The sequence below is a fragment of the Hylobates moloch genome, unplaced genomic scaffold, assembly GCF_009828535.3.
Source record: "Hylobates moloch isolate HMO894 unplaced genomic scaffold, HMol_V3 SCAFFOLD_5, whole genome shotgun sequence".
In the NCBI taxonomy this organism is placed as follows: domain Eukaryota; kingdom Metazoa; phylum Chordata; class Mammalia; order Primates; family Hylobatidae; genus Hylobates; species Hylobates moloch.
Window position 1 is genome coordinate 118,188,687 of NW_026652280.1, and position 284,135 is coordinate 118,472,821.

The window sequence follows — 284,135 nt, forward strand, 5'->3', positions numbered from 1 at the left end:
AAAGGTACAAAATCAAGTAGAAGAATACTGTAATAGTCCAAGCAAGTGATGATGGCAACTGAATTAAGGCAGAGGTAGTAGGAATGGAAAGAAGATGAACTGAAGATTTTTTTTAAAATTTATTTTATTTTTTTGTAGAGACAGGGTCTATGTTGCCCAGGCTGGTCTCAAACTCCTGGGCTCAAGTGATCCTCCACCTCAGCCTCCCAAAGTGTTGGGATTATACAATGCTCAGCTAGAAGATATTTTAAAGAGGTAGAATAGATAGGACTTGGTGACTGAACAAAATGGATAAATTTCTTGCCTTTATGGAAATTACATTCTAATATGGGAGGCAGATAATATTCAATAAACAGATGTGTAGGTGATATAACTCCTGTAGGGTTATAAGCTAGGGAAAAAATAGAGTAGAGTAAAAGCACAGCAAATCAAAGAGTTATTTTAGATAGGGTGGTCCCCCTGAGGAGGTAACATTTCAACAGAGACCTGAATGGTGTGAGGAAATGGGCCATAAGAATATCTGTGGAACGAGTATTTCTAAAGTAAACAAGTATAAAGGTCCAGAGGCAGCAATGTGCTTGGCATATGTTTGAGAAACAACAATGAAGCTAGTATGGCTGAAGTACAAAAAAAGGAAGGGGAGAGTGGAAGGACATAAGGTCAGAATGTAGCAAGAGGCCAGATCATTAGGGCCTTGCAGACTGTGGAAAGAATTTTAGATTTGATTTTAAGTGTGACATGAATCACTAGAGAGTTCTGAACAGGGGAGTGGCATATCCTAACTTACATTGTAAAAGGATCATTCAGAATATAGTTGGGGGAAAGTGGAAGTAGGATAGCCAGTTAGGAGGAAGGGATCTAGGTGAGAGATGATAGTGGTTTGGATGAGAGTAACAGTGATCAAGGTGGTAAGAACTAGTCAATCAGATTTGGAATATATTTTGAAGGTAGGATGATGGATGTGCTAGTGGATCAAATGAGGGTACTAGAAACAGAGGAGTCAATGATGATCCCAACATTTCTGGCCTGAGCAACAGGGCGAATGGTAGAACTATTTACTGATATGGAGAAGGCTGAAGGTTTGGGCAGCAAGGAATCAAAGGCTTGGTTTGGACACATTTAGTTTGGAATACTGTTAGACATCCAAGTGGAGTAGCCAGTGGAGATATGAGTCTGGAGTTCAGGGGAGAGGTTGCAGATATACATGTTTTGGAATCACTAACATATAGATGATATTTAAAATGACAGAGTTGGTTAAGATTTTTAAGAAATGAGTATAAGAAAAAAATTAGTAGAAGTCTGGGGACGGAACACTAGAATCCCCAATAATTAAAGGTTGAGAAAAGAAAGAGGATCCAATGAAGAGACGGAGGAGTGGCCACTGAAGTGAGAAGAAAATCAGTATAGGGTGGAGGCCAGGGAAAGACAGTCCCTTCAAGAAAGAGAAAATGATCAACTAGTCAAATGCTGCCGTTTAGTCAAGTAGGTTAAGAACTGAATTAGGCCACATGAACGTTATTGGTGACCTTGATAAGCACAGTCTCAAAAAAGTAATGGGGATAAAAACCTTACTTTTAACAAAGAAACAAAGTGAGAAGTTTCACTACATAAAGAGGAGCCGAGAAATGATGTAGTAGCTGGAGAGACACATGCAATCAAGGGAAGGATTTTTTTTTAAGGGAGGGAAGTTGGTGATGCAGGAGATGGCATAGTGTGAGGGCAAAAATCTTGCATAGGTGAGTTCTGTAGGTATTTGGACATTTGGGCCTGGAGCTCAATAGAGAGGTAGAGGCCGGACACATAGATTTTGGAATGATTAACTTGTATATGAAAGGGGCAAATGCGAGAGTGGATAAAACTGCTTGGGGAGAGTGAAAAATAGAAACCAAGGACAGGACTTGAGGAATCAAAAAAATTAAGGGAATATGAGGAGAAGATTCAGTAAGGAAGACTGAGAAGGGATGTCTTTTATTTTCTAGTCATTTTTATGCCTATACCACATGCCATATTTTTTCACCCCTAATGCCTGGGAAGCCTTCTCTTCGCTGGATTCATCACCATCTCTCATAGTACTTTATACATATCATCATTAGCACAGAATTCGCTTCATTTACATTATATATATCTACTTCTTCCATCAACCTCAAAGTCCCTCCCCCACCAAAAACTCTTTATTCATCTCTGTATTTATAACACTTAGCATCATGCCCTGAAACATAGTAGGTGTTCAATGAATGATGCATGGAAGCAGGGGGAAGTTAAGCCACAAATAGAGTATGTAATATACAAGCATTAGAAAGTATGAATATGTCTTTTATGCCTTTCTAAAAGCAGTATATATCTTGGAAAGAATTCACCAGTGAAGCCATCTGGAGTTTTCTTTGTAGGAAGGTTTGAATTATGAATTCAATTCTTCTAAAACATAAAATTTTCTATTTATTCTGGTTTTGGTCTTGGTAAATTTTGTTTTTCACTAAGATTTTCCATTTCATCTTAATTGTCAACTCTAATGGTATAAAGTTGTCTATAATATCCTCCTATATTTCTTAATGTCTACAGGACCTATAGTGATGTCCCCCTTTTTAATTGCTGATATTGGTAATGTGTTTTCTTTCACATTTTCTTGATTACCCTTGGTAAGAGTTGATGAATTTTCATTTCTGTTTTAGAAGATTATTAAGTTTTGGTTTTGTTGATTTTCTCTCTTGGATACCTGCATTCTATTTCATCGATTTCTGATGTTTATTTCCTTTCCTTTGTTTTCTTTGCATTAAATTTGCTGCTGCTTTCTCTAAATTTCCCTCTGAGCTTTGAACCAAAGTGACTCATTAGAGAAGTCCCAATGAGCCTGTATTAGTACCCCACCATGCTTAGTCACTGGCTAAAAATAGTTCCTAAGAAGCATGGCCTCAGCTGCAAACACACTGGTTGATCCAGAAGGTCAGCAGTCGGGGTCATCAATTAACTATTCTCCCATAGCAGGAAATCTGAGAGGCCCACTTTCACAACCACCACAGCCCACTCTTTGAGCCCTACAGATCTACTTTTTCACACAGGTTTGGGAAGAAATTTTTCTATGGTTCCCATGGGCCTTTCTTGCTAAAGGAAAACTTGAAGAGGAAGGTTAGTGTGACACACTACAGCAACTTGTCTGGGGGCCACAGTTGTTACTGATTACTGATCCTCTCTCTCCTCCTCTACTCCAAATTCCCCTCACCATCCGTTATCACCTTAGCAGGTCTTGGTGATTTATGTGGTGGTCTGGGCTCCTGGTAACCATGCCCTTCTCAGGCCAGATTTGCTGCATGTGTTCATTCAGCCACATGGGGCAAGAAGGTATCAGGAGATGCCCAAGTGGAATCACATCAGCTCTGTAAAAAGCAGCACTATCTCCTCTTACTAATCAGGGTCAATTGCTCCTGTCATGATGGTGACTCCTCTTTTTGCCTCCTGATATCTAGACATAAAGAGTCTAAAATGCCCAGCAGCAGCCATAGCTTGTATTTCGATGGGACCCTTGCTGTGATCCCTAATAGAAGCATAACCTCTTTGGGGACTAGGACCTCCAGCCCTACAGATCCCACATTTGTGAGTATGGGAAGCACAAAATCTACTGGGTCATTGATAGTGAAGAGAAGTGGGGCTATTCCCACATCTACTCCTTGGTTAGTGGACCCAAGTATTTTTCCTATTAGGGCCTGCTGTGGTTTGAATGTGTCCTCCAAATTTCAAGTATTAAAAACTTTATTTCAGCCAGGTGCGGTGGCTCACGCCTGTAATCCCAGCACTTTGGGAGGCTGAAGTGGGCGGATCACGAGGTCAGGAGATCGAGACCATCCTGGCTAACACAGTGAAACCGTCTCTACTAAAAATACAAAAAATTAGCCGGGCATGGTGGCGGGTGCCTGTAGTCCCAGCTACTCAGGAGGCTGAGGCAGGAGAATGGCGTGAACCCGGGAGACAGAGCTTGCAGTGAGCAGAGATCGCGCCACTGCACTCCAGCCTGGGCAATAGAAAGAGACTCCGTCTCGAAACAAAACAAAACAAAACAAAACAAAACTTAATTTATAAATTCATATGTTGATGGCATCTGGAGGTGAGGCTTTTGGGAGGTAATTAGAATCAGATAAAGTTATCAGGGTGGGGCCCCCATAATGGGACTGGTAGCTTTAAAAGAAGAGGTAGAGAAATCTGAGCTGACGCACATGCTCCTGCCCTCTCACCATGCGATGCCGTCATGTTATGACACAAGAACGACCTTGCCAGATGGCAGCACCATATTCTTTGACCTCCTAGTTTCTAGAACGGTAAGAAATAAATTTCTTTTCTTTGTAAACTACCTAGTCTGTGGTTTTCTGTTACAGCAACAGAAAACAAACTATGACAGAATTACAAAGGCCTCTGATTTGATGTGTATAATAAATCCAGAATGATAGCATCCAATTCTTTCAGAGTGTTGCCTCTGAGTGTAACGTCACTCGTGCCTTTAGAAAGTCACTCCAGGCTGGTTGTGATGGCTCATGCCTGTAATCTCAACATTTTGGGAGGCTGAGGCAGGAGGATCTCTTGAGCCAAGGAGTTAAAGACCAGCCTGCCCAACATGGTGAGGGCTTGTCTCTACACATTTTTTTTTTTTTTTGAGATGGGGTCTCGCTCTGCCGCCCAGGCTAGAGTGCAGTGGTGCCATCTCAGCTAACTGCAAGCTCCGCTCCCGGGTTCAGGCCATTCTCCTGCCTCAGCCTCCTGAGTAGCCAGGACTACAGGTGCCTGCCACCACACCCAGCTAATTTTTTGTATTTTTAGTAGAGAAGGGTTTCGCTGTGTTAGCCAGGATGGTCTTGATCTCCTGATCTTGTGATCCGCCCACCTCGGCCTCCCAAAGTGCTGGGATTATAGGCGTGAGCCACTGCGCCCGGCCTTGTCTCTACAAATTTTTTTAAAACTTAGCTGGGTGTGGTGGCACATGCCCATAGTCCCAACTACTCATGAGGCTGAAGTGGGAAGATGGCTTGAGCCCGACAGATCAAGGCTGCAGTGAGCTGAGATGGCACCACTGCACTCCAGCCTGGGCGACAAAGTGAGCTGTCTCAGGAAAAAAAAGGTCGTTCCAGCCCTTTAAAGTCCCAGATTTTTCTGGATGGTATGGTATGATGGTATGATCAGTGGATGTCATGGCCACAGGCCCACTCCCGCTCCTCTTTTACCATGAAGCAAGTTCCCTGGTTGGATGCTATGTTACATAAAATTTTATGCTTGTGGATCAGGCATTCATTCTGTAAACCCCCATACTTTAAACCCGTGTTTTAAACTCCATATTTTAAACCCTGGCTGAGGACTTGTGGGCAGGAAAAGAAAACCCGTACCCAGATTAGACATCCATCACTGTGAGAATGAACTATTGAACCCCCCAGAAGTAGAAAAGACCTAGTGTTGTCAACTTGTCACCAAGCGGCCAGTTGGTCTCCTTAATACTGCCATACTGGGGACTCTGCATTAGTCTTTGATGCTGACAGTAAAGATCATCAGTAGCTAGATCAGCCTTGGAAAGTTGGAGCCCATACATAGCCTCTATCCCTGCCACTCTGGCCACTCCATTTATGCGATGGTATTAGTTTCCTAGCGCTGCCATAACAAAGTACCACAAATGTGGTGGCTTAAACAACAGAAATATATTGTCTCATAGTTCTGAGGCTAGATCTCTGAGATCATGGTGTCAGCAAGGTTGGTTCCCTCTGAGAGCTATGAAGGATAATCTGTTCCATGCCTCTCTCTTAGCTTCTGTTGTGTCACCCTGATCTCTGCCTTTATTTTCACATGGTGTTCACACTGTGTATCTGTCTTCACATGGCCATCTGCTTATAAGAACACTAGTCAGAGTGAATTACAGGTCTACCCTACTCCAGTATAAACTCATCTTTACTAATTAATTACATGTGCAACAATCCTGTTTCCAAATAAGGTCAATCTGAGCTACTGGAGGTTAGGTCTTCAATGTATGAACTGAGTAGGGGGCAACTGATGTAATTTGGTTGTGTCCCCGCCCAAATCTCATCTTCAATTGTAGCTCCTGTAATTCCCGTGTGTGGTGGGAAGGACTTGGTGGGAGGTAATTGAATCATGGGGGCGAGTCTTTCCCATGACAGTGAATAAGTCTCACAAGGTCTGATGCTTTTATAAAGGGGGGTTTCCCTGCATATGCCCTCTTGCTTGCTGCCATGTATTAAGATGTGCTTTTGTTTCTCCTTTGCCTTCTGCCATGATTGTGAGGCCTCCCCAGTCATGTGGAACTGTGAATCCATTAAATCTTTTTCCTTTATAAATTACCCAGTCTCGGGTATGTCTTTTTTTTTTTTTTGAGATAGAATCTTGCTCTGTCACCAAGGCTGGAATGCAGTGGTGTGTTCTTGGCTCACTGCAACTTCTGCCTACTGGGTTCAAGCAATTCTCTGCCTCAGCCTCCCGAGTAGCTGGGATTACAGGTGCCTGCCACCACACCCAGCTAATTTTTGTATTTTTAGTAGAGATGGGGTTTCACCATCTTGGCCAGGCTAGTCTCGAACTCCTGACCTTGTGACCCACCCACCTCAGCCTCCCAAAGTACTGGGATTACAGACGTGAGCCACTGTGCCCAGCCTCGGGTATGTCTTTATTAGCAGGGTGAGAACAGACTAATACAGTAAATTGGTACTGGTAGAGTGGGGTGTTGCTGTAAAAATACCCAAAAATGTGGAGGCAACTTTGGAACTGGGAAACAGCAGAGGGTAGAATGGTTTGGAGGGCTCAGAACATAGGAAAATGTGGGAAAGTTTGGAACTTCCTAGAGACTTGTAGATTGGCTTTGACCAAAATGTTGATAAGGATATGGACAACAAAGTCCAGGCTGAGGTGGTCTCAGATGGAGATGGGAAACTTGTTGGGAACTGAAGTAAAGGTCACTCTTGCTATGCAAAGAGACTGGTGATATTTTGCCCCTGCCCAAGAGATCTGTGGAACTTTGAACTTGAGAGAGATGATTTAGGTATCTACCAGAAGAAATTCCTAAGTGAAAAAGCCTTCAAGAGGAAACAGGGCATGAAAGTTCAGAAAATGTACAGCCTGATGATGCAACAGAAAAGAAAAACACATTTTCTGAGGAGAAATTCAATCCACCTGCAGAAATTTGCATAAGTAATGAAGGGCCAAATGTTAATCACCAAGACAATGGGGAAAATGTCTCCAGGGAATGTCAAAGGTCTTCACCTCAGCCCCTCTCATCACAGGCCTGGAGGCCTAGGAGAGAAAAATGGTTTCATGGGCTGGGTCCAGGGCCTTGCTGCTTTGTGCAGTCTTGGGACTTGGTACCCTGTGTCCCATCTAGGGCTAAAAGGGGCCAACATAGAGCTCAGGCCATTGCTTCAGAGGGTATAAGCCCCAAGCCTTGGCAGCTTCCACGTGGTGTTGAGCCTGCAGGTGCACAGAAGTCAAGAACCGTGGTTTAGGAACCTCTGCCTAGATTTCAGAGATGTATGGAAATACCTGGATATTCAGGCAGAAGTTTGCTGCAGGAGCAGGGCCCTCATGGAGAACCTCTGCTAGAGCAGTGCACAAGGGAAATGCGGGGTCAGAGCCCCCACACAAAGTCCCCAGGGGGGCACTGCCTAGTGGAGCTGTGAGAAGGCCACCATCCTCCAGACCCCAGAATGGTAGGTCCACCAACAGCTTGTACTGTGTGCCCAGGAAAGTCACAGACACTCAACGCCAGTCCAGGAAAGCAGCCAGGAGTGGGGCTGTACCCTGCAAAGCCACAGGGGCAGAGCTGCCCAAGGCTGTGGGAGCCTACCTTTTGCATCATCATGACCTGGATGTGAGACAAGGAATCAAAGGAGATCATTTTGGACCTTTAAGATTTGGCTGCCCGCTGGATTTCTGACTTGCATAGGGTCTGTAGCTCCTTTGTTTTGGCCAATTTCTCCCATTTGGAACTGGTGTATTTACCCAATACCTGTACTCCCATTGTATCTAGGAAGTAACTAACTTGCTTTCGATTTTACAGGCTTATAGGGGGAAGGGACTTGCCTTGTCTCAAATGAGACTTTGGACTGTGGACTTCTGAGTGAATGCTGAAATAAGTTAACACTTTGGGGGAGTGTTGGGAAGGCATGATTGGTTTTGAAATGTGAGGACATAAAATTTGGGAGGGGCCGGGGCAGAATGATATGGTTTGGCTCTGAACCCACCCAAATCTCATCTTGAATTTTGCTCCCATAATTCCGTGTCACAGGAGGGACCCCGTGGGAGATAACTGACTCATGGGGGTGGGTCTTTCCCACGATAGTAAGTCTTGTGATAGTGAATAAGTCTCACAAGGTCTGGTTTTATAAAGGGGAGTTCCCCTGCACACACACTCTTGCCTGCTGCCATGTAAGATGTGCTTTTGCTTCTCCTTTGACTTCCACCATGGTTGTGAGGCCTACCCAGCCATGTGGAACTGAGTCCATTAAACCTCTTTCCTTTATAAATTACCCAGTCTCAGGCATGCCTAATAAGCAGTGTGTGAATGGACAAATACAGCAATTTAGCCCATAAAAGTGCCCATGATGCTGGTTCCAAGGTGGCCAATGATTAAGCCTAGTAATGTCAACTGACTCATTTTGCCTTCTTGATTGTTTAGTGCTTCTTCTCTTGTAGATACATGAGATAAAAACTTCACACCTCATGACTACTTCTGTATATTTATTCACATAACTGTATCCCAGACCTCCTTGTCTTTGATTTTCCAGTCCTTTGCCTTCCAGACCCCCTGTGAAAGGGCCAGACCATTGGCTTCTGCCCAATTAAAGTCTGAAAGTTGGTAGGCTTGAGACCCAAGAAGAGCTGATGCTCCAGTCCCAGTCCAAAGGCCAGAAAAGACCAATGTCCCAGCTCAAGTAGTCAGGTAGGAGGAGTTCCCTCTTAGCTTTTTTATTCTATTTGGGTCTTCAATTGATTAGATGATTGGGAGGGCAATCTGTTTTGCTCAGTCTACCAATTCAAATGTTAACCTTATCCAGGAACACTCTCACAGACAAGCCTAGAATATTTGATCAAATATCTGGGTACCCTATAGTGAAGTTGATAAAAAATTAATCATCACAAACTCCAAACTGCATCTTTCCATGTCTGATAGCTACAACACAACAGAGTCTACAGAAATATATGACTGAAGTAGGGAATGGCCCCTACCATACATCAGAAAAATTCAGACATTTCTACTTTGCTACTCTTCCCAGATCTTGCTGCTCTTACTGGTAATTGGACCTTCTGGATTCTGATGACTAAGCACCACCATCTGGCCTCTATTACTTGGGAGTTGGGGTGATATAATTCTCACAGTTATTAATAAGCCCAATTCAGTGACTGCTTCTCCAATTGTCAGCCCAGGACTGCAGAAAACTCTTTGGTGATGCTGCTGTTCCTCTTAACAGAGGACTTCTGATGGACTTGGTGAATGGTGCATCTTCTCAACCCTTCTGTGGACTATAATCCTCTAAAGGGTCTTCTGCTCTCACATAATACATCAATTGAAAACACTCGCTTCCCCCATATGGTAGAAGAATGAATTTTTAAATTATTTTAAATTATTTTTAAATTCATTCTTCTATCATATGCTAGGGTAACTCATTTTTACTTTGCTCAGCATTGGTCATCACTTGTTCCAGATTTCTAAGAATTCCCCAAAAGTAACTTTATCTCTGAGTCTTTGCTAGGGTGTTCAATTCTGTGTCTCGAGAAGTGCCTCCATGTCAATGAATCTTGATTACTGTTTTATATTTCAGTTCCCTTGATCAAGCAACCTCAGAATCCAATCCCTGAGTGCTCCCTCCTCTGGCTTGTCTGCATACGCTAATTTATTCTTATTGTTTTTCCTCCTTTGTCAGGCACAGCATGTTCCTAGCTGGGTTATGCTAGTATTTACCTCTAGCTATTGGCCTGGAGGGGCTAGGAGAGGAAGTAGGGGCAACTCCTGTGTTTCTTTGTGGGAGAGTAGCTCTGCAGTGTCTTTCAGTTTGGGGGAAGTACTCACTCAATATAGAGAGGTAGACCACTTCTGCAAGTTTTGAAAGTACACAGAGGTCTGCAGAGCAAACATCCATATGGATGTCCACCCAGATGTCCCATCCTTTGTTTCAGTCTCTGGCTTTCCCAATAAGGACCCTGACCTGTTTGGCTGCACATTTCAATGTGTCTGGAATATGTGACTCTATCATGTCCGAAGTCTGTCACTCATCCATGTTAGCTTTTCCATTGCAGAAAATAAATGACTCTTTGTAGGCTACTAAAGAGACCCTCTGTCTTTCACATTTGGCCATTAACCAAGTGTAAGCTTTGTTTTCTCATCCCTTTTCAGAGTATTTTTATAACTTAGCAGTATCCAGGCATCTCCACTGTCCTTGTAGGCATTGTTCCCCCATATATTTCAAATGCCTGAAATTGTATCTGCAAGGTCTTTAAGTTCACTAGGATACTTTCCCAGGTCAACATTGATGAAAATCTTTAGCAACTGGGTCACCACTTTGTGCTAGGAACTACCCAAGCTCCTATACTGTGCAGGATGGCATCCTCTTTGCCCAACAAGTAGTGAGTCAGTCCTGAAACCCCATCTTATGTCTTCCTGGATCTCCCCTAGTGCCATCTGTGTTAGTTTGGGTCCTCTGAGAAGCAAAGGCCAAAGTGAGATTTGACATGTGTATTAGTTTCCTAGGGCTGCCATAATAAAATACCACAGACTGAGTGGCTTAAACAACAGAAATGTATTTCCTCACAGTTCTGGAGGCTAGTAGTCCAAGATCAACGTGTCAGAGGTCTGGCTTCTTCTGAACCTCTCTCCTTGGTTTGAAGATGGCCACCTTCCTGTTGTGTCTTCATGTGGCCGTTTCTCTTGTGTGCACCTGCCCCTGGTATCTGTGTATCTAAATTTCCTCTTCTTATAAAGCCATCAGTCAGGACTGGATTAGGGCCCACCCTAACAGCCTCATTGAACTTGAGCACTTCCTTAAAGGTCCTAGTTCTAGTCACATTCTGAGATACTGGGGGTTAAGGCTTTAACATCTGAATTTGGGGGAAGACACAATTCAGCCCATAAAAACATGTAAGACATCAATTGGCAGAAACATCTATGAAGGATAAAAGGGATGAGAGCAGGAGAAGGTGGGAGATGCTCCAGACTGTGATATAAGTCTGGCACCTATGAAGGAGACAGAAAAGAAAGGATTGCACAGGCAGGGTCTCAGACTGCACCGCAGTTCTAAGAAAGTTTCAGCTAGGCTGATGGGGGGTCTATAAGCCAAAGTTTCCCATTAGAGTAGTCCCAAATTATGCAGCAATGGGCCTGCATTAGTACTTTTGCCATGCTAAGTCACTGACCAGAACTGTTCAATTTCTGTTTCTTCAGGGGTTTGCAAGAATCAAAGCTAGCTAAACCTCTCTATATCCTTGAGTTAAAAACCTTTGTTATTTAAAAATACTCTACAAAATGATTGAAGTAAAAAATGATACACAGGGAAGCAGCCAAATCTAAAATGTCTTTTTATGTAAACAAATTGTAGTTACTAGAGATAAATGTGGATAAATGGATTTGGGGAATGTAATATTTAGAAAGAGCAAAGGGACCTAAATTTATTTGGAATCACTTTTTAAATTCTCCACATATTTTCTGCCTCACCCAGGAATGTCTGACACACAGTACTCATATATGATGTTTGCTAACAAATGTAAGTATTTTCAACATTTATCGGGCTATTAACTTTACCAAACTACTTCATTTACTTTCAGTGGAATGACAAAGCTTCCAATCTACAGTTGAAAAAGTATCTTTACTGCAATACAGTTTATTTCATCTGTAAAATAATCATGGCAGCTTTCAATTAGGGATGATTTTCCTTTCTCTGCAAAAACGTGCAAAATAGTACCAAAATATTTGAGAACTCTCACTCTATGGGTGAACGCAGAACTTTTATTAATGTCTAAATAACTTACATTTCTCCAATGAGGAAGAGTCCTCATCTCTCAGTATATTTCACCTAAAATGATGTAGCCAACAAACTTTTGTCTATTTTATTTAAAAAATAATTTAAAAAAGTACTTAAAAACATTTTAAAGTGGCTATTTGAAATTCTGAATTTTCTACTTACTCTACTTCTCCAAGTCACACATATATTAATGTCTATGGAACTAGTATGCTTATAGGAATCAATCAGTCAATCAATCAATCCTTATCTGGAGGCCATTATCCTTAGCAAACTAATGTAGGAACAGAAACCAAATACCACATGTTCTCACTTACAAGTGGGAGCTGAATGATGAGAACACATGGACACACGGAGGGGAACAACACTTACTGGGGCCTACTGGAGGGCGGAGGGTGGCAGGAGGGAGGGATCAGGAGAAATGACTGGTGGATACTAGGCTTGATACCTGGGTGACGAAATGGTGTGTACAGCAGATCCCCATGGCACACGTTTACCTATAAAACAAACCTGCATATCCTGCACATACACCCTGGACTTAAAATAAAAGTTAAAAAAATAAATACTTATTTACTAAACAAATGTATCTAGAGCATATGCCAGGTGCTAGGCTGAACAAGACAGAGCACTGACCCTCAAAGAACTCACATTTCCATTATTTTCCTTTTTCCCCCCTTTAACTTAAAAAATTATTTCTGTTGTGGTAAAATATCCTAACATAAAACTTACCATTTTAACCATTTTTAAGTGTACAATTCAGTGACATTAAGTACATTCACACTGTTGTGTAACCATCACTACAATCCATCTCCAGAACTTCATTATCATCCCAAACTGAAATGCTGTACCCATTAAACCCATTAACTCCTCATTCCCCTCTTCCTCCAGCCCTAGATAATCACTATTCTACTTTCTGTTTCTATGAATTTGACTATTCTAGGTACCTAACATAAGTAGAATCATACAATATTTGTCTTTTTGTGTCTTGAGATTTCGCCTAGTGTAAGGTCTTCAAGTCTAATCCAAGTTGTAGCATGTATCAGAATTTCATTCCTTTTTAAAGGGTGAACAATATTCCTTTGTACATATACACATTTGAACTTCAATTACTTTTAAATAGCTAATTTCTCATTTTATTTCTTTCAAAGACACATTATGCTAGCTGCTAGATTGTTACAGTGCACTCTCTTGGGAGAAAATATTTTCCTTCCTATCCACAACTACCTGTGGCTCCCCTTCATTTATGTTATATATAGCACAAACACATTTACCCAGAGGAGATTCTACATTCAAGAACATTTTGTAAGCAATTCACTACTGTCTCTGACATTGATAGGGTCTGCAGAGCACCATGGCACCCTGGGTGCTCAGGAAATATTACACTCAAGTACCCATGTAGTAAAATAACTCCTTTTTTTTTTTTTGAGATGGAGTCTCACTCTGTCGCTCAGGCTGGAGTGCAGTGGTGAGATCTTGGCTCACCGCAATCTCTGCCTCCCAGGTTCAAGCAACTGTCTGCCTTAGCCTTCCGAGTAGCTGGGATCACAGGCGCCCACCACCATGCCCAGCTAATTTTCGTATTTTTAGTAGAGACAGGGTTTCACCATCTTGGCTAGGCTGGTCTTGAACTCCTGACCTCGTGATCCACCCGCCTCGGCCTCCCAAAGTGCTGGAATTACAGGCGTGAGCCCCCTTGCCTGGCCATAAAAGAACTTCTAAAGAGCAGCTGTAGTGAATTTAGGACCAAGACTTTTCCATAGAAAATAACTGATAAGGTGAAAAAAAAAAAAAAAAAGCTTGTCAGCTGACAAGAAAGCTAAAAATTACCATTATTTTCTCAGAAATCTAACAGATCCCAGAGGATTGCTACTTGGAGTTCTTCCTCAGTTTTATTAGTGCTAAACATCTGATTGGCCAGGGATGACCAAACTAAATTCCTACTGAATCCATGAAGGAAGTCAGAAAATAAAGGGTGGGGAAAACTGATGTTGGTTAATACTCAAAAGGGGTATTTTTACATTTCCTGCACCTCTGAAATGCCTTGGTGACTTACAAACCTAATCTAGGACCAAGAATGAACTTTACTGGAGAGATACAGGCCTTGAGAGGTTAAGGACTTGACTAGTGGTATCACATTAACAACTGGAAATGAGATGCTGGCATTTCCCTTTCCAGCATATACTGCCTGATAAATGACTTCTTTCCCCCGACTCCAGCTTTAAGGTGTAAGTGACAAATAGAAATTGTTCATGTTTATGGCATACAAAGTGACGTTTTGATATACATATATATATACACACACACACACACACACTGCGAATAATTAAATGAAGCTAATCAACATAATCCATCATCTCACATACTTACTTTTCTGTGGTGAGAACATTTAAGGTGTACCCTCTTCACAATTTCAAGTACACAATATATGATTATTAACTATAGAACTCATCCACCTTGTCTGACTGAAACTTTGTATCATTTGACCAACATTTCCCTATATTCCCCACCCCGGTGCCAAGACTTCTTACTTGCCTTTGTTGAACAAATACTTGAATTACAGTGTTATTACGAAGCTGTAAAGTTGCTCCTCAAGCAACTTATTGAAGGGAAGCAAGAAGCGTCGAAAAAGAAAGCGCTTTTTTTTTGTTTCGGATAGGGTTTGGCTGTTGCCCAGGCTGGAGTGCAATGGCACGATCTGGGCTCACAGAAAACACTTATTTTTCACAAATAACAGAAAAAGCAGTGAATATTTTGAAGTCTGGATCCTGAACTCTAGGTTATTTAGGTCTGAAACCAGTACTAGGGGGAGGGGTGCAAGAAAGAGTTGATAAAATTACCTTAACCATGTGGAAACTTGAAGACTTTCTCACATACTAACCCCTCGCCCCCCGCTTTTCTCAATAAACGAGCCAAACTGGCTGAAACGAAGGGGCACGTCCGCGGCGCCGGCTCAGACCCACTGTAGCCGACTCATTACCGCCCAAAGTCCTGGAGCCCTCGACCGGGCATGGAGAACACCGTGGAGGAACCCTAAGAAAGGGAATCCTGCGAAGAGAAGTCAGCTGGTGGCCTTGCCGGAAACCGGACCAAAGTCCTCTAGCTGGGATTACGGGAGCCGGCGAGGGACCTATTATGTCAGGGTTCAGACAACCCAGCTCTGCGTGCAAGCCCTTCCAATTGCCAGTCTTGGGGCGGGCTCACACCTTCTCTAAAAGGCGAACTCACTACACGCCTTGGGTTCCGATCGTCCCTAGCAACCACCTGCGATTTAAGGCGGAAGTACTTCACTGGTCCTCCTCCTCCTCCTCCGGACCAACCATGCCCTGGTGAGGAAGCGCGTTGGCCCAATCACCTAGGCGGGAACTGCTACCAGCCAATAGGAAACAGGCACAGGGGGGCGGGCTAAAGAGGTCGCGGTCGCACGCGCAGTTGGTCCTTAGTGCTGCGGTGGTGTGGGTGAGTTGGGTGCCGGTGGAGTAGTGTTGGTTCTCAGAATCCCCGCGTAGCCGCTGCCTCCTTCTACCCTCGCCATGTTTCTCACCCGGTCTGAGTACGACAGGTCCGTGCGGCTGGGGGACGTCGGGTGGGAATTATGGGTGGGCGGGCCCCGGACCTGGCCGCGCGGCCTGGGTTCTGCCGTGTCATGGGGCTCCCCAGGAACCCGAGACTGGCTGGACCTGGGGATCTTTTGCCCTCCTCGGGCGCCCGCTGTCCTTCCCCAAGCTAGACCACATCGGCGGCACTTGTCCTACCGCTGAGTCACCCCTGGGTCCTAACTCGGTGCGGAAGCGAGAAACTCCGGCTTGTGCTTGGTAAAGAAGGCGTGAGGAGCCGAAACTCCTAACTTGAACCCGGAGAAGGCCAAGGGCCACTCTTTGCCCCGTTCAACTTTTCGTGCCTAGTATGACTGCCTTAAACAAACAAACAAAAAGTTAAACGTGCCTCCTGGAAGAAAAAGCAACTGGTTTGTAGTAGGGCATGCTGCGGTGTATAGTTTCTTCAGAAGCGCGAAGGCAGTCGTAGCTTTGGCCGGATATATTGTCTGGAGTCTGATTTTATAGGAACTGGAATTTAGAATGGTTCAAGAGATTTCTCATCATGCTGATTCCAATTGACCAAATTTTTTCTGGCTTTTTAAAAGTTTAAAGCAAGTTTTAAAAAACTTTTGTGGTATGAAAATGCTCACAATATTAAGTTGTACATATATATGCTGTAGACATTTTTACTTTCAGTTTCTGTTTTCGTCAGTTAAGTTTTTACATAGCTACTCAGTTTTTTTTAAAGTCAGAGAAGGCAGACATTTTCTTTGTACTGAGTGGTATGAGAAGCTGCATTTCCTGTCAAGTATATGCTGATCCTGTCAAAGTTTTACCACTTGCAGTTACCACTTTTTCATCTTTTTTACTGACTCATAGAAGATGTGTGTGAAGTTTTGACGTATTTCCCCACTGTCCTATAAAGTGACTTTGTTGGTCGATATTTAACTTCCAGAGCATTGAAGAGAATCTTCTTCGGGTGACATAATTTTGAGTTAGGGTGTGTATGATAGAAATTGTTATGCTTATCAGAAAGCATTTATTAAATTTTGTGGCCATTTACTTAACATATGTATTGAGTGCTTTGTTACATATTTTTCTGTCTTCCCAAGACGGCCTAAAATACATCCCTTTTTATTCTCTGAATGTGCTTGAGTGCTTGCTGTGAACAAGGCACTGTTCTAGGTGCTGGTGCTACAGCAATGGACAAAATCAAGCTCCTTGCTCTCATATAGGAGACTCTTTTGAGACAGAGTCTCGCTCTGTCGCCCAGGCTGAAGTGCAGTGACGTGATCTTGGCTCACTGCAACCTCCCCCTCCTGGGTTTTGTTTTTGTTTGTTTGTTTGTTTTTGAGATGGAGTCTCGCTCTGTCGCCAGACTGCAGTGCAGTGGCATGATCTCGGCTCACTGCAACCTCCGCCACCCGGGTTCAAGCGATTCTCCTGCCTCAGCCTCCTGAGTAGCTGGGACTACAGGCGCGCGCCATCACACCCAGCTAATTTTTGTATTTTTAGTAGAGACGGGGTTTCACCATGTTGGCCAGGGTGGTCTCGATCTTTTGACCTCGTGATCCACCCGCCTTGGCCTCCCAAAGTGCTGGGATTACAGGAGTGAGCCACCGCGCCTGGCCCGCCTGCCGGGTTTAAGCAATTCTCTGCCTCAGCGTCCTGAGTATCTGGGATTACAGGCGGTGCCACCACGCCCGCCCGGCTAATTTTTGTATTTTTAGTAGAGACGGGGTTTCCTCATCTTGGCCAGGCTGGTCTTAAACTCCTGACCTCGTGATCCACCTGCCTTGGCCTCCCAAAGTGCTAGGATTACAGGCGAGAGCCACCTCGCTCGGCCTGAGACTCAAAGAATTGTTTACAGGTACAGTGGCTCATGCCTGTAATTCCAACATTTTGGAAGGCTGAGGCAGGATTGCCTGAGCCCAAGAGTTGGAGACCAGCCTGGGCAACATAGTGAGACCTCATCTCTACTAAACATTAAAAAATATCAGCCGGTCGGGGTTTCGTACGTAGCAGAGCAGCTCCCTCGTTGCGATCTATTGAAAGTCAGCCCTGGACACAAGGGTTTGAAAAAAAAAAATTAACATAGAACGAAAAAAAAAATAAATAAATAAATAAATAAAAAAAAATAAACCGGGTGTGGTGGCGCTGACCTTGTCTCCAAAAAAAAAAAAAAAAAGAATTGTTTACAGAAGTAACTACAGTGTGAGTCAGAAATACATTAATGCCATTAAAGAAATTCAAATCAATACTATGGAAGTTTTGATGAGGGACTGCATTCAATGTGAGAGGATCATGGAAAACTTCACAAAGGAGCTGACATTTAAACTAGGTCTCTTGAAAGAGTAGGAATTTAATAGACAGTGAGATCAATAGTCGTGAGTTGGAGAATATGGGATAAATGAAGGAGGGGCAATGGAAAAGCACAATACATTTTGGGAAAAGTCCAGTCTGACTGGCACATATGATACGTATATGGGAACAGCAGGAGATAATGGGAAAAACAGGATGCTGCTAGATGTTGAATGGTTTTTAATACGAGGCTAAGGAGTTTGGGTCCTATTTCTATAGGCAACTGTGTGCTGTTAAATAATAATTGTGTTTTACAGAGATTAATTGTCTGAATTAGGGGAAAGTGAATCAATACCTGTTAGTGTTAGGCTATTACAATAGTTAGGTGAAAGGTAATGAGGGCATTGAGAAGGAAGAGTGATGTGTTACTGTGGAGGAGGAATTGATATGAATTGGTATGACTTAGCATATAGTTGGATATGGGAAAAGATGGGGAGGAATGAGTCAGATCATTCAGAACTTCCTATCTTGGGAACACTGGAAGATTTGAGATGTTTTAAAATAAAACTGAAATAGGAATGGCAGGAGATGAAGTCAATTTTGCAAGGTGGCTGGATTTAAAGAGAGAATATTTCCCACTGGAAAATGTTAAGTGCTGATGGGATATGCAAGTGGAAATGTTCAGCAAACATTTAAATTAGTTAGGAAAGAGGTAAAACTGGTAATAGAGATTTGGAAGTAACTGGTGCTTAGCACTCTGTCACCCAGGCTGGAGTGCAGTGGCGCCATCTCGGCTCACTGCAACCTCTGCCTCCTGGGTTCAGGTGATTCTCGTACCTTAGCCTCTCAAGTAGCTGGGATTACAGGCGCCTGCCACCACACCCAGCTAATTTTTGTGTTTTTAGTAGAGACGGGGTTTCACCATGTTGGCCAGCCTGGTCTCGAACTCCTGACCTCAGGTGATCTGCCCACCTCAGCCTCCCAATGTGTTGGGATTACAGGCGTGAGCCACCACCCCAGGCCAAAAGCACTACTATATGACATGTTACCTGTTGTAAAGTCCAGACTCCATAAACCACGGATTGCAACCATCTCATTCCTTTGTTCACGTATTTTTTGTGTCCATTGTGTGCTCAAGGCTTTTATAGCTGAGACCAGGATTGGTGCCTCTTCTCCGTAGGGATTTCCAGCACACTTGAGCAAGGAAAGGTGGAAAGTGTTAAGTGTTAAGGGGAAGTGTTTTAGAGAGAAAAGCAGTCTGACATGTAAGTTATGTAAATATTGAGTGAATGAACTAGGTTAGAATTAGGAACTACATGGATCTCAGTCTGTTAAGATAAAAATAGTAATTCACACAAATAAGTAGAGAAATGTACCTGTGACTGACTTTTAGTAAAAAGTAGTAATTAGGGCCAGGCCCAGTGGTTCATGCCTGTAATCCCAGCATTTTGGGAGGCCAAGGTGGGTGGATCACGAGGTCAGGAGTTCGAGACCAGCCTGGCCAATATGGTGAAACCCCATCTCTACTAAAAATACAAAAATTAGCTGGACATGGTGGCATGCACCTGTAGTCTTAGCTGCTGGGGAGGCTGAGGCAGGAGAATTGCTTGAACCCAGGAGGCAAAGGTTACACTGAGCCGAGATCGCGCCAGCCTCGGCGACAGAGCAAGACTCTGTCTCAAAAAAAAAAAAAAAAAAGTAATAACTGTGTTTTATAGAGATTGTCTGAATTAGGGGAAAAACACTTCCGACTTGCTCCACGAGTCAATACCTGTTAGGAGACTATTACAAAAGTTAGGTGAAAGGTAATGAGGGCATTCAGAATGGAAAGAAGAGTGATAACCCCAAGTATTAACGTCATATGCATGTTATGGGAAGAGGATAAGGAAAAATGCACATTTTCTTGGAAATTGGCTGATAGTATTGGGGCATGAACTTACCAAAGGAATTGGTAAGTCTATTCAGAATGGATCCAGGTTGATTCAGGATTGAGGCAGAAAAGTCACTTGCTCTCATTTCATCAATTTGGGAAGACTTTCTGGGAGTGAGGCAGAAGTGTTCTATATATAGGTTCCATTGCCTTGAGAAACTGTTAATGTACAAAAAAATGCTACAGATTGTTGTGGGCGAAGTAGAGAATAACGACAGCATGCGTATTCTGTAGCTATCTGAGCTAGTTGTCAAGGAACTTGAATTCAGTGTCTACATGACTAGTTTTTATGAGTATAATTAATAATTTTTTTTAAATTATAGGGGCGTGAATACTTTTTCTCCCGAAGGAAGATTATTTCAAGTGGAATATGCCATTGAGGCTATCAAGGTATAGTAGCAAGTAGCATAGTTCCTGAAATTTCATGGCTACCTAACATTTTGCTGGCAGAACACTTGGAGTAAATGTGGTTTAACCATTCCTTTAGAAAATGTTCTTACATCCCTTTCAGCAACCACTGTTAACCATTTTTATAACGGTTTCAATCCTATTCCTAGTACCTATTTTAAAACTTTTTGAGCAGTTAACTGCTTCATAATTATCTAAATAGCTTTTTCTCATTGGGGGTGGAAGGGCATATTTGTGCTTTTGATCCTCTTAGCTATAAAGAGGGGTACAGAAGTCCAGAATTAGCACCTGTATTACTTTTTCTGTTTTGTTTTCTTTAGCAAATCATGTATCTGACCACCTTTGTATTCTTTATTTTTCTTTCTTTATTTTTTTTTTTGAGATGGAGTCTCGCTCAGTCGCCCAGGCTGGAGTTCAGTGGCGTGATCTCAGCTTACTGCAACCTCCGCCTCTCGGGTTCAAGTGGTTCTCCTGCCTCAGCCTCCCAGTACCACCAGGCTTGTCTCGAACCCCTGACCTCAAATGATTCGCCCATCTCAGCCTCCCAAAGTACTGGGATTACAGGCGTGAGCCACCACACCCAGCCCACCTTTGTATTCTTGTTGGTAAAGACACCTTAAGGACTAAATAAGAGATTTGTTTTAGTTTTTTTTTTTTAGAGACAGGGTCTCACTCTGTCACCCACCCTAGAGTACAGTGACACTATCTTAGCTCACTGCAGCTTCTAACTCCTGGGCTCAAGCTTTCCTCCCACCTTAACCTCCCTGGCAGCTAGAATACAGATGTGTGCACCATGCCTGGCTAATTTTTTTTTTCTTTTTGGTAGAGATGTGGTCTTGTTATGTTGCCCAAGTTGGTCTCAACCTCCTGGGCTCAAGCGATCCTCCTGCCTCAGCCTCTCAAAGTGTTGGGATTTACAGGTGTGAGCCACCACACCTGGCCTGGACTGGATAATTCTTTGTTGTGGAGGGCCATCTTGTGCATTTTAGCATGTTTATCAATTCCTGGGTACTACCCATTAGATGCCAGTAGCACTCTTTCAGTTGTGACCACCAAAAATGTCTCCAGACTTTGCCAAATGTCTGGTGGGGACAAAAGGGCCCCCAATTGAGAATCACTCTTCTAGATAAAAAGTATATATGAATTCTGTCTTACTCTGTTCAGTTAGGGATTCAAGATCAGTATACTATACATAAAATAATTAGAGAACAACTAAGTGCTAAATTAAGTTTTCTGGCAATGGTTTCTGATTATATATTTGTTTGATTTTTAAGTTATACATGCATGTAGTTTCAGAGTCAAAAGGCAAAGTAGTTCTATAAACTTTGTAACAAAAATAGCAATTCTTGAGGCCTGCATCATCTATGTTCAGCTTTTCAGAGGCAACACTTTAAATTGTTTCAGCTAGTAATGTTCTAGGAATGTACCTCTATATCTCTATAACACAGATTTATGGTTTTTTAGTTAGGCATTATCCATGGACTTTTCATTATGAAAGATGAAGATTTCTGCCCTAACCCCACACCCCTACTCCCCACCACACACAATTGTCTTCTGAGGTGGGGATAGGGTGACCCTTTCCATATGTCTCATGAATATCATAATTTTGTAAGATCATTAGTCAATAGTTACATTAGTATGACTGTAAATGCTTTTCACAGCTGAGCCATTTTGCGTTTTATAATTATTTTTCTGTTTCTGCACAACGTTGTTTTTCTTGGAGTTAATAATTCTCTTTTTAAAAATATTCGCTTAATTTAGGATGATCAATAATGCATTCCAAAGTCTCTCCAGGTTACATGTATCCTCTCAAAACATTCAGGCAAATTAAGTGTCCTATTAAGGATTCCTTTTTTTTTTTTGAGACAGAGTCTTGCTCTGTCACCCAGGCTAGAATGCAGTAGCACATCTCAGGTCACTGCAGCCTCAACCTCCCAGGCCTAAGTGATCCTCCCACCTCAGCCCCCACAGTAGCCGGGACTACAGGTATGCACAACCATGCCCGGCTTGTTTTTTGTTTTTTTGATACGGAGTCTCACTCTCTCACCCAGGCTGGAGTGCAGTGGCGCTATCTCAGCCCACTGCAACCTCCGCCTCCCAGGTTCAAGCAATTTTCAGCCTCCTGAATAGCTGGGATTACAGGCGCGTGCCACCACACCTGACTAATTTTTGTATTTTTAGTAGAGATGGTGTTTCACCATATTGGTCAGGCTGGTCTCGAACTCCTGACCTTGTGATCCACCTGCCTCTGCCTTCCAGAGTGCTGGGATTACAGATGTGAGCCAACGCGCCCGGCCTAAGTTTTTGTATTTTTTGTAGAGACGGGGTTTCGCTATGTTGCACAGGCTGGTCTCGAGCTCCTGAGCTCAAGTGATCCGCCCACCTAAGCCTCCCAAAGTGTTGGGATTACAGGTATGAGCCACAGTGCCCTATTAAGGATTCTTAATGAAATCTTGGAGCCTTCTAATCTGCTCCAATCTGGACTGGTTTTTCTCTGGGCCTCCTGCGTAGCCGTGGACTTCATTTTCTGTGAGATCATTCTAGGCATTCCCTTTAACTCCCTCTTGTGTTAGGCCCCATGTCATCTTTTTTGATTTATTTGTTCAATTTGGTAGAACCCATTTTCCAATAGTATTGTAGAAACTCTTTATTTATTTATTTATTTGAGGTGGAGTTTCGCTCTTGTTGCCCAGGCTGGAGTGCAATGGCGTGATCTCGGCTCACTGCAACCTCCGCCTCCTGTGTTCAAGAGATTCTCCTGCCTCAGCCTCCTGAGTAGCTGGGATTACAGGCATGCGCCACCACGCTGGCTAATTTTGCATTTTTAGTAGAGACGGGGTTTGTCCATGTTGGTCAGGTTGGTCTCGAGCTCCCGACCTCAGGTGATCCGCCCGCCTCAGCCTCCCAAATTGCTGGGATTATAGGCATGAGCCACCATGCTTGGCCAGAAATAATTTTTAATTTCCAACTTCTTTTGTTTCTTCTTATTAGCATCCCGTTCTTGTTTTATGGATGAAATATTTTTCTTCAACAGTTTTCTAATTTTTCTTGAAAATTCTTTTCCCTGTGGGATATTGTTGCTCATCCCTATAATCCCAGCACTTTGGGAGGCTGAGGGAGGAGAATCACTTGAGCCTAGGAGTTCAAGACTAGCCTGGGCAACATAGCCCGTGTCTAGAAAAAATTAAAAAAATTAGGCTGGGCAAGGCTCACACCTGTACTCCTATCACTTTGGGACGCTGAGGCAGGAGGATTGCTTGAGTCTAGGAGTTCAAGACCAGCCTGAGCAACATAGAACTTGTCTTCACAAAAAATTTAAAAAATTAGCTGAATGTGATAGTGTACACCTGTAGTCTTAGCTGTTTTAGAGGCTTAGGTGGGAGGATCTCGTGAGCCTGGGAGACTGGGGCTCCATGAGACGTGATTGTGCCACCGCACTCCATCCTGGGCAACAGAGTGAGACCCTGTCTAAAATATTTTTTTTTCCTTTTGAACTGGTCAGATTGTTTAGAGCTATGTTTTTCAAACTGCAGGTCTAGACCTATTAGGAGATACTAAAATAAATTTAGTGGTCATGAGGAGCATATCTTTTGAGACAGAGTGTCACTCTGTCACCTAGACTGGAGTGGAGTGGTGCGATCACAGCTCACTGCAGCCTCAACCTCCCAGGCTCAAGTGATCCTCCCACCTCAGCCCCCAGCTACAGGCATGTGCCACCACACCCAGCTAATTTTTTTTATTTTTTGTGGAGGTAAAGTTTTGCCATGTTGCCCAGGCTGGTCTCAAACTCCTGGGCTCAAGTGATCTTCCTGCCTCAGCCTCCCAAAGTGCTGGGATTATAGGCATGAGCCACCACTCCTGGCCCACATTTCTTTTTTAAGTGAAACAGAGCAGTAGATATCAAAATGCCTTGCCCATAGTAGTGATGAGTGGTTTTTTTCATGAAATTTTGTTTCTGTTATGTATTTATATTTATTTGTGGGTTTTAGTTATGAAATCAAATGTATTCCTTACTGTAGCTTTTGGTCAAAAAGTTTGAAAAACATTGCTCAGGAGAAAACTGCCTCTTCTCATTTCATTCCGGGAGGGTATTTCTGGCTGCTGGCTTCTGAGAGCTGAGTAGGGAAAGAAGGCTGAGGTTCTTAACATTTGGTTTGTAAATTTTTACGTATTTACCCCATTTTCAGTACATTATTCCTGCCTTAGACTGTGCTTGGTGTCCCCAATCCAAATGGTCTCCAGAGAATAAGCCTGGAGTCTTCTGCAGGAGTAGGGGAGGTGCGGTCATCTAGCTTTACAGTCATCTAGCATAGGGGAGGGAACCTGGGAATCTGTTTCTTAAACATTGAACCATCTTGCAATTTTTAGCTCCTTGTTCATTTCCATTTCCAGAGGTCCTTGTTGCTACCATTTCCTTTTTTGAGGTCCTGTGATAAAAATCAGGTTGTTTCTTTACTTTCTTTACTGCTGGTTTAGGATTTGGATTACCCAGGTATCACTAACCTATCTTCTTTTTAGCTTCAAAGTTTTGTTGCTGTGTCTTCTCCCACTCGCTGTTATAGTGGATTTATGCCTTTTTAAAAGTCCTTTAATCTTACATTAATAGACTTAAGGAAGGCGTGGAACTAATGTTATGTCTTTAGTCTGCACCTTTAACTAGTAATATGAGCATTCATTTTTATTTATTTATTTTTTGAGATGGGGTCTCACTCTGTTGTCCAGGCTGGAGTGCAATGGCGTGATCTTGGCTCAGTACAACCTCTGCTTCCCGGGCTCAAGCAGTCCTACCGTTTCAGCCTCCCGCGTAGCTGGGAGTACAGGCATATGCCACCAAGCCTGGCTAATTATTGTATTTTTTATAGAAACAGGGTCTCACCATGTTGCCCAGGCTGGTCTCGAACTCCTGGACTCATGCAATCTGCCCGTCTCAGCCTCCCAAAGTGCTGGGATTACAGGCACGAGCCACCATGCCCAACCTGAGTACTCATTTTTTTACATAAAAATTTTTGACAGTTCATCTTCTGCAGTTATGCAGGTATCCACTGATTAAGAAAATATATGACAAAAAGCTGGTGTACATTTAATAACACTTCTAAATAAAGTCACAACTCAACACATTTGAAAAATAACATATATGTGTGTGAAATGATCATTCAGTCTGCAGACATGTTAAGCAAGTTATACATAAAGATTCATGGGATTCTTTGGAACCCTTTGCAATGCTCACACTTGGCAGTGATTACTTTGTAGAAATAACTAAATATAATGGGAATTCAAAGCACAAAGCATAGTCATGGAAGGCTTTGATGAATGGAATTTGGATCGGGGGAAGGAAGAATGTATTCCAGGGGAGACAGCATGAGCAGAGGGGTGCAAGGGTAGGAGATAACGTGGCTTGAGCCGGTGGGTTGGGCTGTACCTGAGGGATTTTGTTGGAGAATAATGGGTAGTGAAGTTGGAAGGGAAAAGTGGCATCAGGATATGAAGGCTCTGGAAGTTTATTTGGATATATTATAGGCAGTATACGGTGATGTTAATTCTTGAGAGAAGAAATATAATGATAATAGCATTTTGTTAGATCAATCAGGTTATAACATTAGAAATACATTGAGAGAGAGAGAGATTAAAGATGAGAGAGGCTATTGAAGTATCTAGGCATGGAATATGAATAACATTTGTTCACATTTGGCAGGCACCATTTTAAGCATTTTATAATATATAATGTGTTTACCCCTATTATTATTATTGTCATCCTCATTTTGCAGGAAATGGGCATAGAGGAGTAGATGACTGGGAGTTACATAGAGATAAAGAGATGAATTCCAGGTATATTGTGGACTTCTAGCGACCTTAAATAATTAATAGTTTTACGTTATTGGTGGTGATGATGGTGGTGGTTCTTTTCGTCCCTCTCTACCTTCGTTTATTACTTTTTTGGAGGTCAGGTAGGTTGGGGAATATCACCTCTTGGGACAGACCAAGGTAGATGGCAGAGGTGAAAAGAGGCCAGGTCCAGAGAAGACATTAAGAGTTTTATTACTTTCTTGCCCACTATATTTAGAACTTTTGAATCCTCCGTCCTCCAAATATTGGCATGAGAGAGTGGATTTTTCCAATGTTTGAAAGACTTTGTTGAACTTACTCTTTTGGGGTTCTGGAAATTACATGGGTAAATTATAAAGAAAACATTAAAAACTTTAAAAAAATTTAAGGGAGAAAAAACTTAGAATCACAAAATTCTGTAAAGCAATGTTCTTGCTGTTGACAGGAATAGTATATTAATTACTTACAGTATGTTAGGGTGCTCCTTCTCTCTGCTTATAAGATGTGGCCAATTGAAGTTTCTATCATGTGAAGATTTACAGAGAGCTGTCTGGTGAGTATGTGAGGCAGTTATTTGACCTGTATATGGTAATCATAACATGTTTCTCTTTAGCTTGGTTCTACAGCCATTGGGATCCAGACATCAGAGGGTGTGTGCCTAGCTGTGGAGAAGAGAATTACTTCCCCCCTGATGGAGCCCAGCAGCATTGAGAAAATTGTAGAGATTGATGCTCACATAGGTAAGGAGTGGAGGAAAACTGTTCTGTAGGATCTGGTCTGGATTAATTAGTCCTCTCTGATGTTCCAAGGAAGGTTTATGAAATTAACACGTTATCCCCTTGTTAGCTATTATTTTCCAGGCAGTAGGCCAGAATGCGTAAATGTAGGAGTAGGAGGCTGTTGCAGGACTCATTTATGTTTAGCCTACTCCCAGAAGTTCCTTTCCCCTCAAATTTAGACTTGGTAAATGTAATGGTTGTTGAAATACGCAAAGGTTGAGATCTTTGAAGTGACTACAAGTTATAAGAATAATATAGACTTGACTAGATCAGTCTTCCTCCTTTGTTTTCAGATTATCTTTGTATTCCTTGTTCCCTCTACCCACTTTTTTGGTCTTTAATTCCCCTGCCTTGGCTTCTGACATCATTGTATAATAGTATTACAGGGTGAGTAATTCTACTTATTTATAGAATGGCATTTTATTTGGCTATCCAGATTTTCTTAACCTGTCTAGTCATCTAATTAATGAAGCATTGGCAAAATAATTAATTGCTTGAAGGCATCAGAACCAAATGCCATGGTGACTCTGGGAGCTTGATATTATCTCTTTCATAGATACAGAAACTGAGATTTTATCTTTTAAGATTGGAACATTGTGTCTTCTTTAACTCAAGTCACTTGTCTTTTGAAGGTAGCTCAGTGTCACTACGTTCAGCAAATTGAGAGCCTACAATGTGCCAGACCTTATGCTAGATACCAGGATATAGAAAGGAATAAGACATAGTCCTTGTTTTCCAGGAGCATACAGTCTAATTGTGGTGGTGGACATGTAAGTAAGTCAATGCAATTAAGTGACAAAAGTATTAAGAAAGACTAGTGTGTTCTCAGTAGGAGTACAAAGGAAGAAATAATTCGTTTTGCCTGGAGTCAGTGGTAGTGGGGCTTTCAGAAAAGGATTCCATGAAAGGGATTTTGAGCTGAGTTTAATTCTGAAAGATAAGGAAGTGTACACATGGCAAACAAGTGTCTGGGTATAGCAAGGGAGAGCATTCTTGTCAGAGGGAATAGAAATGACTGAAGCCATTGTGGTGTAAAATATAAAATACCATGGCACAAGTAGTTTTGTAGGCCTGGGCCATGAACTGCAGCAGCAGATGAGTCGGTCAGAGAGCGGAATTCCTTTTTTACCACACTGAAGGGCTTCAATGTAATCCTTTTGCAAGGATGGGAAAGGTTTTAAGCAATGAGGTAATAGGATCCCATTATAATTTTAGAAAGGCCATTCTGATAATGATATTAAAGGTAGACTAAAGAGGGCTGCGACTGGAGGCAGGGAGGCCAGTTAAAAAACTTGTAATAGTCCAAACAAAGAGATGGTGAAGGTTTTAACCAACACAGTAGCCAGAGAATGGAGAGGAAGATAGAAATTGACAGAACTTGTGATCTGATTGGTTGTGAGGGCCAAGGAAGAAGATGGGGTCTAGAAGGGAAATGAGTGTGTGATATGTCCAAGTAGATATATTAAGGAAGTTATTTGGCTTTATATGTCTGAAACTTGGGAGAGAAACTTAGGCTGGAAATTTAGATTTGAGCCATGGCATGTAAAATAACAGTTATAGCCATAATTGTGACAGCTTGGGCCATCAGGCAAACTCTCTCTGATATAACTAGTTGCTTTGTCTTTGGGACAGAGAGGCAAAAGCCTTTTGATTTATTCGAGAGTCCTCCACTGTAGTCCATAGTGAGGTGATTTTCTTTTCCTTGTTTCCCAGGTTGAGGAATTAGTATTTGCTTTGTTTGAAAATGTATCATCGTCTACAAAGAGTGCTAAAGGGATGCATAGGGATGTAACATGTGGAAATTCATGTTTGGTTAGCTGCTTTTCTCTGGGCTTATTTTTATCATCTGGACTTCTGTGTCGTTGTGGATGGTTTTTTGTTTCTAACATCATTAATACTTGGGTTCATTGCAGATCATTTCCTATCTCATCTTTTGGGTATAAAATGCCATGGGATAGCTGAATGGCTGCCATTGTTCCACTCCAGAATTTCAGGATTTCCTGAGTGGATGAAAGAGCTCTACAAGGATTTGGCCACTGGGTCACTGTTGCTTTTACATTGCAGGTTGTGCCATGAGTGGGCTAATTGCTGATGCTAAGACTTTAATTGATAAAGCCAGAGTGGAGACACAGGTAAAATTGGCATTATCTCCTTTTTACCAGGATGCTTGAGTTCCTCGTTTAGTGATTATCTAGCTGCCTGGGCTATACTGCAGGTCCCTGTGTCAATATTAGATGTGGCTCTTGGGAATAATTTTGGGTAGACTTCCCAGTTAGAACTTTCTGGGGCTTGGAGTTTAGCTGTCCAATCATTGCAGTTTTAAAGAGGCTCTGGTCAGTAGTGCTGACAGTGTCTTCCTTTTTTTTTTGGCTTTGCCTATACATAAAGCATGCATTGCAATGCATTGTTTCCTAATTGACTTTCTGTGGGAGCATCATGGCAGGAGGTGGACATAGTTAAAGGATATTCTCCCCTCAGCTGCCTTTGCTGCCAGGCTTGCAAATAACAGCCCTCCTTTGGTGAGCAATAACTTGTACCAACTGACAAATACTGGTCAGGGATACTGTTGTTTTTTTTTTTAAACTTTGTAGCTGCTGCTTGGAGATAGGCTAGTAAGAAAAATGTATCACACGGTAAAATTTTTTGCACTTAGTTGCAAGTTTGCTGTCTGTACTTATGTAAGAAGTCTTTTAACTTAAACATCAACAGAATAAGCTAGAGTCTTTGAGGGAAAGAGGCACTTTTAGTTTTTGAAAGAGTAAACTTGGTGCTTTGAGGCATAATCCTCTTTTTCAAGGCAGTAATTCTCTTGTCCGTCGTTGCTTAGAGTCCTTGTGATATGTTTCCAGAGCTGTTTCTCTTCCTCTCATGTATTCCCAAGTACTCAGGGTTAATGTTAATTAAGAAAACCGCATTTGAGCCTTCAGTTTTCAATCCCAGTTTAAAGGGATGTGCCTAGTGAGATGGTGGGCTGCTTTAATGTCCTTATTAGAAGGTTGTACCATGCTTTGCTCTTCTAGAACCACTGGTTCACCTACAATGAGACAATGACAGTAGAGAGTGTGACCCAAGCTGTGTCCAATCTGGCTCTCCAGTTTGGAGAAGAAGATGCAGATCCAGGTGCCATGGTGAGTGTGATACTTGTGTCGAGTTTTCTTATTGTTCTGTGAGACTTAGGACATTCGTCCCGTGAACATAACATTCCCAGCCCTTCTCACCTCCTTACTTTATAGCCATTTATCTTAATATCTCTTATTTTTTGGTTCTAGTCTCGTCCCTTTGGAGTAGCATTGTTATTTGGAGGAGTCGATGAGAAAGGACCCCAGCTGTAAGTACCATTTGTAATTTTCCCCCATGCTTTTGCGGGGAATTATTTTAATTTGGGGTGGGGACAGAGAAGATTATTGTAGACTATTAGCCAGGTATTAGCACACACCTGTAGTCCCAGCTACTTGAAGGCTGAGGCAGGAGGATCTCTTGAGCCTGGGAGTTGTTATCCAGGCTGTAGTGAGCTATGATCATGCCACTGCAGTCCAGCCTGGATAACAGAGCCAGACCCCATCTCTTTAAAAAATGTATTTTAAAAAGATTATTGTAAAAAGGGCTATTGTAGAGTGTGTGTGTGTGTATATGTATATACATATATATATATGGCTTCTAATACTAAAGTTTAGTGATTCTGTACCATTTGCACAAATTTGGGGATTCCATGAAGAATTCCCCTACTGGAACCAGTGCTAATTCTGGAAGGAATTAGAAGTAACTTGTTACTATAGTCAGGGTATGTTTTAGAGCTTTGCTCTGGAATGTTGATCTGATCCTCATCCTCAAATTTTTCTAAGATAGGCATAAACAAGTACCATATTTATACATACTATACTTCTAAATCCCTAAGGAAGGTACTAATTTTCTTAAACAGTTTTTAAAATGTCTGGTTTCTCCACACATAGAACATCTTTTAGATCTGTGCCTCAGTATTTCAGTGGTGTTTCCTGGCTGCAGGACCAAGTATTTATACTTTGTTTTAGTGAGACGTTGGTTACATAAAGTGCCACCACTCCTGAGCATTTTAATCCTCATTTTGGGGGTTTTACAGGTTTCATATGGACCCATCTGGGACCTTTGTACAGTGTGATGCTCGAGCAATTGGCTCTGCTTCAGAGGGTGCCCAGAGCTCCTTGCAAGAAGTTTACCACAAGGTAATTAAGTATTCTCACAACTCTTACTATTTTTTTTAAATCATGGTATAATTTACATATAATAAAATGTACAAACCTTAAGAGTTCAGTTCTGAGTTTTAACCATTGCAAAACACTTTCATCACCACCAGAAAAATGCTCATCCACATTCCAGTCAATCTCTTTCCCTCCCTTGCAACCATGTTTACCACCATGTTTACCACAGTCCATTAGTTTTGTCTGTTCTTGTGCTTTGTTATAAATGGAATTAAACAATTAGTCAGTTTGTATCTGTTTTGTTTAACACACTGTTTTGAGATCCATTCATGTTGTTCCAGTATTTCCATTTGATGGCTGAGTAATATACCATGGTGTGGATGTACCACAATATGTTTATCCTCTATCTTCACAGCTTTACTTAGCACTTTACAATTGGCTCTTGAAGCAAGTGGGCATTTGGTATTTTCTTTGTGAGATGGGAAGATTTGGTTTTGGGTAACTCATTGGTGGATTGAAGGCTGCTCTACTTATTCAGGTGGTTCATACAGGGATGCCTGCTCACATTGGCTCCTAGTGGTATTGGTTTTACATGTGGAGGAAATTAGGTACAAAACAGGATAAATTTGAATTTTCTAAACCGTTGGGCTACCTCTTAGATCATTTGGGCATTATTGTTCATAGGATATTACCAATAATATTATCTTCTAAATTAAAAGAGGAATTCAAATGTACACAATATAAGTCTATCTGTTTCCCCTTCTTCAAAGATTACTTTGGTTGGTGACTTTATTGTGGCTCACAATAAGGTTTGGGGTTTTTTTTCCTGAAAAAATGTATTCTACTTATTTGCCATTTACTTGAGTTCTGGAGATACTTGTAATGCACCATACTAAGTAAGATGTTTGACATACTTGCTAAATACTTTTTTCAGTGAGATAAAGGGAAAATCTTTGAAGGAAGGAGGGATTGTGTATAATTAATAGGCATCTTCTTGCCTTTGTTTCAAGTCTATGACTTTGAAAGAAGCCATCAAGTCTTCACTCATCATCCTCAAACAAGTAATGGAGGAGAAGCTGAATGCAACAAACATTGAGGTACTTTCTGTTTTATTGTTGGATTTTTTCGTTTGTTTTTTTAAGAGATGAGGTCTGGCTATATTGCCTAGACTGGTCTTGAACTCATGAGTTCAAGTAGTCCCCCCACCCCAGCCTCTCAAGTAGCTGGGACTACAGGTGCACACACCATGCCTGGCTAATGTTTTTTAATTTTTTTAGAGATGGGGTCTTGCTGTGTTGCCCAGACTGGTCTTAAACTCCTGGCCTCAGGCAATTCTCCTGCCTCAGCCTACTGAGTACCTGGGACTATAGGTGAGAGCCACTGCACCTGGCTGTTTTATTGTTTTGTATTCAGATATCATAGCTGGCATTGCTGAAGACTACGTAGATCATGGAAATGATATTTTTGTATATTTAGTTCCTAAGAAATTATTAACAGCCTTTGAATAATAAGCAGCTTTAGTAAAGTGCTGGCAGAAGCCAGAATTCAGTGAGTTAAAGAATGAGGCCAGGCGAGGTGGCTCACGCCTGTAATCCCAGCACTTTGGGAGGCCAAGGCAGGCAGATCACTTGAGGCCAGGAGTTCGAGACCAGCCTGGCCAGCATGGCAAAACTCTGACTCTACCAAAAATACAAAAACTAGCCAGGTGTGGTGGCACGCACCTGTAGTCCCAGCTACTCGGGAGGCTGAGGCATGAGAATTGATTGAACCCAGGATTCGGAAGTTGCAGTGAACTGAGATTGTGATACTGCACTCCAACCTGGGCGATAGAGCGAGACTCTGTCTCAAAAATAAAATAAAAAGAATGAAAGGGAGATGATGAGTGGAGAAAACAAGAGTATGCTGCTTTCTCAAGAAGTGTGATTAGTGTTGGCAGAAGATAGCATTAAAGAAAAGGATTGTGTCTTTTTAAGGATGTGGAAAAGTCTTGAAAATATAAACGGAGATGAAACTAGTGTATAGAAAAATGTTGAAAGAGTCGGGCACAGTGGCCTGTAATCCCAGCACTTTGGGAGGCTGAGACAGGTGGATCGCTTGAGGGCAGGAGTTCAAGACCAGCCTGCCCAACATGGTGAAACCCCAGCTTTACTAAAAATACAAAAATTAGCCAGGTGTGGTGGTGGACGCCTGTAATCCCAGCTACTTGGGAAGCTGAGGCATGAGAATCACTTGAACCTGGGAGGTGGAGGTTACAGTGAGCTGAGATTGCATGACCGCACTCCAGCCTGGGCGACAGAACGAGACTCTGTCTCAAAAAAAAAAAAAAAAAAAGCTGAAAGAAATAAAAGGAGAGGTTAGGATAGTGATGGAAAAGTTATAGAAGAGGTAAGGCATGGTACACATGAAGGAGTTGGTTTTGAAAAGTAAAATTCATTCAGCATCATATTGAGTACCCATTATATAGCAGGTATTATGTTAGATGCCTAGGGATACAGACACAGAAAATCCAATTCCTATTCAAGTAGTATACTGTGTAGTGCAAGGAACATATAGATAATAAGAACCTGGGGTGATACTTCTATAATAGCAATAAGAACAGATTCCCGTGAGTATGTATAACTTAGACTAAAGCATTAGGGAAGCTTCTTGGAAGGGGTGATGTCTGGAAAAGGGAGCAGAAAGGTATTCCAGGAAGACGGGACAACATGTGCAAAGGGTTCAAGATGTAAAAATAATATTGTGGGTAAAGGAAACTTTGAGGTTTTGTCTGACTGCTGAGGTGTGGGATGTATATAAAATGGTGGGGGATGAGACTGGAGAGGTATGGACCAGCTTGGGAGTGTCCTTTTTTAGTATGCTAAGAGTAGACAGGAGCAAAGGAAGTAATGACGAGTAAAGATAGATGGGTTTGGCAGTAAACCTGGAGAGATGTCCCACATTTCTCCAGATTTTTCCTAGTGATTGTAAGGTCATCTGCCGAGGGTAGGTGAATGCAACAGTAAAATTGAGAATGGGAAATATTTGGAAAAGTCATTATGGATAGGGAAAAGAGAAGACAGGGAAGAGTAAAAGGATTGCTGGGCCATATTAAAATCTTAGTTGAAGCCAGTAATCCCAGCACTTTGGGAGGCCAAGGCAGGAAGATCACATGAGGCCAGAAGTTCGAGACCAGCCTGGCCAACATAGTGAAACCTCGTCTCTACTAAAAAAATACAAAAAATTAGCTGGGTGTGGTGGTGTGTGCCTGTAATCTCAGCTATTCGGGAGGCTGAGGCATGAGAATTGCTTGAACCTGGGCAGTGGAGGTTGCAGTGAGCTGAGATTGCACTCCAGCTGCACTCCACCCTGGGCAACAGCACAAAACTCTGTCTCAAAAAATAAATAAATAAAATTTAAAGGCCAACCAAGGCTGTAATTATATATCAGTAATTAAACCAATCAGTACTTACCAGGATATTTGTTGACCACACTCATGAGAAAATGGATGGTTGGATTAATCCATGGTAGGGGATTGACTAGTTAAGGACAGAAGATTAGAGAGGACTGGATAGTATTGTTGGTGAATGTCTAACCCATAGAACCAGCTTTCATAGGCTGCTGTGAAAGGTCAGTCTAAGAAGGACTGACATTTGGGAGCCACTGCTCTAGAGCCCATCTGCTTTAAGTTCTTAGTCCATTAGTTGTTCCTTGGAGCTCCAGCCTCCTTACATGAACTGCTTCCCCTAAGAAAAGGAAAATATCCGACCAGGCGTGGTGGCTCACGCCTGTAATCCCAGCGCTTTGGGAGGCCGAGGCGGGTGCATCACGAGGTCAGGAGATTGAGACCATCCTGGCTAACACAGTGAAACCCCTTCTCTACTAAAAATACAAAAAAAAATTAGCCAGGTGTGGTGGTGGGCACCTATAGTCCCAGCTACTCCAGAGGCTGAGGCAGGAGAATGACGAGAACCCGGGAGGTGGAGCTTGCAGTGAGCCGAGATCGCGCCGTGCCACTGCACTCCAGCCTGGGCGACAGAGCGAGACTCTGTCTCAAAAAATATATATATATCCAAGTTACATCTTACATCTTTCTTTTTAAGAAAATCTTCATATATACCTCCTTCTATCTAGTGTCCTTACTTTTAATGAACTTTTTTGAGATATAATTTATATACAGTAAAATGTACCTATTTTAAGTTTACAATTCAGCGGATGTTGACAAATGTACTACCCCCGGTATCTGTCACCCCAGTCATAATACGGATCCTCCCAAAAAGTTCTCTCATGTCCCTTTGTAGTCTCTTCCCCCACAATGATCTACTTTTTGTCACTATAGATTTGTTTTGTGTTCTACAATTTCATATAAATGTTTTTGTTTTTTTTTTAAGAGATGAGGTCTGGCTATATTGCCTAGACTGGTCTTGAACTCATGAACTCAAGTAGTCCTCCCACCCCAGCCTCTCGAGTAGCTGGGACTACAGGTGCACTCACCATGCCTGCCTAATGTTTTTTAATTTTTTTAGAGATGGGGTCTTGCTATGTTGCCCAGACTGGTCTTAAACTCTTGGCCTCAGGCAGTTCTCCTGCCTCAGCCTCTTGAGTAACTGGGACTATAGGTGACTATAGGGACTATACTTCTTTCACTTGGCATGATTTTGAGATTCACCCGTGTTGCATCAATTCTGTTACATTTTATTGCTGAGTGCTATTTCATCCATCCTATTTTTTCACCTTTATTGCCAAGTCTCCTCCAAACAGAACCTGTATTATCTCCACTGCTTCACCTCTCGTTTACTCCTCAATCACTACTATTTGTTTCAGCTTTTATTATTTCCATGAGACTGCTCCTTGCTAAGCTAACTCTTATTTGTCAGATTTCATGGTCACTCTTTGGAACTATCATTTGACCTTTTTGAAGCATTCACCTCGGATTTGACAGTTCTAAAATTAAAATCATTATCTTTCCTAAAAACCATTTCATCTTCCCATATTTCCAATCTTGGTTGATGACACCCCCAGTGTACTTGTCATTCACATGAGAAACCTGGAAGACTTTGACTTCCTTTCCCTTTTACTCAATCATTTCTTTGCTCCCTTATAAATAATTCCCAAATCAATGTCCCTTCTCCATCCCTACTTCCAGTGCCTTCTTTTGTTGAGGTTCCCATTTTTCCCCTACCTTGTATATTTTCAGAGGCTTCCTAATTAATCTTGCCCTCCTCCATTTCAGTCCATTTTTTCCTTATTGTGCTACTACAGTACATTTTCTAAGCTATATCTAATCTTAATGGTTCTCCACTTAAAAAATATTTTCTGGCTGGACATGGTGGCTCACGCCTGTAATCCCAGCACTTTGGTAAGCCAAGATGGGTGGATCACTTGAGGCCAGGAGTTCAAGACCAGCCAGGCCAACATGGTGAAACCCCCGTCTCTAATAAAAATACAAGAAATTAGCTAGGCACGGCGACACATGCCTGTAATCCCAGGTACTCGGGAGGCTGAGGCATGAGAATTGCTTGAACCCAGGAGGCAGAGGTTGCAGTGAGCTGGAATCACGCCACTGCACTCCAGAGCAAGACTCTGTCGCAAAAAAAAAAACAAAAACCTTTTCTGACCTCTATTGTTTGTGAGATAAATTCCAAAATTCTTTTCATGGCATAATTCACTACTTCTTAAGTCATTTGTTTAATCTATTAGAGACTTTGCTAAGCATTTTACATGCAATTACTTCTCTTAATCTTCACAACACTTCTATGAGATAGATACTCCTATTCCGAAAATCTTATTTTACAGAAGAGGAAACTGGCTTTGAGACGGTAGGGCCAACAGGTAAATGGTAGAGTCAGGATTTGAATCCAGGTCTGGTCTTAGGTCTTATACTTTTAACCATTTTAATGTACTGTCTCCCATGAGCTCTGACCCCCTACTCCGCCTCCTTTTCACGTCATATTCCATGTGCAAGCTCTGGTCTAGCCATATAGAATTACTTTCAGTTTTGCAAATACATCGTGTTCTTTTGTGGTTCTGTGCATTTGCACATTGTTTGCCCTTCCTGTCTTTGACTGTCTGACCCATTCTTGCCATGCTTTAATACACAACTCAAAAGTTGCTTCTCCCTAAAGCCTTCCTGGGCTCCTCCAGATCACTCTTATACATATTCTTAGTTCTGTTACAACACTTACCTGACATTGAACACATTTGGCATCTAGCACTTAGTAAATAAAGACTTTCTTCATCTTTGGATCCTTAGTCACAAATACATGTAACTAATACACAGGTGCCTAGTAATTAATTATTGGTGAAATAAATTGAAAGAAAATATCTGTTCTACCTGCCTCATAGAGATATTTTTTGAAATTGAGATAATAAATAGAAAAGTATCTTTCATATTATACAAATACATTTATTATTATGCAAATATAAGGGATTATTTTTACTTATCTAGTGATGAGCAACTTCCTGAAGGCAGACCTTGGCTCAAACTCTATTATTAATAGTATTGATTTGCGTTCCAGTTCTTCTGTAGGACTGTTCTACTCAGTTTTCCCAGTTTCTGCTTTTTAGCCCCTGTAATGTTTTGAGAAGGCTAGCCTGAGTCATGAGTGAAATTCTTTAGGCCCTCACTCTTTAGATTAAATGCCCTTGTATTTCTCTGTCCTCATGTCATTGATCATCGAGTAAAGATACACCTTAAGAGAAGCAGTAGTAACATTTTTATTTATTTATTTATTTATTTGAGACAGGATCTCACTTTGTTGCCTGGGCTAAAGTGCAGTGGTGTGATCTCGGCTCACTGCAACCTCCACATCCCAGGTTCAAGTGATTCTTGTGCCTTAGCTGGGACTACAGGCATGTGCCACCATGCCCGACTAATTTTTGTATTTTTAGTAGAGACAGGGTTTTGCCATGTTCACCAGGCTGGTCTCGAACTCCTGACCTCAAGTGATCTGCCTTCCCCAGCCTCCCCAAGTGCCAGAATTGAAGGAATTACAGGCTACCATGCCTGGCCAAGAGAAGCAGTAATAATATTTGTATGTTTAAATATCCTTGGAATGGAACTCATGGTCTACATGGTAAACTAATTGTTTACCTATATTTTGCAAATATATTTGGGACTTTTCTGACATTTCATGTAATTAGAGATATATCTTTTAGGAGAATCTAGAGGAGACTACAAGCTTTGAGAGAAGAACTTTTTTTTTTTTTTTTTTTTGAGACGGAGTCTCGTTCTGTCACCCAGGCTGGAGTGCAGTGGCACAATCTTGGCTCACTGCAAGCTCCGCCTCCCAGGTTCACGCCATTCTTCTGCCTCAGCCTCTCCGAGTAGCTGGGACTACAGGCGCCCGCCACCACGCCCGGCTAATTCTTTTGTATTTTTAGTAGAGACAGGGTTTCACCGTGGTCTCGATCTCCTGACCTTGTGATCCACCCGCCTCGGCCTCCCAAAGTGCTGGGATTACAAGCGTGAGCCACCGCGCCCGGCCGAGAACTTTTTTTTCAAGTCTGTTCCCAGATATCAGATGTCTTAAGATGTGCAGCAGTCTTTCTGAATTTTACTTATAGATGAGGCAGAGGATACTAAACAGCATATAACTGGATTATGCTGATTCTCTCTAGCAACTTTCAAGTTATATTAAATATTAGTACTGAAAATTACTTTAAAATACCCTACTATATTTAATTTTTAAAAAATTATTATTAATTAATTTATTGTTTTAGACAGGGCCTCTTTCTGTCATCCAGGCTGGAGTGCAGTGGGATGATCACAACTCACTGCAGCCACAACCTCCCAGGGTCAAGCAATTCTCCCACCTCAGCCTCCTGAGTACATGGGACACAGGCGTTTGCTACACCCCCTGCTAGTTTTTTGGGGGGTTTTTTTGGTAGACATGGGGTCTCCCCGTGTTGTCCAGGCTGGTTTTTGACTGTCGGGCTCAAGTGATCCTCCCGCCTCAGTCTCCCAAAGTGCTGGGGTTACAAGCATGAGCTACTGTTTCCAGCCATGTGTTTAATTTTAAAAATTGAAAAAAAAAAAAAAGACACTATGAGGAAATGACATGTAAAAACACAAATCTTTTGAGGCAAATGTGAAGTGGCACCTATTGCTCAGTATTGCCCGAAACTGTGGGACATGATCAGCAGAGAGAATGGAAAACCTAGTCATGTTAGTTAAATTTGAAATTAACCATCTTCTGACCCTAGTTTTTTATTGTTGTTGTTGCTTTTAAATGTAAATATGATCTGGATTTCCAGTTATTACTGATATCTTCAGCAGTCACAGCTGATTTCCTATGCCAGTGTTAATGAAATCTTTTCTTGGCCAGTTCTTTTAAAAAAATGTAATAGGCCAGGTGCAGTAGCTCACATCTGTAATCCTAGCACTTTGGGAGGCCGAGGTAGGCAGATCACCTGAGGTCAGGAGTTCGAGACCAGCCTGACCAACATGGAGAATCGCCATCTCTACTAAAAATACAAAATTAGCCAGGCGTGGTGGCGCATGTCTGTAATCCCAGCTACTCGAGAGGCTGAGGCAAGAGAATCGCTTAAACCCAGGAGGCGGAGGTTGCGGTGATCCTAGATCACACCATTGCACTCCAGCCTGGACAACAAGAGCGAAACTCCATCTCAAAACAAAAACAAAAACAAACAAAAAAAACTTTTGTTAAGTGTTGCCACATAAACAATTTTAGAGAAAATACCTGACAATAGTTAATGATTATTTGTTGTAGGCAATGGTCTAAGCACTTTATATATATTAACATTTAATCCTCATAACTACTCTATGAATTAGCTATTCTTATTGTCCTCATTGTACAGATGAAGAAATAGAGGCACAGAGTGGCCAAGTAACCTCAAGTCACACACACAAGCTCAACTTTTAAGTATTTAAATATACTTCAAATATATTTCTAAAGGAGTCTTTAACAGAAAAAAGTACTGACTCCATGTACTTTGCTGCTGCTTTTGTGATCCCTGTTGAAGTGACTTCAAGAAGTGACAATGATGCCAGGCATTTGGTTAAGTATGATGTGGTGAGTTAACCTTAAAATAGAAAATTTGGTCAATAAGCATTTTTATTTTGGAGCCAGAGAGCTATTTTAGGGACCTGCTGCCTGGAAAGGATATCCTTGGGACAGCAGATCCCTTAGTTCCTAATGAATAGCTGCATCACCAACACAGCTTCTCCTGACCATGATAGGGCCATCAGCAGGGTAACTGAGCCCAGCTTATTAACCCTTCTGTTTTCCTTCCAGCTAGCTACAGTGCAGCCTGGCCAGAATTTCCACATGTTCACAAAGGAAGAACTTGAAGAGGTTATCAAGGACATTTAAGGAATCCTGATCCTCAGAACTTCTCTGGGACAATTTCAGTTCTAATAATGTCCGTAAATTTTATTTCCAGCTCCTGTTCCTTGGAAAATCTCCATTGTATGTGCATTTTTTTAATGATGTCTGTACATAAAGGCAGTTCTGAAATAAAGAAAATTTTAAAATACTTGTTAATAGACTGTTCTCTTCTAATAGTCTTTTTTTTTTTTTTTTTTAAAGAGATGAGGTCTCACTATATTGCCCAGGCTGGTTTCAAACTCCTGGGTTCAAGTGATCTTCCTGCCTCTGCCTCCTGAAGTGCTGGGATTATAGGCGAGAGCCACCGTGCCCAGCCATTGTAATAGTCTTTTGTTTGAAATGCAAATGTTAGTGGGCCAAAAGGACAGTGTTATTAATATCCCTATTCTATGAAGATGTCTGTTCTAAAACTGTTTTAGTGATGCTCTATAACAGAATCAACTATATCCATTAATCCCATGGTGTTGATAAATGAACTAGTCCAGCTCTTCCCAGTGGTTAATAGATGTTAACAGCACTGTAAATCCATTTCGGCCCTATAATTTCTGGAGCAAACATGTATTTTTGCTGCTTTTCTTATAAGGAGAGGCTACTAATTGACTATCAGAAGAACATGTTTTGAGGTCCTCCGCAAAACATTGATGGGTTGGAATTGGCCATCAACAGTGTTGTACCAGTTCTTGGGTCTTGATAGACAATTTGGAAAGAGATTTCCTTGTTTACGAAGTGAAAGACTAAGAATGAATTAAATTAATGACCTTGGCCTCACTGGCAATCAATTACGAATCTCTATATCAGTAAGAGAATTGTAAAATTCAGAAGCAGTTTACATTAGACTTTGGAATGAATGATGAACTTTCCCTATTAGAGCTGCCATCATATGATTGGTGGAGATTGTTTAAAGAATCATTCTATCTCAGCCTCAAAAATTACCATGGGAAGATGGTATCAGTATCACTACTGAATAGATGAAGAATCTAATGCTGTGTGCCCATGGACGCACAAAATTAAGCTGTTGGGACTTGAACAGCTCAAATTTTCTTGTTTCAGATCACCAGCTCTTGAGTAATAGGGAAATCTGGAGATTTGAAAAGTACTTGCACTGTCCACAACATGGCTAATCCATATGTGGATGATGCAGAATTGATTTAATTCACTAACAGGGACCCCATAATTATTTGCTGGGCTCTGGGTATATTAATGTGTAGGAAGTTGTACTATATGTTAATAAATTATGACTATTTGGGTAGGCTGAATTCATACTAAATCCATACTGTAGTTCAGCAAAAAACGTGTTTATATATATTTGGAAACTGCAATGACAGGAAACATTTGGAAGAAAGGGATTTTGCCCTATAATAACACATAAGGAAAGTAGAGAATTAGAGTATATTGTTACTCAATGTTCCAGAGACTTCTAGTGATTTTAACACTTACTAAGTATAGCATGTTGATTGGGAGATTTCTCTAAAGATCACTTTGTTTTATTAAATCCTAATAGAAAATACCATTGAAAATCCTATCTCATTTATTCCTGTAACAAATTTATTGAGCACCTACCTACTATATGCCAAGAAATGTATTAGCCATCAGGCAGAGAGCTGTTCAAATGGTAGATATGATCTGTGCTCCTGTGAAACTTCTAGTGGGGAGAGCCAAACAATAAACAATATTCCTTTTTAACTCTAGGTTAATGCAGAAATGGATAAAGCCCATGTTGCTTTTGGGAGAGGTGAGTTGTGTCTCTGAATCACATGCATTTCATAGGGGGAAAAATGACCAAATACTAAGGAGTAGCTCTTAGCCTATGTCTGTTCGCCTCAGCTTAAGTTGTTTTCCCTCCCACTGGCTGGGCAGCATATTTGTGTTTTACCTGGTAAAACAGTAAATTTCATACCTTCTATAATTGGCATTCTTCAAAGAGTTGGAACTTTGATTTTTTTGTAGAATATTAAAACAAGCTTTTTTAGGTTAAAGAAGTGATCTTACTGCGAATAGCAATGGTTTCATGATGTGTAATTGCTTTATGTTATCTTTCTGCTATAGAATGTTTCCTGGAGAAAGGTATGGTTTTTAGTAATAAGATAAATTTACTTTAGTCCTGCAAATAAGGTGAAATCTTATGTCCAGTATTTCACAAAGAACTGACAGTGCGACTTTTACATTTAATGTCAATCTCATTAGACAAAAATGAAATATAGTTCCTAGGGTTTCCAATTTTTAAAAAAGTGAAATAGTAAATATATTCACTCAAACATTTTCTCAGTGCCATATGCAAGTTACCATGTCCTGGAAGCTGATACAGTTTGAGGAAGGAAATATATAAGTACTGTAAGCCTGTGATAACTAAAAGCAACATACTAAAAAGGGAAGGTACAGATAATTGCAACAAATTTAATAGCGTTTAAAAGTGTATTTGGTAGTTTCTCCAGGAGGTGGCACTGTTGAGTTGTTTTTTAATTTTCAGACAGTAAGACAATAGACCATTCATCTTTGTGTCACCCAAACAAAGAAATATTCCTTTATAACCCCCTTTCCTCCCCCCACCTAATCACATGCTACTGGAACTGACTGTCTTGTGATCTACTCTCATAGTTGGCATAGATTTAAAAATAATCTTTTTTAAATTAATCTGATAGTAGTTATGGAAAGGAACAAATTGTTCACCAATTTTCATCAGCTTTATCTTGTCAGTCCAGTAACTGAGAACTTAAAAGACTATTCTAGTGATTTTACTATCCTGCTCAGATGGCATTCAAAAACATTTTTCACTTCTCACGTCTTACTATGGCTGTTTTGAAAAAATTTGTAAATTCGTTAAGTCTTTTTGTTTGAAAGTTAATGTGACTGGAAGTATTTTAATGTAAATATCGGGTTGGGTGCATTGTATCATTTTGCTCTTCAATGACTATATCCTCATTTGGGTTTATGGCCAGTTTATAGTTAAAAGTAATCTTTACTTGCTTTGAGTATAACGACTTGCATATTTTGTATCTTTCTATTTGCTACCTTTTCTACTGAACAATTTCTAGCTTTCTAAAGGGATGGAGTCAGTAAGCTTAAGGATTCAGAACTGGTTTTACCTGTGCTACGTGTTGTATAAGTTGTGTGTGCAGCTTCTGCGGTAAAGGGAACAGCGTAGGGGTTTTATTTTATTCATTAGAGGTGGATCGGGGTGCTAATTTAGAGGACATCACATACTGGAACCAAACTTGTTCGAAGCTCTCACTGCAGAGTTAAGGCACTTTGGTAAAATAAATGTGCATCTAGGAAATGATCATGTGTACGGTAGGCATTGGATCATTCTCTTGCCCCCTTTTACCTGCCCCTAATGCCTAAGCTACATTCGAAGTCCTGGAAAACCTGTAATTCCGCCTTTGGCCTACCTCCCCGCAGAAGAGGAAGGCGAGAGGCCAAACATATGGAAAGACTATTCTTCAGGCTTGCAGGAGTCACGGATGTCCTGATGTCTGTCTCCGTAGGATGTGGCCCACACCAGTTCGCATTCACCTTCTTGCAGCAAGGCAGCTGCTTAGCAGACAATGGGCGCTCCAGTGAGCGGAGTTTATAAAAGCCCGAAGCCCCGGTTCATGATGGAGCCCCCTTTTCCAGCTGAGCGAGCTCAGGGTAGGTTTTCCAGGTTCTGCCTCACCGAAGGAATTTTAGGAGTGTCTCTGGGGAACAAGAGGGACGTAACCCAGCCCCAACTTGAGGGCGCTAGAGGTGCGGCAAGGGGTCGCGACGCCAGGAGCCCCGGGCTCGGCGGGAAGATGGGAGAAGCTCCTACGTGAACTCCACAAGCCGGGCCCGGGAGACGCCGGGCGAGGCGGGGTTGACCTCAGCAGTCTCTGCCACGTTCCAGCCAATCAGTCCCGCATCTTAGCATCCGAATCCAGGACCCCCGAAGCCAGAGGCGACGCGAGCCAATGAGGAGTGGGCCAGGGAAGAGGGACAGGCGGCCAGCCTATGGGGCGGAGAGGCCAGGCCGCGCGTATCCAAGGAGCGCCGCGCTCGGCTCGGGGGTGTGGCGCGCGCCGGCGGGGGTGGGCGGGCGCGCCGGGCGGCAGGTGTCGGCGTCGGCGGCATTCGGCGGCGATGGAGCTGCCCCGGGGAGCTGCGGACGGCCTCTCGCGCTGGCCCCACGGCCTCGGCCTCCTCCTCCTCCTGCAGCTGCTGCCGCCGGCGACCCTCAGCCAGGACCGGCTGGACGCGCCGCCGCCGCCCGCTGCGCCGCTGTCGCGCTGGTCTGGCCCCATCGGGGTGAGCTGGGGGCTGCGGGCGGCCGCAGCCGGTGGCGCGTTTCCCCGCGGCGGCCGTTGGCGTCGCAGCGCGCCGGGCGAGGACGAGGAGTGCGGCCGGGTACGGGACTTCGTCGCCAAGCTGGCCAACAACACGCACCAGGTGAGCGGGCGCCGGGCCCGGGAGCCGCTCGGCTGCGAGGTGCCGCCCGTGTGCCCCTCCCGGCCCGTGCGCCCCGCGACTCCCGGAGGAGACCCCCGCCCCGTCGCGCCCGCGTCCCCCGGACCGCAGCCCCGAAACTGCGGCGGGCGGGCGGAGTCGGGCCCGGGCGGCCGGCGGGGCTGTGTTTCGTCACAGGGGAGGCAATCTTAGACTTCCACCGCATTCTTTTTTTTTTTTTTTTAAGTTGTCAAAATCTCTTGAACATCGTTTTTCGTCTGTATAAATAATCAGGACCCAGTAACGCTGTTAGGCCCCAGGAAGGTGGAGGAGTAATTAACTCTTGAGCGCTTGCAGAAGTTGGGCTGCGCAGAAGCAAAGGTGTGTCCTCTCTGGGTCAGTACTTTCCGGGTGGGAGAGGCGGGAGTTCAGGAGGCCCGAAGCAGCGATCTGGTCACCGTGTTTTAATAGTTAAGGGGACTAGCTTGGAAATGAGATGGCAATATTTATGTGATCTCTCTTACTGCTTCAGATTTGACCTTCTGTCATGGTACGGAACTCTGACTAGCATGTCTATATCCCGTGGTGACAAGATATTCAATAGTTAAGAAACTCATTGCACACATTCTGCTTTGAGCCAGCTCTTGGTCAAAAGACTTTCAAAATTATGGGATTTCTGTCCCTGGGGACAAGCAGCTCAACCTTCGCACACTACTGGACTGACAAAACTAATTATTAAGAAAGTCCTGGTTCCTTGCTTCAGCACAACTTGGGCATCTTTCTCCTATTTCTCTAAAATTAACAATTTAATCCTTGCTAGCCACATTTGCATAATGTATTTCCAATTCTATATATTTTCTCCCTTGCCTGTTTTCCTCTTTCAAAGAAGATGAATTGCACTTGGGGGCAGAGATGGGTGGCCAAGGCTCTGTGCCAGCACTTGTCCTTCTGTAACCGTATTTCAGCGTCAGCCAAGCCTCAGTCCCCCTTTGGACTGCCTGATTATCTGGACCATACTTGTTACCTGTGATAGAATTCTCTGATCTGAGGACACAAGTATTCAGGCATAACTGTGCTTAGTGCAGCCCGAGCAGCAGCTGTGTAAAGGTAGCCAAGCTAGTGCTGGAGGGTGGGACAGGTTGGGTAGAATGAGTACTGGGAAGTCGTCCTACTTGATGAGAAAAAAAAAATCGAATAGACTTCCTTCTCACAGTGGGGGATTGAGAAAGGCTTTACAACACTGATGCTTAATTTATACTGGACCACTTCCTTCCTTGAGCTAGCTGGACACAGCATTCTTACTCCATATTTCAAATTCTTCTCTCGCTGGTTGACCTAACTTTAGGTCTGCTGCTACTCCTGGATTTAGATTTACTCCTGTTTTTCTTTTTATTTATTTATTTATTTTTTTTTATGAGATAGAGTCTTACCTCAGCCCCCTGAGTAGCTGGGACTACAGATGTGCACCACTATGCCTAGCTAATTTTTGTATAATTACTATTTTTTTTAAGATAGGGTCTCACTCTGTTGCCCAGGCTGGAGTGCAGTGGTATGATCACAGCTCACTGCAGCCCTGACCTCCTGGGCTCAAGTGATCCTCTCACCTCAGCCTCCCAAGTAGCCGGGATTACAGGTGCATGCACCCAGCTAATTGTTTTTTTCCTTCTTTCTTTCTTTCTTTTTTTCTTTCTTTCTTTCTCTTTCTTTCTTTCTTTCTTTCCTTTCTTTTTCTTTTCTTTCTTTTCTTTCCTTTCTTTCCTTTCCTTCTTTTCTTTCCTTTCTTTCCTTTCCCTCCGTTCCTTCCTTTCTTTCCTTTGTTTACTTTCTTTCTTTCTTTCAGAAACAGGGTTTTGCCATGTTCCCCAGGCTGATCTTGAACTCCTGGGCTCAAGTGCTTCACCCACCTTAGCCTACCACAGTGCTGGGATTAGAGGCGTGAGCCACTGCGCCCTGCCTGGATTTATTCCTTGAGTCAGAGTCGTCTTGGTTAGTTTGAATTGATGTGTCATTTGTAATATATTGACTCCAAAGAAAGAGGTTGAGAAAACTGGCTCAGGGGTTCTAAGGCCAAATCTATGGAAGAGTAGACCTAAAACCACTCATTCTTTGAAGTCTATATGTAAAGAAATTTCCTTGTATTTCTTTCATTTAGCTGTTTGCAATATATATATATATATTTTTTTAGTTTTTCTCTCCCAGTCTTTTTTTCAGTGACCTTATTTAAAATAGCTATTTTGGCTGGGCACGGTAGCTCATGCCTGTAATCCTATCAATGTGGGAGGCCAAGGCAGGTGGATCACTTGAGGTCAGAAGTTCGAGACTAGCCTGGCCAACATGGTGAAACCCTGTCTCTACTAAAAATACAAAAATTAGCCAGACGCGGTGGCATGCACCTGTAATTCCAGTTACTCTGGAGGCTGAGGCATGAGGATCACTTGAACCCAGGAGGCAGAGGTTGCAGTGAGCCGAGATCGCACCGTTGTACTCCAGCCTGGGTGACAGAGTGAGACTCTGTCTCAAAAAAAAAAAAAAGTTTTTGCGTTTGTTAGTCATCTGTGGTCTCTTCTTCAGAGATCTCATCCTTTCTGTATCTGGTTAAAAAAAAAAAAAAAAGTGGAGCCTTTGTTTAATATCCTTTACCTTAAAAATGGTTAAGTAGTACCTCCTTAACCAAGAATTGTTATGTAGTAGCCTGTTCTTCTGCTTATTTATTTGGTTTTAGAAGTCATAAAAAATCCTGAACTATGTTGAAGAGATCTAGTATTTTTGGACCGTTTATAAAACAGTGTGAAATAAAAGCATCAGCATGACAGAACAACTTTTTATCAGAGATATTGTACTTTATACAACTGGGGAAGGAAAGTGCATGTAGAATCATTTTTCCTACATAACATGACAGGATTCGGGTCCCAAGAAAAAGCAAAAGTTCATGGTTCTCTTATTTCTTTTAACTTGGTCCTGTTTCATTTCAAGCCACATTAATTCATATCATCAATGTATGTGAATGCCCTCCAAATGCCTAGATCTGTGCTAGATACAAAGAAAAGATCATTCGGACTGGAGAATGAAAAGCCTCAAAAGGTTATAGCAAACTACTAGACCTGTTTCTGTGGCTTATGAAGATATATTAGCATTTGACCTGTCTTCTCAAGAAAGCACGGTAAAGCTAAAGCATGATAGTGCGTTTAGATTATGGTTTTAGGAGACCGGTGTCCTGATGACCACTCAGGCTTCTCTGTCCATGAAATCCAGCAGGTTTTTCTCTTTGCCCAAGCCTCCCTTTTTCTCTCTAAGGTTTTTTTCTCATATCACTTCTTTTCAGTCTATTAATTTAAAATATATTTAAAGTGTATTGGGTTTATTACACACAGCATATATTTTTTCACATAGAAGTCCTAATGATTAAGTGCTTTATTTTAGGAGTTGAGGCAGGAGAGGAAAACATTTTCCTTTCTAGTTATAGTATTACAAGTTAGCTATAATAGACTCATGGGAAAGTGGAAATAAAAAATACTGGCTATTACTAAAAAAACAAACAAAAGGGATGACAAGAAAACAAAGGAGAAAGATAAATAGTTATAACTTTCCAAAAATTATGCTCCCTAATTTTGTTCTAAGGGTTTGACATACCATGGTAAGGCCGTATAGCACTGCCTTATCTGGACTGTCTGCATTTGAACCCTGGCCATGTCACTGTGTGATCCTGGGTAAGTTACTTAAGTTTTCTGTGTCTCAGTTCCTAATCTGTAAAGTGAAGATAAGAGCACTTAATTTGTAGGGTGGTTGTGAGAATTAAATGAGTGTGTGTTAGATTATATATACATAATATATACGTATATGTATATTATTGTATTGTATAATATATATTTGTATTACATAATATATGCATATGTAATATTGTATTACTTTGTAATGAGTTATAGTATGTATTACAACATATCACATTGTGTTGTATAATCTACACATATGTAATAACTCATTAGAACAATGTCTGGCACATAATTAGCACTCAGCAATTAGCTATCATTTATAAATGCACTTTTCTTAGACTCAATAATCTTCCTTTTGCCTGGAACTCAAAACTGTTTTCATGCCACATTTTTAACTGATTCTTTCCTTCAGCTGCTTGGAGTATTTATGACATGTATAACCTTTGTACATGCGTGAAATTGAGCAGGCCTAGAAGACTTTATTAATGTTAGTTGCTAAGTTGGATTGCTTCAAAACATTTCTGCTGTAAGCACCCCTTTGAGGGTAGGCATGAAACTGTCTTAAAGGAACAGATGAAATGCCTTGGCCAGAGTTGTGGTGGTGGCTGACATAATTTCCTTACTTCTCATTCCTGTGTACAGACCATTTGACAATTTCCTTAAAACTTTTTAAACTTATGATGAATAAAGCCAGGAACTGTTGCTTATGTTCTGTCCTCCCTCTGCTCCTGTCACTAACTACTTCTTTAAACATAACTTCCCAACTTCTACTCCAACTTCAAAGCATCTGGTTTCTTAAATAAACAGGCCCTGTAGAGAGGCAGTGTTGTATGGGGTGTCAGTCCTGGGAAGAATGCGTGTGTTTGTTTGCTGGCACTGGCAGGGTTGAGTCCAAGCTGACAGGACTGAGTGTGCCTGTCAGAGGCTTCAGGGAGCTGCCACTGAAGCCCTCGGCCTGTTGTTGTGGATCACCAGACCTTTGTAACACCCGGAAGTCTGAAGGTCAGTCCTTTAATGCCCCGGAACTTCCTAACTGCCTCATTTATTCCAATACTTGGCCTCTCTTCATACTACCTTCCCTAGCACCCCCAGCCGTCTAGCTTATTTAATATTCTCTTGAGTTCTGTTTCTTCCATTCAGTTTTGGATCAAGGAGTAGGAACTCTGTAGGATCTCCTTGGTCCTGGTTGAGCAGAGTGAGCGAAACCCTCACGAAGAGTCCTCTCTTATGCAATGTATAGACAGACCTTTAGCCCCTAGAGGGATGTTAAAATGACTTATGCATTGGATATTTCAGTAAGAAGTATCAGCAGATTTGATGAAGTGTAATTTATCTGGGGAAAGGTTAGTCTTCATCTGAAGTTTGGTTGGGATGAGAGTAGAAAGCTAGCCAGGTATGACAGATGGCTCCAAGGGAATGCAGTGTTAACAATTAGGTAAGTTCTCTGCTGACTCAAATATTTGGCTCTGTGCACAGTGATTTTTAATTAGAAATCTGAGTCTCATGTCTGCTTGTGGAAATAATTGGAAGAAGGCTTATGTTCTGTTCAATTTCTAATGGCTATTTTCTTTTTGTGATATTAAGAACAATAATAGGCTTTCTATCCTGCTGTTTTGATCAGATCTTTCATGTCAGGGTCACAGATACTATTAACAGTTTCTTCTGCACTCTGCCAGTTTCCAGTCAACTCTTGTCAACAGGCATTGGGTTCTCAGTGGGTGACTGCAGAGTCTGTGTTCCCCAACTTTGTCCCAGTTGGCCTGTTACCCTTGTGTGACCATCACATGCTGGGCAGTGCTTAGCACCAAGTTGTAGTGGTCAGAACGGGGGAGTAACGTTTGTTCTTCTCCCTCCTTCCTACCTAATCCTACCCCTCAATTTTTTTTTACAGAAAGTGAACTATGTTTTGAGGCTGCAGAAATGAGGCTCAGATATTTTATACAATTAGGAGCTAATATTAAGGCAGACAAAGCCATCACATTTGACATGTAATTTAAAATACAGCTTTTCTAGAAACAACAAAACTGTGGCAATGGCTCTGACAATATTATGAACTAGATACTGCATTTGTAAATTTCTACAAGTTTCAGTTCCCTTTCTCTCCTTTTGTAATCCGTGTTTTTATTACATCTTTTACTTCTGTTTTTAAAAACGTGGTGAAAACTTGTTCTTCCCACTATGTGGTCTCAGTGATTTGTATGCAGGTGGATTTGAGGATTAATGGGGCTTGAAGAACAAGCTGATCAATTTCAGTCAGTTCTAGGCAGATTTTTTGTGTTGTTTCAGTGGTGACTACAGTCAAAGTTGGGTTAGTAATATGTTGCTTTGAGATAGTTTGGTTGAATGAATGTTCATGACAGATTCCTCATACCTATGAACATTTTTAGGTGAAAGATGGAGGGTATTTTTCCTTCTCTATCCCCAATCTCAATCCCAGGAAACCACAGTAAAAACAAAATCCTTCCATTCAGAACCTGTCGTGTTTTGCCGAGGAAGTTTTCTGTGAATGTAACTTATTTTCTGTTTTGTGTTTTAGTCTCTGGCCCTCAATTCCTCATCTACAACACAAGAAGTTTTGGACTAGCTTTAAAATTTCTTTAAAAAATTCTATGATTCATATGGGAGAGGCCAGAGGTTGTGATCACAAATGTTTTACTGGCTGATTCCAAATTTAGAAGCAAACTGTGGCTGTTGACTTCCCAGTCAAACTTGAACATAGCATGGATTTCACATTTAGGAGTGATTTACTACCACCTCCAGAACTTGCTTCAGTGAAATATGAGTGTTCTTAAAGATAGCAGAAGTACTTTTTTTCATATAGTTATGAAAGACATTTGTCTCTTTTATTTTGGGGGTAATATTTTATCGGTTGTTCCTTGTTGGCTGAAAAATCTAATGCTAATAAAAGCTACTAGCTTGAATAGTCCAAAGCAAACCCAATAGATAGCAGTAAATTCATTTTTCTTTTTCTCTTTCCTATAGTACTCTGCCAAAACTGGGGCTTTTTTTCTTCATCCTGGCTGCCTGTGTGTTTGAAAATAGATGGTCAGCTTACCATAAATATATTCACATGTAGAAACTTATATGTGATTAATTGGCTTGATTTATTTTTATCAGAAGAAAACATATGTATGTTCAGAGATATTGTACTTTATACAACTGGGGAAGGAAAGTGCATGTAGAATCATTTTTCCTACATAACATGACAGGATTCGGGTCCCAAGAAAAAGCAAAAGTTCATGGTTCTCTTATTTCTTTTAACTTGGTCCTGTTTCATTTCAAGCCACATTAATTCATATCATCAATGTATGTGAATGCCCTCCAAATGCCTAGATCTGTGCTAGATACAAAGAAAAGATCATTCGGACTGGAGAATGAAAAGCCTCAGAAGGTTATAGCACTTTTCTTAGACTCAATAATCTTCCTTTTGCCTGGAACTCAAAACTGTTTTCATGCCACATTTTTAACTGATTGTTTCCTTCAGCTGCTTGGAGTATTTATGACATGTATAACCTTTGTTATACATGCTGTGCTCTGGCCGTGCTTTCTTGAGAAGACAGGTCAAATGCTAAGAGTTTTATTCTTCCTGTGTGTCCTAAAACACACACACACACACACACACACACACACACACACACACACTTTCTAATACTGTGCTTAAGCCAGTTTGCAAGTCTCGTTCCACAGTACAATTGCTCTGAAGAACCAGGAGAAATTGAACTGAGAAGGAAAATTTGTATTAACTTCAATAATTCCCAGACAAGTTAGTTCAAATCATTTTTATCTGGTATTTGCTATTTGTCACAAAGGATTCAAAACGTAAATATGTTGTATACAAAATTTCGAAGAGATGTCTCAATACCCAGATTTGGGTCCTGGCTCTGCTGCTTCATAGCTGTGTGATTATGGAAAATCACTTAACTTCAGTGATCTTTACAGTTGTTTTTTAAACTAGAGCAGCAGCTCTTAGGATTGTTTGGAGGGTCAAATGAGAAGTTTTATCAACGTGTTTTGTTAAAGGTAAAGTACTATATAGACGTCATTCATTTAGACACTTACTGAGCTGCCTGCCATGTACTGAGTGGAGTCCAGACCTGTGCATAAAGCAAAGCACTGGGGCTATCTTAAGGATTTAGGTGTTCAGAGATGTTTCACTGGGAGTTTGGAAGAAGGCTTGACCACTGCAGTGCAGTGTTCTGGGAAAGCCCTCTGGCTGAAGAGAGAATCAAAGTGGAGGTGATTTTTAGGGAGATCTGTAACGGCATGAAGGAAGTAGGAAAATCCAAGATATGTTCAAGAGATGGTCAATAGAAACTTTATTTTAGGGTGAGGTAGTTGGTGGGGAGTTTGACTAAGGTTTCCAGGAAAACATATAGGGAAGTTAAAAAAAAAAATAGCTCTTTTGTGGGGAATGGAAAGAGAGGAGGGGCGTGGGTAGTGAGTTTGGCAAAAGAGTTTCACACTACTTGTGAAAGAGTTTTAACAGATAGTGCTAGACATGAGGCTAGAGCTGGAGGAACCAGAGGTAGAAATGGGGAGCCAAGAAGAGTTCCCCTTTCAGAGGCCAGCCATTGCTTTGGTCTTGGATGTGAAGGTTCCAGAGGAAAGCAGAACAGAGGGTGAGGCAGACCATCCTTTATACTTGAAGTGCTAACGCTTCCAAAAAACACTCCTAAACTTCCGGACCTGGTTGAAGAAGAATGTGAGCCCAGGTATGAGGAAGCCAGGAGCTGTAAGACAGTGATGCCTATGAACAGATTTTTCTGAACATTTGTGAACAAGGATAAGGTTGAACTCTTGCTGATAATGTGCTTAATGGTTTGAATCATGGATTATTGGGCTGATTAGCTGGTCAGAGCCCTTTTGCTGATGCGGCTGGCTGACTTGCTTACGGGCCAAGAGCTGGGAGTAGAACACAGATGTCCCAACATGGTGCTGCATTTGGAAGTGTTTCATAGGAGTGTTGAAATCAATGCATTTGCTTTGGGGATAAGGCAAAGTTATAAGATCCCAGTTATAAGTAATATAGTTGTGAATTCTACTCTTCTCCTCAAGGTCATAGTACCCTCAACAGAGCTCAACTAGCCTTTCTAAGCCTCAGTTTCCCGTCACATAAAATGGAGGATTATCATGAGGTTTTGAAGAGAAGATATATGTGAAAATATTTTGAAACCTTGAAGTACCATATGAGTATGATTTGTATAATTCCTTAATAAACCTGTTGATGTGTCACAGCCTCCACAGGGCCTGCTTGTCAGCCAGGTGATCCTGATAGATACAGCCCTTGAGCCAAACCCTGAGGAGCATGTGTATTAAAGCAGACGGATGAGGCATAAATGCGTTTGGTTTATCACTTGGCAGAGTTGGATGACAGGCTTGGGTGGGGGTGGCAAGAATTAAAGTGAGTCAAGATTGGCAGAAATGTAAGACGTGTATGTAGTGGTTTTCTTCTTTTTTTAAGGCTTTGTGATTATGTTAAACTTTTGTTAATATAATTGATGATGGTTTGAGGCAGTGGTTTGGGGGAACAAGATCTCAGGTATTAGATCTGGATTCAAACCAGTGGTGACCATGGACAAATTAACCTCTCTGAACCTTAGATTTTTCATCTATGAAATGGGAGTACTAATACTACCTCTTAGAGTCATTGTGAAGATGGTACGGGATTTAGTGTATATTCTTTTGTTGAGGATTTCTTGTAATGATTTTCTCTACAAAGCTTCTGACACATTACCAGTTAGATGCTTAAATATTTGTACATGTGCTTAATTTTTTTCATATCTCTAATATTTCTAGAGAATTATTATAGGTACTCACAAGAACTACATCTGGATTAAGACATATTAGCCCTGGCTAAGCAGGGTGACTCACACCTATAATCAAAGATTTTTGGAGTCTGAGGCGAGAGGATCACTTGAGCCCATGAGTTTGAAACCAGCCTGGGCAACATAGTGAGACCCCATCTGTATAAAAAAATTTTTTTAATTAGCCTGGTATGGTAGCATATGCCGGTGCCCTAGCCACACAAGAGTCTGAGGTGAGGGGATCACTTGAGCCCAGGAGTTTTGAGGCTGTCGTGAGCTATGATTGCACCACTGCATTCCAGCCTGGGCAACAGAGTGAGATACTGTCTTCCAAAAAAACAAAAAAATTTATTAGGGGTAGGTGATGGTGCACACCTAGAGTTCCAGCCATTTAGAAGGCTGAGGCAGGAAGATAGCTTGAGCCCAGGAGTTCAAAGCTATAGGATACTGTGATTGCATCTGTGAATAACCACTGTACGCCAGCCTGGGCAATGTAGTGAGGTCTCATATCTAAAAGGAAAAAAAAATGTACTACTTGTATCACCAGACTCAGGATGAAAAAAGAGGAGGGTGGGAGATAGGGTTAGGCAGAGATCATCTATTCAAAATGCCTTTCTTTCTTTCTTTCTTTCTTTTTTTTTTTTTTTTTGAGACAGGGTCTTGCTCTGTCGCCCAGGCTGGAGTGCAGTGGCACGATCTCGGCTCACTGCAGCCTCTCCTGGGCTCAAGCAATTCTCTGCCTAAGCCCCCCAAGTAGCTGGGATTACAGGCACCCACCACCACACCTGGCTAATTTTTGTATTTTTAGTAGAGATGGGGTTTCACCATCTTGGCCAGGCTGGTCTTAAACTCCTGACCTCGTGATCCACCCACCTCGGCCCCAAAGTGCTGGGATTGCAGGTGTGAGCCACCGCACCCGGTCCAAAATGCCTTTCTTGAAGCTATGGGAGATGGAGAAGAAAATAATCAGAATAATAATCAGAAAACAGTAATCAGATACCTGGTCATCTGGTTATAATAGCTTCAAGCATATATGGTTAGTTTTTGTTTTGTTTTAAAACAAAATTTAAAAATTTAAGAGACATGGTCTTACTGTGTCACCCAGACTGGAGGGCAGGGGTGTAATCATGGTTTGTTGTAACCTTGAATTCCTGGGCTCAAGTGATCCTCCTGCCTCAGCCACTGCAGTAGCTAGGACTACAGGCACATATCCCTGTGCCTGGCTAGTAAATAGGTTTAAATAACTTAAAGTTATTTATTTTTATTTATTTATTTTTTGAGACTGAGTCTCACGGTTGTCCTGGCTGGATGGAGTACAGTGGCATGATCTCAGCTCACTGCAACCTCTGCCTCCTGGGTTCAAGTGATCCTCCTGCCTCAGCCTCCAAAGTAGCTGGGACTGCAGATGTGCACCACCACACCTGGCTAATTTTTGTATTTTTAGTAGAGATGGGGTTTCACCATGTTGGCCAGGCTGGTCTTGAACTCCTGACCTCAGGTGATCTGCCTGCCTCAGCCTCCCAAAGTGCTGGGATTACAGGCATGAGCCACTGCACCTGACCAAATTATTTTTTAAAGACTATAATAACAATTTTTCTTCTCCTTCATTAAGCTTTAATTTCTTCCCCTTCATTAAGAGTCATTAACAGAGTTAATGACTCTGGTTTAAGATGATAGCTCTGAAATAGCACCTTGCATATTTCACCCCTTTCTTTAACTGAGCAGCTACTGTTAGCTTTGCACTCTACTGATCTCTGTGAAGTTTCAAGAAATATTAGTGAAATGTGATAGGTACTTCTTAGGAACTTTGCTTGAAAGAGTAGCGGACCAGAATGTTGATGGAATTATTTTTTATTATGTGCATATTGCTTTTTTAAACTTTTAACAATTATTTAAAAATAGAGACGAGGTCTTACTATGCTGCCTAGGCTGGTCTCGGATTCCCGCGCTCAAATGATCCTTCCGCCTGGGCCTCCCAAAGTGCTAGGAGTATAGGTGTGAGCCACCACACCTGGCCTATGTACATGTTTATTTAACCTACTATTTCACCACTTTCTGGCCTATGTTAACCCTCTGTTCCAGTTAAAGTGACCATCTAACCAGTCCCTTCAGCTCCCCATGTGGTCTGTTGCTTCTCCATCTTTGTTTTCACGGGTTTCTTCCTGTCCGAATGCCCTTCTAGCCCTTGTTAGTTTTTCCTGTTCTCTCCTATAATTTTGGACTATGCCATGTAATACAACACTTCTCTCTTGTGTTCAGTTTCATTTATAGAAGTTTTATTCCCTAAATGATAAACTCCTTAAAGGTAGGGCCCAGCTTGTACTATGAGTCCTTTATCACTTTTGCCTCCCACAATGCTGAAGAAAGAGTAGTCATGAAATGTGTAGTCTGGAGTCAGACAGACATGAGATTGAAACCTTACTCTGCCACTTACCAACTTTTTGACTTTGATCAAGTTACTTAACGTCTCTGAGCCTGCTGCTTTCTTTATAAATTAACAGTGAGTACCTTAATATATAATACTAATATAATAAGTGCTTAGTAAAGGTTAAATATTATTGTTTTTCTTTAATTCAGCAGTTGTTCGTCGAGCACCTACACACGAGGCACTGTATCAGGTCCTGGGAACTGGTGTAGAACACCAGACCTCTGCCTTGATGGAACTTTATGGACCAATAGAGAAAATGGCACTAAACGATATATAATTATAAATGTAGTAATTACCAAGAAGAAAAATAGTAACCACAGGAGAATAATTGACAGGTCTTTTTTAGTCTGGGGCATTAGGAAAGATTCACTGCGAAATTATTTAAACTGATACTTGAATAGAATTTTGCCAGGAAGAGTATCTCAGGCAGAGAGAACAACATGTTCATAAGGCCTGGGTCTAGAAAGAGCTTGGCATACTCCAGGATCTGGAAGAAGGCCAGTGTGGTTGTAGCAGAGGGAATGGGGGAAGGGGTTAGCGCCCACACCCAAGGGATAAGCGGCAAGCCTTTATGGTTCTCTCGGCTCAGTCAGCTGGCAACTGGAGCATATCTCTTTGTCACTTTATTTTCTTTAAAATGAACTAAGATATAACAATTAAATGCAAAAATTATGAAATGTAGCTATTTATTGAGAAATTAATTGTTTCATGGAAGTGACTTTCAAAAACTAAGCCTACCCTTTTATAAGTGCCAAAGGTTTTTTGTTTGCTTGCTTTTTTAATGGAAATCTTTCTCATATACTTCTCTTGTCTTCTTGGTCAACAGTATGAGCCTAGGTCACTAAGAAGAGAATAAATTATGCTATACCAGGACTGCTGTGGTTTGAATGTGCCTCCCCAAATTCATGTTTTAGGAACTTAATTGTCAATGTAACTGTATTAAGTGGTGGGTCTTTAAGAGGTATTATATCATGAGGGCACCAACTCATGAATGGATTAAGGCCTTTATCCCAGGAGTGGGTTAATTATAATAGGGGGAGAGTTTGGTCCTATTTCTTTTCTTTTGTTGTTGTTGTTGTTGTTGTTGTTGAGACAGAGTCTCACTCTGTTGTCCAGGCTGGAGTGCCATGTTGTGATCTCAGCTCACTGCAACCGCCGCCTCCCAGGTTCAAGGGATTCTCGTGCCTCTGCCTCCCAAGTAGCTGGGATTACAGGTGTGTGCCACCACACCTGGCTAATTTTTGTATTTTTAGTAGAGATGGGGTTTCACCATGTTGGCCAGGCTGGTTTCAAACTCCTGACCTCAAGTGATCCACCTGCCTTGGCCTCCCAAAGTGCTGTAATTACAGGCATGAGCCACCATGCCTGGCCTGGTCCTATTTCTTTTCTGTGTCTCCTGTGCTTGCTTCCACTTTCTGCCATGGGATGATCCTCTGCAGATGCCTATGCCATGCTCTTGGACTTCACAGCCTCCAGAACTGTGAGCTAAATAAACATCTTTTCTTTATAAATTGCTCTGTCTTGAATATTCTCTTATAGCAACTGAAAATGGACTAAGACGATGACTCACAGTATTTTAATGTGGTATGACATTTAATACCCACAAGAGCTATTGAGATATGTGGGGCTGTCTTCTCCCATTTCAGATGTCCTGGATTATAAACTTAAAGCCATCGTCTGCCTGTTTGCTTTTTTCCTGCAGAAATGATATTCCCTTTGTAATTCCTCTTGTAATATCCTCTTCGTCTTGCTGTTGTCCCTGTCTCTACGTATATCACCCTCAAATTTGATTTGCTTCCTCTCTATGCTGAGAAAGCAGATTTCTAATATTAGACAGTTCTAACCAGTTTAATAAATTGAATTAGAGTGATGGTCTGCAAATTTCTCTTAGAAGTCAAATGCACAGATTTTTAATGCATGATAGTGACATCAGGGGTCTTCTTGCTTCTTTTCAGTGAGTATCCGGGTTGCTGAGGCATCTGAATCATGGAAGTTGCTGTTGCCCCTCTCCTTTGAACACTGGCCTATTGTGGAGCAGGGAGCTGATCTCGAAAACAACAAAAACCCAGACACATAGCAGTTGAAAAGCAAACTGAGTGGCTAAATTATTGATGAGTCATAGAATTTTAAAGCTTAGAGAGACTGGAAAGATTGTCATTCTAACCCCCTCACTTTGGTAATGATGTCAGGTTGTGCTGCCCAATTTCACGCAGCTTTTTGCAGAGCTGGAAATAAAATTCGGGTTGACTGATTATTAGCCTGGTACTCTCCTCTGTATCATGCTCCCTCAGAAAACTCTGAATAATTAAATAGATTTGGAAACTTGTAAATTATTTTGTAGTTAATTTTTTCATTTCCAAGAATAGACTTCATGAGAACTGGGACATTTGTGATCTTATTTCTGGCTCATGTTTTATGATTCTAGCAGTGCTTAATTTAACAGAACTATATTCTGTTAGGATTTTCTTCCTGCCTGCAAAAGCATCACTCAGGTTGTGTTCTAGGCCTCACTGGGGTTTGGAAGCCTAATCCTAGATCCGCAGTCTTTATGGGATCACCAATGCCTTGCCTTTGTAATTCTCAGTTTTACCCCTGAGGAAATGGATTCCCAACAGATAAGATGATTTGTGCCTACCTTCCCAACCAGTTAGTTACTGAGCTAGGCTTAACGTTCTTTTGTAGTTTTGTTTTCATTGTGACAGGCTGACTTCTGTAGATTAAAAGTCTAACATGTTTAGCCTTTATTTTTAGATTTCTGTACCTAAGATGCCTGTTGATAGGGTATAGTCTTCAGTAGCTCAGAGCATGTATTATCACAGCACATGGTAGGCATGCAGACATATTTGTTGAAAGAGGGCAGGTATGTGAAGAATGCCATCATTGAATTCACTTCCTTCTTTGTTTGTCAAAAAGGCTGCTCCTGATGGGGACATGGTCAGACCATCAGCAAGTGGCTTTTAAGCTGGGCCTTGCCTTGGGAAAACTGACCCACACGCAATAGTGCCAGTGTTAGTTTTTTCAGTGTTTTATTTTTGATCATGTGTGTAACTAAAGATAGAAGTTTCTCATGACTGGATTTTTTTCCAACCTACAGTGACTCTTGGGACCAACTTTAAATTTTCCAAGCTTATAGTAACAGTAATTTAATTTGGTTTCTAGTTTAATTAGATGTGAAGATGATTGTTTCCGTGAAGAATCTTGTGAACAGAACCTAGGGGGTATTCAGATGATCATAGAAATGGACATTGTGCTAATTCATTAACTCTAAAGTGTGGGGGCCTCCTGCTTTAAGATGGTAGGCAATAAGTGCTTGGATGAGTCTTATATCATCAGCTCTCAAGGTGGATGCATTTTAGAGAAGGTAGTACAAGCTGTCCCCTGCTTTCTAACATAATGAATTCCTGAAAACCTATTTGGCAGTCAGATGGCAACTATAAATGCCAGCCAGTTACTTCTGCTTCCCAGAGCTCCCCTACTGAGGGCAGTAGATGGCTGTTGGTACCATCTGGGACACCAGAAATCACTGTTCAATACGTAATGGACAAAAGGCTCTGAATGTGACTCTGAAAAGGCAGCTTAGTGTTATCAGTCATTAATGATATTAGGAGGTCTACCTTACATCAAGACCACCTATGTTCCTGTGCCTCAGTGTAGCAGGGGCTCTTTGACCTATCCTGTAACCTTCTGGTATATCTGTTAGCTAGTGTAATATAAATAAGAATAAACTAACATGCGTCCAGGCATGGTGGTTCACGCCTGTAATCCCAGCACTTTGGGAGGCTGAGGCGGGCAGATCACTTGAGGTCAGGAGTTCGAAACCATCCTGGCCAACATGGTAGAACCCCGTCTCTACTAAAAATACAAAAATTAGCCAGGCATGGTGGCATGCACCTGTAATCTTAGCTACTGGGAAGGCTGAGACATGAGACTTGCTTGAACCCGGAAGGTGGAGGTTGCAGTGAGCTGAGATCATGCCATTGCACTCCAGCCTGGGCAACAGAGTGAGACTTTGTCCCAAAAATAAATAAATAAACTGACATGGTCTATGTGTACTTTTTTATCACCCTTTCCTTTATACTTTTTCTTTCCTTTTTTTTTTTTAACTAAAAATAGCTTACTTATATAGTTTTATTTTTAAAACGATTTCTGCCAATTGGAGGTGGGATGAGAGTAATTTATGCACTCTAGAAAAACTATAAAGAAGAATGCACCCCTATCAATTCTATAATACCACTTAAAGACAGTTGCTATTGATATTTTAAAGGGTATCCTTCCAGATCTCTTTTTTTTTTTTTAAGGTACAATCTTGTTCTGTCATCCAGACTAGAGTGCAGTGGCACAATCATGGCTCACTGTAGCCTTGACCTCCTGGGCTCAAACAATGTATCTGGGACTACAAGTGCTTGCCACCATGCCTGGCTAGTTTTTATTGTTGTTGTTATTGTTGGTTTTGTGGAGGCAAAGTCTCACTATGTTGCCCAGGCTGGTCTCAAACTCCTGAGCTTAAGCAATTGTTCTGCCTCATCCTCCCAAAGTACTAGGATTATAGGTGTGAGCCACTGTGCCTGGCCCCTGATATCATTGTAACCATAAATATGCACATATGATGTCACATGCTGTTTTGTAGCCTGCTTTTTACTAATATGCTCTGAATATCTTTCAATGTCAGTAAATACCTGAAACATTTTTGTTTTGGGTTTTTAAAATTTTTTTAAACGTTTCTTCTTTTTCTCCTTGTTCTTGAAACATTTTTAATAGTACCTGATATATTGTTGCATGGCATAACATAATTTACTTAACAAATCTCCAGTTCCTCATTTATAATATACAGGTATAGTAATATCTCATGGGGTTATGTGGATTAAATAATAATGTGTATAAGATACCTAACACAGAAGATGACATGTGGGGAATGTTCAATAGTTGTTAGCTGCAGTAATCACCCTGATATATGACATCTTTTATAAACGTGTGTGATTATCCCCTTATGACAGATTCCTAAGAATAGGATTTGCTGAGTCACATGATATGGACGTTCTCAGTTTTTATTTGCATCACCAAATAGCTCTCTGGAAAAGTTGCAGCAATTTATGTACTCTCACCCACCATAGAAGAAGGTGCTCTGGTCCCTATGCCCTCACTGGATACATTTTGTCAAGTCTTTTAATCTTTGCCAGTCTGAAAGGCAAAAATGTCATATTTTTCTTTTTATTTCTTGGCTCACTACAACCTCTACCTCCTGGGCTCAAGCCACCCTCCCATCTCAGCCTCCTGAGTAGCTGGGACTACAGGTGCACACCACCACACCCGGCTAATTTTTTTTTTTTTTTTTTTTTTTTTTGTGGAGACACGGTTTTGCCATGTTGCCCAGGCTGGTCTCAAACTCCTGGGCTCAAGTGATCCTCCCGCCTTGGCCTCCCAAAGCCTGGGATTACAGGTGTGAGCCACTGCACTGGCCTGTTTTTTTTTGTTTTAGAGATTAAATCGCTTTTCATATGTTTATTGGCCATTTCTTTGTCCTTCTATGAATTGGGTGCTCATGTTCTTTCCCTATTTTCCAAAAACCTGTTTGATATGAATTGGGTGCTCATGTTTTTTCCCTATTTTCCAAAAACCTGTTCGAGGTTTTGGCCTGTTACTTATTGATTTGAAAACCCTTTCTAAATTAATATTTTGTCATGTTACAAATAATTTTATATTAATTGAAACCCTTTCCATATTAATACTTTGTCATGTTACAAATAATTTTTCCCAGTTTTTTTCAGCTTTCTCTTTGGTGTTTTGCAATTTAAACTTTTTACATAGTCAAAGTAAATCCTTAAGTATGGGTTCTGATTTTTGTACCATTTTTGTAAAGGTCTTCTCATTCCAAGGTTATAAAAATATTCATTTATACTTCTAGTATCATTTTTTGACACAGGGTCTCACTCTGTCACCCAGGCTGGAGTACAGTGGTGCCATCACAGATCACTACAGCCTCGAACTCCCAGGCTCAAGCAATCCTCCCATCTCAACCTCCTGAGTCTCTGGGACCACAAATGCATGCTATGCCACCACACCTGGCTGTTGTTTTTTTGTTTGTTTTCTTTTTTGGTAGAGACAGGGTCTCACTATGTTGCCCAGGCTGTTCTCAAACTCCTGGGCTTAAGCAGTCCACCCACCTGGGCCTCCCAAAATGCTAGGATTACAGGCATGAGCCACTGTGCCTGGCCATTTTTAGTATTTTTATAATTTAATTTTTTTACATTTAAATCTTCTCCCTATATGGAATTTATTTAGGCATTTTAAGAAGGGAGTTAGGAATTCAGCTTTTTATTTTATTTTTTTCCAAATAGCCAGTTTTTCCAGTGTTCTTATACCACTAACTTGAAATGCTAGCTTTATCATGTGCTAAAAGAAACCTCATCCATTCCTGGATCTGTTTTGCTCTATTGATTTGTCTGTTCCTGCGCCAGTAACTCTGTCATGGGATTAATAAATTTTTCCAAAAGTGGCAATAATTTCATGCTCATCTGCTCCTGGTAGAATCAAGCTGACATTTCACCCAACTACTCTTCAACTTCTTGGCGTCTGTGCTTCCTATCCTAGGGTAGGATTAGGTCATCTGAATGACTGTATTTGCTCTGGGCTCCTCGGGGTACTGGCTTTTGGACTGTTAAGTACAGAAACAGCATATTTACATAGTTTTCCTTAATTTTGACCTGTTTCTAGATCATACATTTAGCTGACTCCTTAGCAATATGAAGTGACCAGATCATGTTCTCTTTGTGCCAAATGAAGCTTGTCCAACCCACAGCCCGTGGGCCACATGTGGCCCAGGGTGGCTTTGAATGCAACCCAATACAAATTCATAAACTTTCTTAAAACGTTATGAGTTTTTTTTTTTTTTTTTTTAGCTCATTAGCAATAGCTAGTGTTAGTGTTAATGTATTTTATGTGTGGCCCAAGACAATTCTTCTGCCAGTGTGCCCCAGGGAAGCCGAAAGATTGGACACCCCAATAATCTGCCTCTTAGGCATGCTACATTAGAGCAACACAGCTTTTTTTTTTTTTTTTTTTTTTTTGGAGACGGAGTTTCACTTTGTCAGCCAGACTGGATTGCAATGGCGCAATCTCGGCTCACTGCAACCTCTGCTTCCTGGGTTCAAGCAATTCTTCTGCCTCAGCCTCCTGAGTAGCTGGGCCTACAGGTATGTGCCACCACACCCAGCTAATTTTTGTAGTTTTAGTAGAGACGGAGTTTCACCATATTGGTCAGGCTGGTCTTGAACTCCTGACCTCAGGTGATCCACCCGCCTCCGCCTCCCAAGATGCTGGGATTACAGGTGTGAGCCATCATGCCTGGCCTCCAGTTATTGTTTACCAGAAACAAAACATGCTTCAACTCTCCCCACACTCTCCATTTGAATTATCATTTATACAACTAACACGTAACATCTTTTTATATATATATATAACATTCACTCTACCTTCTGTTTGCTGGACTCTCCAACATAGTACTAGATGTTTTTGTATGATTCATTATTTTGATATTATAGAACATTCTTCGGTAATATTGTGTCAGAGGTTTTGGGTTTTCCCTTCCTATAGGGATTATTCTGCCTTTCAGTTATTTCTAGCAACAAAGCTTTATCCTCTGCTCATATTTCATTTATTCTTCTTACTTTGCCTTAATTACAGCAATTGAGCCATAACTTACTGGCCATTATTTTCAGGCCTATATATCATCAGACGCCATTCCTGCCTAAGTGATCCAGTGGGCTCTCTCGGCTTTCTTTGGGTCTTTCAAGCAGGAGTACTATTTCTAAAGTGTCTTCTTAAATATATTTCCTTTACACTATTTTTATTTTTCTTCTATTTCAACCTTAATTTTCTTTATTCTGACCTTGAGATTCTTCTTATTATTATTCTTTTAAATATAGACGGGGTCTCTCTCTGTTGTCCAGACTAGAGTGCAGTGGCATGATCATAGCTTACTGCAGCTTCGAATTCCTGGGCTCAAGTGATCCTCCTCCCTCAGCTTCCTGAGTAGCTAGAACTACAGGTGTGCACCACCATGCCTGGCTGATTTTTAAATTTTTTGTAGAGATGGAGGTCTCACTATATTGCCCAGGCTGGTCTTGAACTCGTGGACTCAAGTGACCTCCCACCTCAGCCTCCCAATGTGCTGGGATTACAGGCATGAACCGCCATACTCAGCCTGAAATTATTTTTGTATTTTAACAAGTCTTAATAGCATTTACTGTATACTCAGCATTTTACTAGATGGTGATATTAACAGATTTTATTTGTGGTGTTCTTTGAAAATTTTCAAGATACTTGCATATTATCTTCCTGTGTGTTCTACCTGCACCGCTGCCTTCTCTCATTGCCTTGCTCTTGCTTATATCTGCCTCCCAACTCTGTAAACTCTGCTTAAATCTCAGTATTCAGACCTTTATTTCTTCACTTGAAATTTGAATTTCTCTTCTGTGTAGACTACCCCTGCTCAATGCCTCTAAACACTTCAATGTGTTCAGGGCATCTTTACCAATGTTTAGCTACATGAAGTTAATGGTAACTACAATGGGAAGGAGAGGAGTAAGGTCACCACCATGTGTGAACATCTAAGAATACATACCAGTGTATAACAGTGTCTTGGCTGGCTGGAAGAGCATAGGAATAAACTCTATTCAGCCATTATTTACTGAGACAGCAGTAACCCGTGTTAGAAGGAAGATTACATACAGATCAATAATGTTAGTTCAGGACAAACAGCTATCATGAGTTAAAAAAATACTAAAAAAAAGAAATAATGTTAGTAGCAGGAGTTTGTGATAGACTTTTACGGAGATGTTTCGGAGCATCTAATAAGTATAAGACCTTGTGCTAGGCCTGATGGGTAATACCAAATATAGTGTCTGCCATTAAGAATTTATAGCATAATTTGAGAGGGAGACAAACATGTAAATAGTTCTACATGTATAGTTTACATGTACGTATAGTTTACATTTATATATAAATATAAATAGTTATAGTACCAGGAGTGTCCGTGAATGCTGTGAGGATAATGCTTAGGAAGAGGAGATCACTTTGAGCTGTGATAATTACAAACCAGAATGGTTGGTTTTACAGTGAAAGATGGGACTTTGGCTGTCTTTCAGATCTTTTCCACTGGTATAGTCTGTCCCCTGTGGCTGTCAAAAAGAAACACCCACAATAGAATGCTGAGGAGCAATGGACAAGTGCAGAAACACAGAACTTTTCCTTTTTGAAACTTGCATTTTTCAACTTTTAGATTTAGGGGTACATGTGCAGGTTTGTTACCTGGGTATATTGTGTGATGCTGGGATACAAATGATCCTATCACTCAGGTAGTGAACATAGTACCCAAAAGTTAGTTTATCAGTACTCACGTCCATCCCTCCTCTAATAATCCCATTTCTGTTGTTGCCATCTTTATGTCCATGAGTACCCAGTGTTTACCTCCCATTATAAGTGAGAGCATGTGGTATTTGGTTTTCTGTTTCTGTGTTAATTTACTTAGGGTAATGGCCTCCATCTGCATCCATGTTGCTGCAAGGGACGTGATATCATTCATTTCATGGCTCCATAGTATTAGATGGTGTATATAGACCATATTTTCTTTATCCAATCCACTGCTGATGGGCACCTAGGTTGATTCCATGTCTTTGCTATTGTAAATAGAGCTATAATTAACATAGTGCATGTGTCTTTTTGGTAGAATGATTTGGGTCAGATCACAGTTCTCTTTTAAGTTCTTTGAGAAATCTCCAAATCGCTTTTCACAGTGGCTGAAGATTCCCTCCAACAGTGTATAAACATTCCCTTTTCTCCACAGCCTCACCAGTATCTGTTTTTTTTGTGTGTGTGTGATGTTTTAATAATAGTCATTCTTTCTAGTATGAGATGGTATCTCATTGTGAAACCTGCATTTTTGAAAAATAGTTTCACTTGCCATAGAATTACAGCTTGACTGTTTTTTTCCCAGTACTTTAAATATGTTACTCCACTGTCTGGCTTGTATTGTAGGAAGAGTCGGCTATCATTCTTTGTTTCTCTGTATGTAATGTCATCTTTTTTGTGGATGCTTTTAAGATTTTTCTCTATTGCTGATTTTAGATTATTTGACTATGATATGATGTGCTTTGGTGTATTTTTCATCGTGTTTCTTGAGCTTAGGGTTTCTGAGCCTCTTGGATCTCTGGGTTTATCCTTTTCATCACATTTGGGGAAATTTTGGCTATTGTATCTTTTTTTTTTTTTTTGAGACGGAGTCTCGCTGTCGCCCAGGCTGGAGTGCAGTGGCGCGATCTCGGCTCACTGCAGGCTCCGCCCCCCGGGGTTCACGCCATTCTCCTGCCTCAGCCACCCGCGTAGGTGGGACTACAGGCGCCCGCCACCTCGCCCGGCTAATTTTTTGTATTTTTAGTAGAGACGTGGATGGTCTCGATCTCCTGACGTCGTGATCCGCCTGCCTTGGCTTCCCAAAGTGCTGGGATTACAGGCGTGAGCCACCGTGGTTATTATAGCTTAACTTTTTTTTCTGTCTCCAGCCCAGCCTCCTCTAGATGCCCTGATTGTATATATAATCAGCTGCTTGAAGTTGTTCTACTTCAAAAAGAATGAACAGAGCCATCGCTGAGCTGTAGAACAACTTCAAGAACATTTGTAGAAACTGTAGAACATGGCCGGGTGCGGTGCCTCACGCTTGTAATCCCAGCACTTTCGGAGGCCGAGGCGGGCGGATCACGAGGTCAGGAGATCCAGACCACGGTGAAACCCTGTCTCTACTAAAAATACAAAAAAAAATTAGCTGGGCGTGGTGGCGGGCGCCTGTAGTCCCAGCTACTCGGAGAGGCTGAGGCAGGAGAATGGCGTGAACTCGGGAGGCGGAGCTTGCAGTGAGCCGAGATTGCGCCACTGCACTCCAGCCTGGGCGACAGAGCGAGACTGTCTCAAAAAAAAAAAAAAAAAAGAAACTGTAGAACATTTTCTGAATTGATAGCTCTGTTCATTTTTTGTCTTTTTTTATCTCTGTGTTTCACTTTGGATAGTTTCTGTTGGTATGGCTTCAGGTTCACACTCACCTCTTCTACAGTGTCTAATCTCCTGTTCAGCCTATCCAGTGTTTGTTTTTTTGTTTGTTTGTTTTTGAGATGGAGTCTCGCTCTGTTACTCAGGTGGAGTTCAGTGCTGCAATCTTGGCTCAGTACAGCCTCCACCTCCCAGGTTCAAGTGATTCTCCTGCCTCAGCCTTCTGAGTAGCTGGGGTATGTCACCACGCCTGGCTAGTTTTTGTATTTTTAGTGGAGACAAGTTTTCACCATGTTGGTGAGGCTGGTCTCAAACTTCTGAACTCAAGTGATCTGCCCGCCTCAGCCTCCCAAAGTGCTGGGATTACAGGCATGAGCCACAGCACCCTATCCAGTGTACTTTTCATTTCAGTCATTGTAATTCTCATTTCTACTTCCAGTGTACTTTTCATTTCAGTCATTGTAATTCTCATTTCTACAAGTCTAATATAAGTCTTTTTCTTTTCTTTTCTTTTTTCTTTTTTTTTTTTTGAGACGGTGTTTTCTTGTCACCCAAGCTGTGGTGCAATGGTGCAATCTCTGCTCACTGCAACCTCTGCTTCCTGGGTTCAAGTGATTCTCCTCCCTCAGCCTCTTGAGTAGCAGGGATTACAGGTGCCCACCACCACACCTGGCTAATTTTTAGTATTTTAGTAATTTTCGTATTTTTAATAGAGACAGGATTTCACCATGTTGGCCAGGCTGGTCTCGAACTCTTGACCTCAAGTGATCCGCCCACCTTGGCCTCCCAAAATGCTGGGATTATAGGCATGAGCCACTGCTCTGATTTAAGTCTTTAAAATTTTTTTTTCTTTAACATTCTCAATCCATTCTCTAATTTCTTGTGGAGTACAGTTATAACTGTTGCAATGTCCTTATCTACCAATTATCTTTGTTATTTCTGAGTCAGTTTGAGTTTTCTCTTCATTATGGGTCCTGATTTCTTCTTTGCGTGCCTGGTTATTTTTAAAAATTTATTTTAAGAGACAGGGTCTTGCTCTGTTGCTCAGGCTGGAGTGCAGTGGTATGATGATAGCTCACTGTAGCCTCAAACTCCTGGGCTCAAGAGATCCTCCTGCCTCAGCCTCCCAAGTAGCGAGGGCTACAAGCATGTGCCACCATGCCTAGCTGATTTTTTAAAGTTGTTTTTGTGAAAATGGGGGTTTTGCTACATTGCCCAGGCTGGCTTCCAACTCCTGGCCTCAAGTGATCCTCCCACCTCGGCCTCCCAAAGGGCTGGGATTATAGACATGAGCTACTGCACCTACCCACCTGATGATTTTTCAGTTGGATATTGTGAGTTTTAGCTTGTTGGGTGCTAGATATTTCTGTATTCTTTTAAATATTCTTGAACTTTGTTCTGGACCACTGGTTACTTGGAAACAGTTTGATCCTTTTGGGTCTTGCTTTTAAGCATTTTTAGGCGGGACCGGCACAGCGTTAGGTCTGGGGTTATTTTTCTTTACCACAGAGGTAAATGTTTCTGAGTACTCTACCCAATTTCCTTGCAATAACGAGGTTTCCTATTATGGTTGCTGGGAACAGGAATTATTCCTGTTCCTGTGTGAGGTCTCAATATTGTTCTCTGCTGTCCTTTCAGGTAATTATTTCACTGGCCTCAGGTAGTTTCCTTACATGCGTGTGCTGATCGGTGTTCAGCTGAAGACTTGGTGAGGTGGCTGGGGAGGCCCCCTGCTCAGATCTCCAGAATTTTTTTTCTGTGTAAGTCTTTCTTCTCTAATCTTCTGCCCTGTGAACCTCTTTGGCCTCCCCAGACTATCAGCTTCCTCTCTTAAGTTTAGGGAGAACTCTGGACTCTGCCTGGGTGCCCCTCCCCTGCACTGTACCTGAAATTCTCTCCTGGCAGTAAGCCAGTTAGCTGTAGGGTCCTCCTTGTTCAGTTCCTTGTCTTTCAGGAATCGTCGTCCTTTGTGCCTAGTGTCCAATATCTTGGAAACGGTCATTTCACATATTCTGTGGTTTTTTTTTTTTTCTTTTCTTTTCTTTTTTGAGATGGAGTCTTGCCCTGTCGCACAGGCTGGAGTGCAGTGGCGTGATCTTGCCTCACTTCAGCCTCCGCCTCTCGGGTTCAAGCAATTCTCTGCCTCAGCCTCCCAAGTAGCTGGGATTACAGGCGCGCCACCATGCCTGGCTAATTTTTTGTATCTTTAGTAGAGACGGGGTTTCACTTGAACTCCTGACCTCGTGATCCGCCTGTCTCGGCCTCCCAGAGTGCTGGGGTTACAGGTGTGAGCCACCGTGCTGGGCCCATTCTGTGTTTTTTTTTTTTTTTTTTATTAGCTGTTTCCAGTAGAAAGGTAAATGTGATCCCTGTCACTCCATCTTGACCAGAAGCAGAAGTCCACCCAGAAATGAACTTTTACATTTCATACTCATGTCTGTTATGGGGAAGTTAAGTGGGCCTAGCCTTGTGTTTTTACTTCATCATCCTCTTTTTCAGAACTTCATAAGTAGTTCTTCAAGAATTCAATATTTATTGCGTGCCCACTGTGCACTATGCTGTGTGTTAGCTGCTGAAATGTATAGGCTTGATTCCTTTACCAGATGGACCTGAGGGTCTAGTGGGGAGGACAGGCAAGGTTCTTGTGGCTACAATTAAAAGTGCTATAATACATATTTTGAAAGATCTAAAATGCCACTGCAGTGTAGAATGACATGTACGTTGTCTTAAATATTAGAAATGATTCTGGATTAGGATCAATGGCTTTGTGCTGACTTGTGAATTCTGTCTTCTAACCATGACCAGGTTGTCCACCCTTTCCTGGACATCCATATTTTTTTTTCTCCCATTGAATGGGCAGGATTGAATCTGTACTCTTGGGTCCCTAGCTCTCCTGGATTTATCTCCTTTCCATATGACCTTTTCTTTCTGCTTAACCTTTGGGCCTGCTGTAACATCTCATTTCATTTTTCTTTTTTAACTTTCACCAGTATAAGAATGTTAGAGACTGAAATATTAAAAAATTAATTGCATTTGCTATAGGTAGATGAGTTTTTCAGTGAGTTTGCCCATTTTCAAAAGCAAATCTTCATTGCTTATTTGGAGTGGGTGGGAGGGACAGCTTAAGGGTAGCAGAAAACCACAGTTTTGCTGGTGAATCTGGCCTACATTTCCAAAGGAGCTCTTTGGTCGATGAATGAGGTCCATTACCATTTCAGTTGTTTCAGTGAAGCTGAGAGTTGCCAGTGACACGTGATAATCCTCCTCATTCTGTAGTTGAGTAATAGGAAAATGTGGGTAATGCCAGTCTGCATTGACTGGGTCAGCTGTGTAGAGCATTGCCTGAAAAGTAAAAGTTGCAGTCCTGATTGGCTCAAGACTGATATCTTACAGCCTGATGAAGACAACCACGAATTCCAGTGCCATAACTGATGGACTTTTTCTTTTCTCTTAGTCAGTTATTACAAGGACCTTCCTTGGAAAGATAACCTATGTTTAGATGACTGTGATCTTAGCCCTTGTAATCTGCCTGGTGCTTGTGGTAGCTCTGGATGTTCCTGTTTTTCCTGAGGGACCTCATTGATGTCATTTCAGGCACTATCCTCACTCAAGAGAATGTGTGGTTTTGCTATGTGTGAAATATCATATAAGGCACACTGCTATGTCAGCTTTTAAGCTTCTGGTTTCAGAAGCTCTGGCAGCCCTACTTTTTCTCAGATGCCTGGCAAGCCTGCATGTCTGAATAGCCCTTCTGTCCTGCAGAGGCTGTGAGAAGCTCTGCCGAGCATTTGAGAGTTAACCATTATTTACCGAGCAAGACCTGCGTGAGGCACTGATTGTACTAACTTACAGAAATTGTGTAAGAGATTCTTTTGGCATCAAAGGTACTTACGGTCCAGAGGGGAAATCACATAAGTGAATTCGGAAGCCTGTTCAAGACTACAAGAGAAAATTCGAAGATAAACAAAACAGTTCATGTTTTGAGTTCTGTTTCTTTAGATTTCTATGTTGGGATTGGTGGCTTGAGTGACCAAGTAGCTGGCATCCCAACCATTTATAGACATGTTCTATTTTGAGGTTGAGTTTGTGGTTTGGGAAGGATGTGTAATCATTTTCAACGAATGCTTATTGAGTGTGCAAAGTATTCCTGTGGTAGGCACAGGGAGTACCAACAAGTATAAAGTTACATTCCCCAGCTTCCAAGGAGCTTCTCATATCTGACAGGGCAAGGCATGTTTAAGATTTTAAAATCTTAGTAAGATTATATGTCTTAAGAAAAAAGCATAATCATCCACATTTATTAGAAATATATACTGAACTATTAAACTGTCTAAGAAATGGGGCTTGGGTGGTGAGCATGTGGCCTGGAAAAGAGAAGGATCTTCACTTTTTGCTATATAGACTGTACATAGTATGTAATTTCTATATGGTTTGAAATTTTTACCAAATGCAGTTATTACCTCTTTGGAATTTTTATTTTTTTATCAGTTACAAAAATTATAGAGAACAGAAGATTGTATTAATATGTATAATATTAACCTTGAATATCTCCATGTGGTAGGATTATGAGTGACTTATCTTTTTTATACCTTCTTACAGTTGTTTACATCTTCTTTAATGAATATATATTATTGTATAAATAGAGAAAGGAAGTATTTGAAAAACAAAACCCAAAACCACCTACAATGATTATTATAACTATATTTTAACATGCTTACTCTATTTTGGATACAATATACCAGCTTTCCCTTTTTTACCTCCTTACTCTCACTGCAACTCTGGTAAGGTTGTTTTATTATTATCATTATTACTATTGTTATTAAATAAAAAGGTGAAACAAAGGCATTTGCTTCTTGCTTCTGCCCCTTGTCATTTTGAGTGAGCTAGACTAGAAGTAAAAGGAATCCAGTTACGAACTTTTCAGCTATACTGTAAAGGATGCCCAGAAAAATTTAAATTATGCCGATTTGGTTACAATTACGCCTGCCAGTGTGGGCTATGATCTCTTGTTTTAAAGCATCCTAAAAATACTTTGCTATACCTTTATATTTAGTTCTGTTGGAGAAAGCAATTAGATTATCCCATCTCCCATCTCCCCATCTGGTGCAGTAAAGAAAACTCATCTGCTTGGCTTACTTTGTGTTAGAGAGAATTTAAATTTCCAAGTTATTTGTGATTCACATTAAGTAGTTAAATCCCATCTCTCCCAAATTTTGTACTGGGAATCCTTATCCGCTTTATATTTATGAACTTAATTACTCTGAACAGTAATAAAGTTCAGATGTTTAAAGAAGCCAAAGATTGAAGGAGTGTACCTGTCATTTCTAAATTAATTTTTTTTCCCCTTATAGCATGTGTTTGATGATCTCAGAGGCTCAGTATCCTTGTCCTGGGTTGGAGATAGCACTGGGGTAAGTCATATTTTGAGTCTGTTATTTCAGCCCAGCAAGATGATAACAGATTTGGGGGGGGGGGGCGGTTAAGCACCTAATATCATTTCTTCCTGAAACTGTCTTTAGCCTCAATCACAGAAAACGCATGTTTGCAAGACAGACTTTCAGGAAGTTGTAGTTGTGTTGGTTTTGCTTTAGAATTGGGAACATCTTTTTTGCGGGGGGGAGGGGTAGGGACGGAGTTTCGCTCTTGTTGCCCAAGTTGGAGTGCAATGGCGTGATCTTGGCTCACTGCAACCTCCACCTCCTGGGTTCAAGCGATTCTTCTGCCTCAGCCTCCCGAGGAGCTGGGATTACAGGCACCCACAACCATGCACAGCTGATTTTTTGTATTTTTAGTGGAGATGGGGTTTCACCATGTTGGCCAGGCTGGTCTTGAACTCCTGACCTCAGGTGATCCACGCACCTCAGCCTCCCAAAGTGCTGGGATGACAGGCATGAGCCACTGCGCCTGGCCGGGAACATCTTCTGACCACCTTCTTCCACAGTGGGAAGATGGACACCTTTTCAGTCCTTGGTGGCTGCTTAGCATCAAGATGAGCAAGAAGAAAGGTGAAAGTGCTCTGTACTGAGGAGGGAAGCTCACAATACTTGGGGAAACCCCTATATAGAAACAGAGAATGTCCATTAAAAACATCCTGGCACTTTTCCTCCAAATTGTATTGTTCCTGTGTCCTTTCCCACAGTTGTGTTGAGGGACTGTGGTGCCCATGGGCTCATGTTTGTTCATCTTTTGATCCCTGCCCCTACCACAAAGGAGGTACTGCCAGGATTGGGAGAATGGAAGGAGGATGAGTCAGCTCCTTATCCCTCCTGATATACAGCTGGGCTCCCACTAGGAGGGCATGTTGAGGATACACTGGCCTCTGGTCTTAAATCAGGACTTGTTGCCTGGCTGTCTTATTATCCTGCTTGAACAAGAGCAGGGGCAACATCTCCTGCCTCCTGGTATTCCATAATGCATGTGTCATAGCATTGAAGCACATGATAGTTATATTGGAAGCCTAAAGAAATAAAATCTTGGTGCTGAAAAGCAAATTGTAAATTTCTTATTGTGATTAATTTTTAAACTTTTAGTAGAATTTCTTTAAGCATAGCTCAGTTTTTTCTAAAATTTGAGTTGTACCCTAATTTCCATGATTTACCCATTTATCTTAGATAGTTGGTATCTCCAAGATTTTTTTTTTTGAGACAGAGTCTCACTCTGTCACCCAGGCTGGAGAGCAGTGGTATAATCTTGGCTCACAGCAGCGTCTACCTCCCAGGTTCAAGCAATTCTCATGCCTCAGCCTCCCAAGAAGCTGGGACTACAGGCAAGGGCCACCATGCCCGGCTAATTTTTGTATTTTAAGTACAGATGGGGTTTCACCACATTAGCCAGGCTGGTCTCAAACTCCTGACCTCAAGTGATCTGCCCGCCTCAGCCTCCCAAAGTGCTGTGATTACAGGCGTGAGCCACCATGCCCAGCCATCTCCAAGATTTCTCATATGGCTTTCTGAGACTCCCTAGACTCTTGTAGTAATCCATCCAGAATCATTTCCTCATGCATAGTTTTTGGTAGATAAAGTACTGAAAAAATGAATTTCATGAAGAACCAACAGCAAGGAGAAGAAAAAGACAGACGTACGTGACACAGTGACGTCTGTGAGAACACCCACGCTGTTCTAGACTCTGTAAGGAGAAAAGGGAGAGGGTTCTTGCCTGAGAGTATCTTACAATAATTTGGATACAAAATAGTTAAAGCCTTCTTTTATTTTAATGTGTATTTGAGTAGTCAGCCTCACTGCTTCAATAGAGGCAATGGGGATCATCCCAACAAAATGAGCTGAGGACTTTCTCATCATTCTCAGCCCTAGTAACTAGATCCTTCTAGACTTTGGGGAGTACTACACAGTAGGGATATCCAAAGTCTTTTAGGTGTTGGCTTAATCTCGAACACATATCAGCATGTGATTGCAATATCTTTTTTATTTACGGAATGCTTTTTTCTCTCTCCAGGTCATTCTAGTCTTGACTACCTTTCATGTACCACTGGTAATTATGACTTTTGGACAGTCCAAGCTATATCGAAGGTGAGATCAATAACACGCATTGGAGCATTTGACTAAGTAACATATTGAGAATGTAGATTCTCCCTTTTCTAGACATGATGGCATGTAACAGTTGATGTAAAAGATCTAGCCATCTTAAATTTTCACCAGACTGTCACACTCAGCACATGTTTTTGTTGTTGTTGTTGTTTTTTGAGACGGGGTCTCACTCTGTCACCCAGGCTGGAGTGCAGTGGCGTCATCTTGGCTCACTGCAGCCTCCACCTCCCAGGCTCAAGCCATCCTCCCACTTCAGCCTCCCAAGTAGCTGGGACTGCAGGCACACACCACCATGCCCAGGTAATTTTTTGTATTTTTTGTGGAGACAGGGTTTCCCCATGTTGCCTAGGCTTGTACTGAGCTCCTGGGCTCGAGTGATCCACCTCCCTCCAAAAGTGCTGGGATTACAGGCGGGAGCCACTGCACGCGGCCCTCAGCACACTTTTTAATGTCTACTTTTTTTTTTGAGCAGGGTCTGGCTCTGTCACTCAGGCTGGAGAGCAGTGGCACAAACACAGCTCATTGCAACCTCTCCCTCCCAGGCTCAAGCCATCCTCCCACCTCAGCCTAACAAGTGGCTGGCATTACAGGCACATACCTCCATGCCTGGGTAATTTTTATATTTTGGATAGACAGGGTTTCACCATGCTGCCCAGGCTGGTATCAAGCGCCTGGGCTCAAACTGTCTTCCCACCTCGGCCTCCCAAAGTGCTAGGATTACAGGTGTGAGCCACCATGCCTGGCCTTAGCATCTAATTAGCAACTGAAAAAAGTATGAGAAGGGGCCTGGTTCCAAGGAGGTTGGTTTGACCTGACTGAGGGGCAGAACAATAAAGGAAGATGAAGAAAGAGTCTATAGTGCTGTGTGTTTGTGTTCATTTGTATGGATATTTATTTGTGGGAAGGTAGTATCTCTTTAAAAAGTCTTTCTATTTAGTATGAGTACAAAATGCTTTTTTATATTCCTGAAATGAAAATCTTCATTGTACTTTCCCAGCAAATATTTATACAGCATTTTGAGGCCTAAGCAGATTATTTTTAGGTAAGAAGGAGGCTCTCAGGTCAGACCTACCAAAATGCTTTGTAGTGTTCACACTGGTGATGATGATGGTAACATGTGTTCTGGAACCACAACCTATACTGTGACATTGGTGAAGTTTTAGAGTTGTATTCTCAAAGGTATGACTTGGTTAAAAAGTAGGTTCCGTTCCTTAGCAGTAAGATTCAAGACCAACTAACTCCTAGAGATTGCTGAATGATTGTGTCTTCTCAATCATTTATGTCTGTCTCATTTTCCCCTAGGGACCTAAAGAAATAATGACATACCAGCAGATGATATAGAAACTACCCTAGGGTCAGGGTATCTCCCAGGAGTCATGGTACTTTCTCAAGGTTCTTTATTTGACTGCTGTTCTTGGCCCAAGTGGGAGTGAACCCATGTTCAAGCTCTGAAATGGATTAGCCTAACCTCTCTTCCCCATGAGGTATGAACTTTGACTACATCTCCTGGGCATGGAGCCAGAGGTTTCTGCCCTTCAATACATTGATGTTGGTCCCAGAGAGGCAGCAAATACCTTTAGGCCAACAAGGAATTGCCATCTTAGAACTACAGTGTAAATTCCATGAAGGCAAGGTTCTTGACTAACTGGGTTCCCCAGAATCTAGCCAAATGCCTAACATGTAGTAGGCAGGCAGCAAATAATAATTGAATAAATGAATGAATGTCTTGGCTCTTTATAATTTTTAGATGGTTAATTAAATTTTTTTGATATAGGATTGACTATATTTTAGAATCTTGGTGCTAGAAAGCGCTATAATAGGTAACTTTGTTTATTCAATCAGAACAGTAACTGAACCATTTTAGATGAAAAGCATCCTATTTAGGGAGAGAAAAATGCATTTTAAAATGTGTAACTTTGCTTCAGTAACTCTTTCCAGTGTTTAAGCATGTTTGCTATTATAAATTCCCTCCTCACAAAATTAGCTGGGCATGGTGTCACACACCTGTGGTCCCAGCTACTTGGGAGACTGAGGTAGGAGCATCTCTTGGGTCTGGGAGGTTGAGGCTGCAGTAGCTATGATCACATCACTGCACTCCAGGCTAGGTGACAGAGCAATACCCTTTCTCAAAAAAATAAAATATTTCCTCATGATAGTTTTTCTTACCAACCTGTGTTTCATTATAAAAGCAGTATAATCATATTATAGGACATTTGAAAATTTTAAAAGAAAGAAAAAAGTTCACCATACAGCCAAGTCTAATCTTAATTTGTTTGCAGTTTATTATCTTGACCTTCCCCTTTAATGTTGTATCATATAATCGTAGAGTATTGGGAGGCAATGTGGAATAGCAAAATGTTGCCAAGCTTTGTTGGCAAGTAGGCTCAGGATTGAATCACAGCACTGTCATTGCAAACAGAATGAACTTGGGAAAGTCATTTAACCTCCTAAGTCTTTTTTGTCATCTGTAGAAGAACAATAATAATGCCCACCTCAGAGCTGTTGTGAGGTATGCTCTGCAGTGCCTGGCATGGAGGAATAGCTTGGTGCTGTTAGCTGCTGCCATGCCAATGACCAGGGATGGCATGTAGCCAGCAGGTACTGGCATTGCTGTACCAGTTGTTAAAATGAATTTGAAGCCTTCAGGCAGATTGCCTGCCCCCAGATGCCTCCCCGTCTTCTACAAATGCACACTGCACCCCCTAGCCCCTGCCAACATGCAAATGTTACTAACGCCTGGCATTATGACCTACATCCATGCTGATGGGTCAGTACTCATACCTTCACTCTGCTGGTAACCCCTCATTTTTTTGGATTGACATAATTTACTTAATCATTGTTCCATTGGATAGTTAGGTTGTAGCTGTTTTTTCACTGTAACTAATACTACTGTGATCAGTATCATACATATTTATGTCATAGGGGATGTTTATTTCCAGTTCACTCTTTAGTAGCAAAGGAAAACCTCCGCTCTGAGGGATGTCAACGTGTTTTAAAGGCTGTTTGTTAAATGCCTCTTTCTCTGGGTCGAATTATCTTCTATACCTAATGCCTCAACAACTTAAGACAATCAAAACCAAAACAAGAACCAATACTGCCATGTCACTGTTTAAATACCACCACCATCAGACTCAGCCTTTTTTCAGCCTGTTTTTGTCTAGTCTTGCGAGAAACCCCGCTTTCCTGACATATACTTTACTAGAGTATAATTCTATTTGTTTCTGATATAGTATAATGTTACCAAGGTACTTTTTTTTCATGTTACCCAGCAGTTTTTTGTTTCTTTTCTTGTTTGTTTAACCACATTGACTTTGAATATTAATTATCTCTTCCCTGCCATGAAGTGGAAACTGACTCTGTACCCGCTTCCAGAGTTTAGGCGGAAACTGTAAATATGCCCTGTTGCCTTTCCAACTGGGCTGGCCTGGCCTAAAGTGACTGGCCAACCAAGTCAACCATGGCAAACATGCCAACCAAAGGGCAACTGTTGTTTCAGAAATGAGAAAAGGGAAGAAGCAGTTTGATCAAAATGGGTCCTGAGTATTCTGAAGTTGCCCAATTACCGATAAAAGTCCATTGAACCCACTCTGAAGATTTTTCTGTTTTTCACAGCATTGGTGATTATATTATTCGTTAGACCATCTTTGCATACTAAATCTTATATGGTTAAAGGTTCGTTTGGATTTCAAATAAAAAACAGCAAATTACATGCCACCTGCTCTGTGTATTACAGCATGAAGTCTCACAAGAATAGAAGGAAGTTGTCTCTGTTGATATACAGAGTTAGAGGGAGTATACTTCTGTCTTTAGGCTGTGAAAAAATTATTGAAGGATTTGGGAGATTATATGTATGTGTATGTATGTACATACATATGTTTCTGTATACATATGTTTGTGCGTATGTACATGCATACACACACATATACATATTTTCCATTTAAAGGAATCGTGTTTGTATAGTATAAATTTTGATTTTCTTATAAGGAATATTAGTTTTATAATGGATTATAGAGTATGTTTATCTCTCATTTGCACATATGAAGTTAAAGAAATAAACTAGCTACAATTAAGATGATAATTTGATTTTTGGCAACTAACGATATTTTCCATCGTTTTGTTTTATGATGTCTTGAGTCCAACTTTTCATTGTATAATTTACTTAGTGAAGCAAATGTAAGCATTATTCTACACCAATGTTATATACCTAATTATTAATATCACAAAGACTGCTGGGCTATTTTATTTCTGGTTTTTCTATTGAGAATTGCTCAGATTTCCCTATTAAGAGGTTTTGCATTAAAATATATTACATAGTCAATGTAAGTTTTTCAGGATGTTACTTGAGATTTTTTAAAAAGGATAACTTAAAGGTATACAGTGCAAAGTGCTTCTAGTGCAGTAAACCAGCTTCTTCAAGGCATGTTGTGTAACAACCTTTTTAATGATATGCTTAGTTCAGTTTTCACTGCAGCAGATTGTTAACAATGACTGCATATTTCAGTTACAGGGTTGGGATAAATTCCATTTACAACATATATTTTCTTGCTTTTTTTTTTTTTAAAGAAAAAGTATATTAAAATGTGATGATGGCATTTTACCTTTAATACAACTTCACTTTTATACATGTAAAGTTGTCAATCAGAGTAAGATGAAGACCCCCAAATACATATTCATTTTCCTTCTGATTAAAAGTTCTGTGATTTTATTTACAATATCTTACTCTCTTTATTTTCCCACTTGTAGTTTCAAAATTTCTGCAGAAAACATGCATCCTTTCCCAATAATGATAAAACACAACATAGTTAAATAAAAACACAAGGTAATATCAGACAGTGGGGAAAAAAGAGACTGAAATATTGGGAATTAAGTTTATTATGAATTCAAATCTTGCCAATTTTACCCAGCAGTAGTTTCAGGTCCATGATTCTTTTGATACATTTTAATAAACTACATTCTCCCTATTGATCTTTTACCTGGAAATCTCAGTGCAGTTGGTTGTCATTATTAGTGATAGTTATGTTCTGTAAAGTTGTCATGAATACTGAATTAGTTAATAGTGAACCATTGCTCCTAGGGGGACATATAGGGTTAGATTTCTGCAAACTTCTGGTCACAGCACTCATTTTCATCAAATGATCAATACATAACTTTGTTTTATGTGTGTTTCTGTTTAAAGATACCTTATTTAATGTGTATTATTGATTCATTAACACTGAATTCATGGCCAGTAGCACTACAAGTCTTGCCCAAACAAAGCTTGTCTCATATACTCGTATTTCCTCCATGAGGCACATCAAAGTCTTCTTGTGTTTAGGAACACTAAACAGCTTGTTGACACTGCACTTGGAGGCCATTTAAACAGAAAAAGTACCCCCCCAAAAAAGCATAAACTTGCAAAAACCTAAGTAGAAAAAAACTAAGTAGACCGTGAAAAGGACACTTGTTTATAGTATTAGAACTGAACACAAAGGCAAAGCATCACCTTGTTTGACCTCAGCTGGGAATGGGTACACTGGGTGACTCACATTTTTGCTGCTCTATAAATGTCTATAAATGACTGGCAAGGGACCATGAGTATTGATTTGGGGATTACAAATAAGTTTAAGAAGGTAAACAAATTTACAAATATAGAATCCATGAAGATTGTATAAGCTTTCTCAATTAGTAAAAACCACAAAACAATAATATTTTTAAGAGTTTACCATCATCCTTGTTACTTTTATGTTATAATTTATAGTGGCTTAATCATGGCAAAATGAACAAAAGAAAATGGGTAGAAGCAGAAAGAGTTTTGAGGTGCATGCTTGAAAAAGCCTACATAGCTGTTAATGAAACTTAAAGATGATTCTGGGTGAAGGCTCAGAAAGAAAAGAGGAGGGCTGTAGAGAAAACTTCCATCTTAGAGAATACCTAAGTAATCCATGGCAGGATATTCGTAAAAATGTGGACCACAAAGGCCATTATGATGAGGTTTCTGGCAGAAATGAGGAACTTGTTATTGGACAGTAGAGAAAAAGCAATCCTTGTTATAAAGTGGCAGAGAACTTGGCTGAATTGTGTTCATGTTCTAGTGTTTTTTCTTTGGAAAGTAGAACTTGCAAGCAATGAAATTGCGCATTTAGCTAAAACAATATCTAAGTAAAATGTCGAAGTTGCAGCTTGGTTCCTCCTGACTGCTGGTAGTAAAATGTGGGAAAAGAGAAATGACTTAAAGACAGAATTATTAAGCAAGAAGAAAGCAGTACTTAAAGATTTGGAAAATTCTCAGTCTATCTAAATTGCACAGACTGCAGTAAAAGGATGTGAATAATTAGGATGTGGCCAAGTGACCATTTGATAAAGAGATTAGCATAGGTGTAAACTAAGAACTCAATCAGTCACTCCAACAGGAAAACTGCCAGTTTGAACCCAATGAGGGAAGGCTTTCAGATTTCAAGGACCACAGAGCTATTCAGTTGCGTATGTGTGCTCTTCTTTAAGACAAGGCCATTCAGGGATCACCAAGGCTGTCTCCTCAATTTCAAAAGAAGGGACCATCACCCAAAGCCATGGGAGAAGGGCCACCCAGGTCCTTGGGGGCCTACCCCCTTTCTGGCAAGGCTGCGGAGCAAGAAAACAATCCCAGCGTGTCTGGGAAGGGGAGGGACCCCCTCCCCAATATTGGACCTGTAGGACAGAGCATAGAGCCAAAGAGAATTGTTTTCAAGCTTTAATATCTAGGCCAGGCGCAGCAGCTCATATTTGTAATCCCAGCACTTTGGGAGGCTGAGGTGGAAGGATTGCTTGCGGCCAGGAGTTTGAGACCAGCCTGGGCAACATAGTGAGACCTAACTCTATCGAAAAAAAAAAAAAATGGAGTGTGGTGGCACATGACTGTAGTCCTAGCTACTTGGGAGGCTAAGGCAGAAGAATTGCTTGAGCTCAGGAGTTCTAGGCTGTAGTGAGCTATGATCTCACCATTGTACCCCAGCCTGGGTGGCAGAGCAAGACCCTCTCTTTATTTATTTTTGACACAGGGTCTCACACTGTTGCCCAGGCTGGAGTGCAGTGGCATGATCTTGGCTCATTGTAGCTTTGACCTCCTGGGCTCAAGTGATCCTCCTGCCTCAGCCTCCCGAGTGGCAGTGGCTGGGACTACAGGCTGGAAATCACCATGCTCAGCTAAATTTTGTATACTTTGTAGAGACAGGGTTTCACTGTGTTGCCTTTGGGAGGCTGAGGTGGGAGGATGCCCAGCCTTAAGACCTACTCTTTAAAAATAACTAAATAAATATATCTCATGAAATTTGCCTGTATTTTAGACTCAGTTGGAGTCATCTTTCATCTTTCCCATTTCCCTTTTTTGGGATGGAAATGTCTATACTGTGCCTCTCCCACCATTGTATTTTGGAAGTGCATAACTTGTTTGGTTTCACAGGTACACAACTGAAGAGCAGTTTGCTTCAGGATGAATCATACCTTGAGTCTGATATAGATGATACTTTCAATTTTAGAGTTGATGCTGGAACAAGTTAAGACTTTTAGGCCGGACGCAGTAACTCACGCCTGTAATCCCAGCACTTAGGGAGGCTGAGGAGAGTGGATCATCTGAGGTCAGGAGTTCGAGACCAGCCTGGCCAACATGGAGAAACCCTGTCTCTACTAAAAATACAAAAATTAGCTAGGTGTGGTGGCACATACCTGTAATCCCAGCTACTTGGGAGGCTGAGGCAGGAGAACCGCTTGAACCTGGGAGGCAGAGGTTGCAGTGAGCCAAGTTCCTGCCATTGCACTGCAGCCTGGGTAACAAGAGTGGAACTCTGTCTCAAAAAAATAAAATAAAATAAAAAGACTTTTGAGGCTGCTGAGATGTAATGAATGTATTTTGCATGTGAGAAGGACATGAGTTTGGAGGAATGGAGTGGAGGGGCAGGGTGGGGGTGTCAGGATGCCGTACACTGAATGTGTTCCCTCTGAAGTCATATGTTGAAATTTTAACCCCCAGTGCGATGGTATTAGGAGGACCTTCTGTAAGTGATTAGGTCATAAGGGCAGAACCTTCAACAGTGGGATTAGTCCCCTTATAAGAGAGACCCCGAGAGCTCCCTTGCCCCTTCTGTCATGTATGGTTACAGTGACAAGAGGGTAATCTGTGAAGCAGGAAGCAGACCCTCACCAGACAGCACATCTGCTGGCACCTTCATCTTGGACTTCTCAGCCTCCAGAACTGTGAGAAATGAATTTCTGCTGTTTATAAGCCACCCTGTTTATAATATCCTCTTATAGCAGCCCAAGCTAAAATAAGCTCTATTCCAAATATATTTGTATTTTAGCATTATTTTCTAGAGTTATAAACGTGCATGTTTACACCATGGATACATGCAAAAATGATCATTTATTTTTGGTAACCAGAAAGTGGATATTAGTATGTTAGTGTTGATGCATAGAATTGTTGTTAAAAAGACTTGTTTATTTTTTCTTTCTTTCTTTCTTTCTTTTTTTTTTTTTTTTTTTTTTGAGACGGAGTCTCGCTCTGTCGCCCAGGCTGCAGTGCAGTGGCACAATCTCGGCTCACTGCAACCTCTGCGTCCCGGGGTCAAGCAATTCTCTGCCTCAGCCTCCTGAGTAGCAGGGATTACAGGCGCTTGCCACCACGCCTGGCTAATTTTTGTATTTTTAATAAAGACAGGGTTTCACCATCTTGGCCAGGCTGGTCTTGAACTCCTGACCTTGTGATCCACCCGCCTTGGCCTCCCAAAGTGCTGGGATTACAGGCGTGAGCCACCATGCCTGGTCAAAAAGACTTGTTTCTAAAGCAGTTGGTTTCACAGGGTTTTAATTGTTTACTTATCATTTGATGGCTGTTCATAATGCTATTAATTATCATATGGAATTTGAAAATTTGATTTATCAAAGTTGCTTCATCGATTTCCTCTTCATGACGTATTCTAATAGAAAATAAAGTGCTAGGATCATGCCTCTAATTCTAGCGCTTTGGGAGGCCAAGGTGGGAAGATTACTTGAGGCCAGGAGTTTGAGACCATACATATCTTCATGATATGTATGCTGATAGAAAATAAAGCTACATTTAAATAAAGTATTATGTTAAAAAATATACACCTGGGCCCAAAGTGGCCTTGCTAGAACCCTACTTAAGTCCCAACAGGTTGATACTAGTTCATTTTCTCCATTTAGTTAACTGACTAAAGTACCAGAGTGCTGTAGCAGGTGATTTTTTGTTTTGCTCATGCTGGTTTCTTTTTTTGAAGGGCAGGGATGTGTTTGTTGTGCCAAGTTCTTAAAAAGCAAGCAGGCTTGCCAACAGGTTTGTGGAGATTCTCTGGGGATGTCATGAAGGAGGACCAATTTGTAAACTAGTACTAATCAGGCTGCTTCAACCCCTTTGGAAGGTTTACAGAGCTGTTGATGATATATGCACTGTAGAGCTGGGAATTGTTTATGCACATCTCTTGGCCAGCTGTCAGGAAGATAAGAGCTGATCTACTGCAAAGCGAAAGAAAGGGTAATACAGGACTCTGTTGGGTGGTGCCCAATGCTATTTCATTTATCTAGGAATTTTCTATGTGTGTGTATGTACTTAAGGAAGGATAGAGTCATTCAGACAACTTAGACATGTGTAGTTTGTTTAAGCATATTATCAGGGACCTCTACATACACACATGGATACTTCCCTTCTGTCTCCAGCTTTCTCTTAGCTGATCTCTTCTACCAGGTCATAAGCCCCCAGCAAGATAGAGGAAGACCCCAGTTTGTAAGGGAAAAAATCCTCACAGATAATTAAAAGTTATCTCCAGTTTAGAGCTAAAGGTTCAGAGAATTGTACCATAGTTTCAATTTTGCCCTTAATTAACTAGTTGACTTTTGATAAATTGCCTTCCCTTGCAACTCCTCATCTGTGAAATGAGGGAGTTGGACAAGATGTTCACTTCAGCCCCTTACATCGCTCATGGTTCTGCAATTCTTTATTTGTTGAGGCCGCTACCAACACCTGTAACATCATTTACGTCATGTACATTCAAGCTTTGCTTATTGATGGGGATACATTCTGCGAAGTGCATCATTAGGTGATTTCATTATTGTGCAAACATCACAGAGTGTACTTACTCACACCTGGACAGTATAGCCTACTACACACCACAGCTATATGGTATAACCTGTTGTTCCTAGGCAACAAACCTGTAGAGCATGTTACTGTACTGAGTACCATAGGCAGCTATAACACAGTGCTAAGTATTTGTATATCTAAACATAGAAAAGGCATGGTAACAATATGGTATCATAATCTTCTGGACTCACCATCATATAAACAGTCCATTGGTGACCAAAACATCTTCATGCAACACGTAACTATATTCTATCATTGAAGACCACTGCAGATTACATTTATCTGTGTGCAAAAATTTGCAGTGCACAGCAGTCTTCATTGGTGGATACTTAAATTTAATGAACATTGAGATTTAGCATTGTGTATTGTGTAAGAGAGCTATACATAGTATTAAACCTGTCAGGGTTAGACAGCTATGGAATTTTTGCTTTTATTTTCCAGAATCTAAACATGGATTCGAATACTTCTCAAAGATATTGTTGGAATGAACTTTTGGAAAAAGCTTTGAAACCCTGAGAGTTGAGATTGTTTGTTTGTTTTTCCTAGCTGTATTTCATGTACTGAGTGCCTTAGAGACTTGTGCCTAGGGATGGTAACTTCTAGGGGAGAAAACTTCAAGAACTTGCTACAGCTTCATTTACAGCTTTATCATAAGTACTGTCGATTAATAGATTAGTTAGAAGCCTTTGGCTGCACTTTGCATAGATCTCACCTTAAACTAACTTGAATAATAAGGGAATAGTTGATTCTGTAACTAAGTACAGAGGAATGACAGGCTTCAGGGTCAATTCAATTCATTGTCATAGGCTCTGCTTCTCAGGTATTCTGAAATTACCTTCTCTGTGCTCCCATTGTGACAGAATGACGATAGCAGTCTTTACTGTGTGTTCACATACTGCATCATTGGGGTTTCTCAACCTTAGTACTCTTGACATTTGGGGCCAGGTAATTCTTTATTATTGTGGGACTGTCCTGTGCCTTGTAGGATGTTTGGCAACATCGCTGGCCACTACCCACTTAATGCCAGTAGCACCTCAGCCCTGCGTTGTGATAATCAAAAATGTCTCCAGGACCGGGCTCAGTGGCTCATGCCTATAATCCCAGCACTTTGGGAGGCTGAGGCAGGCGGATCATTTTGAGCTTGGGAGTTCAAGACCAGCCTGGGCAATGTGATGAAACTCCGTCTCTACTTAAAATACAAAAATTAGCCAGGTATGGTGACACGGACCTGTAATTCCAGCTACTCGAGAGGCTGAGGCTGGAGAATCACTTGAGCCTGGGAATTGCACCACTGAGCTGAGATTGCACCACTGCACTCCAGCCTGGGTAACAGAGTGTGATCTTGTCTCAAAGAAAAAAAAAAAAGTCTGCAAACATTACCAAATGTTTCTTGGGGGACAAAAAACACCCTGATTGAGAACTGCTGGTCTGAGGGAATATAGACCATTTTATCAGGTGGCTATCATAAGTGGGAGGCAGTGTGCTTCCTAGAATACCCCAAATTTCCCGCCCACCTTTTGTCTCCCATTGGCTCATCCTGAGTCACTCCCCGATTCCTGAACCCCCATCACTGGTGAGCGGGGGTTGGGGGGGGTGGGGGGGGTGGAATGTTCTTCGGACTCACCAGGGCACCTCTGGAGCTAGGAATGTGGCTATTCAGGGTGAGCCCAGTCTCTCAGCATGATTGCTGGAAAGGGAGGATGAAAGCTGAGTAGGAACTCAGTAATATCCATGACCACTGCACCCTAAATTTGCCCTTTTTTTCTTCCTCTCAGTGAGGATTATGGGAAGAACTTTAAGGATATTACAAATCTCATCAATAACACCTTTATTCGGACTGAATTTGGCATGGCTATTGGTCCTGAGAACTCTGGAAAGGTGAGACTCATTCTTGTATACGTAAAGCTTGTACTTGATACCACATGCAGAGCTGTCAGATATTAGTATTGGCATGGTCCAGTGATTCACAGTAATGTATTTTAGTTTAGTATTGCTATATTTATATTTTTAAATTAAACACAATTTTTTTTAAGAGTCTCACTCTGTCTCCCAGGCTGGAGTGCAGTGATACCGTTACGGCTCACTGCAGCCTTGACCTTCCAGGCCCAAGGGATCCTCCCACCTCAGTCACTTGAGTAGCTGGGACTACAGGCTCTTGCCACCACTCCTGGGTAATTTTAGTATTTTTTGTAGAGGGTTTTGCCATGTTGCTCAGGCTGGTCTTGAACTCCTGGGCTCAAGCAATCCACCCACCTCAGCCCCCTGAAGTGCTGGGATTACAGGCATGAGCCACTGTGCCTGCCTTAAACACAATTTAATATCGATCATATAAGAATGGAACTCTGAGCACACAGATTTATTTGTTTTTGTTCCCTGCCCAAGGTGCACCAAAGCCCTTAATAATTATGCAGCAGTTGCTTAACATTACAATGTAGGCCGGGCGCGGTGGCTCACGCTTGTAATCCCAGCACTTTGGGAGGCCGAGGCGGGCGGATCACGAGGTCAGGAGATCGAGACCACGGTGAAACCCCGTCTCTACTAAAAATACAAAAAATTAGCCGGGCGTGGTGGCGGGCGCCTGTAGTCCCAGCTACTCGGAGAGGCTGAGGCAGGAGAATGGCGTGAACTCGGGAGGCGGAGCTTGCAGTGAGCCGAGATTGCGCCACTGCACTCCAGCCTGGGTGACAGAGCGAGACTCCGTCTCAAAAAAAAAAAAAAACATTACAATGTATATACCCTATGACAACATTTTAGTCTTTTGGAAAACTAATCTCAGCCTAATCTAGGCCTAAACCCACAGATACGATGTCCCAGCTCAGTTCAGGGTGTTATTTTTTGATAAGAATAAGACCCAAGGAGTAGAGTGGAACAACTAATCAGTTTTTATAATTCTTCTTACTTCTAGAACTAACATTTCTTAACTAATGTCTGGTGAAAATGATGTAAAAACTCCTGTGCTTGCATAGATAGTATCATACCCTGAATCAGATCTTTCCTCTTCCTGTCAGGTGGTATTAACAGCAGAGGTGTCTGGAGGAAGTCGTGGAGGAAGAATCTTCAGATCATCAGATTTTGCGAAGAACTTTGTGCAAACAGATCTCCCTTTTCATCCTCTCACTCAGATGATGTATAGCCCTCAGAATTCAGACTATCTTTTAGCTCTCAGCACTGAAGTAAGTCCAGTTGAGGAACATGGTTTGCATTTTGTAGTCTCAAATGTACTGTCTTAGAAGGATCCTTTAGGAATGCTTTTAATATTGGACTTCTTTCTAGAGTCTCTTTATGGCATGAAGTATGTATTTTTTTAATGTTTTTTCCTATTTGGTAAAGGACACAATTTCCACGTGCTATCTATTCCAGGTAAGTATGATGCCTAGTTGTCATTGTAATTTTTTTACGTGACTAAATGTATGGTATTGGAGTAATGAACTAGAAAACAGTTTAATTTAATCATTCTTGTGCTACAAGGGACAAGCATAAATTGTCAAACTCCTGATGTTGTCATTGTTCCTTTTCTATGATCAAACAACATCTTTCTAATTTTTTTCTTTTTTGTTAGGTCCTCAGTTTATAAAACATACTGATTTCTATCTTTGACACTCATGTATTAAATATCCAAAGTCTTAAATCCCTGCGCTCCCTACCATGTTCCTATACTTACCCCAGAAACCAGAGTGTTTCCCTAACCCTCCCACTTCTCTTCTCAAAGTTCTCTGAGGAACACATTCAGCTTCTCCTTTCCTGGAGGACCAGTCTCCTTTACTGTGGTTAAGGGCCCAAAGTGGCTGAGTTGCTAGACTATAATAATCAGAATTATACTTTACATTTTTATGGCCTTCTCTCATCAGATAGAAACACCTGAGGAACTAGTTCAAGAGGCACATCCCTTTGCCTAAACCCAGATATAATCAATGACTTCTGTTGTGTGGTGGCTAATATTTTTAACAGGCTCCCCAGCTGAGCCTGAGCACCAAAGTTTGAGAGTCATTGCTGTATTGACTGTTTTGGGGTCCGAAACTAGATCATCAACTGTGAACTAGTCAGGCTGAGCAAAGAGTGACATAGGAGGACAAAGGGCACTGGAAGAGAGATCTGGGTTCTGGGCTTTCTGTGGGGAGATTTTTGAGCAGAGGTGAGGCTGAGGGGCTCCAATAGGGCCAGAGTTATGTTTTTTTTTATTTTGTTTTTGTTTTTGTTTTTTTCTTTGACACAGAGTTTTGCTCTTCTTGCCCAGGCTGGAGTGCAATGGCGCAATCTGGTCTCACTGCAACCTCCGCCTCCCGGGTACAAGTGCTTCTCCTGCCTCAGCCTCCAGAGTAGCCGAGATTACAGGCATGTGCCACCAGGCCCAGCTAATTTTTTTGTATTTTTAGTAGAGACAGGGTTTCACCATGTTGGCCAGGCTGGTCTCGAACTCCTGATCTCAGGTGATCTGCCCACCTCGGCCTCCCAAAGTGCTGGGATTACAGGCGTGAGCCACTGTGTCTGGCCTAAGAGTTATGCTTAGCAGTGGAGGCCAGAGGAAGGAAACTAGCTTGCTGGGGAGTAAGCTTCAGATCTTAGAACAACAATTCCTGGAAATTGGCCTCCAGCAGCTTAAGCTGAAAGCACTACAAGGGAGCAAGGAGCCCTCGCTAGGAACGAACAGACCCATAGAGCTCCCCTTTGACTACTGCATCTTCCTTACCAAGTGTCTCAAGGTTATTAAAACAGCACTGTCCTCAGGAAGAGACAGATACAATCTACTTCTGTACCTGAAATTTCTTCCATTTAAGGGTAAGTCTGAAGTACATATAATTGGGATGGAGAAGAGGGACCAATTTGTACTAAAGTGCAAATAAGTGGTATCAAATTCTGCCTTGTCTTTATAAGTAGAATTAGGTAAATTAGAAATGCTAGGATGTGAGTATTACCAGGGGAGAAAAAGTTAGAGGAGAATGGTGGGTGAGAGTACAGGAGGACTGAACATAAATTCTGCCTAAATAAGTTACATTTAATTTCAGCTAGACTAGGACATCTCTGTCCCATCTCCACTGAGGCGGAGCTCAGTAAGCTCACATTGCTGGTGTAATGTTGTCAGTCAGAATTTTGTTAAGTCTCTGCCACATTTCAAACTATTGGCCAATCCCTTCTTCTGAGAACTCTAATTGTTTGGTTTCTGTGACATTATTCCTTTTAGTTCTTCTAGCTTTCTAGCTATTCCTTCTTAGTATCTTTCTTAACCTCCTTTCAGCCTACCCTTAAATGCCTACTCCTCATTTCACTGAGCAGTCTCTTCCACTCTTACCATTTAACTACCACCACCTATAATGTATAAGGTTTTCAAATCCTTATCTCTAGCCCTGGCTTTCCCCTAATGCATCATATTCCTGTCTTGCTGCCCCCTGAATATCTCTAGCTGGATGTTCCACAAGCACCTTAAATCAATTTAAAACTGAACTTCCTCCCTACTCTTCTCTCAGACCTGATCTTCTTCCCTTAATCCTTATACTAGTTAATGATATCACAATGCATCCTATACCCCAACCAGGAAACTAGTGACCAACTTACACGCGTGCGCATGTGCGCGCATACACACACACACACACACACACACACACACACACACACACACACACACCCTTACCTCTCATCCTGCCCTGCAGGAAAAGTCATCCAGTTCTACTATGCTAGCTTCTAAATTCTTGCAGAGCGTGTTCCTCATGGCCAGTGTTCAAGATCTCATTAGCTCTTACCGAACTAATGTGGCAGTCATTCACTGCTTTTCCTTGCCTCTAGTCTGGACCCTCTGAGATCCATCCTTCCCATTCTCATCCAAGTACTCCACCTAAGAAAGTGAAATGGACTGTGTCATCCTCCTGCTTAGCACACATTCCTCCTGAGAGCACCTCATATGCAGTAAACCCTAGAGTCCTTACCATGGCACAGAAGGAAGGCTCTCTGTGAGCTGGCCTCACCTTTCTGCCTAGCATTAGTTCCTCATTTGCTTACCTTGGAATTTGCACTCTAGTAATGCCTGATGGCTTTTAGCTCCCTGCACACACTGCAGGGTTTATGACCTCCTTGCCTTTGCTAATACTAGTCTCTCTTTGTGCAGCAACACCTCATCTCCCTGTTTGCCTTCTTTTGGTCTCACTGCTCATCATTTAAAACTCAGTGCACCTGTCTTCTTCAGGAAACTATCTCTGATGCAATGTTCCTCCTCTCCTCACTTCTACACTAGACCATATTTTATTACTCTGCATAGTGTTGAACTTTCTTCTTATCTATGCCTCTTGTTAAACTGTGAGCCCCTTCTCTCAGCAGGGAGTGTGTCTTATTCATCTTTGTATCCCCAGTGCAACATCTGGTACAGTGCCTGGCACATAATAGGTACTTCATACGCATTTGTTATTCTGAACTTCCAAGACCCCAAAAGGGCCCAGATAAACCGTATGTGCGTCTGTGGAGCTCGGGCAGCTCTGATGGAGCTTCAGTGTGTGTTTTTCCTGTCCTGAGTGATTGGATATGAAATATTAAAGGTCATACAAGCAACTGCACAGGATAAAGCTAGAATTTTGATAAGTCATTTATAATCTTTCAGAATGGCCTGTGGGTGTCCAAGAATTTTGGGGGAAAATGGGAAGAAATCCACAAAGCAGTATGTTTGGCCAAATGGTGAGTAACAGAAGACTCCATCTGTGCAGAGCCCTAAACCCTTCCTGATAGTGCTGTCAAAAATCACTTGAATGAATATTGAGCACTTACTGTGTGCCAAGTACTCTTCAGGGTGCCGTAAGAGATATTGGAGAGGAGTATGACACAGGCCTTGACCTGGAGGAGCTTGTCATTCTGCTGGAAAAGAAGACTTAGTCTCACTTAAATGTTAGAACACAAAGTATAAAACAAGGCATGTGACTGAGTTGCTGCTGCCTGCCCAGGGTTCATTCTTTATGAATGGTGACATCAATTAAAATACAATAAAATATAGCTTTAATTTAGGGATTTAAATACTTCTCCATGCCCAGATTTACCCTCTTGTCTAGAGTTCCATTTCAGTCATGTAGAACATGGCAAGGAATCAGGAAGAAAGCTGAAAGAGCTTCCAGACTCCTGAAGTCACATTGCGCACCAAAACTCATTCACTTTCCTCGGAGAGATTCCCTGCCCCTCCGGGTGCCTGCTTAAAGAGGATGGAGTGGAGGGAGCTCTTACTTGGGAGTCTTGTCACCTTTGTTCTGTCCTCACTCTGCTGCTAGTCAGGGGCTCAACCTTTCTGGGCTTTAGTTTTTTCGTTTTGTGAAAGGAGGCTTATTTGGAGAATGTGGGGATGGCTAAGCAAGAATTGAATTAAGAGGCTTCATGCCTCCAAAATCTGATTAGGCTCAGAATGTTGTTTAGAGCCTCTTTCTCCTTTCCCTTTGACTAATTTCAGCTAATTTGTGAATCCCAGTTTATAGCAGATTGGTTCCAGAGGTAGGATATGTAACTGCTGCAGTAAGCACGTAACAGCATTAGAATTACAGCCTGAGAACTGGAAGGAGGTGGAATTACTCTAAAAGAGCAGACAAAAACTTAGAGAATAAACAGTATGAAGTTATTTAGTGCTAGATCAAGAAAGTACACCTGCGTTAGTAATTTCTAATGGGAATACTGTGTTATAGTTGATAGAATTGATGTTCACGATGATGACCCACAATCCCAAGAGTTTCCTGTACTCTAGGAATCAGGAAAATGTAGAATACAGATTTGAAATACGTCTACCAAGATTAATTAAAATATTAAATATATTGCTTAAATAAAGTAGGCCTTTTCTAGAAATCTTCCTTGTTCTTGAGACAGGGTATTGCTCTTTTGTCCAGGCTAGAGTACAGTGGCACAGTCATGGCTTACAGCAGCCTTGACCTCCTGGACTTAAGCGATCTTTCTGCCTCAGCCTCCCAAGTAGCTGGGACTACAGGCATGTGCCACCATGCCTAGCTAATTTTTGTATTTTTATTTTGTGGAGATAGGGGGTCTCACTATGTTTCCCAGGCTGGTCTCAAACTCCTGCGCTAAAGCAATCCGTCCTCCTCAGCCTCCCAGAGTACTGGAATTATAGGTATGGGCTACCATGCCTAGCCCCAGAAATGTTTTTTTAATGAGGTTTTTATAGCACCACTCTGGTACACATGCCACATTTGCTTTCATTTTATGTATTCTGATGAATTGTATTTGTACCTTATACAGTTTTATCAGGAATGAAGTAATTTTTTTTTTTTCTTGAGACAGAGTCTTGCTCTGTTGCCCAGGCTGGGGTGCTGTGGTGCAATCTCGGCTCACTGCAGTCTCCACCTCCCAGGTTCAAGTGATTCTCCTGCCTCAGCCTCCTGAGTAGCTGGGATTACAGGCGTGTGCCACCACACCCAGCTAACTTTTGTATTTTTAGTAGAGATGGGGTTTCACCATGTTGGCCAAGCCGGTCTCAAACTCCTGACCTCATGATCCACCCACCTCAGCCTCCCAAAAGTTCTGGGATTATAGGGCGTGAGCCACTGCGCCAGGCAGAAGTAATTTTTAAGATAACTAAGTTAAATTGTTTCACTCCTGATGGAACTAAAACATGTAGGTCATGTGTAAATTTTTTTTTTTTTTTTTTTTTTTAAGATAAGGCCTGGCTCTGTCACCCAGACTGGGATGTAGTGGCACAATCTCTGCCCACTGCAGCCTCTGCCTCCTGGGCTCAAGTGATCCTTGCACTTCAGCCTTCCCAGTAGCTGGAACTACAGGCATACACCTGGCTAATTTTTGTTAAATTTTAATCATTAAAACTCATCTTTAGCCAAGTGCAGTGGCTCATACCCATAATCCAAGCACTTTGGGAGGCTGAGATGGAAGGATCGCTTGAGACCAGGAATTCAAGACCAGCCTGGGCAACATAGTGAGACCCCGTCTCTACAAAAAATTGATGAAAAGAAAAAAAAGCCAAGCATGGTGGTGCACACCTGTAGTCCTCGTTACTCAAGAGAATGAGATGGGAGGATCGCTTGAGCCGAGGAATTCGAGGCTGCAGTGAGCTGTGATTGCACCATTGCACTTCAAACTAGGTGACAGAGCAAGACTCCGTCACTTAAATAAATAAAACCTTATCTTTAAAACTAAAAGGTTATTTTAAAATAGGATTTTGTTTTGTATCCTATGCAAGGTTTTTACTTTTGTAACATGTTTTTTTTTTTGTTTAGTGTATAAATTTGAATAACCAGGCTGCTGCTGTTTACTCACCTTTTTAGATCTCTAGTTTCTAGGAATTTACAACCGAAAGTTCTGAAAGAACATGCTCAAAACCAACACCTTTGTTTGGTTGTAATCCAGTAAGTGCCAGGAGGGTCTGAATCTAGTTCCCTGCAAACTCCCTTTCCAGGTTACATTTTAAATAATTCAACCTCTGACCTAGTTGTCTATTTGAGATGGAAGAACTAAATTATTTAACTCATACAAAGCATTGAACTAGATTCTGAAGGGAATCAGCAAAGTATAGTACCTGCCCTGAAGAAGCTAATTTATATAGTAGGAAAAGTAAGGCATATACTATGCAAGTAAAATAAAAAACAGGAGGCAAGTGCGTGCCAAGTGGCTGTGCAGACGGTACAGTGCTCTAAAACAGAGTTTCTCAACCTCAGCACTAATGACATTTTGGATCAAAGAATTCTTTATTGTGGAGGACTGTACTGTGCATCATAAAATGTGTAGCAGCATCCCTGGCCTGTACCTGCTAGATGCCAGTAACAACTCCCCCACCCACCCCCCAGTTGTGACGATCAAAAATGTCAGAGGCAAATGTGGAGAGGGTGAGTAGACCAGCATGACTGCCTGAAAGAGTTCACGTAGAGAAGTGGTGGACTGTAGAGAACACGTGGGCCAGGCAGTGGGGAGCTTGATAGGCAGAGCTGTGAAGGACCAGGGCTCAGCACCTGAGAAGTGGTGCTTGTCGGTGCCTGTGAATGAAGCTTGTTAGACCTGCTAGGAAGTTTGTGAGTAAGGTCAACACAGTCCTTCAGCAGTCTTAAACCATTTCTTTTCCCCATTTTTGCCTCATTGTAGGGGATCAGACAGCACCATCTTCTTTACCACCTATGCAAATGGCTCCTGCAGTAAGTATATTTTAGTCCCAGAAAGTAGTGTCCTGTTTTCCATTCATGGTAGAATTTTCTGGGTTGTGCAAGGTGGAAACATAAAAGATCCCTCCATTCTCCTGAAATTGTAATAGCTAAAGAAAGCTGTTAGTGGTTATTAAAATCTTGAAAGTAAAACCAAATTACTACACTACCCAGATCAAGTAAAAATATAGGCTATACGTAGAGGCAATATTTAATCTTGGCAATGTATTTATGTAAAGCAAATATTATGCTACAGACAATAGCAAATTGAAATGCATGGTTATTTCTACAGGAAAGCAAGGATTGTGTTTGTGTTTGCAGAAGCAACTGGCTTCCCAAACTATGACACAATTTCAAAACAGAAAGCAAAATCTTTCATTTACTCATTCAACAGATATTTGAGCACCTGCTCATATGCTAAACACTATTCTAAGGATGGAGAGAACAAAACACCCAAGGCCTGCCCTCATGGAATGTAAATTCAAGAAAACCAAAACTCCAGCTGGGCATGATGGTTGCATGCCTGTAGTCCCAGCTACTTGGGAGGCCGAGACAGCAGGATTGCTTGAGCCCAGAAGTTCAACGACAGCTTGGGCAATGTGGCAAGACCCCCAGCTCTTAAAAGAAAAGAAAACTCAAGACAATTTAAAATAGGATAAGATAATTCCAAACTGTGCCATGAAGAAAGTAAAGCAGCATGTGGCTGTGGCTTTTTTTTTTTTTTTTTTTTTTTTGAGACAGAGTCTGGCTCTGTCCCCCAGGCTAGAGTGCAGTGGCGCCATCTCCGCTCACTGCAAGCTCCGCCTCCTGGGTTTACACCATTCTCCTGCCTCAGCCTCCCACGTAGCTGGGACTACAGGCACCCACCACCGCGCCTGGCTAAATTTTTTTGTATTTTTAGTAGAGATGGGGTTTCACCGTGTTAGCCAGTGTGGTCTCGTACTCCTGACCTCGTGATCCACCCGGCTCGGCCTCCCAAAGTGCTGGGATTACAGGAGTGAGCCACCACACCTGTCTGCTGTGGCTTTGATGTTTTTATGAAACACTGTATTGGAATTAAGTAATCTCTTACCTTTCCATTGAGCATAAAATCTGAAATGTATAAAATAAAACACAAATATAAATTTCCTATATCTAATGCTGTATCACTTTTTTGCTCGGTCACCACCCTGATCATGGTCGACTTCACCACTACATCTGCCTGGTTCACCATTCTCCTGCCTCCTCCCAAAGTGCTGGGATTACAGGCGTGAGCCACCGTGCCTGGCCGCTGTATCATATTTTATGTTGTCACTTGATTAACATGCATAGTATTTAAAATGCTTTAGCTATAAAATTAAGACTGATTCTAAAACAACTGCTTTGAACTAGGCTCACCAGTAAGTGAAATTTTAATTAATATTTTGTCTTGCTTAAGAAGCTGACCTTGGGGCTCTGGAATTATGGAGAACTTCAGACTTGGGAAAAAGCTTCAAAACTATTGGCGTGAAAATCTACTCATTTGGTCTTGGGGGACGTTTCCTTTTTGCCTCTGTGATGGCTGATAAGGTAGGTATTGCCCTCTCCCCTTTGGGGTCTGATATTTCTGCAAATATCTCTCATATAGATTCTCTTTATTACTTGGCACTGACAGAGTTTCTTGTCTTTTTGCTATATTTAGTACCACTGTGAGTGTTAGGGGTCATTCTTTTTGCAAAGGCTGATTGACTGATAGGCTACTCTGCACTTGGCCTTCTGTCACCTTGTGAATTCTGGTATCATTTTGGGGATTTTTTTTTTTTTTTGAAACAAAGTCTCTCTCTGTTGCCTAGGCTGGAGTGCAGTGACGTGATCTCGGCTCACTGCAACCTCCGCCTCCCAGATTAAAGCAATTCACCTGCCTCAACCTCCCAAGTAAGTGGGACTATAGGTGTGCACCACCATACCCGGATAATTTTTGTATTTTTAGTAGAGATGGGTTTTGCCACATTGGCCGGGCTGGTCTTGAACTCCTGAGCTCAGGTGATCCCCCCTGCTTCAGCCTCCCAAAGTGCTGGGATTATAGGCGTGAGCCACTGCGCCCGGCCAGGATATTTTGATCCAGTGTTTGGGCATTACTCAGACATGGGCATCTGTAGAAAGCAATCTCTTGCTCATTATCCAAGAATGAAAATACAATTAGATAACATTAATTGAGTGTGTACTATATGCTAGGTACTATTCTAAGTCCCAGGAATATGGCAGTGAACAAAACAGATGAATTTCCTGCTCTCAGAACTTATGTTTAAGGGGGAAAATAAATACTCAAAAAATAAATATGAAGGCTGGGGGTAGTGGCTCATGCTTGTAATCTCAGGACTTTGGGAGGCTGAGGCGGGTGGATCCCTTGAGCCCAGGAATTCAAGACCAGCCTGGGCAACATGACAAAACCCTGTCTCTACAAAAAATAAGAAAATTAGCCGGGCATGGTGGCGTGTGCCTGTAGTCTCAGCTACTTGGGAGGCTGAGGTGGGCGGATCGCCTGAGCCTGGGGAGGTTGAGGCTGCAGTGAGCTGTGATCATGCCACTGCACTCCAGCCTCGGTAACAGCACAAGACCCTGTGTCATAAATAAATATAAATGTGTGTGTGTGTGTGTGTGCGTGTGTGTGTATCAGGTAATAAAGCTATGAAGAAATCTAAAACAGTAAGAAAACAGAAAGTGTCAGGAGTCAGTCTCTTTTAGACAGAGTGTTTAGGATGGGCTCTCTGAGACCTAAGTAAAACAAGAACATGACCATGTGGCCATCTGGGAGGAGAGTAGGATGAGGCACAGCCAGTGCGGAGACCCTCAGGCTGGAGCATGCCCGATCAAGCAAAGGGGAGAAGGGCAGTATGGGGGGAGCACAGAGAATAATAGTCCAAAGTGGGGCCAGAGGGGGCCTGGCCAGACCTTATGCGGCCTTTGTAGATCACAATTAGTATGTGGGCCTTACTCTTCCTGTGTTGGGAGCTGTGAGAGGGTTGTGAGCAGGGGTATGCTGAGATTTGGCTTCTCTTTTGAAGAATAGGTGTGCGCAGAACAGCCTGACAGGGGGCACATGCAGAAGCAGCGGGAGCGTGGGGAGCTCTCTCAGGAGTCCAAGCTGGGGAGGTGGTAGCTTGGCTAGGCTCTTGGCAGTGGATAAGGGGGCAGGTGGTGAGACTGTGGATATATTTTTAAACATATTGCTAATAGGACTTGCTGATGGATTTGATGTGGGTTGTGAGAGAATGAGCGGAATCAAGGGTACCTTTAAGAGTCTTTATCCTGAGCACCTGAATGGTGGTGCCGTTTTCTAGGATGGCAAAGACTGCAGGAGGAGCAGGTTGTGGGAGAAAAATCAAGAATTCCGTTTTGGGCCGGGCACGGTGGCTCACGCCTGTAATCCCAGCCCTTTAGGAGGCTAAGGTGAGCAGATCACTTGAGGTCAGGAGTTTGAGAGCAGCCTGGCCAACATGGCGAAACCCTGTCTCTACTACAAAATACAAAAAATTAGCCAAGTGTGGTGGCACGTGCCTGTAATCCCAGCTACTTGGGAGGCTGATGCACAAGAATTAATTGGACTCTGGAGGCAGAGATTGCAGTGAGCCAACATCATGCCACTGCACTCCAGCCTGGGCAACAGAGTGAGACTATGTCTCAAAAAAAAAAACAAAAAAAGAATTCAGTTCTGCGTATGATACACCTATTAGATATGTGAATGGAGATGTCAAGTGAGCATTTGGGTATATGAATCTCCCTAATTGCTATGGTATTTGAAGCCATGTGACCAGATGATATCTTCTGGAGGAGTAAGTAGATAGCAAAGAGGTGGGAGGACTGAGCAAGCCCTGAAGCACCCACAGCTGAAAGGTTGGAAAGAGAAGAATCCAGCAAAGAAGACTGAGAGGGAGGGATCAAGGAGGAAGAGGGAAATCAGGACGATTGAGTTAGGTGCATTCTGAGAATTATCCACTGGAATTGGCGAAGTGGAGGTTGTTGGTGACCTCGACAAAAGCACTTCATTGGAAGTTAAAAGGCTGATTGGGCCGGGCGCGGTGGCTCAAGCCTGTAATCCCAGCACTTTGGGAGGCCGAGGCGGGCGGATCACGAGGTCAGGAGATCGAGACCATCCTGGCTAACACGGTGAAACCCCGTCTCTACTAAAAATACAAAAAATTAGCCGGGCGTGTTGGCGGGCGCCTGTAGTCCCAGCTACTCGGGAGGCTGAGGCAGGAGAATGGCGTGAACCCGGAAGGCGGAGCTTGCAGTGAGCCGAGATCGCGCCACTGCACTCCAGCCTGGGCGACAGAGCAAGACTCCATCTCAAAAAAAAAAAAAAAAAAAGGCTGATTGAAGTGACTTCAGTGAGAACTAGAGATGAAGAAGTAGGTAGTAAGTACAGATAACTCTCCGGAGCCATTTTGTAATATCCTCCCAGTAACCCTGTGAGCTAATAGTATTACCTCAGTTTTATAGGTGAGGAAATTGAGTAACTTACCTAGGGTCAACCAGTAGTGGAATCCTGCTGGAAATCAGACTCAAATTCCAGAGGTAGCTTCCTATGCTGTACTGCATATATGGTATAATGCTGTCTACAGAATTAAAATTTTGCGATGTACTTTTGAACTCTGGTTTCTACCTACAGTAATGAGAATAAGATTCAAAGTAATGAGACATGTTGGTATAAGTTGAATAAGTTAAATGTACTTATCACTGAACTTTAGAGAGTATTTAATCTAAGGAAACACTGACATTAATTCTCATGCCCAGGCTAACTGTATCTAGTAGCGATGTTAAGCTATTTATCAGAGAGATAAGTTTTAATTGCTTTCTTAACAGACTCTCTTCATCAGCCAAATACTCCCTGATCAGTTTCCTTATAGTAATTTCTGACTCTCCTTGGCCTCTTTCCAGCCCATGCCTGTTCCCTTCATCCTGGCTATTCTGAGAGACTTCCTTAGAGAGAAGGCGTGTTACATCTTGACTTCCCTTGTGATCTCCCAAACATGGGTTTCATCTCTATTTTCTAGACCCTTAATTATATAATTCTTTAAATTATGCAAGGACTGTATGAAAGGGACAAACCTTTTACGCAGTAGTCATTATTTTAAGAATTATCTGAGTGAGTGTATGCAAATGGCTATAAAGCCAACCTAATAATGTTCTCATCAAATCCTTAGATCTACTGAAGGAGATGGGCTATCAGAGACCAAGACTATACTATCTTACAGGGCCACATCAGAATGAAGAATTCAAAGAGAAAGCCAAGATAGCCTTACTTAGAATAGAATGGATTGTTCCTTTACCTAGAACTTTGCTAGAGGCTAGAAATTGCTTTGGTAATTGGTACTATGACCTTTCATTCATAGCAATTGTACCCAGTAGAGAAGTGGATAATAGTAATTATTTAAAACATTCTTGTTCATGTCCCTGCCCATGGCATCTTGGCAGAAAATTAGAAAGATAAATATTGACATATGTTCTAGGATACAACAAGAAGGATCCACGTTTCAACAGATCAAGGGGACACGTGGAGCATGGCCCAGCTCCCCTCCGTGGGACAGGAACAGTTCTATTCTATTCTGGCAGCAAATGATGACATGGTATTCATGCATGTAGATGAACCTGGAGGTAAGAGCTTTTTAGTGGCTTACCCTTAAAAGCATAGAGATGTAAGCTTTGAGCAGCTTTTCTTTTTACATGTCGAGTTTTCCTCTTACCCCTAGAAATTTATTAGTGCCCTACTGATTATTCTCTCCTAGGGATAATCTGTAGCCCCTGTTAAAAATGCCACTTGTTTTGGTACTCTAAGGTAGCTTATGTGTATGTTCAGGTGTTCTAGAGCAGAGCTGCTCAAAGAATGGTCAGCAGACTGGTACTGATTTGCAAACTCTCTGTTACCAGATAAGTACAGAAATTGAGAGCAAGAGTTTGGAAACTTCTAGCCTTTCGACAAAGCAATTTTATGTCTGTTGGATCTAATGATAAAATTAGGGGCTTATGGCTGGGCGCGGTGGCTCATGCCTATAATCCCAGCACTTTGGGAGGCTGAGGCGGGCAGATCACGAGGTCAGGAGATCGAGACCATCCTGGCTAACACAGTGAAACCTCATCTCTACTACAAAAAATACAAAAAATTAGCTGGCCGTGGTGGTGGGCGCCTATAGTCCCAGCTACTCAGGAGGCTGAGGCAGGAGAATGGCATGAACCTGGGAGTTGCGCTGTGCCTTCAGCTTGCAGTGAGCCGAGATCATGCCACTGCACTCCAGCCTGGGCGACAGAGTGAGACTCCGTCTCAAAAAAAAAAAAAAAACTTAGGGGCTTATATTTTATTTGCCTTTTCATTTTCTAATGATTAGTTTTTATTATGTTTTACAAAAGCATCAGTTTGTGACATATTGGAAATCTTACAAATTGATCCTTCACTACAGATAGTTTGAGAAGCATTGTTCTAGAGTGTAAAGATTTAAAAATATGTAAACTAAACACAGGGCCTCTCCCACCAAAATGTATCTAGGAAGAGTTTTTCTGTAGCATCTGATTAATTTATTCAACAAACTTAGCATCTGCCATATTCCAGGCACTAAGCTGGGTACTAGAATTAAAGATGGGCATAAAGATCTTGAGTATGAAACCTTGATTAATTCTCAGGTCTGAGTCTTCATCATGAAGAGACACAATTGGCTACTGTGTTTGGTCAGGCAGATAATCAATCATGTGTGTGGTTAGACTATTGTTTTTCTCTTTGGTTCCACCCAAGACTTAGTATTTTTGTTTGTTTGCCTATTTCAGACACTGGGTTTGGCACAATCTTTACCTCAGATGATCGAGGCATTGTCTATTCCAAGTCTTTGGACCGACATCTCTACACTACCACAGGCGGAGAGACGGACTTTACCAATGTGACCTCCCTCCGCGGCGTCTACATAACAAGCGTGCTCTCCGAAGGTGAGTCTCGGCATTGCAGTGTTGCGCTGTGCCTTCAGCTGCATGTGGTAGGATTTGAGCCTCACTGTCCCCTAGTAATGTTTGAGCCCTACTGTCCCCTAGTAATGTTTGAGCCTTAATGTCCCCTAGTAATGTTGCTTGCCAAGCCAACAAGCCTACCCATGTACATTTTTTTGTTTCCTTTTTTTTTATTGTGGCAAAATATGTCTAACAAAATTTGCAGTTTTTAACATTGTATAGGGTACAATTCAGTAGCATTAAGCGTAGTCACAATGTTGCGCAACCATCACCCCTATTTCCAGAGCTTTTTCGTCATCCCAAATAGAAATTGCACCAGGTGCACAACCACTCCTTTTTCCCCACCCAGTCACCCAGCTCTGGTAACCAACATTCTGTTTTATGTCTCAATGAATTTGCCTATTCTAGGTAGCTCATGTAAGCAGAATCATACACTATTGGTTGTTGTATGTCTGGCCTCTTTCATTTTGCATATTGTTTCGAAGTTCAACCACATTGCAGCATGTTTTAGAATTTCACTTATTGCTTTTTAAGGCTAGAATATATTCCTTTGTTTGAGTATAGCGCCTTTTGTTTTTTGTTTTTTCTTTTTTTTTTTTTTTTTTTTGAGATGGAGTCTTGCTCTGTTGCCCAGACTGGAGTGCGGTGGCATGATCTCAGCTCACCACAACCTCGGTCTCCCAAGTTCAAGCAATTCTCCTGCCTCAGCCTGCCAAGTAGCTGGGTTTACAGGTGTGTGCCACCACACCTGGCTAATTTTTGTATTTTTAGTAGAGATGGGGTTTCACCATGTTGGCCAGGTTGGTCTCGAACTCCTGACCTCAGGTGATCTGCCCGCCTTGGCCTCCCAAAGTGCTGGGATTCCAGGCATGAGCCACCATGCCCAGCCTGTTTTTTATTCCTCCATTGATGGACACTTAGGCTGTTTCCATTTTCAGCTCTTATGAATACTGAATGCTGCCATGAACATTGTTATACATGTAACTGTTTAAGTCAGTGCTTTCAGTTCCTTTGGGGATATATGTAGGAGTGAAATAGCAGGATCACATGATAATTCCATGTTTCTCTTTTGGAGGAAATACCAGTGGGTTTTCCACATGGTTGTACCATTTTACATGCAACACAAAAGGATTCCAATTTCTCTACTTCGTTGCAAACACATTATATTCTCATTTTTATAACAGCACTCCTAATGGGAGTGAAGTAGTATCTCGTTTATAGCTTTGATTTGCATTTCTCTAATGACTAAAGATGTTGAACAACTTTTTATGTGCTCGTTGGCCACGTGAATATCTTCTTTGAAGAAGCTTCTAATTGAGTCCTATGGATGGCAGTGATTTTTAAAGTTGTGTTCACTGATGCTCCTCTGGTGCTTATGACAATTTTTGCACATAGTAAATGTTCAGTAATACTTGCTGAATGAGCCTACAAATAAACCACTAAACAGCCTTGCACTCAAAACCATACAGTGAACACACTTGAAAAACATTTAAGACTGAGCCTCAAGTGTGATAGGCAGGAATGGGGAGGGAAGGGCATTTTCAGCTGAAGGAACTACACATGCAAAGTATCAGAGTCGCTGGGCGCGGTGGCTCACGCCTGTAATCACAGCACTTTGGGAGACTGAGGCAGGTGGATCATGAGGTCAGGAGATCGAGACCATCCTGGCTAACATGGCGAAACCCTGTCTCTATTAAAAATACAAAAAATTAGCCGGGCATGGTGGTGGGCGCCTGTAGTCCCAGCTACTGAGGAGGCTGAGGCAGGAGAATGGCGTGAACCCGGGAGGCTGAGCTTGCAGTGAGCCAAGACCGCGCCACTGCACTCCACCCTGGGCAACAGAGTGAGACTGCATCTCAAAAAAAAAAAGTAGCCGGGTGCGGTGGCTCACGCCTGTAATCCCAGCACTTTGGGAGGCCGAGGTGGGCGGATCACAAGGTCAGGAGATCGAGACCATCCTGGCTAACACGGTGAAACCCCGTCTCTACTAAAAATACAAAAAATTAGCTGGGCGTGGTGGCGGGCGCCTGTAGTCCCAGCTGCTGGGGAGGCTGAGGCAGGAGAATGGCGTAAACCCGGGAGGCGGAGCTTGCAGTGAGCCAAGATCACGCCACTGCACTCCAGCCTGGGTGACAGAGCAAGACTCCATCTCAAAAAAAAAAAAAAAGTATCAGAGTCACAGGAGGGTTTGGCCTGGTGGTGGTGGTGAGACAATGGGTGATGCCAGGGGGGGAGGGATCAGGAGGAGAGTCCAGCAGGGACAGACCAAACCCATGCAAATTCTGGCTCCTTATTTTAAATAAGTTATGATAAATAGAACTAGGAGTGAGGAGAGCAACAGCAAGTAGAAAAAAAGATGTTTTGAGTCTATGTTGTTTGGGTTATAAAATGAGTCTTCTATATTGGGAGATGTAGGCCTATAAGAATAAGCCTGAATTTGACCCACTTCCTGCTCTTCTTGTTAAGGGTGCATAGCGATAGCCAGCCAGGGTTCTTCTTGTGTTCTACTCAATGGCTCTACAGAGCTCACCTTTCCTTAGGCCCAGTTATACAAATAAACACATTAGTCTCAAGTACAAAGACTCTTAAAGTGTCATTTTATTTATATATTTATTTTCGGTAGGAGGTAGGGGCTGTTTTTATTTTGTAAAGTCCTGGCAGTGGCCTACAAGGTCCTGGAGATATGGCTCCCGGTTTCCTCCCTGACTCACCTCCAGCGCTTCTCTTTCCATCTGCCCTACTCTCATCACACTGTCCATCTGCCAGTTCTTAACACAACAGGTACACATGCACATGCACAGATTAGAGTTTGCACCGACAGTTCCCTCTGTTTCTCCAGATGTCCGCAAGGCTGATATGTCTGTACTCATGTATTACTTTTTGAATGAGACCTTCCCTGACTATCCTGTTTTAAATTCCAGTTTGCCCTCACCTCCTCACACACACACTATCAATCCACCTTTAGCTGCGCAAGTATTTTCCATAGTACTTATTTTCTAGCATACTACATAATTTACTTATTTACTATGTCTAGTGCTTGTCTCGCCCTACCGGAATGTATTTTTCACAATATTTTTTTGTCTGTTTTGTTCACTGATACGTTACCAAAGGCTTACAAAAGTTTTCACTCTGGGTGTGGTGGCTCATGCCTGTAATCCTAGCACTTTGGGAGACCAAAGTGAGCGGAACACTTGAGGTCAGGAGTTTGAGACCAGCCTGGCCAATACGGTGAAACCCTGTCTGTACTAAAAATACAAATTAGCCAGGCCTGGTGGCATGCACCTGTAGTCCCAGCTACTCAGGAGGCTGAGGCAGGAGAATCGCTTGAACCCAGGAGGCGGAGGTTGCAGTGAGCCGAGATGGTGCCACTGCGCTCCAGCCTGGGTGATAGAGCAAGACTCTGTCTCAAAAAAAAAAAAAAAGAGTTTTCACATAGTAGGCACTCAGTAAATGTTTGTTGAGTAAATGAATTTTCCTTCATTTGCTTTCTTGTTTGCTTTTTCTTAGAAAACTCAAAGGAACCCAGGCACAGTGGCTCATGCCTGTAATCCCAGCACTTTGGGAGGCTGAGGCGGGTGAATCACCTGAGGTCGGAAGTTGGAGACCAGCCTGACCAACATGGTGAAACCCCATCTCTACTAAAAATACCAAACATTAGCCGGGCGGCAGGTGCTTGTAATCCCATCTACTCAAGAGGCTGAGGCAGGAAAATTGCTTGAACCCAGGAGGCAGAGGTTGCAGTGAGCTGAGATTGTGCCATTGCACTCCAGCCTGGGCAACAAGAGTGAAACTCCGTCTCAATCAATCAATCAATCAATAAAAATAAAGGAAAACTCAAAGGATATTATCTCTGAATTTAAAACCTGCAACAGTTTATATCATTGAAAATAAGAATGGGGAAGAGACAAGGGAAAAAAGAAAGGTATAAGAAAGATAGGATATGGAGTAGTGGAGAGACAATAATTCAGTTATTAATCCAGAACTCTGCACACTTATTGAATCTCAAGAGTCCCTAAAACAAGCCTAGTGTCATGGCCTTGTCTGAATAAAGATTAGGATGCCTTCCTGTGGTAGATTTTACTTCCCAGGCAAGCAAACAGGGAAGGAGAATGGACATCAGCCTGTTCATGTTGGTAAGGAGTTAAAAGGTATCTTTTTCAAAGAGTATCAGTCCTAAATAATTTGTGGAATTAATTGGGTCCTGTTCAGGTGGGACACCTTCTTCAAATATCTTTTTTTTTTTTTTTTTTTTTTTTTTTTTGAGAAAGAGTTTCACTCTTGTTGCCCAGGCTAGAGTGCAATGGCATGATCTTGGCCCCCTGCAGCCCCCACCTCCCGGGTTCAAGTGATTCTCCTGTCCCAGCCTCCTGAGTAGCTGGGATTACAGGCCCCCACCACCACACCCGGCTAATTTTTTGTATTTTTGGTAGAGTCAGGGTTTCACCATGTTGGCCAGGCTGGTCTCAAACTCCTGACCTCAGGTGATCCACCTGCCTTGGACTCCCAAAGTGCTGGGATTACAGGCGTGAACCACTGCACCTGGCCTCAAATATCGTATTTAAAGTGCTGCTCCATTGTTACCAACAATGAGCCGTTTTGTGAGGTGTTACAAGCTTGTCGGACTCCAGGTGCTATACGGTCTCAGGAGAGAGTTGTGCAATGATAAAGTGAATCTAACTAGGTACTTCCAGTGTATCAGACTTAATGTCATTCTCTTCCCATTCAGATAATTCTATCCAGACCATGATCACTTTTGACCAAGGAGGAAGGTGGACGCACCTGAGGAAGCCTGAAAACAGTGAATGTGATGCTACAGCAAAAAACAAGAATGAGGTTTGTTTAATGTGTGCAGAGCACAGCAGCCTTTCCATTGTGCTCTGATCAGTGCCAGCCTTTTGGATGATGAAGTTTCATATTTGATTAGGGTCCTCAGCATAAGATGGAAAGTTTGGAGATGAGAGTAATGAAATTAACTTAGAATTTCAGAAGTAAGAACTGAGGAAAGGTCAAAATAAAGAAGAACAAAACTGAGGGCTAACAATTTGTGGTTCACTAAACTGCTGAATTAAAACAATGGCCAGAGTGGCTGGTGATTAGTTAGGGGTCAGCATGGCAGCTGGGAGACTTTAGAGGTTCTGCAAGAAGCCACAGCTCCACCATTCATAAGCAGTGCACAGCCTTGCTCATCAGAAACAAGAGGAAGAGGATCTGGCCTTCCTTTCCCTCTGCCTAGGCTCCCATGGCCAGTGGGTGGTGACCTGCTTAGTGCACAGGGATGCAAGGCAGGCCTCCTTGCAGAGAGACTGGGAACCGGAACTACGCAGGTGTCACTCCAGGAGATCTAAAGCCTGGAGTGACAGGCCTTGGCAGGCAAGGAAAAAAGGGGGAAAAAAACAAGCTTTTTATCTGGCTCTCACAGAATGTGAGCTTGGGGGACAGCTGGAGTTCCTTCAGAAACTGAAGTACCGGTAGTTCCCGAACCCTCCTTAGTATGCGTATCACTGACATACACTTTACTTTTCTAGGTGGGGTTTTCTGTTTTGTTTTAAGAGCCTCAAATAATGAGAGAAAGTGTGCCTGCCTACACCACCCCAACATACTCTCCTCCTTTACACTCACAAGCACTGTTGCATCTACCCAACCTTCTGACCCCTGTTTCCCATCTGTCTGCCTTGGCCCTGCCCGGCCACTGCCCTCCTCACCTTAAGCCTGGGCAGGTTTAGTGGCCTCTGTGTTTGCCTTGCTGCCTGCAGGCTCCCCATGCCTCTCCCTGCCCAGCACTCATTGTGGCTGTCTTGGCCTGTGATGAATGGCCTCTGTCCCTGACCTGGTGAGTGAAGGTTCTCTCCTGGTGGGCCCTCTGCCGCCTTTTCATTGTCATTGCTCACCTTATCCCTGACACACCCCTTGTAACCCCCTGCCATTCCCTGAACACCCACACTATTCGTCGGGGAAGTTGGGCCTGTCTCCCCCAACCCCAGTTGACTAGGATTAGTGGAAATTCTAACCACCCTCGGTGACCATCCAGTTAGAACTAATCATTCCTCTTCATTTCATTAATAGTTTGCTTGAACCTCTTCTTTTTTAAAAAAATAGTAGTAAAATATACATAATATATTTATTATCGTTTTAGCCATTTTGAAGCTTTTTTAGAGCATTAACTTTCATTCGGCTGCATACCTCAACTAGTTTCTGACAATTCATTTCTTTTTTCCCCAGCTTTATGGAGCTGTCAATTATGGAGGCATTATTGACAAAAATTGTATATTTACAATGTACACTGTGATATTTTGATATCTATATATACATTGTGAAATGATTACCACAGTCAAGCTAACTAACATATGCATTCCTCACAATTATCTTTTGTGTGTGTGGTGAGAACATTTAGGATCTATTCTCTTAGCGAACTTCAAGTAACAATACAGTATTCTAGACTGTAGTCACCATGTATATTTTCCCTCTAAAGCTTATTAATCTTGTATAACTGAAACTGTGTACCCTTTGGCCTTCATCTTCCCATACCCCAAGCCCCAAAAGCCACCATTCTACTCCTGCTTCTGTGAGTTTGACATTTTTACATTCCACTTATAAGTGAGATCATGCAGTATTTGTCTTTCTGTGCTGGGCTTATTTTACTTAACATAATGCCTCCCAGGTTCACCATGTTTTCAACAGAAGACAGGATTTCCTTCTTTTTTAAGGCTGAATAATATTCCATTTTCTTTATCCATTCATCCATCTGTAGACGCTTAGGTTAATTCTGTAACTTGGCTATTGTGAATAATACTGCAGTGGACATGGGAGCACAGATATCTTTTGGACATACCGATTTCATTTCTCTTGAATATGAACCCAGAAATGGGATTGCTGGTAGTTCTGTCCTTCATTTTCTTTTTCTTCTTTTTTTTTAAGACACAGTCTTGCCCTATCACCAAGGCTGGAGTGCAGTAGCACGATCTTGGCTTACTTCAACCTCCGCCTCCTGGGTTCAGGTGATTCTCCTGCCTCAGCCTCCCAAGTAACTGAGATTACAGGCACGTGCCACCATGCCCGGCTAATTTTTTGTATCTTTAGTAGTGACGGAGTTTCACCATGTTGGTCAGGCTGGTCTCGAACTCCTAACCTCGTGATCCACCCGCCTCCACCTCCCAAAGTACTGGGATTACAGGCATGAGCCACCATGCTCAGCCCTGCTGGTATTCATTTTCTGGGAAAATTTCTTACTGTATTGCATAATGGCTGTACCAGTTTACATTCCCACCAACAGTGTACAGGGTTCCCTTTTTTCCATGTCCTTGCCAATACTTACCTTTTATCTCTTTGATAATAGCCATTCTAACTTGGGCGAGATAATATCTCATTGTGGTTTTTATTTGTATTTCCCTCATGATTAGTGATGTTGGGCATTTTTTCATATTCCTGTTGGCCATTTATATGTCTTCTTTTGATAAATGGCTGTTCAGGTCCTTTGCCCATTTTTTAGTTGGATTATTTGTTTTCTTGCTACTGATTTGTTTGGATATTAACCCCTTGTAAGATATATGGTTTGCAAATATTTTCTCCCGTTCTGTGTATTGTCTGTCTTCTCTCTTTTGGTGGTTTCCTTTGCTTTGCAGAAGCTTTTTAGTTTGATACAATCTGATTTGTCTGTTTTTGTTTTTTGTTGCCTGTGCTTTTAGGGTTGTATCCAAAAAGCCGTTGCCCAGACGAATGTCAAGAAGCTTTTTTCCCTATATTTCCTTCTAGTAGTTTTACAGTTTCAAGTCTTACATTTATGTCTCTAATCCATTTTGAGTTGATTTTTGTACATGACATGAAATAAGGATTGAGGCCAGGTGTGGTGGCTCATGCCTGTAATCCCACCACTTTGGGAGGCCAAGGAGGGCGGATCATGAGGTCAGGAGATCGAGACCATCCTGGCCAACATGGTGAAATCCTGTCTCTACCAAAAATACAAAAATTAGCTGGGTGTGGTGGTGTGCGCCTGTAGTCCCAGCTACTTGGGAGACTGAGGCAGGAGAATTGCTTGAACCTGGGAGGTGGAGGTTGCAGTGAGCCGAGATCGTGTCACTGCACTCCAGCCTAGTGACAGAGCAAGACTCTGTCTCAAAAAGAAAGAAAGAAAGAAAGAAGGGTTGAAATTTATTCTTCTGCATATAGATATTCAGTTTTCCCAGCACCATTTATTTAAGAGGCTTTTTCACATTGTGTGTTCTTGACACCTTTGTCAAAGATAAGTTGACAATAAATGCATAGATTTATTTCTGTGCTCTCTATTCTGTTCCATTGGTCTATTTGTGTTTTTAATGCCAGTACCATGCTGTTTTGATTACTATAGCTCTATAGTATATGTTGAAATTAGGTAGCATGATACCCCCAGCTTTGTTCTTTTTGCTCGCAATTACTTTGGTTATTCAGGGTCTTTTGTGGTTCCATATAAATTTTAGGATTTTTTCTATTTCTGTGAAAAATACCATTGGAATTTTTTTTTAAGAGACAGAGTCTTACTCTGTCACCCCGGCTGGGGTCCAGTGGAATAGTCATAGGTCACTGCAGCCTCAAATTCCTGGGCTCACACAATCCTCCCACCTCCCAAGTAGCTAGGTGTGTACCACCACACCTGGCTAATTTTGGTACTTTTTGGTAGAGATGGGGTTTCACCATGTTGCCCAAGCTAGTCTCGAACTCCTGGCCTCAAGTGATCCTACCACCTCAGCCTCTCAGCTAGGATTATAGATGTGAGCCACCACAACTAGTGGTTTTGTTCTTGATGTACCTTAAGTACCTAAAACAGTGCCTGAAATATAGCAGGTACTCAGTAAACATCTGATGAATTAAGTAATGTGTTTGGATTGTTCTGTGTTGTCACAGAAAAAGGGTTATTTATAACCATATAATAGTAAAAAAAGACAGTCAAAATAATAGGCATTACATTTAATCTGTAGGTCACTTTGGGTATTATGGATGCTTTAACAATATTAATTATTCTAATCCAGGCACATAGGATATATTTCCTTTTTTTTTTTCTCATCTTCAGTTTCTTTCATCAGTGTTTTGCAGTTTTTAGTCTTTTACCTCTTTGGTTAAATTTATCCCTACGTTTTTTTTTTTTTTTTAAGTTTTTTTCTTGTACTATTGTAGATGGAATTTTCTTGATTTCTTTTTTGGATAGTTTGTTGTTAGTGTATATTGTATTTTTATATGTTGATTTTATATTCTGCAATTTTTTTGAATTTATTAGTTTTAACAGATTTTTGGTGGAGTCTTTAAATATTAAGGATTTTTATATATAAGCTCATGTCACCTGCAGACAGACAATTTTACCTCTTTCTTTCTGGTTTGGATGCTTTTTGTTTTTATTTCTTCTTCTTGTGTAATTGCTCTGGCTAGGACTTCCATTACTATAATGAACAGAAGTGGTGAGAATGGGCATCTTTGTCTTATTCCTGATCTTAGAGGAAAAGGTTTAGCTTTTGACTGTTTGAGTATATTAGCTGTGGGCTTGTCACATATAGCCTTTATTATGTTGAGGTATATCCCTATATCCCTTTTTTTTTTTTTTTTTGAGACGGAGTCTTGCTCTGTCACCCAGGCTGGAGTGCAGTGGCCCGATCCCTGCTCACTGCAAGCTCCGCCTCCCGGGTTCATGCCATTCTCCTGCCTTAGCCTCTCCGAGTAGCTGGGACTACAGGCGCCCACCACCACGCCCGGCTAATTTTTTTGTATTTTTAGTAGAGATGGGGTTTCACCATGGTCTCAATCTCCTGACCTCGTGATCTGCCAGCCTCGGCCTCCCAGAGTGCTGGGATTACAAGCGTGAGCCACTGCTCCTGGCCGGTATATCCCTTTTATGCCTAATTTATTGAGAGTTTTTATCATGAATGGGTGTTGAAATTTGTTAAGTGCTTTCTCTGGATCTATCAAGATGATATGATTTCTATTCTTCATTCTGTTAATGTGGCATATCCCATTTATTGATTTGCATATGTTGAACCATCCTTGCATTCCACGGATAGATCCTACTTGATCATGGTATATAATCTGTTTAATATGCTGTTGAATTCAGTTTGTTAGTATTTTGTTGAGGATTTTTGCATCTGTGTTCATCAGAGATATTGACCTGTAATTTTGTTTTCTCCTAGTGTTCTTGTCTGGTTTTGGTAGCAAGGTAATACCACCCTTATGAAATGAGTTTGGAAGTGTTCCATTTTCTCCAATTTTTGGAAGAGTTTGAGAAGGATCGATCTTAATTCTTCTTTGAAGAATGTTTGCTAGAATTCACCATTGAATCCATCAGGTCCTGCTTTTCTTGTTGGGAGGTTTTTGATTACTGATTGAGCCTCCTTACTCATATTAGTATGTTCAGATTTTCTATTTCTTCTTCATGATACAGTCTTGGTAAGCTGTATGTGTCTAGAAATTCATCCATTTTTTTCTAGATTATCCAATTTGTTGATGTATAATTGTTCATAGTAGTCTCTTAGGATCCTTTGTTTTTTCTGTAGTATCAATTGTAATGTCTCCTCTTACATTTCTGATTTTACTTGAGTCTTCTCTTTTTTGCTTATTCTAATTAAAAGTTTGTCACTTTTTTATCTTGTCAAAAAAAAACAAATCTAAGTTTCATTGATCTTTCCTATTATTTTTCTAACTTCTATTTCAGTTATTTCTGTTCTATTTCCTTCCTTCTGCTAACTTTGGGCTTAGTTTGTTCTTTTTCTAGTTCCTTGAGGTGTAAAGTAAGATTTTTGAGATTTTTCTTTTTTCTTAATGTAGACATTTATCACCATAAACTTCTTAGAACTGCTTTTGCTGCATCCCTTAAGTTTTGGTATGTTGTGTTCCCTTTTCATTTGTCTCAAGATTTTTTTTTATTTCCCTTTGACTCATTGGTTGTTCAAGAATATGTTGTTCAATTTCCACATTCATGTGAATTTTCCAGTTTTCCTCCTTTTACCGATTCTAGTTTCATAATGTTATAGTTGAAAAGAACTTGAGGCTGGGCTCAGTGGCTCACACCTATAATCCCGGCACTTTGGGAGGCTGAGGTGGGTGGATCACGAGGTCAGGAGTTGAAGACCAGCCTGGCCAACTTGGTCTCTACTAAAAATACAAAAACAATAGCTGGGCATGGCAGCGGGCACCTGTAATCCCAGCTACTCAGGAGGCTGAGGCAGAGAATTGTTTGAGCCCAGGATCACGCCACTGCACTCCAGCCCGGGCGACACAGCGAGATTCCGTCTCAAAAAAAAAAAAAAAGAAAAAAAGGAAAGGATACTTGAGGTGATTTCAGTCTACATTTGTTAAGGCTTGTTTTGTGGCCTAACATATGGACTATCCTGGAGAATATTCTCTGTGCACTTGAAAAGAATGTATATTCTGCTGCTGTTGGATAGAATGTTCTGTATATGTCTTGTTAGGCCCATTTGTATGGTGTTGTTCAAGTTTGCTCTTTCCTTACTGGTTTTCTGTCTGGATGATCTATCTATCGTCGAAAGTAAGTATTGAAGTCCCTTACTATTATTTATTGTTGTCTACCTCTTCCTTCAGTTCTGTTAATGTTTGCTTTATACATTTAGGTGCTCTAATGTTGGGTGCATTTATATTTACCAATGTTATATGCTCTTGATGAGTTGACACCTTTATCATTGTGTGGTAACTTTCTTTATCCCTTGTGATAGTTTTTTAAAGTCTATTTTGTCTGATATAAATATAGCCACCCCTGGCTGGGCACGGTGGCTCACGCCTGTAATCCCAGCTCTTTGGGAGACCGAGTCGGGCGGATCACGAGGTCAGGAGATCGAGACCATCCTCGCTAACATGGTGAAACCCTGTCTCTACTAAAAATACAAAAAATTAGCCAGGCGTGGTGGCAGGCACCTGTAGTCCCAGCTACTTGGGAGGCTGAGGCAGGAGAATGGCATGAACCCAGGAGGTGGAGCTTGCAGTGAGCCGAGATGGCACCACTGCACTCCAGCCTGGGTGACAGAGCGAGACTCCATCTCAAAAAAAAAAAAAATAAATAAATAAATAAATATAGCCCCCCACTGCTCTCTTTTGGCTACCATTTGTGTGGAATATCTTTTTTTTTGATCTCTACTTTCAGCCTATGTGTCCCCTTACACACATAGGCCTTTACAGATGGCTTCAGCAGGGGAAGCCCTTACCGGGTAGCTCATCCAGAGATTCTTGGGGGGCAACTGACAGGTTCTGCAGGTAGGTGGGCCTGGTGCCTTGGTCTTTGGGGGTAGCTTGGAGGCTGGGTCCTCTGTGGCAGGCCTGGCAGTGGAATCCACTAGGGTGGACCTTTTAAGTGGGTCTTCAGGTGAAACACCTGGAGCCCGGTAAGTGGATCTGCAGGAGCCAGCCTGGTGCAGGGGTGGGCCCTACCCTGAGCCTGCAGGGGCTGGCCTGATGCAGGGGTCCACTTGTCTGGGTCCATGAGAGTGGGCCTGGAGCCTAAGGCACCAGTTTCTTAAAGACAAGACTGGATCTTATTTCGAACCACCATCACATCTTGTACTGTGTCTGAAGTACATCAGGTGCTTATCAAGTTTATTTGTGTAGAGTCAGCCTTAAACATTGGTCAGAGGCTTTGATGTAATGCAAAAATAAAATAAACGGAGACAGGTTACCCATGAGGAAATATTTGCTTCCAGATATTGTAGTACATTTCAGAATCAAGAGTATGCCACTGAGCTACAACTCAACAACAAACAGCCTGAATAAAAAATAGGCAAAGAACTTGAATAGACATTTCTCCAAAAACGATATAGAAGTGACTAACAAGCATATAAAAAGAGGCTCAGCATCACTAATTATTAGGAAAATGCAAGTCAAAACCACAATGAGGTGTCTCCTCACACAGATTAGGGTGGCTACTATTTTAAAAAGTGTTGGCAAGGATATGGAGAAATTGGAGCCCTGGTGCACTTTTGGTGAAAATGTAAAATGGTGCAGCTGCTACAGAAAACAGCATAGTAGTTCCTAAAAAAAATTAAAAATAGGATTATCATATCCAGCAATTCCACTTCTGGGATTTACATCCAAAAGAGTTGACAGCAGTTTCTCAAAAAGATATTTGTACAACCATGTACATAGCAACATTATTCATGATAGCCAAAAGGTAGAAGCAACTTGTGTCTATTGACAGATAAATGAGTAAATAAAGTGTGGGGTGTGTGTGGATACAGATACACACACACACACACACACACACACACACTTAAATAATACTTAGCCTTTAAAAGGGAGGAAATTCTGACATATGCTATTAATACAACATGGATGAGCCTTGAGGACATTATGCCAAGTGAAATAAGTCAGACACAAAATGACAAATATTATATGATTCTACTTTTTTGAGCTACCTAGAGTAGCCAACACAAAGTAATATGGTAAAAATCGTAGAAAACACAAAGTAAAATGGTAGTTTCCAGGAGCTGGGAGGAGGAAGAAGTAGGTAACTGTTGCTTAATTGGTGATTGAATTTTATAAGATGAAAAAGTTTAGAGATGTGGTTGTACAACAATGTGAATATACTTAACACTACTGAACTATACACCCAAATAGTAAATAAATAGGTAAGATGGTACTTTTACCTAGGTCTAGGTTAACTTAAAGCTTTATTGGAAGGGCTTTGTGAAATGATTAAAGAAATTGTATCTTTATCTTTGGTTCTAATCTAAGCTTTTGTTTCTTTTCACAGTGCAGCCTTCATATTCATGCTTCCTACAGCATCTCCCAGAAACTGAATGTTCCAATGGCCCCACTCTCAGAGCCGAATGCTGTAGGCATTGTCATTGCTCATGGTAAGGAACCTCCCACTCACCACCTCCAACTGGAACAGTGGCTGAGCACACTGAAACTCAGCCGCAGGCTTTGAACGCTCTGAGAAGAAACACTGTGGATGCTTTTACATTCATTTGGTAGAATTTCTTACATTATAACAACACTTTGGGTTTTTCATCAACTTTTATCAGAGAGAGCAACACAACTTCTCCCAAGTTTTTGGTGGTTTTCTTTCCTACTAAAAGAGGCTTGATGGGAAATAATCAGAATAAATTCATTCAAAATTATTCTCTCTGGAGTAAATGCTGTCTGTTTCATTGCCTATTTTTGCTAATGAGATGGTGGATTATATTGCAGGTAGCGTGGGGGATGCCATCTCAGTGATGGTTCCAGATGTGTACATCTCAGATGATGGGGGCTACTCCTGGACAAAGATGCTGGAAGGACCCCACTATTACACCATCCTGGATTCTGGAGGCATCATTGTGGCCATTGAGCACAGCAGCCGTCCTATCAATGTGATTAAGTATGCATGAACTTATCTCACACACACTGTCTGCATAGAGGGCAACTGGGGGAATGTTCTTCAGTTTATTGGCGGGATGTTACAGACTATAATTCAAATTTTTGCATTTGACAGAACTATAGATAAGATTCTAGAAAGGATTGCTTTTAATTGGCAACTCAGATTAAATGGCATTGTTTTTTCTTCTAACTGCATCTAGCTAACATACTTGTCACTTCTTAAAAACATTCTTTCTGGGTTGGGCGCAGTGGCTCATGCCTGTAATCCCAGCATTTTGGGAGGCCAAAGCAGGAGGATTGCTTGAGCCCAGGAGTTCAAGACTAGCCTGGGCAACATAGGGAGACCCTGTCTCTAATATTATTTCAATCAAAAAAAAAAACCATATATATATATATTCTTTCTGTCTACAAAATTATTATGGAAGTGTTCAAGCACTCTAGATTGAAAATGACTTCTTAAGTACAAGTTCTGAGCTGGGTGCAGTGGCACACACCTGTAATCCCAGCATTTTGAGAGGCCAAGGTGGGTGGATCGCTTGAGCCCAGGAGTTCAAGACCAGCCTGGGCAATGTGACAAAACCCTATCTCCACAAAAAAAAAAAAAAAAAAAGAAAAATTAGCTGGGCGTGGTGGTGCACGCCTTTGGTTCCAGCTACTTGGGAGGCTGGGGTGGGAGGATCACCTGAGGAGGTCGAGGCCACAATGAGCTGAGATCATACCACTACACTCCAGCCTGGGTGACAGAGTGAGATCCCGTCTCAAAAAAAAAAAAAAAAAAAAAGAAGTATAAGTTCTTATAAAATAATTTGATTGTTATTTATTTATTTAGTGAGATGGAGTTTCGCTCTTGTCACCCAGGCTGGAGTGCAATGGTGCAATCTTGGCTCACTGCAACCTCCACCTCCCAGGTTCAAATGATTCTTGTGCCTCAGTCACCTGAGCAGCTGGGATTACAGACATGCACCACCACACCCAGCTAATTTTTGTGGGGTTTTTTTTTTTGTTTCGTCATGTTGGTCAGGCTGGTCTCGAACTCCTGACCTCAGGTGATTCACCTGCCTCAGCCTCCCAAAATTCTGGGATTACAGGCATGAGCCACTACAGCCAGCCTTAAATTTATTAATTTAAAAGCCAGTTCTTACCTGGGTCACTCTCCTGTCTTTCCTTTGAAATAATTTCTGTAAAGGTATTTACTTTCATACTCTCTCTGAACAAATCTCTTTTCCTTATCCTGTTAACCACAGACATTTAAAGTTAAAATAGTTGGCCAGGTGCGGTGGCTCACGCCTGTAATCCCAGCACTTTGGGAGGCCAAGGCGGGAAGATTACCTGAGGTCAGGAGTTCAAGACCAGCCTGACCAACATGCGAAACTCCATTTCTACTAAAAATACAAAAATTAGCTGGGTGTGGTGGCACGTGCCTGTAATCTCAGCTACTCAGGAGGCCGAGGCATGAGAATCACTTGAACCCAGGAGGCAGAGGTTGCAGTGAGCTGAGATCGTGCCACTGCACTCCAGCCTGGTGTCAGAGCGAGACTCCAGCCTGGTGACAGAGCGAGACTGCATCTCAGAAAAAAAAAGAAAAGTTAAAATAGTTGTCAGCCAATAAGCCATCACCTAAATGTAAGGGATTTTGTCTGGTTTGAGATCAAAAAGCCAGAGTGATTTTCTGAATTCCCAGTACACATTGATCCGCTGTCATGATCTTTCTCTAATTGTGATTTCAGGTTCTCCACAGACGAAGGTCAATGCTGGCAAACCTACACATTCACCAGGGACCCCATCTATTTCACTGGCCTAGCTTCAGAACCTGGAGCTAGGTCCATGAATATCAGCATTTGGGGCTTCACAGAATCTTTCCTGACCAGCCAGTGGGTCTCCTACACCATTGATTTTAAAGATATCCTTGAAAGGAACTGTGAGTGTCTCCTTTGACCTTTTCCACCAGAAACTTGTAAGCCCATTTTCCTAAATAATCAATATGGTTTAATTTCTTTTAGCTGGAATCAGCAGATGCATATGCATATGAAAGAGGATTGACAGATGTTCTGTGTGGGTGATTAAGTAATGGAATGGCATCAGAAAAACAGCCTCCTCCTTGGTGCTAGCACTGTCCAGGAGAAATATGTCATTTAAATTATTCTGTCAGCTACATTATAAAAGTAAAAAGAAAGGTGATATTAATAAAATAAACTCAATATATCCAAAATATTATCATTTCAACATTAAGCAATATTAAAGGCCCAGAAAATAGCTTCAGAAAAGGATTCACAATGTTCATAGCACAGTGTTCACGAAGTGTCACAAGCAAACCCTAACCTCACTGCCAAACAAAGGTGCTGACATTATACTAAGAAATAAGGGGAATGGCCAGGCGCGGTGGCTCATGCCTGTGATCCTAGCACTTTGGGAGGCCAAGACCAGCCTGGCCAACAGGGCAAAACCCCGTCTCTACTAAAAATAGAAAAATTAGCCAGGTGAGGTGGCGGGTGCCTATAATCCCAGCTAGTTGGGAGGCTGAGGCAGGAGAATCATTTGAACCCGGGAGGAAGAGGTTGCAGTGAGCCAAGATCATGCCATTGCACTCCAGCCTGGGCAAGAGCAAGACTCCGTCTCAAAAGAAGAAGGGGGATAAAGAAACACACTGGAAAAAGGATGACCTGTAGTTAAGTATTGGCATAATACAATAAAAGACTTAACGTTTCTAGACACTTTAGTTGAATTTGGTCCTTTGAGACTGTCATGGACTCATTTCCTCAGCGTGTTGATTTAGTGACTCCTGAAGGAGCAGACCCTTGGTTTGGACCTTACTTTTCCGTAAGACGTTCAAATAGATTTAATGCCTGAGGGTCGCTGTCATCTAAATCCATTCAGTAGGCTGTACAGAAGCTGGCTTGGGAGTTCCCCCCTCAGCAGGCAGTTCTCCAGTTACCCCTAAAGTGTAATGTCATTAAAAGATTTGTTAAGCACCTGCTCTTTAGCAGGCTCTATGCTGGTCTTCATATCCCAAAGGGTAAAACCTAATCCACCGTCTTTAGGTCACAGCCTTTGAGTCATTTTTCCAGTAGATGATACGACATACTAAGCCAGAAACTAGGTTTATCAGCAATCTGCATTTGAGAGCCGGTCAACTGAGCTAGAAGTCTAGGAAGAGGATGTTTTCCCTTCTGCCTTAAGCCAATGAACACATGGTGAAATTGAACCTGTGCTCTTGGCTAATTAGTATCTTGTCCTAAACAAAGAGCTCGCTGGCCCTGAGTGGAGAATATCTGGTTGCTTACCTCTGACAGCTCCTACTGACTGAGGGCGTAGATGTGCAAGACACACCAGGCAGCCTCTTAGTTTGGAAGTAACTTGAGAGATTTTCTATCCAGCTTCCCACTTCAAAACAAATAGGGTTTTTCCTAATGCTCAGATGGATGTTGAGATGGAAAGAATACTCTTTTGGCATGAGGAAATGCGATTGCTAGTAGGCTGTAGACTAGTGTAACTTTTTGTTTGCAATTCCAAAATGAAGGAATAGGTTGAGTCAGACATGCCCACTTTCCCTCTCCTTGTTCTTCCTATAGCCTGGCAGCTGCTTCCCGTGGGTGGGTTCTGTGCTGTGCACTTTCCTGAACAGTGTTTCTCTCCTTTAGGTGAAGAGAAGGACTATACCATATGGCTGGCACACTCCACAGACCCTGAAGATTATGAAGATGGCTGCATTTTGGGCTACAAAGAACAGTTTCTGCGGCTTCGCAAGTCATCCGTGTGTCAGAATGGTCGAGATTATGTTGTGACCAAGCAGCCCTCCATCTGCCTCTGTTCCCTGGAGGACTTTCTCTGGTATCAGCATTCCTCAGATTTCTCTGTCTCCCTTTCCCTGTTGGAGGAGGTGAAAGACAGTTTTCTTATATGGCTAACAAATATTGAAATCCAGCCGGGTGCAGTGGCCCACACCTGTAATCCTAGCACTTTGGGATGCCAAGGCAGGCGGGTCACTTGAGGCCAGGAATTCGAGACCAGCCTGGTCAACATGGTGAAACCCTGACTCTACAACAACAAAAAAAAATTTAGCAGGGCTTGGTGGCTTACGCCTATAATCCCAGCTGCTCAGGTGGCTGAGACACAAGAATCACTTGAACCTGGGAGGCAGAGGTTGCAGTGAGCTGAGATCATGCCGTTGCACTCCAGCCTGGGTGACAGAGCGAGACTCTAGTCCCAAAAAAAATTGAAACCCTTTTCCCCAAGAGTGGAGGACTGCTGCTTCTTATCAAGGAAACTGAGGCACAGAGAAAGGAAACCAGAATTGTTAATAATGAGACAGATAACATATATTAGACAGTTAATTATTGGGCAGAACCAGCAACAAACCTGAGAAATCCTGAGTTGACAGTGGTGTGAAGGAGAGGAGTGATGTAAGAAAGAAGAGAATAAAACAAACAAAAATCTGTAGAAAATGAAAAGACAAAAACACCAGAAGTGGTAGAGGAGCAAAGAGGAAATTGGACTTTAGAAAACAGCCTGAGGCCAGGCACAGTGGCTCATGCCTGTAATCCCAGCACTTTGGGAGGCCGAGGCGGGTGGATTGCTTAAACTCAGGAGTTTGAGACCAGCTTGGGCAATATGACGAGACCCTGTCTCAAACAAAAAAAAAAAAGAAAGAAAGAAAAAGCCCCTTGACAGCATGAGCTCAGCAGGCGGACACTAGGTTCTGGATCCTCTGCGAGAATCAAGGCAGAGAGATGGTGGTTGGTCCTGAGACTAGAGGTGACATCAATATAGTCATGGTCCCATCAAGGTTTAGAGGCCATCAAAGTGGACTCCCTAGAGTTCAGGACCATCCAGACTTAAGGATTAGTTACTTGGCTGGCATTGGGTTAGTTGATTATATAAGGGCATGAGTCCCTGGATAGCTTAAATGAGGTAATTTTGGGGCACATAAGAGGAACTGCTTCACATCACAGATGATAATCTTATGGAACTTGTTACCTGCAAAAGATACTGACACAAGATAAAAGTAGATCCTAAAGGATTTGGACAAAGAAGGCAGGCAGATAGCAGCCATGGCCCTTTACATCATGTTCTCTCAAATCGCAGGTGACAATAGAATACAGGTCTGACCAAAATGCAGGTCTGACCCAGTGTCGTTCCTCCTGCATGGCTCACACCTGTGTGTGGCATGATTAAGGGTCCTCCCTTCGCTGTTTCAGTAAGGATCACTTTTGGTGTTCCAGTAGGGCTGGAGGTCATCGATAAACCTGTAACACTCTAAAGGGTTCTCTCCTATCCTCGACTGCAAATATGCCAAGCTCTTCACCTGTGCTTCTGCTCTTCTCCAGCAATGCCATGGTTCTTCAGACCTCCATGCCACTGCACATGATGCTTCCTCTGCCTGAAAAGTCTTTCCACAGTCCCTGCTTCACCCCCAAGTCTGGCGACTTCCCACTTAGCCTTTCATACTTAGCTCAGGTATCACCACTAGATGGGCTTTCCCTCATCTAGACCCCCAGAGTTCCCCTATTACAGCACTTACTATGTTTTAATTACTATTTATAGGTTTGCTTCCATCATTAAGCCCCAAATTCCTTGGAAGCATATTCTATTCTATAATAATATAGTAATCATGATAGCAGCTAACATGTATTGAGCACTAACTCTATACTAGGCACTGTCCTAAGCAATTTACATTTAACCTCACAACAGAGAGGACATGACTGATGTGCCCGTGGGAAGTGGCAGAGCTGGGATGTGAAACTGGCATCCCAACTCCAGAGCCCACATGTTTGGGAAGTGGGTCCTTTATGAGTGAGAAGAGTACTCACAAAAATCCAGAAATTTCTGATTGAATACCTAAAACTCTTACCCAAATTTCCTCCTGTTATTTGAAGGGTGATATCTTCAGCATCTTTTGTTCTCCATACCCTCTCTCCTAAATACTTACCAGAAAAACCTTGAAATACAAGCAGCATCCATATATTCCCCAAATACTCATTGAATACCAGCTGTGCGCAAGTAATGAAAAGTGATAATGGAAAATTTGTTGCAAAACAGAAGGTGCCAGGTGCCATGGGGATTTAGAAAAGGAAGAGAGTATTTCATGTAGAGCTAAAAGGAAGTGGGTCAAAGAAGGCCTTGTTGAGGTGGTGGTGTGAGAGCTGAGCATTGACAAATGGTAGGATTTGACCATGAGCATCTGGGAAGAAGCAGGTCATCAATGCCAGTGGACTGCTGCAAGCAGAGACACCAACAGCATGATCAAGGAAGGGTGTCCTGGAAGATAGGCCATTGGAGAAGTCATAGTAGTCATGATAAAGAAGTAAGTAGGGCCCAGAAGGAGGATCCTCCGGCTAAATTTTCCACTGAGATAGTGGGAAGGAAGGTAATGTCATGGACAAATACGGAAATGATAAGGAGAGCCTGGCACAAAGGAGAAAACATGATGTATTTTGAACGTCTTATTTCTTTGAGGTTTTGTCAGCATATTTAGGTGGGATATGCAGCATGTATTTGAAATATAGGATTAGAAATATAGGATTTGAAATATAGGATTGAAATGTAGGATTAGAACTCAAGAGAGGTAGAGGAGCAAAGAGGAAGTTTTAGTTGCAACCAAAAAGAGTTGTGATCACTAAGGGAGAGCAGATAGAGAAAAAGTAAGAGAATGCATTATACCTGCCCCCTGCCCCCAGCAAAAGACTACATTTATGGGTTAGGAAGAAAGAAGAGCAAGCAGTGGCAGGGGCAGCAGAGGGCAGAGAAACAGATGAGTACAGCTTTACCAATGCCAAGGTGGGCAGGGGCACAACTGTATGTTAAATGCTGCAGAATGGGTGGTCTGGGGGAATGAGACCCGAGAGGGCTCCACTGAATTTGAGGATTATTGAGCCTTGGGGGCACTGCAGACACTCATTTTCTTTTCTTTTCTTTTCTTTTTTGAAACGGAGTCTCCTTCTGTCGCCCAGGCTGGAGTACAGTAGTGCAATCTCGGCTCACTGCAACCTCTACCTCCCGGGTTCAAGCGATTCTTCTGCCTCAGCCTCCTGAGTAGCTGGGATTATAGGCATACACCACTGCACCCGGCTAATTTTTTGTATTTCTGGTAGAGACGGGGTTTCACCATGTTGGCCAGGCTGGTATTGAACTCTTGACTTCAGGTAATCCACCTGCCTCGGCCTCCCAAGTGCTAGGATTATAGGCATGAGCCACCATGCCCGGCCCAGACACTTATTTTCAAAGTTGCAGAAGGAGTTGAAGCCAAAATGCATGGAAGAAAAAATAAATGAGTAAAATAGGACAAGTAAAAAAATATTCTTTTGAGAAATGTGGGTAGTAAGGGAGAGGTGGGTTAAGGAAGTAATTTCTAAGGTCAAGCCATGCAGGCTAAGGAGATGCTGCCAGCTAAGTGGGGGAGATTGATTGTTCCCCTCATACTCAGGGAAGCAAGACCCCAGGGCAGGTCGGAGGAGGGGAACCAAGGATGCTCATAGAGTCAGCCCTGGAGATTGTCAGCAGACATTGTTTCTTTGGGGTAAACAGGAAAAGGAGAGCAGTGGGTGGCACTATGAAGAGATGGGGTGGAATGGAGGACAGAAAAAGGTGTTTACATGGAAGGCAAAGACTATCTAAGAAGCTAAGAGGAACAGAAGTGGGGAAGACAGAAAAATTTGCCGTGTACCACAAGGGCAACATAATGACATTTGGAGGTAAAGAAAAGAATTGCTGGCTGGGCGCAGTGACTCATGCCTGTAATCCCAATACTTTGGGAGGCTGAGGCAGGTGGATCTCTTGAGCTCAGGAGTTTGAGATCAGGCTGGGCAATATGGCAAAACCCTGTCTACAGAAAATACAAAAATTAGCGAGGCACCGTGGTTCACGCCTGTAATGCCAGCACTTTGGGAGGCCGAGGGGGACAGATCACTTGAGCCCAGTAATTCAAAACAAGCCTGAGCAATGTGTCAAGACCTCATCTTTACAAAGAATTAGACGAGCATGGTGGTGCATGCATGTGGTTCCAGCTCCTTGGGAGGCTGAAGTGGAAAGATCACTTGAGCCCAGGTGGTTGAAGCTACAATGTTCATGCCACTGTACTCCAGCCTGGGCAACAGAGCGAGACCCTGTCTCAAAAAAAAGCAGGGAGGGGGAAGAAAAAAAAATTGCCAAGTATCCCTGAGTTGAGAGCTGCTGCTGATGCTGAGGTTTCTGTGTGAGTCTCCACCCCCCTGCAGGCTGCATCAGTCACCTCCCTGCGCCGTAGCTGCCTGCAGTGCACAGCCTCAGGGCCCTAGCTAGTCCTACCCCCACCAGGCCTGACCCATAAGCTTCTTTTCCTTAATAAGGCCCTCTGTGGCGGGGCACGGTGGCTCACGCCTGTAATCCCAGCACTTTGGGAGGCCGAGGTGGGCATATCACAAGGTCAGGAGTTCAAGACCAGCCTGACCAACATGGTGAAACCCTATCTCTACTAAAAATAAAAAATTAGCCAGGCATGGTGGCACACACCTGTAATCCCAGCTACTCAGAAGGCTGAGGCAGGAGAGTCGCTTGAACCCAGAGGCGGAGGTTGCAGTGAGCCAAGAACATGCCACTGCACTCCAGCCTAGGCAAGAGAGCGGGACTCCGTCTCAAAAAAAAAAAAAAAAAGCCCTCTCCATGTCTGTTTTCCTAAATCGACCTCCTTCAAAGGTGTCACAGGACTTCCTGAGCTACTTTCTAACAACCCAAGACTGGAATGTTAACCATCCACTACCCCACATAACCCTTCATTATTAGTCACTTACAGTCTTCCAGCTGCTTTGAAAGGTACTTTATTTGCTGACTCTTGCAGTGATTTTGGCTACTACCGTCCAGAAAATGACTCCAAGTGTGTGGAACAGCCAGAACTGAAGGGCCACGACCTGGAGTTTTGTCTGTACGGAAGAGAAGAGCACCTAACAACAAATGGGTGAGGTGGCCTTTTCTCCCTTGTCATGATGGATGAGGTGTTCTTGTTCAGAGTGAAAGCTGCTTCTCTCCACCTGAGATCCAAGCCCTACTTTAGAGCACTATTTTTGGTGGGGTTGGGGAGGGGCAGGATGTGAAGGCCTCCTTCAAGGGTCAACTACAGGAGGTGAGCCATGGGTGCTTGGTGTCAGAGGACTCAACCCCACCAACACCACGAGGCAGAGGGCAGGAGAACAAGCTCGGCCAGATCCTGCACCCCTGCCTCCCGCCCACCACCCCCAGGAAGGGAGGAGAGGCGAGGGACCCACAGGCAGAACGACAGAAGCGTCCCATCCACAATGAATGTCCATCGCTTGTCTGGCACAGTTTAGGCACAGCCAGGGAGAGCTCTGTCTGATAGGACTTTCTTTGGTGATGGAAGTGTTCTGTAATTTGCTGTGCCCAATATGATAGTCACTAGCCACACGTAGCTGTGGACACTAGTGTAACTAAGGAACTGAAATTTTCATTTTAATCAATTTTAATTTAAGTAGCCACCATATTGGACAGTGCTGCTCTAGAGGGGCCTCATTACCTCGCTCCCCTCATAACTTCCCCTCTCCCATTTTGTACCACTTGTTAATGAGCTTTTTGGGGTCACATTTATTTGGCACAGTCTCTTAGGTAGAAAGAACGGGCATGTTTCTGACAGCAGGGGACAGAGATGCTTAGTTTGCTTAAGGCCTGAAACTACACAAAATATCCCCCAAAACATCCCTGTGGACATTCCCCCCAGGCCTGAAAGATGACGTAAGGATGGGAAGCTTTTCGGCAGCTTTTCAAATCTTGTTTCCAAGAAATAGGCAGGTACCCAGGAATACATCCTTATCTTCTGTTACCAAATCTTCTCTGCCTGGTAGGTACCGGAAAATTCCAGGGGACAAATGCCAGGGTGGGGTAAATCCAGTTCGAGAAGTAAAAGACTTGAAAAAGAAATGCACAAGCAACTTTTTGAGTCCGGAAAAACAGGTATGTTAAAATAGGTCTAGTTTTCAGGTACAAATGGGATTTTGTGTTCTGCCAAGAAAAATCAAAGTTAAAGCATCAAGAGTTTTGTTGCTGATACAAAGTGGTCAAACTACTTCTGTCAGACTTCCCTTTACACAGGAAGCTGTTAGCATGAAGGATGGGTCATGTAACCCAGTGATAAGCTCACCCTACTGAAAGCTCTTTTCTTATTGAGGGTTGGGGGATGATATTCTGTAAAGCTGTAAAATTCTTAAAATCATACAGTTATGGAAATTTCTGAGGCTGAGAGTCATTTAGGAAAGCTCAAAAAGGTTGTCTGTGGGCTGGGTACAGTGGCTCACACCTGTAATCCCAGCACTTTGGAAGTCCAAGGCGGGCGGATCACTGAGGTCAGGAGTTCAAGACCAGGCTGTCCAACATGGTGAAACCCTGTCTCTACTAAAAATACAAAAATTAAAATTACAAAAATTAGCTGGGTGTGGTGGTGTACACCTGTAGTCCCAGTTACTCGGGAGGCTGAGGCAGGAGAATCGTGTGAACCTGGGAGCCAAGATCGTGCTGCTACACTCCAACCTGGGCAGCAGAACAAGACTCCGTACCAAAAAAAAAAAGGTTGTCTGTGAAGGGCCATAACCTGGAGTTGTGCATGTGTGGAAGAGAAGAGCACTGGGCAATAGGTAGGGTGGATCTTTGACCAAGTCATGTTAAGTATGTTCAAAGTGAAAAATTGAGGCCGGGCGCGGTGGCTCACGCTTGTAATCCCAGCACTTTGGGAGGCCGAGGTGGGCGGATCACGAGGTCAGGAGATCGAGACCACGGTGAAACCCCGTCTCTACTAAAAATACAAAAAATTAGCCGGGCGTGGTGGCGGGCGCCTGTAGTCTCAGCTACTCGGAGAGGCTGAGGCAGGAGAATGGCGTGAACCCAGGAGGCGGAGCTTGCAGTGAGCCGAGATTGAGCCACTGCTCTCTAGCCTGGGTGAAAAAGCGAGACTCCGTCTCAAAAAAAAAAAAAAGAAAAGAAAAAAAGAAAAATTGAGCTATGGTAATGGGCTGGTTTTCATTTAAATGAAGCAAGTTACCTGTTGGGCATGGTGGCTTACTCCTGTATAGTCCCAGCACTTTGGGAGGCTGAGGTGGGCAGATCAGTTGAGGCTATGAGTTGGAGACCAGCCTGGGCAACATGGAGAAACTCCATCTTTACAAAAAAAATACAAAAATTAGCCGGATGTGGTGGTGTGTGCCTGTAGTCCCAGCTGCTCAGGAGGGACTGCCTCCCTTTCCTCGCCTGAGCCTGGGAGGTCAAGGCTGCAGTGAGCCATGATCGTATCACTGCACTCCAGCCTGGGTGACAGTGAGATCCTGTCTCAATTTAAAAAAAAAAAAAAAAAAAAGGTTATGAGGCTGCATCCAAATCTGTAGCACTGAACTACCTGTGGAATTGGAGATGTATAAAGAGGAAACCTCTTGATAATGACACTAGACCAACAGCATGACTTCAGATGCTAAACAGCAGGCCCGTTTCCCAATTCGTAATAGGAGAGGTCAAGCTGGATCACCTGCAGTCCCTCCTCTCTGCTGTTCTAAGGGATGAGGGACTGACAAGGGGTGGGATTAAGGAGATGATGGGAGAGGAGTGTGTGGGTGTGTGTATTGGTAAGGGGGCAAGTTCCTCCTTCTGTGCACTCTTGTCCTGGGCTCCTGGTGACTCTCCTCAGAGTGTTCGTGTGTGTGATTGCACAGGACTCCCACCCACGGGGACACCACTTGTCCTAGAATCCAGCTCCGCCTCCTCTGGGATACATTGAAAACACACACTCCCTATTTCCCACCCAAAAGCAGGTAGGTCACATGCAAACAATGATATGATAAGGCTTATTTGTAACAATATATAAAAAATTAAGTAAACAAATAAATCTTGGTGTCCTATAATGGCCTGTCTGGTTCTTCTGACACAGCTTCTTCCCAGATAATGGCCCTGTTCTAGAGTCATTCGGCCCAGTTATAGTAGTCTCCCTTTCGTACTCCACCCTTAAGCCCCAAGACTTGTGAACAGTGGTAGTGTGGAGCAGTCATACTTGATCTAGGCAGTTGCCCAGGCTTCCAGTGTAACTTTGACATTTAAGCCACGGAATTTGAAGGTTCAAGGCAGTTGGAGCTAAGATGACTCTCTGCCAGCTATAATATTCTCCTGGTAACACTGAGATGGTTAATCTTGGGGGATTGGAAAAGAGCCATCATTAAGCGCATCAGGACTGCAGATCATTCACAAAGAGATGAGGAGAATGAGTGGCTGCCTTGACCTCAGTCCTAGGATATGCATGACTAAAACTTTTGTGTTTATGTTTTAATTTCTCAAGAATTCCAAGTCAAATTCTGTTCCAATTATCCTGGCCATCGTGGGATTGATGCTGGTCACAGTCGTAGCAGGAGTGCTCATTGTGAAGAAATATGTCTGCGGGGGAAGGTAAGGAACACAGAAGTCAATCCAAGGTACTGAGTTCAAGCCAGAAGGCTGATCTAGGGCATATGGCTGAGTCTACTCTTGGCAAAAACTAGGTCCTTGCAGTACTGTTCCTGAAAAATCAGGCCCAAATCTTCTCATGTCTTACATTTTTCGTATGTCAACCATGGACTGTGCTTTCTGTGTCTGTGATGCGTTCCTGAGTGTATAAAACTGAGAAAGTCCACAGTCCTGTAAGAAACACACCCCTGCTGTGTACCACCGAGTGTTAAGGAGGTTTCTGTTCACAGGTTCCTGGTGCATCGATACTCTGTGCTGCAGCAGCATGCGGAGGCCAATGGCGTGGATGGTGTGGATGCTTTGGACACAGCCTCCCACACTAATAAAAGTGGTTATCATGATGACTCAGATGAGGTGAGGCTATTTCTTCTTGAATGGCAGTACCCCCCCCCAAAAAAAAATACAAGAAAATAAAGTCTGTCTTCTATTCATGATCAAGATATGCCAGGGCCAAGGCAACTTAATGACTATAAGATTTGGCAAGCCCAGAAACTAGGTGATTGCTTTTGAAATAGGAGTGTTGTGGTCTGTCGGTAATATGGTGCATGTCTTTTTCAGGACCTCTTGGAATAGCTCTTCAAAGGAGCTGGACCCAGCATGGATGGTGGAACCACAGTACCTCTTACACTCCCTGTGGCTCCAACTTCGGGAAATAAATTTCCCATTGCGAGGGACCCAGCTCTGTTTCTGCTGCTTCCATCAAAGCCAAAAGGACCTACAATAAAGAAATGCAGGGTGGGGGTGGGGAACCCTGAGCACCTTTTTACAATTGGCTCCGAGAAAAAGGGGGACATTTTAAATTCTTTAATTTCTTATTTCTCGTCCTGTCTCTTTGCAAAGTATGGGCTTTTGTTTTTGTTTTTTAAGGGAAACGAAATGGAATTCGAAGGGACCTTTTCACTAACCCCACTTCTGTGTGTTCTGCATGGCGCCTGCCCCAGGGCATCTGCCAACTCCAGCATCAGCTCTCACAGTGTACTTGGTACCATCCCTGGGCTCTGCTGGTGAGACGAAACAGCTATAGAGATGAAAACAGGCTGCAGAGGCTGGCACAGCCTGGCCGGCTTTTCTCCATCTGGGGACAGTCCTACTCCAAGAACACTGCATACCAGCTCCTCACACAGATCCCACTTCCTCTTTTTTTTTTTTTTCCAGAGACCACAGACCACAGTGATTTTTCTTTTTCCTTGTTTAATTAGGCAATACCCTTGTTAATTGCCTTTTGGCAACTAACTTAACCATGTGCTTCCCACACAGTACATCAGGAAAACTTACAGGGCAATATTTTTAACTTGGGGCAGGAAGAAGGGAGCAGCAGAGAATTGACTAGATTTAGCACCTATTAAAAGAGAAACTCTTGCTTCTTCTGAGATCTTTCAAGCTGTGCTTTGTGCGTGTGCCAGTGGACTTACTCAAGGACAGGGCACAAACTTAGCTGGAAGTCTGCCCAGGCTGAATGATCTCTTCCCTAGAGTTGATTGTCGGGTACACAGTGTGGCCCTCCGAAGACGGAACCTCACAGTCTTCCATGTTCCCTTCTTAACTGTCATGTGGCTCGTTGCTAAATCATGACAATGGCTGCCTATCTGCTGCTTCTTAGGTTGCTGTTGTACAGGGAACCAGGACTAGAGAGTTTTTCAGATTTATAGACTTAAAAAATTAGAATTTTATTACCAGGCTCTCCTCACCGCTTTTTTCTGGCTTTGCCAAGTAATTTGTTGACATGAAAATTTTGGAGGAACCAATTGAAAACACACTTCCAGTCTAGATGATGCTTTGTGTGATACATTAAGTTCTTATTTTGGATTAAAAGAAGTTTTCCATTTGATACTTCTCTAAATTAAATAAATTATAGAATGTAGTTGGGTGGATTTTGGGGTGGCCATATAGTAATGGAAGGCTGCAATAATTAGTTTTAATACAACTTGAATATTTGCTATATAGAAATATAGTATGGAAAGTTTTTGGTCTTAAATGTAGCTACTGTGCGGGTCACAGTTTCTTCCAAAGATTATGACTGGGACATTCTTTGGTAGATACCATTTGCTACTTAGTTTATTTTGTGGCTAGGAAGTCAGTTTTGTGTGTTTTTTTTTTTTTAAGTGCCAAATTAACTTTTGTCAGAATGTGAGCAGATGGCTAAGTTCTTTCCTCCCCAGAATGGATTAACAGCTGCGTGGAAAGTGGGGGAGAGAGTGGATGGAGACTTTTAGAGACGTTAAAACTGCAGTAGAATTAAATGAGTCAGGGAGCTTCAGTTAGAAAATAAAGTTAAGGCAGTTTTTGTGAAGATACTATGGTTAGGGCTGGAGTGCGCTAGTCTTTTTGCTTATTCATTTTGCATGGTTTTAAAATTAAAAATAACTTCAAAGATACACCAGCTCACAAATGAAAACGTCAGCCTCTGTCCCACCCCCCCTCCTGCCCAAAGTGAATTTGGTACCCAGAAAAGAACTGCTTACACCACTCACCTTTCTCCCAGCATGTACTCACGGTGGGTAGATGCATCAGTACTTGGTAATCCTCTTACTCGTTTTAAGATGTAGAAAACTTAATATTCTCTAACCATATACGATAGGGCTCTTTGCTTTTAGTGATATCTGGGATTTCTGTGGAACTTGGCAAATTTTCGGAGCACCTTCACTCACATAATGTCATTTGAACCTCACAGTGTTCTTGGGATGGAGTCAGTTGTTCAGGGTCCCCGTGTGTGTGATAAGCAGTGCTGGCTGGCTATCTTCAGAACTCTTGGAAATCTTTACACATGCAAGTGCTGACCACTTTGAGCAGGGCTGCCTTCTTGTAGATGACTCGCTGTTCTTTATGACAGGGATCAGTGGCATTTGTTTCCAAGCAGTATTTAGCACCTTTTTGCCACCTTGGTGAACAGAAAATTGTATTTTCCTGTCTTTCATGGCTGAAAACAAAAGTAATGGGAATTTTAAATATGTTTGCAGAAACTGCCCCTCCCCTCATTGCTCAAGAGTGCAGGAGCGGACTCTCCACTGATGGGTCTCCCTCCCCATCCTGGTTTCCACCCTGGGCTGGCTAGCTCCGTTGATTTGAAGACTGACAGCCAGCCTGGCTCATTCTCATTATTGGCTAGTTAGCTTTCTTTATCAACCTGCTCACTCACAAATGTATGCCCTCAGCCAGAGAGTAAGACAGCCCAAATCCGTTACAGCTTCTAAAACAATAGATTTCTAATTTGTCCTACTTATGTTAGGACCATTATCTTTGAAGGTAAAACATAGTGTAGCACTGTGTAAACTCCCAGGCTTGATGTAGCAGGAGAGATCATTTCTGGAGGCTTCAGCAGTGGAATTTAGCATTATAAGAGAGATTGGACATACCAGTCCAAAGTGGTCCGAGTTCTTAAATCCAGGTAGGGAACTCACTCTTCTTTCTTCTCTGGACCTAATTGGGCATTGGGCTTTAGTGAGACCACAGACCAGGCCGGTCTCTCCTGTAGGCTCTTAATTCAATGGCAACTCTATTTCGAAGAATAAAAGCCTTTGGAGAGTTGTGGCAGTTCTGGGGGCGGGCTCAGGAGAGTCCATGGATCAGCCGTAACTGGAACTTAGAATCTACATCTGCCTCTGAATGGACTTCCCACCTCCTCTCTCTTGCTCTGAGGCTTGCCTCTGGGCCTCTCCATGCCCAAGCTGGTCTTTCATCCTTGACAGGCTGGTAATGTGCTGGCCGCCTCCAGCTCCTGCATCGAGTCTGTAAACCAGAGCTAGTTCTCATGGCCCTCGTCACGATACCAGGATACGGAGAGGAGCCCAGGGCCATCCACACCCACCCCAGGGTAACAGGGCTGGCCTGGCATTGGTCATTATTTAGTTTCCAGGCCAACCATCCAGGTAGAAATTCCCTCTTTCCTTTAAGCAGTGCTCTCAAGAGCTCCGTGCCTGTCCACAATGACCTAGAGTGCATCCTGCTCATTGTCAGTGTAGCCGCTCGCCCCTATATTCATCCAGGATACTTGGAACTGCTAAAATAGGAAGGGATTTGGCTTTCAACTTTGCTACCATCTTGCCTGAAGCAGGAAAATGAACATGGACTTAAATGTCCTTCGAAAAAAACCAAAGTTTTAAGATTTGCTCTGTGATGAAGTGACAGGGAGGGCCAGAGTCAGCAGGTGGCAGACTTTCTGTTCCATCTGCCACGGGTTTGTCCAGCTCAGGTAGCTCTAGGAGCACCATCCTGCCCTAGCAGAGCCCAGGCCTTGCCCTCATGAAGCATCATTGAAATAGCAGGAGCATGTTGATTTCTTGGTTAGGTTGCATTATAACAACAGGAGTCAGAACATTAATTCAAAACAACTTGCAGTATGCATTTCTTCACACCAGTACATTCTTAAGTGTACTTGTTTATAAGGAATAACGTAAACTAATCTGTACCTTTATATATATGTGTGTGTACATATATACATATATAAACTGTATAGTGTACATGGTAATGATTTATTGCTATGCCCCAGATCCTTAATGTAGTTCTCATCCTCCGCATGCCCTCAGCCACAAGCAGGTGACTGACTGTTCCCTGATGATTTGGCCCACCTCCTGTGTTTGGACCTCTAGGGAGGAGGGTTTTGGTCATACTCTCCTTATCCTCGTGCACAGAAATGCTCAGGGTCCCCATGTGCCTGTTGTTCAACCCTCTCTCTTGTTCCCTTTCTGAGCATGTGGTCCTTCCCCAAGCTGTGGGACAGCTGCCTTCCTACGAAAGTGTAAAGCAGTATCAAGATCATTACTGCATGTGCCCTAAAAACTGAAGTTTTCTATTCCCTTGGGACAGAAAATTGCATGTGAGGTGGGATAATCGAGTTTCAGTGACCCACGTCAGTTACACATTAAAGCCAGACCCCATAATAAAATTCCACAAAATGGAAATAAAACTCAAATTTCTTTAGCATTGTGTAAATAAATCTGAATGTGTTTAACTTTGTACTGGTAATTTTCTGTATATTTGGAATATTTGGGTTAAAAATAAAACAGACTGGACTTTGTTACCTGACCTACTGAAACGACTAAGCTACAATTTGTTGATATACTTTTTCCAGTTTTCTAGCTTCAGAATCAGACTCCAGCAACCAGAGAACAAGCCATTTAAAGAGCTAGGACTGTACATTTATAGCATGAAATGTATTCGGTCATCTATGAGAAAAATGGCTCACAAAAATGTGAGCCGTAAATTACCTAATTTTCTTGTTATTCATTTTCTTGCTCTTAGTGCTCATACAGATCTTCCTCCCGTGGGTGTGTGTACAACCAGCTTTCTTGTTCTTCTTCCTAGAATGTCTGGGCACCCACCCCACATACCTTCACAGGTTTCAGTTGCTACAGTCTTCCTTCTGGACACAGCAACAGATAATTACTCCTTGAATTCTGTGTTCTTTTGAGCAGGTTTGACCCCTGGCGGCACTGAGAAGTTCAGCTTTGTAACTTCCCATCTGCTCCTCTTACATTTCTCTTGCTGTTCTTACGGGCCCTTTCTTGTCCATTTCATTTAAGGACCTTTGGAGAGTTGCAGCCTTCCTCTCTTGCAAAGCATTTAAGAGAGGTTCCTGCCCACCCGTCTGGAACCGTTAACCATCCTACCCTGCTAGCCTGGGGCAATATTCCATGTAATACTCCAGCATCTTGGTCTGAAGATGACAGGGCAAAGCCCTTGTTCCTGAGGCCACCATCTGATGGGAGAGTTCCTACCCTAGGACATTATCTAAGGTCATTGTTTTATTTGAAGGAATTCTATCTAACATGGTATTCCAAGATTTCCTGCGCCAGAGTCACTAGGTTGGTTTTTCTAGGTGCAGATTTCTGGATAGCACCCCAGACCTATTGAATTAGACTTTCTGATGGACAAACCTTAGGAACCTGCATCTTAAAGTTGATTCTTTACACCTTCGCTCCAACAAAGGGCTAAGACTCAACCTGGGCCAATTTCCTCACCAAAAGATGGGTTACTTGTTATGTAAAAGGGGGTGTATTTGGGGTCTCCTGGCTAGGAGACTGTCCACACTTACGGGCCTTGGCTGGGTCATGCAGGAAAAATAGTTCAGAAAGACCTTCAAACTAGTTCTGATATGGCAAAAACCCAGTCTTCTGCCAACTAAACCAACCCCATAGGCCATCCAAGGCCCCAGTAAACAGATTGTACTGGACCTCAGCCCCTATACCAGTTACAAAGAGGCTGAGCTTCTGTCACCCCAAGATAACAGGCTCCTAGGATCTTACCAATTGCCCCAAAATTGAAGGCAAAAATGAGTAAGAAGTCAGTCATTCAACTGCACCCATTTTTTTCCATGAAAAAAATACAGGGGTGAGTAGGGGGCTATGGTAACCCTGTACTTTCCACTCAACTTTGCTGTGACTCTAAAACTGCTCTAAAATTAAAGCATTTTAAAATGTAGAGGGATGCTGGCTTCTGGAGATAAGAAGGTAGGAGTATGATAGGAAGGCGGCAGTGTCCATGGCATGTACAACACGTATAGAAAGATGATTTGCTAAATCTGGAAATCATGTAGGACCTGTAATATGTGACTAGCACCTGCTGTGAGCTGGCCGCTTTCCTATAGATTGTATCATTTTATCCTCAACACAATCATGGCATCATCCCTTGTTTCATAGACTGGGACTTGAGACTCCGAGTCGGCCATTTGCCCAGAGTCCCAGCTGGTGAGTGAGTGGTACAGCCAGAAGTCACACGCAGGTCTCTGAGCTCGCCTCCCTCCACCACTGCTGCCTCTCCCTCTATTTGTACTTCATCTCATAGGCAAGGCAGCCATTGACAGCTCTCAAAGGGGGAAGTGCTGGCCTGACCTAAAAATAGTTTACATTTATCAAGCACTTAGTCAGCTACACTCTGCTAAGCACTTTACAGAGATTACCTCTTTAATCCTCACAACGACCCTATGGTTATAATTATCTCCATTTTACAGATGAGGAAACAGACTGAAGAGAGACTGTGAGGTGTTGTGAGTCACACAGCTAGTTGGTGACAGAGCCCCAAGTGGCGCCCGGGCAGCCAGTGCAAGTGCAGTCTCCACCTACCACTGCACTGTGCCCGCTGCCCCCGGGCAGCGGGGGAGGATGGGACAGGCCCTGTAAAGGTTGAGTTGATAAGACTTTACAACTCATTGAATGTGGGAGCAGAGGGAGAAAGAGCAGTTCAGGAATTGCTGTGAGTCAGCTAATCCTGGGCCCCTTCTTTGGGAACTGAATGCCCTGCGGGATGAACTGGAGGTCAGGAGCAGAGATGTCACTCAACCCTCCTGACAGAAATCAGAGGTCCCTTTTGGATGGTCTGTGTTCAAGCTCTCCCTCCCTGGTGCTGTGGGGGGGTGTCATCTCTCTCCCGAGATAACAGGGCACCTCAGTCCTCCTCCAGGGGCTATTCTGGGCTGCTCTCTGAACCTCCTCTCTCCCCCAGCCCCTACTTCAGCCTTTCTGCTGGGCGTAGCTGAGTGGAGAAGTCCAGCCCAGTTACGTCACCCTGTGGCTGGGACCCGGGAGGCCAGCCTGGGAGCAGGTGCTCAGCCCCTCCCTCATCACCAGCAGTGAAAATCTAGAGCTGGAGCTCAGCCTCTGGGAAGGCCCAGCATGGAGGCAGCCACAGCTCCGGAGGTGGCCGCAGGATCCAAGCTGAAGGTGAAAGAAGCCAGCCCAGCGGATGCTGAACCACCCCAGGCTTCACCTGGACAGGGGGCTGACAGCCCCACTCCCCAGCTCCTGCCCCCTATAGAAGGTGACCCATGGCAGGTGGGGAGGATGGGGAGGCCGGGTGCTGGGAGTTGGGGAAGACATCCCCACCTTCCTGATGGCACCTCAGGTTTTTTGCAGAGCTAAAGACTTTATAGGATTGGTGCTTAGGCTGGAGATCATTCGTGGGAGCCCCCATCCCCTGTCCTTGATGGAGTCTGACTTGCTGCTCAAATGTCCTGGCTACGTTTTTGTGTTTTAGCTGAGAAGTCAATGATGGTGTTGGTGGCACTTTACAGTGACTAAAAATGATCTGTTTATATTTTTACCTTTTAAAAAATTGTCATAGGGACTGAGAGGACCTGATATGCCAGTGGCCAGTCAGGAAGGGACTGAGGGGTGAGAGACAGTGACTGTCTGCGGAAGGAACAGGGAAATCAAATGCTATGGCAATGGGGAGGCTAAGAGTGGGGCAGCACAGTGACACTTGACCTCCTGCTGGGCAGTGCCACGGGGTCAGGACCTCCTCCAACCCCCCACTGCTCCCATAGGAGATCCTGACCCCTCAGAGTCTGAGCTCCACGGAAGTGGAGCTCTCCTGGGAGAAGCATTCGATTTCCCCTTCACGATGGTCTCTGTGTGCCTCTCAGCAAAGAGGCGTTCCCAAGTGAGGAGGTGGTTGGCACGAATTCCAACCCCGAGCTTCCTGCCGCCCATCCCGGAATGCCCCGGCTGAGGCCTCTGTAGCTAACCACTTCGTGGCGCTCACCTGAAAGTCTTAAGTGAAGAGGATGAAAAGACCACAAACAAGAAACACGTGGACTCCTAGGGCAGGAAGAGGCAGGGGAAAAAATGTACCAGACTTGGAGGCAAAGCTCTAGGCTCAATTCCCAGTGCTGCCTCTAACAGCCCTGTGACCTTGGACAAGTCACTGGACTGCTCAGTTTCCATTTTCGCTCTGTAAAATGGTGATTAATAACATCTACCTCTCAGGGTAGTTGAAAGGATTGCTGAGATGATCCAGAGTGCCTTGGAAGAGGCCAAACTAAGATGTAAGTAAATGATCAAATATTTCCAAGTGAGAGGTGAAGGCTGCGTTCTACCTCCATAGGGTTGTGTAGCAGATGCTGTCTGCCTCTTATCCTCATGGGAGAGGCCAGGTTTCCAGAAACTATTTGAATGTCAAGGGCAGAGAGCTGGCCAAGTTTGTCCCGTTGAAGATGAAGGGAGCAGAAGTTAGTGTAAATATATTAAGCTGGGGTGATTGAGGCAGAAAACCAGTTTCTTCCCTTAAAAGGCCCAGAGAATAAGTGACAGGCAGCAGGAGAATGAGAGCCAGGACTGCTGACGTCTCGCCTCTCTCTACTGGTCTTCCCAAAACCACAAGGGAGGGCACTCATCTCCCCCATGCTTCTCCCCTCTGGCTGCAGCCAGCTCCTGACAGCCGCTAGTCACCAGCCCACAAATGCAGCCCAAAGCCTCTTGTGTGCAGTAGCTCTGTACACTGCAGGCCTCGGGGCCACTGGCACCTAGTGGCTCAACCCAGCGGTATCCCAGAAGTCACTGGCAATAAGAACACCTTTGAATACTTTGCAAAATATATGTGCATCTGTTAACTACTTGGAAAAAAGAAGTCGTGAGTTTAAATCTTTGTTCTATGGCCCTAGGCAAGTGAGTCCACTCCTATTTTCTCATCTGTAAATTGAGGAGTTGAACTAAATCAGGGTCTTAACCTTTTGGTGGATATGGACCCTTAGGAAAATCTAATGACAGCTGTGGACTCTTGCCCCAGGAAAAATACACAAAAAAGTTCAGAGAGCCTGCAGAGCCCCAAACCCCCACCAAAGATCCTTCAGGGTGCCATGGGCCTGGACTAGATGACCCCTAAGCCCCCTGAGAGCTCCAAAGCCTTTCTTCCTCCTAACTCCTCTTCCTTACAGAGAGCTCTGGGACTGAGCATCACAGTAAGCATGTGAAAACATGGGAACTAGAGCAGGCATCAGAAATAGAAATTAATTTGCAAGATCAAAACCAACTGCAAATGGCCAACAATGAGCTTTTCGTTTGGCAAGCCTGCTACGTGGCTAAATAAGCAGGAGTAGGTGGCCGGCATTGGTAAACAGTTCTATGTCTGTCCTCAGCACTACACTGAGCACTGTGTCCTGGAGACAAAGCTTGGCAGGGGCCAGAGAAGAGCTTCCAAAACAGGGAGAGGCTGGGGAACAAGCTGCATCCCTCCCATGGAGAAGATGGGACCCTGAGATGGAGGAGGAAGAGCCCATCTGCTGACTTCAGCGTCATCGCTCCAACTGACTCTGTGTTCTCTTTCAATCTGAACTGCTCTGTGTCTTCCAGGCGTGGGAAGCTGAATCTCATGCCTAGGAGTGACCTTTCTTCCCTCCTTCCTTTCGTCCTTCCTTTCCTCCTCCTTCCTTCCACAAATATTTAGGTTGTGCCTATGATGTGCCAGGCGCTCTTCTAGGTGCCAGAATTACAGAAATGAACAAAACAGTAAAAATAACTGCCCTCATGGAAGTTAGATTCTAGTGGAGAGAGCTAGACAATAAATAAACAAGTAAAATATCTAATATGTCAGATGGTGAGAAATGCTGTGCCAAAACTAATGCAGGGACGGGGATAGCACGTGCTGCGGGTAGGAAGCATGCAGGCTTCCTGCTTCAAATGGAATATTCAGTGAAGGTCTCACTAATAAGGTGACATTTGAGCAGCAACTTAAAGGATGTGAGAAAGCAATGCATGCAGATATTTGGGGGAATATTTTCCACGCAGAGAGAACAACTGCAAAGACCCTGAGGCAGGAGTGTGCTTTATGGGTTGGGGCCATTGTGGCTATAGCACAGGGAGGGAGACAGTGGCAGTATTTCGGTCCGAGGGGTAGCATGGCCGCTGTGAAGACTTTGGTCTGTCTACGAGACAGACAGCTAGCCAGTGCAAGGACTGGGGGTAAGGACTGACAGGACCAAGTGTAGATCTTAAGGATTTTTCCAGCTGGCCATGTTAAGAATAGACTGTAGGTGGGCCTTAGACACTAGCAAGATCAACAACTGGGAATGAGAATGAGGGAGAAGGTAAGGAGGTTTTAGAAGAGAAAGGTGTGCAATAGTCACCCAGGAGAATGGGAGACCGAGTGAACTCGGGAAGTCTAGTAGAATTGCCAGAGTCCACTTGGAGGTGGTGGTCACTATTAATGGCCCTCAAGTTAAACTCCACATAATTTTGTATTTTCCCCCAGTCCTGTGACTCTGTGCAGATACAGGCACTGAGTGAGTGGGAAGTTTATTTAACAAGGGTTAGGTATTGCCAGGAGAGTGCAATGAAGTCAAAGAGGACTCAGGGATTTGAGTGAGTGCAAGAGAGAGAGTATAATAATGACCGTGCAATCTAAGTTGGGTGGTGAAGAAAGTGCTAACATGAAAGGGGTGCTAGGTAGTGAGAGGGTGGTAGGACAATGGATCACAGATCTCAGTGGTGCCAAAGAATTGCTGGTGTTGGAGCATTAGAGGAAGTGAGCTAAAGGGATAAAGATTATATTAATTAGGTATACTAGTGAATGAAACAAATAGGTCTCAGGAATGACAGACATCTATTTCTCGCTAGTGCAAGAACTAAAAACTGTATTCTGCAGATACTTCTCCTCCATGTGGTAATTCAGGGACCCAGGCCTCCTTCATCTTGGGACTTTGCCATTCCTTAGGGCCCGTGATCATCTGTGTAGAGCTAGCAGAAGAGGAAAGTAGAAATCTAACTTCTTCAAAGCCTGGGACCAGAAGTGATTTTCACCATTGCCACTTACATCTCATTGGCAAAAACTAGTCTCGTGGCCATCCAGCAAAAGGTGGCCGGGCAGCCACTTCTCAGAGATAGCTACACTATGGAAGGGGTAACATACATTTTGTTGGCCAGTTAGCCATCTCTGTTATAGAGGTGGTGATGAGACAGTGGGATGCTTGTAATTCTGATCATAGAAGGATTGTAGCTCTTGGTCTAGAGAATGGCCACAGGGACCAGTGGCTGAATTAGGAGAGGACAAAGTTATTGGAGGAGTGGTGGGCCAGATGCGAGAGACCCTACAGGGACTGGAAACATGGGTGTTGGGACCAGCAGGAGTTATGCCTGGAGCAGTGTTGGAGAGACAGTGAGCCAGGGCTAAAACCATCAAGCACTAGGGGGACGACTGTAACACAGGGATGGGGTGGGGTGGAGTCTTTTCCTCAGAGAAGTGTTGCCTGTTCCTATGTCCTTTTATTTTTTCTGACCTTAGTTTCATGGCCTTCAAGAAAGTGACACTCTTGCCCCACTCCTTTCCCATTGCACTCCTCCAGACAGGTTTCTGAGTAGACCAAGGCCACATCCTAGGCATTTGGTAATGTTTCTCTAAGAAATCCTGGTACTTCTTGGATTTCTGGAAACCTCTGGATAGTTTCAAAGCCATAGTTAGCCTCCTGCATTCACCCTCTTTTGGTAACCCTTCACCCACATAGGTATGTGTGTATGCAGGCTCTCTCTCTCACACACACACTCTCATACACCCACATACACCATTCACACACACACACAGACACACGTAAACACACCCATACACACATTCATGCATGTACACAAACACACACACTCACACACACATACATATACACTCATACAAACACACACACACACCCTCTCCACTTCTTCAGTGCTTCCATCTTGGTTCTTGGCTCTCCAGGTCATAGTAACATCCGTCTGAACTATACAGCCCCTAGGGAGCTGCTGGAGAAAGACTGATACCATAAAAGGGAATTATGAGAGGATAGGAACAACTCTAGAATAGTAAAACAGGCATAAACTTTTTTTTTTTTTTTTTTTTTTGAGACAGAGTCTCGCTCTTTCACCCAGGCTGGAGTGCAGTGGCGCTATCTCGGCTCACTGCAGGCTCCGCCCCCCGGGGTTCATGCCATTCTCCTGCCTCAGCCTCCCGCGCAGCTGGGACTACAGGCGCCTGCCACCTCGCCCAGCTAATTTTTTGTATTTTTAGTAGAAACGGGGTTTCACCGTGTTAGCCAGGATGGTCTCGATCTCCTGACCTCGTGATCCGCCCGCCTTGGCCTCCCAAAGTGCTGGGATTACAGGCGTGAGCCACCGTGCCCGGCCAGGCATAAACTTTAGCAGGATAAAAGTAGGGTAGGTATTAGGAGGAATTTTCTAATCAGAAGTCAAGATCTTTGGACTTGAAGTAGGTTTTTTTTTTTTGTTTTCTTTTTGAGATGAAGTTTTGCTCTTATTGCCCAAGCTGGAGCACAGTGGTGCGATCTCGGCTCACTGCAACCTCTGCCTCCCAGGTTCAAGCGATTTTCCTGCCTCAGCCTCCCAAGTAGCTGGGATTACAGGTGCCCACCACCACACCCGGCTAATTTTTGTATGTTTAGTAGAGATGGGGTTTCACCATGTTGACCAGGCTGGCCTTGAACTTCTGACCCCAGGTGATCCACCCTCCTCAGCCTCCCAAAGTGCTGGGATTACAGGCGTGAGCCACCGCACCCGGCCTGAAGTAGTTTTCTCTAAGAATTTTTGAGAAAGAATTAGACAGCATTCTGTCTGAGAGAAACATTGTACTGAGAGCAGCCTAACTCAGAACCAAAGGCCCTCAAAGGACTTTTCAAGATGCCTTTTCTCTAAGACCCTATGAAGGGAGAAAACCAAACTGTGACTCTCACAGACCTGCTCTTAGAAAACCTGGGCTCTTAAAGGCCCTAGGCTTTGGTTCACATCCCTCCTGTCATCTGAGGAGGGGAAAGACCTTGGGCATCAGGGGAAGCCATGCCTCCCCAAGGTCAGTACAATTTACACCTCGCTTGACTGCGGATGTGTGAAAAGAGATGCCTCAAATGAGCCCCAGCATTCACATTCTTAGCAAAGAGTCAGATTGCGCCTGGGTTGGGTTGGAAGGTGATTGGAGAGCATGCTGTTGACCTGCTGACCGGGCATCTGAAGCTGTCACACTCTCTCCTGCCACCTCTGCACGTAGTCAGCTGAGTTAGCCTCACGTCCATCCTCTGCCCTCCCACAGGGAGCCGGGAGCCTGCTGGGAGCAGAGGCCTCACCTACTCATCCTCAGAGTCCATTCTAGAGACTTAAGTTTCGTCATCTTGTCAGGAAACCCACTGATAAGCAGAGAACCGGCAATGGAGCCGTCCAGGGAGGGAGAGACCGCCACCCTCGCAGGCAGCCTCCTTCCTTGCTCTCTCTGCCCAGCCAGGATCCCCTCTAGATCTCAAGGGCCAGTCCGCTCCTCTTCCCCTAACTCCCCCACCTTAGCTTATGTTCCACATAAACCCATTCCTTTCATTTTTCTCTTTAGTTCAGGTGTAAGAATGCTAACATTGTCCAAGGTGTTTTTCTAAGAAACAAAAGAAACACTAGGTGGAAACACATACATCAGCTCACAGCTACCCATAACAGCCCATTCCCTACCTGAGGTCTCAGCAGGGCGGGGCTCAGCGGGCACTTCTGCCAGGTGTGAAGGCCTGGGTTCCTCTTCCCGCCTCAACCCTTTGCAGTTCTTGGGTATGTCTAGCCCCCACCTTCCCTGTGGGCCTCCTCCCTCCAGGGGCAGGCCACTGTCCAAGCCCTGACTATGGTGCTCAGTGCTGGGTGGACACTGGTGGGCAAGACACAGCTAGTGCTCTGAGAATGGGTCCTTCAGACACACAGTCTTAGATGGGGAGGCAGGAGTCTCTGGTGCCAGGCACATCGTCACTGCTAGCCGGGAGGTGTCCAGAATACCGGCTTCTTTCTCGGAGCCCTCTTGCTCCCAGCATCCTTGTTCTGGTGCTTACAGGCCCTTCCTAATGCCGACATTCTGTAGGCAGGCGGCACAGGGACAGCAGAGCCAGCTTCTGTCTAGCGCTCTCCCCAGCAAACGTAGGAAGGGTTATTTCCTCCCCCAACAGTGGGGAACCAAGCCCGACAAGACGAGGTTTTGACCCTCCTTTCCAAGTACGGCCCTCTTTTTCAAAATACTCTTAAGTCATATCCGCCCATTTTCAACTCCTTGGTTGCTTGCCAAGATGGCCACAGGAGAGGAGGCCATCACACAAACGCTTCTTCTGTTCTTCATGCCCCTCCCCTCCCAAGCCACCAGAGCCCAGCCGAGGGCAGCCACAGCAGGGTCACTCAGCCGCCTGGGGCTGCTGCCTCTGTGCTGAGGCAGTCAAGCCCTGAGCAGGGCAGGGGGGACGGGCACTCAGGCCCGTCAAGTCCCCTCATCACATATTCCTGAGGTGCAGTCTAAGACAGGCACAGCCTAGGTGAAAACATAAGCCACACAGCACAAAAGGAAACTGCAGAAATCAAATGGACCCTGTGCACTGTACATTGCTATTGATGTTCATTTGCGAAGGTCTCGCGACCTCGAGGTTATCATGGGGAGACTCTGGGAGTGAAGTTCTCTGGACAACACTTGCCGATTGAGCTGGAGGAAGGACACAGAAGAAGCTCTTTTTCAGTTGCGTCACTTACATGTTTGTGTTATGTAATGTACGTATTTAAACAGTTCATCTATAAGTAAACATACATATGTCATAGTGAATGCTCAGGGAAGTATTTTCATAGAAGTGTGTGTTATCAAAGAGTCTGGAATCCACTATCGAGCAGTCATGCTGTTTGCCACAGGAATGTACCGGGGTGAAGTTCTTCCAACTGCCAAGAATGTACTGTGGCAGGAATCCTGGGTTGTTGGGAACTGAAGCACTATCACATTCTACTGAAGATAATATCAGCCAGGCGACTGCCTGTGCCTGAGAAAGGAGGAGACAGCAGCCAGGAAAAGGCCAGAAAATGGTGTCCATCTCAGCCAGGCCCCCGAGGGAACGCAGGTGGAATATTTGTGCCTTGGCAGCTGAGACAGTGTGAGGCATCCCAAGAGGAGAGAAATGACACCTGGTCATTCTCCAAACCTACACTCAGCACTTTTCCAAGCATCTCCTGTCTTCAACCTGGAAGCCCATACACATCATCTAATCTCTACTTCTCACTGGGACAGACCTGTGAGATCAAAGGGAAATGAGTGGCAGACCTAATCTGTCCCAGAATCTGTACAAAATGATCCCCGGCAAACTGGAAGAAGACCGTGCAGGCGCCCTGGAGCAGAGTGGCCATGCAGAGGAAGGGACCCAGACACATGCTGTCTCTGCAGTGACATCAGTGTTGTCTCCGTGGGCGGCTGGAGAGGCCAGGGTGTTGACTCTGCCTGCAGAATGGAGAGCATTCTCCTGAGACCCACACCTAACTGGGAGGTCAGGATTGACATGGAAAGTGGCCTTGATAAAAGGAATGGTATTAAGGACAAATGTAGAAAAGGGTGGAAAGACAAACCGCACAGACTAGGCTGGTCTGTACACAAACAGAAAAATAAAAATGCCTCCAACAGGATGGAATGCCTCCAGATGATGGAAAGTCAGCACTTGAGAGTTACAAATTAAGAGAACTGTCAGACTCGCGCTCCAGTGTTCCTTCTGCTGAGACTTTAATGTTTCCCAGGGCGTTCCTTAAGCCAACCCCTCATCCCCAAATCCCAGCAGGATGATGGGAGCACTCTTCCCCTCCCCTCTAAGAAGGGCTTAATTTGGTGACCGATTCCTGGGCTACTCACCCACAGCAGGCAGCCGGATGCAAGATCTAGTTTCTCTGAGTATCCATCTCCTATTCTCTCTCTTTCCATCACTCAGAGCACCCCAAGATCTGGCTACCTCGGGCCCTGAGGCAGACCTACATCCGGAAGGTTGGGGACACAGTGAACCTACTGATCCCATTCCAGGTGATCATGCCAGCCCCATGCTGGGTCCATGTGTGGGGCCAGTGCAGGTTTTGGATTTGGAAACAGATACCAAGAGTCCTGCTAGCAGAGGGGCAATCTTCCCAGCCTTAGATAGAAGGGGTCACATCACCAGAAGTCTGAGGCCAAATGACCTCTGCACTCCTGAAGGTGGGTTTGGATAGGACTGGGTGTGCACTCATGAGATGGTGTGAGGCTAATCCACGCCCTTCAGTCTGCAGAAGCCTCGGAGTTTGCAGTTAGAAGGGTTCTTGGGAGTTTGAGTGGCTATTCAATTGGTCCCAGCTGCCCCGGGTGTTCATGACCTAAGCTCTCAGAGGTTGGGAGACTCAAAGCCATCCCTCTTTCCCAAGATCCTTAGGCTGTTGCTGAAAGGAGGAGGCCCCCGGGAGGGTCCACCAACTTCTAACTCAAGGAATGTGCAGCTCCAAGTCAAGCCTCCCTGTGGACCTGGGATGCACAGGACCCCTACAGCAGCAGGGAGAGTCAGGAAGCCTCTTGGGGCTGCTCAAAGCATTACCCTCATTCCTCAGGGCAAGCCCAAACCTCAAGCCATCTGGACACATGATGGCTGTGCCTTGGACACCAGGCGTGTGAGTGTGCGGAATGGGGAGCGAGACTCCATCCTCTTCATCCGAGAAGCCCAACGTGCTGACTCAGGTCGCTACCAACTCCGTGTGCAGCTGGGTGGGCTGGAGGCCACCGCCACCATTGACATCCTGGTGATCGGTACGGTGGGGGAAGTGGGAAATGGGGGGGTCCTCAGGAACTCCCTCTCCAGGCTGAAGAGGAGCCATCTCAGAGAGCTGGGGAAGCTGGGGCAAGGCTCCCACGTCGTGTCTGGGACACAGGGTGGGCGCAGGAGTGGTAGCTGAGCAGAGAAAGGGGCCAGGGCACTCCTGAAGTGACTTCAGTGCATGTGGGATGTTCCACGCCCACTGCCATGGCTTTGCCCTTTCAGAGAGGCCAGGCCCTCCTCAGAGTATTAAGCTGGTGGACGTTTGGGGCTTCAACGCTACGCTGGAATGGACACCTCCCCAAGATACGGGGAATACAGCACTTCTGGGATACACGGTGCAGAAGGCTGACACAAAATCCGGGGTGAGGCCAGCTGAGAAGGAAGGAGGGTGGAAGAGGGCATGCTGGGACAGGCCTCTGGTAGCTCCACATGGGGTGGCTGATTTCTGGCATCATGTTCGGCCCCGCAGCTGTGGTTCACGGTGCTAGAGCACTATCACCGCACCAGCTGCATCGTCTCTGACCTCATCATCGGCAACTCCTATGCCTTCCGCGTCTTTGCTGAAAACCAGTGCGGACTCAGTGAAACAGCCCCCATCACCACGGACCTCGCCCACATCCAGAAAGCAGGTAAGGGAGGCACAGGGACCATGAGCTGGGAAGACTTAAGGATAGGCCGGGCACAGTGGCTCATGCCTCTAATTCCAGCACTTTGAGAGGCCAAGGCAGGCAGATCACCTGAGGTCAGGAGTTCGAGACCAGCCTGGCCAACATGGTGAAACCTCATCTCTACTAAAAATACAAAAATTAGACAGGCATGGTGGCGCACGCCTGTGCTCCCAGCTACTCAGGAGGCTAAGGCAGGAGAATTGCTTGAACTTGGGAGTTGGAGGTTGCAATGAGCTGAGATCGTGCCACTGCACTCCAGCCTGCGCAAAAGAATGAGACTCCATCTCAAAAAAAAAAAAAAAAAAAAAAAATACTAAGGATAAAGAGTCGATGAGGGCTGGGATCTCAGAAGCTACATCCCAGCCCCTCTTGGTGCCCTTAGCTACTGTTTACAAGACCAAGGGGTTTGCCCAACGAGACTTCTCTGAAGCCCCAAAGTTTACCCAGCCTCTGGCCGACTGCACTACAGTTACCGGCTATAATACCCAGCTCTTCTGCTGTGTCCGTGCCTCTCCCCGGGTGAGTGGGGGTTCTGGGGGGCACTGTGCTGAGCTGCTTCTTGTTCCTGCCTGTCCTAATCTAAGCTGAGTTGCAGAGCACTGTAACATAACATCTGTTACCATCACCACCATCTGCCTCTTCTCCAGCACGGTATTTAGGAACAGTCGGGGTGCTTGGAGTCCAAGACGGACTGATGAGAATGACATTTCCTTTTGAATGTTTGTTTCTCATATATGAAGGTGTTGCTTACTGACCTGCTGGCAATTAGGCATGCGCTTCAAGTTGTTTCTCTGGTAGGAGTGACAGAGTCCCGGTGGTTTCTCCTTCCCATGCATACCTCATCCCATCAGGGCCGTGCAGGTGCAAGCTGCCTAGAGTTCAGCCTTTGGCCACAACCCTGAGCAAGGCTCTCTGTCTATTTGCAATCTAGCCATCATGCTCCACACACAGCATAAACACCATTAACAACCTGTACCAAGAATCTTTTGGGTTTTGAGTCTGGGCCAGACTACATGGAGATAACATCTCAGAAGGGGCATATCAAGGGCCCACTCTAGAAGCTACTCTCTAACCAGAGGGGACAGAGGCAACTCACAAGTCAGCAGTGGGAACAGAATACAAATGGTTCACAAGAGGTGAGCCTGATGCTCAGTGCTTCTGATCCATAAAGGGGCTGCCTGAGAGCACAGAACAAAAGTTAGCAGTTTTCTTCCAGTCAGAAGTACTGGTGAAAAAAGTGAAGTTTCAGGTGCTATTTTCAACCAAGAGAAGGAGCTTGGGGGACTGCTGATGGTACTGGAAGGGGAACCCCTTCCCACAACATAAGGAACAGGGAGCCTTCCAGAAAGCCATTATCTCTATGTAGACAGAGTCCCAGAAACTGAGCACAGAAAGACTAATGGTTCTTACCCTCGCCCCTCCTTGCTGCCTCCCTCATCTTTGTCTTCCAGCCCAAGATCATCTGGCTGAAGAACAAGATGGATATCCAAGGCAACCCTAAGTACAGAGCCTTGACTCACCTGGGAATCTGCTCCTTAGAGATCCGCAAGCCGGGTCCCTTTGATGGAGGCATCTATACCTGCAAGGCGGTGAACCCCCTAGGGGAGGCATCTGTGGACTGTCGGGTGGATGTGAAAGGTAAGGGCAAGAGGAGAACTAGTGCCTTAGGGTGCCAGTCACCTCCTCTCTCCACTGGTGGAAGAGTCAGGGAACAGAGACGCAAGCCTAGGTGGAGAAGGGGTTCCTCCGCTGGACTCTTTCATCACTGTCATCATCAGGATGTATTGGAGGAGACATTTTAATTATCTACTATCTCATTTCTCTCCATGACAATTCAATAATATAGGAAGAATTGTTATTTCCATTTTGCAAAAGAGAAGACAAAAGTACAGGGAGGGAACTGGTTTGCCCAAGATTCCCAGTGTCAGTTAATTGATCACCTGGCACTGGTGGAAATAGGCCAGGTCTCCCGGTCCTCGCTCAGCTCATTTTTCTTTATGCTGTGCAATCTTCCGACTCAGCCTAGGAAAGCTGCAGCTGTTTGTCGGGCTTTATTTCACCTCCCCTCCGGTTTGTTTATAGGTAATATTGCATATCCTCTCTACTTCCTTAAAGTATTTAATCACTTATCTATACCTGTGACCTGTTCAGATCTCTATCATTATGTTTAACATACTGTTTTATAATTATCTATTTATAGATATGTTTCCCTATTAAATTATAAGCATTTTGAGGGTAGGGACATTGTCTTATGTGCCTTTGTCCCCCCAGTGTCTAGCCCAGTTTCTGACACACAGTAGGCACTCTAAATGTTTGTTGCATGAATCGAGAATGAATGAGCCCTTACATGTCCTGTTCTTCTCTATGTATAGACTACCTAATTAGCACCATTGACTCCCCAGAAACCTGAAATAGAATATTCCTAATGCTCTGAAAGAAGGTTTCTCATAGATTTCTGAGATGTTAACCCTGAGAAATGTCCGAATTATTGCAGTTCCTAATTGAGGACACCTAAGAAGGCGTGGTACTCTGACAAAGGTAAGTAAAGAGAGGCAAGATGTCTCACTGGATTAGTTCCGTTTATGGCTAGTGTTGTTGAGTCAGGGACAGAGGTGCATTTCCTGAGCCTTTTGGTCACGTATCCACTGGTGGCCGCTTTTGTTGTAACCATTTTTTTTTTTTTTTTTGAGATGATATCTTGCTCTGTTGGCCAGGCTGGAGTGCAGTGGTGCCATCTCGGCTCACTGCAACCTCTGCCTCCTGGGTTCAAGCAATTCTTGTGCCTCAGCCTCTCGAGTAGCTGGGATTACAGGTGGCCGCCACCATGCCTGGCTAATTTTTCTACTTTTAGTAGTGATGGAGTTTCACCATGTTGGCCAGGCTGGTCTCGAACTCCTGACCTCAAGTGATCCACCCACCTTGGCCTCCCAAAGTGCTGGGATTATGGGTGAGAGCTGACATGCCCAGCTGTTGTAACCATTTTTATTTTTATTTTTATTTTTATTTTTATTTATTTATTTATTTAGAGACAGAGTCTCACTTTGTCGTCCAGGCCAGAGTGCAGTGGTGCTATCTCGGCTCACTGCAAGCTCTGCCTCCCGGGTTCATGCCATTCTCCTGCCTCAGCCTCCAGAGTAGCTGGGACTACAGGCGCCCGCCACCATGCCCGGCTACTTTTTTTTTTTTTTTTTTAGTAGAGACGGGGTTTCACCGTGTTAACCAGGATGGTCTTGAGCTCCTGACCTCATGATCCACCCACCTTGGCTTCCCAAAGTGCTGGGATTACAGGCGTGAGCCACCGCACCCAGCCTGTTGTAACCATTTTTAAAAGCGAATACTGTCATCCCTCTGGAGAGAAATTATACTGGATGCAGTCTGCTTTTGTCATATCCTTTCTACGTCTGCACTCCTCAAGTCGATGGTAGGAATTAAACCTAATGAATGGTCCTCTGAAGAAGAGTGACAGCATCCACCTAATCATAAGGAGGTTCTGTGGGAGGGAGCTGGGCAAGTATTGTAGGAAAAGATGTCAAGGGAACAATTCAGAGTGCAGGAACCCACAAGAGTCACAGCACCTTATGCCTGTGGGGTGCGTAAGGACAGGGGAGGCTGCTCCTGCTGACTGAGTAACCACCTCAGGATCATAAGCATGGGAAAAAAAAATGGATTAATATATTTGTTTTTTACTTTGAAGCTTATGGATTCCTGCCCTTCCAAGAGAAGAAAATCCTCCTTCTCATTTATGTCAATTATAATTTAACCTTTAGGTGTGTGGTCCCAAGCAGCACATTATTGGCAAAAGGCAACTCAGCTCATCATTTAGAACTTGACAACTCTTTTAGATTTTCTGTCATTCACAGTAGCTATGTTGTGTACAAAGTGATGCATAAGGTGAAAAAGAAGTTTGAGACAGAACTAAAGAGAACAAGTTCCCAGTGTCCTCTCTGACTTGTAGCTGCTGGCTGATGGAAATTGGAAAAGAATTTGATCCCGTAAGACATTTATTTAAGGCTCTCACTGGTATGTAGCAAATGAAAGCCTAAAGGGATGCGTTACAAGTACAGACTTCTCAGGAAAGCGCTCTCTGACAGTCGGCTTGCAGACACAGCTCTCCCTCCCTCACCTCCCTCTCTGTGTTAATGATATTTGTGTTCGTGTTAGTTGCTCCTTTCCCTCTCTCACAGCCAGTGCCCAGCAATGAAGTGAATTCATGGCACAAGAGCCAGGTACCGTGACAACAGTGCCCTCAGCAGCCTGGTGTCCTCTGGCCATTTGCTGTCATGGCTACAAAGTGCTCCCTCTTTTCAGTGCCTCCAGGAAGCCCGCCAGTGGTGAGACTGTGTCCTCAAGGAGCTTCGGCACCATGTCTGGTTTGGATTCATCTAAATAAATACGTGGTTCCCCAGTGCCTAAGTGTCCCTGTATTTGAGACTTTCTATGAAACATTTGGAAAGTTGCCATCCTTTAGCCAGGCTGTAAGGAACCACAGGGCCTTAAGACTCCCCTTTATCGTCCCACATCCACATTCTCTTCCACAGAGGTTTCTAACACTGTCCTTTTCCCTAGACATCTACGACACAACTGAATTCAACCCTCCTCAGTACTAAGTGCTGGAAAGAGATGCCGAAGATGACTTGCTCTCTGCCTCTATGGGCTTTCCAATTTAAGTTGGGATAACAGGGTGCACATCCACCACAAAGAGGCAAACAGCAGAACACAAATATGCACATAGCTAATTATAGACAGAGCCCCAAGAACTGAGGGCTGGAATGATATGCAAGAAATTGGAGGGCTGGGCAATGTGGCTCATGCCTGTAATCCCAGAATTTTGAGAAGCCGAGGCAGATGGATCACTTGAGGTCAGGAGTTCGAGACAAGCCTGGCCAACATGGTGAAACCCCATCTCTATAAAAATACAAAAATTAGGCTGGGTATGGCGTCTCATGCCCGTAATTCCAGCACTTTGTGAGGCCGAGGCAGGCAGATCACTTGAGGTTAAGAGTTCAAAACCAGCCTGGCCAACACGGTAAAACCCTGTCTTTACTAAAAATACAACAAAATTGGACAGGTATGGTGGCGGGCGCCTCTAATCCCAGCTACTCAGGACGCTGAGGGAGGAGAATTGCTTGAACCGAGGAGGCGGAGCTTGCAGTAAGCCGAGATCATGCCACTGCACTCCAGCCTGGGTGACAGAGCGAGACTCCATCTCCATCTAAAAAAAAAAAAAAAAAAAAAAGCAAAGAAATTGGAGCAGTGTCTCATTAAACTCAGGGAAAGAATAAAGGTGAGGTTCCCTTGATTATCTTTGTTTTCATTCTGATGACAAATAAGATATTGAAGGTGTTCTGTGATAGAATCTGCAGAAGATGATAACAGTTCCTCTTATCTTTGTATGAGCATGGTGCTCCTCTTATCAAGAGTTGGAGTCTATTTCCCCTTCCCTTGAATCATGTGACTTGTTTTGACAGAAAGAATGTAGCAGAAGTGATGTGGCACCAGTCCAGGCCTGGGCCTTAAGAGGTACCTTAGTTTCTGCTTTTGCTCTTAGAAGTCAGCTCCCATGTAAAGGATCTCAGGCTAGATTACTGAATTATGAGAGGTCACATGGAGGACAACCGAGCATCCCCACTGAGAGCCAGCACCATGGCCCCATACACACGTGGCCACCTTGGACCCTAGAACCCCAGTCAAGCCCAATCAATACCTTGTAGAGTAGAAACAAATCACCCCTGGAGAGCCCTGCCCAAATTATAAAATCATGAGCAAATAAATAGTGGCTGTTGTTTCAAGCCACTAAATTTTGAAGTGGTTTGCTATATAATCATAGATTACTGAAACAACCTTCTATGCAACAGGCACTGAACTAAGTGCTTTATCTCTTTTAATCTTCATTTTACAAATGAGGACGTTGAAGCTCATAAGTTGTCCCCAGTCATGCAGCTGGTAAGCAGCAGAGCTAGGATTTGAACCAGGTCTGTCTGACTCCAAGGCTTTCCTGTTTTCTCTCATCCCTTTTATCCGGCAATCCCCACTGTAGAGGGTCTGGGTTGGAATCATGCGTTTAAGAAAGAAAATATTTCCAGGAGGCAATACATATTAGGAAAGGTTTTGAGGAGGTTGGGGAAGTGATTTGGCTGAGCAGAATGTGAACGGCTTTTTTGTTCAGACCAAAGGTCTATTTTCAGTTGAGGCAAAGTATCTATTCCAGTCCTCAACTGAAGTTCCACAAGAATTAAGCCTCCATGCCATAAGGCATCCTTGGTGTCATAAATTAGCTTATTTCTATGCAATTAGAATGTTACTGGGTATATACTATCCCTTTGGAAACTGAGAAAATAGCCATGTAAATCATTAGTAGGGAACCCCTGCTTGAGAGTGTTGGGGGAGGGACCAGAGTCCAGTGACAGCCAGCCATGTACACAATGGTGAAGAGGCCTCCCTCCAGTGGAAGCAGGACCTAGGTCAGGAAGGGGTGAAATACCCCCAGTTACGATGCCCTGAGGATAAGTCAGACCTTTGGCCTCAGCTCACAGCCCCTTCCCTCTGCTGTTCCCTGAATTACTCAAGGGCCATCCCTTAAAGATTATATATTCCCAAATTTCATGGTGAAGAAATAAAATTACACTGCCCAAAACCTCCAGCCACATTCTGCATTGAAGGAGAAGCACGCTGGAGTCCTTACTGTTCTCATTTATGCATCTGACACTTAAGGAAGACTTCTGAGTTCAGGCCTACTATGTGGCTGGGAGAGGTGGAATTTCTTTCTTTCTTTCTTTTCTCTCTTTTTCTTTTTTTGAGACAGAGTCTCGCTCTGTCACCCAGGCTGGAGTGCAGTGGCAGGATCTTGGCTCACTGCAACCTCAAACTCCCGGGTTCAAGCGATTCTCCTGCCTCAGCCTCCCATGTAGCTGGGACTACAGGCATGAGCCACCACACCCGGCTAATTTTTTGTATTTTTAGTAGAGATGGGGTTTCACTGTGTTAGCCAGGATGGTCTTGATCTCCTGATCTTGTGATCCACCTGCCTCGGCCTCCCAAAGTGCTGGAATTACAGGCGTGAGCCACCACGCCTGGCCAGAATTTCTTCATTAATTCATTATTTATTCAAAAACTTAAACACCTATTACTACATGTCATTTTGGGGTTGAGGTGAGGAAAACAAATACCAATATTTCCCAGATTACTGGCTGGGCGAAGAATTTTTGTGCCTGAAAGCTATACTTTCTGGCTTTGCTGTCTTTCTAATGGAGGTGAAAGTAGTTCTGTTGCCTTTTTTTTTTTCCTGGTACTGCAACAGCTTTCAAAATCATAATTTGGGATGGGCACGGTGGCTCACGTCTGTAATCCCAACACTTTGGGAGGCCGAAGTGGGCAGATCATCTGAGGTCAGGAGTTCGAGACCAGCCTCACCAACATGCTGAAACCTCGTCTCTACTAAAAATACAAAACTAGCCGGGTGTGGTGGCACATGCCTGTAATCCCAGCTACTCAGGAGGCTGAGGCAGGAGAATTGCTTGAACCCAGGAGGCAGAAGTTGTAGTGAAATGAGATCGTACCATTGCACTCCAGCCTGGGCCACAGAGCAAAACTCTTGTCTCAAAAAAAAAAAAAAATCATAAATTGGTGGAGTTTCCTTAGGAGAAATTAACTTCCAGTTTGCTAAAACTTCCTCCTCTACTCATCTAAGGATGGATGAAGTGTAGAGTTTCTCTACTCAGGATGCTCTGAGGGGAAGAAGGAACGCAGTTCATTAACAGCTTCTTCCCCTCTGATCTCCACTTTGCTACTACTTGCCTGGAGAGAGGGAAGCCCTACTTGGCTCTGATTTTCCCACCCTCCATGTACCCTAAATCTTGCAAGCAACTGACATTCCATCTTCATTAGCAGAAGAGGCAATCCTCTTCTCTCTGCTCTTCCTCACATAAACTTGCAAGTTCTGGGTCTTCCCACCCTAAATTCTAATAGGCTCTGTCCATGAAAAGAGTTAAACTCTATAAAATATTTGAAGAGATTTCTTCTGAGCCAAGTATGAGTGACCACGGTCCCCTGACACAGCCCCAGAAGATCCTGACAACATGTGCCCAAAGTGATTGGGCTATGGCTTGGTTTTAATCATTTCAGGGAGACATCAGACATCAATCAATACATGTGAGATGTACATTGGTTCAGCCTGAAATGCCGGGCAACTTGAAGTGTGGGTGGAGGGGCTTCCAGGTCATAGGCAGATTCAAAGGTTTTCTGCCGGGCGCAGTAGCTCACGCCTGTAATCCCAGCACTTTGGGAGGCCGAGGAGGGCAGATCACGAGGTCAGGAGATCGAGACCATCCTGGCTAACATGGTGAAATCCCGTCTCTACTAAAAGTACAAAAAATTAGCCAGGTGTGGTGGTGGGCGCCTGTAGTCACAGCTACTTGGGAGGCTGAGGCAGGAGAATGGCATGAACCCAGGAGGCGGAGCTTGCAGTGAGCTGAGATCACGCCACTGCACTCTAGCCTGGGCGACAGAATGAGACTCCATCTCAAAAAAAAAAAAAAAAAAAAAAGGGTTTTCTGATTGGCAATTGGTTAAGAGTTATTATCCAAGACCTGGAACCAATTGAAAGGAATGTCTGGGTTAAGATAAAAAGTTATGGAGACCAAGGATTTATTATGCAGGTGAAGCCTCCAGGTAGCAGACTTCAGAGCTCTTATCAGACCTAAAAAGGTGCCAGACTCCTAGTTCTCTCCTGGATCAGGGAAAAGTCGTGGGAAGGAACGGGAATTCTCTACAGAATGTAGATCTTCCCCACAAGAGACAGCTCTGCAGGGCCATTTCAAAATATGTCAAAGAAATATATTTTGGTAAGAGCTAAGTTATGAGAACACAAAGGCATAAGAATGATACAATGGACTTTGGGGACTCAGGGGAAAGGGTGGGGTGGGGTGAGGGATAAAAGACTACAAATTAGGCCGGGCGCAGTGGCTCACACTTGTAATCCCAGCACTTTGGGAGGCCGAGGCGGGCGGATCATGAGGTCAGGAGATCGAGACCATGGTGAAACCCCGTCTCTACTAAAAATACAAAAAAAAAAATTAGCCGGGCATGGTGGCGGGCGCCTGTAGTCCCAGCTACTCAGGAGGCTGAGGCAGGAGAATGGCGTGAACCCGGAAGGCGGAGCTTGCAGTGAGCCGAGATTGCACCACTGCACTCCAGCCTGGGCAGCAGAGCGAGACTCCATCTCAAAAAAAAAAAAAAAAAAGACTACAAATTGGGTGCAATGTACACTGCTTGGGTGATGGGTGCACCAAAATCTCAGAAATCACCATAAAGAACTTATTCATGTAACCAAACCCCACCTGTTCCCCAAAGACCTATTGAAAATATATATATTGCACTGGTGAAGTCTCATGTACATTGCCCATAACCGGATCCCAAAGGACAGGAGTTATTTAGAGCAGATGAGTGAATTTGCAGCATTTTTTACGATAAATTTTGTGGGCCGGGTGCGGTGGCTCATGCCTGTAATCCCAGCACTTTGGGAAGCCAAGGCGGGCGGATCACGAGGTCAGGAGATTGAGACCATCCTGGCTAACACGGTGAAACCCCGTCTCCACTAAAAATACAAAAAAATAGCCAGGCATGGTGGCAGGCGCCTGTAGTCCCAGCCACCTGAGGCAGGAGAATGGCACGAACCCGGGAAGTGGAGCTTACAGTCAGCCGAGATCGCGCCACTGGACTCCAGCCTGGGCAACACAGTGAGACTCTGTCTCAACAACAACAACAACAAAAGAAAAAAAAAAAAGAACAATAAGTTTTGTGCTTCATTTGCTTCTAAAAAAAGAAAAAGTAAAGAAAAATATATTTTGAGGTAAAATAATTTCTTTCAGGGCCTACTGTCTGTCATGTGATACTATACTAGAATCAGGCTGGAATTTGGCATCTTATTGTCAGAGGCGTTTGGACCAGAGCAATTCCATCTTGAATAGGGCCTGGGTAAAATAAGGCTGAGACCTACTGGGCTGCATTCCCAGACAGGAATTCTAAGTAACAAGATGAGATCCTAAGGAGGTCAGCACAAGATACGGGTCATAAAAATCTTGCTGATGAAACAGGTTGCAGTAAAGAAGCCAGCTGAAACCCACCAAAACCAAGACAATGATGAGAGTGACCTCACTGCTACACTCCCACTAGCACCATGACAGTTTACCAATGCCATGGCAATATCCAGAAGTTACCCTATATGGTCTAAAAAAAGGAGGCATGAATAATCCACCCCTTGTTTAGCATATCATCAAGAAATAATCATAAAAATGGGCAACCACCAGCCCTCGGGCTGCTCTGCCTATGGAGTAGCCATTCTTTATTCCTTTACTTTCTTAATCAACTTGCTTTCACTTTATGGACTCGCCTTGAATTCTTTCTTGTGTGAGATCCAAGAACCCTCAGTTGGGGTGTGGATTGGGACCCCTTTCCAGTAATATTATTACTACAAAAAGTCTGTTTCTGGCCAAGCATGGTGGTTCATCCCTGTAATCCCAGCACTTTGGGAGGCCAAGGTGGGCGGATCACCTGAGGCAGATCACGGCCATGGCGAAACACCGTCTCTACTAAAAATACAAAAATTAGCTCGGCTTGGTGGCGTGTGCCTGTAATCCCAGCTACTCGGGAGGCTGAGACGGGAGAATCGCTTGAACTCAGGAGGCAGAGGTTGCAATGAGCTGAGATTGCACCACTGCACTCCAGCCTGGGCAACAAAGTGAGACTCCATCTCAAAAAAAAAAAAAGTCTGTTTCCTTAGCCTTAAGATCTTTGTGGTGTTGTTGTTGTTGTTGTTTGTTTTTTTGTTTTTCAGGCAGTGTCTCGCTCTGATGCCCAGACTGGAGTGCAGTGGCGTGATCTCGGCTGACTGCGACCCCTGCCTCCTGGGTTCAAGTGATTCTCCTGCCTCAGTCTCCCAAGTAGCTGGGATTACAGGCGCCTGCCACCATGCCCGGCTAATTTTTTTGTATTTTTAGTAGAGACGGTGTTTCGCCACGTTGGCCAGGCTGGTCTCGAACTCCCGACCTCAGATGATCTGCCTGCCTCGGCCTCCCAAAGTGCTGGGATTACAGGCGTGAGCCACCGCCCCCTGGCCAGATCTCTGTTTTAATGTTAATGTTGGTCAGCTGTGCCTGAATCCCAGTGGGCAGAGAGTATAACGAGGCGTGTCCAACCCCCACTTTCCATTATGGCCTGAACTAGTTTTCCAGGTTAAATCTGGAATGCCCTTGTCAGAGAGAAGGAGTCCATTCAGTTGGTTGGGGGGTTTAGAACTTTATTTTTGGTTTCCAGCTTCTTGGTCTCTGGTGGCATTTATTACAGTGACATCTCACTCCTACAGACCTCACCACCTCAACGTCACAGCCAAAAACTAGAAAGTAAACAAGAAAGCCTATAAATGGCCAAAAAAATGGGCATGAACTCTGGGGACTAAAGCTCAGGTTCTGTTTACCAGAAAGTTCCTCAACCATTCCCTGAGGGCTTTTCCACTATTCAGAACCTTTCCAGGAGCTCCGTTTATTACTGGAAAGGGGTCTTGATTCATCCAGACCCCAAGTGAGGATTCTTTGATCTTTCAAAAGAAAGAATTCAGGGCGTGTCCACAGAGTAAAGTGAAAGTGAATTTATTAAGAAAGTAAAGGAATAAAAGAATGGCTACTCCATAGAGCAGCCCCAAGGGCTGCTGGTAGGCTATTTTTATGGTTATTTCTTGATTATATGCTAAACAAGGGGTGGATTATTCATAGGTTTTCTGGGAAAGGAGCATGATTTCCTGGAACTGAAGGCACCTTTTCCTTTTATACCATATAGACGTTGCCACAGCATTTGTAAACTGTCATTTTTTGACAGGAGTGCAGGAGTGTCTTTTATCATACTAATGAATTATAACTAGCATATAATAAGCAGTGAGGATGACCAGCTGTCACTTTCTTTTTTTTTTTGAGACGGAGTCTCACTCTGTCGCCCAGGCTGGAGTGCAGTGGTGCGATCTCGGCTCACTGCAAGCTCTGCCTCCCAGGTTCACGCCGTTCTCCTGCCTCAGCCTCCCGAGTGGTTGGGGCTACAGGCGCCCGCCACCACGCCCGGCTAATTTTTTGTATTTTTAGTACAGACGGGGTTTCACCGTGTTAGCCAGGATGGTCTCGATCTCCTGACCTCGTGATCCGCCCGCCTCGGCCTCCCAAAGTGCTGGGACTACAGGCGTGAGCCACCGCGCCCGGCCTGCTTTCTTTACCATCTTGGTTTCTGGCAGATTTTGGCCGGCTTCTTGACTGCACCGTTTTATTAGAGGGATCTTTGTGACCTGTATCTTGTGTGGACCTGCTATCTCCTCCTGTTGTTACCAGAAAGGGGTCCGGATCCAGACCCCAAGAGAGGGTTCTCGGCCCTTGCACAGGAAATAATTCAGGGCAAGTCCATAAAGTGAAAGCAAATTTATTAAGAAAGAAAAGGGATAAAGAATGTCTACTCCAGAGGCAGAGCAGCCCCGAGGGCTGCTGGTTGGCCATTTTTATGGTTATTTCTTGATTATATGCTAAACAAGGGATGAATTATTCATGAGTTTTCTGGGAAAGGGGTAGGCAACTCCCTGGAACTAAGAATTCCTCCCCTTTTTAGACCATGTAGGGTAATTTCCTGATGTTGCCATGGCATTTGTAAACTGTGGTGGTGCTGTCTGGAGTGTCTTTTAGCATGCTAATACATTATAATTAGCATATAATGAGTGAGGACCACCAGAGGTCAGTTTCATCGCCATCTTGGTTTCGGTAGGTTTTGGCTGTCTTCTTTACCGCATGCTGTTTTATCACCAGGGTCTTTGTAACCTGTATCTTGTGCCAACCTCCTATCTCATCCGGTGACTTAGAATGCCTAACCTCCTAGGAATACAGCCCAGGTCTCGACCTTATTTTACCCAGCCTCTATTCAAGATGGAGTCGTTCTGGTTTGAAGCCTCTGACAAGTTCACTGGTGGCCCGGGCAACATTTAGAAACAACAGAGACAACACTCCTAACAAGTTGGTTTAAGCATTTTACAAATACTGCTTTTGGTTCAGAGGGGGCTACTTACAAACACCCCCTCTAAATCCCCTAAGGGCACACAGTAGAAAACGCCTTCATAATTATCCTCCTAACACCGTAACTGCGAGGACCACCATCCTCCTTTCACAGATAAGCGAAGAGAGGTGAAAAGAGGGCAAATATGCTCAAGGAAGCCGCCTCCAAAGCGAAACTTGGGTTGAACTTGAACCCAAGCCTGCCTGAGTGAAAAGCCCGTTGCTTTCTTTGCACCTCAGCTGCCTCAGGTTCTTGAAGAGGCGATGGAGGATGTACTTCTTAGAGAACCTCAATATACCTACAATATAAGTGTTTAGGTGCTCCCTTAACTTGGAAAAAACCCACAACTGAGGAACCCCGGCCAATGCGGCGCCTGCATATTGAGTGCGCCCAAGAAAACGAATTTCCTCCCGTAGAGCGTCGGTTAGCGGCCGCGTTAGGCAGCACAACCGTTCTGGAGACTGGGTGCTCCGCGGCTCAGCAGCGGGAGGGGGGCGGGGCGCGAGTTCCATACTCGTGGGTCCGTTCCTTCCCTCCCGGCCAGCCACGCTCCGCTCCCATCTGCCTACGGGCAAGAGGGTCTCCGGGCACGCGAGCACGCGCACTCGCGGCCTCAACCCTCGGCTCCGCGTGGGCCACCTGGGATGGGGTCTTCTCGGAACGGTTCTCCCCCCGCCCCCACCGGCTGACTTCCGGTCGGCAGCTCCGCAGCCCCTCCCCCTGAGGATTCACCAATCACGGTGCGCGTGTGGCTTGAGTAGGTGGGGCCTGAGGGATTCGAAAGGATCCCCGCCCCCTCCGAGCTGATTCCCGGGACTAGGTTGCGGGAGAAAGCCTGTTGCGTGGAAGACAAGGCGGCGCGGGAAGTGGAAACAGGGTGGGCTGGAGGTGTGCGTTGCGTGTGATGCCAGGGGAGTGGAAAGGTGGCTTGGGGAGTGCAGAACCCTGAGGATAGTGGCGGGGAGGAAGATGGGGCGTGCAGGCCGCCCCCAGTGAGGAGAGGCCAGGATGCAGGGCGGCTCCAGGACAATCTGGGCAGTTGGGGGAGCCCTCCGTATCATTCCCGGAGGTAGCAGGAGTAGTTGTGCGGGAGGTGCCACTCCTGGGCGCTTGCTTTGCCTCCAGCATGACCCCCGACCCTGGCTTGCACCCTGAAACTAGCTGCGAGCCTTGGGCAGAATGGATACCTGAGGAAAGGTATGGTTTCTCTCCAGCTCAGATCTAACTGGACTCTCGCTCCTGCTGGCTGGACATGGAGGATTTGGAGGAAGGTAAGGAAAGGAGGGAGGGAAGAATGAAAGGGAGGAGTGAGACCCAGCGATGGAGAACTGCATCAGGGACCCCTGACTGGCCTTCATTCTTCTTTCCCCTTCAGATGTAAGGTTTATTGTGGATGAGACTTTGGACTTTGGGGGGCTGTCACCATCTGACAGGTACCAGCCTCTTTATCCCATTTATTTTCCTCTGACAGTACCTCTTTGTCTCAAACCCCTTACTGCTGAATTATTGGCTTGGGTTGGTAATTTAGCAAGGTTTGGCGCACTTGGGGCTGCTGGGCGGCTGGCTGACTCGGCCTCTGTGACACTATTGGTAGTGGGGAGAGAAGGGAGAAGCTGGAGTTAGATTTCAGGGTGTTAAGAAGAAGGGTAAGTGGATTTGCTGCATCTCCATCCTGGCATCATTTCTGATGTCTGTAAATGCTAAAGGCCTATTAGACCCCATAGAACCAGGTATCTCATCACCCAGAGGCCACATCTCACAGCCAGCATGGGCATCAGGGCCTAGGGTCATGTCCCTGGCTCTGTTGTGGGGCTTTTGTGCAGTCTCCCTTGCATAATCTCCTGTTCCCTTTTGCATGGGCATGATGCCTGGTTTGTTTCCTGTCTCAGCCGTGAGGAGGAAGACCTAACAGTGTTGTTGACTCCAGAGAAACCACTTCGACGGGGCCTCTCCCATCGAAGTGACCCAAATGCAGTGGCACCTGCCCCCCAGGGTGTGAGGCTCAGCCTAGGCCCCCTCAGCCCAGAGAAGCTGGAGGAGATCCTCGATGAGGCCAACCGGCTGGCCGCTCAGCTGGAGCAGTGTGCCCTGCAGGAGCGGGAGAGCGCAGGCGAGGGCCTGGGGCCTCACCGAGTGAAGCCCAGTCCTCGGCGGGAGACCTTTGTGCTGAAGGACAGTCCTGTCCGAGACCTGCTGCCCACTGTGAACTCTTTGACTCGGAGCACGCCCTCCCCAAGCAGCCTGACGCCTCGACTCCGGAGCAATGATAGGAAGGGGTCAGTCAGGGCTCTCCGGGCAACATCTGGAAAGAGACCCTCCAACATGAAGAGGGTGAGTTGAGAGGGTTGAGTTGGAGGTGTGCCCCAGACATAGTGCGTGCCATGATGCGGGCAGGGAGTGGTTTCCTTATTGGTAAAACAGGGATAGTATTTCTAAGTCTAGAATTGTTGGAATTAAATGAGAACCATGAAAAAAGAGAACCAAAACTCTTACCACAGTGTCTGAGTATAAGCTCTGTAATGTCTATAATAAACTCAATAAATGGTATTGGCAATAGTGATGGTGACGGTGACGTTAGCAGCTAACTTCTACCCTTCCTTACTGGGATGTAGACAACTCTCCACCTCTATTTCTTAATTCCTTAAGCCACAGAACAGATATTTTTTCCACTCTAGTCTTTTTTCTCTCTCTCTTTGTGTTTCAGGAGTCACCCACTTGCAATCTGTTCCCTGCATCCAAAAGCCCAGCATCTTCTCCTCTTACCCGATCGACCCCCCCAGTCCGGGGGAGAGCCGGGCCCAGTGGGAGAGCAGCAGCCAGTGAGGAGACCAGAGCAGCCAAGTTGCGGGTGAGTGGGAGTGGGGAGTTTGTGGGATTGACCCTGAAATTTCTCCACTCCTCTCCACCAGGCCCACCCACCCCTGTCAGATCCGTCCTGGCCCCACAGCCTTCTACCAGCAACTCTCAACGCCTGACCCGGCCACAGGGAGCAGCTGCTAAATCTTCCAGTCAACTGCCCATTCCCTCGGCCATCCCCAGGCCTGCCAGCCGAATGCCACTCACCAGCCGGAGTGTGCCACCTGGCAGAGGTGCCCTACCTCCGGATTCTCTGTCAACTCGAAAAGGGCTTCCAAGACCAAGCACTGCAGGACACAGAGTGCGGGAAACTGGACACAAGGGTAAGAGGTCAGGAGGAAGAATTCCTGCCCTTGCCCAGCGTGTCCTCACCCTCCCAGAGCTGGCAACAGTGACCACTTTTGCCATCCTTATTGCAATTCAATTGGAAGATGGGGAGACTGAGTTACAGAGAGGATATGGGGCTGGACAGAGTCTGAGTCTTAGTTTTCAAATACCTCATGGTCGGGGGAGAGTACTAATCCCACACTCGCTGCCTTCATCCAGTATTTCTTTTCAAGGTCAGTTAAACTTGCTGCTAACTCATTTCTTTTGTTAACCCCCATGAAGTTCCTGTTTCCCAGCGACTAAATCTTCCTGTCATGGGTGCCACTCGCAGCAATCTGCAGCCCCCCAGGAAAGTGGCAGTCCCAGGACCTACCAGGTCAGTCTGGTCCTCCCTTGCCCGTCCTGTCTCCCTACCCCACCATCATCTGGGATTCCAAGCTGTTATGCACATCAGCCCTGAATTTTGTATGGAAAGATGGAGAGAGGAGGGGAGCCTGGGGCAGGGGAAGGGGGATCCTATTTCTTCCCACCCTGAGGAGCTTGAACTCTGCTGGGTGACAAATGGGCGTGAGGAAGAAGGGCATTTTAAAGCAGTTATTCCTTCTATCTCTTTAGGTAAAGAGATCAGGACAGCAAGCAAGACTTCAGTAGCAAACCACTACAGTCAGTACCTGGACTCGCCTCTACCCAGCAGACCCTGACTCCAGCAGATTCTGGCCCAGGGACAGGAGGAAGAGATGCCACCAGGGCTGGTCTCCCAGGAGTAGAGACCATGGGAAATGGGGTGGATTAGGATTGAGCTGGAGAAGACTTAAACTCTCTGGGTTGAAAGAAGATTAGGGGAAAAGAGGTCACCTTCCAGCAGTGAAATGAACAAATAGAAGGTGAGAAGTACAGGCAAGTGGTTTGTCTTTATCCACCCCCACTGCTGTGGTCAGCCCCAGAGAATTTTATCTTCTTCCCCGGCATTGGTTCACTGGACATTTCCATGTGAGTGGCCTCTGTAGCTAACCTCCCTGCCCTCTGAGGAGCCGTCTTCCTGAATCGCATTCTCTACTGGACTCTGGCCTGCTTGGAGAGGTGGCAGCAGGCACCTGGTCTTCAGAAATTATTTCCCGTGAATTCTGTGACTCCTAATAGGCCAGTTTGTGATAAGCTTACTCTATGAGTCTTCATTTTTCTAAAATAAAGTGAGTGTATTTTTATATTCTCTGTATATCCGGAAGTCGATCCTGCTCCTATTTCTTTCTTTTTTTTTAGACAGAATCTTGCTCTGTCACCCAGGCTGGAGTTTAATGGTGCGATCTGGGCTCACTGCAACTTCCACCTTCTGGGTTCAAGCAATTCTCCTGCCTCAGCCTCCCGAGTAGCTGAGATTATAGGCGCCTGCCACCCACATCCGGCTAAGTTTTTGTATTTCTAGTAGAGATGGGGTTTCACCATGTTGGCCAGTCTGGTCTCGAACTCCTAACCTCAGGTGATCCACCCGCCTCAGCCTCCCAAAGTGCTGGCATTACAGGTGTGAGCCACCGCACCCAGCCCCTACTCCAATTTCTCTTTTTTTTTTTTGAGACGGAGTTTTGTTCTTGGTGCCCAGGCTGGAGCACAATGGCACGATCTCAGCTCACCGCAATCTCTGCCTCCCGGGTTCAAGGGATTCCCCTGCCTCAGCTTTCTGAGTAGCTGGGATTACAGGCATGCGCCACCACATCTGGCTAATTTTGTATTTTTAGTAGAGATGGGGTTTCTCCATGTTGGTCAGATTGGTCTTGAACTCTCGACCTCACATGATCCGCCCACCTCGGCCTCCCAAAGTGCTGGGATTACAGGTGTGAGCCACCGCGCCCAGCCCCCTGCTCCAATTTCTAACAAATTTGGAGTAAATCTCTAATTCCGGGCAGGGAGCCAGGATGGGCCTCCTAGGCAGGGGCCTGAATAGGCCCTAGGGCCTTGAGATTCCGGCTCATCAGGCTGTGACTGCTCCCCTTGTTGGCATTAGACAAGGACAGGCTGCCTTTCCCCAGGTCTCATGTATCATTGGAAGGTCCAGATGAAAGTTAAGTGTAGCTTAATTCACAGTATGTGAGGCTATTAAGCTAGGATCTAGGTAGATTCTTATTTATATCCTAAACTTGAATGTCCTTTACTGGCAAAATAATGGAGCCTCCTAGAAACGCACCAGCTTCTTGTTTGCTCTCCCTGTGAGACGTGAAGGCCCTTTGGTGGTGTTCATCTTCCCCCATCACCTCAGCCAGAGCTGCTGGAACACCTAGTCACGCTCCAACTAACATCACTGGGTTTGTCCGTGCTCTCCTCATCTCCCGTTAGACTTGGGGGCGAGCGTCAGGATCCGGAAACCTCTGCAGTACCCTAGTGTTGCGACCTGTGTGTAGCAGAGCATTTAGTTTATTTATTCAGAAGATATTCCAGTGCAAGATGGTGTTTGTTGAAGGAATAACAAAGACACGTTTAACAGATTTGGTGTAGGGCCTCCCTTTTTTTGCAGCCTTCAACTCTAGTAATCAGAACCAATTCAACTCCTTCTGAGTTTTGAGGAAACTTCCCTCCCTGAAGGCCAGGCCATGACTTGAGAAAGGCAGCAGGTAAGTGGGCAAAGAGAAGTGGGACTGCCAGCTGGTGCCCCCACCCATGCCTATTTGGCCATAAATGCCTGACTTAGGCACCAGAGTGTCCTTGCCCTGTCCCTGGAGCCAGAGGCCCATCACTGCTTTCCCCTTTTTGTGGCTGATTCCAAGGTTCACCTGGCACATTCACCTACTTCAGTGACGGTGCCTAGATATGCACCTTTCCCTGAGTTCTGCAGCAACTCCGCGGCCTCTGGGATTCCAGGAATCGGTGGGAGGGAAGGGGTATGCAGACAGACACGGAGTATTCAGCTCTGGAGAAATTTGGCGTAAGGCAAGAAACCTCAGGTGTGCTTCCAGCTGCGCCCTGCACTGGTGTCTAGTGAGCAGGGCCTGTTGGTGGCTCCTGGGCCAAGAAGCACTGGAAGGTCAGCAGGCTTAGGTACACACCTGCGCGAGGCCGGAAGGTGACATGTTTGTGTGGAGCCATGTCCAGGGTGGGTCCTTAGAGGCAAAACAAGCTGCAGACCCATGTGTTGTTGCCACCTGGCGGCTGGAGAGGGCATGGCACATCCTGTTCGCCCTCTTGGTCAGCCTTGAGTTTTGTCCCCACCCCACCTCCTCCCACTCCAAACCTGCTTCAGCAGCACTTTCAGTAGGCAGTGCCAGTCAGGGAGGAGGCCCTCCTGCCACGGCTGCCCTTCTTGTTCAGCCACCTGCCTGTCTCCTTTCCTTTGGGCCTGGCTTTCTACTTTTTCTGTATATGCACTCTTCCATTGCACCCAGTAGCAACAACACAGAAAGCCGGTGTTTACTGGCCTCTTACTATGTACTGTGAACTGTTCCAAGCACTCTACATTTGTTAACTCATTTAATCCTCATAAAAGCTCAGTTAGGTGGATGCTTTTATCATCATCCTCATTTTGCAGGCAGAGAAACTTAAGGCTCAGAAAGATTAAGTCATTCAGTCTGGTTCCAGGGTTTGTGTCCTTTTTTTTTTTTTTTTTTTTTTTTTTTTTTGAGACAAGGTCTGGCTCTATTACCCAGGCTGGAGTGCAGTGGTGCGATCTTGGCTCACTGCAGCCTCTGCCTCCTGGGTTTGAGCCATCCTCCCACCTCAGCCTCCCTAGTAGCTGGGACTACAAGCATGCACCACCACAGCTGGCTTTTTTTGTAATTTTTGTAGATAGGGGTTTCACCATGTTGGCCAGGCTGGTCGCTTAACTCCTGGCCTCAAGTGATCCACACGCCTTGGCCTCCCAAAGTATTGGGATTGCAGGCGTGAACCACTGTGCCCAGCTAGGGTTTGTGTTCTTAATCATCACCCTATATTGTCCCCAGGTTAACTCCCTTTCTAGTTTTTTTGTTTGTTTTGAGACGGAGTCTCGCTCTGTCACCTAGGCTGGAGTGCAGTGGCGCGATCTCAGCTCACTGCAATCTCCACCTCCCAGGTTCAAGTGATTCTCCTGTCTCAGCCCCTGGAGTAGCTGGGATTACAGGCATGTGCCACCGCACCCAGCTAATTTTTTTGTATTTTTAGTAGAGACGGAGTTTCACCATATTGCCCAGCCTAGTCTCAAACTCCTGATCTCAGGTGATCTGTCCATCTCGGCCTCCCAAAGTGCTGGGATTACAGGCACGAGCCACCGTGCCCAGCCTCCTTTCTAGTTTATTGAATGGAACTTTGACAAACACAAAACTTGGAACTAGGCCGGATGCGGTAGCTCACATCTATCTATGACCCCAGTTTGGGAGGCCAAGGTGGGGGGATCACTTGAGCCTAGGAATTCAAGACCAGCCTGATCAACATAGTGAGACCTTGTCTCTATTAAATTTAACAAGCATATATACTTTTAAATATATATCATATATACACACAAAAACAAAACTTAGGATGAGAAGTAATGTTGCAAAGCACACACTTGGCTTCAGTATGAGTAGCTGCTTCATTTTCCAATGGGAAAAAAAAAAACAAAAAACAACCCTGAGCAGTGTAGTTAGGAGGCACTGAGTCACTGAGCACCATTCAATTCCAACCAGCCTCTCAATGCAGCCCTCCCTGCCTCTTGAATTCTGCCCCAGAAAACTCATCCCTGTCTAGGACTCAGCCCTGAGGGGCTGGGCTGGAAGGCTGCACGGGGCAGCCTGGTCCTGGTGAAAAGGACACTTTCCTGCTCGCCCACCATGTCTTCCTTGGAAATGCCAGGAAATGGGCTCTGTGCTGATCCAGCTATTTGGGAGCAGTGTCATGGACACAGGCCGAGGCACAGGCTTATCAGCCAGTGGTGTCTGAGTCTCCCGACCTCCCGGTGGGGCCTTCTGGGCCCTGCCGGCTCTTTTGTTTTCCAGAGACCAGACCTTCCTCCCTGTGGGAGGACAGGGTGCCACACAGAAGCGGACAGTGACACTGCTGTACCCGCACAGAACTAGTTTATTCAGTAGTATGGGGCATGAGAAAACAACAACAACAAAACGCTACCATATTTACAGCAACAATCAAACTGTACAATCTGATGGTTAGTATCAAGTTAGCATCCAGCATCTTTGTATTTTTTTAAATCAAGTCATCAGTAGTAAAAACCAGTTAAATTTTTAACCCTTTGCAGGAATTGCTGAGGGGAGAAGACGGGGAGAATCCACGGCAGAAAAGCCAGAGGCCGGCCTCACAAATGAGAAACAGGAGCCTTTCTTTCCTGCCCACAGCCTCTTTTTCTAGCCACCTGCTCCAGAAGGAAAGTCAGTGACAAGTCTGGAATACATGCTCGGAGTAAATGGTGACTCAGATGAAAAGCAGTCGGCAAAACTGAGGAGAGGGGAGGAGAGGTGGGGAGATGACGGCCTGGGGCAAGGGGAAGGGCGTCAAGCCCCCAAGCCAGGGCTGCTGGGAACACCCAGCCTGTGATGGCCATATCAGACCCCCGGGACTGGACACGAACCCATCCCAACACAAAAAGCAAATAAATAAAACAAATATATTAACTCTCTCTTCACAGGGAGCTGGGGTGGAGTCGGGCAGAAAGAGGAACAGGACCTGGTCCTTTGAAGAAGAGAGCCAATTCCAAGAAGGGGTTAAAAATAGAACATGTCTCAGAGGCCACAGCAGGTTAGACAAAGTAGCATTTGTCTGATTTTGGGGGGTGGGGTGGGTGAGTGGACACCAGAACCCAGACTTGAAACCTGTGCTTGATTGAGCACCCTCAGGGCAGCCGAGCCAGCACTGTGTTTACTCTTCCTCCCCCACCCACACCACAGCAAAGAAGCGCAACTTAACACATGACTGGCCTGCCCGGGGTGCGGGGCGGGCAGGAAAAATGAAGCACTTTTGGGTCAGCAACTGAGCAAACACCTGGGCTGCCGCACACGGCCAGAGTCCAGGAAAAGGAGAGGGGCTGGGGCTGCCCGACCCCCGCCTGGGGGCACAGGCTCCCCTGAAAATGTGTTCATGCAGCATTTGGGGGTCCAGGGGCGCTGAGTCCTTCTGCCCCCTCGCCGGACAGGGCTTTTCCAGTTCCTGGGAGAGGCAGCGCGGGCAGAGCGAGGCACACCCTTTGCCCTGGCCCTCACCGTTCTGACGCCTGCCTGGGTGCAGCCCAAAGGGTGTGACGCCCTGGCTGCGTGTGGCTTTGTCCTTTCCTTTTGGTGATGGCGAACGAGGGGCAGGCCCCCCAGGAGTCCCTCTCCTCCGAGAGGCACAGCAGATGGGAAACTGAGGAGGGGCTGGGAAGCATCCTGGGAGGTCCTATCCTCTTTGGGAAGGGAAAGGGGAGTCAATTTCCAGCGTATAAAAAAAATGAATCCCTGAAGTCATGAAGAGTGGAGATCCTTTTTTAAATTCTTTTTTTCCTCTTTTCTGAAAAACTTTATCTTGGAGATGTTGGCCCCAGGGGTCCAAAGTGCAGTGGGGGGAATGGTTGGGGGGGAGTTGGCACTAGATGGCCTTAGGTGGGGTGAGTACCCCTCCCGGCAAGGCCCAGGCTCCTCAGATGGACGTTTCGTCGCTGCTGCGGGCAGGCGATGGGGAGCGGGGCAGGATAAAGCACAAGACAGGAGCAGGGCATGAGTGTGGCTGGGGAAGGGAAGGGAGCCTCGGGCGTAGGAACCACGGCCCAGGGTTAATGCAGGAAGTTAAAGAAGAGAAATCTGGAGAGGCAGGAAAGGAAAGTGGCAGAAAAGGCAGACAGAGGGTTAGTTGAAACAGGAGAGAGTGAAAGCTTTCACCAGACGAAGGAAACAGGAAAGCACCCCCAGCTCCCCATCCTCCCGCACTCTGCCCTAGGCTGGGCTGCACCGCGTAGAGCCCAGGAGGGGTGGCCCACCCCGCAAGGCACCATGGTTTGTGGGCACGGCATAGTAAGGGAGCTGGGCCAGTTCTGCCCATTTGTCCTCCGAATGCCATCCAGAGTCACCCGGGGAGGCCCGGGGGCAGCTCTGGGCCCAGGTGAGGCCTCCGTGGGGCTGCACCCCGTCCCGCCCACCCAGCCACACTCACTCGGAGCCTGACGAGTCCTCATCCACCGTGCCTGCCTTGATGCTCATGGCGATGGGCATGACCCCGTTCAGCTGCTCCTGGAGGCTCTGCCGGGGCGGTGGGCGGGGAGGGGGGCCGCCCCGGCTGCCCTCACTGGCGGAGGAGCCCCGGGAAGACCCTGTGCATTGCTCCAGGGGGAGCCGCAGGAGGCTGCTCTTCTCGCTGATGGTGGGCAGACACTTCTTCTTAAGGATGCCTGTGGGCCAGGGCGGGGCTGTGAGGTGCGGCCACAGGAGAATGTGAGGCATGAGGCTGCTGACTAGGGGAGCTCGGCAGCTGGGGGTGCCCCACTGACCTTTGTGAGGCTGGGCAGAAGAGCCTGGAAGGGGGCCTAGGGACCCCTCTCGAGACAGGGCATCTCCATTCTCCCGCAGCCGCTCCTCAGGGGCCCCGTTGCCACTACTCTCTTTTGCTGTGGTCCCAAAGTCTCCTGGCCAGGGGGCCTTGCCAGGCCCTGGGCCCCCATCTGGTGGGGAAAGGAAGTAGATGAGGCCCACAGAGGGCAGATAGCCAGGAGGCCACCACCCCAGTCCTGCTTCCCAAGAACCCCAGGCCCACTGTCCTCCCACTGGCCCCAAAGGCCACAGCCCCGGTGCTGGCCCACCCTTGGGAGTACTGTGCAGGGGCAGTCTCTCTGCTCCAGGCCCCAGCAGGCTATCCCAGCCCTGCTCTCCAGGGAAGGCGGCCTCCTCTTCCTCCTCCTCTTCTTCCTCCTCACTGTCTGATGAGTGGGTAGAGGCATAGGAGCCACTCTGGTCGTCTTCTAAGGACAGGTCACTGTCGGAGTCCGTGTCAGGATCTAGGAGGCCAGGGAGAGATCACAGCCAGCCCAGCCACCTCCACCCACCTTCAGTAAAAGCCAGCCAACTGCCCCGCTGGGCGGCCGGAGCCTTCGGTCCTCACCATGCTGCTGGTCTTGACCTTCCAGGAACAGGCTGCCTGGATCCCCCAGGCCAGGGGGCCCTTGGCCAGGGTTCAGTGTGGACTCCTCCCTAGGAAGATGAGACCATGCTGGAGGGGTCAGCCTGGCCCCTTGCCCAGGGTCCCAGTCTCTCCTCTCCCGTGGGATCCTGGTTCCTGCTGTGGGTCCCTTACAGCTTCTAATCCAAGCTGGCCCCCACGTCAGCCACAGTGTGTGCTCCTCAACTCCCAACGGCTGGCTGGCCTGGGTCCAGCATGCATGGGCCCCTCCTCCCCTCCTCCACCCTCCGGGATTCACCTCAGCAAGAAGGGGATGTAGCTGGGCTGACTCTTGCCCGAGCGGCTGGTGCTGTGCAGAGAGCCGGCCGAGTCTCCATAGGGCTGGTACAGCCGCCCATCTGCGTAGGGGCTAGGGCAATTGTAGGACTAGGCAGGGAACAGAGAGGTCAGTAAGTGGGGAGTGGGATGGCTGGCCCCAGGCTGGGAAGAAGGAGGGTGGAGGGAACTTGCCCTAAGTTCCACCTTCCACATGCTCCGGTCTGAAAGAGGGGGCCCTGCTTCTCTACTGCCCCCATATTGAGGCCTGGCAGTGGTTACAGCTCTGCCACAGCTGTGCTACCCCTGCATGCCCCCAGGGATCCTGGACTCGCTATATAATGGCTCTGTAAAAGAGGAGACCAGAAATTGTCTCTTGAGAGCACCTTGGGAGACAGAAAATTTACTAAAATTCATGAGAGATTCTCAGGTGCAAGGCACTTATTACCTGATTATCTGTCTCAGCCCCATCTCCCTCAAGTCAGAATCCTACACACCCTTTCCAACATCTCCTCCCCAGGCCAAACATGCCATTTCACCTCCCCTTCCACCTTCCAGGAAGGGATGGAGAAAAGAGAAAGGGGAGTGGGGTCAAAAGTACAGGCTCACTGGGCCTCCTACCTCTCCCTCCCTTCACCACCCGCCTAAGACCCCTGACTCCCTCACCGAGGTCAGGGTGGACTTGGTGGTCAGAGCAGGGTCAGGGCTGGGCTTGCGGCTGCAGGCAAGCTTGAGTGCTTTCCGGACCTCCTTGCTAAGCACCACATAGGAGAGGAAGATGAAGGGGCCCTGGCAGGCAAGAGGCAGCAACGGTCTGTGCATATTCAGGCACCCACAGCCCAGGTGTCTCCCTTCTCCACAGGCTGGGCCAGGTACCTGGATGCAATTGCAGGTAGCAAAGAGGTAGTGGAAGAGGAGAGTGTCGCTGTTGACAGAGAGCAGTGCCAGCAGCCACGTGGCGCTCAGCAGCAGGAGGACGGCGAAGGAGGGCTGCAGGCCCGAGCTGGGGATAGGGACAGGCCATGAGTCCGGCCATGAGGCCTCCCATGCTGGTGCCTGCCCACGGCCCAGGCACCCCAACCCTATACTCACACAGGACCTTTCTTCTCAAAGCCCTGCCGCTGGGCAGCACAGGAGGCCCGGGCCGCCAGGATGTACAGGAAGACACTCATCTAGGCAGGGGCAGAGGGCGTGGGGTGCTCAATGGGGACAAACAGCTTCCACCCAGCCCACAGGGCCCTGTGGCCTCAGCTGTTCCTAAAGGGAGTCCTGAGGACACGCAGCCCCAGCAGCAGGAGGACAGCAAAGGAGGGCCACAGCTGACACCCAACCCACCTGCTAGCACTCACCGAGACGGCAAAGGCCACCGGGCCAGCAAAACTCCAGATGAGCGTGTCATAGATGGAGAGCCAGCAGAAGTCAGGGTTCCCATAGCCCTCAGGGTCCAGGCCCACGGCTAGCCCTGGAGCATGGATACAGACGGGAGCAGTGGAGGGGTGATGAGGGGTCTGGGAAGTAGGGCTGCAGGCAGGGGGGCTCACAGGCCCAGGCACAAAGCATGGAAAAGGGTTCTGCCCACCATCAGCCCCTGCCGTCCTCCCCAGGATAGGGGAGTGATGCCTGGGTGGCAGCTGCAGAGTCTGGGTTAAACCAGAGGGACACCTGTGAATAAGGTGGCCTGGGGCATGGGGATGTGGGGCCTCAGGGCCTGTATGTGGGTGGAGAGAACATGGCACAAAGGTGGACCCAGGGATGTGGGACTCCAAGGCTGGGAATGGGTGGGGGTACCTGTGATGAAGGCAGGCACGCCCCAGCCCAGCATGTAGTAGAAGCGCATGGGGCCGGTGTTGACGTCGCGCACCTCAGTGAGTGCCCGGTACAGGTGCAAGGCCTCCAGCAGAGCCCAGGAAAAGGTGCAGAGGTACAGGAAGTGCAGCAGGATGGCAATGACTGTGCAGGCAAACTGAGGGCCCAGGCCAGGGCAGGTCAGTGACCGGGACCCGCCCAGAGCACAGGCTTAACTTCGGGTCAGGCAGGGAGGAGGGCCTGGGTGTTGGGAACTGCTTCCAGGGAAGCCTGGGCCAGAGGCGGGTGCTGGGGGATCCCGGGGGAGCTGGAGAAGAGGAAATCCTGGGCCAGGCGCTGCACTAGGCACCTTATTAGAGTTCATGGTGCAGGAGCAGGGTTTGCCAGTGGGGGCTGGGGAGGGAGCCTGAGAAGGTGGGGACAGTTTCTGGGCAGTAGGAGCATCTTACAGGGAGGTCAGCCTGGTTGATGCCCAGGAGGAAGACCAGCTGAGCCAGGCCCAGGGCGGCTGTCAGGTTACGTCGGATGCCGTGTTGGTTGGAGCGCAGGATACGCAAGAGAGTGAGGAAGAAGAAGGTGAGCAGAAGGGCAGCCAAGGTGACACCTAGAGCCACGTATGTCAGTGTCTTCAGTGGCAGGATCTCCCCATTCTGCAGAGTGGGCGGCAGGGGCCCAGGGAATTAGGAAGGGCAGGACCTGAGCACCCAGCCCCGTGCCCTGGGTGCCCACCCACGGCTCTGCAGCTGCCCCTGTGGGCCCGACCTCCCGCCGAGAAACGTCCATGAGCACAGCGAAGCTCGTCATGTGGTTGCACTGGCAGCTGACGTGGCTCTCGTTGCGGAAGACGACTTCACAGCCTCTGGCTGACCAGCCACCTGTGCCACTGACTCTGTGTGAGGAAGGCAAGGTCAGGGAGACAAGGAGGGTGAGGCATGCAGGGGCCTGGACTTTCAGCCCAAAGCCTGGGGGGCGAGGGCAGTGCAGGCTCACAGGATCGAATGGTTCCAGAAGACACAGATGGGCTTGGTCCGCTCCTCTGTCTCCAGCAGGCGAAACTGCACCGTGACGGGCTTGTCCAGGGCCCGGGGCAGAAGCTCCTCATCATCATGGACGCTGATGCTCACCACAGGTGTGTTGATGATGGGGCGTTTGGGGACTCTGATGTGGGGCAGTCAGGTGCACAGTCACCACGGCAGTCACATGACTGGGGAGATGCCCCCGACCCCCTCCATGCCTCAGCACTCACCGCCCGACCCACACCCCTACCCACACCTGTCCCCTTGCCACTGACCTCAGGCTGCGCTTGTCAGGGTCATAGTTATGGGGCAGTAGCCCGGCCAGGGTGCGGTAGATGATGACGCTGGCCACAGCCTCACCCTGGCTCAGCTCCGGGTGCCGTCGCTGTCGCCGTGCCAGCTCCTCTGGCTCCTGGGCCTCTCCGGGGCCTGCGGGCCTGACCACCGGGGGCGTCTCTGGGAGGGAACACTGTCACACTTAGCTGGGCCCTGCCCTCTGTGGAGTCTGCACAGACACTGGGGTCCAGCTCCCAACTCAATCCATAGCCACCACTGACCTCTGAAGACAGACTCAGGCAGAATGACTGTTGTCTCAAGGTCCGGGGGCTGCTCCCCACGCAGGGCCTCGTAGCGGGGCAGCTTGGCCCCAGCAAAGTTCCCTTTGTCCAAGCGCACTACGGAGATGACTAAGGAAGGGGATGGTCACAGATCGGACCTGTGAGGCAGGCAGGACCCCACCACAGCTGCTCTTGTCGGGGACTCCCTCCACAAACCCCTCCCCAACCCAGGCACCAGCCTCACCAATGTTGGGCGTGACGATGGTGAAGGGGCTTAGGTAGGTGTGCCGCATGTTCTGGGCCAGGGCGCTGGCATAGGCCTCATAGTGCTGGAGCAGCCAGGCGGTGCCACCCTCTGTCTGCTGGATCAGCTCCCAGTGCCGCTTGTTGGCTGCGTCCAGGAGGGCGCTGCCCACCCGCAGCAGATTCTGGGGTGGGCAAGGTCACGGGGGCTGTGCTCACAGCCCACACCTGACATCCCCACCATGGAACCCCGGCCTGTGCCCGGGCCAGCCCCCGCTCCCCACCAGGCCCCTCCCTCTGCGCTCACTGTTGCCTCCCCTGAAATGCTCTTGGATCGCACTGCCCACTCAGGTCACTGGATGCTCTGCCCCTAAGCCCTCCTCCTCATTCTCTACATAAGAGCTTCCCAGCCCTGTGCCTGGACCCACACAGATGTCCTGAGATACTGCTTCCTCCCAGCCCATGGTACCACAGGCAGGCCTCTGCTCTGGGTCAGACCATGCCCCAACACACATATCTTACTATGATAAGGGTTGGGAAGAGGGCTGGGCCAGGGGTCACAGGGTTTCATGGAGGCCTCCTGCCAGCAGGGAGCTCCTTGTAGGTGGATGGGAGGGCCCCCTCTGCCCCCCAGGTTGCCATGAGCAGGCTCACTCACCATGACCCCTATCTAACCAGCCAGCCCTGCATCCTCCAAGCCCCACCTCAGTGAAGTGCACGTCCTGTGTGGCAGACAGCCCGAAGCCCCGCTGGGCGCTCTCGTGGGCCAGCAGCCACGTGGCCAGCTGGTAGGCCACCTTGACGTCGCTGCCGAAGTAGCCAGCTGTGTGCTGCGTGGCATTGCGCAGGAGCAGGGCCAGCCGCTGGGAGCGCCCTGAGTCTAGGCCTGACTCATTCCGCTGTAGCCGCTCAGCCTAGACAGGACGGAGCGGAGGAGCAGGAGTGAGGGCAGGAACTCTGGAGCAAAAGGACCTCAGGAGGGGAGAGATGGCCTCTCCAGCTGGGAGCCCAGGAACACACAGGCTGGAATTCCAGAATCCGTGTTCTCAAAGATGGGAGTGGGGGCAAGAGAGACTCAGGACGAAGGAGAGGGAAAAGATGGAGATGAGGGGGTTCACTTACGAAGCCCTTCAGTTCTGAGAAGGTGATGGACGTGCAGTTGAAGAGGTTTGGGGGGAGCCACCCCCTGTGCTCATCACAGTGGCGCACAGCAGTCCCTGGGGGGGAAGGAAGCCAAGAGGGCTGGCCTCAGGGAGACACACAGGAAGCCCCTGTGACTGGCTGAGGTTCTGCTGGAGGCCAGCACCTCATGGGCCGGGGACAGCAACTAGCAAACAAGGGCCCTGGTGAAACAGGAAAACAGGTATGTAGAACACCAGGGCCAAAAATCGCCGCAAGATCGGTCCACACAGGGGCTCTAGGGGAACAGGGCATACAACCTCCTTGAGCCCCCATCCTGCCTGCCTCCAGCCACCACTTTGTGCTCTCCACCACTTCTTGCCTATGAACCTGCTCATCGCCAGTCCAGGACCAGCGCCAGCCCCCATCCTGGACTGGGTCTCCTGGGTTAGCAGCCAACACCCCTACTCCCCAGACTGTCTGCCTTTGTGGTGGCGTAACTCCAGGAGTCGGTGGTGAGCTGATGATTGGAACCCTGCATGATTCATCTTTGAATCTCTAGCACAGTCCTATGCCAAGCACAGTGCAGGTTTTTCAGCATTTTTGTTAAGAGTCCAAGATGTGGGCTGGGCACGGTGGCTCATGCCTGTAATCTCGGCACTTTGGGAGGCTGAGGTGGGCTGATCACGAGATCAAGAGGTCGAGACCATCCTGGCCAACATGGTGAAACCCTGTCTCTACTAAAAAAATAACAAAAAATTAGCTGGGCATGGTAGCACACGCCTGTAGTCCCAGCTACTCAGAAGGCTGAGGCAGGAGAATCGCTTGAACCCGTGAGGTGGAGGTTGCAGACAGCTGAGATCATGCCACTGTGTGTAGCCTGATGACAGAGCGAAACTCCATCTCAAAAAAAAAAAAAAGTCCAAGATGTGGCGGGGTGCAGTGGCTCACACCTGTAATCCCAGCACTTTGGGAGGCCGAGGCAGGCAGATCATGAGGTCAGGAGTTCGAGACCAGACTGAGCAACATGGTAAAACCCTGTCTCTACTAAAAATACAACAACAACAACAACAAAAAATAGCCAGGTATGGTGGCGGCCAGAAGCTGAGGCAGGAAAATTGCTTGAACCTGGGAGGCGAAGGTTGCAGTGAGCGGAGATCACGCCACTGCACACCAGCCTGGGTGACAGTGACAGACTCTGTCTCAGAAAAACAAAACAAAACAAAACAAAACAGTCCAAGATGTAGGCACACCTGGGCAACATGGGGAAGGGGAAATGTGAGCCAAGGAAGATGGGAAATGAAATCCCAGGACCTGGAAGCCAGAAAGTGGGGTCCCCGGATCTTCAGCCAGGAGCTTCCTGCCCTCATCCCACTAACGGCAGAGGCCATGTCCTCGATATCACATCGGGGCCTCCAAAACCTACCAAAGGAGCCTTTGGGACAGGGAGCAGCAGCGGGCAGCCCGAAGCGGGTACGGGGCCACCAGATCCCAGCCTCAATCGCTCGTGGGCAGCTGTCGTAATTCACTGTGGGGAAGAGCACATGGTCACCCAGGAGGAGCTCTCCCTCTGCGGTCCTGCCCAGGCTCCCCAGCCCTCCCTAGGCCTCCCCAGGCCTGCAACCAGCCCCTTCCTGGCTTTCCTGGGGTGCAGGTGCCTAGCACACTCTGAGGAGGACTTCCCACCCATCCCAGGAGCCCCACCTTCACAGCCATTGGTGGTGACCTCAGCAAAAGGGTTGTCACAGCGGTCACATTGACGCCCGATGACACCTGGCTTGCATGGACACTGGCCGTCCTCAGGGTCACAGACTCGGGACAAGGAGCCTGTGGGGTAGCAGTCACACAAGAGGCAGGTGGGGCTGCCTGGGGGCCGGTAGTGGTTCTCCTGAGAAAGGAGGGAAGAAGGGTGTCACTGGCCAGGCTCTCTTCCCAGGATGCTCATGGGTCCTCTCAGCTGTGGCCCCTGTGGAGAGGGTCCCGACCTCAGGTCCTCTCAGGAGCAGTATTGAAAATAATTAACACTAGCAAAGCTTTGGAGTTGAGCCCATCAGTGAGATGCCACAGAATCAGAACAGTCTGCAAACCACCACCACACCAGGCCAGAGCTCATGGGTTACACATTGGCCCAGGGTCCCCCTGTGCCTCAGACACATGAAGGTAAGCAGCCAACTACCCTGCCTATGACAGCAAAGGCACAAGGCCCTCAGCTCTGCAGGAAGACCCATCTCTACAGCCTCCCCTCTAGGGCCCAGGAGATGTGGACAGAGGCCCAAGTGGCCACAGTGGAGGCTTGCTTGGGGCTGTCACCTTGCAGTGGCACTCGCCGCTTGTCTTGTTGCAGTCTGGGTCAAAGCCTTTGCTGACATCACAGTTGCATGGGCCACATGTGGGATGACCCCACCAGCCACGGGGACAAGGCTGGTCAATCCTGCAGAGAGGGACCCAGGTAGGCATGAGCTCCCCCTGCCACTCCCACCTAACCTAGGTGAGCCCTATGTGGCCCTTCTGACCCTGGCTGTGGAACAGCCAGGCTTTCGGGGCTCTGAGGGACACACCAGAGAGGAGCAGCAGCCACTGGGACCTGCTGCCACAAGCCCTGGTCTGCTTACCTGGTCTCACAGTATGGCCCAAGGTAATTTGGAGGACACTCGCAGGTATAGCCATGGGGGGCACTGGGCTTGCGGGTACACACAGACTGGTGCTCGCACGGGTTCAGGTCACACACATTAGTACAGTTGTCACCATAGTAACCTGGGACCAGAAGGACCAGAGAGGCTCATTCCCCCACCCTCCCCTGGCACCGTCTGCCATCAAACCCTTCATCTGTTTCTTTCCACATAGCATCCTATCAGCTGGCTATGGCTTTGTTGTGTAGGCAACTAAGACTCAGAGAGATGTTGTGATGCTCCATGCCCCAAGTCACACAGCAGAGCCAGCATGTGGCCCCAGGCACCTGATAACCTGCCCGTTGCCCTGGATTCTTAGCATACCTGGATCACAGCTGCAGGAATAGCTGTCCCAGTCGTTGCTGCAATAGCTGTTGGCAGGACACGGGTTTGAGTCACAAGGGTCAGGCAGGCTACAGCCTTGCTCCACGTTGATGCTCTCCCCACGGCTGGGATCCAGGCTGTTAACCCCCTCCGGCGTATCGCTCACCCGCACACCCTGGGAGGGACAGGAGTAGTGTTGCCCTCAGTGGAGCGGGGCTGCAGGTGGTGGGGGGGATGGGAGGGCAAGGCAGGACACTCACCTGCAAACAGCCCCGAAAGCCATGGGCCACACCGCCGGCTGGCCCAGGTATTCCGCCCACTGTTATGTTGCTCAGGTGCAGACCATGCAGCCGGGGGCCCAGGTTGCCCTCTGCTCTCTGCTGCCCATAATCGAAGGACAGAATGGCATGGCCGGGCCCCCCGCTGGCTCCCAGTGCCAGCTGTGCATGGTGCCAGTCACCGTCATTGGCCCGGCCTGGCTCCAGACGGAGAGAGGAGGCCTGGAGCCCTGTGCCCTCCACGCTCAGCACCACGTGGCCCTCTTGTAGCTGACACCAGGAGGAAAGAAAACAGGGTCAGCAGATGGCCTTAATCACTGTTCTCCAGCCCACAGTTCCCCTTTCTGGACCACCAAACCCATCCTGCTGCCCAGCTGAGGCCATAAAGAGGAAAGCGTATTTATTTCCCTCAGGCCCAACAGGTGGCAGCATTGACCTTCCCAACGGATCCTGCGGCCTCTATATGTCCCCACTCCCGCCCAGGACCTGCCCAGCCACTTCTGTCCAGCCCCCTAGAGGCCACCAGGGCCCTATGGCCAGGCCAGGGCCAGCCGCCCTTCCCTGCATCACCTGTAGGGTGATGGTGCTGCGCCCCCTGGTGACGGCCTGCAGCAGGACACCGTCGGCCTGGCGCGTGCGGAACATGAGGCTGAGGTGCCAGGGTTGGGAGATGGGCAGCGAGAGGCCATGCCAGGCCACCAGGCTGCGGCCCAGGAAGTGCTGTGGATTGGCCATTTCTGGGGAGGCAGGAAAAGGCAGATTGTGACGGGTGGAGCCTCGGAGGGCCCTGGGGGCCTGATGATCAGCGGTGGCGGCTGCATGGGAGGCAGAGCCCACTCCCCTCATCAGCCCCGCCCTCCAAAGTGCGTACCTGCCCTGGGCCCGCCCCACGCTGTGCCCAGGCCTGCCTCTGACTGGCCCCTTTGTCTCCTGTGTTGCCCTCTCAGGGCTCTGCCCAGACACGCTTTTCCACCCACAGCCCGGCTCAGCAGAGCCCTGCCCAGTGCCTGCCCCAACCCTGCCAGTTCCCAGACTGTTGATGGCACTCAGGCCGTGGCCTCTAACAGCCACCCCTCCTACCCTGGGCGCAGCTCTTGCCCCCGAAGCCCAGGGGGCACTCGCAGCTGAACGCGTCCCACTGGTTCACGCAAGTGCCCCCATTGTGGCAAGTGTTGCTGTCACACACGTTCTTCTTGGCAGGGCAGCCTGGAATGGAGAGAAGGTGGCTCAGTGGACCTGAGCTGGGGCTGTAAAGAGAAAGCCTGTGGCGGCAGCTAGAGAGGCCTCTGAGACCCTCCATTCTGGCATCCTCACACCAGGCACAGCCCCTCCTCTCAGCACTGGGATCCCAGCCTGGCTCCACCCCGGGCCCCCATACCAGGCACAGTGCCATTGTTGGCAATGAAGTCAGCCATGTCTACGTGCCGGCTGTCCACCTGCAGGTTCCGCATGCAGCCCACGAACTGCCGCATTCGGACTGGGAAGCTCTCGGGCAGGTCAGGCACCCCGCCTAGTAGCAGGGGCCCTGTCAGATCCAGAGACCTGGGGGAGCAAAGATGGTGGTGGCACAAGGGAGGGCTGGGAGCTTCTGGTCCTCCGCTCGCTCTGCCGCCAGGCCAGAGACAGGAACGGCGTAGGCAGGTGTCCAAGGGGCCCTGCAGAGCAGTGCTCAGGAAGGGGGTCACCCCTACCTGGAACTGTTCTTGTCGAACACTCAGCCCCCTCCCCAGACTGCCCCACAGGGCCTTGCTCTGATGCCCCAGTCTTGACCCCATCCCCAGGGCTGAGCAGGGGCTAAGAGAGGCAAAGGGAGGGAGACCCCGAAAGCCCACCCTCTCCACCTTCCCTCCCTGCCTGGCCCTGCCCTCACTTCACCCCGTCCCTGGCCCTTTCCCCTGCTCACTTCTTGCTGCCACCCTGGGTGCCCTGGGCAGCACAAGAGTAATTGCCCAGGACAGATCCGAAGCGCAAGGCCACCCCTGTGTCACAGCCATCCACGGTCACCACGGCCACCTTCTGCTCTGATGGGCCCTGCGGGAGCCCTGTCTGACCCAACAGTGGCTGTGGACAGGAGAGAGCAGAGAAGGGGGACACTGAGTACGGAGCCCACTAGGTTCATGGCCAGCACACACTGGGTGCCTCTGTGTGCACCCACACGCCCAGACACACGTACACACATGCATATACACACACGTGTGCTCACGTGGTTTATGCACGTAACTACCTTCCTCAGTGTCCAAGTTTGTGGCTGCCTAGTGGAACAGAGAGCATCGAGCAGTGCCCAGTGGGGTGGGAATGCTGGGCATTCCCAGCTGCTCCCTTCCTCTCAGCCAGAAATGCCCTGACCAGCCCACCCAAGTCTGGAGGCAATGCCACTCAGGGCTGGGTAAGCACCTGAGGCAAGAACAGAACCCCCAACCCTCTGTGCCCTCCACACCCACCTTATTGTAGTATTTCAGCTGCACCGTATGCCACTGGCCATCACTGACTCCTCCGGGCACGAATGGGGACACCGTGGTGGTTGACTCCCCTGGGGAAAGGACCAGGTGAGCTGGGATGCCTGACGAGGGCTAGGAATGGCAGGGTTTGGGGTGCCAGTGGCTGGGGCTGGGCCCAGGTTTGGCTGATAGAGTATGTGGCTTGGGGTCAGGGGCTGGAAGACTTGGGGCCTTTGGAAGATGGGCAAGGATGGGGGGCAACTGTGATCACCTGCAGAGAAGGTGAGCTGGACCTGCTCCTGTATCACCTCGAGGGCCACAAAGTCATGCTTCTCATTGAAACGCCCATTGTACAACAGCAACCCGTCGCGCTCCTTTGTGGCAAACCTGAACAGGAGTTGGGGATGGGGGCAGGGAATGGGGTACCCACCTGGATGCCAGCACCCCCACCACCTAACCAGCATAGGGGAGGAAGACCTGCTGGCAGAACCACAGGCAACTCCAAGAGCAGACCTGGCTCTGCCAGCAGCCTGCTCCACACTCTTTCGCTGCCTGACCTCTTACTTCAACCACAGAACAGGAGGCACCTCAGACGCCCACCAGGCCCGCTCCCCACCCCCAGTGCCCAGCTACTCACGAGAGGGCCAGGGTGAAGTGGAAACGTTGGCGCAGGCCACGAAAGGTGATGAAGGAATGGGCGGGGAAGCTGCGCGTGGTCACCTGGCAGTAGGGCTTCTCGAAGTCTCCAGATGGGCAATCACACTTGAAACCGCCCACCAGCAGGTTGACACAGGTGCCCCCATTCTTGCAGACACCCGGGGTGCAACGGCCTGAGCGAGCACTCACCTCACAGTGCTCACCTGGACAAGAGGAAAGGCGGGTGAGTACCAAGTACCTGAGGACGGGAGGGGAACTGAGACCCCCCACAACCCAGTGATAGCTCCCATGGCCTCCCGTGACCCGCGTAATACTCCCCAAACCTCCCAGGCATCCCCACTTCCTCTCGTGTGCCATCTTCTCTGAGACCTATGGTCCCCAGCCCTTCGTGGGCACCCTGTTTGGCTCACTGAGCTGCTCTCGCCACAGCTCCACGCACTGCTGCCCTGCAAGTTCCTCGGGAGTTCCCAGCCCCTTCCCTATCCCATTTGGGTTTCATAAGCACAGGCCTGCTGGGACACTTGGTTGTAAGGCCCGGATCCCGGAAGACTTCGATGTCACGCTACCAAGCACGCCTGGGGGTGTCCTGGCCCCCAAGAGGGTAAATGTGCACAAGCAGATGGGCCTGCAGGAGAGCGGGAGGGCTGGGAGCCTCCCTCCTCCCTCCTTCCCACTGGTGCTTTTGTCCCTCTCAGGCACTGAGATCAGTTTCCCTCCCTGGGGATGGGACCAGGCTTCCACTTAGATTTGTCTGGGTTATGGAGGAGTAAGAGAGAGAAGCTGGGGAGTCCCCAGGAATGGGGCAGAGGACTCCCACCTTGAGCCCTGGGGTCCAGACTGAGGACCTCTGTGCACCTGGGACATGCTGAGAGTGGGAAACTGAGCCCTGAGAGCAGACAAGAATTCAACAGAGGAGCTGAAAACTCCAACATCAGATGGGAAAATCCACCCTTCTCTCCCTCCCCGTTCCCAGATTCTAGAGATAGGTTCTCAGCTCCTGTGCCTAGTGACTGGCTCTTGTTTCCATGGAAACTGTTGTTCGCCTACTCTAACCCCCACTCCCAACCCCCCCACCATCCTCCTGGACAAAGACTTCTCTCCCCTCCCCCAAGCCCAACCCTCCCCTTCCCCCCACCCCTAGCAGCAGCAGAGAGAAGTCAAGTCTGGCAAGTTCTGGGCAGGAAGATGCAGTGGGGAAGGAGTGGGGCCTGCCTATGGCTGCTGGCAGAGCCAGTGGGCATGGCCCTGGAGGACAAGGAGCAGAGCCTGGGCATCTAGGAAGGAAGGGCCCACAGGGAAGGGGAGCAGGGGATGTGCTGAGAAGACGCAGGAGCCTGAAGGGAGGGGTCAGGAGCATAGAGCAGAGGGAGTGAGCATCCCAGGGAGCAGGATGTGTAAAGACCTTGGCTGACAGGCCAACAGGGAAGCCACCTAGCCAGGACCCTCTTTTACCAGCACCTGGGCAGAGGTGGAGCCATTCTGCCCAGGCCCACACAGGTGCAATGGTTTTCTGGAGCACCTCATCTCAGAACTCAACCCCCCTCCAGTTCCCCCAGCTCTTCTGTGTCTTCCCCTTAATGCCTGGGTAAAAAAGTACTTGCTGCAGCTCAGAAAGGGAACTCGCTCAGCGGCGGAGAGACCAGGTTCTAGGCCCAGCCCCACCTCTAAAGCGAGTGTGATGAGCCCAGGAGCAAGTCACCCAATCTCAGCGTTCCCTTAAATCAAAGCCAACACTTTCCATGCCACCAGCTGTTTCCAAGTATCAAATTAATTACATTAATCCTCACAACCAACTTATGACCTAAGTATGGTCATTATCTCCATTTCAAATAACTGAAGGCCAGAGAGGTTAAGTAACTTGTTCAAGGTCACACAGCTACTAGTGGCAAAGCCGATACACGAACCCAGGCGGACTGGCTCTGCCCGCAATGGCACTGCCTGTGTGTCCTGTGCACAGCAGGGAGAAGCACTCCTTGCACTGCCTTCCTCAGTGGGGTGCTGTCAGGGAGCAGGCCGGATTTATGACCTCTCAGCGTAGCTGCACCTCACTCGGGAAGAGAACGAGGCAGCCGCCAGCATTTGTCCTGATTTGTGCCTGCACCACAGAGTCAGCCTTCCAGGGCTGCCCCATGAGTCCCCTCCCTTGGCTCACCCGTGTAGCCATCACGACAGAGGCAGGTGTAGCCGCCCTCGCGGCTGCGGCAGCGCCCGTGGGGGCCACAGGGCCGCGAGTAGCAGAGGTCCACCTCGGTCTCACAGTAGTCACCCGTGAAGCCGGGCGGGCAGCGGCAGCGCAGCCCCCCGACGGGGTGGATGGGCCGGAAGAGCACGGAGGAGGAGGCGATGAAGGGCGCGGAGGAGTCGAAGCGCAGCACTGACACGCAGCGCATGTAGTTCTCACAGGGCTCCCTCAAGCAGATGTTGTCGTCGAAGGGCAGCACGCGCTGCGCCGAGATGGCCGTCAGCAGGCTGCGGTTGAGGTATAGGCGCTCCTGCAGGTCCTCAGAGGGCAGGAAGGGCGGCCCGCCCCCGGGCCCTGGCGGCTGGCCCACCGACAGGCTCACGTTGAGGATGTGGCCCCCGGGGGCGTCGGTGTCCCGCTGTACGTTGAAGACCACCACGTGGTCCGGTGGTGTGGCCAGCGTGGCGGCCACCGCCTGGATGAAGAGGCCTAGAAGTGGTGACAGGAAGCGCTCGGGTGACATGTCCTCCAGGCGCAGCGTGATGCTGTGGGTGAGCATCTCATCGGTGATGATGGTCACACGCAGCGCGCACTGAGCCGTCACGCTGTGTACGCCGTCTGTGGAGAGGGACACAGTCAGGACCCAGCCTGAGGTGGGGGGCCAAGCCACAGACCCGTGCAGGGGCGTGAGGAAGACCCTGCACAGGTGCCAGGGCTGCAATTCAGCTTGCATATTCCTGCACCACCCGCCAAGAAAGGCTCTCCTTTCCAACTGGCATAAGGGTGCTGAGCCAGGTATGTCACCTGTGGGCCAATCACTCCTTCAGGGCTCAGGGGATGAGATTTGTAGTTCTCTTTGCATCCTTTCCCAAAACCTTCTGTCGCTGATGCACGGCACACCTCTTAATGTTTGTGTACCTTTCCCTGCCCAAGCTACGGCTCCTGCTCCCTTCCCCCGGAGTCTGCGCTGCCTGCGCGGGAACCCTATGTTGTCTTTTTCATACTTTTCTACAGGGCCCACAGCATCTTGAGACCCACAAAAATCATCCTCCTGCCCTCTCAGCCTCTACACCTCAAAACCACTATAATCACAACCATGGCTGTGTTCTCCACTCCCCCACAGCAGCAGGGAGCTGGGGGGGTAAACTGGGTCAGTGGGCCACCTAGTCCCCCTCCCACTGAGCCCCATGGCTGCTTGGGCGCAGACCTGCTATCCCCATGGCAACACCCAACACAAAGCATTCTTCCTGCTCAACTCTCTGGGCTGCTGTGGGTAGCCTGGGGGGCCCCACCCCAGGAAATCCAGCTGAGCCACGTTAACCAGTGACAACATCACCCACTGCCCCATGCTGGAGACAGGGTGAGTCGGGTTGGGGACTGGAGGGCAGAGATAGAAGGGCCTGGGCAGCTCTCCACTCTGAGACCCCAGAGCCCCACTGAGTCAGTCTCTTCTCTGGCCCTAGGGCCTCTAGCTACTCATCACCCACTTGGCTCAAGCATTACACCCAAATGCCTGCCATGCCCCCGGGCAACACACTCACTTATAAACAGCTAAGCACTAACACACACTTGCTGGTGTCTCACTCCACCCACACACCCTAAGCCCAGAAATACCATACACACCTGAATGCACATACACATGGGAATGAATTTTATTTAGCTAAAAAATGAAAGCTGGGGGCCTGGAGAAGGAGGAAATGGCTTTACAGGGCAATAAGGGATAGTCTTTTTTTTTTTTTTTTAAGAGACAGACTCTCTGTCGCCTATGCTGGAGTGCAGTGGCACGATCATAGCTCACTGTAGCCTCGAACTCCAGGGCTCAAGTGATCCTCCCACCTCAGCCTCCCAAATAGCTAAGACCACAGATGCTCACAACTACGCCTGGCTAATTTTTGTTTGTGTGTAGAGATGGGGTCTTGCTATGTTGTCCAGGCTGGTCTCAAATTCCTGGCCTCAAGTGATCCTCCATCTCAGCCTTCTAGAGCACTGAGATTACAGGGATGAGCTACTGGCATATTCATATTTTTATTTATTACAATGCCTTACACACAGTAGGTGTTCAGAAAACACTGAGATGTGGATGACAATCTATTCAGTCTCCTTAAAAAATAAATGGACTTTAAAACATAGCAGGGGGGCCGGGCGCAGTGGCTCATGCCTGTAGTCCCAGCACTTTGGGAGGCTGAGGCAGGTGGATCACGAGGTCAGGAGTTCGAGATCAGACTGACCAACATGGTGAAACCCCGTCTCTAATAAAAATACAAAAATTAGTTGGGTGTGGTGGTGGGCGCCTGTAATCTCAGCTACTCAGGAGGTCCCAGCTACTCAGGAGGCTGAGGCAGGAGAATTGCTTGAACCCAGGAGGCAGAGGTTGCAGTGAGCCGAGATCGCGCCATTGTACTCCAGCCTGGGTGACAGAGGGAGACTCCGTTCCAAACAAACAAACAAAACCACACAGCAGGGGGAGCCCAACTAGATATAAAAAGCAAATGCTTACCCTAGCAGTAATGGGGCAGGAGCCCATGTTTCTGGGGTGGGGTGGGAGTAGGCAAGGGACATGGGAACAAATTCTGCATCTGTGTTGTACCTACTTTCGGTGGCTGACTGTACCAGCGGTGGCTCAGCTGAAGCCGGGAAGGCTGAAGGCAGACCCCCATCTCAGCCGTGTCCTCAGCCCACTGCCCACCTACCCTGCAGCCTCATCACTTGCTTGTTCTCACCAGCTCTCACCAGCAAGCCTGCTTGTCATCACCCACTTCTGCTCCTCCTGCTCTCGTCTCAAAGCTGCTGCACAGGCTGTTCCTTCCCACCCAGACACCAGCCCACAGTCCTCTGAGTCTTCTAACCTGCCCTAGCTCACCTGCTCCAGGAAGCCTGCCCAGATTTATGTCATCAGGCTCTACTTTCCTCTCTGTTTCAGACTTCCCCACACTAGGGTGCTCAGCTGGCACAGAGCTCTTGTATACCTGGTACACCTGCCTAATGATTCCTTGACGGGATATTCCCTCCAGGCAGAAAGCAGCCCAAGACTCCACACACAGTGCCCATAACTGATTAAGAGAGGAGAGGGGGCAACCAAGGCCATGGAGCGGGAGAAACTTTGCCACCCCTCAGCCCTGGGAACAAACACTTCTCCCTGTGTCCCCCACCGCCATTGTCTTAGGCCCCGCCTGGTCCCCTCTCCCAGCATGTCTCTGTTGCTTCCCATCTGGTCCACCATCTGTGGCCACCTGCCCCCTCTGCTGTTGTCCCCCATCCCCAACAGTCAACCCACTGCTCTCTCCTTTCTATATCACCCCCCTCTGCCTTGACCTAGGTCACCCCTCAGGTGCAAAGGCAGGATGGGAACAGGGGTGGGGAGTGCGCTGCCTGAGCTGTCTTCCTGGACAGAAAAGAAAGAGCTAGGATGGCCTCTGACCCCAGGAAATGCCATCTGTGCCCCAAGCTTAGCCAGGCACACCTGGAAAAGTGCCAGGTCCCGGTTAGTCTCCCAGTCTCTCTTCCCCTGGCAGATGTGCCAGCAGAGGCTGGAGGCCAAGAGGGCTCTGCTGTTCTGGGAGCTGCCCAGACCATGGACAGGAGCTGCTGTGTGTCTGAGCAGAGGAAGAAAGAGGCGAGGAGAATTCAGCCTCCAGGGGAGCCATCGGCCCAGGCTGGGGCAGCTGCAGCCATAGGGAAGAAGAGAGGGGAGGCACAAACACGGAGACCAAACAGGGGAAGACAAAGCCTCAGGAGAGGAGCCAGCGATGCGCAAGTGGGAGAGCTGGAGAGCCACAGGAGCAGTGAGAGGGCACCGAAGAGAGGCAGTGCTGCAGGGCCCCGCATGGGCAGGGGCGGGAAAGAAAGAAGAGACAAAGAACAAGAGAAGGAAAACAAAGGGGCAGTGGGAGTCAGCTCCCCCTCACCCCGGCCTCCCTGAACTTTGGGGTTGCCGTGGTGACTGCCTCCAAGGGTCAGGGCTGAAGGGAGAGGGTGGGGCCAGAGGCCAGGAGGAGCCGTCCTGGATGTTGCCCCAAGCCTTCTCTAGACTAGAGAACCGAGGTCTGGGGCTCTGCCCTGGTGGGAGACCGAAGGCTTAATGGGGGCGCTTCTCTGCCAGTGTCTGGCCACACTCACCAAAGGCAGGCTGGGTGTGGAGGACCAGAGGGAGAGGCCCTCCTTCCCACCTCCTTCCCACTTGTCTCAAGTGCCCAGGCACAGTCGAGGACACAGGAGCTCCAGCCTCCCACTTCTGCCTCCTGGAGGGGAAACTGAAGTCTCAGGAGGCTCAGAACCTCAGCCACAGTCCCTGAAAAGCTCCTGCTTCCTGGCTCCTGTAGCTACTTTGAGGGATGGGGCAGGGAGGCATCTGTCCAGCAGGGACCCTGAGCAAGGCCACGCCCTGACTCTTGCATACCCCTCCTTCCCCTTCAGGCCACACTCCCTGGGGTGGGAGTAGGGGCCTGCCAGCCTCTTCTTTTCCTCCCTTCCCTGACGGGTTTGAAGGCTGCCTAGAGGGGGCGTGACCTGACCCACCCCTGGGGTGCAGCTAACAGCATCCCCTCATGAGGGTCTCAGTTGTTCCCAGGCTTGGGGAAGGCACTCAGCAATTTGGGTGTGGTCTTCTCCCTGCTGCTACCTCTGGCTCCCCACAGCTGATAAAAAAAAGACAGAATACTGTCACCAACCCCCTCCAACTCTCCTCCCCCAGCCCTGCTGTCCAGGGAGTCTGTAGGCTGAGTGCTTGGCCAAGCAGCAGGAATGCCCCAGCCTGGGTTCCGGCCAGGCTCCCACGCCCGTCTCTCCTCAGATAAGGTGCCTTGGGGTCTCTGCCCTCAAAGCTCAGCAGTCCCCTGGCCTGTCCTGGTCCCTACACCCCATTCCTGGAGCTTGGGCTGGTCACAGCCAGCAGGAAAGGAAGGCCTGGCACCCTAAGAACGGCCTGTGAGGTGGCAAGGGGGGCCCAAGAGCCCTCAGCCTGCCCCCCAGCTTCATTGCAGCCCCCCCTCCAAGCCAGACCCGAACCACGGACTCTGAAAGTGGGGTCTGTTTGGACAGACAATGAGCTCTGGCCTCACTTCCTGTGGGAGCTCTGAAGGGGGGAGCCAGGCCAGGCTCTTTCTGCCTGGAGGGAAAAGAATGCGCTAGACAAAGTCCATGTCAGCCGATTCTGCAGCTCAGCCAGGAGGCAAAAGGGGCCAGAAGAGGACTACAGGGTCCTGACCCCTGGGTGGCGGCAGCCCTGTGCTCCCATGGTCCCTAGCTCTGCCAAAGGCTGTGTGAGACTGCAGGAATATCTTGATGGGGGTGAAGGGGCCCTGGCCTCGCCTCCTCTCCTACGCCACAGGCCTCTCTGCCCTTCCCCCAGTTCTCCTGGCCCCCCAGGCTTCCACGCGCCTTTTTTCACAATTCTTGGCAGCCATAGCCGGGGCAGCCTCACAACACTTCCCCGACCACGTCACAGGCTGGTAGACAGTGGGGGCAGCCAACCGAAGCAGCCCAGCCCAGCCGGGCAGAAGGTGGGGCCTGCACCAGCCGCCAGGGTTCCTGGGGCTTCTTCCCAGGCTGGCTCTTGCCCCTCCCGCTCTGTGCCAGGCACTGGGCAGGGAGGTGGGTCTGTAGCTGCTTCCTGGATCGCGCCCTACCTCCAGTGGCTGCCCAGACCCTCCCCGCGAGCTACCCCCACCCCAGCGCCACCTGGGCCCTTCCTTACCTGACACCAGCACGCTCATGATGGCCTCCAGAGGCCGGTTGTTGTCCAGTGCGCGACTTAGCTTCAGCTCACCCGTGGAGGCATTGAGCAGGACCAGGCTGAGCTCGTTTCCCCGCTCAAAGCTGTAAGTCAGACTATCTGAGATATCAGGGTCATGGGCAGGTACTCGGCCAATGGCACCCCCAGGGAAGCTGCTTGAGCGGTTGGTGACATAGTTGTTGAAAAGGATCTCAAAGTTGCCCAGCACTGGTGGGTTGTCATTGCGGTCAAGGAGGCGGACATGGACTGTAGCCCGGCTCACCAGAGGTGCTGACGTGGCCTGGATGACCAGGATGTACTCAGGCCGGTCCTCGTAGTCTAAGTCTACCAGGGCTGTCAGCTCCCCAGAGAAGATGTCCAGCTGGAAGACCTCAGGGATGTTGCCCTCCACGATCTGGTACATAATCTGGGCATTGGTGCCTTCATCAGGGTCAGTGGCTGTGACCCGGGCCACGGCTAGCCCAATGGGGCTGTTCTCTTCCACAAACACATCAAACTCGTCCTGCTCAAAGACAGGGGGATTGTCATTCACATCTAACACAGTGACTGTCACTTCCATAGGTGTGCGGGCTGGGGGCATCCCCTTGTCCACTGCATATGCCCGCAAGACATACTGGGCCACGTTCTCTCGATCCAGCCTCCGTAGCGTTCGCACGATGCCTGACGTGGACTCAACAATAAAGTCACCGTCTCCATCATCGCCTCCTTGGAAGGTGTAGAAGACCCTGCCATTAAGTCCAGAATCACGATCAGTGGCTGAGATCTGCAGGACGCTAGTGAAGGGTGGCACATCCTCATAGACACTGCCCTGGTAGGAGTCTCGCAGGAACTGAGGGGCATTGTCATTCACGTCGTTCACCAGGATCTCCAGGTAGGTGGTGTCGGACTTCTGGGGAATGCCGTTGTCCCGAGCAGTAATGGCCAGGGTGTAAGACACTTGGTCTTCGTAGTCCAGCTCAGCCTGGGTGGTGACAGCCCCCGTGTCTGCATCGATGCGGAACTGGGGGATGCTGTCCTCCATGAAGTAGGTGATGCGGGCATTCTCACCCGTGTCCTCATCCGTGGCACTGATCAGCACCACCGTGGTGCCTGCCGGCCGGTCCTCATTAACATTCACTGTATAGTGGGAGCTCTGAAAGACAGGACGATGGGTGTTGGCGTCGGTGACATTCACCACAATCTGTGCCGTGTCCTGCCGAGTGCCATCGGAGGCGGTAACAGCCAACACATACTGCCGCTCAAGTTTGTAGTCCAGTGGCAGGGCAAGGGATACCAGCCCACCACCACTTTGGCTGGTGATGGAGAAGCGGTTTCGAGTATTGCCACTGGTGATCTGGTAGGTGATGACACTATGAGCATCACGGTCCACAGCTGACACCGTCACCACGCTGGTGCCCACAGCTGCATCCTCATTGAGCCGCACTGTGTACTCTGGTTGGGTAAAGGTTGGATTGTTGTCGTTGACATCCAGGACAGTCACGCTGACACTGGCCGAGGCAGTGAGTGCTGGAGTGCCATGGTCTCGAGCTTCTACCCCAAAGCTGTAGAAATCAACTTCCTCTCGGTCCAGTTCAGCAGCCACAGAGATCCAGCCTGTGCCATTGTTGATGGTGAAGGGGAAGTCATGTCCCACCCCAGCAAGGCGGTATTCCAGGCGGGCATTGTCACCAGCATCAGCGTCGATAGCCTGGACATGGAGAACCAGGTAGCCTAAGGGGACGCTCTCCAGGACAGTAGCCTGGAAAGGGGTGCTGACGAAGATGGGGGCATTGTCATTGATATCCAGGACCTGAACTGTCACCAAGCCAGAGACATTAGAGAGTGGGGGACGGCCACCATCCTGTGCTCGCACCCGTAGGGTGTACTCCTTGGTCGTCTCATAGTCAAGAGGGCTCACCACATCCAGAGCTCCAGTCTGGGCATCCAGATAAAACTGTCCCCGAGCGTTGCCACTCATGATGCTATAGTGCACCAGGGCATTGCTCCCCTTGTCTCGATCTGAGGCTGTGACTCGGAGTACTGGGGCCCCTGGAGTCACATCCTCCCTCACCTGGACCACATAGCGCTTCTCACTAAACTGGGGGGCATTATCATTGTCATCCTCCACAGAAAGGAAAACAGCGGCTGTGGTACTCCGAGGACCCGGGTCCCGACCCTGGTCACTTGCCTCTACCGTCAACTGGTAGGATTCCACCTCTTCCCGATCCACAGGGCCACGGGTTCGGATCACCCCAGAGCGAGGGTCGATCTCAAAGACTTCAGAGGGGCTGCCCCCAGACCCCTCCAGCAGGCGGTACAGAATATTGGCATTGGGAGGGGCATCACCATCCGTGGCCCTGACAGTGAGCACCTCATAGCCAACCTCCAGGTTCTCCCTGAGGCTCTCCTTGTACTCCTGCTGCTCAAACACAGGGTCATGATCATTGGTGTCAGTAACCAAGATGGTGAGGGTAGCCAGGGCACTTCGTCGGGGCATACCGTGGTCCTGCGCCGTGACCCTGAAGACGTGGGTGCTCTTGGTCTCACGATCCAGCTCCTCGGCTGTGGTTACTGCACCAGTGGTTGGGTCCAGGGAGAAGAACTGGTTGGAGCGGCTATCAAAGAGGGCATCCATGGTGTACTCAAGTCGACCTGCCTCACCCTCGTCCGGGTCGATGGCCCTCAGGGATGCAACAGGGGTGCCTGCTGGCTGGTTCTCCGGCACTGTGGCCTGGTAGCTGGGGGGCTGGAACTGGGGGGCTGTATTTACATTCCTTTTCCGACGCCCACCCAGGGACTCTTCTGGTGACCCTTCCCCTGCCCTGAGCCCGGGGGCCTGTGCCAGCTTGCAGGACTGGCATCTGAGCCGTGGGGCCTTTAAGCACGGGTGCTCCTGGGGCAGTGTGAGCTTGCCCTGTGGGGAAAGGTGGCCTCCAATGCCCAGGAGGCGACAGCTCCAGGGGCAGCCTTCAGGAGCTGGTGGTAGGGGAATATGGGCCCCGGATTCTGGACACCAAACCCTCAGGCCATCGTGGTGGGGTACCAGGTGGCCAGTCAGCTCAGTGCCCGCATCCCTGCAGCGGCTAGTGTAGAGCCAGAGGTTCGACGCTGAGGATGGACAGAGCCAGCCCATGGGGGCGCAGGCCCCCGAGGAGCCTCGTCCCCTGGACCCCAAAGAACGACAGGGCCCCACTTGGTCTCCCAATAGTGGCGACGGCGGCAGCAGCAGCAGCAGCAGCAGCAGCAGCGGCAGCGGCGGCGGCGGCGGCGTTGGGAGGGGGGCGCCGGTGGCCGGGCTCCGCATCTCTCCCAGCTCCCGGCCGGCGGCCGGGTCAACAGCGGCGGCGGCTCCTCCTCCGGCTCCTGCCGGCCCCGCCGCGCCTCATGCCCGGGCCAGGGCGCCAGTCCCCGGGGGCTCCCCGTGCGCTCCGCGGGGCCTGCGTCTGGATGGCTCGGCGGGACCCCCCGCTGCACCCTCCGACGAGCCCGGGCTCCCACCGCCCCCGGGGCCAGACCCGCTCCCGGGTCACTCTGAGCACCGCGGGCTGCCGCCGCGCCTCCACCTGCGCTCCGGGCACTCACCACCTGCGCCCGCGGGCCCCGCAGCGCCCCTGGCCTTGCCGGGCCCCGGGTTCCGGAGCCGGGGTGCCCCCTCCGCCCCTATGGGATCGCCCACCTGCGCCCGCGTAGCCGTGCGACCCGACCCCTGCCCGGCCCCGGCGGCCCCCGACGGTCCCGCGCCGCCCGCTCGCGCCCCGCGTCCCCGCCGCGGCTGCTGCCTGTCGCCGCGGCCCCGGGCCCAGCCCCGCGCTCCCTCGCCTCCGCGGCGGGCGGCGGGCGAGCTCTGCAGAGCCGCCGCGGCGGCTCATTACCATAGACCTGCTCGCGCCGCGGCCGCCTTAAAGCGGCAACGCCGGCCGCGCTGGAGGAGGTGGGCCCCACCCAGCGCACTCCTCCGCGCCGACGCACCAGGATTCCCTCCAGCAGGACCCTCCATCCCAATTTCCCCAGGCCGGCCTCGCCAGATGCCCGGTGCGAATTAGCGATCGGAAGCCACACAGCTGATGATAATCATGGTGGAAGTACCCTAAGTATGCCTAGAGGTTTCCAAAACATTTAAGGGCTCTCAGAGGCCAAGTTCCCAGTTCATGACAGTCATAAGAGCCCTCATTGCTGTCCCCTCCCATAGGTCAGACAGAGTTAAAAGGGCCCCTGAGCAACACTACAAAGCCTCCAAAATCCCAGAGAAGCACCCACAATGAGCTACCGAGCCCACTCCCTCCCTACCGTACCCCCAACCCACCAGCGAGGCTGTGGTCTGACCAGCATGCCCCTTGGGGTCGGGCTGTTGGAAGAATGACCCCAGCCTCATGTTGGACACCACTTGGGCTTTTCCAGGGAGGTCAATTAGAAGGATCAGAGTGGGTGGAAGCCAGGGGGTGTAAACACACTATCATCAGATACAGAGGCCGGCTGCGGTGGAGCCTAGCTTTAACACAGGCTTCCTGGATCCTAGACAAGGGGCTTACACTGCCCCCCTGAGGTCCTGTCTAGAGAGGCGGCCTCTCATCCCCTCCTGCCTCCCTGTGTCCTGCGGCTACCCCCTCCTTCCGCCACAGCTTTGTGACCACCGAGGAGGCCTACCTGGTACGCAGGCTCCTGACCCTCTCCAAGGCAGCTTCACTTGAGAGGGTGTGCAGGATTCCAGGGGTTCTCCAAGAGCACCAGACATGAAGCTGGACCACACGGAGAGCCAGGGAGGAGCCGTGCAGGCGACCCAGAAAAGGCTTCCCTACATCCTGGAGCCGCCAGGGGCCCAGTCAGGTGGTAGAGAGCTGGCCTGGGGGGAGGCCCAGGCCTGGGTCCCAGCCTCCAACCCCACAGCTGTGTGACCTTGCTCAAATTCTGTGCCTCAATGTCCCTTTTTGTAAAATGAGGGGATTGAATAAGGTGAATGGTTCTCAAATGTTTATTTAGCAGTAGAATCCTTTTCTTCAAAAGAAATCTGAAGTGGAAGGCCAGAGTATAGAACAGATGAGTAGTGCTGCTGGGTTGAAGTGAGGGGGTCAGGGCCTTGCCCCTCTCCACCACTCCCCCAACCAAGAAATCCCTGGGCTGCTCTGTGGAACTCGAGAGTCTGGAGGAACCCATCTCAAAAGCACTGGATCAGGTGCTCCCTTCTACCACTGCCCCCGGTCACAGTGGTGCCACTCTCACTGGGTCACAGCAGAGGATCCCCCAGCCCCAGGCCCAAGGAGTGTCTGTGTGACCACACAGTGAGGCCAAGGATGAGAAATCAGCTTTTCTCTTTTCCCCTGGGGAAACAGGAAAGGAGATGGGCCTTGGGTACAGCAAGAAAGATTAGGGTTAGACTGTGCTCCCGACAGGATGGAGAGAAGTAGGTAGGAGGAGGACCCACGGCTCAAGGAGATGCCCTCCCCTTTGACCAAACAGGAGCTTTCTTCCTCTGAGCAAGGCCAAGGGCAGCTCTTGAGATGGAGGCGTGGGTTGCACAGCCTCCGCAGGGCTCTGCGTCTCCAGACTTCCTCAGACTCTGGAGTTTGGAAGGATCTAGGGGCTGCGTGGGCATTTTGTTCTTCACCTAATAGCCATGTGGTGCAGAGAATGCTTGGAAATTATACCATCTGTTAATTATCCTTTGAATTGGGGTTGGGTAATGAGACTCTCATTTCTGGTGAAGGCCCAAGCCAACCCGTGGAGAAGCTGCAGCTCTCCATTCATCTCTCTCCCTTTGTTGCTAAAATAAGCTTTCTGGGTGGGAGGAAAGAGTAGCCCTGGCTCTGGATCACAGAATGTGGTTCTGGAGCTTTGCACCTTGAGGCAGGGGTTGCCAGGGAAGGCATGAGCTCAGAAGCCCCCTCCAGGTGGGTGGCCTTTCCACCCAAGGGAAGATAGGTTGGGGGATCCAAGGAACCCTTCCCTTCATCCCCAAGCACGTTTGGCAAATAGTCCTTAATCCTCCCCAGTCCTCCCTCCCGGGGCACAGGACAGAGCTCTCTCCCCATCACTTCCTCAGATACTTCCAACTCCCAAAACAGGAGGGAAATTTCCAAGTTTCATATGCATCACTGAGAGTCTCAAACGAGGGAGGGGTTGCCCTGGTGGAGGCCTCCCTGATCCCCAGGGAAGGGGTGCCTGCTTCATGGAGCTTTCCAGTTGTAAGGAACCTATGGACCTCCCTCCTATGTGTAAGGGACATTTAGGCCTCCCTTCTGCGTAGCTTCTAGGTGCTATCAAGGGGCAGCAAGGGCTTGGGGTCTGTTAAAAGAGAATTTATTGCTCTTCTAGTCCAAACCTCTCACTTCACAGTGGAGGCTCTGGGAAGGAAGGAAACCTGCTTGGCTACCCTTGCGGCTGTCCTTTAGCTCTGGTGGGATTTCCTTACTCAGGTTGCTTCCTGAGGGCCCCCTGGATAAGGCATGGCCCTGGCTTTCAACTCAACAGGGTTGCATGGGTGAAGTGCTCCAGAAGCAACTGAGACAGAAAAGGCTAAAGGAATTCAGAGGAGAGAGCAGTGAGGGTGCAGGAAATCCCAGAGGGCCTCTAGAGGAGACGGGACTTGGGCTGCATCTTCAAGAATCAGGAACAGCATTCTTGGAAGAGGAATTCATCAGTTAAGTCACTTAATCTACATATTAAGTGTCTTCTCCATGATTATACAGCTAGTAATGGAAGAGCTAGGATTTGGACCTAGGCAATCTAACCCCAGAGCCCACTCTCTGAAGCAGTACACTATGAATGAATGAAAGGAATGAATGAAATGCAAGCATCAGCTTGGCTGGAGCTGAGATTGGGGTGGCTCTGCTGTGGCCCAGCACACTGGAGGGGCAGACAGGGGCCACATTGGGAAGAACAAGGTGAGCTCTGCCTTGGGCAGATCCTTGTGGCCTGAAATTCTGGAACCAATGGCCTGCTGGGAAGGAGGGGTGGGGAGGGAGGCCGCTGATGGGATCAGTCATGGTGACCTTCTGTGGGTGGGCAGGGCAGTTTCTCTGGAAAGAGAAAGAGGCCCTGGCACCCGATCCCATTTCTGGGCTCTGTGCTGCTTTAGAAAGGGCACAGAAACCAGAAGGAGAGAACCTGGCCATGGGGGGCTCCTGGAGCTCCTGGACTGTGGGGTGGGTGGCATGAAGGGACCAGGAGCCAGCAGACTGGGGGATAGGGGCGGCCAGAAACCTGAACACCCTTCGGTCTACACTTGCCTACCATGCCCCGCCCACTGTTCCCCACTTTCTTCAAGGCTGGAAGGTGCACTCCTTGTGGGGGCTCTGTTGGTTCTCAGTTCCCCACTTCAGGTCTGTCACAGAAGGGGATACTCAGTCAGGATTTTATGGATTCTTCATGTGGTCACTTCCCCTCCAAGCCAGTCTCTGCTCGGCAGCCAAAGTAATTTTTTTTAAAACTAATAAACATTTTTTAGGTTTAAAAAATCTCCCCCAGTTTTTATTTGGGAAAATTTCAAGCATTCAGAAAAATCAAAAGAATGGTGTAATGGTATAATGAATACCCAGATATTCTCCTGCTAGATTCAACAATTTTTATTTTATTTTTTTCAGACAGGGTCTCACTCTGTTGCCCAGGCTGGAGTGCAATGGTGTGATCATAGCTCACTGCAGCCTCGACTGCTTGAGAACAGCCCCAAGCCGTCCTCCCACCTCAGCCTCCTGAATAGCTAGCTGGGATGACAGGCGCAGGCCACCCATGCCCAGCTATTTTTTTTTTTTTTTTTTAGAGAGGGGGTCTTGCTGTGTTGCACAAGCTGATCTCAAATCCTGGTCTCAAGTGGGATTATATACGTGAGCCACTGTGCCTGGTGTCTGGATTCAGTAATTGTTGACACTCTGCTTTATGTCTCTCAATTTTTGAAGAATGAGAGGAAAATGAGGTGCCTGAGCCCTGGGCCCCTCCACAGGCAGCTCCTGAGAGTCAGGGAATGCAGTATTTTTTTTTTAATTTTTTTTGAGACAGAGTCTTGCTCTGTTGCCCAGGCTGGAGTGCAGTGGCACAATCTCGGCTCACCACAACCTCCACCTCTCGGGTTCAAGTGATTCTCCTGCCTCAGCCTCCCGAGTAGCTGGGATTACAGGCATGCATCACCATGCCCGGCTATTTTTTGTATTTTTAGTAGAGATGGGGTTTCACTATGTTGGCCAGGCTGGTCTTGAACTCTTGACCTTGTGATCCACCCACCTTGGCATCCCAAAGTGCTGGGATTACAGGTGTGAGCCACTGCGCCCAGCCAGGAATGCAGTTTTGTGGTTAAAGTGAATGAGTTTAGAGCTGCCCTTAGAGTAGCAGAGAGACCCAGCTGGCCTACCAGATGGTGGCTCCAGGTATAAAGAGACATCTGGTCAGCGCTCTCTGCCATCCATCCAGTCATCCATCCATCCATCCATCCATCCATCCATCCTTCCTTCCTTCCTCATTTCAGGTATTCATTTTTTGACCAATATTTTCAAAGTGCCTCCCCTTCTTCCCTTTCTTGCACACCCACAGGACTGCTGCTTCAACCAGGAACATGAAGGGGAATTCCTGGTATCATCTAATATCCAGTCCAATCCAAATTCCTTACTGTCTCCCAAAGGTCTTAGACAGCTGCTGCTTTCAAGTTTGTGGATTACATTTGGTCATATGTCACTCTTTTTTTTTTTTTTTTTTTTTTTAATTTCTCTCTCTCTTTCTTTCCTTTTTTGGTGACATCAACTGAAGAGTCCAGTTTTCTTGTTGAAGTGCCACATTCTGGATTTATCTGATTAAAGGATACCTAATGGTATCCTTCACAGGGTACTATTGCACAGCCTTAGATCCGAGCATGTCATTCCCCTTCTGAAAACCCTGCCCTGGGCCTCTGCTGTACCTTGAATAAAATCCAGCGTCCTTATATTTATCCACAAAGTCCAGTGTGGAGTGGCCCAGCCTCTTCTCACTCCTCCCCTTTCACTCTGTTCTGGACATGCTGGCTTCCTTCCAGCTGTTGAACATGGCAGTCTTAAGTGCCCCCACTTTCCTGGCACATATGACAACTTGTAATTAGAGTATTTACTTGACTAACATGTCTTACCCACTGGCAGTGAGCTCCAGGACCAGTGAGAACACATATGTCTTGAATGCCTATCACCTAGCACCTAGCACAGGCCTGACACACACAGTAGGCACGTGGAAAATATTCGTCAAAAAATGAATACATGGGCCGGGCACGGTGGCTCATGCCTGTAATCCCAGCAACTTGGGAGGCCAAGGCAGGTGGATCACTTGAGGTCAGGAGTTTGAGACCAGCTTGGCCAACATGGCAAAACTCTGTCTCTACAAAAAATACAAAAAGTAGCTGGGCATGGTGGCATGCGCCTGTAATCCCAGCTACTTGGGAGGCTGAGATGCGAGAGTCACTTGAACCCAGGAGGTGGAGGTTGCAGTGAACCGAGATCATGCCACTATACTCCAGCCTGGGTGACAGAGTAAGACTGTCTTAAAAAAAAAAAAAAGATAAAAGATAAAATGAATACATGAATGGAGGATGGATGGATGGATGGAAGAGAGGGGTGACCACATGTCCCTTTATGCCTGGAGCCACCATCTGGTAGGCCAGTTGGGTCTCTAGGCTGTTCTAAGGGCAGCCCTGAACTCATTCACTTTAACCACAAAACTGCATTCCCCATGCCTGCTGCAGCCAGGGGTAGAGGTTTTGATGTCCCGGCCCGGTGAGATAGACCTTCTTTGGGGCTTGTTAAAAGATGATATTGGATGCTTTATCCTTGTGATAGGTTCCACCCACAGTGCCAGTGTTCTTTGTCAAGGGTGGCTTAATAGGTCAGCATTCCATAAAGATGTAAAGCCATCTAAGATCCAGCTGAAAATACTTACTGGCTCTGACCACAGGGCGGGAAGAGATGGAACCTGGGGCTGAGCTTCCAGCGGCAAATCCCGAAGCACCCTCTGAATGACGTGGCTGATTAGGCTGTCAGAGCAGGCCAAGGAGGGAGGCCCTGTCTGGCCAGAGCCATGCTCCAGCCACAGGGGTAGGTGGCTAAGTGTGAGAGGTACACAGATGAGCTATGTCCCCAAGGGACAGCCAGTCCCTTGGACAGAGACAAAAGCTGTCACAGAGCAATAGTCACTAATATTTTTGTGTGGGGATGGAGGAGTTAGGGAGGGCTTTTTAAAGAAGGTGACATTTGCCCGGGCACAGTGGTTCATGCCTATAATCCCAGCACTTTGGGAGGCCTAGATGGGCGGATCGCCTGAGGTCAGGAGTTTGAGACCAGCCTGACCAACATGGAGAAACCCCATCTCTGCTAAAAATATAAAATTATCCAGGCGTGATGGCACATGCCTGTAATCTCAGCTACTTGGGAGGCTGAGGCAGGAGAATTGCTTGAACCCAGGAGGCAGAGGCTGCGGTGAGCCGAGATTGCACCATTGCACTCCAGGCTGGGCAACGAGAGTGAAACTCCATCTCAAAAGAAAAGAAAGTGGCATTTGAGCTATCTTGAAGAGGAAGGAAGAATTCCACTAATAGGCAGGAGGAAAAGGCATCCAGGCAGGGGGAACAGCATGAGCAAGCGTGGAGAAGTGCAACACACAGTCACTGCCAGGACACAGGAGGAGACAAGGGGGCGGTGAGAATAAGGAGCAGAGAGCCGCTAATCTGAACTGGGGGCACATTTTGATGAGCTGGGGCTCCGGCTGAGAAGTCTGGACCTTATAAGTTGAGGGGAACCATCTGAAGTGTTTTGGCAGGGGAGGAATAATCATGGCTGTGCCATCTGGCAGGCTAATCTGGCACAGTGAGGAGGCTGCGCCGGAAGAAGGGACTGAGGTCCAGCAGACTAGCAAGGAGGCCGCTGTAATAGTCCAGGAGGAGGAGGGCCTGTGCTGGGGCCAGGGAGCAGGCTGTCAAAGAGGCAGACCTGAGTCATGAAGACTCAATGGCGCTGCGAAACAGACTGGCCCCTGGGGATGAAGGGGAGGGAGTTGTCCAGGGTGAGTCTCAGGTGTGTGTTGGGGTGCCTGAATACTAAAAGGAGATGCCCAATGTGTCTGCTGGGGGTGGGTGGAGATGCTCAGATGAGAGAGAATGGATTTGAGAGCCCTGCATGTGGAGGTCACAGAGCAGCAGGGAAAGCGGAGGTGGAGGCCAGCATTAGGGTCAGGTGCCATCTCCTGACCCTGCCCACGTCTCCAGCCTCCAGTCAGTATCGCCCTTACTTCGTGCTCCAGCCATTCAGGCCTTCTTCCTGTCCCCTCGTGCAGTTCCCTCTGGAACAGTTCACCTTCCCTCTGAGGGGAATGGGGTGAAGGAGGGCCGGCAATGTTAATGAGGTAGCAGAGCCTGCAAGTGTCCACTGTTCATTCATCTTTGAGGGAGAGGAGCCAGATGGGATCGCAATTTGACAGGAGCGGCAGGACTGCAGGATGGCTGTTTTCAGATGGGGAATATGTAAGCAGGTCGGGACTGAGGGGAAGTGGGACAGGAGGTTCAGCAGAGAGCTAGCTCAAGAACAAGGACTCAGGGGACACAGGATGGTGGCGAGATCCAGGGCACAAGTAGACAAGACCTGGTTTTGGAGAAGGAGTGAAAAAAAAAAGGTTTTCTCTGAGACAAGATGGAAGGAGGCAAGGATGAAGCCTATTCCAAATGGGAGCTTAATTCTTCAGTTTCTTCAGGTTTAAAAACCACTTGTCCCAGAAGGTCACACCATCTTATCAGCAATTTACACCCCAATGAAAATAAACTCCCAGACCATTTTGACAGCAGGTTCGTGTAGGGGGAAGGGAACCAAGTCCCACGGAGGGACAGGGACCAATCTCCAAAATGCAGGGCTTGTGAATCAGCCAGTCAGAGCAGCAGAAGAGGACCCGCCCCTCCATAACAAGAGGTTCTCTCGGAGGTGGCTGGGACACCCTATCTCTGCCGGAAGGTCCCAGTGAAATAAAGATCTGGAGTTCAGGGCTTCTTTCCTGACAGGTGGATGGGGAGCTGCACATTGCTGGGTTTCTGCAACATGAACCTGCCTGCAGCACCCCCCACCCCACCCCCATGGGGAGGGCTTTTTTTAAATTTTTACTTTTTTGAGACAGAGTCTCGCTCTATCACCCAGGCTGGAGTGCAGTGGCGCGATCTCAGCTCATTGCAACCTACGCCTCCCGGGTTCAAGCGATTCTCCTGCCTCAGCCTCCTGAGTAGCTGGGATTACAGGTGCGCACCACCACGCTCGCCTAATTTTTGGTATTTTTAGTAGAATCGGAGTTTCACCATGTTAACCAGGCTGGTCTCGAACTCCTGACCTCAGCCGATCTGCCCGCCTAGGCCTCCCAAAGTGCTGGGATTACAGGTTGGCCCCGCCGGGGAGGGCTCTTAAAAGGGCAACGTCAGAGGCCGAGGCATCAGCCCCACCAGGACCTGGCCAAGTCCAGGCTGCAAGGATGCACTCCCCTTTTGTACCTGGGAAGAGCTGGTGGGGAACCCCATGTTGGGAGGTAACTGGGGGAGCGGCGCAGGCCCATCATCCGGGCACAGGCTCCGACATGCAGCACATTTGTCTGGGGCCCATCCCAGCTCTGCCTGTCAGACTCATCCTGGGAGTGCAGCCAGGGCCGCCCCCGCCCCCCCGCCCCCCCCCCCGGGGAAGGATGGGGACTGGGGAGAGGAGGCATTCTCAGGACCTGGGGTAAACTGGAAAAGCTTCAGGGGAGGAAAAGCAGGACAGGCGGCTAGGAGAATGTTGTTTCCCAGGAGTGAGGTTTCAGTGTTTGGCTAATGAGCTGCCCTGCCCAGCCTGGACTGAGTGCAGGCAGCTCCCTCGGTATTACATTGGGTCCCCAGTTACCAGCCTTTAGAGTTTCTAGAAGTCTGGCTTATGGTTGTCTCTCTTGGTGGAGAGGCCAGACTGTGGGTCTCAGTGTGTCCTCACTCCCTGCCCAAAGCACCCAGACCTGCATCTTGGGCCCTGAATACCTGGGTGTGGGAAACCAGGGTTGGTGAGGGACCCAGGGCTCTGACTCACTCCACTAGGCCTCTGGAGGGTGTTTGCTAACTGAGGTAACCTGGGTAGCTGAGGTTGGAGATGGGGCAGGTCAAGGTGCCAGGGATGAGGGCATCAGGCGTGGGATGCGGAGGCAACTACCAGGGTGGAGTCAAGGCTACTGGGCCGATTCCCAACTGCTTGGCTTCCAGGTGGGTAAGCCCCTCCTAAATGAAGCTCGCATCAGCCCCATCCCACTGCCTCAGGGAGGGAGAGTGTCTGGTTTTCCCTCTCTGAAGGAAGGCGAACCACACCTTTCCCAACAGTTATTTGTGAGCAGGAACTGTGTTACCTTCTTTCTGTAAACTCTGCTCCTAATGGTGCCTGGCACAAGGTAAGCACTCGGTGACCGTGTGTGCCCTCCTGCTGTTGTGCTCTTGGGTATGACCTGTGGGGAGGACCTCAGCCACAGTCATCCTTGCCTTCACTACCATCGACTTCCTCTCCTCTGGCTTCTGGAAGCATGGGGTCCCTTATAGTTACTTTCTACTAACAGGCCAGTTTGTCCATACAGCTGTCTTCCTAGCCAGGCTCCTCCACCAGTCCCCACAAGGGCAGGAGGAAGGCTGGCAGGGGAAGCTGGGCTGCCCAAGGCAGGAGGGTCTCTCTGCACAAAGCAGCTGGGAGTCCAGGCAGCCAGCTCCAGCAGGTAAGTCAGCTGCGTCCCCAGGGACTCAGAGCCCCAGCTTCTGCCCTCCCACAGAGCTCTCAGGGCCATGGCAAAAAGCAGAGCCTCCTACTGGTAGGAAGGTCACAGGCACCAGGAGCCTAAGCAGGTAGGCATGGGGAGTGGTGCAGGCAGCTGTAGGGACTTCTAAGACAGAGCTAAGGCAGAGCAGGGGCGTTCAGGGTCCTGTGAGAGTTCCCAGTGGGCTTCTGGAATGGTATAGGGGGTGGGGCAAAACTAGCCTCCTGCGCACTGTGTACGCTGCCTTTCTTCAAACCAAATAGTTGAGGCCACAGGAATGTGAGTTTCTAGTCCTTCTGAATTACAAATGGGAGCAGCTTGCTCTTTGTCCCCTTGTCCCGGCTTTGTTATCCCAGAGCTGGGGCAATGGGCTATAGCCCAGGCAGGCTGCTTGGGTCTGCCTGTGGGCCCCCAGCTGGCATGGCCAGGCAAGACAAGAGAGCCACTGTCACCCCTTCACGCACCTACCTCAGTTTTGACAGGGTTTCCAGTAGCAAGATTAATAGGATCAATCTCAAGCCCCCGTTGGAAAATGGAGCACATGGCCCCTTTCCTTGGTACCACACTCCAACGAGCCCAAGTTGCTGCTCAGGGACTAACGAAGCTGAGGTGAGATAAAGGCTCCTAAGTGACAGCCCAGTTCACAGTCCAGCTCTCAACCTCCCAAAGAAACATAAAGCACTGCCGAGGAGTCAGGACTTCCGACCTCCACCAGGCCACGTTGTCTCATCTCCCTTACCGTCCTCGTATTTCTGTCTTCCAAAGGATGGAACAGGCATAATCATATAATCGTGTCCCCACCCTACCTTCTGGGACCATCACAAAGATAAAAGAGGTCATCTATAGGGAGTATTTTAACCTCCTAGGAGAGAGGCACTAAACTAACAGAAGCTGTTATTAAAGGGTTTGTAGATTGCAGATGAAAGGCAGCAGGTAAATAAACAGCCTGAACATCACCCTCCCCTGAGAAAGGAACTGGCTATTAGGGCAACAGTGGGAGCTCCACAAAGGGACTACAATGTTTTCTCCTCTCCTCTGCCCTGCTGGCTATCCCAATCCTTTGGAGGTGCAGCAGCAAGCTGGTATGCCGTTGGTCTCCCCATGTGGGGATGGCTGTAACGAGAGAAACTGCTGTTAATAAGTCCCCAACCCATGCTAGGCATAGAAGCTGGGGGCTCTTCTGGATTAAATACAGCCTCTCCCTTTCCACAGAGTCCTTTGTAGGGAACAGAAGTGCTAGAAGGCTTTTAAAACAGTTCTGGTGTCTAAGCTAGTCCTACCTCAATGATTTCAAGCAGGAACATATTTGTAAAGGAGGATCCTGGCCCTTGCCCTGCAAGCTTGTGTGATTCAGACTCCATTTTCCACCTTCCCCTTGAGCCTTTTCTAAGTGTACCCCTCCCTTCGCTTACCTGTTCAAAGGCTCTGTGACTTGCTAACTGGAGGGAGCAGCCTAATTTGAAAGGAAAAGCAGAAGTGTATATCAGGGAGAACCATCAGAGGCGGGGTTCAAGCCCCGGGAAGAAGACTGAGGAAGAGTCCTAAGCCCTCCCCAGAGATGCTTTATTACATGGTTTCATCAGTCATCAGTGATGGGTCCCTATGCCCATGCGAGGAGACAGGAACATCTGTGTGGTACATGGCACTGTTCCCCTCTCAGCTACGCGGTCAGATGGGGACAGGGGGATGAATGGGTGCTTGGCTTCCCTGCTGTTGGGCAGGCTCTGAGATCTCAGTGGACAGAAATGAAAGCCTGGCAAACAGGAAGGCAGGAATGTTCAGGCATCGGTGACCTCCATGTTCTGCAGCCTGTTTTCTAGGGTGACGTCTCTTGCTGCCGCTTTCTTTTTGCTGCCCTCATGTTGCTTCTTCTGCTTCTTTGATGGCTCCTGCTCAATGGGCGCAGGCTTCACAAAGGGGATCAGTTCTTGCAGTCCTGGGAAGGAAGAGCCAAGCAAATGACCTGTTGTTTCTCAGCAAGTCAAAGCCCTAAGACCTCTGGGGAGAATTCAACAAGACAATGATCCCTTTGAACAGAGGGGTCCCTTTGATAGGCACCGGTTTCCTTTATTCTTTTCTTCCCTAGTCTGAATTTTAGCAGCATTTCAATATCACACCTGCACTGGCTACTTTCTCAACCAAGCCCTCTGCCCTGCCCAGCCCGAGAGGGCAGACAGAGTTTCAGGGGCTGTGTCTGAACAAAAAAACCTGGTATATCCTGAAAGGGGCCTGCTGTTTAGAAGAGTGTGAAGACAGAAAAGAGGAGGACGATGAGATGAGCTGGGAGTTTTACCTGGCGGCATGAACTCCTTCAATTTCTCAGGCACAGTGATGCCCTTCTCTGTCTGGTAGTTCTCCAGGATGGCGCAGATGGTACGGGTAGTGGCGCACATGGTAGCATTGAGCATATGGACAAACTCCACCTGGGAAGACAGGGTCCCAGAGGGGAAGTCGAGCTCAACTCTCATCTGGTCTTACTGACGGCCAGGAACCATCCATTCAACCAGACTTCCCCAACCACAACTGTCCAAATCAAAATGATGGGTTCTACCCCTTAGCAACTTTTTTCTCAATTTGAATTATTTGGTATTTATTGCCTATTAGATAACTGCAGAAAGATCCCTCATGTTTCCATGAGTGACAAGTGGTAGCTTCTGGTATTCTGAGGAGTTGGGCCCTTTGAGGGAAGGAAGAAACTACTATTGTGGCCTTTCCGTTTTGCCCCTTTCAAGCTCCTGACTTGGAAAAGAGTAGGGCCTGAAAATTGGGTTTGAAGAGAGCAGCTTACAACCCAGACCTTCTTGGGTGAGAAGAGGGAAGCCTCCAACTTGTTCTGTGTAGATAAATGGAGATTATTCTTTCTCTGGAGTTAAGAAAAACAAAGCCAGAAAGAGAAAAGCTAGAATTACCTTATAGAAGAGAGCTAGATTCAGGTTTCTAGCTAAAAGAACTCAGTCCTGACTCAGTAGAAGGCATTTTCAGATTCCCTTTTTGGTCTAGATTGAGAAGCTCAGATTTTCCCATGATGCTGGGGACCAGTGCACCCCAAAGGCTGAGAAATAAGATGGACGGGCAGTGTACTGAAGGCTCTGCTTCCCACCTCCCCGGGGGCCATCTACCTTGTCCATCATCTTCTTGGTTTGCCCATATCGGATTCGAAGCCGGCGAGCCTGGTAGTCCGTGCAATTAGAACAGGAGACCAACTCACGGAAGGCTCCTGAGCCCGGAAACCAGGCCTCCAGGTCAAGCTTCTTACTGGCAGCATGATTCAAAGAACCTGTAAGGAAAAACCCCTAGAACTCGTGAAGGAGGGATGGTATTTCAGAAGGCTAACCTTTAGCAAGCCTGAAGAATTCTTTAATTCATGTCCTGTCTCCAGAGGTGAAATCACATCCAGATATTCTTAACACCAAATACTCCCAAGTGAGAAGAGTGTAATATTTTAATTAATGTGGGCAATGAGTTGAATTGTGAGCTGTTTCTCTGTGTGGCAGCTCAGCTGGTAAGGGTGGCGTCTGGGATTGCAGGAAAGGGAGGCTGAGAAGAGGCTGGGTCCCATACCTGAGACAATATTCACAATGTGGTAAGGAATCCCCAGGGACTGGTAGAACTCCTCTGCGGTGGTAATCATCTCTTCAAACATCTCCCATGACTTGTTGTCATGGGGTGATGAGTACACAAACTGTTCAATCTGCAGAGAGGGACCCAAGGAGACGGTGACAGTGGTATAGGGTGAATAAAGGACTGAAGTGGGAGACATCCTTGCCATGAAGACCCGTTTCCACACCACTGGGAGGCAGGCAAGGCTGGGCCCCCAGCAACTGGGACTGGATCACAAGAGCAAATGCTTATGGTGCGAGCTTCCCACATGCATGCCAGCCCCTGTTCTGAGTGCTTTACGTATATTGACTGGGATAATCCTCACAATAGGCCACAATAGTCCTGGTGAGGCAGGCACCATTACTGTTATCCTCCTCGTACAAAGGCAGAAATGGAGCACTGGGGGCTTATGCATTTTGCCCAATGTTACACAGCTGGTGAGTGGTAAAGCCGCAGCCTGGTTTCAGGGTCCATACTCTACGCCACTCCACCATGCACTTCCCCGGAAACACAGAGGTAAGCAATGAGAGGGAGAGCTGGAGCCAGGATGGGCCTCAGCAACACAGATCCTATCTCTCGTCTAACCATTCTGGAGACAGAGAAAGTTCCACTCCTTACCCTGACCCATCTACTCACCTTCTCAAACTGATGGACTCGGAAGATGCCACGGGTGTCACGGCCATGGGAGCCCACCTCCTGACGGAAGCAGGTAGACAGGCCAGCATACTTGATGGGCAGGTCCTCCGGCCGGAGCCACTCATCCCGGTGCAGGGCAGCAATGGGCTGCTCTGAGGTGGCAATCAGGTACTTCTCATCATAGGAGTTGTCATCAGACTTTTCACTGCCTTTGCCAATCACCTGTGGAAGGAAGGAGCTATACCAGTTAAGAGGAAGCGGGGAGGACCTTGGCTAGAATAAGAAATCACAAGAAAGAGATCAATAATAGTGCAGGAAAAATTTCCTTTAATCCCTGCCTGGGAGTGGGGAGAGAATACTAAAAAGATAAAGGAATGGGTCAGTCCAAAATGGGGTCCCTGACAGAGATCAAAGAAATGTAAATTAAGAGGAAAGAATATTTTCCACTTATCTTTTTTTTTCTTTTGAGACAGAGCCTCACTCTGTTGCCCAGACTGGAGTGCAGTGGCACAATCTCTGCTCACTGCAACCTCCACCTCCCAGATTCAAGCGACTCTCCCGCCTCAGCGTCCTGAGTAGCTGGGATTACAGGCACGCGCCACCACGCTCAGCTAATTTCTGTATTGTTAGTAGAGAGAAGGTTTCACCATGTTGGCCAAGCTGATCTCGAACTCCTGACCTCAGGTGATCCACCTGCCTCAGCCTCCCAAAGTGCTGGGATTACAGGCGTGAGCCACTGTGCCCAGCTATTTTCCACTTATCTAATAAAGAAAACTCATCCATGATGAATAATGGTCAATGCTGGCAGGTATGCAATAAACCTGTGCTGGTAGCCACATACATTAATCCTTGTGAAGCGTTTACTAAACACCAATGTGGAGCAAAAAGGGACACCAGTCTCTGCTTTCTTGGTGCTTATAGGTTAGTGGCTATGATCCTTAAAGAATATACTTTGCTGTTCAGCTGAAGAAAATAATGCAAAAAAAAAAAAAAAGGTTCAGACAGGACAAAGTTCACTGTAACATTATTTATGTAATATTATACAACCATAAAAATGAAGACCATGCAGTAACACAGAAAAATACTTTTGATATAATACCACATAAAAAGGCAGCCAGGCACGGTGGCTCATGCCTGTAATCCCAGCACTTTGGGAGGCCTAGGCAGGCAGATCACCTGAGGTCAGGAGTTCAAGACTAGCCTGGCCAACTTGGTGAAACCCTGTCTCTACTAAACATACAAAAATTAGCCAGGTGTGGCCGGGCGCAATGGCTCATGCCTGTAATCCTAGCACTTTGGGAGGCCAAGGCGGGTGGTTCACCTGAGGTCAGGCGCTCGAGACCAGCCTGGCCAATGGCAAAACCCCGTTTCTACTAAAAATACAAAAAAAAAAAAAATTAGCCAGGCATGGTGGTGGATGCATGTAGTCCCAGCTATTCAGGAGGCTGAGGCAGGATAATCCCTTTAACTCGGTGGGTGGAGGTTGCAGTGAGCTGAGATCATGCCACTTTAGCCCGGGTGAAAGAGTGAGACACCGTCTCAAAAAAAAAAAAAAAAAAAAAATTAGCCAGGTGTGGTGGTGACGCCTGTAATCCCAGCTACTCGGGAGGCTGAGGCATGAGAATCACTTGAACCCAGGAGGCGGAGGTTGCAGTGAGCCAAGATCGTGCCACTGCACTCCAGCGTGGGCAACAGAGTGAGACTCTGTCTCAAAAAATGAATAAATAAATAAAAATTAAAATTAAAAATAATGCTAAATAAAAAGGCAATTTATGTACATGGCAATTGTAAGTATGTGAAAACAACATATATATGAAAAAAATCCCAAAGTGAATATTTTAAGATGACAGTTGTTATATTAGGTCAATGGGAAAGCAGATAATTCCCTCTGCCATTTCTAAATTTTCTGTTATGTAGCAGCATTTTAATTAAAAAAAAAAAAAAAAAAAAGTAAGGAAGAAAGGTTCCCCTGGGTCAGTGTTTAGAGGCCTGGAAAACTACCTTGCTACCTGGCAGTAGGAATTTAGCTGCTGTGGGGCCATTCACGTACAACATACGAAAGCTCTAGGGCTGTGCAGCCTAATATGGTATAGCCAGCCACATATGACTATTTAAATTAAATTGGGCTGGGCATAGTGGCGCACACCTGTAATCCCAACAGTTTGGAAGGCTGAGGCGGGTGGATTGCTTAAGCCCAGGAGTTTGAAATCAGTTTGGGCAACATAGTGAGACCCTGTCTCTATACAGGAAATTAATTAAAAAAAATAAAAACAAATTAAATTAAAATTTAGTTCCTCGGTTGCATCAGCCACATTTTCAGTGCTCAAGTCACATATGGCTGATGGTTGCCATGCTGGATCATGCAGACTTAGAACATTTCCATCAGTGCAGAAAGTTCTATTAGGCAGCGCTACATTCATTCATTCTTACAGAACTGAGGTTTTTATCAGACAAGAAGTGCCAGCCAAAATTCTTCACTATTGAAACCTGTGATTCTTCCTGCCTGTGGGTCCAAGAAGCATCTGGATAAGAGATGGAGATTGCAGGACTCAGGGAGCACCAGCTACCTAACAGTTTCCATAATACTCCACATAGGTTTCTCCCTAGTGTTACCTGCAGTGGATATTTCTAATGTTCTGTTAGTGATTGTCTAATCTTAGGCGTTGAAATTAGAAAAAGAAAGAAAAGGTAAAACAGGTTTTAGTAAAGGAACACACTCCTCCCCTCATTAAAAGAAATAAGAGAGGGAGGAGGTCAAGGTTATACTAATGCTCAGGGTTTAGGGAGAGCACTTTGTTTCCCAGTGCGTCTTGAATGAAAACTTAACTTTTACCTCATCAACAGAAACAATGGAAAGATCGTTCTAATTATTGAACTATCTCCCTAAATAAATCAGATGAGTCCAACAGCAGTTGTCTAACTCTACCTCCACTGTCTGGAGAGGAAATAAGCCAGGAGGAACTAAGTCCCTATTTCTGACAGAAGAGTTGAAAGGGAGGGACAAATGAATAGTAGACACTGCTGCATTGGACAGCTGTTAGCAGAGACACTCTAGAAATCTTGAGTGCTGAACACAGAGTGGGGTGCTGTTATTGGTGTTAGAGCCAGTTGATCAGAATGACCTTCTGAACCTTGACTTGAATTGTCTGGCTCTCCCTGACATGGTCCATGGTTGAGAGGGAGCCACAAACTGGAAGCCACCTCCATCCCAAGGCAAGTATGTCTCACCCTGTGGAAGCTTCCAGGCTGGGGTTAGGAGTGGGAGGACATGGGAAGCGGGCTAGGAGATCAGTGCCACTACTGTAATTTCCTTTTGTCCAAGCACCCAAGGAATGGGCTTCTTTTGTAAGCTCATGGTGTTCAAGTACGCTTGATTTAGATACATCATACAGATTACCCAGGGAAAGGTAAAAGAGGCTCTGCAGCTTCACTGTCTAATATGGTAGTCATTAGCTACATGTTTAAGTTAAAATTAATTAAAATAAAAAATGTGCTTCCTCCGTTGCACCACCCACATTTTAAGTGCTTAAGAGTCACAGATAGAGAACGTTTCCATCATTGCAGAAAGTCCTATTGGATAGCACCACTCTGCATCACTGAAGTTAAGCTACATAACTTAAGAAGTCATTCTGTCACCTGACCCAGGCTACTCACCTTATAAAGTTCTTCATCAAACTGGCTGAGCTGTGCCACCTCCTGCATGACCTCCTTCCTCATGAAAAAGGGGGTATAAATGGGAATGTAGCCCCGACTTCCCAAGGTGCGAAGGGCATACTGGATGAGAGCCTGTTCCAGGAACACCAGGACCCCCTAGAGGAGCAGAGACACAGTACTGTCTGATTGGGTCTTGTCACCATCATGTTCAGCTAGAACTGACACCTAAAGGCACCTGGGCCAAGAGAACAGGACTACCGAGGGGCAAGCAGGAGGCCAATAAAAGACCACAGATCCCAGCAACTGACATTCTGAACCTTGAGATTCGTTCTGAACACTGAAGCCCAGTGAATCATCCAGGCACACCATTAAGAGAATTATCTTGATGTTCTCAAAGCACTTTGGGCCTACACAAACCACAGGGCTTATGACAGTGGATTTTGATTCTTTGTTACTTGTCTGACTGTCCAATTATACTGAGCTACTTAAAGGCAGAGACTGTTCTGACTCAGTCAGCAAAACAGACATTCATTATGGAGGACCACTTAGTGGCTTTTGTTCTATGGAATCCTGATAAGCCCTCTCTTGCTTTAGAAAGAGAATTGCATCTAATTGCCAATACATTTGCAGAAAGGCGAGTACAACTGGTAGATTTGTGGGCCTCTTTAAGTAGATTATGTTTCTCCACAAAAAAAAAAAATATATATATATATATATTTTTTTGTTGTTGTTGTTGTTGTTGTTGTTTCTTTTTCATAATCCTATCCTCACTGGTTCCCAGCTCTTACCTTCAAGAAGTACCCTCGACTCCCAGCCACCACGGCCCCCTTTTCGCCTTCAAAGCCATCTACCATCACCACCAGGTCCACATGAGAGTACTTCTTCCTGACGGTACAATCACCCCAAATCCTCTCTACTTTGTTGTCCGCATCCTAAGGAAGCACAGCAAGAAAGAGAGATACAAGACATATGATTTTATTAGTTTTAAATTAAATTTTTTTTTTTTTTTTTTTTTGGAGACAGGGTCTTAACGCTGTCATCCAGGCTGGAGTGCAGTGGCACAATCTTGGCTCACTGCAGCCTCAACCTTCCAGACTCCAGTGATCCTCCCGCCTCAGCCTCAGCTGGGACTACAGATGGGTGTGCAACACTATGCTCGGCTAATTTTTGTATTTTTTGTAGAGACGGGGTTTTGCCATGTTGCCTAGGCTGGTCTCAAACTCCTGGGCTCAAGTGATCCGCCTGCCTAGGCTTCCCAAAGTGCTGGGTTTACAGACGTGAGCTACTGTGCCAAGCCTAATATATGATTTCTTAATTCTACAACCTCCATCTTTCCAAACTTTATTCTACCAACAACTTGGCTTTGTGAAGTCATTGCTTAACTCAAACACTACTGTGTCTCATAACTAGAGAAGGCAACTTCCTACTCAATGGAGAAGTAGTAACTTACAAAGTTTGAGAAGTGATTCTAGCCATGAAACTGCGAGTGATGATTTTCCAAGAGGTCTATAGTATTATCTTGGGGGTTTTTTTGTTTCTTTTTTTTACCCTTTTAAATTACCCCTCAAATCCTGCACAAGGACAACCCTTCCCAGACAATCGACATCGCCTGGGATGCAGAGGAGAATGTAGATTTTTTTTTCCAGGCTCTCATTGGTCCCAGGGCCACATGAGGGCGGACTCAGGGCCCTGACCTCCTGAGTCGTCTCATGGTCTGTGCTCTGCAGCCTCCTGCACACCCCAGCCTGCAGTGAGTTTAATGTTCACCAGGGAATGAATGAAAGAGGCACAGATGGGCCCTGCTACGGCTGGGGTGTCAGGGAACAAAGGCTGGGCTCAGAGCAGCTTTGTGCAGGGGAAGCTCCCGCTCAGCAGGAAACTTTTATCATGCAGATTTCCCTTCAACCTGCAGCTTCTCAGCAGGCTGTGGGTGAGGGGGTTAGGTTGATTTAGCAGATCCCTCCCACGAGACGCCTGCTACCACGGGCAACACGCAGTGGAGGACAGCAGCCCTGTTTAGAAGAGATTTCTGTGCCAGGAGTCTCCTCCTACCTGCTATCTCTGCTACTTCCCAATCAGACAAGGATCTGACTCCTGCAATTCTCAATTGGTGGGCAGAGGGAATATACAAAGAACCTACTTCTGACAGACAGTGCCAGTGTTCCACAGATCTCCTCCCGTCCCCACCCCTGCAGAGACAGCAGCGACCTAAGGCAGCCTCCTGCTGCAGCACAGCCACCTACCTCATCGTTACTGATGGGCACAGAAGGGTGCAGAAGGTTCCCAATCTCTCGGAGGTTCTCAAACCGCTCTGCTTCCAGCTTTATCCGCTCTGCGTCACACTTCAGGATGGCTTCATCAATGAGGAGTCGGACTTTTTTGATTTGTGAGACTTTCAGGTTCTGTAGATGAACAGGCCAGGCCCATAAGCAGGACAGTGAGGCAAGGACAGCACAGGAATATGATTCGGTTGCCCTAACCCTGTTGTGCTCTAAAGATAGCCCTTGTGGTAGCATTTTAAAAACTGGAAACGAAGACTTTTAAGAACTGAGATTTATTTCACACACAGATATATACAGTCTTGCCCTACAAATCCATCGGCATTTTTCTTTGGGGGTGCTTGAGGCAGAGATAGATAGTTCTGGCCACTATCTATTGTTCCCATACATTGCAGAAATTTTAGTACTGCCGCTCTCTTATGAGAACTTTCCCTTAATTTGCACTTTCTGATTTTCTTGACTGAACCAATTTAGCACTCTATTGATGTGCTGCATTTAACTGTTCTCTAGGAAGATTATAAATTTATTAGGAGTAAGAGATTTGTCTGAAGCATATTTTGTATTCTGTATTGCAGCTGTTTCAAACTATGCTCTTATTTCTTTGAGGCAAGCGCTTTAGCAGTAGGGCCAGGCAGGTTCAGGCCCCCAATCCGAGCCCCTCAAGCACAGCAACTTTGCTTTTTTGGTTTATGTTCTTGCTAAATGTTAAGGGTTTCAAGAAAGGGTTCAGTGACTAAAAAACTCAAAAATTACAGCTCTTGCCCAGCATACTGAATATTTACTGTGTTAGAGTAAATTGAAGTTTCTTGCCTTTGTGTAACAAAGGGTAGAATATGGAGTTATATAAACCAAACACAGTTCCTTTCCTTTTTCTATTCTTCCTACCCTTGACTCTCCCACTCCAACTGTCTCCATCTCTGCTGTCTAATAAATACTCAAATATAGAATATAACAAGAATGGGTGGGAACATTTCCCAGCAGCAGAAATGAAAGGATGTCACAATGCTGTGTGGAGCAGAGTGAGAGCACTTGCTGTCTAGGAATAAAATTAAGACAAAATAGCAGAGATCCTAACTTAGAAAAGAACTATAACTTACAGCTAACGTGTCTGCAGTAAGGTCATCGAAACTCAGCACATTCTCTGGGACAGACTCATCATCTCCCACTGGCTCTTTTTTCTGCAAGAAGGAAAAAAACCCAACACAAATAAATAAAAGAAAATCTCTGGCATTGATTTGTAAAGTGTACACCAAATTAACATATTATATAAATGAATCACAGAACTTCTTACATAAATTTTTCTAAAAGATACAACATGTAGGAAAAAAATTAGTACACTGGAAGCCAGAAGTCAAAGTGTCAAGCCCCTCCCTATGCTGCCACTTAATAGCTTTTTGATCCTAAAATCAATTAATCTGTCTGGGTCAGAGAATTAACATCCTGAAGAATATGAGAAGAATGTCATTCCCTGTACATAGATCATCATAGGAATCAGAAGAGAATTTATTTGAAATGCTCATGAGCTATAAGCGCTGGAGAGGTAGTGCAGTGCTCAGGAGCAAGCCCTGGAGCAGACACACCTGAGTGTGGATTCTTTTTTTTTTTTTTTTTTTTGACGGAGTCTCACTCTGTCGCCCAGGCTAGAGTGCCGTTTGCGTGCTCTGGGCTCACTGCAAGCTCCGCCTTCCAGATTCAAGTGATTCTCCTGCTTCAGCCTCCCAAGTAGCTGAGATTACAGGAGTGTGCCACCACGTCTGGCTAATTTTTTTTCCTTTTTTTTTTTTCTTTGTATTTTTAATAGATAGGGTTTCACTATGTTGGATAGGGTGATCTCAAACTCCTGGCCTTAAGTGATCCCCCACCTTGGCCTCCCAAAGTGTTGGGATTACAGGCGTGAGCCACTGCACCCGGCCCCGAGTGTAGATTCTTACCTACCTGCTAACAACAATCCCAGCAATGAGGCTAAGGGGGAAAGATGGATGGAATGATGAAATATCAGACAGCCAAGGAAAACAAACAAACAAAAAGTCACAAGATCTGGAATTCAGTTTAGAACAACCAATGTAATTTGACAAAATGGCAGGGGTGTAACCAGGGCTGGATTTCGTTCTCTCTAGTTTCTCTTCTCATCCTTCCGTATGATAATTCTGCTAAATCATCATTTCTAATCCTTGCACAAAACCAGGTGAATTTAAGAAGATCACTTAAAGAGTTAAATTCTTCTTAAATTAAAAAGAGTTGGCAGGGCACGGTGGCTCATGCCTGTAATCCCAGCACTTTGGGAGGCTGAGGTGGGTGGATCACGAGGTCAGGAGTTCAAGATCAGCCTGACCAAGATGGTGAAACCCCGTTTCTACTAAAAATACAAAAATTAGGCAGGCGCGGTAGCAGACACCTGTAATCCCAACTACTCGGGAGGCTGAGGCAGGAGACTTGCTTGAACTTGGGGGGCGGAGGTTGCAGTGAGCTGAGATCACACCACTGCACTCCAGCTTGGGTGACAGAGTAAGACTCCGTCTCAAAAAAAAAAAAGAATTAAAGAAAGTTAGTCAAAGGTCATTATAATAAGATACATGAGACTTCAACAAAACTTGCATAAGAATATTTAGCATCTGCTTTGTGAATATAAATAAAACAAAGTATAGCCAGGTATAGTGGCTTGCAACTGTAATCCCAGCTACATGGTAGGCTGAGGGGAGGATCAGTTTAGCCCAGGAGTTCAAGACCAGCCTGGGCAGCAGAGTGAGACCCCACATCTAAATATCTAAATATAAATAAATAAATAAATAAATAAATAAATAAATAAATAAATAAATATATATATATATATTTTTTTTTTTAATTAGCCAGGCATAGTGGAGTACACCTGTAGTCTCAGCTCCTTGGGAGGCTGAGGCGGGGGGATTGCTTGAGCCCAGGTATTAGAGGCTGTGGTGAGCTATGCTTGTGCCACTGTACTCCAGCCTGGGTGACTTTTTAAAAAATTAGCCAGGCACAGTGACATGTGTCTATAGTCCTAGTTACTTGAGAGGCTGAGGTGGGAGGACTGCTTGAGCCAAGGAGTTGGAGGCTGCAGTGAGCTACATGCCACTGCACTCTAGCCTGGGCAACAAAGCAAGACACTGTGTCAAAAAAAAAAAAAAAGAAAGAACAAAAGGACTAAATCTCCTAAATGTAAAGCATGGAAATCCTTTAGGTTCATTACACATTCTCATACAATCAAAATTCTGACCATAACTCCACTCACACCCTTCAGTGACTCAAAGCAAAATCATCTCTAAAAAGTTGGAAAAATCTGGCCAGGTGCAGTAGCAACACAGGGAGACTCCACCTCTACAAAAAAAAAAAAAAAAAATTAGCCGAGTGTGGTGGCATGCTACTAGGGAGGCTGAGGCAGGAGGGCTGCTTGAGCCCAGGAGGTTGAGGCTGCAGTGAGCCATGATTGTGCCACTGCACTCCAGCCTGGGCAACAAAATGAGACTTTGTCTCAAAAAAAAAGAAAAAAAGTTGGAAAAATGTGAAACTATCAGAATGAGTCTTGATAAGAACAGACTACAGAGGTAGGGAAAAAATGGACTAAATCTCAAGATTTTTGCAATGGCATAATAGGCAGGGTGATATGTTCGCAAGATAGTTACCAGGCTCCCTTGCTATTTGATAATCCCTCAGGGCAGCAAATTCAAGTTCTGAGCTCAAGGTTTGACTCTGCAACTAAGTTACAGTATGATTTTAAGCAAGCTCTTTAATTTCCTAAGCCGATTCCCTTACCCATTAAATAAGGCTGACAAATGTACTATCTGCACTCCAGCTTTGCAGTAAGGATCAAAACCAAAATGAGATGTCTGTGAAAGTATCTCAATGTTTTCAAGTGCTCTACAAATTAAAGCACTATCATTACCATTTCAATGGCAGTGGGAGTGAACACTCCCTGCATGGCTAGCAACAAAATCAGATCTAAGAATGTTATTGTGAATGACAACACTCACAATCCCATCTTCTTGCTACAAAAAATACCCAGCTGGCACTGACTGTACATAGGTCCCAAAGAACACCCAAGGAGGAGTATGCATGGGAATTAACATAATTATGGGGCCTCTAGTATGCGAATGACTAAGTCCCACAGAAAGAAACTCGATGATTATCAATATCACTTTCCACAGCTAAAAGTGTTACACGCTGAAAGTGTAACAAAATATTGTCAAAGAGAAAGATGCCGACTGCCATGAAGTTAAGTGTAAGGTGCTAGAATCCCAAGGTCATCTTTTTATGCTCTTTACTGGTGCAGTTCCAAAGTTCTATAATTTTTTGTTGTTGTTGTTTAGTTTTGAGGTTTACAACTTAAAAGTTATCTAGATTGTAAAGTGCATTTAATTGATTAATTTATTTATTTTGGAGACAGGGTTTCACTGGAAACCCAGGCTGGAGCTCAGTAGTGCAATCTTGGCTCACTGCAACTTTTACCTCCTGGCCTCAAGTGATCCTCCCACCTCAGCCTCCTGAGTAGCTGTAACTACAGGCACGGGCCGCCACGCCTGGCTAATTTTTTTGTTTCATTTTATTTTTGTAGAGATGGGGTTTCACCATGTTGTGCAGACTGGTCTTGAACTCCTGAGCTCAAGCAATTTGCCCACTTTGGCCTCCCAAAGTGCTGGGACTATAGGCGTGAGCTACCGCACCCAGCTAGCTATACTATGTAATGTAATATGATTAAGGGGCTAAACAGGTATTTTTGAAGAAAGGTTAAAAACATGAACTATTCTGGATACCAAAGCAAAAGCTGAGCTGAAACATAACATTTTTCAGGCATAGGAAGGATTTTTTTTTGGATGAAGGCCAGTAACATTACTTGCCATTCATTATAACTCACAATTGCTGAAAAACTACATGTTCTAGACATTGTGCCAAATTTTCTACATTTAAAAGAAATTTAGTTCTATCCATAACCATTGCTTGGCATTTAAATTTTAAAAAAAAGTTCTAACAATTCCATTCTATAGGTGAGTGTTAGTATTGTCATTTTATAGATGAGAAAACTGAGGCTGAGACATTAACTTGCCTAAAAGTCACATAACATAGCAAGATTTGAACTCTGAATCTGTAGTTTTCATTATGGAGCATAACTACACTGAGACGACAAATCTGAAATCTGCCATAAAAAAGATGACTGGTGGAATTTATATTTCTAATATAAGAACAGAATAGACAACAAACGGCTAGACAACAAAGAATCTTACCTGAACACAGAAGATGGACTTGTGGTAAAGTATATGAAAATGCCTCCAAGTTCCCTGCCTCCCTATCTTTTTAAAATAATATTTTCCCCTTTGGTAAGAAATTGAACATCTTGTAGACTTAAACACTGAGTTAGACCTTCTGTGAACATTAGCTAAGAGCAAGATCAAATATCTCCGCTCAAGTTCTCACGGCTGTTTGTTATTCAGTTCTCTTACCTTCATTTTCTCTCCGATTGTCTTGCTGCATAGGTTCTTCAGCTTGTTCAAGTTGTCTGCCCGAAATCTACCTAGGAATAAAGAATCCAAGAATATACCAAAGAAATGCCCATAATTAAGATACTGCCTTCTCCTGATCCTGACTTCTTAGTACTGATTTCAGGTTAAGGCCCAAATGCCGGCAGAGCTGAAGGATCTGCCTCATGAAGTTATAAAATCTTACAGCTTTTTTTTGGGGGGGGGGACAGTGTCTTGCTCTTGTTGCCCAGGCTGGAGTGTAGTGGTGCAATCTCGGCTCACTGCAACTTCCGCCTCCCAGGTTCAAGTGGTTCTCCTGCCACAACCTCCCGAGTAGCTGGGATTATAGGTGCCCACCACCACACTCGGCTAATTTTTGTGTTTTTAGAAGAGACGGGGTTTTGCCATGTTGGCCAGGCTGGTCTCGAACTCCTGACCTCGGCCTCCCAAAGTGCTGGGATTACAGGCTGAGCCACCGTGCCCGGCCTAATCTTAGAGCTTTAGAGCCCCAAATGTAGTTGGCATACAATGGTGACTACAATAGGGTGTCCCCAGCATTTGGTGACAAGGAAAAGACCATTCTGAGGTTAAAATTAAAAAGTATCATAACCTGTATGATGCCATTATAGAGTAACACATCTGAAAAACTTGGAAGACACTCAAGTAACTAACCTGCCCAATTATCTTAAAACTCATTTAAGGAAAAGGTGCTATGCATAGGAGTCTATAAAGAGTGCAGTCATGATTGCTACCTCTCCATGCTAGAAATGGCTAATGTTACCCTTTTACTTTGATATAATGCTCATCTGGCAGCCTTGAGAATAATTTAGTCTCTTATAATTTGGTTTCCTTTCGGGGAAGACAGGCACTAACTAGTCAATATATTGGCCCAAATTAATATATCGGTATCATGGATCATCAGTCTAACTCTGATTAGTAAAATTTGGACCTCTTGAATCTAAACGTTAGGGGCAATATGATAAAATTCAAGCACAAGCTTTTTTGTTGTTGTTGAGACAGCGTCTCACTCTGTCACCTAGGCTGGAGTGCAGTGGCACGACCTCAGCTTACTGCAACCTCTGCCTTCTGGACTCAAGTGATCCTCCCACCTCAGCCTCCCAGGCAGCTAGGACTATAGGTGTGTGCCACCACACCCAGCTAATTTTTTTATTTTTATTTTTGTAGAGATGGGTTCTGCTGTGTTGCCCAGGTTGGTCTCAAATTCTTGGGCTCAAGCGATCCACCCATCTTGGCCTCCCAAAGTGCTAGAATTACAGGTGTGAGCCATGGCATCCAGCCAAATTCAAGCTTTTAAGAGGCAAAATTGATGACTAGAAATGAGATAGCACCTAGAGAGCCATTCTTTAAGGCTTTACCAAGAAGCTTTCCTCTTTGATACCTCTTTAACAAAACTTCAATGCAAAATGATATCACTATTTTCTCATTCACTTATTCACATTGATAAAACTATACAGATGGATAATAGATTACTGGTTGCTAGGGGTGAGATGGAGGGCAAAGGGCAAAGGGAGTAGACTACAAAGAGATAGCAAGAAGGATCTTTGTGGTGATGAAACAGTTCTGTATCTTGAGCATGGCAGTGGTTATACAAATTTACACATGGTAAGATTGCACAGAACTACAAAACACGTGTGTAAAACTGGCAAAATCTGAATAAGGTTTGTGGATTGTAGCAATGTCAATTTCTTGGTTTTAATATTGTACTAGAGTTATATAAGATGTTATCATTGGGGAAAACAGGACCTTTCTACTATTTTTCCAACTTCCTATAAATCTATAATCGCTTTGAGATTCCCTCCTATTTGCAAGGCATCACAGTAGGTATTGGGAGCATAAAAGAAAATAAGGCCAGGTGTGGTGGCTCATGCCTGTAATTCCAGCACTTTGGGAGGCTGAAGTGGGTGGGTTGCTTGAGCCCAGGAATTCGAGACCAGCCTGGGCAATGTGGCAAAACCCTGCCTTTACAAAACAAACAAACAAAAAAAAACCAAAAATTAGCTGAGCATGGTGGTGTGTGCCTGTACTCCCAGCTACTCGGGAGGCTGAGGTGGGAGGATCGCTTGATCCCAGGAGGCAGAGACTGCAGTGAGCCGAGATCGTTCCACTGCACTCCAGCCTAGGTGACAGAACAAGACTCTATCTCAAAAGAGAAAAAGAAAAGAAACAAAAAGAAAATAAAACAAAACCAAATATTGTAACAATGCTGAATGTTTCAATGAATATAGTATATCCCTTCATTACTTTTAATTTCTCTCAGCAATGTTTTGTAGTTTTCAGTGTATAAGTCTTAAATGTTATTTATTAGGTATATCTCTATGTACCTGGTGCTTCTAAACTGTTACTTGTATATAGAAGTACCTTTGATTCTGTGTATTGTATCCAGTTATTTTGTTAAAGTTATTTAATTTTAATAGTTCAGCTTCTACATACACGATCAAGTGATCTGCAAATAATGACAGTTTCTTCCATTCCAATCTTTTATTTTTGTTTCTTGCCTTATTCATACTGCCTGGAACTTTTGGCATGATGTTGATTAGTAGAGGTGATAACAGACATACTTGTCTTGTTCCTAACCTCAAGGGGAAAGCATTCAATATTTCATCATTAGGAAAAATGTGGCCGGACGCAGTGGCTCATACCTGTAATACCAGCACTTTGGGAGGCCGAGGCGGGCGGATCATGAGATCAAGAGATCGAGACCATCCTGGCCAACACAGTGAAACCCTGTTTCTACTATAAATACAAAAATTAGCTGGGCATAGTGGCACGCGCATGTAGTCCCAGCTACTCAGGAGGCTGAGGCAGGAGAATCGCTTGAACCTGGGAGGCGGAGGTTGCAGTGAGCTGAGATCACGCCACTGCATTCCAGCCTGGCAACAGAATGAGACTCTGTCTCAAGAAAAAAAGAAAAGAAAAGAAAAGCAAACTTAGCTATGGGTTTTTCTGTAAGTATCTACTACCGGATTAAGGAAGCTCCCTTCTATTCTCAGTTTATTGCATTTTTATCATGAGCAATTGACTCTCCACATTAAAAAAAAATTTTGATCTATCTCACATAATACACCAAAATTAATATTAAGTAAATCTTATACCTAAATGTAAAAGGTAAAGGAATAAAATGTCTACAAAAAAAACTGGAGAATCTCTTCTGAAGGTTAAGACATAACATGATTTTCAAAACAGAATACAAATTCTGTGATTTATCTATTGTGTTTTGGAAACACAATATACAAATCATAGAAGAAAAGTCAATAAATTAGACTTCATTAAAATTAGGAACTTCTACTCATCACAAGACTGAAAGAATGAAAAGGCAAGCCACAGAATGGGAGAGGAGATCTGTGGTATCTAGCTGACAGGTATTCTTCTATCCACACTATATAAATAATTCCTACAAACCACTAAGAAAAGGACAAATAAAAATTGGTCAAAAGGCTTGAACAGGTACTTCTCAAAATAGGCTATCCAAATGCCATCAACTTATGAAAAAGCACTCAATATCTTTAGTCATCAAAAAAATGCAAATTAAAATAACAATGAGACACCACTATATATCTACCAGAATGGCTAAATTAAAAGGACTGCCAATGTCAAGTACTGGCAAGAATGCCAAGCAACTGGAACTCTTAGATACTGCTGGTGGGAATATCAATCATTACAACCACTTCGGAAAACTACTTGGTATTGTCTACTAAATCTAAACATGTGCCCACCCTATGATCCAGCAATTCTACTCCTTGGTACATACCCAACAGAAATGAGTGTTAATGTCTACCAAAAGACACACATAAGAATGTACATATGTTTTTATCACAAAATATAAGTATTTTAGGTGATGGATATGTTAATTAGCTGCTTTTATTGTTCTACATTGTATTCATAAATCATAACATTACATTGTACCCTATACATATATACAACTATAATTTGTTAATTGCCAATCAAACATTTTTTAAAAAAGAGTCTCTAGAAGCTTATTCATAATGCCCTCAACTGGTAACAACCCAGTTTATCCAAATGTCATAAAGTAAATATGCCAGTAGAATTGATTGGCATATTTACATAATGGAGTATTATATAGCAATGAAAAGAACCAACTACTGCTACATGTTAGTAACATGGATGAATCTTACAGACATAATCTTGAAAGAAAGAAACCATGCTGGGCGTGGTGGCTCACGCCTGTAATCCCAGCACTTTGGGAGGCCAAGGCGGGTGGATCACAAGGTCAGGAGATAGAGACCATCCTGGCTAACATGGTGAAACCCCGTCTCTACTAAAATACAAAAAAAATTAACCAGGCGTGGTGGTGGGAACCTGTCGTCCCAGCTACTCGGGAGGCTGAGGCAGGAGAATGGTGTGAGCCTGGGAGGTGGAGCTTGCAGTGAGCCGAGATCACGCCACTGCACTCCAGCCTGGGCGACTGAGCAAGACTCCATCTCAAAAAAAAAAAAAAAAAGAAAGAAGCCATATACAAAAGTATATACTATATAAGTCCATTTATATGAAGTTCAAAATCAGGCAAAGAAATTTATGGTGATAGAGGTAAGAATACTATTATTTTTGGAGGAGGGGCTGACTGGGAGGTGGCACAAGGCAATCTGCTGGTGTGCTGCAAATGTCATATATATATATATACTTTTTTTTTTTTTTTGAGACGGAGTCTCGCTCTGTCGCCCAGGCTGGACTGCAGTGGCATGACCTCGGCTCACTGCAAGCTCTGCCTCCTGGGTTCACGCCATTCTCCTGCCTCAGCCTCCCAAGTAGCTGGGACTACAGGCGCCCGCCACCACGCCCGGCTAATTTTTTTGTATTTTTAGTGGAGATGCGGTTTCACTGTGTTAGCCAGGATGGTCTCGATCTCCTGACCTCATGATCCGCCCGCCTCGGCCTCCCAAAGTGCTGGGATTACAGGTGTGAGCCACTGCGCCCGGCCTAAATGTCTTATATTTTGATCTGAGTGTTACATTGGTGTATAGATTTAGAAAACTCATCAACCTGTACACTAAGATTTGTGTACTTTACTGTATGTATGTCAATAAACATAAGTTTTTGAAGGGTATATACAGGAATAGTATAAATGCTGTAAGAGATTTGTAAGACAATATAAGGAGAGCACTCAACAAATGAGGTGGCACTACGACAGTAGTTGAGTGGCAAAGAGGGCTGATGGAAGTGGGAGTGGCACACCCTGATAAGGAGCATTCCAGGAAGAGGCAACAGTCACAGAAGTGTGAAAGAGTCTAGGAGTAGCAATAAGCTAGAGCAAAGAGCGGGAGGCCCTATGCAGGGAGTGGTAGACGGGAGGCCAGGAAGGCGTGGGGCACTTTGTAAATTGTGTTCAGAAATTTGGATTTTTATACTTTAAGGCTGTACTGTCCAATATAGTAGCTTTTAATACCATGTGACTATGAGCATTTGAAATTTGAAATGAGCACCTGAACAGAGTGGTGCTTTAAGTGTAAAACATACTTCGGAGTTTGAGGACTTGTACCCAAAAAAAAAAAAAAGTAAAATATCTCAGTAGTTTCAGTAATTTTTTTTTTTTTTTTCAGACGAAGTCTCACTTTGTCCCCCAGGCTGGAGTGCAATGGCGCAATCTCAGCTCACTGCAACCTCCGCTTCCTGGGTTCAAGCAATTCTCCTGCCTCAGCCTCCCAAGTAGCTGGGATTACAGGCACCCGCCACCATGCCTGGCTAATTTTTGTATTTTTTTTTTTTGGAGACAGAGTCTCACTGTGTCACCCAGGCTGGAGTGCAGTGGCGTGATCTCGGCTCACTGCAAGCTCTGCCTCCCGGGTTCACGCCATTCTCCTGCCTCAGCCTCCCGAGTAGCTGGGACTACAGGCGCCCCCCATAATAATGCCCGGCTAATTATTTTTGTATTTTTAGTAAAGATGGGATTTCACCGTGTTAGCCAGGATGGTCTCGATCTCCTGACCTCGTGATCTGCCTGCCTTGGCCTCCCAAAGTGCTGGGATTACAGGGGTGAGCCACCACACTGGGCTAGTTTCAGTAATTTAAAAATACTGATTATATGTTGAAAATATAATTTTGGGGCTGGGTGTGGTGGTTCACACCTGTAATCCCCACAGTGTGGGAGGTCGAAGTGGGAGGATCACTTGAGTCCAGGAATTCGAGGCCAGCCTGGGCAACAAAGTGAGACTCTGTCTCTACAAAAAATTAAAATATTAGCTGGGCATGGTGGTGCACACCTGTGGTCCCAGGTACTTAGAAGGTTGAGGTGGGAGGACCACTTGAGCCCAGGAGGTCCAGGCTGCAGTGAGCTGTGATCATGCCACTGCATTCCAGCCTGGGTAACAGAACAAGATGCTGTCAAACTCCAAAGTATGTTTTACACTTAAATAATAATAATAATTATATATATATATATGTATATAAAACTTTTGGGTATACAAGACTAGGTTAAATAAAATGTATTACTAAAATTAATTTCATCTGTTTCTGTTTATATTTTTTAGATTGGATACAAACAAATTAACAATTACAGACTATCGCCAACTTATAATGGTTAAACTTTATGATCAATAGTAATAAATTACATGAGATATTCAACACTTTATTATAAAATAGGGTTTGTGTAAGATGATTTTTCCCAACTGCAGGTTAACGTCAGTGTTCTGAGCACATTTAAGGTAGGCTTGGCTAAGCTATGATATTCAGTAGGGTATGTGTATTACATGCATTTTTTACTTACAATATTTTCAACTTATGATGGATTTATTGGGACATAAACCCATCCTAAGTCAAGGAGTGTCTGTATACATGAAGCTAACATTCTATTCCTATCAGACAGTGCTGCTCTAAAGTATGTCACTGCAAAACTTAAGCCTTCAAGTAAAATGATCAGATTTGCATTCTAGAAAGATTATATGCCCTGGTGAGACTGGGTTAAGATTGAAAGCAGACAGAAAGCTATTCCAGTTGCTGGGGCAAACAATGATAAGAACCTGTTTTAAAACATGTGCAGTAAAGGTTATGAGGAAATAACAGCTTTAGGCTGGGCATGGTGACTCATGCCTGTAATCCCAACATTCTGGGAGGCCGAGGTGGGAGGATCGCTTGAGGCCAGGAGTTTGAGGCCAGCCTAGGCAACATGGCAAAACTTCATCTCTACAAAAAATACACCCATTAGCCAGGCATGGTGGCATTGCGCCTGTAGTCTCAGCTAGTCAGAAGTCTAAGGCAGGAGGATCATCTGAGCCTGGGGAGATTGAGGCTGTAGTGAGCTGTGATCATGCCTGGGTGACACAGTGAGACCTTGTCTCATATTAAAAAAACAGGAAACAACAACTTCAATTTTCAATGTACAGTAAAAAGAAAAAAAAAAAACCACTCAGGATAGCACTTTTTGAGGGAGGATAAAATTCTTGGGGTTTGCAGCAGATTTCCAGATACATGGAAATCTATTTGCTTCGGGAGTGGGGCCAAGACAAATATGCCCAAGTGTAGGATCATTACGCTACTCTGAATTAAAAAGAAGAAATCACAGTTCAAATCCCTGGAGTTACAAGAGTTCTAAGTTCCAATGTGGTATTATGACTCCAAGTTATATTGGACTCCTGTGTTCTCCAAGGAACCCTAGTGGTACCTTGTAAGTCTACAGGAAGACAAATTGGTATAGTTGTAGTGGAGGGCTTGGTGAAGCTTGCTATGTGTCCTCAATTAGGGAGCATGATCTGAGTTCTTAATGTGGCTCTGGTTATAAGCCCTTGTTCAAGGCAATGAGAGAAGAACTCCATCCTCTGATCTTAAGTTCAAGATGTCAAAGAACCTTGATATAAATCTGCCAGTGTCTACCTTGGGCCGTTGGGAACTTGGGAAAAAATATAAATTCCATTTGGATGCAAAGAGAATATTGGAAAGCGTTGTCAAATAGAAAATAATCAAATTAATAGATGTATTGGAAATAAACTACTGGCCAGGCATGGTGGCTCACACCTGTAATCCCAGCACTTTGGGAGGCTGAGGAGGGTGGATCACTTGAGGTCAGGAGTTAGAGACCAGCCTGGCCAACATGGTGAAACCCCCATCTCAACTAAAAAAAAATTAGCTGGGTGTGGTGGTGCATGCCTGTAGTCCCAGCTACTTGGAGGCTGAGGCATGATAATCTCTTGAAACCAGGAGATGGAGGTTGCAGTGAGCCGAGATGGTGCCACTGCACTCCAATCTGGGTGACAATGAGAGACTCCGTCTCAAAAACAAAACAAAACAAAACAAAGCAAAGAAATGACTTCACATTTGGGATTAAGTTTTTTAAAACAAGAACATAAACTACATAAACTGCTTTTCATAAAGAATGTAAAGTGCCCTGAACACAGAAAATATTCACACCTCCAACAAACCTTTATCAAGGCCTTACCAAGGACCAGGTACAGTGCTAGGTACTGGGATTTCATGTATAAATGTATATATGTATATCCACATATATACTGTATGAATAAAACTGAATCCTTGTCCCTGAAGAACTCACCACTTATCTACTTTTCAGATAAGGGACAAATACCTCAGATGTAGACATTATACCCAAAAGACTAGCTAACACATTCAAAGTCATTTAGCACTGGCCAAGGGCTGGACTGACACAAAAATCTGATACTCCTGACTTCAGATTCAGTAGAACAGTGCTCAGGCTAGTTTTATCCTAAACAAAAAATGTGGCAAAATTAAATTCCATTGCAACTCGAAACTTCAGGTCAAGTGTGGAATCTCACAATCAAACTACTACAATAGAGGGCCTAAGACACAGAATCAGCACAAAACTCAAGTTAAACAAATACTCTTTTGACATCCAAGATCCTTATAAACAGGAGAAAATCAATTTTCCTAATAGAAATCCATCACACTCTCGGATAGCGGCTGCTTTTGCAGTGTGCTGTCATCAACCTAGCTCCCAGATGGTTGCAGACCTATTGCATCAGACAAAGTACTTGACAGCATCCGCCCAACCAGCGACCACTCCAGTTAATATAGGCAGAGATTTACGGGCAGATGGTTCTATGGTTTTATTCAGCTTCATGAAAGATGCCCGATATGACTCCAAGATCCGGCAGTTTCAGGTTCTAGCCCAACTCTGCCAATGTCTTTAAAGGAAAACGTCCACAAATCACAATTAAACAGCCTCAGTCATTACAATCTTTTTCTCGCCTCCTCACCCCCGTCACGTTTGATCTACCACGGAAAAGACTTTTCTAATTCTTAAAGGTATGCCCATAGGTCGGGGGATGGCCTTCCGAAAAGCTTCAGGGTCATTTATTTTGGCCAAGAGCGGCCTCCAACGCCCGAATGAATCTACTGTGTTGCAGAAGTGACGCAGTCTCACGAGGAGCCTTTGATCCTATCGAAACAAAGGAAAACCACTCTGGCCTTGCTGAAGATCAGAAAAAGACTGGGGGGGGGAGCAAAGATTCCTGTTAGGAAAGCTGCCTAGACCCCACAACCTCCCGCCCCGGCATGTTCTGGCAACCCCTGGGACAGGAAGGCTTGACAGCTCCCGATGCGCGTGCGTACGCACACTGGCAGCGAACGGCACTGAGCACGCGTGGAAGGGACCTCGCTCCGCCCGGGTGGAGGAGAAAGTGGGATGACCCCGGCTACTAGGCTGTGTTTTCGGGGATGGGGAGAACCTCGGAGCCACTGCACCCTGGGAGGGGGTCTGACGAAGGGTGGAAGCTGTGGCCTCAGGAGCGGTGGCTGGATCTGAGAGAGAAAATTGGGTTTAGGATCAAGGAGGTAACCCGCCCGTCCCGGTACTTACATCGTCGCCACTCGCTGTCTGCCTTCACCAGCTGGTCCACCAGTCCCGGGTCCTTGAAGCGCTTCTCTTGCGTCTCTCGGATGAGGGCTGGGTCCCCTCCTTTATCCACCCGAAACAAATCCAGATCCAGCACCATCTTCCTTCCTCCCGGGCCAACACTCAGAGAAGCGAGGACCGCGCCGCGGCACTCAGCCTGTGACCGCGGCACTGCGCCGGCGCGCTGACCCTCCCTTCCTGCTCAGGCGCAGCTGGAGCCCGCAGGCGACCCCTCGCGACCGGAAGCGGCTTGTTGGAGGCGGGGCCGCGGAGGGAGGGGAGGGGAGAGTGGGTGGGCGTGGGACTATACATCTGGTTCCTGCTCCCTGGCTCTGCTACACTCTGCAGGAAATGTGATCGTCACAAGAAAGTGTGAATGCCTCAGTTTCCTCCTCCTGTCTCTAGGCAGAGAGGCCTGTCCCCTCATCCCTACCTTAGAGGCCGATACCTTCACCAGGTGTCCGTTTTCCTCTCACTAGGTTGGCTTCTTCCACTGGGCTCTTTCCCTGAACCTCGTCCGTCTTCTCCATCTTGATACAAGAGGATGGCATATTTAGTCCCAGGGCTACCTCAGCTTAAGATTCCTGCTCTCGTGCCTTAGAAATGGTATACCTTTATTAATCTGATTATTGGGTAAACCAAATTGTCCCTTTACCAACTCTTAAGAGCACAGCTTTGGGAAAGTGCGGTTGTCTTTTAGAGAGAGACAAGAGAAAACTTTTCCAAAGGGACATCAAGCAGATTTGAACGCAGTATAAGGTGTTGATGTCATGTCTTGGGTCAATTTGAAAGCGTCTTGAAGAATGATTTGTATCATACTTTGATTTTATAATGTTCAGACCTTTAAATGAAATATTCTAGTTGTGGAGTGAAGCCAAAGTTATCAAAGAATCTCCCTGATAACAAGAGATTATTTGAAGGATTTGGGAACAGGTGATCTGTTCCCCCACCCCCACCCCCAATCCTTCCACTTTGCAGAAACTTTAAAGCCTCACTCCCAATGCCTTCTCAGAGCTAGATGTGCTAAGACCTTCTTGATCTTATACCACCGTCATGGACTCCTGAGATGAGGGTGTGACATAGCTAACTATCATATTATTTATTTATAATATGAAATATATTTGGGCTTTGTCCCTGGTTCCTGACACAGCCCCTAAAACCCTTGAATTTCCTGGGTTATTCATAATGGGTCCCTTTGACAACACCTGAGTTTATAATAAGGAGGTGATTTAGGATGGGGGCCCTAGATAACCTCAGGATGGGGCCAGTCACCATAGAGACCAAGTGATTGGAGGATTGGAACTTTCATCCCCACCCTTCAACTTCCAGGAAAGGGGGAGGGGAGGAGCTGGACATCAAACTCTATAAATGCTGGAACAACAAAAGTTGATGAGCTTCAGGGTTGCTGAACATGTGGAGATGCCAGGAGGGTGTCTTGCCCAGAAAGGTTATGGAAGCTCTGCACCCCTGACACCTTGCCTATCCATCTCTTCATCTGGCTGTTCATTTGTACCCTTTGTACTATCTTTTATAATAAACTGGTAAATGTTTCCTTGAGGTCTATGAGCCTTCTCAGCAAATTAATCAGACCAAAGGAGGGGGTAGTGGGAGCCCCAGTTTATAGCTGCTAAGAAGTGTAGGTGAAATCTATTACTTGCAATTGGCATCTGAAGAGGAGCAGTCTAGTGGGATCAAGCCCTTACCCCATGGAATCTGACACTACCTCCAGCTAGCTAGGGTCAGAATCAGAATCGACTTGAATTATAGAATGCTCAGCCAATGTCCACTGGAGAATCACTTGGTGTGTGAGGAACTTACCCCCCAGGGTCCCTCGCCCCTGCATCTGGTCACAGAAGTGTGTGTTGAGTGTGGGTTTTTGTTTTTGTTTTTGTTTTTTTGGCCTCTTACACTATCCCTGCTCCCCAAAAAGCCTCTGCCAAGCCAACCCTGAAGTGTATGTCAGGGCTAACAACAATGATAGAGCTAAGTAGAGACCCTGAGGGAGGCAGAGGAAAGGGGCTTGTCTGGATGTGCTCCCCTTGGTTCAACCTGCCTATGGTGTTAGATTTAAAACTAGTGGAAAGGAAGGGTGAGGAGCTGCAGTCTTGGAGGAAAACATCTAAGAAGACTCTCCTCAAAGTGTTGGGTTCCCTAAAGCCTTCTGAGGGCAAGGTCTGTGATGGGGGCGCTCCCTGCTTCCATGTCATTGAAGGCACCGCCAAAGTGTATTGCCAATTAAGTTTCCAAAACAGTGACAGGTGTTTCTGAGGCTGAAGTGGTCCCAGGCCTAAGGGAGGAGGGCCACTGGGTCAACCCTTTAAGGAGGTCATCAGTGTCATTCAACAAGTGATCTTGAAATTCTGATCTCGCCAAATTTATTCATGCATTTTCACAATTAATCTTATCATTAGATTACAAACACCTCCCTTTAAAATGTTCATGTGGGCGGGCGCGGTGGCTCATGCCTGTAATCCTAACACTTTGGGAGGCCACAGTGGGTGGATCACCTTAGGTCAGGGGTTCGAGACCAGCCTGGCCAACATGACAAAATCCCGTCTCTACTAAAAACACAAAAATTAGTCGGGTGTGGTGGCACATGCCTGTAATCCCAGCTACCTGGGAGGCTAAGGTACAAAAATTGCTTGAACCCAGGAGGCGAAGGTTGCAGTGAGCTGAGATCACGCCACTGCACTCCAGCCTGGGTAACAGAGTGAGACCCTGTATCAAAATCATGTTACCTGATGAGTATAATAAATTAACATAATAGCATACTTCATCAGCTTAGAATCGTGGGATTTTTAGAGTTGAAGGGGAGCTTCAGCTATCTATTAACTTAATAATTCCCGATCTTTTCATCACCTTGTCCCTCATGTTTTGAAATATTTTTGTCTAATGAACATGATTTTGTAAAAATAATAATTTGCCTTTTTTATTAATCGGATCTATATGGCTGCCACCTAGAAATTCTGATCAGCAGGAAATAGGCAGTGTTACTGCACCAAGTAACTCCTGCCAGAAGCTAACGCAAAAACAAATCAACATAAAAACTTTCGTTATGGAGTGATGGTGTGAAGCCCTGCCACCTTTGGGTATGTGATTTCTGTTAACCCTTATTACCAAGAATGTTCTTGGGCACTGCCTCTGAGGACTGAAGTGTTCAAGAAGCCCCAACTGGAAAACAGCCAGCCAGGCTAACCCTTTTATTTTCTTTATAAGGAAACAGCCCCAGAGAAGGTAAGTGATGGAATCAAAACCAGGACACAGGTAAATACCTAAGATAGCCTAATGTTTGGGCTTTGCCCTTTTGCTAGCACTCCTTAGCAGAAAACAGGTCAGTGAGGACCCTGACTATGCTACAGGGCCTGATCTTATAGGGCAGAGACCATTGCGTATTTGCATTTTTCTCCCCACGGGACCGAGCACACTGCCTTACCCGTGGTAAGTGCTTGTTAGGTTGTGAGGAAGTAGGCTGAGAGGGTGGGAGCTTGTTGCAGGTCAGCGAGCAGAGTCCTGGGTGAAGATACTGCCTTGGGGATCCTGGGCAGCTAGTGGGCAGCCTAGGGGAAAAGAGCAACTGCAGAGAGGGAGCAAGAAAAGAGGGTGTGGGGCACCCAACAAAAGCTGCCTACCTCAATTTTCCCAGTTTGGAGCTGGCTAACTCGGAAGAGTTCTCTGAGGCCTCACTGTGGCAACCCTTTGTGTTCCTCTGTCTTGGATTTGGAGTAGGGTTTCTCAATGTTCACTGAACAAGTCCGGTCCTGTCACTCCCTTGCTAGAAGTCTTCTGTGGATACCTGTTACCCTCAGGGGAATCCAAACATGGCTGGCAATGCTATTTATGATCTGTCCCTACCACCTTCTCTAACATGTTCCCTCTTTATCTCGTGTGTGTGTGTGTGTGTGTGTGTGTGTGTGTGAGAGAGAGAGAGAGAGAGAGAGACAGAGTCTCACTCTGTTGCCCAGGCTGGAAAACAGTGGTACAACCATGGCTCACTGCAGCCTCGACATTTCCAGCTTCAAGGGATCCTCCTACCTCAGCCTCCCGAGTAGCTGAGACTACAGATGTGTGCCACCATGCCCCAGCCAATTTTTGTATTTGTTTTTGTTTTGGTAGATACAGGGCTCTGCCATGTTGCCCAAGCCGATCTTGAACTCTTGGGGTCAAGCAATCCGCCCACTTTGGCCTCTTAAAGTGCAGGGATTACAGGCATGAGCCACCTCACCTGGCCCTCTTTATCTCTTAACATTCCACCCTCGTATTCCCCATTCCAACGTTCTTGTGGCTCCCTTCCTTCCCTCTGAGCCTTTGGTTGCACAAGTTCCTTCTGCCTGGAACTCCCTTTCCCTTCTCTGTTCCTCTTACCTGGCTAATTCCTCCTTTCTCCTGGAAGCCTTCTCTGACATCCTCTTTACCCCTCCCTGCAAATTGGTTAGACACTCTTCCGGTTTCCCACAGTACAGTAGTATTGATGATACTGTTTCAGGAGGAACTGACCACCCCGCCTCCAGTTCTGGCTTACCCACTCCCTTCTATCAGAGAGACACAGTAACAAAGAGGTCCACGTTGCTAGCCTTCAGCAACTAAGCAGGAATCATTTAAAAATAGCGTGGATCAGGGGAAGCTGCCAGGACCTGGGGGGACTTCGATCCAGCCTCTCCATCTGATAGAATTGGGGTGTGAAATCTATTCTCCCACCACACCGTATCATACAGTAGTCTCCAGTGGATGCCTGAAACCACGGAGAGTACGGATCCCTACGTACACTGTGCTTTTTCGATCTGGTAACTCAGATGGCTGCTAAGTGAGTAATGGGTGGATAGTGCAGACAGTGTGGATACTCTGGACAAAGGGATGATTCATGTCCCAGGTGGGAAGGAGTGAGATAGCACAAGATGTCATTATACTACTCATAATGGCATACAATTTAAAACTTATGAATTGTTTATTTTTGGAATTTTCATTTAATATTTTTTGACTTAAGTTGACTTTGGGTAACTGAAACTGTGGAAAGTGAAAGTACTGTTAAGGCTGAACTACTCTATAGGGAATTGAATTTTATGTGGGATTGTTAACTTTGGCACTGAGACAAAATTAGTTTGTATTCCAAATTCTCCTTGAATAGCTCTTAAATTATTCATACAGTTTTGTATTGCAACCCTAAATCAGTTTCTCTATCTCGTAATACTCATTGTTGCTCTGTGCTTCCCAGTTAATTGTCCTCCTTAAGATTTAGACCAAGTCATAAGTGTGTTCTTGCCTGGTCACCTGATAATGTATTTTACTTCTTTGTCAGTGATTGGGAAATTCTTAAAATCACTTCCATATCATTACACACCCCTCTCCCTGCCCCGCAGTTTCAAGCTTGATTGTGTCTGTTGCTTGTTTGTTGCATTGCACAGTATATGGCTGAATTCATAAAGATTCATAGCAGTACTCCCATGGGACTGTTTTTGTCCTGTTATTTCCCACAGTGGGGTGACATGGAAGGCTGAATGGGATCTGTGAGGTGAAAAGGAAGCAGAGGGGCAGAGAGGAGAGCACATTCCAACGCTGGAGGCATGAAGGTGCTTATGACTCAGAGACCATCGAAAGCTCAGTGTGGTTAGAGTAGAAACAATGTTGGGAGGGGGAGCCGGTGGGCTGTTAGGGACCTTGTAGGCCACATAACTGAATCTGTTGGAGACACAGTTTCTTCCTCTATTGTAATGGCGATAGTAGCTGCCTCCAGGGCTGTTCTGGAAATGAAAAAAGGCAATGCTGTGAAAGCATTAAGTCCAGGCTTGACACAGAGATGCCAAATTAATGTGTTTTCTTTTCTACTTCCCTTCTTAGAGTTTGGACTTTATGTTATAAGCAGGGGTGATGTTCAAAATATTTAACCACCAGTACAACCCAGGTACCACCCAGTCGAAGTAGATGTGGGTCATAAACAACCAGCCTTGGAGTGTAGGTGAGCTGCTGCCAGTTGCTCCTGCCTGACAGCAATAAGGGGCCATTCAGAGATGGCACATTTGAGTGCCATCAGATGTGTTAGAAAAACAGCTCTGAGTGTTCCAGCTCTTATAGAATTTTTTTTTTTTTTTTTACAGACAGGGCTGCCTCTGTCACCCAGGCTGGAGGGCAGTGGTGCAATCCACGATCATAGCTCACTGCAACCTCAACCTCCTGGCCTCAGGCGATCCTCCAGCCTGGCCCTCCCAAAGTGCTGGGATTATAGGCATAAGCCGCCACACCCTCTTTTAGAATTTGGTTAGCAGGTTTTCTGCCTTTTACCAGAAAACTTTTCATGAAAAAAAGAAAAAGGGCTCTGGCTACAGAGCAGGAGGGTGATACTGGTGTAGGAAGCACTGGCGCAGATAGGCCTGTTCGAAGGCTAGAAATTACCTAAGGACCCTGATGAAGAACATCTGGCACTTAGTGCCATTCAGTCTGAAAAGTCTGTGACATTCTCAACTCATCTATTAATAGCTGAGAGAATTATTTTTGGGGATCAAGTGCCCTCAACTAGAATGAAGTCCTGAAGCAGAAAAATCCTGCCAGGCACGCTGGCTCATGCCTGCAATCCCAGCACTTTGGAGGCTAAGGTGGGCAGATCTCTAGAACCCAGGAGTTTGAGACCAGCAACATGGTGAAACCCTGTCTCTCCAAAAAATACAAAAATTAGCCGGGTGTGGTGGCACATGCCTGTAGCTACTCAGGAGGCTGAGGTGGGAGGATCACTCAAGCCCAGGAGGTTGAAGCTGCAGTGAGCTGAGATTCTGCCACTGCACTCCAGCCTAAGCAACATAGTGAGCCTCAAAAAAAAAAAAAAAAAGAAAAAGAAAAAAAAGAAAGAAAGCAAAAATCTAGCGACCTCAGGAAATGGTAGGCCCTTGATATCGTCTAGGATTTTCTCCACATCTAGTCTGTAATAATCTACCTCATACCCAAAGAAGCTAATTTTGCTTCTATTTGTGGATTTATTGTTATGTGGCTGGCCTCATGTTTCCCGAAAGAAACCTGAGCAGAAGGGAAGGGAAGTAGCATGCGAAGTGGTTTATGAGTTATTTCTTTTGAGCTCATTCAATCTTGGGGTGTTGGGTATCATTAGATGCATTTTATTATTGTGGAAACTGAGGTTTGGTTATTGACTGATTCCTCAACAAGTAGTGGGAGGCTTCTAGCCTGTGTCCATCTTGTTCCAAAGTCTGTGCTCTTTTCTCTGCCTCTCTGTGAATGTGGAATCCTTCTCCTTTTCAGTTTAAGCTTCCAGGACACTTACATTTCCCACTCACCCCTCCAGCCACCCAACCTATGTTCAAGAAAAACAACTTGGAAGGTATGTTTTTATTTTACAAAAAAAAGAAAAAAGTGACATGCAATACCCATCTTCTAACAAACTATTAACCGCTTGGATTACAGGGTAAAAAGGAAATCCAACCAGTCCTGATGAGACAAAAATTCGATTTCACAAAGCTGAAAAAATCTATTACAAAGTTTCTGTTGTATAAATATAGTCAGTCTTATCTTTAATGTAGTCGGACAAAAAAAAGTTTTGTTGGCACTAAAACAAAAACAAAAACCCTACTGCTTGAATACACCACAATCTTCATTTGCATTCCCAGCCAAATACAGGTGATGACTATAGGATGACAGTTACTGTGTGTTCCAGGACTTAAGGTAACCAAATGAGATTTAAACATTTTATCATACTCCCTCTACCAACAACAGCTTGGACAGACCACTTTAGCCCTGGGTCAAGGACTAAAGCCTTTGTTCATAGAAAATTGAACATGTAGGCTGGGCACAGTGGCTCACACCTCTAATCCCAGCACTTTGGGAGGCCAAGGTGGGTGGATCACTTGAGCCCAGGAGTTCGAGACCAGCGTGGCCAACATGGTGAAACCCCATCTCTACTAAAAACACAAAAATTAGCTAGGCGTGGTGGCGCATGCTTGTAATCCCAGCTACTGGGGAGGCTGAAGCAGAAGGATCACTTGAACCCAGGACGGGGAGGCTGTAGTGAGCCAAGATCGTGGCACTGCACTACAGCCTGGGTGACAAAGCTGACTCTGTCTCAAAAAAAAAAAAAGGAAAAGAAAATTGAACACGTGTTTGCTCTCAACTGGGTGGACAACTCTGTGAGTATGCTAAAAGCCACTGAATCATATGTTTTAAAGGTGAATTGTATAATATGTGAATTATATCTCAATAAAGCTGTTAAAAATATGACATGTCTAACTTGCTAGGGGAGCAACAGGTGACCCCAGTAGCGTAACTCAGGAGTTCCTGACAGGTCACAGGGCAGACCTGCAGAAGTCAGCAGGGTAAGGGGTAGTAAAAAGTAGCTCCTTAAAGTATTATGGCTAAAATCAGTGGAGTCAGAATAAAGAAGTCAAAGACATATGTAATTTTTCCTACTGTTTCCGGAATAGTCTAAGGGCTATCTGTGGCTTTTGTCACAAAAGAAAGCTATTCAGTGAGACGGCAGGTGCCCGAGTATTGCTGAGGCTACAGAAGACTTTAGGTCGGAGCTCAGGAGCTGCGTATCTGCATCCACACTGGGGGAAGTTCCAACATGGACACAGGTTCTGAGAGCCTGACTCCTATAAAAGGAGGGAGAATTTGGATACCCAAAGAAAAACTGGATTTATTAAACCAAAGGGACTCCCTGCCATCACCAACACTGTTGATGGCCAGGGGCCACAGCATGACTCTAGTTCTCATCGACTCTTACAAAGCCATCGCCAGGGCAGCAGTGGCTAATCAGATGAGCATTTTGTGGCAGACTAGTCACTTGCAAATGCCATCCTCTTTCTGTATCTACCATCTGGTCACCAAATGGTCACTGGAGAAAGGGCACAGGCACAAATCATGGGCAATTGGGGCTTGACCAAGGGAAGGTCACCCTGGCCTGATAGTGATGGAGGCAGAACTGCCAGTAGAAAAAAGAAGAAGGTAATTTAAGGTCTTGCTCTGGTTTTACCCATTCTAGGTACTTAAAAGTTCATTGATAATAGTTTGTGTAAAATTGGGGAAAATGGGCATAGAAGACACCCACTCTACTCACCTTTCAGAAGGGATGTTGCCAGAAATTGGACCAGAAGTCTCTTTAGTTTTTTATCACACAAAGCAATTGAGAATGAAAAAAAGAGAAAGATAGGGGCTTAAAAGTGAGAAGTATCCCAGCTTGGTGAACACCTTGTTTATTTTTTAATTTTTTAGAGACAGGGTCTCACTATGTTGCCCAGGCTGGTCTTGAACTCCTGAGCTCAAGCGACCATTCTGCCTTGGGATTACAGGTGTGAGCCACCATGCTGGGCCCAGTGAAAATCTTGTTAAACTCTCCTAGCCTTCCTTCCTTGAAGACTGGTTTGATTGTGGTGCTGGCTTATGGGCCTGGGATTCAGTTCCTTTTTTGGCCAGCCTAGACATTTATTCTGTGCCTGAGCAGATGGGTTAAGCTTAGAAGCAGACATCATGGCCACCTCAGGCCCATGCCATTGTGGGCTGGATCCCCTAAAGTCCCCCATTAAAATCTTGGCCTCCCTGTGCTCTTTTCAAATAAGAGACCCCTGTTCCATAATATGGCCCAAACTTCTAGGACGGGGGCACTCAAGGATGGGGAATTTTCCTCACTGACAGGGTTTGCCATCTCTGTGGGTAAATCCAATAGAGGATAAGGCTGGAACATCTGGGTTTGGGGCTTACCTGGTTCTTTTCAGTGTCATAGAGTGATAGTGGGAGGTTTAAAAAAAAATAGGGAGGATGTATCCACCAGGACTTTGAGCATTTTCTTGATGAACTTATTCCTTTGGCTTCAGTGAGAATATCTATCATTTATTTAAGAGAAGGCAAGGAGCTACATGGTTTAAAAAACAAATAAAAGGCTGAGTGCAGTGGCTTGTGCCTGTAATCCCAGCACTTTGGGAGGCTGAGGCGGACAGATCGCTTGAGCCCAGGAGTTGGAGACCAGCCTGGGCAACATGGTGACACCCTGTCTCTACAAAAAATATAAAAATTAGTGAGCCTGTTGGTGCACACTTGTAGTCCTAGCTACTTGAGAGGTTGAGGTGGGAGGATAGCTTGAGCCCAAGAGATTGAGGCTGCAGTGAACAGTGATTATGCCACTGCATTCCAGCCTAGGTGACAGAGCGAGACCCTGTCTCAAAAACAAAAACATTCTTTGTTGCCGCTCTTTGTGCTTTTCTCTCTCTTTTTTTTTTTTTTTTAAGACAGAGTCTCACCCTCACCCAGGCTGTATGGAGTGCAGTGGCATGATCTCGGCTCATTGCAGGCTCCGCCTCCCGCGTTCACGCCATTCTCCCGCCTCAGCCTCCTGAGTAGCTGGGACTACAGGCATCAGCCACCACGCCCGGCTAATTTTTTGTATTTTTAGTAGAGACGGGGTTTCACCGTGTTAGCCAGGATGGTCTCAATCTCCTGACCTCGTGATCTGCCCACCTCGGCCTCCCAAAGTGCTGGGATTACAGGCGTGAGCCACCGCACCCGGCCTCTTTTTGTGCTTTTCAAGCCTTTTCTTACCCAGGCCTTACTCCCCTTGCCCTCAGACTACCATTTTCACTCCCTTTGAGCTGGTTATCCAGGGGAAATAGATCCAGGCTGCTATGAAGATTATCCACCAGGGAACCCTGACACCCTCTTCACCCAGCCTCTCTCCTAAAGAGATCATGAGCTGAGGGCATGCGAGGAAAACTCCCAGCTGTTTCTGCCCTTAAGTTAGAGGACAGAGGAAATAGTTTCTATACTTAAGAAGATAGAAATATTTTCATTCCAAAGCTATAAGAATTATGAGCAGACGAAGCTATGGCTCTGGCGGATGGGCCATTTTGGGAAACAAGATACAAGCAAGGGCATAATTTACAAACAAAGTGTGGGTATATTTGGCAGGTTTGAGGCAAGCAGAAAGGAGGGTTTGGGTACTCCATAAAAAAAAGATCTGAAATTCAAACATCTGATAAGGCCACAATGAAGAGATTTCCAGCAGTTGGTGTTGCAGGATGCTGGCACCCAAATCGCCGCAGGCTTGCAAAGGTGCTATGCAAGGTGAGGAGGCAGGTGAGGCAGGCAGTGCCTCTCACAGGTCCATGTCTGGGCCTCCTGAGGATGTCTTCAGCGGCACTGAGTCAAATCCATCAGGAGTCCTCTGAAAGAGAGATGGTGACAGGAGCTGGCTGCTGCACAGGGGCAAGTTTGGGGACAAAGGAGAGAAATGGAAAATAGGTGACAGAAGGAACCCTTATGAAATTCCTGTTTCAGTGGCTTTGTGGAAACACAGAAATGAGATACCCTCTATTCTGCTTGCTCCCTTCAGGGTCAGTTGGAGAACAATAAAAATCTTTTACTTTTAGGCGGGGCGTGGTGGCTCATGCCTGTAATCTCAGCACTTGGGAGGCCAAGGCAGGTGGATCACCTGAGGTTAGGAGTTCGAGACCAGCCTGGCCAACATGGTGAGACCCCGTCTCTAACAAAAATACAAAAATTAGCCAGGCATGGTGGCAGGCGCCTGTAATCCCAACTACTTGGGAGGCTGAGGAAGGAGAATCACTGGAACCCAGGAGCAGAGGTTGCAGTAAGCCAAGATCATGCCACTGCACTCCAGCCTGGGCAACAAGAGTGAAACTGTCTCAAAAAAAAAAAAAATTTTTTTTTCTTTTAAAAAATGTTTTTGGCTGGGCACAGTGGCTCACACCTGTGATCTCAGCACTTGGGAGGCCAAAGCAGGCAGATCACCTGAGGTCAGGAGTTCAAGACCAGCCTGGCCAACATGGTGATACCGTGTCTCTACTAAAAATACAAAAAAAATCAGCCAGGTGTGATGGCATGCACCTGTAGTCCCAGCGTCCAGGGAGGCTGAGGCAGGAGAATCGCTTGGACCTGAGAGGTGGTTGCAGTGAGCTGAGATCACGCCACTGCACTCCGGCCTGGGAGACAGAGCAACACTCTGTCTCAATAAATAAATACATACATACATACATACATACATACATACATGTTTTTTAGAGACAGGGTCTCACTCTGTTGCCCAGGCTGGAGTGCAGTGGCACAATCATAGTTCACTGCAGCCTCCAACTCCTGGGCTCAAGTGATTCTCCCACCTCAGCCTCCCAAGTAGCTGAAACTACAGGCATGCTCCACCACACCCAGCTAATTGTTTTTTATTTTGTAGAGATAGGGTCTTGCTATGTTGTCTAGGCTGATCTCGAACTCCGAGCCTCAAGAGGTCCTCCAGCCTGGGCCTCCCAAAGTGCTGGGATTACAGGCATGAGCCAAAAATCTTAAAAATCCCCTGCTTTGCACCTTTGCTGAATTCTAGCAGTCCCAGATAGACTCAAGAGTCCCAGGGTGAACTGTTCTCCCATTCGTTTAAAAAAAAAGAAATCGCAGTCTAAGGAGGCCAAGGGAGTCTCCCTAGCAGGTCAGCACAAAGGAAACAAGACTCAGCAATCTAAACACCCAAGCATGGTCCTTTCTTAACCACCTCCCAATACCCTCCTCCCTCTTTCCGCCCTCCCAACCCACTCCTATTGGGATGAACTGGTTCAGAGCAGTAGTCAGGTATGGGCACTGGCAGAGTTGGGCTGCAGAGGACTATAGCCCTGGAGGACCTGCTTGGATGCTGTCTGCTGGCCCCACACCCAGTGACAGTATTGTCTGTACTGCATTTATAAGCTTCATACTCACCCACCCACACAAAGCTAGCCCTCCCAGCTCAGAATTGCTCAGTGGGGAACAGCTGAGACTGAGCTATGATTCAGCTCCCAAAGGACTGGACCCAGACACCTGGAAGACAGCACCCCTCACTGGTCAAAGGAGAGCCTGACTTCTATCAGAAGTTGATCCCAGAGATCACCTTTTCCCTTTTTCAGTGAAAATAAAAAAAGGGGTAGGGGATGATTCTTACAACATGGATGGTTCAGTACTCCTTCTGGAAGTGAAAAGGCCCAAACAGTTCACTAACTGGAGTGCATGTTGAGAGAGAAGGAGCCTGATCAAGAGCAGCCTTGGGCCCCGGGGGAAAGAGTATTGGTGTAGAAACGCAGAAGGAGAAGGCAGGATTTTCAGAGTGGGGAAATGGAATTGTATCGGGTGTGGGGAGCAGGGTGCCCATCCCTGAACGGTACAGGACCATTCAGTGTCTGAGGAGCAGTGTCTCCTCCAGCCCTCCAGGCTGACCTCAGTGCGCTGGCCAGGCCCCCTACCTTGGAGGTAAATGATTTGATCTTCCCAAAGAGTGACTTCTTGCTGGTAAAGATGAGGTCGTCCTCTACATCCTCGCCTTCCATGATGGCGCAGCTGTCAGCTGCTGGCAGGTCACAGTCTTTGAGAGTAGCATTCATCACCAGCTTGGAGTACTTATACTCTAGTCTATAAAACAGGAGGATGAGAAAGACAAGATCCCAAAATGTGGGAATAAGGGGGAAAGAGGTAGAGAGGTTAGGCTACGAACAGGTCCTATTCCCATGCCATGGGTAAGGAGACTGAAGCATGGTAAAATGGTGTCAGGGCTGGGGGACTAGAAGGAATCTTGGTTCCCAGTTCAGTGATCTTTGTTCCTTAAGGCTGTCTGTTTCTATGATCTCTAAATTTAATAGAAATATTGAAATCATAATGTCATTCTCTGTACTGTTAATAATAACAAATTAAGGATACTCTTTGCTTTTGAGAATTTAACATCCACTTATAGACTGCCACGTTGTACCATCCCTGTTCAGGAGTCAGGATAACCAAACCATGCACTGGATAAGTGCCTCACAGTCTCTGGCCAGGGTCACAGAGTCTGTAGCCAACTCCAGAGAAAAACCCCATTAATTTATACTTTCAGATATTCTCCCTGATCAATAATCCAACCCTGTCCCCCACACTCCAATACCGCATCATGTACTTTTGATTCTTTTTCCAAAAGTAGCAGGTCAAGACGGTGAGCAGGATGGCAGTACAGGTGCCTGCAGAGATGCCCACTTTCAGCCAGAAATCTATGGTTTTGCAGATGGTGACTCTCTGCTCAGGCAGAGAAATGCCACCAGAGCACAGCTTGGGTTCTCGCCACACGTAAGTAGTCTTCTGTTGGGGAGAAAAACAAGGAACTCAGATCTCCCATTCCCTTCTCTTGTGGGAGTGCCCGATCAGAGGGAAACCCACCTGGATCCCAGCCACGCAGCTGCTGACGATAGCGTGGTAGTCAGCCACTGAACAGAGCGGGCAAGCAGCCACGCTCTCCCACAGGAAGTGGAAGTTGCAGCCATCACAGGTCCCATCCGAGCACGTTCTAGCAAAGCAGAAAAGAGACCTGAGCTCTCACTCACTGGAGGGGTGGGGAAGACCTGGTTGGAAGCCTGTTGTCTCATAGCTTGCCTGATATACCCTCTCCCTGCCCAAACCATTAGCCCTACCAGGATCCTTCCAACTAGTCCTTAACACAGGTTTTCATCTCTGATTTCACTGATAAGAGGCCTTCCCGGCCTCCAGTGGTCTCCCCACACTCTGCTCGTTTATGTTTTTGCTGACATCTTATGAGAGCTATTGTAAGGTGTCTGAGCTCCAGCACGGCTGTCTCATCAACCCCTTTGAGGTTCCTGTCCTCCCCACAGACTTGTGACATTTTGCAATAGCCACTTTGATGCAGCTTCCTGGGGGTGTGATTGGAGTTGAGGTGGGGTTCAGGAATGAACTTCCGGTATGGATACCTGTTATGTACTTTATTGTGATGTTTACAATGGCAAGAACAGGGATTTGACACTCAGACACCACTACTGGGTCAAGACGCCCTGCTTTCCTCCCCATCTCCCCAGTCAGTTGTTTAGGCGCAGCATATCCAAAATGTCTTCCTCAAGACGCTAGTGCCCGTCAAGATGTTAGTTGCTGTTATGCGGGGAGGGGAGGGGAGGGGTGTCCTGTGGTCATATTCATTTAGAAATTTTTGATTGAGTTCACTCAGCTATTAACCTCGGAACTGGGTATTTTCGTTGTAGAGAGGTTCCTAGGATCCCTAAACCTTTACTAATCCTCATGATAGCCAAAGATCATGAAACGTCCTAAAGTCTCCTTGTCTCATTTAATCCTCAAAACAACCCGCTGAGGGAATTTAGCATTATGCCCATTTTTACAGATAAGGAAAAAAGAGGCCTAAAGAAGGTAAGAAATGTATCCATGATAACATAGCTAGTTAGTGGAGGAGATCATTCAATCTGGCTCTTAGCCGAGTTGTTGGTTACTATGCTATGCAGCTGCCACCATAATGGACCAGGAATATGAGAATAGCTTTCACTCTTCCTTCTACCCCATTCTTGCCATATGAAAATTGAGGGTCTGGGGCCATGACTGTGCCCCTAAGAGCCCATTAATGGATCTCAAACTCTTTTCTTTTTTGCCCTTTTTCAGTAATCTCTGGATCTCAGGATGGAATGACTTCAAAGAAGGGAGATTTTGGCCTTTGTTACATCCCTTTGCAGGGCTTACCCTGGCAGCAGCAAACTTCCAGGGACAGTTTTCTGTGGACTGCACCTGACACGGATGGTGGTTGATCTCCCAGAACTGCAGGACTGGGTCACATCATTGGACCTGCAGAGAAAGCCAGCCCCCATGAGGGAATGAGTCACTCAGCTATGTTATTGGACAGCCACCAAGTGAAATCTGCATGGAGCAGTTCCCTTGCTGGGGAAGTCAGGACTTGGGCTTTAGCCTGGCACACAGGGAGTGCACAGGCCTTGGTTTATACGTGGAAAGGGTGGGGATCAACAATATGTAGTCAAGGGGGAAATGCCCTGGTTTAGGAAAGTCATGGCTAGCATACACTGGAGGCTGCTTAGGCTGGAAGGGAAGTCCACTGCAGATCATCCAATATTTCTCCTTGCCTCTAGGGCAGATCTGCTCCAGTAATATCCAAGAAGCTGGGATCAGGAACTCCCAGCTTTTAGCTATCATGACTGGGCAGATCTGCTAGACCTCAGACATGTTCTGGCTTGATAAGCAGTAGGTGGCTAGAGAGGGAGGGATGCAGCAGAAATTATGGAGGAGTCCTAGGTTTCACTTGCATTAGCCTAGCCTCTCATCTTCACCTATAAAAGAAGATCACGTCCGGTATTCCCAAGGACTCCGGGTGGAAAAGTTCAGCTGGGGAGATGATTCCATCCAGAGTCATATCTGTTGTCACCCCTGCCAAATTAGAGCTCCTAATTAGTTCTCACTAGTAGCATTAGCTGGCAACCACTTCAATTCTTCCAATACCTGTCAACATCCAACCTCACTTCATCTCATCACATCCCTGAGTGGCTTATGAAAGGGTGAAACAAGGGTTTGTCAGAGTCCCTGGGAGCACTTTGCACACAGAGTGGAATAGAAAACACAGGTCAAGAAGTTGGGCCCCTCATGTGGGGCCTTTTACCTCCCAGCCTGGTAACCTCACACTCTCTTACACATACACACACACACACACACATACACACACTCTCAAACAAGGCTGAGGCAGCGGAGTTACTCACCAATAAGTCGATCAGCAAGGCTGACAGGCTGTGAGGAAACCCCGGCCTTGTAGCCTGTCACCTCTGGGGGGATGATGACTGCCTGGCAGACGTAGGCTGTGATAGATTTGGAGAACCCTGACTCACCCTCAGGAATCCGGAGGTCAGTGACATTGTCGGTGCACACAGACATTTTCCTACCCTGGTGGGGGAGTGGGGAGGAAAAAGTGGGAAGAAGTGAGTGGTCACAGAGGAATTCCCAGAAGGGAATAGGGAAGGCTTTTTTACATCTAAATTTTCAGCGTTTCAATGGTATGTTTTAGGGGAATGATTCATCCCAGATCTAATGACGAGACAGATTTGATTTTTTTGTTTTGTTTTGTCTTTTTGAGACAGTCTTGATCTATTGCCCAGGCTGGAGTGCAATGGTGCAATCATAGCTCACTAAAGCCTTGACCTCCTGGACTCAAGTGATCCTCCTGCCTCAGCCTCCTAAGTAGCTGGAACCATAGGCTAATTTTTTTTTTTTTTGGTAGAGATAGGGTCTCTCTGTGTTGTCCAGGCTGGTCTTGAACTCCTGGGCTCAAGCAATCCTCCTGCCTCAATCTCCCAGAGTGTTGGGATTCCAGGGGTGAGCCACTGTGCCCAGCCAACATTTTCAATGTTATAAATTTTATTATAAATGGTGCTGGCAGGGTGCAGTGACTCACACCTGTAATCCCAGCACTTTGGAAGGCCGAAGCAGGTGGATCATGAGGTCAAGAGATTGAGACCATCCTGGCCAACATGGTGAAACCCCGTCTTTACTAAAAACACAAAAATTAGCTGGACGTGGTGGCGCATGCCTGTAGTCCCAGCTACTCGGGAGGCTGAGGCAGGAGAATCGCTTGAACCCGGGAGGCGGAGGTTGCAGTGAGCAGAGATCATGCCACTGCACTCTAGCCTGGCGAAAGAGTGAGACTCCACCTCAAAAAAAAAAAAAGTGCTAAATCTGGTGTCTCAGCCTTTTTTTTTTTTTTCTAGATTGTAGGAAGTAGATGAGCTTGAAAACTGAAGGAAACCTTTACATTACAATAAAATAAAGAGTTCTTTTGTCTTTGAACTAAGGATCTATAGTGTGGCAGTACACCATAAGCATTTCTAAACAGGAAAGGAGTAGATTAAAAAATACACCATTTCCCCAAATTCCCCACCTTCATTGCTCTCCATAATTCACTGAATGATACTTTTGCTACATGAAGCCTGCTTTAATCAATCTTATTTCCTAAGTGATCATGACCTGTTACTTCTGAGGCTTCATTTTAACTTCTTCAAAGGCTTCTGAAAACAAGATAGAGACACCTATCTCTAATCTTTCATAGATTAGTTTATTTCTTGACATGTTCTCTATATAAACACCCATCGACTTCTTTGCATGCTGCAGAAGATGAGTCAGAGTTCTGTGATGTAAGGGCCTTACCACGAACAGAGTCAAAGATTAGATGCTCAAGATGCTCTTCATATTGTAACTTTTTTTTTAGATGGAGTCTTGCTGTGTTGTCCAGGCTGGAGTGCAGTGGCACGATCTTGGCTCACTGCAACCTCCGCCCCCTGGGTTCAAGTAATTCTCCTGCTTCAGCCTCCCGAGTAGCTGGGCTTACAGATGTGTGGCACCATGCCCGGCTAATTTTTATATTTTTAGTAGAAACAGGGTTTCACCATGTTGGCCAGGCTGGTCTCGAACTCCAGACCTCAGGTGATCTGCCTGCCTTGGCCTCCAAATTGCTGGGATTACAGGCGTGAGCCACCATGCCAGCCTCTTTTGTAACATTTGAAATGAACTTTCCAACTGCTAATTGTGGCTTGTTTGCAATTTAGTCAAGTGCAGTGGTGGGATTAACCTTTGCATTTCTGCCTTTGAAGTTTGGATCTGAAATATTTGCAGCAGCATGAAATGGCTGATGGTGACAATCTTTCATTATAAAGCATTTCATGTTACTTTCTTTCGTACTGTCAGCAAAGGGACGTGTGGATAAACTAGAAACAGTTGATTTTATCCAGGCTCTAGAAAACAAGTAACAAATGCAGTGATTGCTGAAGACTGCTTTTTCAAGGAAGGGAAAAAAACCTTTCCTCCTGCATATTTCTGGGGTTTTTTTTGTTGTTGTTTTTTTGTTGTTGTTGTTTTTTGTTTGTTTGTTTTTTGAGATGGAGTCTCACTGTGTCCCCCAGGCTGGAGTGTAGTGGCGTGATCTCTGCTCACTGCAAGCTCCGCCTCCCAGGTTTATGCCGTTGCCCTGCCTCAGCCTCCCGAGTAGCTGGGACTACAGGTGCCCGCCACCACGCCCAGCTAATTTTTTTGTATTTTTAGTAGAGACAGGGTTTCACCATGTTAGCCAGGATGGTCTCGATCTCCTGACCTCATGATCCACCCACCTCAGCTTCCCAAAGTGCTGGGATTACAGGTGTGAGCCACCGCGCCTGGCCTTCCTCCGGCATATTTTTAAATAGACTCATTCTGAGGAAATAAATGTCAGGTAAGAGTAAAAGAACACCTTATTTTATTTTATTTATTTTTTATTATTTTTTTGAGAGGAAGTTTCACCTTTTTGCCCAAGCTGGAGTGCAATGGCGCAGTCTCAGCTCACTGCAACCTCCACCTCTCAGGTTCAAGCGATTCTCCTGCCTCAGCCTCCCGAGTAGCTGGGATTACAGGATGCGCCACCACGCCTGGCTAATTTTTTTGTATTTTTAGTAGAGACAGGGTTTCTCCATATTGGTCAGGCTGGTGTCGAACTCCGCACCTCAGGTGATCCGCCCGCCTCGGCCTCCCAAAGTGCTGGGATTACAGGTGTGAGCCACCGCACCCAGCACCCAGCAAGAACACATTATTTTACATATCTTTATTTTCTTAAGTGTTTATAATCCTGATTATTTAATTTTAGGGAAAAAAGTCCTCAGGGAGAATAATATTTAAAAACTTTTGAAGCTCCTCGACCCCCTGCTGCCTGAAGGATTTCTGGTTTTCTCCTGTGTCTGTCTCTGGCCTCTGATCCATGGGCCTCCCCCATTCAATTTTCACCCTGTCAACTGGTATACCTTACCTGGTTTCCACAGAGACTTAGGGTAAAGTGATGGAAGTATTTCAGCCCTTTGGAAGTGAAGCTTGGCCCTCCAGCAAGAGTGACAGTGTTTGCCAAAGCGGAAAAGTTGTAGCTGAAAGTCCTGGTCGGAGTGTTGCGTGAGAAGGTGCAATCGTTGTAGCACAGAGAGTGGATCTGAGGGGGAGAGGGACGGGTGGGGCCAGCTGGTCAGGAAGGGCCTTCAGGGCCTGCAGCCAAGAGTAGCAGTTTTCTCCCCAGTCTGGTCCCGCCCAAATGGGGTCAAGAGGAGGAAGAAAGGATTAGGGGTGGCTAGTAAAAGAAGTGAAACAGGCACTAGTGGGATTTATGTACATTTGCCATTCAATTATTAACACATATATGATGGACAAACCCAAATCTGTTATTCTTCAGAAGGGAGTTTGGTCAAATTCTATAGCCTTCTAACCCTGTGCCTATATTATAGAAGCCTCTCAAGACACAAGAGGACCCTTTTTACTTTTCAGCAGAAGACATTGAGGCACTAACCAGAAAAGGGTATCTGAGATGGAAGAAGAGAAACTTTTCTTGCTCCCTGCTCACCCCGTCACAGTGTAAAACTCACTGAACTCTGCTTCCTGTTTCTCAGATGCTCTGTAGGAAACTGAACTCTGAAAGGGGCTTTTCTTCCCATAAACCCGTTCATTGCTCTGTTTTAGGGTCACCATTCAGCGGCAGCCACACACAACTGTCATTCCCTCCCACAGCAGCAGAGGGAGCTGCAGGGAAGGAAGGTTGTGGCAAAAGTCCAGGGTACCCGAAAGAGGTTGCCAGGAGTCTGTAGAATCGCTGCACTTATTGCACAGATGAACTAGGCAACGTTTGCAGAGTACATACTGATAGTGCTTTACTGATGTATGTGCGTGTAGTTGTGATCAGTAAAATGCAAATTCATTTAAAAGCATCAATTAATATCTAAAAGCTTTTAGTCATAGTACTTCTCAGATGCAGAAAGTACATGGGGCAACAACACTGCTTATCCACTTTATTTATTTATTAGTTTTTTAATATGCCTTTATTTTGTTTATTTTTTAATTAGAGACAGGGTCTTGCTCTGTCACCCGGGCTGGAGTGCAGTGGCACAATCACAGCTCATTACAACCTTGAACCCTGGGGCTCAAGTGATCTTCCCACCTCAGCCCCCTAAAGTGTTGAGATTACAGATGTGAGCCACTGCACCCAGCTTTTTCCCACTTAGGAAAGGGATCCTTATACTTGTAAAGCTGAGAAACCACTGGGATAGAAGACAGCAATGCCAGTTATCATATGTCCCAGCAATGGTTGGGTTTCTATCTTTCCAAAGAAGGGGCAGATTTCCATAATAACAGGCTGGATTGAACGAGGCTGAATATAAGCCACAGGCTGCACCCCACTGTTCCTTCCCTCTAGGTCTCTGCACAGATGCCAAATAACCCTCTGGACCAGACAGTCACCAGCCTCTCTTACCTGCCAACTAAAGAGGAGACTTGTCAGTGACTGAGTCCTGGACCCCGGAAATCAAGCCCTGCTAACCCTCCACAGTCACAGCCTGGATGGGTGTCCTCCAGGACTCCAACCTAGGAGTATGCTAGGGGGAGCACTTGGGTATCAGCCTCTCAAGAACCCCACTCAGGACTCAGCATCTTCTGAAGTCATCCAAGCAGAGGGTCAGGTTTAGGATACATGCCAGACTGCAGGTACCTTGTTGTTCTTGGTCCCTGGACCACAGGGCACACAGGCCTGGACACCATAAGGCTGGTGGGCTTTCAGAATTGTGTTAGCGGGGCAGGAGTGGCAGGTTCCTGAATCTCGGTCAATATAGTAACCAGCAGGACAAGAGGTGCAGGAGGAGCCCACATCAGAGGCTTCTAGGGCACAGGGACGGCAGTAGGAGGCCACGCCATTCATAACATTGGTGACATTGATGGAGTAGATCTTGGCAACGTCATTGGTGTACTTCCTGCTCTGGAGACAAGGAAACAAGAGGGGAGAGGGGAGAGGCCTGAGACAGCAGCAACAATTGAGGCCTCTAGAAAGAGCAAGGTACTTAATCTTCTATCCTGTGATACTCAAGAAGAATCTTAGAAGCATCTGACTCTTTTTACTCACTTACCAGGAACTCTTCATGTGCATATGATGTCGTTTTAAAATGAGACTGAACCATTTATAGGACATATAAAAATATTAAGTACTATTGGGAAAATACATAATATATACTGTTTTATGAAAAAAGCAAGTCTTTTCCTTATAAAAGAGAAAAAAATGTATTTGTACAGAAACAGTGTATAGGAGATGGTCCAGATGTTAACTGGTTTATCTCTGAGTAGTAGGATTATGGCTGATTTTATTTCTTACTTTTGTCTATTTTTATTTTCTGAGTCTTCTGCAATGAGCCTGTATTCCTTTGAGTTAAGAAAATAAAACCAGAGTTGTTATTATTAAAAACAACAAGAAGTCTGGTACCACATGTATCAGGGCAGGGACTACAAGGAGGGCCAACTTATTTCTTACGGTGTCATCTTTCCAGGAAGTCAGCTGGACAAGACTAGGTGGTCCTCAGAGGGCTGGGTTAGACAGTTTTCTGCTTGACTCCCTAAGATCCTTCTAACCCTCGGATTCTGAACTTCAGACTCATACTTAAGCTAATGCTAGGAATCCTCCTGGGTTCAGAGGGTCTCTCCTGGGAGCTGGGGATCTGAGGAAGGGGAGGAACTTACTGCCTCGTGAAAAGTGGTCCTCTGGAAGGCCCAGGTGAAGCTCGTGGTAGTGTTCTCCTCAATGATGTAGGTATAGGACTGTTTGCCTTTGGAACCTTTCCACGTCTCCACGGGAGTGTTGGTCCTAGAATTCACACCCTGAACCCAGGACAGACAAGTGAAGCGGGTGCGATGGCCAGAGGGGAAGTGGGTGCCCATGTGGCTGCCATCCAGGTGCCATCATGGTTGGTGAGACCCTTGTTAAACTGTGAAGTCCCTGCTGGTCAGTCTGGGCCTTTCCTCTGTGGACTCACTACAAGGGGAGTGTCAGTCATGTGGACACACCAATGGGGCAGATGGGGCTAACCCTCCCCTGGAGGCCCTCTAGCGGCAAAGAAAGGAAAACGTACCACCATGAAGTAGAGCTCACAGTTCACAGAACAGAGGGTCTCAAAGACAAATGTGATTCTGGCCACCTCTTTATTCTCTGTGTCTGCCATCACCGACTGTGGAGGTCTGTAGGGGCAGAAATTAAAAGTCAGTTCTAAAGGCCAGGCAGTGCTTATTGAAGAGCCCAGACAACAGCAGAGGGTCTGCTGGGGGACAGGGTTAGGTTCTGAGTATGATGGAAAGTGTGTGGACTAAATTCAATTCTGCCCTCCTAGCTATGTGACCTTGACCTAGCCAAACCACAGTTTCCTCATCTGTAAAATGGAGGTGATGAAATATCTTTCTCACCTACCTCCCATCATTGCGGGGAGACCTGAAGGCATGACAGATGTGGCGGTCCTTTATAAAATGCTGTATCAATCACCTCACTAGCAGAATATGGTCCACAGACCAGCAGCATGGCCGTCTCCCAGAGTTTATTAGAACTGCAGAACCTCAGGCTCCTCCCAGGCCCAGTGAATCAGAATCTGCATGTTAATACGATTCCCAGGCGATTCATGTGCACATTTAAGTTTGAGAAGCACTGCTATCATAAGACTGTAAATTGTTGACATTTACTCAGCAGCTCTCTCTCCAGCACTGGGGAGCTTTGCCGGGGTTAAAGGAGCAGAATTTGTGATCCAGCAAAGTCCTCCGTTTGGTTCTACTTTTGGGAAAGAGAGAGCCATGCCCAAGCGGGCTGGGGTGGTAGTGGGGATGAGGCAACAGTTTACCATGACGATCAGATTTGCAAATTGGAAAGTACTTTTTAAATGTTATTCCAAAAAAAGCCTAAAAAGTTTGCTTGCCTTGCAAACACAGGCTTCATCTGACTAGCTCTGAGTAATGTGTGTTAAGGGAAGGCAAACTGAGCACCATCCCAGGGATGGGAAGCAGGGACCTCGAAGAAGGAAATGAAGGTGTCAGATTGGCACTAGGGAAGCATATTCAGTGGCTGCTTCTTATCTTTAGAGCACATATGGGCAGAAGAGTTCACTTTGGCCTTGGAAATTCATTCATGGCTTTCCTTTTGGCTTTAGCCATTTGCCTGAATTCTGAGGACCTCCAGTTCTCAGCTTATCTCTATGCAGTTGTGTTAACCAGTGGGCTGGAAAAGCCATCTCAACCTCAGTTAGTCCTAAATCACACACTGTTTTTATGGATGAGAGGCCCGAAGCCTGAACAGGTGAAGTGACTTTTCCCAAGGTCGCACAGCCAGTAAGCGGCAAAGCACAAGTGCCCTGTCTTCCAGTCCAGTGTTCCTTCCACCACACCACACTGCCAGGAGGTGTGTGTGTGTGTGTGTGTGTGTGTTTGTTTGTTTGTTTGTTTAGTGGGAAAGAAATTTCTTGTTGCCCTAGGTCTTCCTAGGATATGGGGACAAATATAATAAGAATAATCCTTCCCAATCTTCTTGCCCCAAATAAAGATGAACTGTCTATGGACATTTCTGACCCCATTATTTTTTATTTTTATTTTTTTTCTAATCTTAAGTGATTCTGTGAGGAGGAAGAATTTGAATAGCATGTGACTAATGGATGGGAGAAGCTATATGGGATGAGAGAGCAGTCGGTAAATCAACATGGACAGCAATTTGAAAAACGTGTTAGCATTGAGTTACCTTGGTCCAACTGTGCCCTCTGTTCTCAACTGACATTTGAAATGAAATGAAACCCAACCCCGGAAGCCCTCTCCTCTACAATATTCCAAAATACATGGGATTCAGATATGGCCAAGCTGGCCTGGACTCCCCTGGGCTTTGGATTCCTCACCTAAATCCTGGCACAACTAGAGTGAGAATCATGAAGTCATTGTCTGAGGCTCCAGCAGCTGTGTAAATGTGATCACCAGCCACCTCCCAGCCTGAAAAGGAAAGAGGAGCGTTAATGCCTTGTGCCCTTGGGTGCAAGGCAAATGTGCACCCAGATGACACTCTGGGAGGGAGGTTTGACACCATCTTTTGAGGCGCCCAGAACCACCACTGAACATGAACCATGTTACTTATCCTGCCACTTTGGTCAAAAACTCTGAAGCTCTCAGAGCAAGACCTTTGAAGTGCACGCTCATGTTTCTAGCTCTGTTCCTTCCTCTAAAGCTGTCTTGGCAGAACATATGTCCATGAGGAGTGGAACTTTCAAGGGAATGCATGACATGGTTAGCTTATTTTTCTCAGACATCACTATTATGAAGAAACGTGAAGTTGGAAGAACTGAGGTTGTGCAGGGAGCTGGCAGCTCATGGCACAGGGAGAGGCAATTACCTGTCATGCCCTTGTACTCGAAGTTGATCCCACTGAGAACGGTCGTTTCCATGTTTGTGGGCAGTATGTTCCACCATTTGTATTCAAATCCCACGGCAGGTTCAGTCCCTGCAGGGCAGCGGGTACAATCTGGGGAACCACAAGATCCATACATTCAGCGGGAAGGCTGCAGTCACTCTGACTGGAGCTGCCGCCACACAGACAAGTCGCAACAGTAGCGGGCAGCCCACAAGCCTGGCTGCTGAGTACTGCTGCAGGAAGTTGTATCAAGTTGACTCAAAAACATTCTGACAATGTATTTAACTAACTCAAGATGTAAACGCTGAGCCTTCATTCCAATATGCCAACCATCCTATTTGCCCACCCCAATTTTCTTTTCAAAACTTAAATGTACCTTCTAGTCTGATACGTGTAGTTCATATTATTGTCATATTATCATTAAATGCATTCATATTGACAGGTACACAAATTCTCCCAAGGCAGCGTGGCTTATAGGTTTTGGTTGTGTGGAGCTGGTCATCCCAGCCCCTTAAGCCTGGTCAGCATCTCTGCCACATGCTGGAAGCCCTGCTTTGAGGATTGGGCACCTTCAGTCCTGAGTCACTTTGCAGTTGGAGCAAGGAGGAAGGAAGGCAGCCTCAAGTGTGACTCTGACCTGCAGACGGGGCCAGCCCTGACCTCTCTTCTCCTGAATTTAGTCCTCAGAGGTGTCCTGGTCCTTATTACCTTACTGCCTCCCTTGGAAGGGCAGAGTCTGCATTCAGCTGGCCACTCTTACTGCCCACGCAGCCCACCCACACAGTCGATGTGCAGATGGATGTGCTGCAGGGAGTGGGGTGGTGAGGAGGTTACCTGAGCCGTTGGAGTAGGAACCATATGGGCAGGGCTGGCAAGTGCTGTTGTTGGTTTTGAAGAAGCCTGGGTTGCAGGGTGGGCAGTGGGTCTTCACACCAGAGGCAGGCAGCTTCACTGCCCCCTCAAGGTCCTCGCTACAGATTTTCGGCTTCGCCCATTTGTACATGAGCTGTGTCTGCAGAAATGGATTAAGCACAACTCAGCCTGTGTGAGATTTAGGACATCTTTGGGACTCTACCTTGAGGATAGGGGCTGGGGGCAGAGATCCAGATTCTGGGCCAGGTAAGAGCTCCTCTGGGGTGGGGAACTTTGTGTTGCTCACGGATGTATCCCAAGCACCTAGCCCAGTGCCTGACTTATGGTTGTGTTCAATCACTATCTGCCAAATGAATGTTGCCTGGGTGACAAGGAATAGCTCTAATGAAGACTTCATGACAGAGAATGTGGGACCAGTTGTCTTAGAGAAAGCTCCAATTCCACTGTAGAATCTTATTGCTACCAAGGTCACAGGAAAAGCAGCTAGTGAAAATCCCGGAACACAGAAAGGCACAAGGGTGGAGGAGGCTCAGATGCCCCCTGGGGACTGAGGGGGTGGCTGAGATGTCCCCACTTATTTTTTGAGTGGTGCATTCTTTGCTCTTTTATTTATTGGGTAAATCCTAATGCATCTGTGTGACAGACCTGGTGTCTCAGAGATGAATGAAACGTGGCCCCTGCATTGGGTACAGAAGTGGAGATGACCCGCAGGAGACCCCGGCTGAGTCAGGGGTGAAGGTGGGCAGCTCCATTCTTCCCATGTGGCCCTCAGATCGAGTCACAGACAAAAAGGTGCCCTTATGGGTTGCGCTGAGGGGTTGATGAACGTGATCTGTGCAGATACCATACATATGAAAAGAAGGATGAATAAGGCCTCTGTCCATATTTTTCAAGATAAGAAACAAGTCCTTAAGGAGGGACACAGACTGCCTTAACTGATGGGGAGCCCTGGGCTCCTCCTTCCCCTGCTCAGCTCGGCCCTCCTCCCTGCGAAGGGCTGCGACAGCCAGAGCCCCAGGCTTGAACCTCACCTGCCTCCTGTGAGTCTCAGGGAGAGGAGGGTTCCAGGAGCTGGCAAACTGTCTTGGGCCAGCTCTTGGAGCAGCACATTCAGTGGCCCCAATGGATGGGCCATCCTGGTCCCTGAGAAACAACTGAGGCACAGCCAACGTCAGAAATGTAATCATAGGAGCCAGCTCGAGGTGTGTCCCTTGATTTTAAAATACTGTTCAGAAGACAAACTCAATCACCAGACTGAGCAGAACCAATGCAGGAATAAGGCACAAAGCAGAAGTCTGCAAGGAACAGCTGGGGAATGCATGTTCATGTGCACTGCTGAAAGCACACGCCTCAGTGCTCCTCCTCTGAGCTGGGCCTTGGCTGTGCTGCAAGGTGGGAACACAGCCTTTGGTCTGACCCAGCATCTAAAGGCCCCGGCAGTGGTCAGGCCAAGGCAGACACCCGGGCTTGCAGGCAGCAAGCACACTACCGACCCAGAAGGCCCTGCTGTGAGCCCAGGGAGGGAAGAGAATGGGGCAGAAGGGAGGAAACAGAGCCACATTCAGTCACATGTTATGAACAGGAGGGAGAAGAGCAGCAGGATTAATTAATTGCCCACCTTTTATTAGTGAGTTGGCTGAGACCAAGAAAATGAAAATAATGTTCACAAGGTCATACAGAATACCAGACACCACAGAACAGAGTCTAAGGTGCAACTGACAAGACATAGCCATTCTCTCTTGGCTGCTGGGGAAGGGGATGATGCCCCAAATATGTGGGGGAGGTGGTGTTGGTAAGAGATGACTGTGCAAAATATTCATTGTTAAGGACCAGACTTTAACCCATGCTTAGTTAGGAAAGGGAGAATTCAGCCAGCCGCCCAGCCAGCAAATGTTTATGCACCCTAAGAGCCAAGCATCATGCTTAGTGCTGAGTGCAGAATGCCCAGCTCCTAGTTCTATCCCCTTGAGAATCTCTAGCTTAGGGATACAGACAGCTCAGCCAGATCCTTCTCCGTGCGCCCTCAAGCCCTTCCCTGCTCACTTACACTGTTTCTCCACCCACCAGGCCCAGCTGCCGCCTCCTCTCCTGCTGTGTCTGCTGCCTGGAAAGCTCCACGGCTCCTCCCTCATCTCCTTCAGGTCTCTGCTCAAATGTCACCTCCTCAGAGAGGACATCCCTACCCTTCTAAAATAGCGGCACCACCATCCTTCATTCTCTCTCTTCTAATCCTGATGTATTTGTTTCCTTCCTACCACTTGCTACCATTTGCTATATTATATACCCATTTGTTGTCTATTATCTCCCTCTCCACTCCCTCCCCAACAAGACCTAAGCTCCGTAAGGGCTAATGTTCCCTCAGTTTTGTTAAGTGATGCATACCTAGCACCTAGCACCGTGCCTGGCACAGAGTCGCTCCTCGATAAATATTTGTTGACTGTTGAACAAATGCCCTCCTCTGAGAGGCTTTCTCTGCCGCCCCCACCCCAAGTCCTGGTCGCTCCTCTTCTGGGCTCCCCCAGTTCCCTGCACATCCCTCTGGTTGCCTTGACTGGGCCCGTTTTTCTCCTCTCTCCAGCCTCCCATACAGGACTGTGAGCAATCTGGGGGCAGGAGCTCGTTTCAGTCGTCTCTGACTCCCCAGCCTATAGTGCCAGGCCTGACACATCAGTCAGCCTCAAAAAGTGCTTGTTGACTCAGTGACAGCGTAGACTAGGAGGGAAAGTTCTTTTCTGAAACAGAAAGCTTGGAGGAAAAAGAAGCAGCAGAAACGGAACAAGTCAGACCATAGGCACGAATCCATTCCCCGTGCCAGCCCACAAAAGCAGCGCCAAGGGGGCGAGCCTGAAGAGCCCCGGGAGGACATTGTGTACGGACAGGCAGGCTCTGCCCGGAGTGGCTCGGCAAATAGAAGAAACCAAGCAAGAGAGAATGCAGTGGGTTTTTGAAACAGAACATATGTGCATAAACAGTGAAACAGATGCCGCAAAAACAGTTTCTGACCGGAAAATGAATGAAGAGGTCTCGTTTTGCCCCCGACCCCACCTAGCCCTAGGGTCACCACAAAGTTCTGTGCGGTTTTAACTAGTGCCAATGTCATTGACCGCTGAAGCTCCAAATGGTGGCAAAGCTCAGGGAGTGGGAGAGAGTCCATCTGGGGCTAAGGGGCTCCAAGACTGTACTACCCACCTCTCCGTTGGCATCGCAGGCTGTGTGTGTGTAGAAATAATCTTTGTCTGTGCAAGCTGGGCGCACGTTACAGGAAGCGGATCCTTTCTCTAAATTGCCAAAGCAAGAAGAAATATTTGGAGTTACATAAGAAAGCTGAGCTCCTGGCCTCTTTGTGGCCCTGTGACTCCCAAGCCCCTGGGTGCATCGCCACACAAATATTGCCGGAAGTAGAAAATCCTGCACACTCACCCTTCCCCTTGTCTCAATAGTGTCATTTCCAGTTCCCCAACCCTGCTCAGGCTTCCCTTTGCACCTCTTCTGGGTGTTGATGAGAAACCACTGTTTGCTGCTCCCCTTCCTCCGCCCCATGGGGCAAGGGATAGAGAAGTGGCCTGGCCAAAGGACCAGCAAGGAGGGCAGATGGAAACAGCCTCTTGCAGGTTAACCACCGCCAACCCAAGTTCCCTGAAACCTGGGGAGGTTCAGAAAGTTCACCATCTTCCAGGTGCCTTAGTGTCTTGATTCTGGGTGTGGTTTTTCTACTCCTGAAGTGTTGAAGTAAAACATGACTTTGCTTTCATACTCATTCCAAGCCTTTCTATGAATGTTCTAATATATTCCTAGAATGAAGGCCTTCCACCTTGGAAATTTCCTTTTCTTCATGCAACCGTTCTACACAAATTAGGTTTGTAATTTCCTTGTTATGTGAACCTAACACATAAGGTTCTTCCCACTTGCCTCAACCCAAGCATCCCAACACTATCTTTATTATTATTATTATTATTATTGAGATGGAGTTTCACTCTTGTTGCCCAGGCTGGAGTGCAATAGCGTGATCTTGGCTCACTGCAACCTCCACCTCCCGGGTTCAAGCGATTCTCCTGCCTCAGCTTTCTGAGTAGCTGGAATTACAGGCATGAGCCACCATGCCTGTCTAATTTTGTATTTTTAGTAGAGATGGGGGTTTCTCCATGTTGGTCAGGCTGGTCTTGGACTCCTGACCTCAGGTGATCTGCCCCCCTCGGCCTCCCAAAGTGCTGGGATTACAGGTATGAGCCACCGTGCCCAGCCTCTTTATTATTATTTTATTATTGTTATTTTTTTAGAGACAGAATCTTGTTCTGTTGCTGAGGCTGGACTGCAGTGGTGCAATCTTAATTCACTGCAGCCTGCAACTCCTGGGCTCAAGCGATCCTCCCACCTCCCGCACCGGCCCAACACTATCTTTAACTCTTGATTTATACCTAATGAAAAATGTTAACTGCTGGGCATGGTGGCTCATGCCTGTAATCCCAGCACTTTAGGATCTCTTGAGCCCAGGAGTTCAAGACCAGCCTGGGCAACATGGCAAACCCTGTCTCTACAAAACATGCAAAAATTAGCCAGGCATGGTGGTGCAGGCCTATAGTCCCAGCTACTTGACGCTGAGGCAGGAGAATCCCTTGAGCCCAGGAGGCTGAGGCTGCAGAGAGAGCCATGATCATGCCACCGGATTCTAGCCTGGGCAATGGAGAGAGACTCTGTTAGAAAGGAAGGAAGGAAGAAAGGAAGGAGGGAAGGAAGCAAACAAGGAAGGAAGGAGGGAGGGAGGAAAGGAAGGAAGGAAAGAAGGAAGGAAGGAAGGAAAGAAGGAAGGAAGGAAGGTAGGAAGGAAGGAAAACAAAGAAAGAAAGAAAAAGAAAAACGTGAACTATCAGTTTTCTTCTGTTCTCTGCATGTTCTCCTCCTGTCTATGTTAGCTCTGCTTTAACCCTGTGAACCTCTGGATAGCGAGAACTACTTCTATGAATCTCTATTCATTTTTCATTTTTTATTTTTTTCATTATTTCATCATATGGGTTTGTTTTCTTTCTTTTTCTCTCTCTCTCTCTTTTTCTTTTTTTTTTTTTTTTTTTTTTTTGGTAGAGACAGAGTCTTGCTATGTTGCCCAAGCAGGTCTTGAGCTCCTGGCTTCAGGCAATCCTCCCACCTCAGCCTCCCAAAGTGCTGGGATTACAGGCATGAGCCATTGTGTTTGACTCTCTCTTTAAAGCAGTGGGTTTAACTGTTTTTGATTTTAAAAACTCTTTTGAAAATTTGAAAAAAAGAGATGTTTCTCTCTACCTAGAAAAATATGCACAATTCATACAAATAAACATTTTTTGAAAGTTTTCTAGGGAATTTACTTCCTCCAGAATAAAAACAACTGCTTTATGAGGTGCACATTACAATACTGTTACTTCTGCCACCACTACTTTGAATATGACTACTGTGTCACCTGCAGATAAGCACTGAATAATGGTAAGACCTTCTCTCTCTTTATATTACCTGGCAGGCAGTATGGTGTAGTGGAATGAGATTTTTTTTTTTTTTTTTTTTTGAGATGGAGTCTTGCTTTGTTGCCCAGGCTGGAGTGCAGTGGCAGGATCTCGGCTCACTGCAAGCTCCGCCTCCCGGGTTCACGCCATTCTCCTGCCTCAGCCTTCCAAGTAGCTGGGACTACAGGCACCTGCCACCACGCCTGGCTAATTTTTTGTATTTTTAGTAGAGACAGGGTTTCACCGTGTTAGCCAGGATGGTCTCGATCTCCTGACCTTGTGATCCTCCTGCCTTGGCCTCCCAAAGTGCTGGGATTACAGGTGTGAGCCACCGCTCCAAGCCTGGATGAGATTTTAAGCTAGACGGATATGAGTTTGGATCCTGCTTCATGATTTAGCAGCTGTGTCACTTTAGGCAAGTTACTTAACCTCTCTGAGCCTCAGCCTTCTCATCTGTAGAACAGCAATAATAATATATACCTTGCTGAAGCCAGTACATACCTGGCAAATTGTAAGTAGATACTCACTAGATAGCAGTAACTATTATTACCTGCATGTTTGGGAATTATTATTATTATTATTATTATTATTATTTGAGACAGAGACTCTCTCTGTTGCCCAGGCTGGAGTGCAGTGGTGCTACCTCAGCTCACTACAACCTCCGCCTCTCGGGTTCAAGCGATTTTCCTGCCTCAGCCTCCTGAGTAGCTGGGATTACAGGTGTGTGCCATCACGCCCAGCTAATTTTTGTATTTTTAGTAGAGATGGGATTTCACCATGTTGGTCAGCCTGGTCTCGAACTCCTGACCTCGTGATCTGCCTGCCTTGGCCTCCCAAAGTGCTAGGATTATGGGCGTGAGCCACCATGCCCAGCCGGGAATTATTTTTATTTGGGAGTAGTCACAGGAGAGTGAATAAGGATTAAAGGTCTCTTTCCCTCCCTTTCAGTTAAGGGCTATTTCTCAACTGATTCCTTCTTTTTCTCCAGGCACCACATGGGTTCGTAGATCAGATAATCTCCTAATTGCAGTCTTGTTGGCCTGAGCTGGAAAGTTCCCTCAACCGCACGTCTTCATACCTCTTCTGTCTCTGTCTTATTAGGCTGGACAGGAGGGAACTACTGGCTGAGAAACAGTTGGGGTCTTCTCAGCTCATTTACTTGGTTACCAAGCAGGAGGCCCAATTCAGCACAGAGGGACCCATGGACTCCTGCTTTTGACTGACTTGGCCAGGAAAAATGTGGGGAGAGAGGCTGAAAACGTGGGGAGGTGCCAATTCCCAGGTCTAGCAAAGTACAAGTTATGTGTTAGAAAATGCATTCTACACCAAGACCTTTCTCTGCTTGTCAAATATTTGCCCAACCTGACATCCTAGCTCTGGGTTTTAGCAAAAATGGCTCAGCTGTTTACACACTGATCCCTGTTAAGGTGGTTTTAATAAATGATTAACCAAAATGCTGAGACCAACCTCCTTTCCCAGCTTGGGTTTCATCAAAGTGTTTAAGTTGGATGCCAGTCAAGTCTGGAAGATGGGCCTCTGTGTTTGGTTGAGGGAGTGAAAAGTGACTTAAGTAGGATTGGCCCTGGGCAAAACTGTAAGAAGATAAAGTTTATCTCAGGGGCTCCAACTCCTCTTTCTGCACCTGCCTCCTCCTTTCAATATCCTCCCACCATGCACCCCACCTCCAGGAGTACAATGTTCTCACTGGGATCTGTTTTATCAAAGTAAAACATTTCTCCTGAGGGTTTTAGTACTGAATGGACACAGGCCCAGGTCAGACAGCAGCTCATGCTTTTGTGAAACTCCTCAGTGTCGCTGAGCTTCTCTTTCTTCCTCGGTAAATGCAGAAATCACTCCCTCACTATGCTATAGGTAATAAATGAGATCATGTTTTGTCAGTTGGAGAGTACTATACACGTGACTTACGAGTGTTACCTGTAGCAGGAATATTTTCTATTCTTTTCTTTTTTTTAGAGACAGGGCCTCACTCTGTCACCCAGCCTGGAGTTCAGTGGCGCAATCAGCTCACTACAGCCTCTACCTCCCAGGTTCAGGCGATCCTCCCACCTCAGCCTTCTGAGTAGCTGGGACTACAGGTGTGTGCCACCACACCTGGCTAATTTTTATATTTTTGTAGAGACAGGAGTCTTGCTCTATTACCCAGACTGGTCTCAAACTCCTGGCCTCAAGCACTCCTCCTGCCTCGGCCTCCCAAAGTATTAGGATTACAGGTGTGAGCCATAGTGCTGGCCTGAGTATTTTCATATTAAAAAAGGAGTGTTGGGACAGGGCTTAAGGTATGAATTAATAAAATTAGTGCTTACTATATGCCAGGCCCCTTTCTAAATCCTTTACCTGTATTAACCAATCCTCACAATAACACTATGAGGCAGATATAATTATTGTCATTTCCGTTTTTTTTTTTTAAAGAGATGGGGTCCTGTTCTGATGCCCAGGCTGGAGTGCAGTGGAACAATCATGGCTCACTCAGCTTCTAAGTCCTGGGTTTGAGCGATCCTCCTGCCTCAGCCTCCCCAGTAGCTGAGACTAAAAGCAATAGCCACTGTGCCCAGCTGCCCTTCCCATTTTATAGACAAAGAAACGGGGGCACAGATTAGTAATTTGCCCAAGGTGGCACTGCTACTAATTGGTGGAGCAGGGATTTGAACCCTAGTAATTTAGTTCTGGAGTCCATGCTCTTTAACTTCATGCTATTCTGTTTAGGAAATGGATCACTAATATTAAACATAACACAAAGAAATTAAACCTAATGATCAAATTTTAGGGACCAGTGAGAAAGATGCTTTTAGTCAGGCTTTTGTCCTTCACATTGCTCCTGTGAGTTCTCCGATCTCCACCCACATTAATTCCACCTTAGTTTAGGTCCTGGACATCAGCAATGATGCCAGCTGCAACATCTCCCTACCACAGCCTCTGCCTCCAGCATTCCTTCCCTCCTCTGCATGGCAGCCAGAGTGGTCTTTCAAAAGCACTGGCTGAATTCCCTCATTTAAAATTCTTTTTTTTTGAGATGGAGTTTCCCTCTTGTCACCCAGGCTGGAGTGCAATGGTGTGATCTCGGCTCACTGCAACCTCTGCCTCCTAGGTTCAAGCAATTCTCCTGCCTCAGCCTCCCAAGTAGCTGGGATTACAGGCGCACACCACCACACCCAGCTAATTTTTGTATTTCTAGTAGAGACGGGGTTTCACCAGGTTGGTCAGGCTGGTCTCCAACTCCTGACCTCAGGTGATCCACCTGCCTCAGCCTCCCAAAGTGCTGGGATTACAGGCGTGAGCCGCGCCTGGCCTCTTAAAATTCTTTAATGACCTCCACTGCTGATAGGATCAAATCCCAATTTTTTGCCCCTACAATAGCACAGAAGGACTGCTCCATAATCTGTTTCCTGCCTGCTTCTCAGCCTTAGATGCAACTTCTCGCCACCTAATCTCTAGCCAAGCTGAATTATTTGCAGTTTCCTGAGCTTTCTGGCCTTTGCTCACACTTTTTTTTTTTTTTTTTTTTTTTTTTGGAGACAGAGTCTCACTCTGTCACCCAGGCTGGATTGCAGTGGCATGATCTCAGCTCACTGCAACCTCCACCTCCCAGGTTCAAGCAATTCTCCTGCCTCAGCCTCCCAAGTAGCTGGGACTACAGGCGCCCGCCACCATGCCTGGCCAATTTTTTGTATTTTTAGTAGAGATGGGGTTTCACCATGTTGCCCAGGCTGGTCTGGAACTCCTGAGCTCAGGCAATCCACCTGCCTTGGCCTCCCAAAGTGCTAGGATTACAGGTGTGAGCCACTGCGCCTGGCCCTTTGCTCACACTTCTATCCCAAACATCCTGCCCCCACCAAATCACTAATTAACCTTTCATCTTTCCAGATCTTAGCAAGTGGAACTTTTCCTCCTTTTCTAGAGAGGACTAACCATTTTCCTTTTTTGCCTCCACTACATTCTTTTCTTTTCTTTTCTTTTTTTTTTTTTTGAGACAGTCTTATTCTGTCACCCAGATTGGAAGAATGCAGTGGCATGATCTTGGCTCACTGCAGCCTCCGCCTCCTGGGTTCAAGTGATTCTTCTGCCTCAGCCTCCCAAGTAGCTGGGATTACAGGTGTGCACCACCACACCCAGCTAATTTTTGTATTTCTAGTAGAGTTGGGGTTTCACCATATTGGCCAGGCTGGTCTGACCTCAGCCGATCCACCCACCTCGGCCTCCCAAAGTGCTGGAATTACAGGCGTGAGCCACCACACCCGGCCCACCTCCACTTCATTCTACACCCAGCACTCCTATTCCAACACCATGGAGAGTTACTGCACTTAGGTGTTTATATAACCACATTTCCTTTTCAACATAAGCTGGAGGGCAGGCACCAGCTCTAACCCTAGCACCAAGCTAGTCCTTGGCAACTGGCAGGTACTCAGAATATATTTGTAAATGCATGGACCTTCTGTCACTCCCTGCATACAGTCTATCATAGGCTATCATCAGAGTCTCCCTGCATTTTCCCAGTCTCTCACTGACCCTGTATTCTGGAAAAGTCAAGTTTGGCATGTCTTTGTAGGGATATGCAGGTCTGTTTGAGAGAGGGCCTTGTGCTGGGTTTACATATAAACTGTGTAAAAAAGGAAAAGTAGAATAGTTGTGAGTGTTTCCAGTGGAAAAGATGGGACTGTTTCTCTCTCCCTTCTTGTTTGTTTTAGAACCTGTCTTGGAGGTTGGCCCTCATACCAATGTCTGGACTGCCTGAGCAGAAAGCCATCTGCTGGCACTGTCCATCTCACATCAGAGCCTCGATATCCCCTGGAACTCCCTCAAATGACCACGTCCTATTTCTGAAATTGGAATGCTTTAGGAAGCTATCCTCAAACAATAAAAACGGGCTGCTTCCTGCTGTCCCCTTACTTTCCCTCAGAGCAGTGGTTTGCAAATTGTGTTCCAAGGAACCCTAGATTTCCCAAAATGCCTGATTTGACTTCAGTGAATGCTCTTGGGTTGATAAAAGATTGTAATTTGCATCTTTAGACCTTGTTATCAAAATCTTTTTGTTCATCAATATAGGCTCATGAAATTAACTCTGATAATAATTGTTATATGTTAAAATGTATAAATTTATACATTTTAAATCTACTGTATCTACTGTTTATATTATAATTTTTTTTTTTTTTTTAGACTGAGTCTTGCTCTATCACCCAGGCTAGAGTGCAGTGGCACGATCTCTGCTCACTGCAACCTCCACCTTCCTGGTTCAAGTGATTCTCCAGCCTCAGCCCCCTGAGTAGCTGGGATTACAGGCACACGCCCCCATGCCCGGCTAACTTTTGTATTTTTAGTAGAGACAGGGTTTTGCCATGTTGGCCAGCCTGGTCTTGAACTCCTGACCTCAAGTGATCTACCTGCCTCAGCCTCCCAAAGTGCTGAGATGACAGGCGTGAGCCACCACCCCTGGCCTATATTATAATCTTATATAATGTTTCATTTAAAATTTCACCACTGGCTGGGCGTTGTGGCTCACACCTGTAATCCCAGCACTTTGGGAGGCCGAGGTGGGCAGATCACCTGAGGTTGGGAGTTCGAGACCAGCCTGGCCAACATGGTGAAACCCCATCGCTACTAAAAATACAAAATTAGCTGGGCATGGTGGTGCACACCTGTAATCCCAGCTACTTGGGAGGCTGAGGCAGGAGAATTGCTTGAACCCGGGAGGCAGAGGTTGTGGTGAGCCCAGATCACGCCATTGCATTCCAGCACTACAGCTTAGGCAACAAGAGTGAAACTCCGTCTCAAAAAAAATAAAAATAAAAATAAAAATTCACCACTTAAAAAAAATGATTGGACTGGGCACAGTGTCTCATGTCTGTAATCCCAGCACTTTGGAAGGCCGAGGCAGGAGGATCACTTTGAGGCCAGGAGTTTGAGACCAGCCTGGGCAACACAGTGAGACCCTGTTTCTACAACAGCAACAAAAAGATTGCAACCCAGGCGGGGCGCCATGGCACACGCCTGTAATCCCAGCACTTTGGGAGGCCGAGGCGGGCGGATCACGAGGTCAGGAGATCAAGACCATCCTGGCTAACACAGTGAAACCCTGTCTGTACTAAAAATACAAAAAATTAGCCAGGTGCAGTGGCGGGCGCCTGTAGTCCCAACTACTTGGGAGGCTGAGGCAGGAGAATGGCGTGAACCCGGGAGGCGGAGTTTGCAGTGAGCTGAGATCGCGCCACTGCACTCCAGCCTGGGCGACAGAGCAAGACTCCGTCTCAAAAAAAAAAAAAAAAATTGCAACCTTTCCTTAGCTTTCCTAATCCCTCTAGCTCTGAGCTGCTTTTTCTTTTTGCCATAAGACACCATGGCACTTTTTACCATCTCACATACTATATAATTTATTATATATGTATCATCTATTTCTTTTTGTTTATTATCTCTCTTCCCCCAACTCCTGAATGTAAACCCCATAAAAACAGGGACCTTTGTCTGTTTTGTTCACTGATGTATTCCAGGCACATAGAATAGGGCCTGGTAGATAGGAGAGGCTCAATATTTGTTGAATGATTTATTTTTATTTTATTTTTTTAGAGACAGGGTCTTACTCTGTCACGCAGGCTGTAGTGCAGTGGTGCAATCATGGCTCACTGAAGCTTCAACCTCCTAGGCCCAATTGATCTTCCTGGTTTGACCTCCCAAAGTGCTGGGATTATAGGCTCACAGCTTGAGAGGCTGAGGCAGGAGGATCACTTGAGCCCAAGAGTTCAAGACCAGCCTGGGCAACTAGCAAGACCCTTGTCTCTATAAAAATAAAAATAAAAAATTAGTTGGGTGTGGTGGGGCACACCTGTAGTCTTAGCTACTCAGGAGGTTGAGGTGGGAGGATTGCTTGGGATGGGGAGTTTGAGGCTGCAGTGAGCCATGATCGCACCACGGTATTTCAGCCTGGGTAATAAAGTGAGACCCTGTCTCAAAAAAAAAAAAAAAAATGACAAAGTGATTAACGGATATATGGATTGGCAATGGTATTCCAGGATCCAGAAAGGAAGGGTTTAAGAATTACCATCCTCAGCTTGGCCAGAAGGATGGCTCTATTCCCTGGTTTCTCCTTGTGTGTTTTGGTGGTACTCTCTATCCCCAAACTCTTCCCACCCTCAGAAACATCACCTGAGTATTTGTCAGGGTCACACTGGTGGCAAGAAGTTTCTCCTTTATTTGAGTAAGAGTTGGCTGGGCAAAGTTTGCAGAAAGAGGAGCCCTGCTTGTCTGCATATGTGCCGGGTTTGCAGGGGAAGCATTCTGAAGTGTAGGCCACCCCTAGGGAGGAAGAAGAGCACAGAAAAGCAAGGATTCAGCCTGGAGACTGAGTCCCCAGGAGACTGCAAAGTCAACAGCCCAGGAAGTCAGTAACCCTGCTCTCAGTACCTGTTATGGCGATGTTTCTCACCAGCACAGGCTTGGATACTTTGGACCATACTGAGAAGGCTGTGGTTCTCCAATAGAGGCCATTATTGCCTCGATTTAGCTCCACCTAAAAACCACAAACAGGAGCATTCGTTCATCACAGAGAGAAAGCTCACCAATCTGTTGGTATAGCCTCTTGTTGGGACGACTCCTCTTACTAACTGCATGGTAATGCTTCTTCTGACCCTCTTCCTCCTCTTCCTCAGCTCTGTCCTTCCTCCCAACTTAGCACAGCTCCTCTCTCTTTCTAAGCCTCCTCTTACAACCCTCCCATCGCTCCCTGGATCATATATACCATGAGCATCTCTTATGGTGAGACCAGTAAAGAGACCTGAGGGTCCTGACAATAGGGTGACCGGCACTCCCTCATTCTTCTGTGGTTTTGCAGGGGACAGCCCCCCTCCCCAGAAGACCCAGTCTTAAAGCTGGAAAGCTGATGGTCTTTGGAGTCAAGCCATAGAAGCGACAAGTCAGCTCACACCCATATTCTGTCAATGCTAGAGGACAGTAACTACAGCATCTTCATCATATCACACTCCTGCCCTCCAGGGACATCGGAGTGGAGGCTCAGACTGGGAGGAAGCACTCTCTGAGGAAAGGCCCTGGGTCCCTTTTCTGGGATCTCTGGGAGAAGGCTGGTGTGATACTCACACTGTGGAATTCCCATCCTTTCTCTGTGGTCTTCATCCACCTGGAGTCATCTGCATTGGGCTGGCACTGGTCATTCTGAACCTGACATAAAAAGAGTTTGGGACCAGAGTCTCAGCTTTCTAAGGAAATGGATACCTTTCCCCACATTGCACCAGCCCTCCAGAGGGCCCTTCTTTATATGGGAGGAGTTGCCAATTTCCTTTAGGGATTGAGCTCAAAACACATGAGCCTCAAAGTAGGTCAGGAGTTAGTCACACACACAAAATGAGTATTGGCGCCAAAGAAATAACTTGTAACTCAGATGTGCTGTTTTCATATCTCAGCTGGATAAAACACTTAGAAATCTGCCAGACAATTCTTCCCCCAAGAGTCCTTTCACTTTTGCCTTTTCTCCTTGCCTCCTGGGGCCTCAGCTCATTTTGCCCACAGCTCTCTCCAGAGGGAAAACAACGGTAATTCCCCCAAGCAGGGCTACACTCATGATGGATTCCTCAAATGGATCTGAACCCCAGAGAGACTTTTTAGCTCCCGCCCTCCACCTTGGCCAGGGGCTTACGAAAAACTCAAAGATGATGCTGGAGTCTGGGTAGTAGTATTCGAAGTTGACGGTGCCGGATTGCTTCAGGTTGACGGCGTACATCAGTGTGGCTGTGCATTCGTCCGTGTTGGAGGCGATGTAGTCGCCCCGGGGAACCCACTTGGACCTGTGAAGGAACAGGAACCAGGTTCACAGGCAGGAGCACAGCCCACCAGGCTCTGTGCCATATGCAGGTCTCATGTTCTGCTGGGTCTTTGGGAATTTTCGGGCTTGTGATTCACAAACTGAAACTTGGTCCTGAAAATGCTCAGTGAAGAAGGACAAAAGAAGCTCTCAGGTAGGTCAAGGACCTGGAGTACAGCTAAGAAGAGGAAGGCAGACAGGTGAGGAAGACAAGCAGGCATGCCTCCACATTGTGCAGAGCTACCTGGGATATGGGTGGCAGGTGAAGTTGGGGAGGGATAACATTGTTTTTTTTTTTTTTGGCAGAGTCTCGCTCTGTCTCCCAGGCTGGAGTGCAGTGGCGTGGCCTCAGCTCACCGCAACCTCTGCCTCCCCTGTTCAAGCAATTCTCCTGTCTCAGCCTCCCGAGTAGCTAGGATTACAGGCATGCACCACCACACCCAGCTAATTTCTGTATTTTTTTTTAGTAGAGACAGGTTTTCACCATGTTGGCCAGCCTGGTCTTGAACTCCTGACCTCAAGTGATCCACCCACCTCAGCCTCGCAAAGGGCTGGGATTACAGGCATGAGCCACCGCCCCCCAGTCAGGGAGGGATAACATTTATTGGTTGCTTACTGCATTCCAGGTATTGAACTACATGCTTTATATTCATGATTTATTTTCATCAATAAGAGGAAATGTTCTTTCTGTTTAAGAGATGATGAAACTGGGGCTTGGAGAGTGCCAAGCCCAGTGTTACGAAGCCAGCGAGTGGCAGGGCTGAAATAGGGTCTGCCAAACTCTAAAGCTGTCAAATAACTCAGTAGACACAGATATTCTTCAGAACTCAGACATCCACCCAGTCTAGTCTACCTGTTTTTCCAGAAATGTCTACTATAAGATGCCGCATGTAAATGGTTTTTATGGAAAGGATGAGGGCCAGAGAACCCCGGAGACAGCCAACCTGATCATGTCTGTTTTATCTCCTAAATACGTGTTCACCCTATCCACCCTGTCCACAGGCTCTCCCTACGCTCACCACCACACCATCTATGAACCAGCCCCCAAACTTGTCTCCCTGAAGCCAGTCCCGCATCCTCTAAGCCCTCTGCATGCTGCAGCCCAGAAGACAGATCCTCCAGAATAGACCTCTGACCATGGCACTCCCTTGCTTCAAATTAAAACCCCTGGGACTGACTCCCTGTGGCCCTCAGGATAGGGTACAAATTCCTGATGCACTCTTTATACTTGAACTCTATGACATTTCTTTCAATTCCTCTGCCAAGCTTTCTCTGACCTCTGGGCCTCCTGACATCCTCTTCCCTCTTCCTGGAACAAACTTCCTCCTCTCTCTCTCGGTTTAACTCCTACTGTGTCTTAAATGTCACTTAATCTAAAAAGTCTTCCTTGATTCTATCTGCTTCTGCTATGGGTGCCCTTAGCTCTCTTTGCACCCCTTCTCATAGCCATAATCCCATGATATTTTATGTATTTTTAGTATATAATGAATATGTAAGACCTATACAATGGTGTAATGAACACTTACCGACCCACCACCCTGCTTAAGAAGTTCAACACAGCAGAAGCCTCTGTGTACCCTCCGCTAACCTCATCCCTTTTCCTGGAACACACTGCCTTCCCCACTGCCAAGTGACTACTTCCCTGAATCTGGTGTTTAACATGCACATGCGGTTCTCTGCATGTATGTATCTCTAAACAACATACTGTATGGTAGTACTTTGCATGTTTTCAAACTTCACATAAATGGTATTATATTTATGGGCTCTGAAACTCACTTCGGGAAGGGAGGGACTTCAGTATACTAACTGGGAGATTCATTCATATTCACACATCCAGCTTTTCTGGCTTCGTCTTTACTACTGCATAACATTCCTTTGTATGGCTCTACCGTATATATTTGTGCATTACTCGTTGATGGACATTTGGATTGTTTGCAGTTTCGTGTGCACATTCTGCTGTGTTCCTGCCTCCTTAGGCACATGTCTGAGTAGAAAGCCTGGGAGGAGAACTGTATGTGAGCCTCCCATTTACCAGCTACTGCTACACTGTCCTGTTGCTCCACATTCTCTCCAAATTTGAAACTGTCACATCTCAAAATTGTTGCCAATATTATGTGAGGGAAGAGACCAAATTTACCTTGCTCACTAAAGAATTCCTAGCACCAGCCTGGGCCTGGCACATAGTGGGGACTCACAGGGTTAAAGAGTTGAACGTGGAAACAGGTAATCAAAAACACTCACGCTATTGCGCTGTTTTGCCTGAGACCAGCCCAGGTTTCCAGTTGCTTAATAATGGCCAGTTGAATGGGCGTGGTGGCTCACGCCTATAATCCCAGCACTTTGGGAGGCTGAAGCAGGTGGATCACCTGAGGTCAGGAGTTCGAGACCATCGAGACCAGCCTGACCAATATGGTGAAACCCCAACTCCACTAAATATGCAAAAATTAGCTGGGTGTTGTGGCACATGCCTGTAATCCCAGCTCCTCAGGAGGCTGAGGCAGGAGAATTGCTTGAACTTGGGAGGCGGAGGTTGCAGTGAGCCGAGATCGTGCCATTGCACTGCAGCCTGGGTGATAAAGCGAGACTCCATCTCAAAATAATAATAATAATAATAATAATAGCCAGTTAAAGGAACCTCAGATTAGTCCACAGATTTCCCCCTGTGTTTGCCAGAATAACATGGTTATTTTCAGCTCTTTGACAGTCAGTGTTATTCTCAAAACGAAAACACATAACATGAGCTCGTCCAAAATATCCCATCTAACCTAACAGCATTGATTTTTCCTTGTTGAAAGGGTTAACCTTTAATGCTGATGTGCTCCACGACATCAGCTATAAATAACTCTTGAAGTTTAATGAATAATTAAAAAGATGCCATAAGTGGGTTACATTTGCAAAATGCATCATAATTCCGATTTTTGTCAGAGTTGCCCCTGGTGAAGACATTTCATATTCAATAATAACAACATGTTTTGATTGATTTCTAGGGTCAGGCATCGCTCTAAATTCTTTACAAGTATCATCTCATCAATCCTTACCTCAACCTATAAGAGTACTATTTTTATCATCATTTTTAGAATGAAGAAACTGAAGCCCAGAAGTGCTTAGGAAACTGACCCTAGGTCATCCAGTTGTGATCTGCATATAATATTTTTCATTTTTAATGTTTACATTTCTCTCTCATTCTTGTTTCACTGTCACAGTCTTTGGGCGTCTGCTCGATCTTTTCCACTAATATATGACATTCTTTCTATTACTCCCACATCACTCCTGTTCCCTTAGCATATCCTAGTCTCTGATCTCAGGCCAGTACCTTAGCCCTGGGACATCAACCCAGGACCCACGGAGGATCCCTGAAGGCTCAGGATCCTGCCATGCATACTCCGTTCAGCTGGTCTGTTTTGTCCCCAATTATTTATTTTGTCTATTTTGAGCCAGACACTATGTTAGATCCTGGAGACACAGTGATGAACAAGACAAGTCTGATCCTTTCCCTCTTGGGGCTTGCATTCTCTTTCTAGTTGAGGAGACAGAAGCTTAACTAATCACACAATCACATAGCAATGACTGTGATAAGTACCATTGGAGAAATGCAGGATGATAAAGAGCGTGTAACAGGAGTCTATGGGGTCGGGGATGGTTGGTTTGAGGAAGTGATTTTTAGGTAGAGACCTGAGGGTTAAGTAGGAGTCATAGAAGAGGGGACAGAGAGTCACATGTTCAAATGCCCTGAGGAGGGGAAGGAGTGCGATGGTCAGCGTGGCTGGAACACAGCAAGTGAAGACAGAAGGAAAGTGGGAGAGGCTGGGGAAACGGCCAGACGGGAGGGGGCAGGGCAGCAGGGCCCTGCAGGCTGTGGGAAGGTAGTGGACTTTATCCCAAGAGCAATCGGTAGCCACTGAATCTAGGGTTTTGAGCGGGAAAGTACTGTGATTGGATTTAAGGAGATGAGGCTGGGTGCAGTGGCTCACACCTGTAATCCCAATACTTTGGGAGGCTGAGGCAGAAGGATCATTTGAGCCCAGGAGTTTGAGTCCAACCTGGGCAACATACTGAAACCCTGTCTCTAGGAAAAATAAGAAGTTAGCCAGGTGTGGTGGCATGTGCCTGTAGTCTCAGCTACACGGGAGGTTGAGGTGGGAGGATGGCTTCAGCCCGGGGAGATTGAGGCTGCAGTGAGCTGTGATTGCGCCATTGGACTCCAGCCTGGGTGACAGAGTGAGATTTTGTTTCTTAAAAAAAAGAAAAAAGAAAGATGAATCTGGCTGCTGAGTGGACAGGCCTGGAGGAGGCTGGGATTGGAAGCAGGAGACCAGCTTGGAGTCTCTTGAGGCAGAGCAGGCAGGATTTGGGTAGCTGCACAGCTGAATAGGAAAGCCAAATACTTGCGCTCTATGTATCAGCTCAGTTATTGCCTTTCTGAGGGATGACGGGGAAACCACAAAAACCTCTCCAGATGGCCATTTCCTCTCCATTGACGGAGAAATATCCTCTCCCTCCCTCCCAGGGATGTCGTGGGATGCCTTAAGACACAGGCCCTGAAATAGTCCGTGCCGTGGAAACACAAGTTGTTATTAACCCACCCACATCCTGCCTCACTGAGAGATAATGATTTCTGGACTCTCGGTGCAGTCCCCAGAGAGAGAAGAAATCCTTCCTTTACATGGTAGGAATTGACTGAGCCAGGTCTGCACCTTGTCCAGGGCCTAATGACATTCTCCATTAGGACTCAAATGGGGGTTGGTTGTCTTAACCCACACATTCCCGCTCCTTCCAGCTTTAAAGCTCTCTAGCTTTATCTCTGCCTCCAGTATTGTCATGCTAATGAATCTGACACACCAAATTGAACTCTAAAATAACATAACATTAAAATTGGACTATAAATTAAATAGCCACTGCTTGGCTTAGACAAGATTTAAGTATAGGAATGGGAGATATTGCTCCCAGTTTTTAGAAATCCAAGTGTAATACAATTCTTGAGTCCTTCTTATCCATTTGATTGTTTGGGTATAAGTGAAACTTTCATTTGCTTTCCTCCTGTATTCACTGTCCATATTTAATAAGGAACAATATGACTGCCTTTCATATCCTCATATCTCCCCCACTTTCGCTCCCTAGGACCCAATGTTGCCTTGCCCATAATAAATGTTATTTGAATGTGGCATTGTGGAGCAGTGGAAGCTTGGGTTTGAATTTCAATCTCGCCAGCTGTAAGCCGGATAACAAAGGGCAGATGATAACCTTGCTGAGCTTCCAGTTCCTTGTCCCTGTAATAGAAATAGTAATGCCTATTTCACAGGGTTCTTGTGAGAATTAGAGAAAATAATATATGTAAAGCATCCAGAATAGTGCCTGGCCTACAAAAGACATATCTGAAATAGATATCCAGTTCTCCAAGCACCCTGGGCTGAGCTTTCCAAGAAAATTTTCTAGTCACTAGGGTCTCACAGTGTTTGGAAGATTTCAGCCAGCACTGAGCAAAGGCTAGGCAGAATCAGTTTTAGAAGTTAGCACCCAAGGTGGCTCATGCCTGTAATCCCAGCACTTTGAGAGGCTGAGGCAGGTGGATCACCTGAGTTCAGGAGTTCGAGACCAGCCTGGCCAACATGGTGAAACCCCATCTCTACTAAAATAATACAAAAAAATTAGCCAGGCGCGGTGGCTCACGCCTGTAATCCCAACACTTTGGGAGGCAGAGGCGGGTGTATCACGAGGTCAGGAGTCAGGAGATCAAGACCATCCTGGCTAACACGGTGAAACCCCGTCTCTACTAAAAATAGAAAAAAATTAGCCAGGTGTGGTGGCGGGCGCCTGTAGTTCCAGCTACTCGGGAGGCTGAGGCAGGAGAACGGCGTGAACCCGGGAGGCGGAGCTTGCAGTGAGCTGAGACCGTGCCACTGCACTCCAGCCTGGGTGACAGAGTGAGACTCCATCTCAAAAAAAAAAAAAAAATTAGCCAGGCATTGTGGCACACACACCTGTAACCCAGCTACTCAGGAGGCTGAGGCAGGAGAATCACTTGAACCTGGGAGCTGGGGGTTGCAGTGAGCCGAGATGGCATCACTGCACTCCAGCCTGGGTGACAGAGTGAGACTCTGTCTCAAAAAAAAAAAAAAAAAAGAAGTTAGCAGCCAAGCCGGGAAGATACCCAAGCTTTGCATATTGTGTTCCAGTCAAGCTGAGAAAGTATACTGGCTGATCCAAAATTCCGTGGTAGAAATCCAGTTGGTTTCTTTGGTTTTGGTTTTTGTTTTTCTTTTTTTTTTTTTTTTTTAAGATGGAGTTTCGCTCTTTTTGCCCAGGCTGGAGTGCAATGGCGCGATCTCGGTTCACTGCAACCTCTGCCTCCCGGTTCAAGCAATTCTCCTGCCTCAGCCTCCCGAGTCGCTGGGATCGCAGGTGTGCACCACCATGCCGGGCTAATTGTTTGTATTTTTAGTAGAGACAGGGTTTCACCATGGCCAGGCTGGTCTTGAACTCCTGACCTCAGGTGATCCACCCGCCTTGGCCTCCCAGAGTGCTGGGATTACAGGCGTGAGCCACTGCTCCCGGCCGGTTTTTGTTTTCTATTGAGACAGAGTCTTGCTCTGTTATCCAGGGGTACAGTGGTGCGATCATAGCTCACTCTAACCTTGAACTCCTGGCTCAAGTGATCCTCTTGCCTCAGCCTCTTGAGTAGCTGGGACTACAGACATGCACCACCACACCTGGCAAATTTTTTAACTTTTTGTACAGACAGGGGTCTCGTTATGTTTCCCAGGCTGGTCTCAAACTTTTGGCCTCAGGCAGTCCTCCCACATCAGCCTCTCAAAGTGCTGGGATTACAGGGGTGAGTCACTGTGCCCAGCTCCAACTGAGTTTTGTTTTAAATAGACTGGGCCATTTAACCCTTGTCCGCCTTGTCCACTCTCTTATTTCCCCATGTTTTTTACCTCCCACAAATGCCTGTCCATCACTGGTAAGTTTAGGCCAGTAAGAGTGGGCCAGGCAGAGTCACATCCACTGGTCTTGTGGGCACAGCTGCAGGCCTCACTCTGGCAGCCTGGCTTCCTCTTCCCTCCATCCTCCCTGCCTAGCCTGAGGGGCAGCAGAGGAGGCTGTCCAGTGTGCCCTGCAGCCCCTTCCCCAGTGGGCTGGGATTGGGGTGGGGGTGTGTGCAGACTCACGAAGTGCAATTCCCGGTGGACTCAGCAGCACTGTCATCTAGCTCCATGTTGGCTGAGAGGCTGGCAAAGCCATGGGGCAGCTCATCCCACTCATCAAACCGAATGCCTGTGCCGAGGGAGTAGCGGCCCTCAGCGCATGGCTTACACGACTGGTCCTTCATATCCAGAAACTCCCCGGCATTGCAGGAGAAGGCTGGAAAACAGGGTAGAGACAAGGTGGGGGATTCAGGTCACTGCAGCCCCAGAAGTGGACGGGCTGCTAGCAGCTGAAGGGAGGAGCGCTGGGTTGGGGTCTAGGAGTTTGGCCCACCAAGATTTAGGGCCATGGCATTTACTGTGTGATTTTATTTTATTTTTCTTAAAAAAATTTTTTTTTCAGCAGTGATATTCCTTGCTATGTGTCATTCTATTTGTATGGAATGGCCAAAAGAGGCGAAGCCATAGAGACAGAAAGTAGATTTGTGGTTGCCAGGGGCTGTGGGGAGGGGCTGGGGAGAGATTGCTAATAATATGAGGTTTCTTTCTAGGATGATTAAAATGTGAAATGAGAGTGATGATGGTTGCTGTGAATATTCTAAAAACCACTGAATTTTATCCTTAAAGGAATGAATTTCATGGCATATAAATTGTATACCAATAAAGCTGTTATTTAAAAAAAAATAGATCTAGGGCCGCGGACACTCTGCCTTGCTGTGGGACTTTGGGCATGTCCCTGGCACTCATTTCCTTTGGAGAGGTGCCCTGACCATTCTGAGAGCTCTCTGGTGAAGAGGATGCCAAGGTCTCTTGTGCTGACTCCTCTGAATGACACATGGCCCTTCAGCCTTGAATTTCTCCCTTGAGCCTCTGGCATCTGCCTTTCTGGTTGTACTGCCACCATGCTAGGTGGGATTCTCATGACCTGTTAACTCAATCATTGCAACATCTTCCTAACTAGTTCCCTATTCTTATTTTTGCTCATTCTGTGGTCCGAGGTACCTTTCTAAAACAGATGTGATCAGGCACAGTGGCTCATACCTGTAAACCCGACACTTTGAGAGACCAAGGCAGGAGGATCACTTGAGCCCAGGAGTTTGAGGCCAACCTGGGCAACACAGTGAGACCCTGTCACTACCAAAAAAAATGTTTAAATTAGCTGGGAGTGGTGGCATGTGCCTGTAATCCTAGCTACTCAAAAGGCTGAGGTGGGAAAATTACTTGAGCCCAGGAGGTCGAGGCTACAGAGCTAAGATTGCACCACTGTACTTCAGCCTAGGAAACAGAGTGAGATCTTGTCTTTAAAAAAATAAAAAGTAAAACACATACGTACTATTATTCTCCTTATTTTAAAAATAAACAGGCACTCCCTTTTGGTTCTAGAATTATGCTCTTGGCCTGGCATTCAAAGTTGTCCACGATTTCCCTCCAGCCTAACTTCCCAGCTTGACTTCCCACTACAAATCTTTCTCCACCTCAACTCCATCCATCACCTTCTCTGTGTTGCCTCTACCCCGGACCACAAGCTCTTCCTCAAATGTGTCACTCTTCATCCACATCTAAACTTTTGCTCCAGTGGCCCTCCCAGCTATGCCTGATCCCTAAATATTCGCAACTCTCATTCTTTCTCATATCATATATGTCTGCCACCCACTAGGCTCTGCGCTCCTCCGGGGATGGCTGGCTCAGTGACTGGCACAGACTGGGAGCTTCATGAATGTTTCTGAAACAATGAGTGAATGAATGAATGTCTGCACTTTCCACCACCCTAAGCTTCTGAAAGCAGACAGTGTGCCTTGTCTTTGCAGTTCACACTGCATGTGCACATCATGATGCTTACACATAGTGGGACTCACTGAAGTCAGCAGAGTTCAATGAAGATGGCTCATTTGTTTCCACTAGTCACACCTCAGTTCTGCTCAGGCCTCAGCAATATCCAGTCATTAATTTAACAAGTATTTATTTGCTCACTTACTCAAACAGGCACTGTACTAAGCTGATTTTAGAATTTAAATATCTTCAAACTCCTTTCCAACTCTTCAAATAATTCCATAAATCTAGTGCCTGGTTTTTCTTGTTATTCCCTTCGCATTCCTAAAAGAATAATGCAGGGGAAACAGCTGCCAATTGCAGAAAAGTTGTGACTGCAGAGTCACAGAGGCGGGCGCTGGGGCTGCGGCAAGCCACTGCCTTTCCTATTGCACAATCAGATCCACAGTCAGGAAGATTCTTGTCTCCTGAAGTGATGCCTGGAGCATTTTAAAGGACGTCTCTGCAGAAACTTAGCCTCTCTGACTTCCTTTTTAAGAACGAAAGCAAATCTCAATCTTCCCTAATGACTGATTGTGGCTGGCGAGTGAGTGTAGATTGGAGAGACATACACAGGCAAAAATGAAAATGTATGCAAACAGAAAAGAACATCTGAGTGCACACAGCTGGCATTGCTTATGCTGTATCCACTGATGGGATTTAAATTCCTTTAAAAAATGAAAGCAAATTCAGATATCCAGTTTGCATTCATGAAATACTTCTGCACCAAATCTCATAAGGGTCTGGGATGTGGGGACTAATTGGGGAAAAGATCTGATTCCTTAATGCAGCTGCTCTGCCAGGAAGGGCCCAGATTGGATGGCAGGAGACTTGGAGGAGAGACCAAAGCTGAGTGACAGGGAAGCCCTGAGCAGGATAGCTGCTTACAGCACTCGGTGCCCTTGACGGGGTCAGGCAAGCTGGTGCACAGGCCGGGGGTATGCGGCACGGCGACCCTCCACCTGGAACCCATGCTGTCACACGCCGTGTACTCATAGTGGTACTCAGACTGCAGGAGAGAGAACAGTGGGCAAAATGTGCATTAGCAGTGATCAAACATTAACAGCTTCCCACCCACTTCCTGCCCAGCACCATGGCTACTGATGCTCATCCTCTCAGAAATGGGCCCAGGGACCCCCAGCAGGGAGCTGATGATTATGAACCGAGTACAAGAACTACAATGATTTGGATCATTCCCTTCCACCCAGCCGTGGTCTAGTCCCTAGAAATCATTTTTGTGTGTGACTCTGTTTGTTGTTATGTTTAAGTAATGTCCTTATGGAGCAGAGGAATGTGGGAAGGTAACTAAGGAACAGGCTAGAAATAGGTGGAGTTTTTCTTATTCCAAAGTGTGGAATTTATGAACGAGGACATTCTAAATGGAAGGATGTTCTAAATGGAAGCCTTAGTCCACAAAAAATTTACAAAGGCTCATCACAGAAGTGGTATGTGTTTCTATTTCCCCGTGTTTCTTTCTTTTTTTTTTTTTTTTTTTGAGACGGAGTCTCGCTCTGTCGCCCAGGCTGGAGTGCAGTGGCATGATCTTGGCTCACCGTAACCTCCACCTCCTGGGTTCAAGGGATTCTTCTGCCTCAGCCTCCCGAGTAGCTGGGACTACAGGCGAGTGCCACCACGCCAAGCTAATTTTTGTATTTTTAGTAGAGACGGGGTTTCACCACGTTAGCCATGCTGGTCTCAAACTCCTGACTTCGCAATCCACCTGCCTTGGCCTCCCAAAATGCTGGGATTACAGGCGTGAGCCACCACACCTGGCCCTATTTCCCTGTGTTTCTTATGCTCCTTTCCGCTCAGAAAGACTATGAATTCCCAATTGCATTTTATGAAAATATATTTAGCCGAGGCAGGTGATGTGCTCTCACTTGAGCCCGTTCATCCCTAATTTGTCTGTGCAATGGGAAACTCATAGTTTAATTGTTTTACCTGAGCTAAAAATAAATGGAATAACAACAAAACAACCAAATCAAGCATTAAGTAAAACAACAACAACAACAAACAGTTCTACTCAGAACAAAGAAAACACAATTGATATGCCAAATGCCCTTAAGTGTTTCTTCCTCCTTTAAATCTGGTAATAAACAACAGACCATGGAATTAGCGATGATTTTGGCTCTGACAAGTATTTTACAATCTACATTACCTAAAACTATATTCAAGCCCAGAGGTACTTTGTATTACTGTATGCATAAGAAAAATAGAATTAATGTCGCCCTTTAACCCACGTGAAAACGTGATTGCGTAACATGTATAACGTCAAGGAGCTAAGACAAAAAATACAACAGTTTTGAAGTTTGCTAATCTAATAATGCGTCAGGACCAAAAGGAAAAAGCTTTATTTTGGGGGATAGGTAAACACACTGCATTTCATCTATTCCAAGATGCACGCTTTTTCCACATCTAACATCTGTGAAATCAAGACGTGTCTTAAAATTAACACAGTAAGGAAGCATTGTGTTATGTTTTAGGGGATAGAGCTTTTTCTTTCTTTATGACACCTTAAAAAAATGGTGTCTTAGAAGCAGTGGCGTTTCAGACTTGTTGCAATATGGTAAAGATGTAGTTTCTTTTCTTTTTTTTTTTTTAGACAGTCTCTTGCTCTGTCACCCAGGCTGGAGTGCAGTGGTGTGATGATGGCTCACTGTAATCTTGACTTCCTGGGCTCAAGTGATCCTCCCACCTCAGCTTCCCAAGTAGCTGAGACTACAGGAGCCACTACATGCACCACCATGCCCAGCCAATAGATGAACTTTTGACCAGAATCTTTGGCTTTGGATGTAGATGTCAATGTCATCTAGGAAAGAAAGAACATCAGGATGGGAATTCTTTGTGCCCTCTCTGTGTCTATTTTTCCTAATAATTCTTGTCTTTTCCTCATCTCAGACTCTGAGGATAAATAGGGCAACTATACATATATGATGTCAATCCACTTCTTAAAGTGATACTCTCAAAAGGGTTTTGCTGCAAGAATGAGGGGTAAAATCCACTGTGTATACATTAAATGGAGAATTGAGTGAGCAAGGCAGAAAGGACTGGGTGGTGCTTGTGAACATATTCATGCTGGTCTTTTGTGTAGTGTGTTCACAGTTCCCAAATACCATCTCGTCTGATCTTCACGACTCCCTATAAGGCAAGTAGACCAGGGGGTGTTTCCTTCATTGTACAGATAAGAAAATAGACTCTCAGTGGTGTGATAGCTTGTCCAAGGTCACCCAGCCGATAAGTCACTGAGCTAGAAATCAGGCCTTCCCACCAGGAATCCTCCTCCACCCTTATAGACTCTGACCAAACGCAGACTCACACAGGGCCAAATTTAACAGCCAAATCTAAAAATTAAACATGACAGTGTTGGTTGTCTGCCAGCAGCCAGGCTCACTTCTAAGGCCTGAGAATTGGTGTTAAAATATCTAATCTCTTCGAAGATCATCTCAGTTCATTCTGACTGCATTTGGCCTCTTAGAGGCACATGGGCCAAATCCATTACTTTTCATCATCTTTCATTTGATGTCCCCTGGGTCTCACTCAGGTGGGAGGTTTGCTGAGGAAATGGTGGTTCCAAGCCTAAGAAAATTTCGCTTTCAATATGTGCTCATTTACTTCATGCCACTTGGGGATATTTACATAATTCAAGGTGGCTGGTTCTAACACACCTGTTTCAAATCTCAACTACACTTTGAGATCACACCATTCAAGACATAAGCTTAGGGCCGGGCACAGTGGCTCATGCCTGTAATCCCAGCACTTTGGGAGGCCAAGGTGGGTGGATCACCTGAGGTCAGGAGTTTGAGACCAGCCTGGCCAACATGGTGAAACTCTGTCTCTACTAAAAATACAAAAATTAGGTGTGGTGGCACGTGCCTGTAATCCCAGCTACTCAGGAGGCTGAGGCAAGAGAATCGCTTGAACCTGGGAGTGGGGGCGGAGGTTGCTGTGAGCCAAGATAGCGCCACTTTACTCCACCCTGGGCAAAAAAAGCGAGACTCCATCTAAAAAAATAAAAAATAAAAAAAAAATAAGCTTAGAGAGAGTTAAATCAGGGATAGAACTGGCAGGACTCCTCAATTATATTCAGCGTTCTGCAAACACATCAATTCCCTGACAGTACTTCAGTTTACTCAGTGATCTGTCTGAAAGTATATAATTTGCATATAGTGCAGGTCTACAAAGAAGCACATAAACACATTCAGTATATACATCCAGCACGTAACTCCTTCCTCCTCCCTGTGCACAATTCTATGACGCACACCCAAATTACACTGTTAAATGGGACACAGCAGGCAGTGGGTGCTGCCTGTTCATCAGAGAAATAAAGGAAGGGTTTAGAAATTAGGAGGTGGGGAACTTTAGTTAGTGCATCCTTCCCTAGCATCATCCAGCCATGTAATACTCCTGGGCACATGAGAAGGAAGAGGAAAAAAAACCCTGAAACTGGAAAATGCTTTGCCTGTATTGACTGATCTGTTGGTAACACTGATCTTTCTGTTCTAGAAGAATTCACTCAGACTCACAATATTTTTAGTCCTTACTGTCTGGATATTGAATGGACTGCTGAAATGACCAAAAAAAAAAAAAAAGAAAACTGTCAAGTCAGGATGGTACCTGGATGGAAATCTGTCCTTCCTTCTACCTTCCCACCACTTGCTTTCAAAATAGTATCTGTTACTTTTAAAAATGATTATCAAAGTAACAGTTTAGAGGCCAGGCGCAGTGGCTCACACCTGTAATCCTGGCACTTTGGGAGGTCGAGGCAGGCGAATTACTTGAGGTCAGGAGTTCGAGACCAGCCTGGCCAACATGGTGAAACCCCGTCTCTACTAAAAATACAAAAATTCATCGGTCGTGGTGGCATGTGCCTGTAGTCCCAGCTACTCAGCAGGCCAAGGTGGGAGGATGACCTGAGCCTGGGAGGTTGAGGCTGCAGTGAGCCGTGATTGTGCCACTACATTCCAGCCCAGATGACAGAGTGAGACCCTGTCTCAAATAAAAAAGGGAACTGTTTAGAGATTAGAGATTGGAGGTAATCTACGGGTTAGATGCTAGAGCTGTACTTCGTTACCATCCACTGTGGAAGATGAATAAGGTTTAAGCTGGTTAGCTGATGACAGAGATGTGGTCCACAATTCAGGTGTAGGAGAGTCCTAGGGACTGGGTTAGGCTTTTTCATGTGCC

The 284,135-nt window shown here is 46.1% G+C and overlaps 7 protein-coding genes across 19 annotated transcripts in view; 4 read left to right on the top strand and 3 right to left on the bottom strand.

The window, feature by feature from the left end:
* The first annotated feature begins 15,408 nt into the window (after window positions 1-15,408).
* PSMA5 (proteasome 20S subunit alpha 5) lies at window positions 15,409-40,410 on the top strand. Its single transcript, XM_032155125.2, has 9 exons — window positions 15,409-15,543; window positions 20,075-20,141; window positions 26,596-26,722; window positions 28,826-28,893; window positions 29,782-29,889; window positions 30,031-30,089; window positions 30,858-30,960; window positions 31,947-32,033; window positions 40,170-40,410. Exons 1-9 carry the CDS (start codon window positions 15,515-15,517, stop codon window positions 40,245-40,247), a joined length of 726 nt encoding a protein of 241 aa, XP_032011016.1. The 5' UTR covers window positions 15,409-15,514; the 3' UTR covers window positions 40,248-40,410.
* Window positions 40,411-44,308: 3,898 nt separating this feature from the next.
* Window positions 44,309-134,148, top strand: SORT1 (sortilin 1). Of its 3 annotated transcripts, none has more exons than XM_032155129.3 (20): window positions 44,309-44,663; window positions 72,991-73,050; window positions 75,092-75,165; window positions 87,064-87,166; window positions 88,297-88,461; window positions 91,872-91,945; window positions 95,348-95,397; window positions 96,821-96,951; window positions 100,872-101,016; window positions 102,178-102,333; window positions 107,078-107,184; window positions 116,063-116,165; window positions 116,503-116,671; window positions 118,398-118,588; window positions 120,309-120,498; window positions 125,480-125,596; window positions 126,495-126,603; window positions 128,963-129,069; window positions 129,357-129,480; window positions 129,685-134,148. In XM_032155129.3, exons 1-20 carry the CDS (start codon window positions 44,358-44,360, stop codon window positions 129,697-129,699), a joined length of 2,496 nt encoding a protein of 831 aa, XP_032011020.1. In that variant the 5' UTR covers window positions 44,309-44,357; the 3' UTR covers window positions 129,700-134,148. The 3 variants fall into 3 exon arrangements, with proteins under 3 accessions (XP_032011020.1, XP_032011021.1, XP_058295478.1); XM_032155130.3 differs by having other exon boundaries at window positions 96,824-96,951; XM_058439495.1 differs by lacking the exon at window positions 44,309-44,663 and adding an exon at window positions 45,020-45,041 and having other exon boundaries at window positions 129,685-130,493.
* Window positions 134,149-136,713: 2,565 nt separating this feature from the next.
* On the top strand, window positions 136,714-151,477 carry MYBPHL (myosin binding protein H like). Of its 2 annotated transcripts, none has more exons than XM_032155133.2 (9): window positions 136,714-136,878; window positions 145,556-145,644; window positions 146,196-146,391; window positions 146,624-146,763; window positions 146,871-147,030; window positions 147,452-147,588; window positions 148,521-148,707; window positions 149,564-149,607; window positions 151,254-151,477. In XM_032155133.2, the coding sequence occupies exons 1-8, from the start codon at window positions 136,734-136,736 to the stop codon at window positions 149,572-149,574; spliced, it is 1,065 nt and encodes a 354-aa protein (XP_032011024.1). In that variant the 5' UTR covers window positions 136,714-136,733; the 3' UTR covers window positions 149,575-149,607; window positions 151,254-151,477. The 2 variants fall into 2 exon arrangements, with proteins under 2 accessions (XP_032011024.1, XP_032011025.1); XM_032155134.2 differs by having other exon boundaries at window positions 146,196-146,322.
* A 9,421-nt stretch (window positions 151,478-160,898) lies between these two features.
* PSRC1 (proline and serine rich coiled-coil 1) lies at window positions 160,899-164,531 on the top strand. Of its 6 annotated transcripts, XM_032155145.2 has the most exons (8): window positions 160,899-161,020; window positions 161,358-161,414; window positions 161,519-161,576; window positions 162,033-162,474; window positions 162,848-162,962; window positions 163,053-163,322; window positions 163,609-163,702; window positions 163,942-164,531. In XM_032155145.2, the coding sequence occupies exons 2-8, from the start codon at window positions 161,396-161,398 to the stop codon at window positions 163,943-163,945; spliced, it is 1,002 nt and encodes a 333-aa protein (XP_032011036.1). In that variant the 5' UTR covers window positions 160,899-161,020; window positions 161,358-161,395; the 3' UTR covers window positions 163,946-164,531. The 6 variants fall into 6 exon arrangements, with proteins under 6 accessions (XP_032011036.1, XP_032011028.1, XP_032011027.1 ...); XM_032155137.2 differs by having other exon boundaries at window positions 162,848-163,322; XM_032155136.2 differs by having other exon boundaries at window positions 160,917-161,031; window positions 161,363-161,414; window positions 162,848-163,322.
* A 4,141-nt stretch (window positions 164,532-168,672) lies between these two features.
* Window positions 168,673-194,523, bottom strand: CELSR2 (cadherin EGF LAG seven-pass G-type receptor 2). 3 transcript variants are annotated; one of them, XM_032155147.2, is made up of 34 exons: window positions 190,657-194,523; window positions 184,935-185,582; window positions 182,763-182,985; window positions 182,397-182,512; window positions 182,129-182,217; window positions 181,591-181,748; window positions 181,066-181,229; window positions 180,768-180,893; window positions 180,258-180,424; window positions 179,670-179,957; window positions 179,410-179,584; window positions 179,029-179,170; window positions 178,727-178,847; window positions 178,121-178,304; window positions 177,843-177,944; window positions 176,420-176,514; window positions 176,002-176,211; window positions 175,299-175,482; window positions 175,055-175,183; window positions 174,773-174,953; window positions 174,472-174,639; window positions 174,244-174,370; window positions 173,931-174,131; window positions 173,464-173,638; window positions 173,025-173,137; window positions 172,768-172,847; window positions 172,552-172,678; window positions 172,342-172,464; window positions 171,659-171,786; window positions 171,343-171,431; window positions 171,044-171,238; window positions 170,735-170,905; window positions 170,401-170,635; window positions 168,673-170,051 (listed from the first exon to the last, which is right to left on the bottom strand). In XM_032155147.2, the coding sequence occupies exons 1-34, from the start codon at window positions 193,976-193,978 to the stop codon at window positions 170,024-170,026; spliced, it is 8,784 nt and encodes a 2,927-aa protein (XP_032011038.1). In that variant the 5' UTR covers window positions 193,979-194,523; the 3' UTR covers window positions 168,673-170,023. The 3 variants fall into 3 exon arrangements, with proteins under 3 accessions (XP_032011038.1, XP_058295480.1, XP_058295479.1); XM_058439497.1 differs by having other exon boundaries at window positions 168,673-169,657; window positions 190,657-194,486; XM_058439496.1 differs by having other exon boundaries at window positions 168,673-169,912; window positions 190,657-194,486.
* An 11,383-nt stretch (window positions 194,524-205,906) lies between these two features.
* Window positions 205,907-230,078, bottom strand: SARS1 (seryl-tRNA synthetase 1). 2 transcript variants are annotated; one of them, XM_032155148.2, is made up of 12 exons: window positions 229,842-230,078; window positions 220,025-220,095; window positions 215,672-215,752; window positions 214,539-214,697; window positions 213,084-213,227; window positions 212,296-212,451; window positions 208,642-208,863; window positions 207,967-208,096; window positions 207,525-207,682; window positions 207,203-207,268; window positions 206,699-206,828; window positions 205,907-206,341 (listed from the first exon to the last, which is right to left on the bottom strand). In XM_032155148.2, the coding sequence occupies exons 1-12, from the start codon at window positions 229,975-229,977 to the stop codon at window positions 206,184-206,186; spliced, it is 1,611 nt and encodes a 536-aa protein (XP_032011039.1). In that variant the 5' UTR covers window positions 229,978-230,078; the 3' UTR covers window positions 205,907-206,183. The 2 variants fall into 2 exon arrangements, with proteins under 2 accessions (XP_032011039.1, XP_032011041.1); XM_032155150.2 differs by lacking the exon at window positions 207,203-207,268.
* Window positions 230,079-240,733: 10,655 nt separating this feature from the next.
* The window catches only part of ELAPOR1 (endosome-lysosome associated apoptosis and autophagy regulator 1), an 88,629-nt gene continuing 45,227 nt past the window's right edge, over window positions 240,734-284,135 (bottom strand). The window contains exons 3-23 of one of the 2 annotated variants that reach the window (XM_058439498.1): window positions 279,840-279,960; window positions 277,167-277,359; window positions 269,836-269,983; window positions 269,280-269,360; window positions 268,590-268,695; window positions 268,332-268,481; window positions 258,901-258,989; window positions 255,673-255,850; window positions 254,821-254,949; window positions 254,333-254,423; window positions 252,542-252,647; window positions 252,153-252,290; window positions 251,137-251,400; window positions 249,421-249,594; window positions 246,359-246,539; window positions 245,936-246,032; window positions 245,337-245,438; window positions 244,020-244,146; window positions 243,763-243,941; window positions 243,080-243,245; window positions 240,734-241,023 (exon numbers count right to left, since the gene is read on the bottom strand). In XM_058439498.1, coding sequence (XP_058295481.1) covers window positions 240,955-241,023; window positions 243,080-243,245; window positions 243,763-243,941; window positions 244,020-244,146; window positions 245,337-245,438; window positions 245,936-246,032; window positions 246,359-246,539; window positions 249,421-249,594; window positions 251,137-251,400; window positions 252,153-252,290; window positions 252,542-252,647; window positions 254,333-254,423; window positions 254,821-254,949; window positions 255,673-255,850; window positions 258,901-258,989; window positions 268,332-268,481; window positions 268,590-268,695; window positions 269,280-269,360; window positions 269,836-269,983; window positions 277,167-277,359; window positions 279,840-279,960 — 2,889 coding nt within the window. In that variant the 3' untranslated portion in view covers window positions 240,734-240,954. Of the gene's footprint in view, window positions 241,055-243,079; window positions 243,246-243,762; window positions 243,942-244,019; window positions 244,147-245,336; window positions 245,439-245,935; window positions 246,033-246,358; window positions 246,540-249,420; window positions 249,595-251,136; window positions 251,401-252,152; window positions 252,291-252,541; window positions 252,648-254,332; window positions 254,424-254,820; window positions 254,950-255,672; window positions 255,851-258,900; window positions 258,990-268,331; window positions 268,482-268,589; window positions 268,696-269,279; window positions 269,361-269,835; window positions 269,984-277,166; window positions 277,360-279,839; window positions 279,961-284,135 lie in introns of both variants that reach the window. The other variant, XM_032155153.2, reaches the window with a different exon arrangement.

What these genes read in the sequence shown, in the direction of transcription:
- PSMA5 (XM_032155125.2), top strand. Translation starts at nt 15,515, where the DNA reads ATGTTTCTCACCCGGTCTGAGTACGACAG. An exon ending in TGCAAGAAGTTTACCACAAG is followed by an intron (nt 30,961 to 31,946) that starts GTAATTAAGTAT and finishes CTTTGTTTCAAG; the next exon opens with TCTATGACTTTGAAAGAAGC. An exon ending in TGAATGCAACAAACATTGAG is followed by an intron (nt 32,034 to 40,169) that starts GTACTTTCTGTT and finishes TTTTCCTTCCAG; the next exon opens with CTAGCTACAGTGCAGCCTGG.
- PSRC1 (XM_032155137.2), top strand. An exon ending in GGGCTGTCACCATCTGACAG is followed by an intron (nt 161,577 to 162,032) that starts GTACCAGCCTCT and finishes TTCCTGTCTCAG; the next exon opens with CCGTGAGGAGGAAGACCTAA. An exon ending in GCGGGAAACTGGACACAAGG is followed by an intron (nt 163,323 to 163,608) that starts GTAAGAGGTCAG and finishes ACCCCCATGAAG; the next exon opens with TTCCTGTTTCCCAGCGACTA.
- MYBPHL (XM_032155133.2), top strand. Translation starts at nt 136,734, where the DNA reads ATGGAGGCAGCCACAGCTCCGGAGGTGGCCGCAGGATCCAAGCTGAAG. An exon ending in CATTGACATCCTGGTGATCG is followed by an intron (nt 146,392 to 146,623) that starts GTACGGTGGGGG and finishes TTGCCCTTTCAG; the next exon opens with AGAGGCCAGGCCCTCCTCAG. An exon ending in GTGTCCGTGCCTCTCCCCGG is followed by an intron (nt 147,589 to 148,520) that starts GTGAGTGGGGGT and finishes TTTGTCTTCCAG; the next exon opens with CCCAAGATCATCTGGCTGAA.
- SARS1 (XM_032155148.2), bottom strand. Translation starts at nt 229,977, where the DNA reads ATGGTGCTGGATCTGGATTTGTTTCGGGTGGATAAAGGAGGGGACCCA. An exon ending in GTCGAGGGTACTTCTTGAAG is followed by an intron (nt 212,452 to 213,083) that starts GTAAGAGCTGGG and finishes CTGCTCCTCTAG; the next exon opens with GGGGTCCTGGTGTTCCTGGA. An exon ending in GAGTCCATCAGTTTGAGAAG is followed by an intron (nt 208,097 to 208,641) that starts GTGAGTAGATGG and finishes CCCTCTCTGCAG; the next exon opens with ATTGAACAGTTTGTGTACTC.
- SORT1 (XM_032155129.3), top strand. Translation starts at nt 44,358, where the DNA reads ATGGAGCTGCCCCGGGGAGCTGCGGACGGCCTCTCGCGCTGGCCCCAC. An exon ending in GCATGTAGATGAACCTGGAG is followed by an intron (nt 101,017 to 102,177) that starts GTAAGAGCTTTT and finishes TGCCTATTTCAG; the next exon opens with ACACTGGGTTTGGCACAATC. An exon ending in GAGCACCTAACAACAAATGG is followed by an intron (nt 125,597 to 126,494) that starts GTGAGGTGGCCT and finishes TCTGCCTGGTAG; the next exon opens with GTACCGGAAAATTCCAGGGG.
- CELSR2 (XM_032155147.2), bottom strand. Translation starts at nt 193,978, where the DNA reads ATGCGGAGCCCGGCCACCGGCGCCCCCCTCCCAACGCCGCCGCCGCCG. An exon ending in GGGCAAGAGCTGCGCCCAGG is followed by an intron (nt 180,425 to 180,767) that starts GTAGGAGGGGTG and finishes CTGCCTCCCCAG; the next exon opens with AAATGGCCAATCCACAGCAC. An exon ending in TGGACGTTTCTCGGCGGGAG is followed by an intron (nt 174,132 to 174,243) that starts GTCGGGCCCACA and finishes CCCACTCTGCAG; the next exon opens with AATGGGGAGATCCTGCCACT.